Below are 234,038 nucleotides of genomic sequence, written 5' to 3'. Positions count from 1 at the left end.
GCGGTTTGGCGCCTGCCTTTGGCCCAGGGCGCGATCCTGGAGACCCGGGATCGAATCCCACATCGGGCTCCCGGTGCATGGAGCCTGCTTCTCCCTCTGCCTATGTCTCTGCCTCTCTCTCTCTCTCTCTCTGGGACTATCATAAATAAATAAAAATTTTTAAAAAAAATTAAAAAAATTAAAAAATTAAAAAAAATAAAATATGAGAGACCTAATTTTTAGCAGGGTTCAGTATATAGTGTTCAGTTTCTGACATAAAAGATGAGACTACTCTGAATGAGGGAATGTCTTGCACAATTAAAATTACCTTATTAAAACAGCAAACAATAAAAATTAGTCCATACAGTCTGATGTAAGATGATCTAATATGGGAAATAGGATAAAAAAAGATAATGCAGACCACTAGGTTCAATACTCTTGTACCCACCAATGGTACAGCTTTTATTGTGAATCTTAACAAAAAAAATTTTAAAGGTTTTTTCAATTCTACAGATTTTAAAAAGGCATTAAATTAAACATTTCTAGAAGTCACTAAAAATCTCCAAATTATGTCTTCACTTAAAACAGAATCGATGTTATTTATTTAAACCATTGTCACTGTTTTATATTCATATTTTTTTCAAAAGTAGGATAAATTTTAATTTTAAAAAGATATAATCATTTCAATGAGTATAGCTCCATCACAGTTCATGAGATTTACACTTATTTACTAAACTAATATTTAGTAAACAAATTCATTTGTATCAAATACAGACAAAAAAAAAAACCCATACAATATCATGAAATGGTTTCAATATTCGTGGTGAGTATAGGACTTGAGACAAAGTCTCAAGATCAGTGCATCTACAATGTTTAACCTACAAAATTATCATCTTTAATTATCAAAAACACAAAACAAAAAATTACATTTTAAAAAGGAAAATGATAGTTTCAAAGTCAAAGTGACTCTTCTCATTTCAAAAACAGAATTTTTCTAAAACATCAAGTAGAAAGGTTACATAGAAAAACACTGCACACCTTAACTAAGCAAACTTGAGAAAAACCTTTATCTACAGACCTAAAATGAATCCATGCAGTTTTAAAAATTACAACTATTCTACCCCCTTGTATTCTTTATTATTACATATGTTTCCTAATATATATTTAACAAAAATGATAATACTTTCAAGATACAGAACATATAAAAGAGGAAAAAACTGAAGGTATAACCCCTACAGAGAAGCAAAGCAAACTGTGAAGTGAAAAGTGATCATGTTCTCAAAAGTAGAAACGTGTGACTTTCATTTAAGCTTTAAAACAGCAGGCTGTCAGGGTGCCTGGCTGGCTCAGTCAGAAGAGTGTGCAACTCATGATTTTGGTATTATAAGTTGGAGACCCACGTTGGGTATAGAAATTACGAAAAAATAAATAAAAACAAAAACAAAAAATAATAATAAAGTAGCAGGCTGCCTAATTAATCCAGACAGTAAGGAAAGCAGGTAGGGAAGGAAGTTAGAGCTAGGATAAAAGAGATGATGCATCTAAGAAGATAATCTACCTTGTCTTCAGTTTCTCTTTTGACCTCTTAAGTAAGTATAAAGGTAAAGATGAGAAACTACTCACTCCCAGTAGAGTCGACAAAAAATAAAATGGAAAAACTTATCCCTTGCTATGTTCCACTAAATTTTTACCAATAAAAATGGAAAGAAACTTAGGGAAAACCATACTTTCACCTCAAACAAATTACAGGCAATCATATTTTAAACCAATCTTTTAACTATAAGTTTAATATACACTCTAAGAGAATGGTCTGAGAAAAAAATAGGCAGCTATTTTAAGCTCCATATAAATTGAATCTTTACACTTATCTTTTAAATACAGAAACATGTTATCATTTCCTCTCTAATCTTCTAAAATCCCATGCAAAAAGACAAGTCTCACCCATACCACAAATGTAAAAACAAAAGCAGAATAAAGATTAATTACTTATACGATAGGTTATGCCATTACAAAATGGGAACAAAGTCTGACCTGCTCCTTTATTAATGAATTATAGATACATTCATAAATATCAATGAAGTGATTAAATACTAAACTGATCTTATCTTCCACATAAATTAAGATGGAAGGAGAGACGCTTGATCAAAAGTATTTAAAATAAAACTTCATAATCCTTTTTTTGGGATTTCTTAAATTCCACTTTCCAACTTGTAATCGGTGCATTAATTTATACAGCACACACTAACACTTACTATGTAACATTAAAGTTCCCACTTAAGAAACTGTTCACCAGTGAAATAAGAAGCACCAGGGGGAAGAAAAAAAAAGCCAACCTGCCTAGGAAAGTAATAGAAGGGAAAGACAGGAGGAGGCCGGGTCCTTTCATGATGTAGTTCAGCCAGTACTTACTCTGGAACCATCTACCTCCAGACTTCTTGTTGTGAGAGATAATTCGATGTCTTTATTTTTAAAAAGCCAAAAAGAAATGAAATTGCTCATAAACTTTTATACAGAATTCATCAAAACAATTTTTTTCTTGGAACAAAAATGGCAAAAAAAAAAAAAAATGGTAAAAAACCTGAGTTTTCTAGAGACTTGTATGAATATCGAGCTATGAAGATACACAAAGCTGAAGTATCTAGAATCACTTGGCTGCCTTTAGTCTTCAGCAAAATCACAAAGTGCTCAAAAATTCTTTGACCTGAGGGGAGGAAATAAATATTAATATAATTCTTGAATAATTTGAAATGTCTAATATCCATCTCTATTTAATAGTATATAACAGCTGAAGACCTCAATTGTACTAAGTAACTCCATCACAAAGCCACAGTATTTATTTTCAAAAGATATATTAATATCTTAGTAGTAAAAGATAAATGACCTAAAATGTCATTACAGGAGTTATTAAGTTTTCATCTAAGATTCATACAGTTCTATAACAGCCATAACACAAATTTCATAATTTCTTTATAATAACATAGACCACTGACATGCAGCTTTAGCACCAAAAGTATTAGAAATTGTGATGGTTTAAACAACTCTGAAAGGTCCAGACATGTAAAATTTATAATACTTCTGAAGCACAAATATGAGTCATGTATACATATCTGTAATGTTAATATGCAAGGAAAGGTCATATAAGTTGTGAATGAACCTAATCAACTAACCAACATCACAATGCAAAAAGATTCTATTCTCTATAAATTCTAGATAACACATAATTCTTCTGAAGAAAGGAAGATTGTTGCCTTGAAATAATATCTTAAAAATACTTATAGTAAAAAAAAATACTTATAGTAATAATGTTACATAGTAACAGTAACTGCACTTACAGTAGTAAGCAATGCATAATATATAGAAGTGTCAAATCAATATGTTGTACACCTGAAACTATATATCGCATTGTATGTCAGTTACATATTTCAATAAGAAAAAAAGAAAGCCCACTACTAGTATTAATTAAAGGTAAACAATAACATTTATATACGATTCTTAGTCAAAATACAGAAGTATTAGATAAAGTTAAAAAGTGGTTTTACAGATTCACTCAGTTAAAATATTGGTTGGCTGTTAGTATTACAATGGCTGATTTAATTGTATTTCATTTAATTTCATAGTATCATAAATGAATCATATCCTATATATTTTATAAAATATTTTAAAGATTTTATTCATTTGAGAGTGGGTGAAAGCATGAGCAGGGGCAAGGGCAGAATGAGAGGGAGAAGCTAACTAACCATAAGAGATTCTTAATCATAGAAAACAAACTGAAGGTTGCTGGATGGGAGGGGGTGTGGAGGAGGGGGTAACTGGGTGATGGACATTAAGGAAGACACATGATGTAATGAGCACTGGGTGTTATATAAGACTGATGAATCACTGACCTCTACCTCTGAAACCAATAATACATTATATGTTAATTAATTTATTTTATTTTTTTAAAGATTTTATTTATTCATGAGAGACACAGAGAGAGAAGCAGATACACAGAGGGAGAAGCAGGCTCCTTGTAGGGAGCCTGATGCAGGAGTACTCAATCCCAGAACCCTGGGATCAAGACCTGAAGCAAAGGCAGACACTCAACCACTGAGCCATCCAGGTGCCCCAATTAACTGAATTTAAATAAAATTTTTAAAATATTTATTTATTTGAGAGAGAGAGAGCAAGTGAGCATGAGCAGGGGGAGGGGCAGAAAAAGAGGGAGAAGAAGACTCTCCACTGAGCAGGGAGCCCCATGGTGGGGCTCAATGTTGGGCTTAACCTGAGACTTGATCCCAGGATACCAGGATCATGACTGGAGCTGAAGGCAGACGGTTAATTGACTAAGCCACCCAGGTATCCATATATATCCTATATTTTTAACATCATTATGATACAAAGAGGTCATCTGAATTTTCCAGATATGCTTTACTTTACATATATCATGGGAAAAACAACTATATGAGTAGTTAATAATAAGTGTTGAGATTTTCAAAGTTTTTGAGATATATCATTTATGAACGTCAGCTTCCTATTATAGTAAATAACAGATATTTTGTGAAGGAGAAAAAAATTAAATTTCTCTCAAAACTAAACAAACCAAAAAAAAATGTGGCTTCATCTTTAGATCTTGGATCATCACTAAGTTAATTAACATGGACAGTAGGATATTTATTATACAATTCCCGTTACTATTCTCTCTCAAGTGTACATCAATAGGTTTACTACAGTCCCTTTATCAGTACAGGCACCACTCATTAACAGAATATAGTCAGCTCCCAAATATGTAGAGGACAGATTAAGTCTGATTAAGACAATGACTCAATGATCAGGCAATGCCAATTTATCATTGACAAGGTCCCACAGAAAGTCAAAACTAAAAATCCTTTAATTTCAAGACCTAAATATAAAAATGAATGAAATCTTTATCCTACAACTTCAAGTATCTTTCATACTGAATTAAGTTAAAAAAGATAAATTTAATTTCACAAGTAGTTCATTATTCAAGTACCTAAAGATTGATGATATAGAGAAGAGGGGAAGAAGACGAAACAGCAGAAGAGAGGAGGGGAGCAAGAACTTTTGTTAATGTGATCATCCCTGTATTACAGATAAAGGGACAGAAGGATCAAAGAACCTCCTCATTTTAGCGAAGGCCACAGAGCTAGAATCTCAAGTTAGGATTAGAATCTAAAGTCTAAATCCCTCTAAAGCTCTTAATGGTCTCAGTATAATTTTGTTTTCTTTCCTGTTAGAAAATTGTTTTCCCACAAGTTACAACACTTTTCTAGACAAAACAAATGTTAGTGTATAGTCTTTGTATAAATATACCTTTTCAATAAGACCATCGTGTTTGTCTTTAAAGTCTTCATTGATATCCAGAGTTAAGATAGGGATTTCTTGTAGAAAATCAAAGTTGGTTCTGTTTTAAAAAGAAAGAGGTGAACAGAATCTTAAAAAGCAATAAAGAAAAAAAAAAACACTAAAAACTTATTCTTATACCATCTCTGGAATATCAAAATGTTGTCAATCATTTTATATTAAATTTATTCTGCAAGTACTTTATCTGAAAGCCCCTTCTTCCTTCCCTAGATTTACTACTATATACTAATAATATCTAAAAATCTCAATGTAAAATATATAAAGCTAGGCATTATGACATATAATCCTCAAAAACCAAAATCTTAACATAAAATAAGGAATGTCTGCATTTGAAGATGAGAAAACTTAAAGCTCAGGGAAGACACTCTGAGGCTCAGAGGATGCCTAACAAGTCAGTCTGGATTTGACCCAAGATCCAATGACAACAAAGTCCATGCTCTTAACAACTGTGTTATACAACCTCCCAAGCCTTGATCTAAAAAATAAATTTGAAGGATCTTATCTTAAATTCTCTCTGAAAGAGAGTACCTAAGTAACATACACAGGTATATTTCCTACTCCATCACTTAATTATATGCTATCAATACCACTGGGGAAGATTAGCCATAAAAATTTTAAGGAAATAGGATCTCATTACAATAAAAAGAATCACAATTGACACCTAATTCTGGTAGATCTTACAATACTAGTTTAAAATAAAAATGGTTGAAAATGAAAATCTGTACACGTTTTAGATTAAATTTTTATTTTAAAGGTCTTTAAATAGTAAATAAGAATAAGGAAGTCTTACTTCAGTGTTCTATGAAGTAGCCAGCTCTCATGCTTATAGTGAAGCTTCTCTAAATATTCAAGAGGAATGCCTTGTTCTTCATTTCTTCCCCGTAAATATATTCTATTCAAGCATTTCTAAAAGCAAACAATAAGAAAGAGGTTAGAGGCAAGGAATAATTATTCTTGTCTGTTACCATTAAATTTTTCTTCTCTTGTGTCTCTTGAGTTACGCTAGCCAAAATCGCCATTTATTCCTTCCAAAAAGTTGAAATAGTTCATTTTTCCCTTCATGTGCTTTTCAATCATTTGATGACTCTAAACCAAATAGTACTTTTAGAGTAAGTCTATAAACTTATGGGATCCATACTTGAAAAATATTGTACAAAATAAGCTTGGTAAAATGTAAATGCTTCAAAATGTATTATAAATCCTCTTTTCAAATACTTACATGATCCTACAATCAAGATATTATAAATAATACTGATGAAATAAAAGTTAGACTTGTGTTAGACTTTAAGATACTGACTATACTTTCTAACAAAATGAAATTATTAGTATTCTTTATGTGCTATATTGACATTTACTATTTTTGTAATTTTTTTAAAGATTTTATTTATTTATGAGAAAAAGAGAGAGACAGAGACATAGGAAGAGGGAGAAGCAGGCTCCCTGCAAGGAGCCCAACATGGGACTCAATCCCAGATCCCAGGATCATGCCCTGAGCCGAAGGCAGACACTTAGCCACTGAGCCACCCAGGCGTCCCTATTTTCGTAATTAAAATAAAAAAAAATTATTCTCAAAAACAAAAGTGAATTTCAAAATAGATGTTAAATTCGAGCTTCCTTTATATTAAAAAGAACAAAGTCATCACTTGGAATCAGAAACCTGGTTTCTTTAAAAATTCAGCTTCAATAATAACATAATATTCTCTCAGGCTAGAAATCATGACATTTATATTCATCAGAGCCTTCTTTGTGTCTTAGGGAAGACAGGAATAAAAAGCAGAAAAACTGGAATGTAAGCACCAAATCTAGAATTTAATAAATATAAGCTCTTATTTAGGTTAGCTTTATGAAAGTCATCCACTTGGTCTTCCTGGATTCATTACATAACTTCATATATAAGTAAGAACAGTTATTTTACAACCGATCATGAAAGGCACATTTCTAAGTAAGCTCCCTTAACTGAAGATGGAAAGAGCCCTCTAAGTCTCTTCTCAACTAAAGCTGCTATCCAGTCCAAGCCATGAACAGACATAAAAGATTTCTTGAAACAGACCTCCATCAACTTTGCAATTCATTCACAAATATTTGCTGAGCTCCTACTATGTATCTAGGTCCTGTTCTAGGCAATGGAAATCCAACAGTAATTAAAATACCCTGTCTCACACCAAGATGCCTATACTCTAGCAGTCACTCAAGCAAAATTTCAATCTAGCTGTAACAGGTAAGAGACTTTGCAAAAGTTAGGAAGAAATAATGAAGAACAAAACTGAGAAGTACAAAGAAAGACCTAAAAAGAGCAACTTGCCAAATCTGGGTTTCTACTTTGCTGACAAAGAGAATGCTTCTATCTACACAGATATGAGTTTCTAATTTGGATGTGAGAGGTAGAGAGTAAGGGAGTGGAGTTCAACTAAACTGCCTTCACTGCGTGCCACCAAAAGGATTTCTAAATATTAAATTGTCAATGGAGCAAGCAAATTTTTATTGAGTCTCACCTCTGGAGTGGCTCGAAGATAAATGATTCCATCCAGTTCCAGGCTTTGGCCAAATTGGTGATTCATCCAGTCATGCCAGTCTTGATAAATTGTCCACTCTGTTTCATTCATGCACTCAGATTCATACAGATTAGCTGCAAAGACATACCTGAAAGAGAGTCTATATCAACACATAATTCCTTTCCAAAAAACACAAAGAAACAGAAAAGAGAAAGTAAATCTACTAAATGGACATGGAACATTCTCCCAAGATCCATGGCAGATAATGCCTTAGACAGCAGAAAAAAAATCAACAGAATATCTCCAACTATAGGAAATATGTTCTTTGCCAGCAGTTCTCAAAAATGTAGTTTAAGGACCCCTGGTAGTCCCCAAGATCTTCTCAAGGGTTCCATGAGAGGCCAGATTACTGTATACACTATACTTCAACCAAAAGAACATGGCACACAGATGAATATAGAAGCATAAATGAGAACCCAGCTGTCTCCTATTAAGTCAGACATTAAAGAGATTTGCAAAAATATAAAATGATCCTCCTCACGAATTCTTTTGTTTTGAAAAATATAACTTTACAAGTATGTTATTTATGCTAATATGTAATAGGTTTATTATTACTAATTTTAAATAAATTAGTAAATGTTCTTTATATTTCTCAATCTTAATTTTTAATAACATAAATATCAATAAGACACAAAGCTCTTGGGCTCTTCAATAATTATTAAAATGAAAAGGGATCCTGAGACCAAAGTTTGAGAACATTTGTTCTGAGCCAACTCTAGCTTAAAAGAATCTTTGCATAAGCAGGGTAACTTAAGGATCAAAAATCCCCCCCCTTAGAGATTTTTGATCTTGCTGAAGATGCAAGTCCAGAGTACAGATCCAGATTTAACCAAAGGAGATGAGGATTTTAAGAAGGGTAGAAGAAAAAAATACTTCTCTGCAAATCTGAATGAGATGGCTATCATATTCCTTAAAGTTTCCACGGAAGCTAGCAACTTTAATTAACACTAGGGCTTCCCTATAATTAATAATGGCATTAGCCATTATTACTAAACTGCTGAAGGTAATGTTGCATTTCAAATCCTCAAAACAGCCTTGTTTTGATTACCAGGAAACAGAAAAAAAAAAAAAAAAAAAGCTCCAGTTCCAAGCCATGATTCCAAAATGACAAGTGCAACTCATTTATTATATATACCTGTCACTATATATAGATCGTTCAAAAAATAATACAGGTTTCTCTGCATCTTTGAGCTTGCCATCAAGACAGGCAAGCTGGGCTCTTATTCGACTGAGGCACGCATATGACTGGAAGGTAAAAGACCACCGTTCAGGCTTCTCATACATCATCTGAAGAACATTCCCACCACTTTTCTGAGATGTTGTCAGTTCCTATTTTGAATTTGAAAAAAGAAACAAAAGGCAAAATTAATGATCAATAGTTATTTAAATTTTTTAAAAAGCCCAAAAGAGAAGTTAGATAAATAAATGCATCACAATTAGCAAAACCAACATGATTAAGTCCTCTTCCTCCTGCTCTTTCCCATGGTATTCTTCAGGATGCCTGAGGTCTAGAAGAACTTGAAAGGCCAGCTTAACCATCAGTTCCTTAGAGCTTTTCCACAAGAAGTCACAAACAAAAGCCTATGGCAGAAAATACTTGTTTGGCCCTTTTAAAAACTGGAATTAGTTGTCAAAATTTAAAAGCTAAATAATTTCACATAATACACCTAGATTTATATCTTCTTTTAAAAAATGCAAAAACCAGAAGAGCATTTTTCACAGAACTAGAACAAAGAATCCTAAAATTTGTTATGGAATCACAAAAGATCCTGAATAGCGAAAGCAATCATGAGAAAGAAAAATCACATTGAATCCATGGCCTCAGCCCCTCCAGACAGTTTAGTAGTCTGTAAGTCTTAGCAAGCAACTTTAGCCCTAGTGATCATGATCAGTTAACCTTCTTGGCATATCTACAGATCGTTTATTAATTCCTAGAAAAACTCGGAACTAAACTCTCCTGCACAACCTCCCCCGCCACCCTGGGCACCAATCACAACCACCATAATATCTATAGCTGGCACCACTGAGTCTACACGCAATCAAAAAGTGTTACAGACCACTGTGCTCCCTTTTTACTGATTAAATGCTCTAAAGTTCCTTTAAAAATCTTTGGGCCAGGCAGAAATCTCAGAGTCGGCTTTTGGACAAGACTCTACCTTCTCCCCAGGTGGTGGACCTCCTGAATAAAGTTCATATTATCAATCAAAATTCATCTTGAGTATTGGCTTTTTGAGCAATGAGCAGCCGAACTTGGATCTTTCAGTAACATTATCACAATCCTAGACTTCAAGATAAACTACAAAGCTGTAGTAATCAAAACTGTACGGTACTGGTACAAAAACAGATATATAGATGAAAGGAATAGAAGAGGAGAGCCCAGAAATAAACCTATGCTTATATGGTCAATTAATCTATGACAAAGGAGGTAAGAATATACAATAGGAAAAAAGACCATCTCTTCAGTAAATGGTGTTGGGACAACTGGACAACTACATGTAAATGAATGAAACTGGACTTTCTAATACCATACACAAAAATAAACTCAAAATGGATTAATGATCTAAATGTGCGACCTGAAGCCATAAAACTACCTAAAAGAGAAACAGACAGTAATTTCTCTTACATCAGCCATAGCAACATTTTTCTAGATATGTCTCCTCAGGCAAAAATAAACTATTGAGATTGCAATACAAAATAAAAAGCTTTTGCAAAGCAAAGGAAGCTATCAACAAAACAAAAAGGCAATTTATTGAATGGAATGGAAGAAGATATTGGTAAATGATATATCCATCTGATAAGGGATGATATATTAAAAACTCATATAAAATATATTAAAAACTCATACAACTCAACATAAAAAAACCCAATCTGATTAAAACATGGACAGAAGGGATCCCTGGGTGGCGCAGCAGTTTGGCGCCTACCTTTGGCCCAGGGCGCGTTCCTGGAGACCCGGGATCGAATCCCATATCGGACTCCCGGTGCATGGAGCCTGCTTCTCTCTCTGCCTGTGTCTCTGCCTCTCTCTCTCTCTGTGACTATCATAAGTAAATTAAAAAAAAAAAAAAAAAAACATGGACAGAAGACCTAAATAGACATTTTTCCAAAGAAGACATACAGATGGCCAAAAGACAGATGAGAAGATCTTCAACATCACTAATCATCAGGGAAATGTAAATCAAAACCACAATGAGATATCACTTTATACCTGTCAGAATGGCTAAAATAAAAAATAATAACAAGTATTGACAAGGATGTGGAGCAAAAGGAATCTCCATACCCTATTGGTGGGAATGTTAATTGGTACAGCCACTGTGGAAAACAGTAGGGACTTTCCTCAAAAAATTAAAAACAGAATGACCTTATAATCCAGTAATTCAACTACTGGGTATTTACCCGAAGAAAACAAAAATATTAACTCAAAAAAAATATATGCACTTAGACGGTATTACTTAAGTGAAATAAGTCAGAAAAAGGCAAATATATGATTTCACTTATATGTGGAATCTGAAAAAAAAATGAATAAAAAATAAACAAAAAGCAGAATTAAATCTATAAATACAAAGAACAAACTGATGGCCGCCAGAGAAGAGGAGGATGGGGGATGGGCAAAATGGATGTAGGGGAGTAGGAGATATAAGCTTCTGGTTCAGGAATGAGTAAGTCACAAGAAAAAATGGCACAGCATAGGGAATATAGTCAATGATATTGTAATAAAGTTGTATGGTGACAGACAGTAGATATACTTGTGGTGAGCACAGTTCAAGATTCAGTTTGTTGAATCCACTATGCTAACAACTGAAATTAATGTAACATCAATAGTGTATTAACTATACTCAAATGAAAAAAAAATTATTGTGAAAACCAAGCAATACTGTGTCTGTATTTTCTCTAAGTAAAAACTACTTATAGCCACGTCACACATGCTTCCATCAGGTGGGACATATGCTCTCCGTTTTATCAGCCTCTGATATTTCCTGTTGATTCTCACAACAGGCCTGATTTATTTGTTTAGCTACCGGGCCCCTTAAGGCATTTGGGGCCTATCTTCTTAATAAAACAGAGCAAGGTCTCCCCAGCATTTTGTGATTTCATAATCACAACCAATATTTCCAGTTTAAGAAAAAAAAATACAGAATAAAAAATAAAGTAAAATCTCTGTAATCTTTTTTTTTTTTTTTTTCTAATTTGAGATAGAGAGAGATGGACAGGAAGGAGAAGAGGCAAAGGGAGAGATACAGAGAATCCTCAAGGAGACTCTGTGCTGCATGTGGGGCCCAACACGGAGCCCCATCTCACGACCTGAGCCAACACCAAGAGTGGGATGCCCAACCAATTGTGCCACCCAGGTACCCCAATTTCTGTAATCTTATTTATGAATTTGAACTAGCATCTAGACCTCATGAATTATTTTCCTTTCTATAAGATACAGTTTTCCTAACTCTGCCCACCAAAAGGACTATAAACAATGACAAGCTTGCAGAAATAAACATAAATGTCACCCAGATTATGATGTCTAAATACCATTTCCCACTGAAAGGAATTAGGGTCATATACCAGATTCTATGCCTGAAGAAAGAAATGTACAAGATGAGCTTAATACATCTTGTTCCAGGGAACAAGTAAACTATCAAAATCTACTGAGGTTGTACCAAGGGCAAGGGCTTCCACTTGTCAAAAAGACAGGAGTCTTCGAACATCTGAAAGGAATGGTGAATGGAAGGCATAAATTTATAAATTCATAATTAAAGAAAACCTGGGGGAAAAAAACTCTCTAAACATCTTTAGAGGTTGCTAGGTCACCAATTAATTATTCTGGAAATTTAGAGAAAAAATATAAAAAATTGTATTCTGACTTCCTTAACAATTTCCTCCTATCTCTTCTGGCTGTAAGGTGGCTCAGTGGAATCCATTGTGTTAACACCAACAATCAGCACCTACATTAAGAAAATTGGCTACCACCCCGACACAGTAGCATTATTTGTGCCAGTTTCTGGCTGGAATGGTGACGACAGGCTGGAGCCAGGTGCTAACACGCCGTGGGGCCAGGGACGGAAAGTGCCCCGTGAGGACGGGGATGCGGGAACCCACTGCTCGGAGCTCTGGCTGCATCCCGCCGCCGACTCGTCCACCTGCCAAGCCCTTGCACCCGCCTCTCCGGGACGCCTGCAAAATCGGTGGTGTCGGTACCGGCCCGGGGCCGAGGGGGGCTGGTGTTCTTCGGCCTGGCAGGGGGTCACCTTGCTCCGGTCAATGTTACACCCGAAGGAAAGTCTGTGGAAATGCACCGGGACGCTGGAGTGAGGCTCTTCCTGGGGACAACGTGGGCTTCGATGTCAAGAGCGTGTCTGTCAAAGATGTTCGTCGCGGCGACGCGGCCGGCGACAGCAACAAGGACCCGCCCGTGGAAGCAGCTGGCTTCGCGGCTCAGGTGATTCTCCTGAACCTCCAGGCCAAATCGGTGCTGGACACGCACCTGTGCTGGGCCGACCCGCAGCTCACAGCGCTTGCAAGTTTGCGGAGCTGAAGGGGAAGGTAGATCGTCGTTCTGGAAAGAAGCTGGAAGATGGTCCCAAGTTCGTGAAATCTGGGGATGTGGTTCCTGGCAAACCTATGTGTGTTGAGAGCTTCTCTGACCACCCTCCTCTGGGCCGTTTTGCTGCTCGTGACATGAGACAGACGGTGGCGCGGATGTCCTCAAAGCGGAGGACAAGAAGGCAGCTGGAGCTGGCAGAGTCCCCCAGTCTGCCCAGAAAGCCCAGGAGGCTAAATGAGTATTATCCCCAACACCTGCCACCCCAGTCTTGATCGGTGGTGGAAGAACGGCCTCAGAACTGTGTCAATCGGCCACTTGGGTTGAATAGTAAAAGTCTGGTTAATGAGAACAGCGCATCGTAAAACCCTCAGAAGGAAGGGAGAATGTTGTGTGGACCATTTGGTTTGTGTGTGTGGCAGTTTTAAGTTATTAGTTTTTAAAATCAGTACTTTTTAATGGAAACAACTTGACCAAAATTCTGTCACAGAATTTTAAGACCCATTAAAACAAAAGTTTAATGAGAAAAAAATTTTTTTTTATTCTGGCCCTTTCTTTACAAATGTTACTTCAGGTTAATGAAATAGTAGAAGAGGAAATGGTCTTCTTTGACTGAAGAATCTTAGCTAACAGCCTTGATTATTAGAATATCATCTTTCCAACACCGAACGATTAGGGCATAAATTAGCAATAGATCCTAAAATTATTAGAGAAAAACTAAGAGGGAAATTTTATAAGCTGACAAAACCTGAACAGACTAATCGATTTTGACATCACAAAAAGACATGCTCCTGGTGAAATGTGAAAGAAAGTACACATCAGTACCTAAGAAGTCTAGCCAAAAAAAACTAAAACCAAATCTAATCAAAGCTCTAGAAGATCTAACTACAAATTTACAGGAAATACAGAGATTGAGAAACATGTTAAACTATACCACAGAGATGCACTCAGCCAAGACCAGAATGATGGAAACTGTACAAGAGCAAATGACCCAGTTTCTTCAAGTATTAAACTACAAAGAAAAAAAAGGAAGAGGAACCAATACATTAAAATTTAAAAGGCATATCAACCAAATATAACATGTGAACTTTGACTCTTGATATCAACAAACTATAAGAAAATTAGGAGACAATAGAGAAATATGAACACAAACCAGATGTGATGACACAGTGGAATTACTAATCTTTTGGATGCAGGGTTTTTTTTAAAGAATCTTTTTTTTTAATAGTTTGTTTTTTTTTAAGATTTTATTTATTTATTCATGAGAGACAAGAGAGAGAGGCAGAGATACAGGCAGAGGGAGAAGCAGGCTCCATGCAGGGAGCCCGACGCGGGACTCAATCCCGGGACCCCAGGATCACGACCTGAGCTGAAGGCAGCACTAAACCGCTGAGCCACCCAGGCTGCCCTTTTATAGAATTTCTTTTGAGTCTTTAATTTCTACAGATTAAAGATACTATCTAGAACAGAGGTTGTCAAAGTGTGGCAGGGTAATGCCTGAGGAGTTCCTGAGATTCTGAGAGGGGTCTACAAGCCTAAAAAAAAAAAAAAAGATTTTAGTAACAAATGTACCTTTTTCCATTCTCATTCTCTTATGAATGTATAATTTTCTAGATGCTACATAACACATGATATTGCAACAGTTGGAATGTAGAAGCAGATATGAGAACTCAGGTTTGCTAATAAGTCAGACATTAAGAGATAATGCAAAATGTAAAACAATCTCACTTTCCTCACTAAATTCTTTTTTTTTTTTTTGGGAAAATAGTTATTTATGTTAGTTAACATGTAATGGGCTTACAACTGTGATTTTTAAATGAATTAGCTGGCAAATTTTTTAAGTGTTTCAAGTTAAATTTCTAACATAGTAAATATTAATAGATCTACTTAAAAGTCTTTGGTTCCTCAATAATCATAGACTACATATATATTTTTATATATATATATACACACACACACATATATATAGTGTATATACACTTGCTTATTTAAATAAAGTTAGCTTTTAAATGATGGTGCCTTATATCTTAAAATAATTAAGAACTCCTAGGATTCAATAAGCAGTTTACTTCCTAAAAACTTCACACATATAGTATCTACTTCAAATAAATCTTTACTAAATAATATAACAATATATAGTTACATATTCTGATCAGCCTAAATAATTAATGTAGAAAATGTCCAATTAAACCCCTAATTTTAAAGTATTATAAAAATGGAACTTCATTACTATAATCAGTAAATTTGAAAAATACCTATCAGGGTTATTTCAAATTCTAGTGCTTTCTGGAGAAAATAAAATTAAGCCAACTTCTTGACAAGTGATTTAAATGGTGAATTTGTATAAGCCACTTTTCCTTGTGACTGACAAAAAGGCAAATGAAGACTTGTAAATTAGATTTTAGCAAATTAGCTACAGTTAACTAAAATGAACAAGAAGCTGACATGACTAGATATAATCAGAAAAGAGGTGGACCAAAATCCTGAAAAATATATATATACAGACTTGTTTACCAATTCTATATGTACTAGTATGAGGATCAACTAAAACTAGAAAAAAAAAAAAATTTAGACCCAAATTTTAAAGTGCGATTTTGTTCCATAATCAATGAACATTCACAGCTTTAAAATTTCTCGAAATTGTTAAATTCATGTTGATAAATATAATAGTTCTTTTAAAGATTTTTTGTTTGTTTGTTTACACCCAATGCAGGGATCGAACTCATGATCCAGAGATCAAAAGTCACATGCTCTACCAAGTGAGCCAGCCAGGAGCCCCAAATGTACTCTTGATATAACCCTAAACTTTGGAGGAAAGGCAATCACACATTCCCACATAATACTCTGTGATCATAATTACAGCTCAAATGGTAGATATAATTAGTCATGATCTGACCCAATAGATAAAATTCTTATGTTTGCAAATTGTTAGCTCAATTTCTAAATGGGATTACTTCACTCCTCAAGTTTTTGACAAAGAAATGTATGAATTTGGCATTCTGTAACTAGAAATTTTAAAATTCTTCTCAATATTTGACCTCTAGAAACAGTGAAATTACCTACCGCTCTTACAAAATATCACAAAAGCTTAATAAATGTTTCACTTCAGGGCACCTGGGTGGCTTAGTCAGTTAAGTGTCCAACTGTTGGTTTCACTTTGGGTCCTGATCCTAGGTTCTTGGAATCAAGCCCTGAATTGGTCTCAGTGCTCAGGGAATCTGCTTAAGATTTTCTCTCTCTCCTTCTGCCCCTCTCTACTTCTCTAAAATAAGTAAAATAAAATAAAATATTTCACTACTTTGTCCATATCTCTAGTCTAGTACCAACTCTGCATAAAGTACTAGGTGTGTGGCTTTTTTTTTTAAGGTTTATTTATTTATTCAGAGAGAGAGAGAGAGAGAGAGAGAGAGAGGCAGAGACACAGGCAGAGGGAGAAGCAGGCTCCATGCAGGGAGCCCGACGTGGGACTCGATCCCGGGTCTCCAAGATCACACCCCGGGATGCAGGCGGCGCTAAACCGCTGCGCCAGCGGGGCTGCCAGTACTATGTGTTTAAATAATTAAATTGGCAAGGTCATCTTAGGTCTCTTCTGGGATTCTTTAATCCTTAAAAACTCCTGATACCTAGGCAGTACCTATTTACCAGTCTCTCCCCCAACCACAATATCCATTAAAATATTCTATACAGTCAAATTTTTGTTATTAGATTTTTATATAGTCTGATTATAGTAGTGTTCATTAGGGGATATCTAATTTAATATGTGGATTTTTTTTTAAAGAGACCTGGTATTCTAAATATACCTCTAATTTGTAAAATACATAGAAGTAATTTTGAGCATCTGAGGACTGCCACTTCACTAATGCCACTTCACTATTATAGGTCAAAGTCAATAAACCCTCCCATTCCACACTTTCCAAATCAAGATAAGAGGACGAACAGAAAGAAGTCACTGAAATTCCTTCTTTTTTGTGGCAATATTCTTTCTTGCACAGTACTAGAATATATTACGATACTTTAGTATTAGAGTTGTCAGATTAAGAAAGAAAAAAACAAAACCCAGGACCTCCAGTTAAATTTGAATTTCAGATAAATAAATAATTTTTTAGTATAAGAATCTCCCAAATATCTCATATACTTTAACTTACTATAAAACACTCCCTGACTATATATAGTCTTTCCAACCCAATAGACTTTCATTTTTGTTTTTTTTTATTTAATTCTTACACAAGTTTGATTTTTCCTATTACCATTCCCATTTTACTGACAAAGAAAAGTTTAGAAAAACTAAAGTGTGTTCTAAGATTATATTGTAACTAGTAGCTGAATTAGAGCTTATAAATATTCAGGTTATATGTAAAATTTTATTACAACAGCATTTAATGTAACTGAATTTCACCTACAATCTTATCATTAAGCATATGCTTCCCTTTTTAAACTTTTAATTTTAGAAAGGAAAATAAAACCAATTCCAATTTTATCTATGCAAAAAAGGACAATCTCACATACCTTGGGATATGCCAGTCACTGTCACTTCCTAATATTCCCTCTCTCTAAATTCCAGTGACCAAACAGTAACCCCTAAGAGGATCAACACATGCCAAATCAAACATATAAGCCTAATGCCTCCATTTACAGGAACCATATCCCATTATTATTAGTTCAACTGCAATTGCTTTGGCAAAGAAGAGCTCGTATTCATAGTCCAGAGAATCAGAAGGCAAAACATCTTAGGAGACAAGTCCTTCCTTTGTGAACTAGGAATGATCATTTCCCTACCTGTCAGAAAACCAAGAATGAGCTCTGTCCTAACAGCTGACTTTCCTGAATACTCTTGTTTTTAGAAGAAAGACATTTATCTACCACGTGCACTGTAGGGTCAAACATGTATCTATAGTCCCAGACAAAAGGAAGAAACAAGGAGCTGTCTTCAGAGGTCCCTATGGTGGGCAAAGGATGCTTCCCCAGCCTTTTCTGTAACATCAAGCTATATAAAGGTTTCCAAAATAAAGTCATATGAAGTCTTTAATCTTATATCCTAAGGAATATAAGGAATAAAATATGATGGCTTAATTCCTGTTCTCAATCCTAGCCCAAATAAACACCCCTGAACACTTTCTAGAAGTTCACACTCAAAGTAGGTGGTTTTCCTCTGGGGAAAAAAAAAAAATCCAGAAGTATAAATATTGACCTCAAAGTTTCAGTTAAGAACTAAAAACCACACAAACACATGGCACTTTGAGGCAGAGTTTAAATTACATACCGCAAACCACATAATTAACTGAATCTTCTTCCCAAAATTGAAAAAAAAAAAAAAAAAAAAGGCATAAAACAGCAAGAAGCTAACTGTCAACAATAAGTCTGTGTAGAAAAAACTCAGCAGGTGATGAACAGAAATAAGGGTGTAGTTAATTGCCTTCCCAAACTGCTTAAAGAACAAATCTATTAAGTTTCATTGAAAAGGTTTTGTTAATTATAAATTGACTTTCCTATTTATTCAGCATCCTCCAGGGAAAAAAATATTTCATACAAACGAATCTTTTCAGCTAAATGAAGTTTATCAACTTCTTTTTTACCTTATAAGTGGAAAACAGAGAATATATGTTGAAGATCTCTTCCACATAAATTAATTAAACTTGGCATTTTGAGTTTAAGTTACATTAAAAAATAAACACCACTATGTGTTCCTTAAAGCCACATTGCTTTTCTTCCTGGACACAAACCAGGTTTTATTTCCCAGCCTCCCTTGTAGTTGAGCATGGCCATGTGACTCAATTCTAGTCAATGAAAGTAGGGCAGAAACAATGTATACCATTTCCAGGCTTCAATCTAAAAACCTCAAATGTGATGTTCCTCTCTTTCTCCATCAGCTAGAAGCAAAGGACACCAAGATCCTAGAGCAGAAGCTCTCAATTTCAGCTCCAGGGCAGGGATAACAAAGTAGGGTCCCCGTAACAGCAACAGCAACATTACTTGGGAACTTGTGAGAAATGCCCATTTTTAGCACCCACCCGACATCAGATGCATTAAATCAAAAACTAGGTGCAGGTAAGGGCCCAAGTATGTGATTTAACAAATGTTTCAGGTCATTCTATTAAACATTAAAGTCTGAAGCACTGTTCTAGAGATTGGATGAGCCACAATTTACAAAGGGCTTGGGTCGCTGCATCACAGCATGGTACGTTATCCACTAAATACCATATTGCACTGTTCTCTCAGAAATAAAATTTATTATTTTGAACTACAGAGATTTTAGAGCTTATGATAGCAGCAAGTATTACCTTAAATCTACCTGATACAGACATTTAATAATATCCTTAGAAGTGAACTCAGTTCATCTGAAAAACAGGATAAATTTGCTATGCACAAAGATAACAAAGTAGGTTACATAGATAATATGAAACGGGCTTGTTATATAGTGAGAAGTTTGAAACTTTTTTTTTGAAGAATTTGGAGGACAATATGCTAGGTGAAATAAGCCAGTCACAAAAGGACAAATACTGTATTATTCCAATTATAAGGAGGAATCTAAGGTGGTCAAATTCAGGGGCACCTGGCTGGCTCAGTCAGTGGAACATGTACTCTTGATCTAGAGATTGTAGGTTCAAGCCACATAGGGGGTACAGAGACTACTTAAAAATAGAATCTTTAAAAAAAAAAAAAGAAAATCTTAAAAATTAATTAAATAAAGTAGTCAAATTCATAGATAGAAGAAAGAAGAATGGTAGCTCCCAAGGGCTAAACAAAAGGGGTAAAGGAGAATTGTTTAATGAATATAGTTTTAGTTCTACAAGATGAAAAGATCTGTTTTACAACAGATCTGCTTTACAACCTTGTAAATACACCTAACACTACTGAACCATATATTTAAAAATGGTTAAGATGGTAAAGTTTATGATGTTTTTTCCACAATGAAAATTTTAATCACACAAAAAAAGACTCTTTTTATTTGGATTTTCCAGATTTGTTTACTCTTGCCCAAAGTAATTTCAAAGTCTACTACATGAAAATAATTTAGAGAACCAATTCTGACTCATAACCCAATTGAAAAAATAATAACCAGCTAGTTGTTCTAAAAATACAAATGCTTAAATTAAAACAAAATTTAAAAATCTACAGTACATTTTTATAGCTTTCAAGATGTTAGCTGTTGTCTCAGTTCAACCACACCAAATTAAAAAATTAACAGTTAAGCCAGGAAATCATTTTCTAGTTTTTCAGGATAATCTAAGAGCCCATATAAAATATTTTCTTTTGATTCTATACATGAAGTTTCAGAGACTACAAATCGCTGGGGGTTTTTGTATGCAACTATGAACATTAAGAATAAAATTCAAATTAAAAATGTATCAAAAAAAACACTGTATATCATCTTTACCAACTTGAGTGTAATTTTTTCAGTTCATTCCCCTCTGAAAAGGACCCAAATAAAAATATCTGAATGCCTCAGGGTCAAATTATATTATGTAAAAGTTGATAGAACATCTCTGCAAAGCAGCTTAGCTATATTTACTTTTTAAAATCTATATTCTTAGGCCTACTTAACTGCACTTTTGGAAATTTGTCTTAAAGAAATAACTTGGATTACAGATTTAACCACAAAGATGTTTATCACATTACTAAGCAAATAGGCTATCATTCCACTATTATTAGGCATTTATATTATGTAAATACTGGTACATGCACGTAAGTTAGGTTGCCTTTAGAAATTATTTATAGTAAACTCTGACATTTTTAATTACCTTTGAAATAAACATGAGAGAGAAAAAAGCAAAGCACAAAATTGTATACTATTGTACCAAGTAAGATCTGCAGTCTTCTCTGAGTAATCCAGGAGAGTTTTAGTTCCTTCCTTTGGTAATCTATGATATTTTCTTAACTTCAAACAATGTTTGAATACTACTGTATATTTTTACTGTATTACTGTATAGTTTTTAAAATTATGTATCCACCCCGCTGCCAATATCGGATATAATAAATTACTATGTCAACTATACATAAGATACAGATAAGGTGATGGGATAACAGATAACTTTTACTGTTTCTGTCATTCATATCTATAATTCTATAACTCACTTCATGATAGAATACTTCATTATTTTGCATAAAGCACATATTATTGTCAAGGTAAGTGAAAAACAGTAATACTGAGTAAAGATACAAAATCATTATCTTTTAATTCTAATCTAATTTTGTAAACATTGCAAGAGTTGAATTAAGTTCAATCAAAAAAGATCAGAATCTACCAAACAAGATAATCATAAAACAGCCAAAAAAGTTATCAAGATATTTCAGAAGGTATGAGTAGAAGTACTTTCCTACTCATTCCTAACTAATTTTCAAGAATGACTTATCAAAAAATGCTGTTATTTGAAAAACAAGTATATTTTATCCCTTCTTTATCACAATTCTAATTTTTTCAGTGGCTTCTTAGTGGTAAGAAGTGTTGGATAAAAGTAAAATAGTATTTCACAATAACAAAGATCCTGGGCAGCCCGGGTGACTCAGCGGTTTAGTGCCGCCTTCAGCCCAGGGTGCGATCCTGGAGACCCGGGATCAAGTCCCATGTCGGGCTCTGCATGGAGCCTGCTGCTCCCTCTGCCTGTGTCTCTGCCTCCCTCTCTGTGTCTCTCATGAATAAATAAATAAAATATTTTTTTAAAAAATAAATAACAAAGACCCCTTAAGACTTAAATTCAATAAGAAAAACAGGACAGAGCAGAGATATATCCCTAAGAATTTGTCCATCTCAAAAATAAGCTAAATGGAAGCTATTAAATCAAAGCTTTGGGCCTAAATAATAATATAAACCACCAAATAAGCAACTATTTGAAATAAACCTTCAATTCCAAGATTGGTGATCATCTGGGTAGACCTTTAAAGATAATGTTATCGTGGGAGAGGAAAGGAGGGAAGGCTACATAATCTTTTTAGGTACTCTGTCTCATTATTTTGCTAAAATTGGTGGTTATCAATAGTATAGCAACATTTCAGCCACTAGGTGGCAGGTAAAAAAAAAATAAAACAGCTAAAAAACAAAATGCAAGCAAAGCATAAAGGTGCAAATTAAGTTACTGGCTAAGGTAAGAGATCAAAGGTACCAATAACCCAACTCTTCCAATTCTACAGCAACTGCCAAAGAGTGAGATAAATGAAGAACATCCCAAGTAGACTGGCCTTGCCAAGGTTGGGTCTGAAGACCGACTACTTCTCACTACTGACAACCTTCTAACAAAATTAAGATCTAGACCATGGGTGATTCACACTAAAACGGTGAGGAATCGAACAGAAACAGGTCTGGGGGAGAAGAGCTGCAGGATGAAGGAAGAAAATCCCATTTCCTGAGTTTAGTGGAGGTCTGGAATAAAAGAAGAACATATCTAAAGATACAGAGAACCTGTCCCCCACCATCCTCACACTCCACAACCTTATCTCCAAAATACTATCCACATTGTCTGAAATGCCACCTAGAAGTACAAAGGACCAACATCATAAACAGACCCCAATTTATATACAAAAATAAAACTATCCTCCAAGAATCTGTACCAATTAAGGTTATCAAATTGAAATACTACGGAAACATGACTAGATTAAACTGTATGATGAATGTATAGGTTCATCCATGTGGTAGTTATAAAGATCAATTTGGAATTTTGACTCTAGTACGTGGGAAGAAATCGCCCCTACCCATAAACATGAATATCAGATCCGTGAAACCAGGAAATAGAGAATCCTGAAAATAGAGACAAAGGTGTATCAATGTCTGATGATATCAGTCATTAAGATACTATAACTAATTCCCCTGGGCCCTGATTCTAGGGTTAGTAGACAACCGACTTACTATAAATTTGTCTTCTCACATATATTAATGCAATGTTTTCAATCTCTTCTCTCCAACCTAACTAAAAGGGTCAATATAATCCCAACACTAACGGTAATTCACTAGGGCAGTCATTTTTAACTAGGAGCCATTTCTCATATTAAACTTCCCAAGGGATTGTCTGTCATTCTATAAGCATACTAATAAAACTTTGGATTCTTATGAGTTCCTTCCACTGGTTGAGAATTATGGGCCTCCACAGAGAACTTACTGACCGAATTCAGTGAATCTGATAATTATATTTCTCTCTACAAAATTAAAATTTTTGGCATTTTTGGCATCAGTTTCTGCATCCCAGATTATAGGTATAATGAAAGGCAGAGGTATTTAATGTGCCAGAGAACTAGTTATTCATATTTAATGAGTTAGAAGCTTATGACATTAAAATTAGAATGGGCCTTAAGTGGAGGTCAACTAATCCAATCTAGTCTAACATTCTCTCAATAAAATAATCTCTTGTGTATTTCTGACATTAGTTTAATTTGTCTAGTTCTTATCTAACATCTGAGAATAACTGCACTGATAGTTTACCCCAAAATGAGGGGTAAAGAAGTGTTTTTAGAACATAGGTCTCTCATTTCTGAAGGTAAGCAAACATGAGAAGGGCATTTCAGTGAAAAAGGCCAACAAGACATACTCTGGGAAATAAAAATGCAGAGGGGAGGGAAGACAGAAGATTCAAAGGAAAATGACAAAAGGACCTGAACAGGGACTTCACAAAAGCAATCAAAATGGCAAATAAATTAATTAAATAATCACAATATCATTAGCAATCAACAAAATACAGATTTAAAACATAATATTAAACACCCAACAGAATGACAAAAATTAGGAAGCTGATAATAACAACTTTGGAAAACAGGCATCATACAAATAGCCCACCAACCAGTGATTTTACTTCTTATTCCTAGAGAAACTCTTGTATGTGTGCAGCTGTTTTTACAGAAACTAAACTAGAAATCACTCAAAAATTGATCAAAGTTACAGAATAAACAAACAGTGAGATATAAATATAACTGAATATTATATGGCAATGAAAATGCACAAGCTGCAACTGTATACCACAATATGGACAAATTTCATACTTACAAAGTAAAAAAAGCAAGAGGATAAAGATTATAGTTGACTTCATTTATATAAGATTCAAAAACAGACAAAACTAAATTATATTTTTTAGAGATATGCTCATGTATTGTTCATGTATAGTCAAAGTATTTCTGGAAAGCAGAATAAAGTATTATTGCAAGAATTATTTTATGTGAGTGATTACCCTTAGCGGAGTTGTTACCCTAGGAAAGGTGATATTGTGCCCTGAGGAAGAATAGGGACTTCTAGAATATCAGTAATAATCTATTTCTTGACCTGGCTATGGTTAGCTTCCCAATTGTTCTTCAAACTCAAGTAGTTTCTTATGCTTTTCTATAGTTATATCATAGGTCATTAAAAAATGTTGAAAAGAAAGAAGCAAATAAATTTACCCACTTTAAAATTCTACTTATGGCTAATCCAGTCTTTCCCCAAAGACCAAGCTGAAATATCAGTTTCTTATGAAAATGGAGTCCAAGGGCACCTGGGTGGCTCAGTCAGTTAAGCATCTGCCTTTGGCTCGGTCATGATCCCAGGGTCCTGGGATTGAGCCTCACACTGGGCTCCCTGCTCAGGGGGGAATCTGCTTCTCCCTCTCCCTGACTTTCCCCCCACCACTTATACTCTCTCCCTCTCTCTCAAATAAATAAAATCTTTAAAAAAAGAAAAGAAAATGGAGTCCATATGGGAAGGAATTTCCTTTAAGATTTAGTCCTGGATTATTCTAAGGATCAGAATGTACTAAGTTGTGTCTCTAAAGCTAACTATGCTTGACAAATCAGCGTGTGAGAGAATATTTTCGGTTATTCAAAACCATATATCCTAAGTCTATAGAATATCTTGCTAATGATTTACATTTTAAGTACACAATTATTATTCCCAGATTCCTCAGATCAACAGCTAAACTTGAAAAAATAGACATTTTTGTTCAATCTTCTATCCTCCTCAATTCTAAAAAAGTTACACATTCCCATTTTGAAGATTTCTGCTATGCTGTTTTCAATTTCAAGTCTCATTTCTCCAGAAATGAAAGTCCTAGCAATCAGATCCCTTTTCTTCATACACATACAATAAAAAATGAAATTTAACTATTATTCCTTCTTTCTTACGTGCAATGTAGAATGGAAAGTGCTGGGAAATTAACAGTTGTGTCTAGGGTGAAAGTCTGGCAAGAATGAAAAGTACAAAGAAATAAATAGATGCTTGTCTCTTTTAAGACAAAAGTTTCAAAAGGTGAAACTAATAAAATTCAGTTACTGGGTAACTTTTTTTTGTCTTTGTTTTTGCTTGTTTTTAAACAAAATGTAAAAAGCTACCTAAGGAGTTTAATTTGCAATTCAATTTTTTAAACTTTTAAATTAATTTTTAAAAACTCCTAAAATTCTACTTAGATGCAATGAAGTACATAAATCTTAAGGGCTTAGTTCAGTGAATATTTATACACACACATATACACATATCTATGTATGAAGATGAAGATACTTAAAGCTAGATTTGAAAATTTTATTAGAAAAAAACAAAAAAACCAAAGGTTAAATACCACTGGTCTTCTAAAACAAAGGATATTTATTCTACTTAGCTAATTTTATTTTCATACCTCACAGTCACCTTGAGCACTTTGAACACTGCACCAACGGGCAACAGGTTCAGGAACCACTTCCCAATCCTCACAGACCTGTTTAAGGATATTCACAAATGTTGTCTTCCCTGAAGCTGTTGGGAGAGGAAAAGGAAAAATGAGGATGGAGATTTAGTGGGAGAAAAAAGCCAAAACAGTCATCAGCTCTAACAAAATTTATACTAGCAAACAATACAAAAAACAAAAATATTCAATTTCCTAAACTTTCTCTTCAGATTTACTTTAATGAAAACTAAAAGAATTCCTACCCACTTGTATTAATATTTGTTACTTTTTTTAGCTTATCGAAGCCATGGAGCAGAAGAATTTAAAATCTGGTGAAGGGACACCAGGGTGGCTCAGTGGTTGAGCATCTGCCTTCAGCTCAGGGAGTGATCCCGGGATCGAGTCCCACATGAGGATCCTTGCAGGAAGCTCCCTGCCTATATCTCTGCCTCTCTCATGAATAAATAAATAAAATCTCTTTTTAAAAAATAAATAAATAAAATAAAACCTGGTAAAATTGTGGGCAAGGTGTTACGGCAGAAAACACTTTCTTTAACCAAGTAATTAGAGATAACTTTGTGGGAAATAGTTAAGGCTATTCTCCTACTTAATTAGATATGTGATTCTGGGCAGGTCATTGAAACTCCTTGAGCCTGTTTCTTCATAATACAATGGAAATAATAATACCCTCTTTATGGAAACTGTCATGATAAACAAGCTATAACTACAGTGACAATCACTACAGGCTCTTGCATTTTCAAAATTTTTCTGTCTTCTGGCTCTATTCTCTGTTTACAAACAAGTTTAAATTTTTCCTATCTAAAACCAACTCAGAAACAGCCAAATGAACTATAAAATCAATATAAAGATCCGCCTAATACCTAGAGTTTAATAATGAGACAGGGTGACTATATGACATTAATTGTATAACTATACAACATTAAGCCATAATAACTAACAGAAATTATAAAAACATTTTTGCAAAGGCCATGAAATAGAAATAGCCATGTCTTCTCTGCTTCACTTTCATGATTCTGTGCACTTATCTAACCCTTAAAAAAAAAAAAAAAAAGTTGTATGTACTTTGCTTCCCTGATTATTCACTAGTTTCTAGTGAGATAGAAACGAGATATCCCGTAGGGAAAATAAAGGAAATATTCAGGTATAATCAGGACATATTATATTGACTATTTTAATATTACTTTGTAATACATTCTACTTAATAGTAAGGAAAGCCTTGACCTAGAATGTAACAGGGTGGCAACACTCCTGATGACCACCACACCCTTCCTATCTGAAGTCACCAAATGCGGTTATATTAGCCATCTCTAGTCAACATAATGTGTTCTCACTCTCTCTCTCTCAGTCTGTTTCTTTCTCTCTCCCTATGTAAATAAAAACACACAGAGATATTAAAATATTAAAAAACAAGCTTCTGCAAGCTTACAGGAAAAGATTCCTCATCCTTATAAACTGGATCCAAAAATGGCAAAAAGAACTTACTTTTGACTTGAAGGACTATATTCAAACCTAGGACATTACATAGGCAATAGAAAAGAAGAAAAAAAACAGAACTTTAAAAGATCACACGTAGAGGGACACCTAGGTTGTTCAGTCGGTTGAGTGTCCCAACTCTTGGTTTCGGCTCAGGTCATGATCTTAGAGGTCCTTAGAGGTCCTTAGAAGTTGTGGGATCAATCCCTGCATCAGGATCCCCAAGCTCAGTGGGGAGTCTGCTTGAAGATTCTCTCCCTCTGCCTCTTCTCCTACCCTCTCTCTTAAATAAGTTGTTTTTGTTTTGTTTTTTTAAATCACACACAAAGCAAAAACAGAGATGGATGAAGGCGATCAATAAGAAGGTAACAGAGAACTGCTGAGAAGCAAAACACAAAGTCCTATTATCACCACAGAATCTAACTAGATGACCATTAGATTTAATCATGGAAAAAAAGACTGGTGACCACAGATTTTGTATGGAGCATTTAGATTGGTAAATGGAAGCATATAAAATGATCAATGGACATTCACTGAACTAGATGGAGGAAGGAAAGGAAAACATGATGTTCAGAAAGAGAGTCCAAGGAACACATTAAAAATCACGCAACAGCCAGTGTCTGAAAACATGTAAAGCTAAAAAATCCAGCTTTCTTCTGATGTGCCTAAAAACAGAAAAAATTTATGTGGTCATACTCTAAAATTTCAAGAGCAAAAACAGGTACTCTTTAAAACTACTCCTTAGGGATGCCTGGGTAGCTCAGTGGTGGAGTGTCTGTCTGCCTTTGGCTCAGGGCATATTCCCAGAGTCCCAGGATCGAGTCCCATATCAGGCTCCCCTCCAGAAGCCTGCTTCTCCCTCTGCCTATGTCTGCCTCTCTCTCTCTCTGTCTCTTATGAATAAATAAATTAAAAATCTTTTAAAAAGTAAAATAAAATTACTCCTTAATTCAAAGAGAGTAACAATAGTTACCTGTAGTTCCCAATCAGATTAATATCTAGTTCCTTAACTTTTGGAGGGAAAGTGAGGATCTAGAAAATAGGCCAATGAATAAATTCATATTCTATAAAAGCAAAGGAGAACAAGAACTAAAAGTCACAGATGTTAATACTTTAAAAAGTCATGGGACCTAACGGAATTACTAATGCCAAGCAGGCATTATGATGCCAAAAATCATCTCTATAAACTATTAAGATGAGAAGAAGCAGGTAAGGCCTCTGTAAATCTAACACAAGGGAATATTTTAGTAACAGAGAACATGAGAAGTTAAGTTACATGAGTACAAAAGGAAAATGACCAGTTAAAGTTCAAATTCTAGGAATCACAAAATAGTATTCTACATACATATTAGCAATCTGTATATTTATACTTATTTGGGTCTGGCAAATAAGGTGGAAGAGACAGGAACAATAGTACAAGCACATTAATAGCAACTGACAAAGCTTCAGTGTTAAGACAGTAAGCGGTGAGGAACATAACCCATCTAAATATTAGCAAATTGTTATCTTAGAGAGACACAGGCCCAGTGTTACCAGATCTTCTGCTATTGTAAGAAATTGCAAGAATCTAGATGTTCACAAGGAATCTCAAAATTTTTAAATGCTAGCAATTCATTAAAATTTGTTTTCCAAATCTACGCATGCCACTACTGTGCAAAAGCGAGCCATCAGTGTGCAACTCATTCAAGTGTGGATGATGGAGAAATCAGGGAATTTTAAGTAGGGAATAACAAAATTACATTTGCATATACTAAGTCTCCTCTGGAGCTAGTCAAGACGCTAGAGATGAGGTGACATATTAGGAAATTATTTCAGGTGCTGGGAAGATTAAAGATGTTTAAGGAGTAGTAACTTTCTAGATATGACATGTTGCTTAACTGGATTTAAGAAAGGGAAGGGGATTAATTCATTGTGTTATTGATCTTTGGGGTTGTTCATTCAAATTTACTTTTGAAGTGGCTTTGTTGGGGCACCTGGGTGGCTCACTGGTTGAGTGTCTGCCTTCAGATCAGGTCGTGATCCCTGGGTCCTGGAATCGAGTCCCACATCAGACTCCCTGCTGGGGAGCCTGCTTCTCCCTCTGCCTATGTTTCTGCCTCTCATGAATAAATAAATAAAATCTTAAAAAAAAAAAAAAAGAAAGAAAGAAATGGCTTTGTTCAACTACTTCCTCCTATATACATGTTCTTCTTTATCTAGTATGTTGCTAGAAGGAATCCTACTAGTAAACGTTCAACTTCAAAGAACTTATCCTAAGACCAAATGAGAGTCTTTTGGGACTGATGCCTCACTGGAACAATGCAACAAGGTCTCCTCTTGGAGGGTGTGTTCAGCTCCTTGGAATGCTGCTACACCATCTGCTTTGCCTCATCTTTTTAAAGAAGTTCAAGAGTTTTGAATGTGTTAAGAATTTTAGAAAAACATTCGCCGTATGCATGAATGGCCAGTATTCAACTTGGTGCCAAAAAAATTCTATCAGAACAGGAAGTATCAGGCATAGGTTTCCTGTGGTAGGAAATACAGAAGAATGTAAGTTTAGATGTACCTTGCAAAATGACGTGCATGGTATAGTCCACCCTCATGTGGGTTAGGAACAGGAACACTACTGGTCTTGGAATCATAAGCCAATGTTTACTTGGATGTGGGGGAAGAGGTGAGAACTCCTCAGTATTAAGATCATTAAAAAGCTCTTTCCTCGTACTCAGATATTTAGAGCCATTTTATCTATAATGGTTAAAACTGGAAACCATCCAAAAAAAAAAAAAAACCTGGAAACCATCCAAATGTTCACAACTGGGGAAGAAATAAACTGGTGTATCTATGCAGTGGAACACTACTCAGCAGAGAACTACGGACACAAGAATATGAAAAATCTAATCATGCTCAATAAAAGGAGTGAGACACAAAAGGCTACATAGTCCGTGATTCTATTTATAGGACATTCTGGGAAAAGGCGGACCTTACAGGCCCAGAAACCCGGTCGGTGGTTGCGAGGGGTCGGGGTGCAGGGGCAGCGGACCACGGAGGAGCGCCGGGAAGCTTTCGAGGGGACAGAAATGTACCGAATCTTGATCGTGATGGAAGTAGGTAGGACAGCATTACGGGCCCGTCTCAGCTCCCCGAGGAGGGCATCCTAAAAGGTGATTTAGTGCGTGGAGATTACAGCCCCGCCGCACCCTCGGTACCAAAGCAGAACCAAATGCGACCCTCCCCTTGGCGCAGTCCCGACAGCGGGAGGCCCTGGCCCAGGCCCAGGCGCACCGTCTCGGGCCCGACCTCGCGCCCCGGGCACCGCCGCCCGCGGGCGCGGAAGGAAGCCGGGCAGGGCCGGGCCGGGCAGGGCCGGGCAGGGCAGGGCAGGGCCCGGCAGGGCAGGGCGCGGAGCCTTGGGGGGGCGGCCCGAGGCCGTGTCCGCAGCCACGCGGCGCCCGGAGCGGGCCGTCCCCGAGGAGCAGCGGAGGTGCCGGCAGGGCGCGCCGCGGGGCCCCCAGCTGTGGGCGCCTTCCCCGAGCCTCCTCACCGATGTTCCCCTCGATGGCGATTTTCTTGACGCGGCTTCCCTCCGAGCCGGTCGCGGGGGACGGGCAGCTTCTCTTGGGCGGGGTGGCCATGCCGGGCTTCGCGGCGCCCCGAGCGCATCCGACGGGGGGATGGAGGTGGCCGCAGGTGCGCGCGCTGGGGCCGCCCCCGCCGCCGCCGCCGCCGCCGCCGAACCCGACCCGACGCGCAGGCAGAGGCCCCGGAGCCGCAGCCTCTCCGGCCGCCCGGTCTCGGGGTTTGATTTTGGCGCGCGGAGGCGGCGGCGGCGGGGGCGGGGCCGGGGCGGGGCGGGGGCGGGGCGGGGCCGGGGCGGGGCCGGGTGCCCGCCCAGCGGGGAAGCCACGCCCCCTCCCGCCTCTCCCCTCCCCTCACCCCTGCCTCTCTCCTCCCCTCCTCCCCTCCCCCTTCCCTCCCTCCCTCCCCTCCTCTCCCCTCCTCTCCCCTCCCTCCCTCCCCTCCTCCCCTCCCCCTTCTTCCCCTCCTTCCCCTCCTCCCCTTCCCTTCCCTCCCCTCCCCTCCCTCCCTCCCCTCCCCTCCCCTCCCCTCCCCTCCCCCGCCCCTCCCCTCCCTCTCCCGCGCGCCGACGCCCCCGCGGCCCCTCCTCCTCCGCCGCCGCGGGCGAGGCCCCTGCGTGCGCCCCCGCCACGTCGGGTCAGGCGGGCGCACGGGGCGGGGCGGGGCGGGGCGGGGCGGGGGTCCCGGAAGCCTGCGGAGCCCGGGGCCGCCGCCGACGCTGGAGGTGCTCCCGGGCTTGGGCGCTAGGAGGCGGCGGCGCGGGGACCCGCCTCCGCGGTGCGCCCCGAGCCCAGCAGCGCGTCTGGAGCAGAACCGGCGGGGAGGCCGCGGGGGGCGGGGGCGGGGGCGGGGGCGCAAGCCGTTGCGGGCCGGCCGAGAGGACGACCGTCGGGCCGAGTGCCGCGGGCAGCCCAGGCCTCCGGAGCGCGTGCACGTGTCCTGCTGTCGGCGCCGCCCGCAGCCCGGTGCACGGAGGCCCGCCCCAGCCCGGCCGGCCGGTGCGGGAGCTGCGCCGTGAGGCCGCCAGTTCAGAGTCGCGGAGTCCGAACGTGGACCCGGCACAGGGAGCCACGAAGCCAGACGCCACCCCACGTCCCCCAGACCCCCCTTCATCTCATTTGAATCTCACTCAGGTCGCAAGAGAATGCGCCGCCCCAGAATATGCCGCGACGGCCTACAGATGATCTAGAAACGAAGGGACTTCAGAAACAGTGCAAAGAAGGACGCTCAGCCCCTCCCTTGTCCCCACTAGAAGCAGGAGATGAGTCTATGTGAACGGTCCCCTCCCTGGGCCGGGAGTGCGGAAGGCGGCCTCGTCACCAAGCAGACGATTTAGGGCTGAGAAGGCCTAGGAGCAAGACCTTGCTACTTGGCCAGTTTATAACCTCCAAACCCAAACCTCATTATCTTGTCCATTCTAATTTATTGTTTCTCTGTCTGAAACATACAGTGACCTGCTTTGGTCATTCCTTTGAATTCCATATGTTTATGAAGCTCCTATATGTACAGAATTAAATTTGGTTTCCTCCTGTTACTCTGTCCACACCAAGTTTAGGAAACCCCACGAAATGGTACAGATATTAGCAGTACTGAGAGAGGAATAAGGCAGGGTGAGTCTCTGAGACCTTCAAACAGGAAAGTAGAAGGAAAGGAAGAAATCTCATATGGATCTGATGAAGATGTTTAGAGTTGAGGAGTGGGAATACCAAGGGTGGTTTCCACAAAAGACACACAAGAAAAGTAGTAAAATGCCTTGATTGAGAGGTTGAAGCAGTGGAAAATTAAAGACTAGTTTCAAATTCCAGCTCTGCCAAACTCTGGCTGTAAGAACTTGAGTTCCTCAAAGCTAAAAGTGTTCCTTTAAAATAAATATGAAGTAGATAAGGGAAACCTAGCCTTCTTGGCATCAGGTTCAGCATAATTTACCATTTTCCTAAATAATCTTTGGATGATGCAAGGAAGAGATAAGAGAAAAAAACTCTTAAAAATCTTAGTTGGGCAGCCCGGGGGGCTCAGCGGTTTAGGGCCGCCTTCAGCCCAGGGCGTGATCCTGGAGACCAGGGATTGAGTCCCGCGTCGGGCTCCCTGCATGGAGCCTGCTTCTCCTTCTGCTTGTGTCTCTGCCTCTCTCTCTCTCTCTCTCTGTGTCTAATAAATAAATAAAATCTTTAAAAAAATCTCCTTAGTTTTGGGGGCGCCTGGGGGCTCAGTTAAGTGTCTGACTCTTGGTTTTGGCTCAGATCATGATCTCAGGGTCATGAGATGGACCCCTGCGTTAGGCTCCAGGCTCGGTGCAGAGATTCTCTCCTCCTATGTTCCTCCCTCTGCTCACTTTCTCTCTCTAAAATATATAACATCTTTTTTTTTTTAATCTACTTGATTTTTATCCACAACCTGTTATCTCGCACCCTTGTAGCCAGATGCTTCAGAATGCAAAAATATTTTGGATGTTAGAAAAGAAATACAATCGTGTAATACATATATTATGTAACCGTCCCTCACCATCATGCAGAGGTGCTATATACACAGATACTTTGCAGTGAAACAGAGATTTCATATTAAGTGGGATAAAGACTATTAACTTCAGATCAGGGGTTAAGTTTGCACTAAATTCAAGAAAATACTTTCAGTTTTCCAAGATTTTGGAACGGCAGATAAAGGCAGGGCATTGGAGCAACCAGCCAGTTGTGAGCATGCTACCATCTTCACCCTGCCATTCCTTCACCAAAGGAATCTGGGAATTCCTTTTCTGCTGTGAGAATGCTGGTATTAACTAAAGACAGGATCTTGACCGATAACATATAGGTGTTTTGTTTTTTTTTTAACATATAGGTTTATTAAGAAAACTCTAAACCAACTCAGAAAATGAGAAAAGCAAAAAAAAAATAGTCCCTGAACATTGATAAGTAGTGGTTACAGTCCATGTATTTGTATACACCAGCCCAACTACTTCTGTAAAATGGTATTTATTGACTTAGTAAGTTTGGTTATAAATTACTTCTGGTAACCTTCATTATTGCCTAAAAGTACACGAATGCAGAGCCATCATAAAATATAAAAGCAAGAGCCGGGTAAGTCCCAGTGGCTCAGCGGTTTAGCATCGCCTTCAGCCCAGGACATGATCCTGGAGGCCCCGACCGAGATCCGCGTCGGGCTCCTGCACGGAGCCTGCTTCTCCCTCTGCCTGTGTCTCTGCCTCCCTGTGTCTCTCATGAAGAAGTAAATAAAATCTGTAAAAATAAATAAATAAATAAATAAATAATTTAAAAAAATAATAGAAGCAAGAGTGGGGAGTCAGGGTGCTTCCGGCAAATCTCATGTGCAATAGCAAAATAACATGCTTAGAAGGCCATAGCCACCAGTCCTACATAGCTCCTTATCAAAGGAAGATATATTATGCTGCATGTGGGTTAAGGTAAACTCTAGTCATCAAGAAAATGTGACACTGTTCTCATTGGGCTGTTTAAAACAGGAGTTAAAATATTAGTATTTATTAAACACGGCTGCTTAAAGGAATATTTAGAACTTGATACCAAAATTTATAATTCCAAATATTACATAATGAAGATGTAACTATTTAAATTTAGTACAATGGGAGATGAATCTAATTATCAAAAGACAGTTAATTTTTACATGGGTATGTACTGAGAGGAATAAGTAGACTCTTCTACAAATACCAGTTAGTGACACTGGGAGACTGTGGTGATCTGGTACAAATGCCTCTAAACATAAATATCTCTAAATAATGATACTCTAAGAATACTCTAAATACACATTGCCTTTTGGAACTCAGGTATCAGAATAAAATGAAGATCTTCCAACACTGTTTATTAATATTCTTTTAATAGTTTGTAATGAAAACAAAATTTTAGATAAAGGCTTGATAGAAAGACCAACATATAATTATTTTACTAACTATCCTCATGGTAATAGAATATTTAAAGAAAACCAAAAAAAAAAAAAAAACACTGATTTCAAGAGCAAACCTATTTAGGTCTTTAAATCCTAGTCCTAATCAGTGACTTGTATAATTCCTGAGCTTCAGTTTTCTGGTGTGTAAGACACTGAGATACCTCTGGGGTTGTTGTGAACATTATAAAAAATAATGCTTAACAGGGAACCTTGGGTGGCTTAGTTGGTTAAGTGCCTGGCTCTTGGTTTTGGTTCAGGTCATGATCTCATGGGTTGTGGGATGGAGCCCCTCATCCAGCTCCGTGTTCAGCGGGAAGTCTGCTTCAAGATTCTCTCTCTGCCTGTCTATAGGCTCATGCACAACTCATGCACACATGTGCGTGTACTTTAAATTAAACAAATCTTTTTAAATAAAATAATGCATAAGGACACCTTGGTAGCTTATACTGACTGACTGACTGACTTCGGTTTTGGGTGTGATCCTGGGGTCTGACTTCGGTTTTGGGTGTGATCCTGGGGTCCCAGGCTCCTGCAGGAAGCCTGCTTCTCCCTCTGCCTATGTCTCTTTCTGTGTCTCTCATGAATAAATAAATATCTTTAAAAAATGCATAACATAAATTTTAAATGTCCAACATATTCCATACTTACAATATTTCTCTAGGAATGTGTTTAATGTGTGAACATCTAGGGACACCTGGGTGGCTCAGGTTGAGTGTCTGCCTTTGGCTCAGGGTGTCATCCCGGGGTCTTGGGATCGAGTCCCACACATCAGGATCCTTGCATGGAGCCTACTTCTCCCTCTGCCTATGTCTCTGCCTCTCTTTCTGTGTCGCTCATGAATAAATAAATAAAATCTTTAAAAATAATAATAATAATGTGGGAACACCTAGAGCAAAAATAATCAGTAATGCAAAGTCTGGATTCATTGTCAAACATAACTATTTATTAATTTTTTAAATAAACATTCAGTTTCTTCCTTTAAAAAAAACCTAGAATTTAAATATTTCCCATCCCAGCACATACAAGTCTGTATCATTATTTACATCTCTCAGTTAAACATATTACAGATTTTCTGACATTCAGTATCCCCTTTTAAAATAAACTGATGAAGCAGTTAAACTGATCAGTAATAACCAGAATTTGAGTAATCTTGGCACAGTTTTCAATATAGCATTCATGTTGCATTTCATATTTTAGACCATTTCTCCCCATCCAGCTACTTAAAACAGAGAAAAATTATGTATCTCCATGAGAGCAAGATCCCTGTCTTTCACATTCTCTGCAATATTTACAGGTGTGAATGCTGCCACTATGCTTCCATTATATGGCACTGGCAGTATTCTACTTTTGTCCTCAGAAATGATCTCTATTCAACCTTTAAGTCTTGTCATGTTTATTGTATTCTCTTTCAACCTAGATTTCATGACAGTTCCTTGGTAATTTTAAGGAACCATGTATAGGAAAATTTCAAATAGAACAAAAGTTAAGTGTTCCCCACAGGATTAGGGCCCTTACCACCTTAGTTATGCGTGTACAAAAATAACAAATACAATCTAGTGGCTGTAAAAAACTATTTCCCTAAAAATAGTTATCTCTGCAGAACAATTTAAGGAGAAACATGTTCTTAACATGAAAATGCACTAATCTATTTTACAACCTGCACAAGGATTTCAGAATGAAATAAAAATGAAAACATACGCAAAACACCAACATACGAGATTTAATAATAAACAGAAAAATTAAATACTAACAAAAAGTTTAAATCATTAATATCTCAGGTTCAGTGACATGATTTAAAGAAGCTATCAACCAAAACAAACCAAAAATGCTTATATAAGTTGCACCTTCCAAAACTTCTGTCAATGTATTGACAGAAAATACCTCAGAATCACTAACAAAGAGGACCTGCAAAATCAATCTATTTGTTTTGTTTTCTTAGTGAGATGGGGTTCGGGAGATGGGAAGTTAATAATGTAAGAAGTAATTTAAGGAGAAGGAGATGACAAACATAGAACACAAAAAGGCCATCTTGAGAACTGTACGTAAAATTTTCTATTGCATAGCATTATATGCAGAAAAAGAAGTTACATCGTATTTGCAAAACTGGTATTATTCAATATTTTAATCTGTATTTTCTCCCTTTTGTCAAAATTTAAGTACCAATTCAGCTACAAGTGGAAAACATGGAACACAGTACTATTCCTTTAAAATAGGCTATGGTTAACTCATTAGGAACACCTTAAAAATTCAAATTGTATGGGCAGCCCAGTGGCTCAGAGGTTTAGGGCTGCCTTTGGCCCAGGGCCTGATCCTGGAGACCCAGGATCGAGTCCCATGTCGGGCTCCGTGAGTGGAGCCTGCTTCTCCCTCTGCCTGTGTGTCTCTGCCTCTCTCTCTCTCTCCCCGTCTCTCATGAATAAATAAATAAAATCTTTAAAAAAAAAATTGTTTGCAGTCAGAATTATTGTATCTTAAACTTGTCCATTAAATCTTGACATATATTTACCTCTAAATATTAATCTCATACACCATTAAACTGATAGCTGAAAAAAACAGCAATTTAACAATTGCCAGGTGAATCTTAACTTTATGACAAAAGTCTAATATTTATTTTAGGAGTGGTTCTTAAAGTACAGATCCAGAATAGCATTTCTAAAAATTGGTCTATTCTTTAGTATTTCAAGTAAGTTTCAAAATAAGTTTTCCCCTTGGTAAGCAGTCACATTTTCAAATTACAAATATACTTCTGGTCCCACATCTTTTTTTAAAAAGACATTCAAAAATTTCAAGTTATAAATGTATGAAATGATTACACAATTTTAAATATTTTATCTGTGATACACAGGCTTAAAACTCAGCATACTTATTATATAAAATTTACCAATTTGTACAATGATCTGCCGTCTTTAAATTCATATTGTTTATTTGAGTGAAAATATGTTTAAAAGGTAAAGGCTGTTGTCACCTTAAGCTACTTCTATCTTAAATATTGGATCCATTTTTTCTTCCTATCTCTAATCAAAATTATCCTACGGTAGTGAAGATAAAATTTAAAAGTTATCAGGGAAAGAAACAAAAATAGAAAACGAGATAGATTTTGATTTTTAATTATTATATCTAACTGTAAGGTAATTAAACTGAATTTTAAAAAATTAAATAAAACCTATATATCCAAATGATACTGTCTACTTCAAAGTAGTGATATCAGGAAAATATTTCCTTATTAAAATGATGTTAACAATGCTCAAAACATTGTCTTCTGCAAATTTAGAACCTATGCCAGTCCTATTTATTTATTTATTTATTTATTTAACTATCTATCTATCTGTGCCAGTCTTTTGAACTTCCCTAAACCAGTAGGGAACTAAAGTTCTACGGAAACAACAAAGTTGAGTTGGTTTGGGGACTGAGATAGCTCATACATATTAAGCTGCCAAAAAAGATTTCATGCACGCTAAAATGACGAAATAGATTTTCTTGCATAGTCATAAACCAATTCTCAAGGCATCTCTAAAAATGTTCCAAAAACATTACACCTTCAAAATATAGCTGGAAAGAATAGAGCTCCCTAAGGAATCACTCTGAAGATCAACTCTCATTTGGATGTTTAAGGTATGACACACTTATTTTAAAAGAAAGTCCTATAACTTAATAATTGTATCTCACATATTTTACCATTTCATTGGTTATCAAAACCTCTCTTAGAGAGGGTGTACACAAAAGTATAAAAGAAATGTCATTTTGCTATTTTCCTATGAGCAAGGAAAATGCTAATACATAAAACAGTTTGGGGTTTGGTGATTACATGTAAAATATAAATATCCTCATCATCTATATTTCTTGAAGATAAGAGATTGCAGTGTTTTATAATTCCTGATAAGCCAGGCAGTAACTCAGTCTGAGATATATTATACACCAAACCTGTCTTCTCCCACCTAAAACATTTTATGCTGACCCTTTAGAATGTACAAATGAAAAAAGGAAAGCAATCTAAAATCTTTCAAATTAAACTGACCACCAAAGCCTCTACCAGCTAAACTAACACACACTACACTACTCTTTGAATGCAGTCTAATGCCATGGTTTTTATGGGAAACAAAATAATCAAGTCAGCAAATGAAATCCAGTAGCACCATCTACTGCTTAGTGAAAGATTTTCACTCTTTGTTATTAATTTCTCTCCACCACCATTACTCCATCATTTAAAATAATTCCTAAAACTTGCTTCATTTCAACATTTAACCAAAGCATTGTCACAATAATACTATGTTAACTATTTTATATTTTATGCTTTTATTATTGGATGAGAAAACCAACTTCTGCTTTAGATTTCTGTATAAGGAACAAGGGGGAAATCATTATCTTGCTTATTTATAAATTAAATTAAGAGATCAGGAAAGAATCCAATATACATTTATAAGCGAACTCCACTGCAAAACCAAAATTTGATCCTTATTCTGTAGGGCATCTTACTAACACTTATGGGAACTAATCAAAGCAACATTTTGTTAAATCAGTTATTTCTTACATGCTACCCATAGCCATGTAACACCATGTACAATGCCAGGCCTCTCCCTGGGAGAACTTCTCTACTTTGTTACCATATATACACTTACACATCTCCTTACTTCCTAATAATACCTCTGTTTAAAGGAATACTCAGAAGCAGGCACCTGAGATTATGACACAGTGACAATAAACTCCTATCTACATACAGTAGGAAAGTAGGGCCTACTACTAAACATTAATTTATAGAAACACTTTTCCATTTTTACTGTGTACTACTTGTGTAAGGCTTAAAAAGAGCAAGAACAATTTTTCACTATTTTCTACACTTGGCTATTGCAACCCTTTTGTTACTGCATTGATATTAAAGTCAAATGCAGTATGGAAGACTACTTGAAAAATCACGGGCTTCATTTTCATAAACAAATAGGACCCAAAATCACTTGACACCAAATTTTATTTCTGAATCAACCCACAGTGGCTGATATTACCTGTTTGGATAACAAAAGATTTGTTTTAAGGAAATCAGCTAGTTCTCACTGTAATTTGTCAATAAACATTACCAATGAATGTCCAATGGATTTGCCTCTGCCAGGCTCTCCTGTTACTTCTACTGTTGGTACTTGGAGAATGATTGTTAGAAATGAAATGGAGAAAAAGGCAGTTCCTAATGATCATAATTGTAATGGCACTAAATTATATCACTGCTCTCATTGTTAATGGCAAAAACAAACTGATTTCATTTTAGATTTTTTCCTACTGATCATTTTTAGTCTATGTAATTTCAGAGCAAGATTTCTATTCTACAAGGAAAAAGGTATGTATTTTAAACTGACGGAAAGAGATATACTAGAAATGACAAAATTAAAACTGGAAGTCTGAAAAAGATATTTCTCAAGAATAAAACTAAAGTGAAAAATGCTAATATTATTTTTTAAAACTAAGTTTCTCAACTTTTTACTCATGGGAATAATTTACTAGAAAGTCATGACAAATAAGATGGAAAAGTTAATACTACTGAATTAGCACTTTGATATCACTGCAAAGAAAAAGATTTCCTTTCACAGTGGAAAAATCAGAAGTCAGAATGCTTCAAATTGGACCTATCACAAGCAAAGAAGTTACTGTATCATTTTAAAATGACAGGCAAACACCAGCTCCATTCACTGAATGGAAATGCTGGAGTGTGATCAATTTCCCGAAACAGTCCTCAAATTCCATGTTTAACGTCTATACCTAAAATTAATCATTTATGTTTAACTTCTCATGGAAGTTGATTCCTAAAAGGAAGTCTCTAAAACTTTGTTAATAAGAAATTGGTTAAAATCTTCATGCCACTCTATTCAAGGATTTTAAGACAAGACTTTTCGAATTTGATTCACCATACTTAACCTCATCCATAGCTCCCCATACAAATTAACCCTCCTAACCAAACACACACTCCTATCCATCCCCTCCTCTTCAAAGTAGAAGGGGATTCTGTAGACTTATGGCTCATTTGGCAATTGCTAAGAAACCTCACAGTTCAGCATCACCTCTGAAGATGGTAAACCTATATATAACCTGAATTTTTACACCTACAGTGCAGTTAACATGTAGAAAGAAGCTAAAATGCAATAGGTATTACACTTCAACATCCTCAAGTTTCAATATCACAGATATCAAGAGATGGAAAAAGACCTGCTTGTAGAACTGAAAGCATTTGTTAATTATCATCAATATCAAAAATAATAATTTTTTATGTTCTACATGCACACCTTTACAAACTGTGTTTCTTCAATGTAGTAAAAGCTGGAGATCACCAATTTAGGTAAACTATGGCTTTTATCATAGATATTTTGAAACATGCATCAGTAAGTGCCCTGGGTAGTATTCCTGGTATTTCAAGCCCTGTTCAGTTCAATGTCTGTGCTTTGCACTTCAGAAGTGAGCCTGCCAAGGCACTTAAAAACATAAGTCTTTTGGGGACTTCAAAAATTGGCCACAATTTACACAACACAGAACCCCCATCCATCAGCAATCCAATTAAGTAAGCATTTTCTTTCAACACACAGTATTATCAAAAAATTTGGAAGTAATCAAACCAAGTTAAAAAACACAAAAAACAAAAACTGTATGCCACTAAGACAAAATTTACCCCTATGAAATATATAGAGAATGGTTCTTGGCTTCCTCTAGCAATAGAATATGTTTAATTTATTCAGAATAAAGAAAAACTAACCCAAACAAGCCCCCCAAACCTAAGACAAAAATGACCAAGATAAAAATAAAACACAACAAAATCCAAATACACTCCACACACTTCATTTGAGGAACAACTTGCACAGCTCTTCATCCTTTTATCTGTCCTTTGAGGTGAGTTTTTCAATCAGTTCTTGGAGTGGTGCAAGTTCTCTTCTATCAATAAGGTTGAATTCCTATGCATGATAAGGCAGGAAAAAATAGTGAAAACATATTATTTGCATCTCATTCCAAAAGCAGATTTTCTATTAACATTTGTTGGAAATTAGCTTTCAAGGTAAATAAAAGTCTAATCTTTTTAAAAAAAAAAATGCTTTTCTCCTCCCTAGCTCTGTGACTTCCTTAGACAAATCACTTAAGCTCTTTGGATATTATGTTTGTACGTGTCTGTAACAATACTAGAGTAAATCCCCCTACTTCATAAAATTACCGTGGAGACTAAATGTGATTCCGTGTGTTAACTGCTTCATGTAATCCCTGGCATAAAGTGAATCCCACTCAGTTTGTAGGAGTGCTGCTTCTTGTTAAAGGGAATAACCTGAGTATCATTTAGATATAGTCAACCAAGTGGGGACCAAAAACTAGCATCTCAGGCAAATTTCAGTATTATATGAAAAGTGAAATAGTTAACATCTGCAAGCTATCATAAAATGTGGTATGAGAATAACTGTAACTAATGTGAAGTCCACAAATGATAAATTAAATCCTATAAGAAACAAATGAGAAAGTCTGGATTTAATTTTTACTTCTTTAGAAATTCCACCCCTCTCATTCTGAAGTTCAGTTCCGAATAGATTTGCCCTGAACTATAAAATTGTAAGGCTAGGGGATCCCTGAGTGGCACAGTGGTTTAGCGCCTGCCTTTGGCCCAGGGTGCGGTCCTGGAGACCCAGGATCGAGTCCCACATCAGGCTCCTGGTGCATGGAGCCTGCTTCTCCCTCTCTCTCCCTCTCTCTCTCTCTCTCTCTCTGTGTGACTATCATAAATAAATTAAATAAATAAATAAATAAATAAAATTGTAAGGCTAATAAACATCAACCATCCATACTTCTGATCTTCTGATCTTCTGTCCTGGTGGGACATTCTGAGTTCCCATTTCATTCATTTATTAGCATGATCATATGCCAACCTGAGGGGAAGCATTAGGGAGCATTTAAGAGCAAACCTACCCCCTAAGGTTTGTGGGATCTGGACTAAGAACACAAATTAATATATATCACATGACTATTAAATTTTATACATTAAGCTAATACATTGTTAAATAAAACATATTCTATTCTCCTGCCTTGACAAATATGCCTTCATAGTGACCAGGAAAGCAAATTCAAATTTAGAACTCTCAAAATTCCTCAGGATTCTGCACTGGAAAGTAGTAACATGAGGAGAGTCTGTCCTTGACCCTCAGCAAATGTCCCTGATCTTCCAACCCCCAGCTCCACCCTGCATAAAACGGGGCCTCAGCCTATAGGATTGTGACACCTAGGCCATGGTCATACTCTCACAAACAGCTGCCATCTGTTTACCTAGGCTTATATAGGCCATGGTCATACTCTCACAAACAGCTGCCATCTGACTACCCCTTAGATCTAGAGGTACCACCTATCAGAGATATCACCTTCCCTTGAAAGAATGGACCCAAGGGTAAGATCCGTGAACATGCTGAAAATACAACTGGGACCATGTGAAAAGGAAATTCTGAAGTGTCAGGTACCTAAGCACAGACCAGTGGGATCTGGGAGGTATGTTCTTTGCCCTATGGGTCCCTTACACTGTGGGGAGTACAGCTGGAGAAGGGCCAGAATAGGGTTCTATTAACAGTGAGGCCCAGGTCAGAGCGCCTCTTACTCAGTCAAAGGGTCATTGTATAACTAATGGACCTACCTTTAAGAAAGTCACAGTATCTTGAGATGTAAATAGGCTCAGATGTGGCAAATGCTGTATTTATCAATCCCCTACTATTTGGTAGCAGTTGAGAGAGAACATTACACTCTAAAAGAAGATCATATAGGGGCGCCTGGGTGGCTCAGTTTTTGGGCATCTGACTTCAGCTCAGGTCATGATCTCAGGGTCCTGGGACTGAGCCCCATGACAGGCTCTGTGCTCAGCAGGGAGTCTGCTTCTCCTTCTCCCTCTGACCCTCCCAGAGGGAGAACCCTGATTGGGTTCTCTCTCTCTGGCTCACCGTCCTTCAAATAAATAATATATTTAATAAAAAATAAATAAAAAACACAGATTCAAGACTTGGACTTCTGCCTACCATCTACTCTCTCAACCTCCACCAAAAAAAAAAAAAAAAAAGCTGATCAGCTTAACCATTTCCACCTCTTTCAATCCTGCCTACTAATGATCTAATTATCATAGCAGAATGCAAATATCCAACTCCTCTTAGTCTACACCTTTGAGAACTAAAGGGAGAAGGAAGAAGAGGTCAACTGGAGTCAGAAAAAAGACTAATGGACCTCTGGAATAGCAACACTCTTTGGAACATCTTTGTTCTTCAGGTATGAGTAGTACCTAACTTAAAAATTATTCAGAATATGGTTTTTAAAAGGAGGGGGGAAAGGTGTTATATTCAAAGCCCATTTCCAGGACAGAATTTGCTGAAAAAAACAAAAACAAAAAAACATCTAGAGTAGGCAGGTATTGAGGGTTAAGGCGATTAGGAGGAATGCTAAAGAGACCAAGTTTATCTACAGGCCTGCTAAACGAGCCAGATTCCTAACTCAGCCCCCTCCATTACAGCCTGTTAACTGAAGCAAATTCAAGGCAAGACACCTCTCAGATCCATTTCAGACTGGCATGCCACCAACTTGGAGATGAATGGAATCAGAAACAAAAGGCCTTATCATCATGGCAAGCATACGAAGATAAAGGCTAGAGAGATACGGCAAATTTTATCCTAAGAGTATAGATGCGAGACTCACCCTGGAACTCTGTAGATAACTGGTTTTACTGAGTAAAAAAGGCCTCCTAATTCAACTTACCTGGACAAAAAAAATAAAGTGCTTGAAAGATGTATTGAGATGTGCTTCCTCCTGAAGCTGGATCACAGGGTCGAAATGCTGATGATAAATGTGAGCATAAACCCTAAAGAGGCGTTTGAGGATAGTTTTTGCCACAGACATGAAATTCTTCGGGAATGGGACACCTAATAAATAGATAAATAACCCTCTCTATTAACAAGAGACAAGAACAAGGTAGTATGAGTTTATCAACAAAAGGCAATATAAAGTAACAAGACGAAGCTCAAAAGTATTTGTGAATTATTACCAAATACCCACTGTACTTTTCAGAAGTTCTCAACATATCATGAATGAAAATAAACCTCAAAAGTTCCATGGAATAAGCCCCTTAAGTCTCTTATATACCTGCCACTTCAAAACGTGAAATAGATTTATGCCTAAGATGGTAATGAAGCTAAAACTCACAATTACACCCTCAGATTTCTTAACATCAAGTCTCAATATAAATATTCGTTAAGTACAATGTACTAACCTAACCATGTTCAGTTTTGTTTACAAAGCTTGCAATATGGGATCCCTGGGTGGCGCAGCGGTTTGGCGCCTGCCTTTGGCCCAGGGCACGATCCTGGAGACCCGGGATTGAATCCCATGTCGGGCTCCCGGTGCATGGAGCCTGCTTCTCCCTCGGCCTATGTCTCTGCCCCCCTCTCTCTCTCTCTCTGTGTGACTATCATAAATAAATAAAAATTTAAAAAAAAAAAAAAAAAAAAAAAAAAAAACAAAGCTTGCAATATGTTTTTATATTTTCTTGATGGAAATTATTTCATTACAACTCCAGGTCTACATTTATTCTGAAATTAGCTGCAGTTCCTCTCAATGAGGCTCATTGTTTTATGAATAAGAGCACTTTTATAGCAATTAAACAATTACAGACTAGAAAAATGAAAAATTCCATGTCCTTTGTTACACTGGCTAAATGAACCAAATTGGTAATACACAAGCCAAATCCTAATACTACTGGATTCAGTGTCATCACATTGCCTACCATTCATTTAAAAATATTATAGGTACCAGGGCACTTGGCTGGTTCCGTCAGCAGACCACATGACTAGGGGTTTTAAGTTCAAGCCATATGTTGGGTGTAGAGATTACTTTTAAAAAAATCTTAAAATATATATAGAGAGAGATCACAAGGAAACACAAGACAAACCAAGATGAAAGGACACTATATAAAATAGATGCTTATATTCTTTGAAAAGGTCAGTGTCATCAAGGACCAAAAAAGAATGAAGTACACATATTCCATATTTTAAAAAGTTACAGTAACATGACAAACAAATGTCAGAGATTTTCTTTTGCTATGAAGGATATTATTGGGAAATTTTGAAAAATCTGAATAAGATCTACAAATTAAATAATACTCTTGTATCATTGTTAAATTCCTGATTTTGATAGTTATACTGTGATTTCCTAAGAAAATGCACACTGAAGCATATTTGGATAAAGAGACATCATGCTTAGGAAAATGCACACTAAAGCATATTTGGATAAAGGGACATCATGCATGCAACTTACTCTCAAACAGTTCAGGAAAAAGAAAACATGAAGTTGTGGGGAGTGCAGAACGGGGTGGGGGGGAGAACAGGGATTCTTTGCATAATTCTTGTAAATTTTCTAAAAGCCTGAAATTCAGTCAAAATAAAAAGTCACAAAATATATTATGGGAGATAAAAGGAGAGGGCACTTAACCAAAATGATTATGAGGTATATAAGTAAGGCAGTCCTAAAAAACAGCCTCTTATTACAAAGGCTCCAAAGTAGTTAAGACATTCAATAAATGTGTTTAAAACAATCCATAATAACAGCAACTATTTACATTGCTGTCTCCTCTACCACACCCTTCTTCCAAACTCTAAAAGCATAAAATATACTAAAAAAGTTGTCTGTTGATAGAAGAACAAATTCTTAATTTTCTCAGAAAACACGTTATAAGTTTTAGAGAGTAAAACCATATGAATTATCTAGATGTGAATAATTTCTACTTGAAAACAAATATAATTTCCTTAAGAGTAAATATAAAAAAAGCAAAAGTCACTCAAAGCAGGTAACAGGCTAACCTCTCAAATCTTGTTTCTTCTCACCTAGCTTGATTTCACAGTGTATAAGATTCACACTATCATTATAAACTCAAACTCCCTCTTTGCCACAAATACACTGTAAAACTGGAAATAAGTAATATAAGCTTGTTCCCTAAACAAGAAATGGATATGACCGTGACAGATGATACTGGCTGCCTATCCGGTATACAGTCTCTTTTTTCTATAACACAGGCCAAATTTTGTTATTATCCAAGATACACTGATATTCTCATTTAAAATTACAGGGAGGTTTAACTTAATATTCATGATAAACTCTGGTATGAAAGAGATAAAATAATTTTAAATGTAAACAATTAAAAATATTTTGATACCTATAGTAGTCTAGAGAGCCAATAAGCTCTAGAAATATATAAAACTAGATAAATAATGGATTCCAATTACACAAAACAATTATACCAATTTTTGATGGAAATAATGTCTCATCATCCAACTGGTCCTGAACCCAAGTCATCAGGTAATCAATATACTTTGGTGCAGAGCACTTAATAGGCTTCTTTATGTTTGTTCCATCTGCCCAATGATACTCATATCTGTATTGGAAAGATAATAGGAACATAAAATATCAGTATATACTTATAAAAATGTGTATTTTTTAATTATATATGTATGTATATTATGAATGTACACAGGACACACGTTTTAAACAATCTGCTCCTAATAAATAAATAAATAAACAAACAAACAAACAGTCTGCTCCTCTAAATAAAGATATTTGGCATTTAAATTTAGAGTTTTTAAACTGTTACTGGACTATTTTGCATTTATCATGATCCAAACTAAGCAGATCCCATCAAACTCATTTTTTTGTAAGCTTTTCTTTAGATACTCTATTTATATTTTAGAATCATACATTGCCATAGTAGAAAATCTAGCTAACTTCCTACTTTGCTTCTCTGATAACCTTCTTTAACCTTTATGGTTGTTTTTCTCCTTCAAAAAACATATCTCCTTATGCAATACAATTCTTTTAATTTGAGACTTTAAATTTTGGATTAAGGAGAGAGAATTAATATGGAAGCTCCAAAGTAAGATGTATGAAGAGGAGAATGAGTCAATATCTGAGTACATTTGGTTGAAGAGTTAAATAATGTCTTTAAAGAAAAATGGCAGGGCACCTGGGTGGCTCAAGTGGTTGAGCATCTGCCTTTGGCTTGTGTCGTGATCCCGGTATCCTGGGATCGAGTTCTACATCAGGCTCCCTGTGAGGAGCCTGCTTCTCCCTCTGCCTATGTCTCTGCCTCTCTCTATGTCTCTCATGAATAAAAACAGAAAATCTTAAAAAAAAAAAAAAGGAAAGAAGAAGGAAGGAAGGAAGGAGGAAGGAAGGAAGGAAGGAGAGAGAAGAATAAAGAAGAAGAAGGAAGAAGAAGAAGGAAGAAGAAGAAGAAGAAGGAAGAAGAAGAAGAAGAAGAAGAAGAAGGAAGAAGAAGAAGGAAGAAGAAGAAGGAAGAAGAAGAAGAAGGAAGTAGAAGAAGAAGGAAGAAGAAGAAGAAGGAAGAAGAAGAAAGAAGAAGAAGAAAGAAGAAGAAAGAAGAAAGAAGAAGAAGAAAAAAAGATGGCAACCCAAATAAAGATACCTATAGGATTTGGGTATTAACAGAACACTATCCTTTGATATAAACATTTAATGTACACCTACCACATGAAAAATACTTTATCAAAGAATACTGTTCTTGATCAATGGACACTAAAATGAAAGATACTTTCCATATTGTATCATACAGGAAAACAGACTGGAGAGAGGCTTGTAAATGAGTAGCTAACAGTTTAACAAAAATGGTAATAGACTTATACACACCCCACACCCACACACAAAAACAACTTGATTTTTAAGATAAGAAATAAGCAGGCAGCCCTGGTGGCTCAGCGGTTTAGAGCCGCCTTCAGCCCAGGGTGTGATCCTGGAGACCTGGGATTGAGTCCCACATCAGGCTCCCTGAATGGAGCCTGCTTCTCCCTCTGCCTATGTCTCTGTGTCTCTGCCTCTCTCTCTCTCTCTGTCTCTCGTGAATAAATAAATAAAATCTTAAAAAAAAAAAAAGAAATAAGCACACAGCTGAAACTCCAAAGCATAAAAATCTCTAAAACTACCATTTTGTTTTTTAGTTTCCAAAAGATTACTTCTACCACTTTGAATCAATTTTGTTGTTCTAACCTTGTTGCAGTCTGAACTGACAAAATGATAGGTCAGTGAGTCTAACAAAAAAGGTGAAAGAAAATATAACGGAAAAAATACAGAGTACTTTAAATGATGAAAATTATCTTGAAATCGGTTAAATAAGGAAGCTTTCCATTCTTACACCTAAACAATAAACCTAAACACAATACACCTGAAAAAACATTCTAACAGCACGTCTTACTGCCAACCCTGGGCAACAGGACTGACTGTCAAGTCTACTTTGAAGGTCTCCAAAAGGAGATTCCCCAACATTTGGCATTCTGTTCCACTGTTTAATCACTCTCACAGTCAAGAGATTCTTCCTAAATTAAGGCTAAAATCCTGAGGGAGACTTAAGTTTGTTCTCGTTCTAGGAGACAGAGACCACAAATGGTGGAACTTTTAGCATCATTATTCTTCACTTAAAGACAGGGATTCATCCATGTTTTCTCCCACATATTAAGAAATCTTAACATTTTTGCCTTCCATCCCAATCATATTTTTCATTTTGTTAGTGATAAGGTATTACATATTCATTTTTAAATGCAGAAATCAAAAGCAGACACAGTTGACCTAAAAATCATTTCCAATATTCTGAAGCTTTTTAAAACATACTTTGAATATGCTAGTGTTTTTTGAGAAATAAAACTACATACTGCTTATACTTCTACAGTCTAGAACTATGATTTCCTGATCCTTTTTTTTTCTTTTTTCATGTTTCTACTTAAGTGACTTCATCCTGTAACTCTATTTTACCCATATTGATTTTTTTATTCCATTTTGACAGATCATTCTCTTCGAAATGTATTTCTGTCATCATGGTATGAACGGCAAAATATTCATCATTTCTTGGTTAATAATAACAAAAAATAACTGACAAAATCCTCTGAGCCATCACTTAATAACACCCTGCACAGAGCCTATACTAAGCTACTAACAAATGCCTCTCCTTGGTAAATCCCAAGCATCATCTGCTAACAACAGCAAAGCACAATGACCACTGCATCTTGTCAGCCCTAATAATGGACAAAACTTAAGATTCTCAAAATAAAAAAAGGAAGGAAGGGAGGGAGGGTAAGTAGGAGAGGAGGGAAGAAGGGAAGGAAAGAAAGAATAAAAGGATGAAAGAAGAAAAGATCATTTTTTGTTTTTGTAGTATCGAGAGCCTGCATCTGTCACTTTGAAGAATTATGTATATTCTTCCTAACTAGCCATTTAGTTAAGGTTTCTGTGGGGAAAGTGATCACAGCAGTATTCTAAGTGGCAGTAATCCTCCCTAGTTCACAGGAACAGGATATTGGTATAATATCAGAAAACCTCACAATAAAATACTAGTCAATTTCAAAGGGGTGGGGAATGACAAATTTGAAATAAAGAAACCTTGCAGATGCTAAGATGATAAAGTAATCAGGGTTAGCATCACCAATGATGCGATGGCTGACATTATATGCCCCTTGATATGATTCACTGAGAAAAAAATTATGGTGTCCTGTCAAGAATGCATAGCCTAAATGTGGTCATAAGGAAACAGCAGACAGACTAGACTCTGCAGGGGTTCCCAAGATCACCCCCAGGTATGATGATCTGCTAAGAGGTCTCACACAACTCAGCACACAGTTGTACTCAGAGCTATGATTTATTATAGTGAAAGAACACAAACCAAAATCAGCAAAAAGAAAAAACAAATGAAGCAAAATTCAGAGAAAATCAAGCACAAGTTTCCAAGAGTCTTTTCCCAGTGGAGTCACAGGGCCACACTTAAATTCCTCCAAGACTCAGTTATGGTAACACATGTTAAATAATGTCTAGCTAGTAAGCTCATCAGAGACTCAATGTCCAGGTTATATTTATTGAGGATGGTCAAGTAGGCATCTTCTGGGTGCAGGCACCTAATAAAATTCTAGATTCCCAGAAGGAAAGCATTAACTATACTGTCTGTACAAAGAGTTTAAGCACTATGAGCCAGTCTTAACAGTTAGGAAGGTGGGAACTCTTCTGAAAACCAAGTTCCCAGTTGCTATCCATGGATCAGTTTTGAATATAGGCCTTTCAAGAGGTCTGCTTTGTTAACTCTTTTCTATATAAAGGGCAATACCAGAAAAAGATTGAGGAATTATTTCAAACTGAAGGTACCTGAAGACGTAAGTCAAATAAATGCAATACATATTCCTAGATAGGATCCTGGATCCTGGACCAAAAAGGGAAAACTAAGATACTGTTGAAGCAGTAATGAAATGTGAATGGGGTCTGTGGACTGGAAGGAGTGACTTGGAGGGTTTTGTATACTGGTTATGTAGAAGAGTACCCTTGCTTTTGGGAAATCCATGGTTGAATATGAAGGGGTAAAGAGGCCTTACTGTCTACAATTTGCTCAAAAGGTTCAGAAAAAAATACTGTTAAGGAGTATACACACAGAGTAGGTGACAAAGCAAATACAGTAAAATGTTAATAACTGGGCAATCTGTTGTGAAAGAGATATGGGAGTTCCTTGTGCTCTCTGGCAACTTTTCTGTACACTTAAAATTATTATAAGTTTCAAAGTTTGAAATAGTCTGAAAATAAGTTCTTTCAGACAAATTACCTTAAGAAATATTCAAATCATATTCTTTTCAACATCTTTGATGATGGCAAACTTTCAGGCCTCTTTAAAAGAACTGGATTCCAAGAAACATCTAAACTCGTTTGGAATTAATTTGAAAGACAAGGCAGACAACTCCAACTAGGTAATACTTTGCTCAATAGGTGAATTGGTTTAAAAAAAAAAAAAAAAGTAAAGTAGGACTATGAAGTACTAAAACTGCATCTCCTGGGTAGTTAGCAATCTGACTCTGACACTCCAATTTATAAGTCACCAAAAGTATTCTACAATAATTGATTAGCAAACTAAGGTCACAACTTATAATGATAACACTCCTAAGCATGAGTAAGTTTGGGCAGTGTTGTTTTGGTTTGATATTTCTATCTTGAATGTAATGGGGGTATAGGATATACTTTATAAAAAAGCACTAAAAAATTAAAACTTCCCTGTCTTTATGTCTTATAAGTATCAATTAATATTTCTTATAATAAAATAATATTTTGTTATTATTGTATGTAGCAAGTAAGAGTAGTGGCACTACAATCAAAGAGACATGGATTTCAATACTGGTTCTGCCTACTTACAGATAATAATAGGTCCTTGGACATGTTACTTAACTTTCTCAGTCTCCATTTCTTTTCTTACCTCATAAGGTTGCTATATGAAATAAAAGATGAAATGCATGAAAGGCTTAACATTTTAGGTGAACACTAAATAAATTGCACCAGTCATTGTTATTATCAGCCATAAAAATAATAAAATCCAGTTTCAAAAATTTATTGATCCAAGCAAACATTTACCAAGTGCTAACTAGGTGGCAGGCACTGTTCTTACATCAAAGGGGATTTAAATGAAGAAGGAATCTAATAAGTTAAATAAGACACGTGTAAATAGTAGTACTATAACAAAGAAGTGTAATCACAATGACAAAGAAGCTAAATAGACCAAATTTAGTCTGAAAAAATCAAAAAGTTTCATAAACAAGGAAACATTTGATGTGGGCCGTGCAGATGGGTAAGATTTCTTGAAATATTACCAAAAAATGATTGGAGGGAGATGGGAAGAAAAGAAAAGTATCCAAGAGAATAATGGAATGTGCAGGTTTTCAGAGTGTAAATAATGGAGGAAATAAGCATTTCCAGTAATCTAGTTTGGATTGACCAGAGGAGATTCATAAGCAAACTTATACTAGGAGGGCAATAAAGCTTGGGCTAAGAAATCTGGACTTTAATATATCAGTCATTAGTGAACCACTGACGGAGATCCTAAGTAGAGAAATTATATGGTCAGAAACTTCTTATCTAAGAATTTTTAAGAAAAAACGAGAATTAATCATGAACCGTGTCTTACTTTGGGCCAGCTGACATCACTGGACAACTTTCCTCTGTACAGAAATCTGTGATTGTTCCATAAAGCATATTAATCTGATTGAAGAAATCCACAGCTGCAAAGTAAAATATCAGTTATGAGTAAAAAATTAAATTTTAATTTTACTCAAGCAGAATCCTAGATTTATCAGTGTTCTTTCTTCTACAAAGAAGAGATGAAAAGTATACACAGGAATTACAATATTTGGCTACTCTGAAATTAGGGGCTCTGTTTATTAAGTGACTCCCTTAAGAGGGTTAAAAAAAAAAAAAAGCACAGCGTGGGAGAAATCCTTTGCAACACATATAACCAACAAAAATTTGGGGGCACCTGGGTGGTTCAGTCAGTTAAGCAGCCAATTCTTGATTTCAGTTCAGGTCATGATCTCAGAGTTGTAAGATGGAACCCCACATCAATGTGGAGTCTGCTTAAGATTCTCTCTCTCTTTCTCTGTCTCTCGGGCAGCACCGATGGCCCAGCGATTTGGCGCTGCCTTTGGCTTGGGGTGTGATCCTGGAAACCCGGGATCAAGTACCACGTCGGGCTCCCTGCATGGAGCCTGCTTCGCTCCCTCTCCCTCTGCCTGTGTCTCTGCCTCTCTTTCTGCCTCTCTTTCTCTGTCTTGTCATGAATAAATAAAATCTTAAAAAAAAAAAAAAAAAATTCTCTCTCTTTCTCTCCCTCCCTCCACCTCCACATACACACCCTCGCTCATATGCTTTCTCTCAAAAAAAATTTTTTTGTATTCAGAATATATATAAAGAATTCCTATGGATCAAAAAGAAAAAGACAACATAGTAGAAAAATGTGAGACAGTTTTTTTTTTCTTTAATTTATTTATTCCTGAGAGAAAGAGACAGAGAGAGAGAGAGAGTCAGAGACACAGGCAGAGGGAGAAGCAGGCTCCATGCAGGGCGCCCGACGTGGGACTCAATCCCGGGTCTCCAGGATCAGGCCCTGGGCTGAAGATGGCGCTAAACCGCTGAGCCACCCGGGCTGCCCTGTGAGACAGTTTTGAACCAGCACTTAACAAAAGAAGTTTCCAAATGGTCAAAAGCACATGAAAAGACATTGGCAATCATGGAATTACACATTTCAGTGATAGTGGGATGCCATTCCATAGCCATCAAAAAAGTTAAAATGTATTTGAAATACAAAGCTAAGAATATCCAACATATTCTAAAAGAACAAGATGAACATTAAAATTTATAAAGCACAATGAAGAAAACACTGTGGTCTTAGTAGACCAATGGAACAGAATGGAGACCAGAAACAGGTGAGTTTAGAATAAACAGCAATCACAGAAGCATATTAGTTTCAGGTGTACAATACAGTGATTCAATAATTTTAAACATTATTCAGTGCTTATCACATAAGATGTACTCTTAATCCTCTTTGCTTATTTCACCCCTCCCCCAACCCACCTCCAGAAATATATATATATATATATATATATATTTTTTTTTTTTTTTTTTTTAAAGATCTTATTTATTGGGATCCCTGGGTGGCGCAGCGGTTTGGCGCCTGCCTTTGGCCCAGGGCGCGATCCTGGAGACCCGGGATCGAATCCCACGTCGGGCTCCCGATGCATGGAGCCTGCTTCTCCCTCTGCCTATGTCTCTGGCCTCTCTCTCTCTCGCTCTCTATCATAAATAAATAAAAACTAAAAAAAAAAAAAGATCTTATTTATTTGAGAGTGAGAGACATAGTACAAACATGAGCAGGAGGAACAGTAGAGGGAGAGGCAGAAGCAGAGGGAAGCAGGGAGTCTGATGCAGGGCTGATTCCAGGACCCTGGGATCATGACCTGAGCTGAAGGCAGAGGCTTAACTGAGCCACCCAGGCGCCCCCACAAATATATTTCTTAAGAAGAATACAAAAAGGACTAATTGTAAAGTAGAGCTTTCTATGTTTCACTGGATTTACTCCTAGGTTTTTTATATTTTTGATGCTATTTATAATTTTTATATTGACTCCACTAGCAATCTTATTAAATTTACTTATCAGTAATAATAATCTTGGGATAGTAATAACAATCCTAATATTTTTGTTTTCAACATTCATTTATATTGACTATGAATGAATATGCTTTCTTCCAAGAGAAATTAAGAACACAATCCCACTGGGGCACCTGGGGGGCTCAAGTCAATTAAGCATCTGACTCTTGATTTAAGCTCAGGTCATAATCTCACAGTGGTGAGATCGAGCACCACACCAGGCTCTGCCCTGGGCATGGAGCCTGCTTAAGATTCTTTCTCCTCCTCTCCTGCCCCATCCTGCTCACGTGAAAAAAAGAAAACAATCTCACTTATCATTGCACCAAAAATAATAACATGCCTAGGAATAAACCTAACCAAAGAGGTGAAAAACCTATACTCTGAAAACTATAAAATTGATGAAAGAAATTAAAGATGACATAAAGTAACAGGAATGTCTTGGAAGGATATGGATTGGAAGAATAAATATTGTTAACATGTCTATGCTACCTCAGATCAATTTAGAGATTTAATGTGATCAAAATACCAGAGAACTAGAACAAACAATCCAAAAATCTGTATGGAACCACAAAAGATCCTGAATAGCCAAAGTTATCTTAAAAAAGAAAAGCAAAGCTGGACATATCACACTTCCAGACTTTAAGGTGTATTACAAAGCTGTAGTAATCAAAACACTATGGTACTTGCACCAAAATAGACGCATGGATCCATAGAACAGAAGAGGAAACCCAGAAATAACTACACAATTATATGGTCAATTAATCTCTGATGAAGCAGGAAAGGATATGCAACGGGAAAAAGATAGTCTTTTCAACAAATGGTACTGGGAAAACTAGTCAGCTGCGTGCAAAAGAATGAAACTGAACCACTTTCTTACACCAAAAACAAAAGAAACTCAAAATGGATTAAAGACCTAAATATAAGACATGAAACCATAAAAATCCTAGAAGACAGCACAGGCAGTAATGTCTCTGACTTAGAGGAGAGCCACATTTTTCTAAATATGTCTCCTGAGGCAAGTGAAATAAAAAAAATAAATAAATAAACTAATGGAACTACAACAAAAGAAACAGCTTCTACACAGCAAAGAAAACCATCAACAAACTAATAGGCAACTACTGAATGGGAGAACATATTTGCAAATGCCATATCTGATAAAGGATTTGTATCCAAAATATATAAAGAACTAAAAAATTCAACATCCAAAATATAAATAATCCAATTAAAAATTGGGCAAAACACATGAACAGACATTTCTACAAAGACATATAGATGGACAACAGACACGTGAAAAGATGTTCATCATCACTTATCACCAGGGAAAGACAAATCAAAACTACAATAATCATCTCATACCTGTCAAAATGGCTAAAATCAACAAGAAACAACAGCTGTTGGCGAGGATGTGGAGAAAAGGAACCCTCATGCACTGCTGGTGGGAAGGCAAACTGACATAGCCACTGGAAGACAGTAAGGAGGCTCCTCAAAAAACTAAAAATAGAATTACCATATGGTCCAGTAATTCCACTACTGAATATTTACCCAAAGTATACAGAAATACTAATTTGAAAAGATATATGCACCCCTATGTTTATTGCTGCATTATTTACAAAAGCCAAAATAAGGAAGCAACCCAAGTGTCCATTCAAAAATGAATGGATGAAGAAGACATGGTGTGTGTACATGTATTTCATTATATATATAATGAGATACTACTCAGCCACAAAAAAGAATGAAATCTTACTACCTGCAACATGGACGTATCTACAGAGTATAATGTTAAGTGAAATAAGCCAAAGACAGACAAATACCATATGGTTTCACTCATATATGGAATTTAAGAACTGAAATCAAAGAAAAGAGACAAACCAAGAAACAGACTCTTAAACTATAGATAACAAACCAGTGGTTGCCAAAGAGGAAGCAGTGGTGGAGGATGGAACAGGTGAAGGGCATTAAGAGTACACTTATCCTGATGATCAGTGGGTAATGTACAGAATTAGTGGAACACTCTATTGTACATCTGAAACTAATATAACACTGTATGTTAACTACACTGGATTTAAAATTTTTTTAAAAGTCTGCCCGAAAATACAAGAGTATCTCATAAATGTATTTTACTAATTTCATAAGATCACTATCAAACTGCCTTAAAAAAAAAAGCATAATACAGACAAATAACTGAGTATGCTACTAAAAGAGGCAATTTAGTATAGTGGCTAAAATGTAGATTCTACTTGTCATGATAAGCAACAAGTGATATATGGAGTGCTGAATCACTATACTGTATACTTGAAACTAATACAACGCTGTATGTTAACTGGAATTAAAATTAAAACTTAAAAAAGAAGTGTAGTCTCTAAAATTCTAAAATATATTTAAGCCCAGGTTCTATTATTTGATAGCTGTATGACCTAGGCAAATAACTAATCTTTCTGTCTCACCTTATCTATATTAAACTGAAATAATAATAGTAACTACATCACGAGGCTATAAAGATGAAATAAAAATAATCCATATAGAAAGGATAATAGACATAGAATTAGTGTTCCGTAAATATTAATTGCTGCTGTTATTTTTTTTCCACTGAAGATGGTAAATCTATGCTTTGTATTATAAGGGGAGATAAAGATGTCATAAAATTCCATATTCACAAATAAAATAAAGGCTAAAGTGGATTGAAGTATCACTATACTGTGACATTAGGTTGCTAACTAGATCCCTGAACAGACAACAACCCAACACTCACCTACAATGAGGCTACTAACCTAATGTAAAGTCTACTGAGACACAGGCTACTTACTGTTCACTGCAACCCATTCATTTAGATCTTCCCCTTCAGGAAGCATGACAGCCATCCGGAGATTGCCACTACCAAGTGTAGCTTCTGCATGCTTTAAGAGCTCATATTGGTGAGAACCCTCTGGAATGTTCTTCTTTGGTTTAAACGTTTTAGAGGAGCGGCTACCACTATAAATAGAAGAGGAAAAAAAAGAACCTCAGTATTTAAGGCATGACTTTCAACAAAATATACTCTATTGTACTACTGAATAAAATAACATTGAGGTGATCCTAAAGTCTACAAATAAATAGACCTAAACTGTACTGGCTGCATTAAATCCCAGCAAAATAACTGTTAGAGCCACAATTTTGATACCCAAAACTTCTACAAACCTTCTTTACATTCCCTAAGGCAACTCCTAAAGAGAAAAATAATTTCTAGCTATAATTAATCCAGTTTTTCACAATAAATTAATGACTCGGGGGCAGCCCCAGTGGCTCAGCAGTTTAGCGCCACCTTTGGTCCAGGGCATGATCCCAGAGATCAGGGATCGAGTCCCATGTGGGGCTCCCTGCATGGAGCCCGCTTCTCCCTCTGCCTGTGTCTCTGCCTCTCTCTCTCTCTCTCTCTCTCTCTCTCTCTGTGTGACTATCATAAATAAATAAAAATTTAAAAATAAATAAATAAAAAATAAAATTAATGACTCAGGATTATAGGTTGTAATCAATAAAAACAAAAAGTACTTCTGTGATTGTTTTTGGTCATTTCATTCCTTTTCACCTCTATTTTAAGTCTCTCATCCTACTACAAATAATTTATTTACTTCATTAAAGATACAGTTTTATGTCAATAAAACACAAAAATCCTAGACTGAGAAAGAGAAGTTACATGTTCTGTTCAATTATAGGAAGCATCAGCAATCTTAATCAAGAATTCCACAGATGCAGATAAATAGCTAGACATTAATAAGGTTGACTTACTCAAATTTCTGAATTTGTGTGGATACATACGTGCATTTTTTATTTTTTTACGTGCATTTTTTAAATGGATCAAATGAAACTAGTCTTAGAAAAGGTCTTAAGAGTTTTTAAGAGGTGGATTCTTCTGCTAATGCTATCAAATTCTTATCAACTGTATTATATCCCAGTCATCCCTTCTCAACACTTCCCTCTTCTCTTCATATAAAAAGGAACAGTTAAGAAAGAATGAATTAGACAAGGCTGGGTAAGTGGAAAGTCTGTAAAGTTTAATGTTACTAAATCCATATCACCAAAACATTCAGACATGTGAACTTATGAATATGAAAGGGGAATTCCAAAAAGAACACATGAAAATAGTTAATATTCTCCAAGCTCTCCACAGCTTTTCACTTACTACCCTCTTCTCCCAAGCTTACCCCCGTGATCTCTCCTGTTTTCCCCAAGATAAAGGGTACTTCTCAATGCTGCTTACATATTATAGTCATCTGATGCGCTTTCAAAAAGTACTGAGGATTCCTGAGAGAATCTACCAGTCAACCCAAATATCCAATTCAAATTACAAGTATTTTTCATTCTAAGGCAATGGCATTCTCCTTTACACCGAAGTCTCTCCTCAGGTGTTCAGTTGGAGTAAACTGAGGTTCCTCAACTCTAACACTGCCTCCTCTCCCTGCCAGTATTTTTACTTAACAAGGTAAAAGCCCCAATCAGACATTACTACTCTGCTTAAAACCACTCAGTGGTTTTCCAGTGATCTCAGATCAAATCCAAATGTCAAACATTAGACACAGGCCCAGGACCAATACTAGAGTGCAGAAACTCTTCTTCAGTTTAACCAGATGATGCTTTAAACACCACAAAGAAGTTTTAAAAATTACACTTTGGGTTTTTTTGGTGCTTTTGCTATATCAAGGCTCAGGTGATCTAATCCTAATTGTGAAGCTAGACTGGAAATTAAAAAAAAAAAGGTTCTATTTCTCATTTTGCTATTTTCTTATGTTACTTAGGAAACCACAAATTATCATCTATTCACTTTATTTTGTTTTTTGAAAGCCTGGAAAATAACTTTTTACAAAAGGGTACAATTTAAGAGATGAGATAATGTTTATAAAATGATTTTAGTTCCTTGCAAATTGTGGACTCCCTTCTCTGTTTCTTTTCACATACATTCAACTTCCAAAATGTTCCTAAGCCCTTTAATTTTCTTTCTCTCTGACCCTTCTGCTTTATTCAGGCAGAATAACCATTTCAACATATATGTTTAAAATATTCTTTTTAAAGACCATATTCAGCTTTTTCAACTGCTACCTGAAACTTTTACCAGTATCCACCCTACCCTGGAAGAGGTGATCAATATTGCCCCCCATTCCTAGGTCAAAAGACCAACTGACAGAGTCCTCAAGTTGAAAAGAACAAATATGAAAGCATATACACAAAAGTCCTCATCAACAAGTACAAATTCTTATAATAACAATGTAAGGCCAAATGCATATATCTCACAAGGCATTTTAAGACATTTGATGCAAATATTCACAAACATTTTCTTTTTTTTTTTAAGATTTTATTTATTTATTCATGAGATACACACAGAGAGAGATAGAGAGAGGCAGAGACACAGGCAGAGGGAGAAGCAGGCTGCATTCAGGGAACCCGACGCGGGACTTGATCTCAGGTCTCCAGGATCATGCTCTGGGCTAAAGGCGGCGCTAAACCGCTGAGCCATCCAGGCTGCCCCACAAACATTTTCAATAACAAAAAGTATGTTGTCCTCCCACCCCATCATCTGTTTCCAGAAGAAATCTGTGTATCAGGAGAATCTCAGGAGAAATATCTTGTGTATCCTTCCAGAGAGATACATTTCTATGTCTAAATAAGCATAAGAATGCTTGGGCCTGTTTTGTTTTTACACAATTGTTGCATGCTATAGTATACTCGTATGTATTTTTCACTTAATATATCCAGGAGATGGCTGTATATTAAGATAGAAATAGATCTAACTTATTCTTTTTAAGAATGATTAGGTACCCAGAATGACTGGCTACCTGGGTGGCTCAGTGGTTGAGCGTCTACCTTTGGCTCAGGTTATGATCCTAGAGTCCTGAGATGGAGCCCCTGCTTCTCCCCTCTCTGCCTATGTCTCTGCCTCTCTGTGTCTCTCATGAATGAATAAATAAAATCTTAAAAAAAAAAAAAAAAAAAGAATGACTAGGACTTCCTCATATAAGTGTATAATATAGTATAATATATGTATATTTTTAAGATTCTATTTATTTGTTTATTTGAGAGAGACAGAGAGGATGAGCAGAGAGGAGGGGCAGAGGGAGAAGCAGGCTCCCCATGAGCAAGGAATCTGATTGGAGCTTGATCCCAAGACCCTGGGATCTGCCTCTCTCATGAATAAATAAAATCTTTAAAAAAAGAAAAAATCTCCCTTATAACTAGTCTTCCAATTTGATCTACCTTTTGTAAATTTGAACGGCATTATTTATTTCCTCTTTGAGAACCTAAAGAATAGATTAGCCCCCATAGTGACACCTAGGTTAGTTCCCACAAACCATTATTTCCTACCATCTCAACACTGTCACATCTATCATTACCCTTAATTTTTAACTTTTTTGTCCAATCGAACTATGAATGAGGTTGATACTTTCAAATTTGGACAGGAGAATCTTAAGGCTAAAGGAATTGGGGCAGGGAGGAGATATATAGAGAACTCAAAACAGGGGCACTGGTAAAGGTTAGAAAATAGGTATCTGTATATTTTGACACTGGAGAATGTCAATTATCTTGGACAAGTTATTAGCATTACGAAGCCTCAGTTTCCTCATCTATAAAATGGGAATAATAATATTCTACCTTACTACTGAACTCTGTGGTAAAAACTATACTAATATTAATTCTCTTTGCTCCACCCCTAGGTACCAATCTGTTATTTGTATCAGTAGCTCCTTCCATAGGTCTAATCCAATACTAAAGATCAGGTACTTGATAAATACCTGTTAATTGACAGTTCCAGTGAACTTCAGGCTAAGAACTCCTACATCTGGATAGCAATGATGATGATTAATATCAACTAGCATTTACTGCAGGTTTTGTGCTCAGAAGTATTTTACATGCAATATCTCATTTAATCTTCTTAATTCTATTATGTAAGGCTATTATTTTATTTTATGGATAACAAAACTGAGGCTTAAGGTACTTATGTAATTGGCTCAAGATTATAAGAGTGTAATGAGCCAGAATTTAAGTCTGGGATTTAAATCTTTAAAGTCCATTCTTGTACCTGCTACCCAAGACTACATGATGCTTCCATTATCTTCTATCCAATTATTTCAAACAACTTTCTTCCTAAATCAGCACAGTTTAATCAAGCCACTTATGGAACACAAAACTAATTCACACTGAGAGAGTTATCACTTAGGCACATTTTTAAAACAATCTTCAAACTACTTAATTCCATTTCCTCCTCATACTTATTCTAATTTATATGAATACTTAGAACTCCCATTAAGGAAAAATAAGGGGATCCCTGAGTGGCTCAGCGGTTTAGCGGTTTAGCGTCTGCCTTCGGCCTAGGGCATGGTCCTGGAGTCCCTGGATCGAGTCCCACATCGGGCTCCCTGCGTGGAGCCTGCTCCTCCCTCTGCCTGTGTCTCTGCCTCTGTTTATGTCTCTCGTGAATAAATAAAATCTTAAAAAAAAAAAAAAAAAAAAGGGAAAATAAAACCCTGCCAGATAGCAATTTCTCCTAAAGGTTGCCAAACATACCAATGCTTTCAGAAAGACAGATATGTACCAGCAAAAAAAATGTTAGAAATTACCAAAATCAGGGATCCCTGGGTGGCGCAGCGGTTTGGCGCCTGCCTTTGGCCCAGGGCGTGATCCTGGAGACCCGGGATCGAATCCCATATCAGGCTCCCGATGCATGGAGCCTGCTTCTCCCTCTGCCTGTGTCTCTGCCTCTCTCTCTCTCTCTCTCTATCATAAGTAAATAAATAAAAATTAAAAAAAAGAAAAAAAAAAAAAAAAGAAATTACCAAAATCAAGTAGAGCATGTTCTAAAAATAAAGCTATAGGCTAAAAGACAATCTTCATTCAAGAAAGTTAACAATGTGAACAAACATAAATAATTACATTTCTGCCTAACCCTAACATTCTTTTTTTTTTAAAGATTCATTTATTTATTTTGGAGAGCAAGACAGGGCATGCACACAAGCAGGGGGAGGGGCAGAGGGAGAGAGAGAATCTCAAGCAGGCTCCGTGAGCAGCACTGGAGCCCTACACAGGGCTGATTCCAGGACCTCCCAGGTCATGACCTGAGCCAAAACCAACTGACACATTCAACTGACTGACTGAGTCACCCAGGTGCCCCATGCCTAACAGTCTTTCTAAGTGACTAGTATGAGTGGTACTATTGCTATCATTAATGTTAGAGAGTAAAAATCCTTAACATTGCTAGAAAGAAAGAAAGCTAACAGCAGACCAGAAATTGAGGAATTCTGGTAAGATTAAAAAGCTGATGAGAAGAAAAAAAAAAAAAAAAGCTGATGAGAATATACCTGAAACTAGGAGGATATTATATATCATTTATACTTCAATAAAAAAAATAGATTTAAAAAAATGTTGATGAGATACAGTGACAGAGAAGCCTAGAAAACCTAGCCTAGAAAATGCCCAGTGATACCTCCTATAACAAGAGTGAATCCTGAAAATACTATGCTAGTGAAAAGAACCCAGACACAAAATATCATATTTTGTATCATATATTGTATGGCTCCATTAATTATTTAAGATTTTATTTATTTATTTATTAGACACAGAGAGAGAGAGGCAGAGGCATAGGAAGAGGATGAAGCAGGCTCCCTGTCATGAGCCCAATGTGGGACACGATCCCAGGACCCCGGGATCATGCCCTGAGCCAAAGGCAGATGCTAAACCACTGAGCCACCCAGGTGTCCCTGTATGACTTCATTTATATGAAATGTCCAGAATAGATAAATCTACAGAGACAGAAAATAGGGGCTGGAGAGGAAGAAATATAAGAGTGACTACTAATGATACATGTTTTTTTCTGGGGTATGACGAAAATGTTCTGGGATTAGATAGTTGCGATGGCTGTACAACTTTATTAGTATACAAAAATCCACTAAATTGTATAGTTTAAAGGATGAGTTTTATGGTGTGTGAATTACAGTTCCATTTTTTAAAAATAATCTTTATTATTAAAAAATAATGCTTCTCATCACCTCAATAAGTCAGTTTCTTTCATCCATTTATCCACTCTTGCATTCTGTCTTCCAAAGAACATATTCGGACCACCATCTATATTGTAAGTAGCACTGTTTTAAGCCCTGAGATGTAACTTTGAACAAGAAAGACCCTACTCTCAAGGTGGGAATAGAAAGAAGAAAGATTTCAATATTTGGAGGTAGAACCAACAAGATTCACTTTTGGATTTCATGATTTATGGAGAATGGTGAAGAATCAAGGAGGATTCCTATGGTTTTTTTTTTTGTCTCAAGTAGGTAGAAGATGGGTCATTTATTGAGACAGGTTTGGGGAGATGAGTTTTAGACATGTTAACTTGAGATACCAGACATTCAAATGGATATGTTAGGTAGGCAGTTGTATTTATAAGACTCAGGCTCAGAGGAAAGATCAGACTAAAGATAACTAATAATTTTGATATCTTCACTGGTTAGCACAGTGTCAAAAGATACTCTAGTATATTAGTAAATGAGTATTTTATAAGCTGTGAGATGTCCTATAGTAGTAAAAAAAAAAATTGTTTATGATTTAGCCCAGGGCTTCCAAAACATCTTTAGTCATGGGAACTTTTTTTCCATATTTTAACATCTTGCTCTTTAACACATTATTAGGGAATATTTCACCAGTATATTAACCTGCTAACTGGGATGCCTCTCAGTATAGAGCAGATTCACAACACCTACAACTTTACAAAGTATAATTCAGTGACTTCATATAAGACCAAGCAGATGGTTGGTCAAGTCACTATTTAATGCCCCATAACATTTTATAATGTAATCCTTAGAAAATAATAAAGCACTTCACACACAAAGGCCAGTTAGTTTCTATACCTGTGAAGTGACCTAAGGCATTATCTCAGCTATAGGCAAAGACACTAAAGTTTAATCACTCATCTCCGATCACCCGCTGAGCTTTTGAGTTGTATACAAGCTGCAGTTTCTTTTGCCCAGCACTAAATTCATTGTTCTAGTCAGTAAATAGGTACTGAAACCCCAAGAGATTCTAGGAAGTGCCCAGAGTCAAATGTCTGGGTGATTTCCATGCAACAGCAGTGATTCCATTTTCAGAATCCTATACAATTTGCTGCACTGTTAAAAGGAAGAAACAGAAACTTCCACGTGCAAAGTTCAGAATGAACATCAATCTAGAAACTAAGTTGGCAGTAATTCCAAATATACTGGTATTTCAACCAAGAAACACCTAGAAAGCTTAAATATCACTTCTTGTATAAAATTTTTTCCTAACCTCCCAGGAAAAACTCCGTTCTCTCTTGTGTTTCATTGTAGCCTAAAGTACCTATAAACACCTTATATGTGTATTTTTGTGTTTGTTCTCTTTTAGATAGTATACTGGAGATGACATCACCAATTAGGCAAGACCATTATGACAATTAAATGAGTGAATACATTTAAAGCATCTAAGTTTTAAGGTAGCTATCACATAACATATGCACAGTACAGGAATGGACAGATTTAAATTGTTCAGTGAACAAATGACTATATGTATATGCACATTTACATGCACGTATACATATTTGTACATGTATAAATAAAACACCAATCCTCACTTTATCCTTGTCTTAGTCCATTCAGGCTGCTGTAACAAAATATCACAGATTGGCTTATAAACAACACAAGTTTAGTTCTCACAGTTTCAGGGGTTCAAGATGAGGGTGACAGTATTGTCAGATACTGGTGAAGGCCCTCTTCTGGGTTGCTACCAGCCCACTTCTCACTGTATCTTCATATGTGGAAGGGGCTGGGGGTTTTGTGGAACCTTTTTTCATAAGGGCACTAACCCCAATCATGAGGGTGGAGCTCTCATGACCTAATCACCTCCAAAAGGCCTCATCTACAAATACCATATATCGGGCATTAGGAGTTCAACATATAAATTGGGGGAACACATACAGACCATAGCAATTTTACTTCCACACTTATATTAATCCATAAAGAGTCAGCTCAAAACATTCCCTATTTGTTTACATTTTACACTAGGATGTGAGTTACTCAAGAATATAAATGTCTAAGTCACCCATGAATTCCAAGTACCTAATATAGAGCTTGATACCTAATAAATGTTTATTTATGTTTATTTAATTTTAAATAATGATGTTTAAAGGGGAGAAAAGCTTCTTACTGCAAAGGGAACAACTGCTCCCAATATTAAAGAAAAAAAACTGATCTATAATCTTTATTTGGTACAACAACTCTAAAAGATTTTAATTGCAACAAAAGAAGTAGCAGATGGGGGCACCTGGGTGGCTCAGTGGTTGACTGCCTTTGGCTCAGGATGTGATTCCAGGGTCCTGGGATCGAGTCCCGCATCGGGCTTCTTGCGGGGAGTCTGCTTCTCCCTCTGCCTCTCTCTCTCTCTGTCTCTCATGAATAAATAAATTTTTTAAAATCTTGAAAAAGAAAAGTAGCAGGTGGACTGGGGTTAATTCCTAATCCTGATACCAAAATTTCATTTTCAACCTTGGACCCTTTGTAGTCCTGCTCTACTTAAACCTTGGTTTAAAAACTGGTCAATCAAGGGCAGCCCCAGTGGCGCAGCAGTTTAGTGCCGCCTGCAGCCCAGGGTGTGATCCTGGAGACCCAGGATCCAGTCCCACGTCGGGCTCCCTGCATGGGGCCTGCTTCTCCCTCTGCCTGTATCTCTGCCTCTCTCTCACTCTCTCTGAATGAATGAATGAATGAATGAATGAATGAATCTTTAAATAAATAAATAAAAACTGTCAATCGGGCAGCCTGGGTGGCTTAGCGGCTTAGTGCCGCCTTCAGCCCATGGCGTGCGTGATCCTGGAGACCCAAGACTGAGTCCCACATCAGACTCCCTGCAAGGGGCCTGCTTCTGCCTCTCTCTATGTCTCTCATAAATAAATAAAATCTTTAAAAATTAAAAAAAAAAAAAAACTGGTCAATCAAAGCAAGACATCTCAGCAATTTTAAACAAGCTTACTCCTCCCCACTGAGGGGAAAGGGAGGGAGGATGTAGTTTTTATACTTTTTTTATTACTGAAATATAACTGACATACACTGTTCTATTAGTTTCAGGTGTACAACATATCAATTCAACAATTCTATATGTTACTCAACAGTTTACCACAATAAGTGTAGTCACCATCTGTCACCATATGTTACTATAAAATTGACTATATTCTCTACACTGTACTTTTCATCTGTGATATATTCATTATATATATATATTTAATAACTAAATAGGTTGCTACATCCTCCCCATAGTTTAAAGAATTTAATCATACTTTAAAAGCTAATACGTACTTCCTTGTCATATAGGATTATTTTTTCTTTTTTTTTTTTTCCTAAAGCAAAAAGAAGTATGCAGCCTTGGAAGTAATGGAACAATCTTTCTTACTTTTTTTTTTTTGTAAGCTCTATGCCCAATGTGGAGCTTGAACTCACAAACCGAAGATCAAGAGTCACATGCTCTATCAAATGAGCAAGGCATCCCCTGAACAATTTTTATTATATCAGATATAGATCTCAAGTTAACACTTGATTCACCTCCAATTCCTATAGTCTATCATTTGCCTACAAATATAAAGCAGTAAAACAAAAGGATACAGTGCAAAATATAGAAGTCTTGGTCTAATGCCGGGAAATTAAATTCTTACAGTAATGCCAGCCTGACTAGGAAAAAAGAAAAAAAAAAAAAAAAAAACAGTACAAAGTTAAAATCAGGTAGAAAATAAAATAAAATCAGGTAGAGCCTACTCCTCCTTATCTCATATACTTTTAACTGAACTTTTTTTTTACTGGATGGCTACTTATCCCAAGAGCATTAATTCAAATACCATTTTCAGTAGGCTTCCCTGATAGCCTAAACTGGGTTAAGGAAGCCTTCTCTGTGTTCACACAGGAACTATCACGTGTATCTATTTTCCACTGTACCATGAGTTTCTCAAAAGCAAGAACTATTTCTAAGTCAACACTGTACCTCCAGAGTCTAGCAGAAGGCGGAGGTTAGAACAGATCTTTGCTAAATGTCTGTTGAGCTAAACTGATAAAAGGACTCAGGTCAAAAATGGTACAGTGAGGCACCTGTGTGGCTCAGTGGTTGAGCCTTTGGCTTGGGTCATGATCCCGGGGTCCTGGGATCAGGTCCCGCCTCAGATTCTCTGCAGGGAGCCTGCTTCTCCCTCTGCCTATGTCTCTGCCTCTCTCTGTGTCTCTCATGAATAAATACAATCTTTAAAAAAAAAATGGTAAGGTAAAGCAGTATCTTGGCAACACTTGCTCTATTCATATTCTGGGCTTATAAAAATAGGTTCAGTCTTAACAGGTAAAAGTAGCATAGCACATACTATATTACTACATATGTATAGTGGTATACATATTATAGTGGGGTGGTTTTTTTTTTGTTTTGTTTTAAAGATTTTATTTATTTATTCATGAGAAATAGAGAAAGGGAGAGAGAGGCAGAGACATAGGTAGAGGGAGAAGCAAACTCCCCACAAGGAGCCCGTAGGACTGGATCCTGGCCCCCAGGATCATGACCTGAGCTGAAGGCAGACGCTCAACCACTGAGCCACCCAGGCGTCCCACACATTATGTTTTGAACTAACATTTTGGTAGTCAGTTAACAAATAGAATCATCCAAGCACAAAATTACAGCCTGAGACTGTAGGATTGGATTTACCCTGACACTAACAGTTTAAACTTCAGGGATCCTAAATGTCAGTGTCCTTTCCAAGGTGCTGGGAGGTCCTAACAATGTGTTCCCATGGTCCTAAGTTTTCACAAAAGTTGCAAAAGGTAAGTAATTGCAATTGGTTAAGACTGCTTTCTCTTAAAAAACAAAAACAAAAACAAAACAAAAAAACAAACAAAAAAACTGCTTTTTCTAATTCCTGCTCCATTATACTTCCTCCTGGGCTAATGTGGTATCTGGGTATTTTGCTAAAGGGAGGTTGAGGTGGAGATATATTCAGGTTTCACAGGATATGTATAGTTCTCAATCACTTCCATGTATGATGAAATTATTACCACTCTAAATATAGAATTAACTTCCAGGAGTATCCTACCACCTAAGCACTGCCTTATCTGGTGTCATTTACACTAGTGTGTGGCAACAGAGTCATCTAGATATGAGCTCCACAGAGTATTGGCAAAGACACAGGAATATTATTCTCTCTGTCACCTATGGGAGAAACTTAGTAGAGATATACACAAATTTGACAATAATCTTAAAAATAGTACATGACATTCCCACTAAAATGAGTTATAAACCAGAAACCCTTGAAAGCTATCAATTATACTAATAATAAACACATTTTGATCAGTCATGACTCTTTCTTTCTCCCTTTAGAAGAAAAAGTAAATAATCTTTCTATTCTCTGAATAGCCAACAGTAACCCTATCTCACAAATTGTTGACAAGATGTCAGAAAGTATGCAGCCAAAAAAAATGTTAAGTAAAAATATATTAAGGCATACCAGGTAGTTAATTAATAAAAATGCTATTTTTCTATATTTTGTGATATTCATGGACTTTGCTTTATTAAATATGTAATTTTTTAAATTTATTTTTTATTGGTGTTCAATTTACCAACATACAGAATAACCCCCAGTGCCCGTCACCCATTCACTCCCACCCCCCGCCCTCCTCCCCTTCCACCACCCCTAGTTTGTTTCCCAGAGTCAGGAGTCTTTACGTTCTGTCTCCCTTTCTGATATTTCCCACACATTTCTTCTCCCTTCCCTTATATTCCCTTTCACTATTATTTATATTCCCCAAATGAATGAGAACATATAATGTTTGTCCTTCTCCGACTGACTTACTTCACTCAGCTTAAATATGTAGTTTATTGTGTTTTTTACTCTAAATATTTACTTAACCACCTAATTTTGTATTCATGATTTTTATTCATTTTCTCAAGGGCTCCCAAATCTCTAGTCTCTCTATCCATTTAAAGGATCACAAAAGATACCAACCGATGGAAAATTAGAAGTTGGCTGATATACTGATTCTCTCAATTATCCACATATAAGTTTATTTAGATATCTTTCAGAGAAACTGCCCTTGACCATCCCCTAAAGAATTAACCATACCTTCCTTCAAGTACCACTATAGTCCATAGTCTTCTATTACTGTATTAACCAAACTGAAAATTATATGCTAACCAGTCTGTCCTCCCTTATTACCACCATGTGCTTAAGTGTTGGTCCTACACCTCTTATTCATGTGGATATTTTTTCAGACGCTACTTTTAATACAATAAATGATCAATAATTGTTAATCTTTCTAAAAGTTGCTACTCCTTAAACTACTATCTTTAGCAAAGTTCATTACAGCTCTTTCACTCATTATATCAGATGTTGATTAACCACTGTGGATTAAGTGAGTAACATGATTAACTATAAGAATTCACATGACCTAATTTCTTTAAGGACCTAGAAGTTGAAGTACTGAAGTGTCATTTCAGTGCTTTGCTCACCAAAAAGATCATCATAGTTTAAGAAGCTATGTTGTCCAGGTGCACCTGGGTGGCTCAGGCAGTTGGACATCTGACTCTTGATTTCGGCTGAGGTCGTGATTCAGGGCTGTGGGATTTCAGCTGAGGTCGTGATTCAGGGTTGTGGGATTTGAGCCCTACATCAGGAACCCCATTCAACAGGGAGTCTGCTTAAGATTCTCTCCCTCTGCCTCTCCATCCACTAGTGGTTGCACTCTCTCTCTTTAAAATAGATAGATCTAAAAAAATAAAAATAAAAAAATAAAATAAAATAGATAGATCTTAAAAAAAAAAAAGGCTGTGTTGTCTAATGGGAGAAATTTAGCAGCAAGTGTGAACAGTAGACTGTAGGAGACTATTTGTTTTTCCCCCATTAAAACTGGGCAACTCAAGGGATGCTAACCTGGCTCAGTTGGTAGAACATATGATCCTTGATCTCAGGGTCATGAGTTTGAGACCCATGTTGGGCATAGAGCCTACTTAAAAAGAAATAAAAATAATAAAATAAAATAAAATTTATGGGCTGTCTGGCTGGCTCAGTCAGTAGAGTGTGCGACTCTTTGGGGTTGTGAGTTTAAGCCCCACATTGTGGTCACTGAACTTAATTGGAAAAAAAAAAATTGAGCAATTGTTTAGTTAATAGATTCTCCACAACTACATGAAGTGAAGGGGAAGTGTGTCCTAATATCAAAGAGCTACAAAGAATGGCCTTTGGTTTTACTTTAAAAAGTTAATGTACCTTCAAGGGTGATGAAAATGTTCTGGGTCTTGACAAGGGTAGGGGTTACACAGGAGTGCACATTTGTCTAAACTAATCAAACTGGGCAGCCCCAGTGGCCCAGTGGTTTAGCGCTGCCTTCAGCCCGGGGTGTGATCCTGGAGACCCGGGATCGAGTCCCACATCAGGCTCCCTGCATGGAACCTGCTTCTTCCTCTGCCTTTACCTCTGCCTTTGTGTGTGTATGTGTGTATGTGTGTGTGTGATGAATAAATAAAATCTTTAAAAAAAATGTAAAAATAAACTAATCAAACTACATAACTCAGGTCTGAGGATTTCACTGTAAATAATACTTCCATAAACAAAATCAAAACTAAACTTAAAGCAGTGAACATTAGCCTAAGACATACCTCTGAGCTACATACTACAGAAATACACCTCCCACGTAGATATACTTAAAACATTTAAACATTATTTTTTCTTTACTGACTTTTCTGCCTCCAGTTCTTAATCTGTTTTGAGCTTCTGATAATTTGAACATTTATGAACTTACTCTAGAGATATAAGAGACAAAATATTTTACATACAGGAAATTCAGAAAAGCACTAAAACCTGTTCATAAACCCAGATAAACAACTCCTGCCCTAACCTGTCTCCTTTCTCTCAGGCTATAATGACAACATTCATTTTCTTGTGAAATCTTCTATCAGCTCCACATTTATTTTCCTTTTTCTTTTTCTGTTTTTTTTCTTTTTTAAAAGATTTTATTCATTCATTCATGAGAGACAGAGACAGGCAGAGACACAGGCATAAGGAGAAGCAGATTCCCTCCAGGGAGGCTAATGTAAGACTTGATTGCAGGACCAGCGATCACACCCTGAGCCAAAGGCAGAGGCTCAACTGCTGAGCTACCCAGGTGCCCCTCTACACTTATTTTCTAATCCTATAGATGTACTCTTGGATAAAGCCACACAGACATTCAGAATGAATAAGTGCAGTCTATTCAATGAAAAAAATCTATTGTTTATATTCTATGGTTTACCATTTATTAAACAGTGATTCTAAAAGAAAGCAAGCTTTGATCATATTTGTAGAATAAAGTTCAAAACCATGGTATTCATAAGAAATTCAATGCATTAAATTAATGGTCTTAAGAAAATAAGGAAGCTCATGTTGATGCCTATAAAAATTGATAAAGTGTGCAGGAAAATGGGAAAAGTCTTTTATTTATTAGAGCTGGAGGAAGAGATCACAAACATGAATACAAAAGTTATAAACCATTTTCTTCTATAAATATAATTTCAGGGTGCCTGGGTGGCTCAATCAGTCAAGTGTCTGACTCTTGGTTTCCACTCAGATCATGATCTTGGGATTATGAGATCAAGCCCCACACGGAGCTTCATGATCAGCTCAAAGTTAGCCTGAGATTTTTCTCCCTCTTCCTCTGTCCGTCCCCCTATTCTCTCTCTCTCTAAAATAACATAAATAAATAAAATCTTTAAAAACATATATATAATTTCAAATACAGCTGATTGGTTTTTATTTGTTTTTGAATAAAAGGGATCATTCTTGATTTGGAAATATATTTCACCCAATGAATAATTAAAGTCAAAGACATTAAAGATTTAAATGAGATTTGCTAAAATATACTTCAGAAACATAACCTGAATAATGTGGAATTCAATGAAGATTGATAATAAATAATAAATAAAAGTTCCTTACAGCTCAAATTTGGATTAATCAGTTTTCTTGTAAAAATAAGTTATTGAGCCTGTTAGTTGGAAAAAGGGCTTTCAGACTCACTACCTACTAATACATCACTGAAACAAAACTCAAAAAACACAGAGTAGTTTAACACAGAGACATAATTTCCTTTCACTTAGAGACAGCACAGAACTGTCAATACTTAACAGAGCATGGCAATAAAATGAATTAGAACTTATAATGAAACTATTTTGAAGAGTGATAGTTGAAGATGTGGGCTGGGCTACAAATACACATTAGTTTCCACTCCCTACTAAAAATGATAATAAAGTGAATTTTTAAAAAATCATAATCCCATAAGGACAAAAAGAATGAAAGAGACAATAAAATTTTGAAAATTAGAAAAGTAGATGAATAAATAACTGAAGTAACTAACCTACCTAAGAAAACCCAATCTTAAACTTAGAAGCAACCCAATTTACACCACAGATCCCACAAAGGGTTCAGAAATAAGAATATTCTGGAAATGGGAGTGAGGATGGAATAAGACTTTCACAGTCTAAGAAATTACATATCCAAATTCCCTCTGCAATTTGCACAGCGGGTTTCTATACTATCCCAACCCTAAGAAAAGACTAGGAGCTAAGGGTTATCCTATGAAAAAGGCAAAACAGAGAGGGTGTCTGATTTGGGAGGCGAGGCACACTTATGGCACATGCACCATACCTAACATTGGGAGATTAGATGACTGTGAAAAATCAGTGTCAAGACCTCTAGCCTCCCCTGCACCTTTCCCCATCAGGATCCTAAAAACCTTGCAGCCAGGATAATAATCTCCAAGCAAACATCAGAAGAGCTCTTCCTAACAAATTTGACCACCCATGTACAAAGACCTAAAAGGATTCATACTAGGAGTTCTTCAGGGAAATAGCCCAGCAGAAACACTATCCTTCGGCAAAGACCACTCACCCTTTATACAGATTCCAATTAGCTTTTCAGTTGTCCTACTTGTAAATAAAAGCAGAAAGCTTCAAAGGGTTACCAGGCACTTGTAGGAACCCTCTAACATGAAAGAAGACACTAAAACAGAAAAAAGGCAACTTGAACAATAAACAATGCAAAAGAATAAAAATTACTCCATTCCAAAAAAACATTAATACTTATAGGAAAAAAATGCTTCATGAAATAAGAACAGGATACTATATTAAAAAAAAAAAAAGAAAAGAAAAAAAAAAGAAACTAAATAATAATACAGGTTCCCCGATGGGGAGCCTGATGCGGAACTCGACCCCAGTACCACGGGATCATGACCTGAGCCAAAGGCAGACGCTTAGCCACTGAGCCACCCAGGCATCCCAACCCTTGAATTTCTTTTAAAATGGTAGCAGAAATGAAAAACATGATAAAAAAAATAGAAAGTAAACAATCTCTTGGGACACGAAGCATACAAAACAAAGAGATGGAAAGCAGAAAATCAAGGACCAGTCTAAGAGGTCCAATATCCAAGAAAAAGAAATTCCAAAAAGATGTAACAGAATAACAAGGAAATATTTAATCATAAAAATACTTTATCAGTGAAATAAATCATCAAATTCCCAGAATTGAAAATGCACTTTTAGACTGAGCAACCTAATTGGGTGGATGAAAATAGATCCACACCAAAAGATGCCATTATGGGGATCCCTGGGTGGCACAGTGGTTTGGCGCCTGCCTTTGGCCCAGGGCGCGATCCTGGAGACCCGGGATCGAATCCCACGTCGGGCTCCCGGTGCATGGAGCCTGCTTCTCCCTCTGCCTGTGTCTCTGCCTCTCTGTCTCTCTCTGTGTGACTATCATGAATAAATAAAATCTTTAAAAAAAAAAAAAAAGATGCCATTATGAAACTCCAGAACTGTATGTATAAAGAGAAGGCTCTACAATAGTCCAGAGGACAAAATAAAAACTAGTTTTTATGAGTTAGGAATCATAAAGGTATTTAGATGTCTCTCAACAGCTGGAGCTTAGCTCTCATATAAATTAAAATTAAAATTCTGTGGAAAAATTATTTACAACCTAGAACTCTATACTCTGACATAATAAAAATAAAATCAAGTATGAAGATAAAATATATTTCTATACACATAAGGTCTTAAAATATTTACATTCCACTTACTATGTCTAGGGAGTTTTTAGATATCTGCCCCACCAAAATAAGGAAGGAAACCCAAGAGAAAGGACATGATACCCAAGAAACAAGAAACCCAACCCAAAAGTCATATAAGGAGGAATCCTCAGAAAGTGAAAAGAGATTCCAAAAGTAACAGCTATGCAACAGCACTAGATACCATTAGACAATACAGACTAGAGCAGGTCAGAAAACTCCAATAGGCACTTACGAAAATAGAGCAAAAGAAGATAAATATTTTTAAAGATTAACTGGGGAGTACTGGGGATTAAAAGAACAATGAGTACAAAGAAAACATTTCCAGAGACAGCTTAAAGTTGTTCAGGAAAGGAAAAAGAAAATTACAGTACATACTTGGCTCAACTGTCAACAGTGTTTACAAAGTACCAATCATATTGAGAAGCTGGCAGGATAAGAACTATGTATATACTTGGTGGGAGGTGTGATAGGAGGGGGTGTGATATTTTCTTCTCCCATTTTAAGAATTCAACCCTGAATTCAACCCTGAATAGCCAAAACAATCTTTAAAAAGAACAAAGCCAGATGTATCACGCTCCCTAATTTCAAACTATCCTACAAAGCTACCGTAATCAAAACGGCCTAAAAACAGATACATAGATCAATGGAATAGAATACAGAACCCAGAAATAAACTCCTGCATATATAGTAAATTAATTTACAACAAAGGAGACAAAAATATACAATGGGGAAAGGACAACCTTTTTTTTTTTTAGAGATTTATTTATTTGAGACAGAGAGAGAGTACACACATGCAACCAGGGGAGGGACACAGGGGAAAGGAGAGGGAGAGAAAGAATACCAATTATCAGACTCTGTACTGAGTACAGAGCTGCACATGGGACTCAACTCCGTGTCCCTGAGATCATGACCTGAGCTGAAACCAAGAATCATTTAACTGACTGAGCCACCCAGGTGCCCCAAGGACAATCTCTTTAATAAATGGTGTTGGAAAAACTGGACAGCTACATACAAAAAAATTAAACTGTCCACTGTCATACATCATACACAAAAATTAACTCAACATGGATTAAAGACTTGAATGTAAGACCTGAAACCATAAAATTTCTAGAAAAAAACATTGGTGGCTAGCTCCCTTGACATCGGTCTTAGTGATACCTTTTTTGTATCTGATTCCAAAGGCAAGGGAAACAAAAGCAAAAACAAACAAAGGGGACTACATCAAACTAAGAAGCTTCTGCACTGCAAAGGAAACCATCAATAAAACTTAAAGGCAACCTACTGAATGGGAGAAGATATGGGCAAATGATATATCCAATAAGGTGTTAATATTTAAAATACATAAAGAACTCATACCACTCAACAACAACAACAACAAAATCTGATTAAAAACTGGGTAAAGGGGGCAGCCTGGATGGCTCAGCAGCTTAGCGCCGCCTTCAGCCCAGGGCATGATCCTGGAGACCTGGGATCGAGTCCCACATTGGGCTCTCGGCATGGAGCCCGCTTCTCCCTCTGCGTGTGTCTCTGCCTCTTTCTCTCTCTCTCTTTCTCTCTCTCATGAATAAATCTTAAAAAAAAAAAAAATGGGTAAAGGACCTGAATAGACATTTTTCCAAAAAGACATAGCCAACAAGCACATAAAAAGGTGCTCACCATCACTAATCACAGGGAAATTCAAATCAAAACCACAGTGAGGGGATCCCTGGATGGCACAGCGGTTTGGCGCCTGCCTTTGGCCCAGGGCGCGATCCTGGAGACCCGGGATCGAATCCCACATCGGGCTCCCGGTGCATGGAGCCTGCTTCTCCCTCTGCCTGTGTCTCTGCCTCTCTCTCTTTCTGTGACTATCATAAATAAATAAATAAATACCTTAAAAAAAAAAACAAAACCACAGTGAGATATCACCTTACATCTGTCTGAATGGCTATTATAAAAAAGATAAGAAATAACAAGTATTGGTGAGGACGTGTAAAAAAGAAGACCCTCATGCACTGTTGCTGGGAATGTAAACTGCTACAGCCACTATGGAAAAGTATGGAGGTTCCTCAAAAAATTAAAAGAACTACCGTATGAGCCAGCAATTCCACTACTTACTGAGCGTCTATAGGAGGGAGGGAACACTACTAAATTGACAAGACATAAGGCACTCTTATGTTTATTGCAGCATTTTGTACAATATCCAAGATATGGAAACAGCCTAAGTGGCCATCAATAGATGAATGGATAAAGAGTATGTGACACACACACGACTACTACTAAGCCATAAAAAAGAATGAAATCTTACCATTTGCCACAACATGGGTGGATCAACAGGTATTATGCTAAGTGAAATGAATCACAGAAAAGGCAAATACTACATGATTTCAGTTAAGTGTGGGATCTAAAAAACAAAACAAAGCCCAGACACATAGAAACATAGAACGGACTGGTGGTTGCCAGAGGGGAGGAAGGTTGGGGAAGTACAAATGAATCAAGAAATACAAAGTTACAGCTATATAATAAGTGATAGGGGTGTAATATACGGCATAAGAAATAGAGTCAATAATACTGTATCATACTTTGATGACACATGAATTGACTAGACTTTTAGTGATCATTTTGCAATGTATACAAATGTTGAATCAGTCTGTTGTACACCTGAAGCTAATACTGTATGTCAATTATACTTCAATAAAAAAAGAACCCAATATTTAACACACAGAAATTTTTTAAAAAATGAGAAACAATACAAATTAGAGATAAAAAATTAGAGATAAAGATAAAACAGTCCGATATAAGAGTTCAAATGGCTGTATCCTGAAGCAGGAAAAAAGGGGTTGTTTTTATGACAAGCCTTACAGAACTATTTAGCTCTAAATTAAATCATGTACATGTATAATGCCAACAAAAGTAAAATTTTCAAAGTATGAAAGTTTAAAAAATGTGAATGCTTATGAATACATGGCAATAAAATGGATTGTTTACAGAAATGTTAATAAACTGTTCTATCTTTAAAATCAAAGCATACTATGCAATATATTTATGATTCATCATATTTACAGTACACCATAGATCAGTAAGCCAAAATCACCTATATATATGGAGACTTCTCATCCTAATGGTTTAGTAGCTGGTGGCTGCTATTGCTTAGCTCTACTATCAAATTGTCTCAAAAACATTCATTCACTTTAGAAACTGCCAGATTCAATTTAATGAACCAATGGCTCTTGAGAAAACCAAAAGCCATCAATTAAGTACATTATCAATTTGAGATTTGTAAAAGCAGCCTACAACACAGAGTAATGGGAGAACACTGACTGCTAACTGGAATCCTATAGCCCTAGAATGACATGGTGCCTCTACTACTTAGTGAGACACTTAGACTTAGTTACTTAGCCTCTCTACAGCCTTATTTGCCTCATCTACAAAATGGAGAAAGTGTTATGCTGAAGTTGTTTCAGGATTAGAAACCAGACAGTAAAATACCTGGCACAAAGATCCCTACTGTTTATTATTTAACTTGGGGCGTTATCTATTTCATGCAGAATCTTGATTTTTGCAGTTGGGTACCCGGGAATCCCTCATTTGGCTTATACTAGTTATGTGACTTTAGGTAAACTACTTAATCATTCTGATTTACAGAAAAGAGAAACTGTATCACCTATCATGTAGGATGGTTCTGAAAACTAAATGATATGGGGGCACCTCGGTGACTTAGTCAGTTAAGCGTCTCCCTTCAGCTCAGCTCATGATCTCCACGTCCTGTATCCTGGTATCAAGCCCTATGTTGGGCTCCCTGCTCCATGGGGAGCCTGCTTCTCCATCTCCCTCTGTCCCCCCCAACCGCTCACTCTCTCTAAAATAAATAAAATCTTAAAACTCTTAAAAACCAAAACTAAACTAAACAATATGTACAGAAATGTAAGGAACCACCCCGTGCATAGTTAGCACTCAATAACTGATACCACTTAAATATATTCATACCATCTCTTTATCCCTTATAGCAAAAGCCCATCCATAGATAAAAGCTTGAGTCACAGCTACATATTGTACATATTTAAGCAGCAACTCTAAAAAGGGCAAAAAAATAATGTAATGTCAAAAAATACAACTAAAATGACAAGATACTTGGAATACTTAGTGTAACCAAGATTTGTCTCATTAGAATTTGTTTACACAACTGACAAAGTGTAGCCATGGAAAATCACAAGATCCCACAGTCTCAACTGGTTCATCTAAAAATAAGAGATTGGACTAGAATCTTCTCCAACTCTAAAACGGTAAATTATCCAGAGATTTGATCTCATTCTTACCAATTCCACAAGTCACCATAAATCTCAAACACCATGAAGAAGACTGCATATTGGTAAATATAAAACTATGCTTTTTATAAGTAGTTGAAAAAGAGGCACAAAAGTACAATGATTTTGCCCAACTTAAATTCTGTACTATTACCTAAATTCCAAGTCTTACCTCTGTGATCCTGACTTACAGGAGCCAACACAGGCTCTAGTATACGGTTTTATTTTTTTTTTTTTCTAGTATACTGTTTTAGAGTACAACTGTAGGTCATCAGAAAAACTGAATTCTTCTTTAGAGAAATTCAGATAAAATATTTCTTTTTTTCATTCTCCTTTTCTGTTGGGAAGCAAGGGTTCCATCTTTCCAATCACCAATGATTTAAGCATGAGACTACGGCACCCAAACACAGGACAATCATTCCTCTAAATGAAAGCTAACAAGCAGCTTATATTTACCAGTGTAATGTCAGGAGAGTTCCTGTGAAAATAATAATCAAACCTGGGAACACAAGGCAGAAAAAAGACTATATAAAACTCAAGGAATGGTACAATTAAAAAAAAAAAAGCCACTCTAATCCTAATACTGAAAAAAATGACATTTTCTGGGATTCAGCAATACTTCCCAGTACCTGCAATGGGTCAACTGCAGCCATTTAAAACTATGAAAGGATAACACAAATAAGTGAAAACCACCAAAGAGGAGAAAAAGAAAAAAAAAAATGCATAAAACTAATCATAAAAATCTTCCCTCATCACCCCCAGTTTTTTTTTTTTTTTTTTTTTTTTTTTTTAACTAAGTGAAATGTATCAGAACTACCACAAGAAAAGGAACAAATCCATTAAGGTTAGCAGGTTTCTCATATATACAAATATGTGAAGTATTTACTGATAAAATGATAAAATGTCCTTGAGTTGTCACACCATATACCTTACTATAACAATCAGCCTATAAATGCTCAAAACTATAAGCACTTCATAAAAGTATATGCTTCAAATTCAACAGTACTTTGGGAAGAAAAAAAACCACTCTCTACCTTGAAATAATACAGAGAGAAAAACCCTGGCAGAGCTCTCTATCAGACTCCATGAGAAGAGTAATAAATATGTTAAAAGTAATAGGTGAAAAGCAGCTTTATTTTTTTTTAAGATTTTATTTATTTATTCATGAGAGACAGAGAGAAGCAGAGACATAGGCAGAGGGAGAAGCAGCCTCCCTGTGGGGAGCCTAATGTGGGACTCAATCCCAGGACCCCAGGATCATGACCTGAGCCAAAAGCAGATGCTCCACCACAGAGCCACCCAGGTGCCCTGAAAAGCTGCTTTAAATCTATTTCCAGAATCTATAAGTCATTTTTACAGCTCCAAGTATGCCATCTGCCTCCCAAACATGCCATTTGCATTAAATCAGTAGCTTATTATCTGCATTAAAATATCAAAGATAATTAAGAAGAAATCCAATTAAAGTTAAATATTTCATTTTGTAAAATCTCCCTTTACAGACCATAATCTGTACAGATCTTGGAGAAACTTAGTATCTTCCTAATAAGTTACTAATATTTTAAAAACTTAATTTTATGACTGTTAAACACATTGAGCAACAAAAAAATTTTAATTATATTCTATTTTTTTACATGACTTAATTTTAAATTTTCAATTATTAATAAATAGCTCCATTCTAAATTATAACAGAAAGCATTACTTTACCCTTTTAAAATAAAAGAGGAAAAAGATTGATGGTAATGTAAGCAAGTACCCTAACTATTTCGTTAGAAAAGAAGGGGCAGCCCGGGTGGCTCAGCCTTCTGCCCAGGTTGTGATGCTGGAGACCCAGGATCGAGACCCACGTCAGGCTCCCTACATAAGCCTGCTTCTCCCTCTGCCTGTGTTTCTGCCTCTCTCTCGCTGTGTCTCTCATGAATAAATAAATAGTCTTTAAAAAAGGGGGGAGGGGGGATTCTTTGGAAGACTCTTTACCATACCATTAACTTGTGTACTTTGGGAGCACCTAGGTGGCTGAGTGAGTTAAGCATCTTTTTTTTTTTTCTTTCTTTTTTTAAGATTTTATTTATTTATTCATGAGAGACACACACAGAGAGAGAGAGAGAGAGGCAGAGACACAGGCAGAGGGAGAAGCAGGCTCCATGCAGGGAGCCTGATGCAGGACTCGATCCCGGGACTCCAGGATCACGCTCCAGGCTGAAGACAGTGCTAAACCACTAAGCCACCTGGGCTGCCCAAGCATCTAACTCTTGATCTCAGCTCAGGTCTTAATTCAGGGTCATGAGTTCTAGCCCGACTTTAATTTTAAAAAAATTAAAAAACAACAACTTGTTTACCTGGCATTAATATGAAAAGCCTAAGAAGCCAAGAAGTTTTTTTGATGATTATTCTTATTAGTATAATGGTGGTAGGGATATAGGGCAATAAGGACTCTCATTCACTACTACTGGAACACCATTTACAGTGGCAGGTAGGAAACGTGCCTGGCACATATCAATCCTGAAAAGAGGGTAAGATAACAAGGTCTCTACAAAATCGTGAGATACAGATCCAATAAATAGGTGTTCCAAACCTTTCTGTGCACAGTAGCCACCTATTTATATTTCCCAAGTCTCTTGAAGGTCAAAATCAGAGCAGAATAAAAGAAATCACTCACACCTCCACCTACCACCAGGAAATACTTGAAAATGTCACGGATTTTTAAAAAAAATTTTGTTACTGAGTATGTGCTAGGCACTATGCTAGGTGGCAGAGATTTAAAAACGGCTTTTGAAATTGCGAGGTCACACATTCTGATGAAGAAAGGCCTGAAAACGGACAAATACGGTATCTTTTTTGATAATGGTTATAATAAGGAACATGAAGGAATCTGAAATGGCACCAAATGGTAACAAACTGGAAAGGGGGCACAGGGCAGGGAAAAAGAACTGACTCTTGAACTGAAAAAATGAGCGTGGGAAGAAAGGCAGTCCAGCCAGAACAACAGGAACAGCATTTACAGAGGCAGGCAGACAAGGAAGAAATGCATGTTGAAAGAAATGCAAACTGGAGCACCTGGGTGGCTCAGTCAATTAAGCATCTGACTCCAGGTTTTGGCTCAGGTCATGATCTCAGGGTTGTGAGATCAAGTCGGTCTCTGGGCCAGGCATGAAGCCTCCTTCAGATTCTCTTTCTCCCTCTCTCCCTGCCCCTCCCCCTCCAAAAATAAAATAAAATGGCTGGGCTCTGTGAGGGAAGACATGGAAGGAAGGCACAAATGAGGCTGGAGTAATAAGCAAACACCGTATCACAGAGGTTCTCTATGTCTTGGGATTTTGCCAACCACTGCTAGCACACTCCAATCTCTACCTGGAAAATTGAAGTGAACTGCAGGAAGAAAATCCAAAGGATTCCAGCCACTCCCTTCCCTTACTCTTTAATTTCCCGGGGTGTTCCAAGTATTATTCCTGACCTCTTTCTCCTCCCAACACCAGCTAACACTTTGCTTTAGACACAGGAGATATCCAATAAATTATTGTATTATGCAATAATACCATTCATTTATAAGATAGCTAAATAAATTTGGAATGCAGAAAGAGTTTACATACTGGGCTTGGGAACTTCTTGAGTAAGGATAATAATAGTGTTTGTACAGGATTCTCTGGTTTATAAAAACTTCCATATACATTCTCATTCAATTCTCACATTTACCCAATGGAAAAGGCATTCCTTTCCACCCAGTAGATAGAGGAAACAGAAGCTAAGAAATTAAATGATGTGCCCAAAGTCACATGTCTGGTGACAGACCAAGACTTTGAAACCTAGGTCTCCTCATTCATGGGCCACTATTCTTTATATATATATATATATATATATATATATATATATATATATATATATATATATAAAGGTTGTTATGGAAAGAGTAGTGGCCTATGAATGAGGGGTCCTGGGTTTCAAAGTCTTTGGTCCAGATAGATAAGTAAGTAGATGACATATTTACCAAGCAATGTACTAACACCCTGGGAAATAAAATAGCGAACAAACCCTATGAAACTTAATGTTCAGAAGGGGAGAAAAACCTTAATTAATAATTAATAAAGGTAATCACAGGTATGCAAAGACAACCAAGGGACCTAAGCTCCTTGAGAACTGTTAAAGAAAAAAATATTCACTGACAATTGTCAAAGATAGTAAGGCAGACTTTATTCAGGAACAATGAGATAGATATAGGAACAACTGCAATGGGATTTTACAGTTGGGGAGAGTGGCATTGGGGGAGATGGGGTTCAAATCTAAATAAAGCATGTGCAAGTGGGAATTAAGAGGCAAGGAGCAGGGTATAGTGGATAGAAAATTACTAGGAGAAAACATCAGGATTAGAAGGGTTCTAACTAAATTGACCTAACAGGATTCTTGCTGAAGACACAAGCCAGGGTGATCAGACATCACCTGAGGGACAATGGTAGATGACCAAGCTAAATCAGATATTGAGGTTGGGGAAAGGGGGTTCTGGTTAAATTCAGCAAGTAGGGTCTCTGCTAAAACTAAACTTTATAAAGTACACAGATGAACCTAGAAGAAGGCTCAAGAGCCTGACTAAAGTTTTGTCAAGCTTCTACCAGGGCTCAAGAGCACCAGGGCTTCACAGAATGTCTCAAAAAAGGAGGTAGTGTTAATATTGAATCCCAAGGATTTTTCTTCTTTACCTTATTTTGAATCATTTAACTCAATATACAGACATCGTCCACTTGCTATTATCTAAAGCTTCTTAAACTTGAACATGCTTTTCACCTAGGAATCTTAAAATGCATTCTAATTCAAGGTTTTGGGCCTGAAATCTTGCATTTTTAACATGCTCCCATGTGATGCCCAAAGCCCCACACTTTAAGGGTCTAAAGTAGACTTACCAAGAGCTTTAATCATGTACAGATATGGATTTCCTCAGTCCTAGGGGTGGTCTTCTGACACCAGAGAGTCAACTACAGCCTTGCTTCCCAATAGTGCTATAAAATGACAGTGGTACTTTTTTTCTAAATGTTGAATGGCATTAAAATAAATAAAGGTATCTCTAGAACTTACAGGCATCACTAGGCAATACAGTCCCAACACCTAAATTATGTTCCCACTTCAGCAAAGGTAAAATCAGTACAACTCAAGTGAGGCACATTTTGGTTCCCATACATATCCAGGAACTTAGAATTGTACTTTTTGGAATAGTTTGGCTGTAAATATAGTCTGATAAAAAACAAAAAAGAAAAAACTTTATTTTGGTTCTTGGTAACTTGTCATTTCCCAAATTAAAAACTGCAAGTTTAGGGTACCTGGCTGGCTCAGTCTGTAAAGTTGGAGTTACACGTTGGAGGTAGAGTTTACTTTAAGAAAAAAAAAAAAAAATGGCAAGGTTGACAATAGGTTGATTAAAGAGTTAAACAAGCTGACTGATAAGATCCCTTTGGAAGTCCTTAACAATAGACTAGAGACACAAGCAACACTCTTCAACACTCGCTCATTCTGGTTGAGAGAATACAGTTTTGTCAATTCAGTTTGTTGGTCATGATTCAAAAGTGACATTTCTAAGAGTTGAAAATAAGAGAGCCAGCTAAATATTTGGCAGGATGTGGGGAAGAATTAGGGAGAATGGAACTTGGCCTATAAGTAAAAACTATAGCCACGGGGAGTTTTTAAACAAAGAGTTCTTCCAGTAGTAAAATCTAATGCTAACAGGACACTAACAAGCAAAAAGTTTCCCTCCGAGCAAAAAGGCCATGCTGCTGCTGCTCCTCTGTCTGGAACATGATCGAGGCACCAAGATACCAGAAAAGTTGCCATAAAAGGCTTTCACCTCTATTGCTTCTACTTATTATTCTATATTTACACTGATTATTAAGAAAGTATTTGTTATACCATTATCTACTTCTACAAAGAAACACACAAAAAATATTCCTCTAATACTTAATACTATAACTACTGAACTATTCTCATCAAATTTGAATTTGAGAACAAAAGGATTTAGGCTGAAAGATAAAATAATAGTAGCAATAAAAGAAAATGCAAACTTTCCTTCATAAATAGTAATAATAAGACTACTTGGCTATGAGGTAAACCACTACTCAAATATTTGCTTGCCTTCAACTCCTGCTTTTAAGTTCTAACTGCAGAAAAATCAAAGTAGCACTGATACATATGATTATAAACCTACAGAAATTGTGTATGATTTAAGCAATCAGAATGATGAATATGTCAATAAAAAATAACAACAGCTACTAGCAATCATGACACTGTTGAGTTATCAATAATGAACTAGATATTGCTGCTGCACTTAACTATAATTTATTGAGCTAGGCCTTTTACATTCAATATCTTTAATTCTTCCAACATCTCTGAGGTCTTGATCCTAACACAGGATTCATAGGAAAAAAATTAGATTACTGTCATACTCGTACCATACACAGTGGAGTCTCAGTCTGCTTTCAATACGGCTGAAGCAGGGGCCTGCACATGCTCTGGAGACATGGATGACATGTGGAAGCTGGAGCCACAACAAGGGTGGTGGCCAGGAAGGGTTAGGAGAATGGCAATGCACAGTCGTTTGAGCAAATACATATGTTGAGAATTATGGGAGCCTATTTTTCACTAACAAAGTGAAAAATATGTGAAGAGAGAAAGTAGAATGAACCCTGTGCTACTCGGATCAGACCTGCAGATATTAGTATGAACTCACTCAATACATACATGTCAATGTATGTGGACATGGTATTTTCTAGCACTATCTGCTGAGAGGGCCTGGGAACAGCAACATATCTGTACTAACATACCTATCACCTACATTCTGTTTTCTAAATACCATTTTTCAATGAACAGAATAAACACCTTTAGAGAAATGGCCATTTCCAGGTACAGGGCACAGAAAATGTAGGACAAATCTGGAATACCTGGTTGTGCCAGAAAGTTAGGAAAGACTCAGAAAAAGAGACAAGCAGAGAGACTTAGAAACCAGACTGAACAGGGCTCCCACTAGCCAAAGCTGAAACATTAGGAGCATCAACATAAATAATTATAGTTATAAATCATTAAATACAATAGGAATCAAAATGCCTCCACTGATAGATAAAATTCTTCAGTAAAAATGTCAAATAAATGTAAAAGCCTGACAGAATTAGAACACAGCCATCAATGTAATAAGTAGTAATAAGTTAGACAAGAAACATCAAAGAACACTAAAACTAGTGGGTGAAAACAAAATGAGGAATGAGACAGTTCCACAGTCTCAAAACACCTCCCCACAAAATATTAATTACTCAAAGGAAAAAACATATATAATAATGTCACACTGGAGAATCTCTGTAGACGCTTTAATCAAAGGATCACTTCCAATCATGGGCAAACATATGTTAAATGCACCATAAGAAGCTATAAGATAAACCTATGTAACACTTCTGTAATATTTTTGCCCCAAATGCATAACCAGGTCTAACCACAAGAAAACATGACAAACTCAAACTGAAGGATATTCCACAAAATAACTGGCCTATAATCCTCAAAAATATCAAGGTCCTGAAAGGCAAGGGAAAACTTAAGGAAATATTTCAGTTGGAAGAAGGCTGAAGAACAAAATTGGGTGAGTCATGACTGGACCCTTTTGCTGAGGATAACATTATTGGATCACACTAAATGGGGTCTCTGGATAAAAACTATGTAGGAATTCTTTGGGCTATTTTTTGCAACTTTTCTAAAAATCTGAAAATCTTTCAAAATAAAATTTAAAAACCACTTTCTACAAATGAACAGGTTTCACAGCTACACTTTTTACTAAATGAGCTATGAAGGATGGCCTTAAGTTAGATGATTGATACAAAACAAAAATGCAAGTTGTACTCTTGAAGCTAACATAATGTTATATATCAATTATATCTCAATTTTAAAAAACGGAAATGTGGAAAGAAGAGTTAAAAAAATTTCTCTATAAGACTTAACACTCCTAAAAGGTACCATTTTTTCAAGTAACACGTAGCTATTCTGTCCCAATACCTCATAATCAAATATACAGCTGAGAAGAAGTACTACATGTGCTTTTGTATATTAGACACTCCAAAGGTACAAAAACTCTGCAACTATGAGGGCAAAAAAAAAAAAAATCAATAATGATAAAAGTGATCACATAGTAATTATTTTGCACTCAGTAATGTAAAGCAAAAGCAATTCTATATTAGAGAGGAAAAGTAAACTAAACCCAGTCAGGTATCTACAATTCTCAAACTGTAGTTCTAAAAGATGACCACACTTAATCTACTCCCCCTCCCCTCAAAAAAAGCATAACATAGTAAATCAGGCTGTCAGAAAACAAAACTGTTAACACTTGGTCAACAGCCATTCAAAATCATATTGCAGAATGATGTTTGCTGACATAAAAAAATTCCCAAATGGAAAATCTGGTCTATATGTAGTAGAAACGTGGCAGGAAAGATGAGGAAACTGTATCACAGAATACAAATAATAGTTATTTTGGAAGGTGTAATGATTATGAGTGACTTATTTTCTTGCTTTTCTTAGCACTATATTGTGATTTCTGCAACATGTGTATTATTTTTACATTAAAAATGGGAGTCAAGGGGCACCTGGATGACTCTGGTTGAGCATCTGCCTTTGGCTCAGTTCGTGAACCTGGGGTCCTGGGACTGAGTCCCGCATCAGGCTCCCACAGGGAGCCTGCTTCTCCCTCTGCCTGTCTCTGCCTCTCTGTGTCTCTCATAAATAAATAAATAAAATCTTTTATAAAAGATGGAAGTCAAAAATAATTATAAGTATTATTTAAATTTAAAAGCTTCTATTTTTTTCTTCCACTATTATATTCTTGGTGACCCTTAGCAAACAGTCCAGGAGTATGAGCTATTAATACCTGGGAATGGGAGACTTCTAAAAACAAGGCCTTTTGAATACTATCTTTTTATATAATTTTTTTTTAATTTTTATTTATTTATGATAGTCACACAGAGAGAGAGAGAGGCAGAGACACAGGCAGAGGGAGAAGCAGGCTTCAGGCACCGGGAGCCCGATGTGGGATTCGATCCCGGGTCTCCAGGATCGCGCCCTGGGCGGGCCAAAGGCAGGCGCTAAACCGCTGCACCACCCAGGGATCCCATCTTTTTATATAATTTTATCAATTATAGATATGAGGCAGGACTGTTGGATCTAGACTGCTAAAATTCAGACCCCTGCTATTATCACTGGCCCCATAATTTTAAACAAATTATTTAACCTCTCTTTGCTAGTTTCTTCTTCTGCTAGTTATTGAACTAAGTTAATCATTTAGAGCACTGAGTGCCTGGCACATGGTAAACACTTAGCAATATTTATTATTACTATTATTAATATTAGTTTCCTTTATAGGTGAAGATGCTGAAGCACTCCAGTCAGTCAGCTTATTTGCCTTAAAACAAAGATGCTGGGGTTATTTTTGGTGAGGGGGGGCAGGACTGAAAGAGGTAGAAGAGGGAGACAGAGACACATATAAACACAGCTACATCTCCTTTCCTAAATTGCTATTATTTTGGAAAAGATAAATTGAATTTACCTAGAATAATGCTCAGTATTTCCTTCCTTTCCCAACGGATCTGATTCTCCCTATACAGAAACAGACCTGGTTTATATTCATTCACATCCCTAAACCACCTTTCCTCCAGACTTCCATTTTAAAGTTAACTACAAATATTTGTTTTAACTCTGTTCCAATCAAGTAGCCCTACATTAGGAAATAATATCTTGGTCTTTTCCAAGTCAAATATTTCAGTGAAATTCTATTGGTCAGAAGAGACCAGCAATTACAAAATGCTAGAAACAGAAAACACTCAACGTACTCTGAATGAACATTGAGAACTCACTCTGATCCTAAATTTCCCTGAATGTTATGTGCATAAAATGCCAAGAGAGGAAAAACCCTAAAAGGCCTGTGTTTCAATTCAACACAAGCCAATAATTAGGCCGGTAACCTGATGTCAGTGATTTTGCCATTTTACCCAAAAGAGGTTGAGTAAGCTATGTTACTATAGATCCCATCTAGCTCCACAATTCCATAGCCTCCTGGACAAACCTGAAAATGGACAATTCACAAGCAAATTCACGTTTCTGTGATGTTTCCTGCGACTGAAATCTTCTAGTTTCCCACACCCTTTTAGAGAACCCTTGTTATACATTCCATTAACTATCAATCACTTATTTCAAGAAGCCTTCCTCCAGCCCAAATAAAGCAAATTATTCCATATTCTTTAGACCTCCATGACTGTATTGCATCTATTACAGATGACTATTTATAAACTGTCTACCACTCTGGAGTTCCACATTGCGCACAATGCTTAGCACACAGCAGGTGCTGAGGATGTTTAAAGATTTGAGACTACAAAGTTAAATTAGGTTCCTGTGAAGTTTCCCTATGTACATTTGGGAGTTTAGCTTATTAATCTGAAGATACATAAAGGCCAATGTGTAGCACAACCAAAGCTTTGTCCCAGTCATATCTATAGATGCTGTACAATTTATTCTGAGCATTTGCACAAAAGCTATAAAAGGTATCATTGCTGCTGATTATCTGGGTACCGTTTGGGGATTACCTAATCTACCTCATCTCCCCTTCCAAAAAAACCTCTTTACCCTGCTTTACTTTGTTCCATGGCACTTACATCCTCCTACAATGCAATATAATTTACTGGTATTCAGTGTTTATGGTCACTTACCAAAACATAAACTGAACTAATACAGGAATTTTTGTCTGTTTTGTTCATAAATGATACCTGGTGCCTATATCAGTACCTGGCACAATAAACGATTTTCTTAACCAATAATTCTCTCCTTCTGACTTAAAGCCGTCAGGAGTTATGAGTCAGCATCTTCATAAACCTATCTCACATTGCCCTTATTTCCTCGGCTCCATCATTTACAGTAGCCTTACAAGTAGGCTTCCAAGAGCTAGAAGAAAATGTTTACATTTACTTCCTAACTTGCAACTTTTAATTTTCCTGCTCACCTACTGGTACAGAATTAGGTGTATATCTTCAGGAAGATATACCAAATAATATATAGATGAAATAATCAAAACTTTGTTCTTTCACTTTGATAATAATTACTTCTATCCATGAGGTCTTCACTTTAGATTTGAAACTACTGGTAGACAAAAAACAAAACCAATAAGGTTGGATTAACTTTTTTGGATTGTCAGGCATGAGGGCCAAATATATTGGGAATGTATTAACTGCTACATGAAACCTAACTGAAAAATTGTGCTCCAGACAGTACAAACCTATAATGTGGTATATATATATACACATATATATATACACACATTTGTTATGGCAGGATTTTTCTTATGTAACTTGTATGCTTCAGAAGAAATGAACTTAAGCACTGCATTTCAGTAACTATAAAATACTGAGCCATGTAAAAATAGGATACTATTCTATTTGTATTCAGAAAATATCACCAAGACCTTCTCGAGACATCCCCTAGTTTCAGCCAAATATGGTTCTTCCCTGCTTCAACCAATTTAGCTCTGAGTTCCAAGAGACACAAGCCCATCGGCAGCAGTCATGGACATCATCCACATTGCTATTTTGAAGACAGCTTCTACATTCTTGAAGAAATCAAATGCAAGCAATGTAAAACATAGTCTAGATGAGAAGCTTCAAGCTGAGACACCTGGATACCTGGATTCAAGCTAAAACTGGAAGCAGAGACCTTCATAAAGTCACCCAGTCCTCTCATGTAGCACACCTGTATGACACACTCAGATCAACTTCCAGGATGAGCCTAAGAAAGAGATTTCACCAACTCACATGTGTTCCGCAGGGTGACTCAAGGCAGGGCTCCTGTGCACACGAGAAATATCAAGCCCACCACCTGCCAGTTAATGTTCTGTGATCACAGCTTTGCATAATGCTCGGAAAACGATTAAAATCCCACGTATGAGCACGTGAAATTAAGGGTCAATTAAATTCTCAGGATCCAAGTGCCAATGTTGATGACTAAAAAATTACAGGTGGGGAAAGAAGGAAATCGGGACACAACTGCTAGGGTCATTGTTGTGAAGGAAAATGCTATCCCGTCCACGGCAGTAAAGGAGTATAAGGTGCAAGTTTCAGCCTCCGAGTCTTTATGAGCTTCTCTAACCACAGACTAAACGTGGGTGAATCACAACGAAGCCTTCAAAAGAGGAATTCCGAGGGTGTCAAGTCCTGTTTGCTGACGACCTGAGGCTGTCTGCTGCCCCCATACTCCCATTTGCCCATCCCGTTGGTCTGCCCGTCCCTCCTAAAATCGTCCACAATAAAGGACGAATAAATGAAATAACGACCAGTCCTAAACGTGACGTTATTGCATTTTCAAATCCTTCGCAAAACAACTCCCCGCGGACCTAATCAAGCCCGACTGATGGGTGCTTGTCTGAAAGGATGAGGCCCGGACTTCCCGGGGGCGCACGCCGGGGAGGGGGGGGGGGGGAGGCAGGCGGCTCTGCAGACCCCGAGGCCTCGGGCTGTCGCCAGGGCATCCGGACCCGAAAGCAGCGTCGTTAAGGGTGTCCCCTCCACGGGGCTCGGCGCCCCGACTTCCACTCCTAAAACCTAAGGGGAAAGTTAAAAGGGCGCTGAGGCCACGGGGGGGGGGGGGGGAAAGCGCAGCGCCCACTCTTCTGTGCTCGGGACCCAGGAGGAGGCGGCGGGCGGCAGCTGGCGGCGCAGGACGCACGGGCCGGGGAGGGGAGGGGAGGGGCAGCAGGTGTCCCCGCAGCGCAGCCCAGCGCAGCGCGCGAGCCCCGGGCAAGGGGCAGGGAGGCTCGGAGCCGCGGGGCGCAGGGCCGGGCGGACAGAGCCTGCTCGGGGGCTGCGGGGCTGCAGGGGGGCCGGGACCGCGGGGGAGCCCCCGCCCCCCCCCCCGGGGCCGCCCGAACAAAGCCGGCGCGCGGGGCCCGGCGACTCACAACAAGAAGCTCATGTCGGCCGCGGCGCGGGCTGGGCGGCGTCTCTAGGCCTCGGGGCGGCAGGCGCGCAGCAGCAGGAGGAAGGCGGCGCCGGCTTCTCCGCGGCGCGACCAGCTCGGCTCTGCTAGTTCCAACGGCAGGCAGAGGGGGCGGGAGGGAGAGGCGCCCGGCGCGGATCGCCCTCCGGGAGGCGGGGAAAGGCCGCACGCCCGCCCCCGGGAGCACAGCCGCCGCCGCCGCCCCCTCCCCTCCCCCCCCTCCTCCCGCTTCGCCCCGCCCCCCGCGGCCCTCACCCCGCGAGCTCTCGCGAGAGCGGCGCGCGCCCACCCTCCTCCTCCCGCGGAGCCCGCCCGCCGCTACGGGCCCGTGCACCGGGTCGGGGGCACGGCGCTGCCCGGCGGGGCTCCAGCAGCCAGGAGGGAAGCGAGCGCCGACCCCGGGATGCCGGGGCTCTGCAGCGAGGGACGGATCTGCCCGCGGAGACCCGCCGGCTGCGGATGTGCCAGGGATGACGAAGGCGGGGCCGCCCCTGCCGCCTTAGAGACCCGAGGAGGGCAACGTGTTTGGAACAGGTTGGGCGTGGCTCCGCGGGAGCCCGGGAGTCTGCGTGGGGCTCAGGGTCCCTGCCATCGTGAGGTCGCGCCTGAGAGCCCTGAACCGGGGGCCGCCCGGGGCCGTCACTGCCTCCGCAGGCAGCTTAGGCTGTCCTCGGCCCTGGTGCCCGGAGCGTTCCTGAGCAGATCCCAGAGTTTGGCCCAGAACCCTTGACTCCGAAATGCGGAGCTCTGCAAGGGAGACTGAGCCATGTCCGGCCTCCAGGATGCTTCGTGCAGCGCCCAGCGGTTACAGTGGTCCTGGGCCCCGTAAATGCTTGCTGAATCAGCATCCGCCGAGAGCCAACCCCCCCCCCCAACGTTATCAATTTGAGGACCCATTTATTGCACATGACATGTGCATCTCTACGCGCAGCAAGCACCAAATCACAAGTAAGCGGCGCCGGGGTGGCTCAGTGAGGTGCCTGCCTTCGGCTCAGGTGCTGATCTCAGGATCCCGGGACCCAGCCCCTGTTGCACTCCCTGCTCAGGGGACAGCTTGCTTCTCTCTCTCCCTTTATTGCTCCCCCTGCTTATGCTTTCTCTCTCTCTGTCAAATAAGTGACTTTTTTGAATCTTAAAAAAAAATCGACAAGTAAATTTTCAAAGTATCTGAACAAAACTTAAATAATGTGCAGCTATTAACCCACCTTGGGTTGGTTACTTAAAAGAAGTACTAATATGCAGTGTATTCTGTTGCGTTTGTGCACTATTACTTTGGCAAATCAAACCATGTTTTAAAAATGAGGAAAATAGGGATCCCTGGGTGGCGCAGGGGTTTGGCGCCTGCCTTTGGCCCAGGGCGCGATCCTGGAGACCCGGGATCGAATCCCACGTCGGGCTCCCGGTGCATGGAGCCTGCTTCTCCCTCTGCCTGTGTCTCTGCCTCTCTCTCTCTCTCTCTCTCTCTCTCTCTGTGACTATCATAAATAAATAAAAATTTTAAAAAAAAGAAGAAAATCTTGGAATCTTGACACCAACTCCAAAGAAGCAGAGGTCACTGGAATAATTTGAGACTTAAAGACTCAGAAGATGCAGGAAAGAAGAGGGGAAGAATCCATCTTAATATAGTGAAGATAATGGATTTACGACAAAAGCCCAGATCTTGATTTGGTGCTACTAATTTACTATATAATTCCTTAAGGGTCTTCTGAAAGTAAGACCTTGAATTAACCAGATTAGGAAATTATGTTTGGGGGGAGTAAATCAGTTGACCTGTTCAAACAACCGTCTCACCCCTGTTAAAATGAGAGCCTTGGATTATTACATGATCTGTAAGATATCTTCCAGTTCTAAAATCTGTTATGTCAGGGGTTTCATTCAAAGGACTGGCAGACAGTTCTCATCTGCTCACTGACTTGGTAGGTGGCTTATGTGGCTTTGCTTTTGTTCTAACACAGTTCAGATGAATTCTATGACACTGAATCAGAATAATGATCAGCAGAGGAGAGAATCTGCCAAATTACCTGCTGAGTTCTTCTTTTCATATCTCAAGGAGAGCTGCCTGAAATTAACGCGTGATAAAATTTAAATATATTGGTCTTAGAAATGATAGAGGTGTCATGTTAATAATACAGAATATAATTCCAGAGATTAAACATTTAAATCATACTGTGGCTGTCACAAAATTTTTTTTTTAATTTTTATTTATTTATGATAGTCACAGAGAGAGAGAGAGAGAGGCAGAGACACAGGCAGAGGGAGAAGCAGGCTCCATGCACCGGGAGCCCGACGTGGGATTCGATCCTGGGTCTCCAGGATCGCGCCCTGGGCCAAAGGCAGGCGCCAAACCGCTGCGCCACCCAGGGATCCCTGTCACAAAATTATTCAGCTTCAAAAGCACTGGAAAATTTAGAATCAAATAAAGGGTATATTCAAATAGACGTTTCTAATGACAATTTCACCTTCACCAATTCATATTTCATATTACTCTCCTCTTAAAATTTCAAGAAGTTACTCTCCTGATCAAAATCTTATTTTATTTATAAATATTTGTTTATGTGGGCACTTGGGTAGCACAGTCAGTTAAGCATCTGCCTTCTGTTCAGATTGTGATCCCAGGATCCTAGGATCGAACCCCGCATCAGGCTCCTTGCTCAGTGGAGAGCCTGCTCTCCCTCTCCCTCTGCCCCTAGCCCCCAACCCCTGCTCATGCACTCTCTCTCTCCTGCTCTCTTCCTATCTCAAATAAATAAATAAAATCTTCCCCCAAAATAAGTCTTTGTTTATGAAGGAAGATGATTAAAATTTGTATTTACCAATTTTTCAAAGAATTGACACTATAACAAGAATAGAACAGAACATGTATGGATATACCTTCAAATATCTTTTTAAAAGACTCATTCAGGGGATCCCTGGGTGGCGCAGCGGTTTGGCGCCTGCCTTTGGCCCAGGGCGCGATCCTGGAGACCCGGGATCGAATCCCACGTCGGGCTCCTGGTGCATGGAGCCTGCTTCTCCCTCTGCCTGTGTCTCTGCCTCATTCTCTCTCTCTCTCTCTGTGACTATCACAAATAAATAAAAATTTTTAAAAAAATGTCCTTTAAAAAAAAAAAAGACTCATTCAGAAGCACCTGGTGGCTCAGTTGGTTGGGCGTCTGCCTTTGGCACAGGTCATAATCATGGGGCCCTGGGATTGAGCCTCATGTTGGGCTCCCTGCTCAGCGGGGAGCCTGTTTCTCCCTCTCCCTCTGCTGCTCCCACTGCTTGTGCTCTCTCTCAAATGAATAAATAAAATATTTTACAAAAGTTAAAATAAAAAGTTTCGTTCAAATTTACAAGTAAGTGTAATTATATATATATAAATATAAACAAACAATAGTTATAAATTGTGGTAAGATAGGAAGTAAATAGAATAATGTGATAGTACCAGTGAAGGGAGAGCTAAGAAAAGCCTCCCTAAGGAGGTGACATTTTTGCTAAGACCTGAAACAGAGAAGGAGCCAGACTTGCGAAGAGCGAGCGGATGAGCATTTTCTGGTAGAGGAAATAACAAGCACAAATGCTCTAAGATAAGAAAGAGCTTAAGGAGTTCTTAAAACTGAAAGGTTATAACCTGGGCAAGTGAGCAAGAAGAATGGCATCAGATAAAGCTGGACATGTCCGAGGGCAGGCTGGGGTTCACAGGCCTAGGCAAGACATTTGGAGAAGTCAGCAGAGAAGTAAAATAAAATAATCCAAATAACATTTCGGTTTTTCAAATTTGATAATTTCAAACATATACAAAGGGGAAGAAATTAATATAATGAATCCATCACATAGCTTCAGCAATTATCAGTTCATGATCTGTGATTAACATTTTGGAAAGATCACTCTCTCTTCTTGTGGAGAATGGACCAGAAGGGGCCAGCATGTCAGAAGGGAAACCAGAAGACTATTCTAATAGTCCAGTTGTTTCTCAGTTGTGATTTGATTTCGTGTAGTATCAATAATAGAAGAAATTAATAATCTCAAGGTAATACCAACAGCACTTGGTGATCGATTGATTGTGGAGGTTGGAGAAATGAAGGAGACAAAGATTACTACTATTATTTTGGCTTTGGCAATTGATGGAAATACCCATTTACTGAAATAGGGAAGATACGAGTCACAATTTGGGAGTAAAACTAAAAGTTCCATTTTAGATATGTTTGCTTTGAGATGTCCATTAGACAGCAGAGTAGTGGTACCAGGTAGAGTTTTGCCTACAGTGCAAAGCATGTCAGGGGCAGGGGTCAAGATCTGAACTAGTGGCATGAATACAGACCTCAGTAAGTAAATCATATTTGAAACCCCACGTTGTTAGAGCTTGGAGTTGAGGCCACTGGCTGGCCGATGAACACACAGTGTAGATAGTGTGCTACAGGAGGGGCAAGTCTACTCCTAACACACGAGTCTCTGGCCCAATGAGTGGAGTTTGATAGTTTGAAAAAAAAAAGTGTTTGAATGGGACGCCTGGGTGGCTGGGCGGTTGAGCATCTGCCTTTGGGTCGGGGTGTGATCCCGCAGCCCCAGGATCGGGTCCCACACCGGGCTCTCTGCCCGATAAATACAATCTTTAAAAAAAGTATTTGAAGCCATAAGATCCAAAAAGAAATGTATATGCCCAATGAGGATAAACATAGCAAAGTGTTACCTGTAAGCATCTGAGTTTGTTCTTTCTTTACTTCTCTTCCCAGATATCTCCGGTTTCTGATCGCCATTTACCCAGTTATTTTTTTTTTTAAGGTTTTATTTATTTATTCATGAGCGACACAGAGAGAGAAGCAGAGACATAGGCAGAGGGAGAATAGGCTCCCTGCGGGGAGCCCAGTGTGGGACTCGATCCCAGGACGCTGGTATCACGCCCTAAGCCAAAGGTAGATGCTCAACCACCGAGCCACCCAGATGCCCCCATTTACCCAGTTATGATGATGATGTTGTAATTGTGTTGTGTCAAAAAGTCCTTATGTTTTATAAATATATACTGAAATATTTACAGGTGAAATAATATGCCTGGGATTTGCTTCAAATTATGTGGGAGAGGGAAGTAGGAGTATAGATGGATTGAGATTGGCCATGAGTTGGGATGTCTGTGTGGTTCAGCAGTTGAGCATCTGCCTTTGGCTCAGGGCGTGATCCTGGAGACCCCGGATCAAGTCCTACATCGGGCTCCCTGCATGGAGCCTGCTTCTCCCTTTGCCTATGTCTCTGCCTATCTCTCTTGGTGTGTCTTTCAGGAATAAACTAAAAAAAAAAAAAAAAAAAAAAAGGAGATTGGCCATGAGTTGATAGCCATCAAAGCCAGGTGATAAGTACATGAGGATCATTATACTCTCCTGTCTACTCTTGTTTAGTTTTGAATTTTCCCATAATAAAAAAGAAAAATAAATAGTAAGTCTCCTTTTGAAGAGGCCTATTAAAAGTATTATTAATGATGGGAATTTAAAATTTGCTGATGTAGACAATGATTTTTTGGACTAGAGCATTCTTTCCTTGCCCTCATATTGGCCAGTTTTTTCTGCCTATATATTAAGATATTCTTTAACATGTAAAAGTAAAAGCAAATGCTGTTAATGCCAGAGAGAAGAAATGCTGAATTCAAACTCTGTGGCTAAATCTAGGCCTCAGTATTTCTTAAGTAGCTGATCCCTTCTGATTTAGAAATGTGATCTGACTGTGAAAGAATAGACACCCAAACAGTATATACTAGAAAAAGTATACCCGGGCAACAAATCTTTTAGTAACCTGATAAAATGCATTCTGTTGTACCGGAGTATTTTGATTACATAGCATCTAGATTGGTGTGGTAATTATTCCACCTAATTAGTTTATTACATAAGATTGTTTTTATAGCTATCATATATTGAATATTTCTAATAGTCTAGTCACTCTGCTAAGCTTTTCATATATTTTATCCTTATGTCATTTATTCCTTAGACTGCCCCATAAGGTTGATGTTAGGTGTTATTTCCCCCCATTTATAGGTAAGGAAACTAATGCTAAGAGGTTATGTATGTAACTTGCTCAAAATCATGTAGCTAATAAGCATGATCTCAATTCAGTAGAGCCCATTTCCCTACCCCCCGTTCCCAGGGTGACCTAAATTAGAATGAAAATATCCTAAGTGAATTTTGGCATGCTACACAATCCCACATACCTAGCAATTCAACTTAACCCTTTTTAATGCTCTTTAGATTTTAATTCTATATCTTGCTTCATTACAGACAAACATGTATGTAGTGTATGGTTATAAATGTTTCTCAAGGACATATTATTCTGATGTAATAGAAAAGAATGGAAGTATAAAAGATTGGTTCATGAAGCTTGGTGTGTCTCAGTGCATTCATTTATCACTAAAAGCCATAAAGTATCAAAACACAAAGTTTATGTAATGTGTTATAATAGAAGAATAAATCTTCCATTGATCCTAAACTTTACCCAGTACCCTCCCCGTCAAGCTGTTCATTCTTTTGAAAGTGAGGTTCGCACAATGGAATGCTAAATTTAAGACAATGATGAGATGTAAATCATTTATCCAGTGAACAAGCATTTATTGTCTACTATGGCCTCTTGGAGCAAAAAACATTATGAATCCTATAGGTCATTAGAAAATACAGGCAATCAAATAAATAAAAGCAAAATTTTAAAAAATTGTATAACTTTCAGGAAGGAAAAGTTCATGTTATATGTGAGTATTTATTACAGGGACCTCATCTATTTTGGTTACCAGAGTGTTGGTTCTTATGCATTAAGAAATGAATAGTGCATATTTATCCTTGGATTTAAATTCCTGTTATGTTTATAAACAGCATAATTAAATAAAACTATTAACCCTCTTGTTATTGCTTACCAACTTGTGATGTTTTGAAGCACTATGACATCGAAATTGATTTTTGTTTTCAAGAAGCCAGTCTTAGAACTTTTTAGGTGTTAGTTTCTGTACAAGTGTTAGAATCTTAGTTCATAGGACAAAAATCATAAAATATTTCTTGCCTGGACTTTGCACTTGCTAAATAAATGTTGAATTTCTTGATCTATCAAGTTTACTATGGTCCATTATTAATTGGTTTTTCCCACTAAACTTAGACCATGTAGCCACTTTTCTAGGCAGCTGCGTTGGGAGAAGGGTCCTTTTTGAACCTATTCAAAGCTGCTTTTCCCGAATTGATAGGACATTTCCAAGGTCAGAAAGCCTAAAATTAACTCTACCAGCTGTATTTTCATTTGCCTCATATCACACATGGGCTCAGGGGGCTCAATCTGGTAGGCTTGCTTGCCGCTTCAATCTGCCGTGCCCTTAAAATTTGTTTGCCTGGAGTGCACATTGTGCACAAGATGTGCACAAGATGTGGTAGCTAAGCAGCCTGAAAGTGTATGGGAACTAAACAAATAAGTCTCTCTTTAAATCTCAAAGAGGCCTAGCAACAATGTGGAGGGTGAGGGATAGAGGAATCACTACTAAGTATGTCAGGTGAGCAGCTCAGCTTTTAACCTTGCTAAGGTTTCCCTAAAGAGCAAGCTGCTTATGTGCTGTCAAAGACCAAGAGATGATGATACAGTTTCAAAGAGTCTGTTTTTAGCCCACCCATCGCCATGAGGTCCTTTAGCATGAAAGACCATATATAGGCATGGAGAGTATCCCAACTGGCTGCAACTTAAAAATATCCTAAGAGAAGCAGCAGCTGTTACTTTCACCCACACAAATTCACAGTTGGCTTAATTAAATAGTGCCTGTTCTCAAGAGCTGCAGCCCTTTGGGTTATGCCCTATGTTCTTCAGCTGCTTCCCCCATCTCCATTCCCCTCCTTAAAGCAGAATGGATGAATAATAGAGATTAGTTATGAGCAGTTGAGGGTTCACATCAATGTAAACAATGAAATATGGAATTCAGATCTTCCAATATGGTCTTGAATCCCTGCCTAGGGACTCTAGGGACCCTGGGCAGTCCCTAGTCCCAGCCATTTGTTCTTTCTTGCTTATGGTCACTACCACACCCTCTTCTTGGCATTCTCTCATGTTTTTCACAGTTGTCATGGTCACAACCATAGCAACCTGAGAAGGCCACAATTCTCGTATAGCTGGAGACGTGAGCTACTCCTTTGTACAATATAATTCCTCTATACTGCACCAATAGGAATCTGTCCGTGATAGTCAACCTGTTTATTTTTTCCTTGGAAGAAATATTTCAACCCTCCCAAAATATCACTACTTTTAAGGCTAGTACAGTATCAAGGTAACCAGGATGCATCTGTAGAGAAGCAGCCCAGGATGATCAGTCCCACCTTGAAATTTGACCAACTGTTTCCAAATCCCTTATTTATAGGCTCTACTCTGTGTTTCCACACCGATCATTTCAAGTGAGTACAGGGCAAGGGCTGTCGTAGAATGAAACCACAATGATCAGGAAGATTTCCTATCCAAAATAAGGCATTTAAAGGAAGTAATCTTGTTTTTTTTTTTTGTTTTGTTTTGTTTTTAAAGGAAGTAATCTTGTAATGCACTCCTAATGAGGGATCTGAGACCTTTCTGGAACCCTACTATAAAGGACCACTTGCAAGATTTATTCATTCAGTCAATAGATCTTATTGAAGATCTCCCATAAACTAGTCACCATGCTAGAGAGGAGGATACAAAAGAAATATACATTTCAGCCCTCAAGGAGCTCATTTCTAATGCCAGAGCCTGACCTATAAACAAATAATTACAACACAAAATCTAACTGGATTATGTGCCAAGAGCTAAAGGAGCTCAGCTCAGGAAAGAGTTAATTTGAGAAGGAAAATAAAGATCACAGAGACTTTTACCAAAGAAGCAAGTCTTGAAGAATTAGTAGACTTTCTCCAGATCAAGAAGGAATGAGGGGTGCCCGGGTAGCTCAGCGGTTTGGTGCCTGCCTTTGGCCCAGGGCGCGATCCTGGAGTCCCGGGATCGAGTCCTGACTCGGGCTCCCCACATGGAGCCTGCTTCTCCCTCCTCCTGTGTTTCTGCCCCCCCCCCCCTCTCTCTCTATCATGAATAAATAAATAAATCTTTTTTTTTTTTTTTTTTAAAAAGAAGGAATGATAGAGGAGTAAGAGGCAGAGAGAAGGCATTACAGAAAGATAATGCCAGGGGACGCCTGGGTGGCTCAGTGGTTGAGCATCTGCCTTTGGCTCAGGATGTGACCCTGGGGTCCTGGGATCAAGTCCTGCATTGGGCTCCCCGCAGGGAGCCTGCTTCTCCCTCTGCCTATGTCTCTGTGTCTCTCATGAATAAATAAATAAAATTAAAGAAAAAAAGAAAAATAATGCCACATATGTAGAGCCCAGAAGCATGAAAAAAACACATGTAAACAAAGGAAATGCTGACTGCTACAACCGATGGCCACAGGATGAACTCTCATTTATTCACTCAACAATATTTATTAGTACTAACCATATGCTATTACTTTTGTCAGTACTTGGGGGATATAGTAGGGTACAAAACAAATTCCCTGACCCCAAGATGTTTATATTCTAGTGGGGAGGAGACCTTCTGAATTTGTCAGTGCATTAACTCTAGTTGTATTTGCATTTTCACGATCCCCAATTATGGCATGAAATCTCAAGCCTTATTAAAGCAATGTTTTAGAAGAGTAAAGGTATCAGGAATCGAGTAGGGAAGAAATTCCAGAGTCACAGTGTAAAGACAAAAAAAGTTCTTCTGACCACCAAGCGGACAATAGTTCCAATGCTATGTTGAACTCTGCTTTATTTGATACCACAGAATTGCAAACTAAATTCTATAGGAAGTGTTGTGAATATTTAAAATACAGCCTTTAGCCATAGCTCAATGACTGCATGGTCAAATGGCAGGTCTAAAATTGGAGCAGGTGTATGTGTAAAGAAATTAAGATGGAACCACAACTCTGTTCCAAGGAACAAAGGCTCCTCCTTCTCCAGTGTCTTTCCTCCCTCTGGCAACCTCCAGGGATGTGTGTCATCTATTAAAATCACTGTCACGGGGCCTTCATGCTTACAATTTCCTTAAATCTTCCCTGGATCATCAACACCCCTCACAGGAGGCAGGGGGGTGGGAAGGGGTGGTTTGTGGCTACACAGCATGGCTCAAAAGGCCAGTGCCTCCCAAGAGGCTACTCTGGATAGGGCTGAAGGCAGCTCTTTGTTTCCTAGAATATTCTGAGCCAACTGTGGCCTGCCTGAACTGCCATAGCTCTTAGAAAGCTTGTATAATCGTGGAAGCATATGAGAATCTAAGCCAGTACTTGAAAGAGACCACAGAGTCTTTAGGAAATGAGGGGAACTAATATTTATTTTATGCTGTATAATTTTCTGCCAAGTATCTTGCAAGACTCTGTATCTCAGAGTCTTAATTCTCACCACACCCCTCTGAGGCAGACATTACTGTCCAAGTTCTATGAATGAGGATATTAAATCACATCTAATATAGCACCAGTAGTAAGTAGGAGATTTCAGAATTTGAACCCAGGTACTAATTCATGGAGAATCAAAACGTCCCAGGGCTTTTTTATTGAAGAGTTGGGATTTTAAGTCACACAAACACAGTATTTTTGTTTTTAAGATTTATTTATTTAGTTATTCATTCAGAGAGAGAGAGAGAGAGACAGGCAGAGACACAGGCTCCATGCAGGGACGTGGGACTCGATCCTGGGTCTCCAGGATCAGACGCTGGGCTGCAGGCGGCGCTAAACCGCTGCGCCACCGGGGTGCCCCAAACACAGTATTATATAATACCGGATCACATATTAAGAAAGTTATTCCCTGGGATGCCTGGGTGGCTCAGTGAGCGTCTGCCTTTAGCTCAGGGTATGATCCCAGTGCCCTGAGATCAAGTTCCACATTGGGTTCACCGCAAGGAGCCTGCTTCTCCCTCTGCCTGTGTGTCTGCCTCTCTCTGTGTCTCTCATAAACAAATAAATAAAATCTTAAAAAAAAAAAAAAAAAGAAAGAAAAAGTTATTCCCCTTTATTTTCATTTCTTCTCATTATATGAAGGAGAAAGTTTTGGCTTGATACTAATATCTCTTTAACACTAAGTCTCTGGTTTTAAGAAGAGCCACAGGCTTTAGATCCAGAGGCTTCTATGTAGGCAACAATATGCAGCTACAGCTTAATAACACTGTGCTCTCACTGAATTTATTTATATTTTCTTCTACTACATAAAGCATGTGATACTGGTTTTCATTTAAGTAGTAATATAAAGTAGATCCCATTGGTTAAGTTCAGGATCTCTAGCATCATACTATTCAGATTCCTCTACTTACTTACTAGCTATTAGACCTTGGATAAATTCAGTAACTCTCAGTTTCCTCACTTGTGAAACAGGTTTAATGGTAAATTAACACAGCAGGTTAATGTGTGGATTCAGTGAGACATTGCATATTAAGCATTTAGAAAAATATTCAAAATATAGTGTTGCTTAATAAATGTTAGGTATTACTAAGTTTAGGAGAAAATGAGCTGATTTTTTTAAAAAAGATTTTATTTATTTGAGAGAGAAAGCACTAGACAGAGCATGGACAAGAGGGAGGGGCAAAGGGAGAAGGAGAAGCAGACTTCATGCTGAGCAGGGAGCCCGATCTATTGAGATGGGAATTGGGTTGGATCCCAGGACTCCAATGGCAACCCAAGCCTGCAGCTGCTTAACCAACTGAGCCACCCAGCCACTCCCAAAAGAAACTGATTTAAATCAGGATTTCTCAGGTGCTTGGGTGCCTCAGTTGGTTAAGTAAGGGCCTTTGGCTCAGGTCATGATCCCAGGGACCTGGGATCAAGTCTTCCATCTGGCTCCCTGCTTAGCAGGGAGCCTGCTTCTCCCTCTACCCCTCCTCCCCGCTCGTGATCTCTTTCTCTCTCTCACTCCCAAATAAATAAAATCTTTTAAAATAAATAAATAAATCAGGATTTCTCATTTTTGCCTCTGCTGACATGGTAAACCAGACAATTCTTTGTTTGGGAGGCCATGTTGTGTATTTTAGGATTTTTAATAGCATCACTGTCCTGTATCTACTAGATTCCAGGAACATCCAGTAATGATAAACTAAAACGAAGTTTCCAGATACTGCCAAATGGCCCTATAGGGGCAAAATAATCTTTGATGATTACTATTTGAAAGAAAATACTAGGTAAAAATAGGACTTAGGCATGACATGACTTAGACATGACAAATATCTAATATCTAAACTTATTATGAGAAAACCTGAAGTTTGAGAAACACTGTTCTCTATAGTACTATTTGAAATTTAATTATAGAAACCAGCAAGTACTATTTTTATTTATGGGTTTATGACTATGCTCTAAGTTTCCTTTCTTTTTTTTTTTTTTTTAAGATTTTATTTATTTATTTATTCATGAGAGACACAGAGAGAGAGAGAGAGGCAGAGACACAGGCAGAGGGAGAAGCAGGCTCCATGCAGGGAACCCGATGTGAGACTCATCCCAGGTCTCCAGGATCACGCCCGGGACTAAAGGCGGCGCTAAACCGCTGAGCCACCAGGGCTCCCTAAGTTTCCTTTCAAAGCTAAAGGTATTTGTACAGCTTAGAAGGAGTTGAGCTAGTAAGTTCATGAAATTTTTCTTTGACCTCTTTTTCACTTATCTTACGTCCTCTTTCAATCAGTCTGCTGACCTACACCCCCTTTTACACACATACCCAGAGACTGAGGAGGCAACATTCTTTGTCTAGACTTTGTAGACCCCTCCCTCCTCACAAGGATGCTCTTCTCTTCTCCTAAGGCCCTATTCTCAGATTTTTTGAATACATGTAAAAATGTAATTGATGCCATATTGGAGGATATGACTTCAGTTTCACACACCAAAAAACTAAACTATTTTTGGTCGAAACAATGAAGAAATTTATTGGTTCACGGAAATATAGCTTCAAAATTGGGAAGGTTTCGGGGTGGCCTTAATTCAGACGATCTAGCTTCATTTTCTACAGTTCCCTTGAGTCTGCCTTTCTCTGTGTGCCAGCTTCATCCTCAACTTGGTGGTAGATTGACTATAGCATTTTGGGACTTCACATTCACACCCAACCATGTTCAGAGGACATTGAAAAAAATTAAAAGATTTTAAAAATTTAAAAGATTAGGTGTATGAAAAGTTCTAATGGAAAATTTAAAAATTAAAAAAATTTAAAAGTTCTCTATCCCCAAAGTTCATTAGTTTACTGGGTGATGGATAGAGTGAGATAATATAAGTGAAAGAGGTTTGTAAACTGATACATAATTGTAAGGTATCTTTTTCTGGATTTTTTTGTTTTAAAGAATAATAAATCTACTCAACTAGATCATTTATAATAGATTTTATTGTACAATCTCACAGAACAACAATGGAGAATGAATGTCAAAGAAACCTCAAAACGGGCACCTTAATAGGGACAAATAGGTCTCAAGGAGACCTGGTGAGTGATTCTAGATTCAGGAAAGCTCCCAGAGTACTCAGAAGCAGAATTCATGGCCCTTATTATGCTTTGCTTTGATATGCACTGGTTATAATAATGTTTCTACTTTCTTCTGTCCTGTCCCCAATTGGCAAATTATTTCTGCATTTATAATTCAAATTGCCATACAATGTATTTTTGCACAAATCAATTTAAAATTTTATTTAAATAAATGAAAAGATGACATTATTATATGAAGACATCAGTGCTCTAATTAAACTACAAATTTAATGCAATTCTCCACCCAAGAAATAAACCAATAGGGTGGAGATTGTTTTTTAAAAAAGATAAGATTTCCCAGAAAAACTGAAATGTGCAAGTCTAACCAGGGAAATTCTAAAAAATAGGGATAGTGAGGTGGGGGAGCAGTTTATCTGATGTTAAAACATTATAAAGATACAATGTTTAAAAACTTGAAAAGCAAGCAAACATTATAAAGATACAATGTTTAAATTTTTTTTTTTTAATTTTTATTTATGATAGTCACACAGAGAGAGGGAGAGAGAGGCAGAGACACAGGCAGAGGGAGAAGCAGGCTCCATGCACCAGGAGCCCGACGTGGGATTCGATCCCGGGTCTCCAGGATCGTGCCCTGGGCCAAAGGCAGGCGCCAAACTGCTGCGCCACCCAGGGATCCCAAGATGCAATGTTTAAAAACTTGAAAAGCTGAATAGAAAGAAAAGATATAGACAAAAAATATACAAAGTCAATGCAAGAAAGTTAGATTATTCAGTAAATGGTAATAGGACAACTGCATAGCCATCAGAAAGTCTTGGATCTTTCCCTTAATTTTTTTATATTAAATTAAATTTCAAGTGGATCAAAGATTTAATTATAAAATTGAATCCATAAAAATGCTAGAAAAAAATTAAAGAATTTTTTAATATTCTCATTATGGAGAAAGCCTTCCCAAGCTTGACAGAACTCCAGAATCCAAATCCATACAGATATTGACAGCAGATATTGATAAATTTGATACATGAAAAAAATTTCCAATAATGAAAAATATTAATAACAAAATGTTTAAATTAGCAAATTGGAGTGAATATTAACAACATATTTCAGATGTCGTGCTTATTTCTTTGCTTTATAAACAGTTTTTATAATTCAATAAGAAAAAGATCACAATTTTTAAAAATAGGGAAAAATAAACATAAAGAAAATACTCTGCAATTGTTGGATAAATGTGGCAGATCTATCAGAACTGATTTTAAATGATCTTTCAGAGTTTCAGAGCCACCCGCCTGGCTCAGTCAGTAAAACATGGGACACTTGATCTCAGGGTCATGAGTTCACACCCTATGTTGGGCATAGAGATTACTTAAAAAAAAAAAGTAAAAATTTTAAAAAAGCAGTAAATAAATGATCTTCCAGATGTATTAGTAAGAGAGGAAAAAAAGCAAAGTTCAGAAAAATAATGTAGTAGTCTATCATTTGTTAAAAAAAAAAAAAAAAGAGGAAGGCAGCCTGGGTGGCTCAGCGGTTTAGCGCCTGCCTTCTTCGGCCCAGGGCGTGATCCTGGAGTCCTGGGATCGATTCCCATGTCGGGCTCCCTGCGTGGAGCCTGCTTCTCCCTCTGCCTGTGTCTCTGCCTCTCTCTTTCTCTCTCTGTGTGTCTCTCAGGAATAAATAAATAAAGTTTTAAAAAAAAAAGAGGAGGGGTGACCACGTTATCAATTTCTTTATTGTTGCTAAAACAAATTACCACAGATTAAGTGGACTAAAACAACGCAGATGTATTGTTTTACATTTCTTCTTCTTCTTCAGAAGTCCAAGAGTGGTTTCCCTGGCTAAAATCAAGGTAATTCCAGGGCTGCATTCCTTTTGGAGGATCTGGGGGAGAATCCATTTCCTGGTCTTCTCCAGCTGCTATTGTGTGTTCACAATCCTTGACTCATGGCTTTTTATCACTCCAATAGTTGCTTCTTTCATCATATCTCATTCTCTGAATCTTCTGCCTCTCTTCCATCTTTTAAGGACCGTTGTGATTATATTGGACCAGATAATCCAGGATGATCTCCCCATCTCAGGACCGCTAATTTAATATAATCTGAATATCCTTTTTGCCATATGAGGCAACAACATTGTGTCAAAGAAACACCAGAACCATGTTAAAATCAGGTTTTATTCAAGATTATTGCAATAGAGGAAAATAATAGGGTGTAGAACTGAATACAACATGGACAAGTAGGGATTTATAGCCAGGGAGCAGGGTAGGGGTCAGTGAATGGAAAATTTCTAAGAGGAAACATCAAGGGTAAAAGTGGATTTCTGGCTAAATCAAGCTGACAAGATTACTACTCAAGGCGGGCCAAGGGGCTCAGGTATCCTTTGGAGAAAGGTGGAGGATGAGGAATTTGATCAGGTATCTAGAGTGATTAGATGTCAAGGGTGGGTTCCTAGCTAAATTGACTTAGTTCTTGCTAAAACTGGGCAATGCAAAGACAAACACGGAAGTTCAAAGGTAAAGGCCTGGTTGAGAAGATGGTTCAGGGTTAAATTTGATTAAGGAGAGGATATTTTATTAAGAGTCTTAGGTTCAGGGAGCCTGGGTGCCTCAATGGATTAAACCTCTGCCTCAGGGAGCCTGGGTGGCTCGTTGGTTTAGCGCCGCCTTCAGCCCAGGGCGTGATCCTGGAGACCTGGGATCAAGGGCCACTTAGTCCGGCTCCCTGCAGGAAGCCTGCTTCTCCCTCTGCCTGTGTCTCTGCTTCTCTCTCTGTATCTCTCATGAATAAATAAAGTCTTTAAAAATAAAAGTAAAAAGAAAAACCCTCTGCTTTTTGCTTAGGTCATAATCCCAGTGTCCTGAGATGGAGCCACTTATTGGGACCCCCTGCTCAGTGGAGAGCCTGCCTCTCCTGCTGCCTGCCCCCCCCCTCCCCCGCTAGTGTTTTTTTGCTCTCTCTCTCAAATAAATAAAATAGAATCTAAGAAAAGAGTCTTAGGTTCTAGGAATTAGAGTATGGACATCTTTTGGTGGGGGAGGGGGATCATTATTCTGGCTGCCACACTAGGAAAATTGATCAGCCAAAGAAAATCAACTGAAAAACTATTGGAAGCAATAAAAATAATTCATTAGAGTGGTTGGCTATAAATTTAATATATAAAAAGCAATATCCCATCTACCTAGCAACTAAAATGATAAAAAACAGAAATATATGTATGTTCTTGATTATGCAAGAAAATGATAAAATGTCATAGGGGAGAGCAAATATCAACCTGGGCATCAGAAGAAGGAAAAAGCATTATTTTTCAATGTGTCCACTTTTGCATCATTTAATTCATTTTATAGCCATCATCTGCTGAACAAATGAATCTGACCTCGTCACTGCCTATTTAAAATCTTGTATTGGGGGATCCCTGGGTGGCGCAGCGGTTTGGCGCCTGCCTTTGGCCCAGGGCGCGATCCTGGAGACCCGGGATCGAATCCCACATCGGGCTCCCGGTGCAGGGAGCCTGCTTCTCCTCTGCCTGTGTCTCTGCCTCTCTCTCTCTCTCTCTCTATGTGACTATCATAAATAAATAAAATTAAAAAAATAAATAAATAAATAAAATCTTGTATTGGTCTTTTGGTTATTGGTGGTGTTGCTGACTATTGGAATTGATTTTGTGGGCTGCTTTTTGTTTTTGTTGTCAATTATCCAGCTCCCTTTTCCTATTTTGGAAGTATTTGCCATTGTATCTGATTTTGATAGGACTCAGTACCCCATCTTTTACTACAGAAACTGAAAGGGAAAGAAATGGCATCCTCCTAACCAGGACATTGACTGGATGTGGTTACGCTGAAACCGAGGGACCCTTAGATCTATTCAGGGAACCTGCAGAACCATTCTGCCCACAGTGGTGGAGGTGGGCTCTGGCCAGTCTATTCTAACTAAAAAACAGCTATTGTACTGTGTGTTTTTGATCTGTGGGAGTTCCTTGATTTTCTTCTGTTTTCCAAATCTTATCTTCAACCTTCTGCTGATTCTATGAGTGCCCCAGTATGTGCAATAACATTCTTTTTTCCTATTTCTTGTCACAAAAACCTCCAACTCCAGGTATCAGTTAAACCCAAACAAACAAACACCACTCAGCAAATCATACAAGGCCCCACTTTTTTTTTTTTTTTTTTGGAGGCTTCTCTCTCATCTACCTCACCCCCAGGACATACCTGGATTTTCCACAATTTTCCTAAACATGCTATGCATTTTTACCCCTCCATAACTACTGAGAATGCTTTCTTCCCCAGAGAGGCAAGTGCTTTCTGAGCTTTTAATACTCACTTAATTCAACTATAATTTCTTTGAAGTATCCTTTTATAGCACTTTTCCTCCTACTTCTATGGTCTATTACAATGTTTATCATATTACATTTGAAGTACTCGAACTGTTTTGTATCAGACTAAGAAGTCCCAGGGAGGATCCACCCAACGGGGCCTGGACCAGCTCACAGCATTTTGGGGTTTCTTAATAAATATTAGTTGGCTAAATGCATGAAATTAGTGAAATACATTTTTGATGCTTCAAGATCATTATGACCACAACCACCTTTATCTGGTCTATTTCACTGTAGCTCCTTGGTGTTACAAAATATTATAGGATGATTTGTTCTTTTTTTTTTTAAGATTTATTTTTATTTATTTATGATAGACATAGAGAGAGAGAGAGAGGCAGAGACACAAGCAGAGGGAGAAGCAGGCTCCATGCAGGGAACCCGATGTGAGACTCAATCCAGGGTCTCCAGGATCAGGCCCCAGGCCAAAGGCAGGCGCGAAACCGCTGAGCCACCCAGGGATCCCCAATTTGTTCTTTTAAAAATATATTTAAGGGACGCCTGGGTGGCTCAGTGGTTGGGCATCTGCCTTGGGCCCAGGGAGTGATCCCTCGATCTGGAGGTCGAGTCCCACATCAGGCTCCCTGACTGGAACCTGCTTCTTCCTCTGCCTGTGTCTCTGCCTCCTCTCTCTCTCTCTCATGAATAAATAAATAAAATCTTTAAAAAATAAATAAATAAAAAATAAAAATATATTTAATATTTGGGGCACCTGGGTGGTTCAGTCGGTTGAACCACCGACTCTTGATTTCAACTCCAGTGATGGTTCCTGGTTGTGGTCTCCAGGTCCTAGGATCGAGTCCCTGTCTGGCTCCAAGCTCAGTGCAGAGTCTGACTGTCCCTCCCCCCACCCCGTCTGCTCCTCTCCCCTGCCCCCATCCCAGAGCACACACATGCTGTCTCTGTCTCTTGCTCTCAAATAAATAAAGTTTTAAAAATATACATATTTAATATTTGACAGCTTAAAAATAACTTCCACATACATTTCCTTAAAAAATTTTTTTAATCTTAATTTTCTTTTTTCTTTTTTTTTTAGTAATCTCTAGCCCAACATGGGGTTTGAACTTATGATCCCGAGATGGAGTCACACGCTCTACTGTCTGATCCAGCCAGGTGACCCTAAACATATACTTTGTTGATTTTTGTTGCAACCATGTGAGGTGAGCCAGGGTAATGACTTCCAGACAGATTGAGTAACTTCCCTAAGATTATATTATTTATAAGTGGGAATATGATAATAAAATTAATTTTAAAAAATATAAAATTTACTTAACACTTACCATACCTGAACACTTTTTTAACTCACTGTGTGTAGTTTGATCCTTTTCACTACTTGGTTACTACTATTACTATCTCTGTTGTATGGATGGGGAAACTGAGGTCACCATTAATTTTTTTTTTTTTTTAAGATTGTATTTATTTATTCATGACAGACACACAGAGAAAGGCAGAGACACAGGCAAAGGGAGAAGCAGGCTCCTTGCAAGAAGCTCCACGTGGGACTTAATCCCAGGTCTCCAGGATCACACCCCTGGGCTGAAGGCGGGGCTAAACTGCTGAGCCACCCAGGCTGCCCTGAGGCCACCATTTAGTAAGTAGTAAAGCTGGATATTTGAACCAGATCTACTGAAATGGAATCAAGTTTCCCAAGTCATTATGCTACACTGGTAATTTCTTTAAGGATTTATTTATTTATTTATTTATTTATTTATTTATTTATTTAATGAGACTGAGAAAGAGTGTCAGTGGGCAGGGAGGTTGGAGCAGAGGGAGAGGGACAAGCAGGCTCTCCACTGAACCTGCAGCTGACTTGGGGCTTCATCCCACAACCCCAAGACCACCATCTAAGCTGAAACCAGGAGCCCAACACTTAACCGATTGCACCACGAGGGGGCCCTACACTGGTATTCTATTACAATCTCCTGCTGGTTCCTAATGGTGATACCTACAACATGGCTTCATACTTTTCTTTTGTGCTATTTTCTTGTTAGGACGTGGTACAATTTTGCTGCTGCTAATTCACCACTTATCTGTGCTGAAAACCAGTAAGTAAATTTGGTGTTATGTCTAAAATTAAGAGGAAATGGATGACTATCTTGAATTCTGTAACATCTTTTATAGGGAAATCGTTTTTTGTTTGTTTACTTATTGATTCTCCATCATGTTCTATTCAATAAAAGTCTCAAAAAAGTTCCCTTTCTCAAATAGCTTTATCTGAGTTCACTCATGCAATTGACCTGAAAACAATGTTCTCTATGTAGTTAATGGGGTGTTAGAGTGGCGATTATCTGAAAGACATAATCTGTATTTTAGCAGTTGGGCTCATCCACCTGAAGGAAAGAGGCACTGGCCCACTCAGTGAACCGACCTCAGAATTGTTTGGCTGGGGATCCCTGGGTGGCGCAGCGGTTTGGCGCCTGCCTTTGGCCCAGGGCGCGATCCTGGAGACCCGGGATCGAATCCCACATCGGGCTCCCGGTGCATGGAGCCTGCTTCTCCCTCGGCCCATGTCTCTGCCTCTCTCTCTCTCTCTCTGTGACTATCATAAATAAATAAAAATTAAAAAAAAAAAAAAAAAGAATTGTTTGGCTGTAAACTGCTTCAACAGTGTAAATGGCTGAAATGAAAAATGGATATACCTTGCCAAAGAAGTAGAGCTCACAGCTTCAGAAAAATTGCTGAGCTCTAAAACTCGTTAGTAAACACCCTTTTGAAGGGTTTATTCTTTACAAATGAATATTTCTTTATTACAACCTCTTTTCTTTTTATTATATACTCTTATGTATGTATCACACACACAAAAAAGACCAGAGAGCTTAAATTTGCCTACATTACTGGCAGTAGAGAAAAGCCCACTTTTAGTACATGTACTAATCAAAACAGCGCAATAATTACCTATGCATGAGTATTCATGAAGTTTCTTTTAGAAGAATGTCTAAGAATCTGATTTCACTCAGTTAATTCCATGCACCTTTACGGAATACTTGTCATATGTCCAGTACTCTATTGATATTAAATATCAGTAGTGAACAAAATCAATATGGTTCCTACCCTCATTGATACCACATCTCCTATTATGCAGCTTCATTACATAATAAACTTCTATTTTTATTTTTTTATTTTTAAAAAATTTTTTATTTATTTATGATAGTCACACACACAGAGAGAGAGAGGCAAAGACACAGGCAGAGGGAGAAGCAGGCTCCATGCACCGGGAGCCCGATGTGGGATTCGATCCCGGATCTCCAGGATCGCGCTCTGGGCCAAAGGCAGTCGCCAAACCACTGCGCCACCCAGGGATCCCCATTTCTTCATTTTCAAAGTAAAATGCCACTTTGTAAATTATGCTGAGATTGTGGAAATGACTTCAGTTTTTTTTTCTTTTCAGCATTTTCTGATGGATCATGTTTTTTTTTTATAATATGAAAAAAGAAAATTCATAACAGAGTATTTGGAAAATAGTTTAAAGTTCTGTGCTGCTGGAGTACAAGTGCATGGAACAGATCAGTAGAAATTGAGGCTATTCCGACATCTGGCTGGAATCAGACCAAGTTCAATTTTGTAGCCTGGATAATGTTTTGAGCTTGATCTGATGAGCAGTGGGGAACCACTGGGGATTTTTAAGCAGATGATTACCAATCAGATTTGTAATTTATTTATTTATTTATTTTTAAAGATTTTATTTATTCATTCATGAGAGACACAGAGAGAAGGCAGAGACACAGGCAGGCTCCTTGCAGAGATCCTGACATGGGACTCGACCCCAGAACTCTGGAATCACACCCTGGGTCAAAGGCAGACGCTCAACCACTGAGCCACCAAGGCAGCCCCAGATTTGTAATTTAAAAAGAAGCTGTAATGATAGATTTTGTTAAAATAAGATAGACTTTACTACTATTTTGTTATTCCCCCCATTTAAATTCACAAAGTATAATTCAGCTGTCTCCATTGTTGATTTAGCCTGTTTCCTCATACTATCGGGGTGAATAATTAAAATTTTTAAAATTGAAGTATAGTTGACACACAATGTTCTATTAGTTTCAGGTGTACAATATCATGACAACAAGCTTATATGTTATGCTATATTCATCACAAGAGTAGCTATCATCTGTCATCATACAAGGCTATCATAATATCATTGACTACATTCCCTATGCTGTACTTTTTATTCTCATGACTTACTCATTCCATAACTGGAAGCCTGTATCTCCCACTATGAATTTGTTTTGTTTTTTAAATTCCACATATAAGTGAAATTGTATAATATTTGCATATCTCTGACTTCTTTCACTTAGCATAATACCTTCCAGGTCCATCCATTTGTCATAATATGCAAAAATCCCATTCTTTTTTATGGCTGAGTAATATTCCATATATATATCACATTTTTCTTATCCATTCATCTACTGATGGATACTTGGGTTGCTTCCAAATCTTGACTGTTGTATATAATGCTGCAATAAACATAGAGGTGCATATGTCTTTTCAATTTAATGTTTCTGTTTTCTCTTGGTAAATGCCCATTAGTAGAATTACTGGGATCATATGGTAATTCTATTTTTTATTTTTTGAGGAACCTTAATACTGTTTTCCACAGTGGCTGCAACAATTTACATTCCTACCAACAGTTGCATGAGGGTTCCTTTTTCTCCACACTGTTACCAACAGTTGTTATTTCTTATCTTTTTTATTCTAGCCATTCTGAAAAGTATACAGTGATATCTCATTGTGGTTTTTTTTTAAAGATTTTATTTATTTATTCATGATAGTCACAGAGAGAGAGAGGCAGAGACACAGGCAGAGGGAGAAGCAGGCCCCATGCAGGGAGCCCGACGTGGGATTCGATCCCGGGTCTCCAGGATCACGCCCTGGGCCAAAGGCAGGCACTAAACCGCTGCGCCACCCAGGGATCCCTCTCATTGTTGTTTTGATTTACATTTCCCTGATGATGAATGATGTTGGGCAACTTTTCCATGTGTACGTTTGTCATGTGTATGCCTTTGGAAAAATGTCTCTTCGAGTCCTCTACCCATTTTAATCAGATTTTTTGTTTTAAGGTGTTGACTTGTATAAGTTCTTTATGCATTTTTGATATTCACCCTTTATTGGATAACTCATTTGCAAATATCTTCTCCCATTTAGTAGGTCGCGTTTTGTTTTTGTTGATGGTTTCCTTCACTGTGCAAATCTTTTTATTTTTGTGTAGTCCCAATAGCTTATTTTTTATTTTGTTTCCCTTGCTTTAGGAGATATCTAGAAAAATGCTTCTATGATCAATGTCAAAGAAATTACTGCCTATATCTTCTAGGAGTTTTATGGTTTCAGGTCTTATATTTATGTCTTTAATCCATTTTGAGTTCTTTTTTGTGTATGGTGTATGAAAGTGGCCCAGTTTCACTTTTTCGCATGTAGCTGTCCAGATTTCCCAGTACCATTTACTGAAAAGGCTGTCCTTTCCCCCACTGTATATTCTTGTCTCCTTTGTCATAGATTAATTGACCATATAAGTGTGGGTTAATTTCTGGGCTCTCTATTCTGTTCCATTGACCTATGTGTCTGTTTTGGTACCACTATGCCACTACCACACTGTTTTGATTACTACCGTTTTGTAGCTGATAATTCTAGTTTAATTCACTTTTCTATGCTATGAAGTATTTCCTTTGTACACTTACGGAAAATTGCTGGATTTTTTCTCCCAAGACATAAGCACAGATAAGAAAGGGTATCTGGTTGGTATTCAAACCCAACTATTTCAAGTGAACCAGATTTTCCTCAATAGACAAACTTTTATTAATCAGCAAACTTTTATTATTCATTAGCCCTAATACTCCATCATATGATATAGTATTTTCTTGACCTTTGGCCAGAGGGAAAACAGTAGTGCTGATTCAGTAGGTTTGATTCTCATTGATAGGATCTGGGGAACAGATTTTCAGAAACACTGTAGGGATCAGCAGAAGCTGTTGGGGAAGAACTCATTGGGTGGGATCTCTGCCTCCCTCCCTATCTCCAGACATACAGACCACAAAGGGAAACTCCTTACTTACCTATTGTATAGTATGTATTAGGTTTTGTGTGAGAATAATTTGAAAGAAAAAAACTTAAGTTTGAAAATCTTGGAAAACACTATACTAGCCCATTTTTCAGATACACATATAAGAAGCTATGGGCTCTCAATTTATTTTGAAATAATGGGTAAACTCCTTCTCTAGCTGTGGTTTTTACACCCTCCTTAGATCTCTACATACATACCATCCTTTTTGTCTTTTAATGCATCCAGCTTGGTAGGAGGATAAGAATTTAAGGTTCATTCCAACAGCACAGCAGCTATTTCAAATATTTAGTCACTAAGGGAAATTAGTGACTAAATATTAGATCTCTTCATAATTATTACCCTAATTATCTAGAAAAATGTTGTTTCTTATAATTGCCTTACTTCTACTGAAAGCAGTTTGCTCTCATGATGTAGGGCAGCAAACAAGAATTATTACAGTTGCTTTGAACAAACTATATGGTTTATAATTGCAGCTTTAAAATTACCCAATATACTTTCTTGAATGTCAGTAACAAAGTACAAGCAAAACAAAAACCGGACTTATTTCTCTTTTCTGACAAAAGTAGTCATCTTCTTATCAAAATGTTCACTGAAAGGAGAAAAGCAGCTTAATTAGTTTTCAATATGTTAATAGAATTCTATTATCTTGCTGAAGTGTGTGTTTTGTAATAAAACCTTTTCAGCATGTTTTAGTTTTTAAAAAATTGACCAGTGACTGTCAAGAAATAATTAACTGAGTTCTACTTAGGATTAACCCTCCTAAAAATTGGACTCAATTTTACTTTTCTATAATAGCCTAGTTAGTAAATGAAAAGTCAGGCCTACAGCTAGCGTTAAATACGGAACTATCTTTAAGTTCCTATCTAGCTGCATGAAAGAAATACCACTTTTTTTTTTACGCTGAAATGGCATTATTATTAGTTGATATCAAGATTGCTTTCATAAGGGGTGCCTGGTGGCTCAGTTGGTTAAGCATCCCAACCTTGATTTCGGCTCAGGTCATGATCTTGGGGTTGTGAGATGGAGCCCTGAATCAGGCTCTGCTCTCAGTGGGGAGTCTGCTTCTTTCCTTCTCCCACTCCCTCTGCCTCTCTTCCTACCTGTTTGCAGGTACACACACTCTCTCTCAAATAAATAAATAAATCTTTTTAAAAAAGACTGCTTTCACAAAATAACATATTGTGTCAATGGATTACATCAACATCACTACAATTCAAACTCTACCTTTTATTCACATCTAGGCAAACGGAGCCAAATTTCATATAGGAAATTTCACATTTTTTAAAAGATTTTATTTATTTGAGAGAGAGAGAGAGAGTGAGGGGCACGTGGGTGGCTCAGTGATTAAGCATCTGCCTCTGGCCTAAGTCGTGATCCTGGAGTCCTGGGATTGAGTCCCACATCAGGCTTCCCACAGGGAGCTTGCTTCTCCCTTTGCATATGTCTCTGCCTCTCTATCTCTCTGTGTCTCTCGTGAATAAATAAAACCTTTAAGAAAAAAAAAGAGGGAGAGAGAGTGAGCAAGTCAGGGAGGAGCAGGAAGAGAGAGAGAGAGAGAGAGAGAGAGAGAGAAGCAGACTCCCTGCTAAACAGGGAGTCCCATGAGGGGCTCCATTCTGGGACTCTGGGATCTTGACCTGAGCCAAAGGCAGATGTCCAACTGACTGCGCCACCCAGGTGTCCTGGAAATTTCACATTTCTAAAAACATGGATTCATAGCAGTCACATGACAAAAAAAGGACCAGGCAACAAAGCCAGTCATTGAAATTGAGTAGACGTGCATCGTTTCTATTTCTTTATCAGATAATTATCTTTGTTTTTATTTCCAAAGACTGTTTATAGAATAGTAGTAAAGGGGTAACAGCAGAGCTGGAACAGGGTTTCCTTTTGTCACGATTTTAGGGAAGTCAGTGCTGTCATCTCTGGCTTCCATAGTTTCTCTTTTGAAAGAAATGATAGAAGCATAGGATTAATCCAAGTTATAAGACTTAAGGAGATGTTGTTGGTAGAGAAATTTGAGGAAGGTCCAAAGCTCCTTGGAATACATACATCCAAGGATATATTCATTATATATAAACATAAGCATACAACAAAAATATATAAAACTATGCAACATATAGTAAGCATACAATATAAATATCTATAAATATATCTTGGGATATGTTTATTAAGTTTATCTACATATCTCTAGGCATACAAAAATGATAGGGTCCCAGTGATACAAAAATGGTAAGGCATAATCTCTGTCCTTGAAGATCTTAGAGATATGGGTCTTCTTCAGTTTTTTTTTCTTTTTCTTTTAAAGTAAGCTCCACACCCACCATGGGGCTTGAACTCACAACCTGAGATCAAGAGTTCCTGGCTCTATTGACTGAGCCAGCCAGGCACACCTGTGGGTCTTCTTATATAAACAAAAGGTGCTTATTTAAAAAAAAGCAAACAAAATATCTATTCATTTGGTTTCAGCTTCAACATTTTAAGGAAACATTAGTTAATTATGGTATAGTGTAAGCTTATTGAAACAGAGATCTAAAAATACAGTGGCCTAGGGATGCCTGGGTGGCTCAGTGGTTGAGCATCTGCCTTTGGCTCAAGTCGTGATCCTGGGGCCCTGAAATCAAGTTCCGCACTGGGCTCACCGCAGAGAGTCTGCTTCTTTCTCTGCCTGTGTCTCTGCCTCTCTTTCTGTGCCTCTCATGAGTAAATAAATAAAATCTTTAAAAAAATACAGTGACCTACAAAAAAGTGTCATTTTATCTCTTTCACCAAATAGTCCAGAAATAAGTGGTTTAGGGCTGGTAAAGAGGCTCTGCCATCTACAGCATGTGGCTCTGTCTCTGGGTCCAAGCTGGCTGTTGTTGCCTCCATCATCACTTTGTTTCCAGAATAGAATGAACAAGTTAAAAGCATGCCAATTTCTTTGAGGAAAAGACCTGGTAGTGGCGGAAATAACTTCTTATATTCCATTAATCAGATTTAGAAAAATTAATCCATTACACAATTAGCTGTAATAGTCTAGCTGGATGGCCTAGCAAAAACTTCATTGTCATTATTAAAGGTCTATCATCAGTCTCTGCTCTATGTGGTTAAGAGAGTTGACCACAGTTCTCTTGTTTTAGTAGCTCTAAGAAAAATATTCTTCAGGAACTAAACCTCCAGATTTTGAGAAAATACACTTCAGGAAAGTATTATAAACATCTTGAAGATGAAACCTTGGGTGACCCCATCTCATACAATGTGTTGTTTGATGATCAATGATATGTATCAAAACATTCTTGCTAATTTTTTAATTTGGGGAAGATATATACTCTTACAACTTATCTAATTATTTAAAGATTTGCTTTAAAATGATCTGGGAGTGGGTAGGTAAGGGAAGAAATGAGCATATGTAAAAAAATGAAACAAAATCGATCATGAGTTATTAACTGTTGAAACTTTTACATATGCTTTAACTTTTCTATATTACAAAGTTTGAAGAGTCAATAAATAATAATTGCTAGCATCCATTTAGGGAACTACATATTTTCGAATCTGTTGCAGAGGTATTATCTTCATAAGAATTAAGTTCCATAATAATTGTTAGCATTATTCTCTTCAATTTACCTTGAAGAACAGAAAACACAGAAGGGGTAAATGTTACAAAGGTATTTATGAAATTCAAAATGCGTATTAAAAAAGTTTAAAAGTCCTTGACAACATTCAACTTTAGTTTCATTACCCTCTTTCTTATATCCCTTTTTTAAAAAAAGATTTTATTTATTCATGAGATATACAGAGAGGAAGAGACATATAGGCCGAGGGAGAAGCAGGCTCCCCACAGGGAACCCAATGTGGGATTTGATCCCAGGAACAGGATCATGGCCTGAGCCAAAGACAGATGCTCAACCACTGAGCCACCCAGGTGTCCTTTTTTATATCTCATTTAATAAAATTATATCATGCAATATGAAAGCATGTGCTAGGAAGAGAATAATATAATCTCTTGGGTTCGAATGTGGTGTAGTATAAAGAGAAAGAACTTCAGAGTGAGAACTCTGTGGCTAAGATCTTGCTCTAGCTATGGGACTTAGGCCATGTCACTTAATTTCACTGCATCTCAGTTTTCAAATTTAACAAATGGGATTAATATCTAACTTGTAGGTTGCTTTGAGGATAAGTTCACAATAAATGTAAATGTTATTATTAATAAATAGATAGAAGTGCTTATTTTTTCCTTTATGGCTGAGGTTGCCAAAGTAGTACTTTAAAGAAAAGTACTCTCTTGGGGCGCCTGGGTGGCTCAGTTGGTTAAGTGTCTGACTCTTGGTTTATGCTCAGGTCATGATCTTAGGGTTGTGGGATAAGCCCTGAGTTGGGCTCTGTGCTCAGTGGGGCATCTGCTTGAAGATTGCCTCCCCCTACTGCTCCCCCACAACACACCCACTCTTTCTCTGTCTCAAATAAATAAATAAATAAATAAATAAATAAATAAATAAATAATCTTTTAAAAAATAACGAAAAATACTCTCCAATTTTCCTTTTAGTTTTGATAGAATTCTTTTTTTTTTTTTTTTTTTTTTTTTTTTTTTTTTTAGTTTTGATAGAATTCTTAAAGTGTTCACATCTAAAAAGATGCCTATGTGAACAATGAGAAGAAAAAAATTCCATCTGCAATGCATTACCTATTGGCCAGTAAAATAACAGTTAGGGAGAGCCTGTAGTAGACAGATGGATCTTGGAGAATGACAGTGGATTATTGCAAATTCAATTAGATAGTGATTCCAGTCATGGCTGCTATTCCAGATATGGTTTTGTTGCTAGAACAAATCAAAACTGAGCCCCTATACATAACCATTCTCTGAAAGGGATCTGTCACTAGCTGGGAACAGGCTTATTATGTTGGGCTACTTCCATTATGGGAAAATAATTTTGTTCTCACTGGAATAGGCACTTACTCTCTATATAGATTTTCCTTCTCTGTACATAAAGTTTATGTCAAAGTCACCATCCATAGATTTTTGTAGGGAATGGTTTATCTTCTGTCATGGTATTTCTCACAGCATCACCCTGTGAATCTTACCTTATCCCTCCTCATCCTGAAGCCACTGACTTCATAGAATCGTGGAATGGCTTTTTGAAGACTCATTTATGGTACCAGCTAAATGACATATGGCATACCTTGTGAAGCTGAGGCGACATCTTCCAAGATGCAGTATATGTTCCAAACCAGATGACAATATAGGTGGTGCTCTTTCTCCTACAGACAGAATTCATGGGAGTAGAAATGGGAATGACTCCTTTCATTATTATCCCTAGTGATCCACTAGCAAACTTTTTGCTTCTTATCCTTATGACTTTGGTTCTGTGAGTATGCAGGTCTCAGTTCCAAAGGGAGGAATGCTTCCACCAGAAGACACAATAATGGTGGAAGCTGAGACTGCTACCTGGTCACTTTAGGCTCCTCATGCTGATGAATCAACAAGCAAAGCAGATGGTTACTGTTCTTGGTGTGGTGATTAATCCTAGCCACCAAGGGGAAATTGGGTTACTACTGCCCAGTGGGGATAAGGAAGAGCATGTTTGGATTGTGTAAGATTTCTCAAAGTGCTATTACTACTCCCACATCCTGTGATTTAAGCCAAGGGAGAAACTACAACAAACTAGTTCAGATAAAACTAATGGATCATGCCCTTCAGAGATGAAGGTTAGGTCACCCTACCAGGTAAGGAACCATGACAAGATAAGGAGTTTGCTGAGGCAAAGAACTATGGAATTGATAGTAGTTATAAATACCAGCTATAACCAACTATGTGACCAGGAATAAAAATGAGGACAATCATAGTTATAACTATTATACTGAAAAAATTACCCTAGCCACATCAGTGATTATACAAACTTCTGACTGCTTTACAGCATTTACCTACTATTTGAGTTTATTGTGGAATTTCCATTTCTAAAAGGAAAAGAATTTCTTAAAAGTCTACTTTTCTTCCATTACCTACAAGCATATTATATAATATTAAATAAATCAATTAAGTGCTGTTCACTAAAGGTTTTAATATTTTACTTATTCAAAATTAGTACAACAAAGTACTGCTGAGGGAATGATGACTTCCTGTTAGCTACCACAGGAAGATATTCCTAAGCAGTATTCATCACTTTATATTCTAGTTATTTGTTCACTGATATAGTTCCCAGGCTAGACTATAAATTCCATATAGGGATGTTTTTTCTTCATTTTATATGTAGTACCCAGCTCATGCCCAGGCCCTAGAAATAATCCATCTGGGGGAAAAATGTTTTCAGTAAGTGTGGTCATATAGTTGATTAGAATCAACTAATGTTACATGTATATAGATAAGTCTAAAGTGACTACAAATTGATCACTGTAAGTAAACATCCTTGTATTCTTTAAGAAAGAGGAAATGAAAATAATTTTGGAATCAGAAATATGGGAGTTTGAATGCTGTCTTTGCAATTTGTTAGTTATTAAGAATTGGGCACCTTAGTCTCTCAGAGTCTCCATTTCCTCTTTCACAAAATAAGGTAACATGTTGCAGGATGTTATGAGGATTGGAGATAATATATGGACCTGATACAGTGCTTAACTCAGAGTAAGTGGTCAATAAAAGATAGATCTATCTATCTATCTATCTATCTATCTATCTATCTATCATCTATCTATTTCAGAGAGAGAGAGCTTGCATGCAAGTGGGACGGGTAGAAGGAGAAGCAGACTCCCTGCTGAGCTGGATCCCAGAACCCCAGGATCATGACCTGAATTGAAGGCAGATGCTTAACTGACTGAGCCATCCAGGTGCCCTAAAGATAGTGCTCTTATTATTTATTACATGTGTCCAGAAGAAATTAAACAACTCTTTGTATAAACTACTAACATTTCTGAATTAGTATTTTGAGCTTACTAGAATTATTTAGAAAACAAAAACCAGTTTATAACATTCTGCCTCATAGCTGGAATTGTTTTAGAAACTTCGTTTTTTTTTTTTTTTTCTTAAAGATTTTCTTTATTTATTCATGAGAGAGACACAGAGAGAGAGAGAGAGAGAGAGGCAGAGACACAGGCAGAGGGAAAAGCAGGCTCCACGCAGGCTCCACGCAGGGAGCCCGATGTGGGACTCGATCCTGGGTCTCCAGGATCACACCATGGGCCGAAGGCAGGCACCAAACTGCTGAGCCACCTGGGCTGCCCTGTTTTAGAAACTCTGAATACTCTTATTAACTCTGGGAAATTCCCTTACACTTGGGGTTTTGAGAAATTTTCATGTATCAACTTGGTATCTCAACACCTATCCTAACAATATCACAGAATTATCAGAAGAATCAAATACGCAAATAAGTTTTATAGACTATAAAGTACTGAACAAATGCTAATTATTGTTTTTGTATCTTTGACCTGAGTTCTTTAACCATAATCATGAGAACATTTTTCTGTCATCGCACTATCATAACAATGCTTTTTTAAAAAAAGATTTTAATTAATTAATTAATTAATTAATTAATTTATTTATTTATTCATGATAGACATAGAAAGAGAGAGAGGCAGAGACACAGGAGGAGGGAGAAGCAGGCTCCATACCAGGAGCCGAACGTGGGACTCGATCCCGGGATTCCAGGATCGCACCCTGGGTCAAAGGCGTGCCAAACCGCTGAGCCACCCAGGGGTCCTCCATAACAATGCTTTTTATCTTCTTGTCCATTTCCTAAAGAAAAATCAGAGCTGAAACTTGCCACTGGATTCACAAAGCTATCATGAGGCCCAATGACTTAGTGTTTTACAAATTCATAAAACTCATCCTTAGAGATATATACTGCAACTGCCAAAAGAAGTTTTAAAAGCAAAGTGCTATATATCATTTTGCACTCATCAACATACTCTGCTGTTGAAAACCCACTGTTGTTTAAGTAAACTTAGAAACTTTAAAAAAGTCAATAGCACATTTCATGAGGTACCTAATGTGCCATTGACTCTCCCCATAACCTCTGCCTTAGAGACTTTAAAGCAAGAGCCTTGTATAAACAAACCAAGATAGCCCTAGGCAAATAGGGACAATGACTTTGTGTGTTTATGTGAGGTGGGGGTAGCCTTTTTGTTTTTTTTTTTTAATGTGGCTTCTCAGCTAGCAGTTTGTACATTTAGCTGCATACCAGAATTGCTCAAGAATTCACCCCAGTTCTATTGAGACAAAATAATATAAGGAGGAGCCCTAGAACCAGTATTTTGAACAAATTCCAGGTCCTTCGTATGCAATCCACTAAGCATCTCTGTGGACCACTGGCAAACTGACTTATCTTGCCTCAGTGTTGCTTTTCTCTTCTCCACTTTTAGTGCTCTTTCCTTTGCTAGTGGTTCTTTACTTTCCAGGGTCCCCAATGTTGGAATAAAATCCATTTGATATGTCATTAACACCCTAGTGTGGCTTAGTTTAATGTGCCATTTCTTCAGAAATGCTAATAGTGTGATTTGAGACTCTATGATAGCTTGGGGCAGGGGTGGTTAAGGGTGGAGAAGCTTTGCTTCCTGGCCCCCAAAATGACATTACTTAGGGAATAGCTTCCTTTAAAGTCAATCTTCCCTTTAAAAGCAAAGCAAAACAAAACAAACAAAAAACCCAGCCCTCCCATAAAGTCAATCCTACATATAAATCACTACACAGGAGTGAATTTTAGGAAGAGAGTGAGTGAAAATGAAGTCAATAGAAAATCTGAATAGCACCTGGAATTTTGACTTGCAGGGCCCTACAAAGCTTGCTGTTTTTCTTTTTTTTTTTTAATTAGAGCAAATGTTTGTGGCCTTTCTTAGGAAATAGTGGATTGTTCTCACCTAAATTATTTTACATGGGACGGATCCTCACTTGGCAGAGATGCTGTGAAGGGGGCTCAAACATGAATCAGAATCTCTCAATAACCTTAGCATTTTTTTCTATCTCAAAGATTTTATGTTCTCTGATATAGCAAAAATTATTATTTTTTTTTGGTTTGATGTTTCCCCAGTTTGTAACAAGTAGGATTAAAGCCTTTGCTTTTTTTTTTTTTTTTAAGATTTTATTTATTTATTCATGAGAGACACAGAAAGAGAGAGAGAGGGGCAGAGACATAGGCAGAGGGAGAAGCAGGCTCCATGAAGTGAGCCTGATGTGGGACTCCATCCCAGGTCTCCAGGATCAGGCCCTGGGCCGAGGCGGCGCTAAACCACTGAGCCACCCGGGCTGCCCAAAGCCTTTACTTTTGATACGTGTCAGCTCTTTTATTTACTTATTTATTTTTTTAAATATTTTTTTCTTTATTTATTTATGATAGTCACACAGAGAGAGAGAGAGAGAGAGGCAGAGGGAGAAGCAGGCTCCATGCACCGGGAGCCCGACGTGGGATTCGATCCCGGGTCTCCAGGATCGCGCCCTGGGCCAAAGGCAGGCGCCAAACCGCTGCGCCACCCAGGGATCCCGTGTCAGCTCTTTTAGTTTGACCTTTACCTAGCAGCCCATGTCCAGAGCTTCCATAAGGCTTACAGAGGACACTTTCAGGAAAGTAGGATTTCCATCATTAGTCCAAATAGCTCTTGAAATTGTTCTATAGTCTAGACACTCCTTTTTAATCCTGTGAATTATTGCATTAGTTCCACAACTACCTCTCATCTCTTGTTCTCCTCCAACCTATGGTCAAAGTCCAATTTCTTTTTTTTTTTTTTTCAATTTCAATTTCATTTTTAATTTTTATTTTTAAAAAAAGATTTTATTTATTCATGAGAGACACAGAGAGAGAGAGAGAGAGGCAGAGACACAGGCAGAGGAAGAAGCAGACTCCATGCAGGGAGCCCGATGCGGAACTTGGGTCTCCAGGATCACACCCTGGGCTGAAGGCAGTGCTAAACCACTGAGCCACCTGGGCTGCCCTCAATTCTATTTTTAAAAAATTTTATTTAAATTCAATTTGCCAACATATAGTATTCAGAATCCAATTTCTAAATGCAAATGTGTTTATATCATTTTCCTACTTCAGTGGGTACCCCATTATCTTCCATATAAAGTTCAAGTTCCTTACAATGTGTATATCAGGCTTTTTAATGATCTGATTTCTATTAGTCTTTTCAAAATTCCCATTTAAAAAAAAAACAAAATTCCCATTATATTAGTATTGCTACCACAAACCATTTGCAATTCCTTGAATTCTCTAAGTCCTTTTATGGCTCTGAGGTTGTATAAAAACTGTTCTTCTGCCTAGGACAGCATTCCCTTCTTCATTTTGCTAATCTTTATTGTGTTCTTCAAGACCCAACTTTGGTGTCAACCCACTTCAAATAGTCTTTGATTCAAAAAGACTGTGAGAGGTCCCTCTTTTGAAGTCCAGTGGTATCCAGATATACCTCATTATAGTAGTAATTGCAATGTGTTAATTGCAATTGCTATTGATTTTTTTTCTTTTTTAAAGATTTTATTTATTTATTCATGAGAGACACACACAGAGAGAGAAGAAGAGACTCAGGCAGAGGGAGAAGCAGGCTCCATGCAGGGAGCCCTACGTGAGACTCAATCCCAGGTCTCCAGTATTATGCCCTGGGCCGAAGGCGGCGCTAAACCGCTGAGCCACCCGGGCTGCCTGCTATTGATTTTCTTATCCATATTCCTTACTAAAATGTAAGAACCTTGAAAGTAGGGATTATTTTCATTATATATTTCTCAGTGTCTAGTACAAAGAATGCATTAGAAAATATTTCCAAAAATAATGACTCTCAGGATAGAGGGCTCCTAATTTCATGATCTTACCAAATCATAAGGTCAGATTCATGGTCAACATTCAAGATAACTGATAACAATAGAAATTGTTATGAGTGGGGGGAAAAAAAAAACTACAACCAATAACTGTAGGGTAATATCTCAAAGGGCCAGACCATACTGGGGGAGGGGACATATTGAAACACAGTCCATCATACACATTCTGAATGGAGAGGAGTCTTAGAAGCTCACAGAGATGTGAGCAGAATAGGAGTGGAGTTGGGGGCCAGGGAGAGGGTTGTGGAAATGCAATTTTGTGAGTTTTTCTAGGGATAGCTCAGACTTAGACTCCCTACAATGCCATGTTCTTATCTGAAGGAAAAAAATCTAGAAAGCAGGCCCCATAGATTGCAGTTAGCCCTTTTTTCTCTTGAAATCTTTAGGACTAATTTGTGGTTACAGTAATAGGTGAAATAATTTTCATAATTAAACCGTATAAATGCGGTTTAACAAGTAATCAGAATGGAATTATAAACTAGGTGAATCATTTCCTATGCCATCCTACAAATATAATAATGGTATTATATTACTTTAACTAACCTCAGGGATGCCTGGGTAGCTCAGCAATTGGGCGTCTGCCTTTGGCTCAGGGCATGATCCCAGGATCCGGGATCGAGTCCCACATCTGGCTCCTTGCGGGAAGCCTGCTGCTCCCTCTTCCTGTGTCTCTGCCTCTCTTTGTGTCTCTCATGAATAAATAAATAAAATACTTTTTAAAAAAGTAACCTCAACATGGATTAGGCACCATATGTATACTTCTAGTAGCCTCTGGTAAATGTTTGTAGTAAATCAAGTCTAAAAACAAATTAAAAACACATATGAATATTAGTAGAAAACATAGGTTCTTTTTTTTTTAAAGATATATTTATTTATTTATTCATGAGAGACACACAGAGAGAGAGAGGCAGAGACACATGCAGAGAGAGAAGCAGGCTCCATGCAGGGACCCGGATAGGGGACTCAATCCTGGGACTCCAGGATCACGCCCTGAGCCAAAGGTAGATAGATGCTCAACCGCTGAGCCACCCAGGCGTCCCAAAACACAAGTTCCTATATTTAATGGAAAAATGTCCTAGCCAATGTCCAATTTACTATTGGCTTTTTAAAAAATTTTTGTCACTTTTTTGGCCAAAAGGAAGTGTTATTTATAAAACCAGCACTATATTCTTTAATCCATTAACATATGTATATACATATATATGTGCATATAAATAAAACTAGTCTACTGATTTTAATTCAATATATACTTATTGGATACTGATTATGAGCCAAAAACTGTGTAGGTAGGCTATTCACCTATATGTGTTTTACACACACACACACACACACACACATATATACATATATCATATAGATACGTGGGTAGATATAAAGATTTTAGTATGCTAAAGAGCTTTGTTTTAAATGTAATAGGGAAGGGATGCCTGGGTGGCTCAGCGGTTAAGCATCTGCCTTAGGCTCAGGGCATGATCCCAGAGTCCCTGGATGAAGTCCCACATTGCGCTTCCTACACGGAGCCTGCCTCTCCCTCTGCCTGTGTCTCTGCCTCTCTCTGTGTCTCTCATGAATAAATAAATAAAATCTTTAAAAAATGTAATGGGGAAAATAGACTAAATATAGTATATACTTCCAAGATCTTTTTACAGTGATGATTCTCATTTCCATGATGTCCTTCAGAACAGTGGGTATACATCTTCCTAGACCCTAAGATATACTTGGATGGCCCTCTTAGAGTTTAACCTTTAGCTCTGTGTTTTCTAATTCCATAGAGTTTGTTCCAGGGAAATTTATTTTTCCAGGGAGGAAGCTGCCTTAAACCCTTAGATACAACTGGTGCAGCCACTGTGCAAAACAGTATGGAGGTTCCTCAAAAAATTAAAAATATAATACCATGTGATCCAGTAATTCCACAACTAGGTATTTACCCAAAGAAAATGAATACATTGATTTGAAAAGATATATGAACCATGCATCCCTATGTTTATTGCAGCATTATACATAAGAGCTGAGAGATGGAAGCAGCTCAAGTACCCATCAACAGATGAATAGATAGGGATCCCTGGGTGGCGCAGCGGTTTGGCGCCTGCCTTTGGCCCAGGGCGCGATCCTGGAGACCCGGGATCGAATCCCACATCAGGCTCCCGGTGCATGGAGCCTGCTTCTCCCTCTGCCTATGTCTCTGCCCCTCTCTCTCTCTCTCTCTCTCTCTGTGACTATCATAAATAAATAAAAATTAAAAAAAAAAACAGATGAATAGATAGATGTGGTGACTATATACAATGGAATATTACTCAGCCATAAAAAAGAATGAGATCTTGCTATCTGTAGCAATGTGGATGGATCTAAAGGGTATTATGCTAAGTGAAATAAGTCAGTCAGAAAGATGGTTTCACTCACATGTGGAATTTAAGAAACAAAACAAATGAACTGACTGAAAAAGGCAAACAAAAAACCAAACTCTTAATTATAGAGAACAAACTGCTGGTTACTAGAGAGGAGGTGGGTCGGGGGGGTGGGTGAAATAGGTGCAGGGGATTAAGGATACACTTACTGTGATTAGTGCTAAGTAACGCATAGAATTGTTGAATCACTATATCATATACCTGCAGCTAGTATAACACTGTACATTAGTTATTCTGGAATTTAAAAAACAAATTTAGATCCTTAGATACATTACCCACAAGTAAATACTGAAGTGATTTTATGTCAATTACATTTCAATTAAAAACAAATGCCGATGTAGAACTAGAGGGAAGAAACAAAATACAATAACCATTTCCTTTAACAGTACCTAAGAAAATGAAAATACATCACTTATCAGGTTCTTCCTAAGCGCCAGATACCTCATGGTGGTAGTTAATGTGGTAGTTAATATTACCTTTATTTTTATAATTTAGGAAAGCAAAAGGTCAAAGATTGAGTAATGACCAAATTACACAGCTTGACAGTGACCTAGCTAGAATTTTTTGAGAATATGACTCTGAAGTCTTATGTTTTTCCTAATTTGCATGGCTTTTTTCTGTGTCCTTTGTTTCTTGTGACAAGGATCTCATTTGTCTCTTGCATTTCCTTTTCCTTTAGCTCTCGATTTAGGAATACACTGGCTTCAGAACACCCTTTCTTAGCAGGTGGAAAACTTGTCAAAATCCCAAGTACAGCGGAATTACCAAATTTAGAAGTGAGGAAACTGCACCGACCATCTCTGAAGGGAAACACAAGAACCGTATATTTGAGAACTGAATGACTGGAGGACAGTGCGAAGAGGCAAACCTTACTCTGTGTTTGTGTGTCCATGTGTGTATGGATAATCTTGCATGGCTTGACTTTTTTTTGACACTATGTTCACATATTACCTATTTAAATTTGTTTTTAAGGATTTTATTTACTTATTTGAGAGAGAGAGAGAGAGAGAGAGAGAGAGAGATAAGTGAGTGGGAAGGAGTAGAGGGGGAGGGAGAGGGAGAAAACATCTGAAGCTGACTCCACACTGCCTGGGAGCCCAGCGTGGGGCTCAATCTCAGGACCGCAGGATCATGACCTGAGCCAAAACCAAGAGTGGGATACTGAACTGACTTAGCCACCCAGGCGCCCCCATGTACTACCTATTTTAAAGAGATAGTTATTTGGAATAATGCCTATTAACAAAGGCTACTTGGTTACTTTGCATCTTGTGTTGATGTTCAGAGACTCGGGCTCTGGTTGCACCCTAGCTTCTGCCCTCCAAGGAAAAGTTAGTTGAAGTGACTACTTTTTAATTAGCTGACTAGTAAAAACCATTACCACCTTATCTTTGTAAATATGGCCAGAGGATGCTCTAGCCCATCATTCCACTTTCTAAATATCCTCAATGTGAGCTTTACACAGTAGTACCATCTCAGCATTCACAAAGAATTTAGTTTGGTGACCCCCTCATCTATCTGGATAAATTGGTTCCTGGTAATAACTATGTTTGATAATGAATTCTGAGAATTCCCTCGGGAATAGAGTTCATATTTTCCAGTCTTGTTCATATTTGTCACAGGCAAAATGTGTTATTATTAATATAAATCATACTTTTATTTTTATTTATATTACTATGTCTTGATAGTACATTTCATTTAATTTAAATAACAAATCAGTGGGCAGCCTGGGTGGCTCAGTGGTTTAGCACCGCCTTCAGTCCAGGGCCTGATCCTGGAGACCCTGGATTGAGTCCCACGTTGGGCTCCCTGCGTGGAGCCTGCTTCTCCCTCTGCCTATGTCTCTGCCTCTCTCTCTCTCTCCTCTCTGTGTATTCTCATGAATAAATAAATAAAATCTTTAAAAAATAAAAATAAATAACAAATCAGCTACTCTCTTTCCTAGAGACCTACCTAAATTTCAACAAGCTAACTTTAACAAGTGAAGAAGCTTCAGTATATAGAAGTTCATTAGTCTGTCATGTGTTGATCATAAACAGGTACATTATATTCCTTCGCAGAATGATTTTCCAGATGCAATTATGGGAAAGAAATAAACACTGGTTAGTATGGACTTGTTAGTAGTGAATATAAGTCAGTTGACAAAGCTAACCTAAGAAACACATCACTGCAGCAAAAAACAGTGGATCAATTTTCCTTGTCAGATAAAAGAATGAAGCAGTGATAGTGGTGATAAAAAGCACCTCTTTGTCTTTCCTTGGAAGTAACTTTCTTGAAGTTCTCTTGCATCTACTCAATGCAATAAATTTCTTCCTTTAATCTTGGATGATGAATAGCACCTTAATCACAGGTTACACAAATGGGCACCATTTCTTTAGGGTACTTCACTTCCATTCCTTTTCCTTTTGCCACCCTAGGCTTATTGACATCCATGGTTCATGATTTTTTTGTTCCTTTCAAATGCAAAGAAGGCTGTGGGGTGAGACCTTTAGGATTAACTCAACTTCATTGCATATCAGAAGAAAAGTATGTTCATCTCCAAGAATTGAGGGGCACTGACAATAAAAGGTGTTCCTTCACTTTTTTCTTAGTAATCAGAACAATCAGATCCTTCCAGGTCCTCTCCCAGCTCACAATAATGTGCTATTTAGAGCTAAGAGGACTTGTTTTGAAAATTCTTTCGTAGCAATGGGAATTGTTTTTCTCAGTCCCTCTCCTTACTTTCTCCCAAATCTCCAGTGTTTCCTTCCACCGATTAAGACTAGCTCAACCTCATAAATTCTTGTCAGAGAAGAAGGTTAACACTGTCAGTACTACTCTGTACAGTACTGTAGTAAGTACCACAAGAGCAATATGCTTTATGGTTACTTAGAGAAACCGCGGAGCTCTCTCCTATACAGAGCTCATGTCTGCACCTGAGCTTTGATACCTATCCTCTTTCACCCTTCTAGCAACCCAGATATCAATTGTGTCTATTTTCTCTTGATCACTCAATTAAATCCTTAGTAATTGAATCCTCTCCCAACATCATCTCAATATGCTCTAATCTACCCTAATTTAATCCAAACAAAGCAAAACAAAATCCACTTCTGACATATACTTACTGCCTTATCCCTTTCTCACCTACAAAATCAAACTTATTTTGCACTTCTATCTCCATTTCCTCACCCCTGCTTTATTGTGGCCTCTGCTACCACTACCCCAGACGACTGTAGACAAGATTACTGAAGGCTTCCCATGTCACTAAATCCAAGACGCTTTCTCCTATTCTCCTCTCACTTGACAAGTAAGTAATGATCTTAGTAAGGACTTGACACTGGTAGGTACTCCCTACCTCCTTCCGGAGAAACACTGTTGGCTTTCATTAATCTGCTCTTAATTCTCTTACTGATCCTTCTCGCTCTTCTTGCAAGTTCATTTTCCTCTACAGAGCATTCGTTGTTGTAGCACCTCACTTGTTTCTAGGCCTTTTCACTCTAACCTTGGTCCTAGCAATCTCATCCAAACCAGCAGCTTCGGTTATACTGACAACTCCCAAGCAAATATTTCCAGGACAGTCTTCTCTGGCTTAACGGAAAATGGGGTTCGTTGGCTTCCAATATTTCTAATCTCTAAACTTTCCCGGGGATGAAAAGTCATCCCCATCCAGCTCTCCCAACTCCAAATAACACAATTACAGAAAACACTACCTCTCTAATCTGGCCTCAAATCCTATTGATTTCACTTCCTAAAATCTCAATCTTCCCTCTTCATCTCCATTGTCACCACCCCAGTCTCTCCAAATTTTTTTGTCCAAGAATCTTTTTGTTTCCATAATAAAAGTTTAACTAGCCCTAGTAAACAGAGCTGTACTTGTTTGGGTTAAAATAATATTTAATACAACTTTTAAAACCTTTTCATAAGTTATTAGTTTTAATTTAAAAAACTAGTTCTTCTCGTTCTATAATCTAGACATATGTAAATCTAAACATCACTTTGATATTTGGTCTGTAAGCCTGTTATTATACTTGACTGGACAGGGCATAGCATCATGCCTGGAACACAAAGAGCACTGAATAAATAAATGTTTTAGGTAAATGGGTAATTGTCCAAAATTAGTTTCTTTTTTCCCTTTATATTCTCCCAACTTCCTCTAGGTAAAAAATTGAAGCTTCCCATTTTAATGCTTTGGTGTAGACTCCTGATTATAATCCGCAAGATTTCATTCTATGTATTTAGGTTGCTAATCCATTCAGATTTGCATATTACGGATGATGGCTTCAGCTATTACGAAAATGAAGGCAAGGGTACATATGGGCAGAATCTCTAGCACATTCACAGATTATGATTTATAGTGATAATCCGTTATGACGGGCTAACCCATTTTCCTGCTTGAAACGGAGAGTTAAGAAAAAAAATCTCTAGGATTCCTAAATCTTGCAGATGAGGAAGTCTTTTCTTGGATACTCTAAATCCATAGAGCCAAGTTAATCAGGTTTTATTTATTTATTTTTTTCCCCTGTTCTTTTCTTTTTTGGTGGGGAAAGGGTTTTCTGGGAAATACTGAGCTTTCCTTTTATTTTATTTTTTAAATTTTTATTTATTTGTGATAGTCACAGAGAGAGAGAGAGAGGCAGAGACACAGGCAGAGGGAGAAGCAGGCTCCATGCACCGGGAGCCCGACGTGGGACTCGATCCCGGGTCTCCAGGATCACGCCCTGGGCCAAAGGCAGGCGCTAAACCGCTGCGCCCCCAAGGAACCCCTGAGCTTTCCTTTTAATAAAAGTAGGCCAGAGTAAACAACTCAAATTTTAAACAATCTTCTTGAATACTTCAGAACAGTTAATCCAAGAATCATCGTGGTGTTTGTTTTTTTTTTTTTTTTAAGTCCTGATCAGTTTAGGATGACAGTGAAAGGATGACTGACGTGATATTTGGGATTTGCTTTAAAATATTGCAGCATGTGGACCATGTTTTTTTTTTGTTTGTTTGTTTGTTTTCTCTTGTGCGTGTGTGGCAGTTTTAAGTCATTAGTTTTTAAAATCGGTACTTTTTAATGGAAACCACTTGACCAAAAATCTGTCACGGAATTTCGAGACCCATTAAAACAAAAGTTTAATGAGAAAAAAAAAAGAGAAAAGTGTTTGCGGGGTGGTGATGGTGGTGACGGATACGAGACAGAAAAACGATGATTTCTGAAACTCTAGGACTTCACTGCACTTCGAAATTTTCATGAATAACAAGTTTTAGACGGGGGGTGGGGGTGAATGCGTGACGGGCACTGGGGGTTATTCTGTATGTTGGTGAACTGAACACCAATAAAAAATAAATTAAAAAAAATAAGAATAAAATAAAAAGTCTTAGAATTTTCAGCTTGTCCTATCTTCCCCCTCAGCGCTCCGTTTTTTGCTTATTCATCGGAGACGGATCCTGCTCTCAGAAAGAGGAAAACTGCACAACCGGTCTTTCTGCAAAACTCGCGAACACACTAACTTACCGGAGGAGGCTTTATTTTTTGCTGCACGCGGAGTCAGCATAGAAGTCTGTGTTTCAGAAAAAAAAAGAAAAAAAAAATTAAAAAAAAAATAAATAAATAAAAAAAAAAGAAGTCTGTATTTCACCTTAAAACAAAGAGAGGCGGCCTCCCCACAGGCCTCGAGTCCGCGGCCGCCGTCCAGCCTCCCGAGGCCGAGGGCCGCGCCGCCTCCACAGCCCGCCCTTCCGCGCCTCACGGGACGGCGCCCGCGTCGCTGCCCCCGGCGCGCCCCGCCCCGGGCCCCTCAGGGCCTCAGTTTCCTGCCGGGGGAAGACGAGCGGCGCCCCCCACCCCCACCGCCCGCCGGCAGCCCCGCCCCGAGGGCGGAGACCGGGCGGAGCAGCGCCTGCCCTCGCCTCCTCCCGCGGCCGCGGCCCGGCTGCCGGCGGCGCATGTGCCGGGCCCCCTCCCCCGCCCTGGAGTCCACCCCCGCCCCGCTCGCGCCGCGGCCGCCGCCGCCGCCGCCGCCGCCGCCGCCGCCTCCGGGCCCCGCGCCGCCTCCGGAGTCCATGGCCGGGACGCGCTGGGTGCTCGGGGCGCTGCTCCGCGGCTGCGGCTGCAACTGCAGCAGCTGCCGACGCACCGGCGCCGCCTGCCTGCCCTTCTACTCGGCCGCCGGCTCCTTCCCGTCGGGCGTCTCGGGCCGCCGCCGCCTGCTGCTGCTGCTCGGGGCCGCCGCGGCCGCCGCCTCTCACGCGCGGGGCCTCCAGGCCGGGCCTGCGCCCGCCGGGAGACTGGCGGGGCCTCCCCCCGCGGCCCCCTCCGCCGCCGCCGCCGCCGCCGCCGCCGCCGCGGCCTCCTACCCGGCGCTGCGGGCCCCGCTGCTGCCGCAGTCGCTGGCGGCGGCCGCGGGCCCGGCGCGGACCTACAGCCAGGTACGGGGGCGCCCGGGGCCGCGCGGGACCTCCCCGGCCGCCTGCGCCTCGCGCCGCGCACCCCCCCCGGGCCCCGGGGCCCTCCTCGTTGCGTGCGGCCGGCCTGGGTGCCGGGGCCCTGGCTCCCGCCGGCCGCTGGGCTGTCGCGAGGCCGGTCCCGGAGCGCTCGCGGGCCGCTCCTGAAGGTCACCGCCGCGCCTCCACCTGCCCCGGGCGCGGACGAGCCTGCGCCGTCTCCGCGCTCGGCCCGCGTGTCCCTCGGGGTCCCGATGGCAGATGCCGGCGCCCCGGGGGAGGCCCTCTTCTCCGCTAGCAGCTCGCGTGCGCGCCGGCGGAGCCCCTGACACCTTGGGCCGCACTTGCCTTTGATTCCACGTGCGCTTCTCCTTGAGCTCAGGGCGACCGGGGGGTCACGAGCGCGGCCCGGCTTCTGCCGGCCACTGCCGGAGCCGATTGACTCGGATTCTGGCCCAATACTGGTGCCGCCCCTTTCGGTAAAGGCTTGGGGGGCTTACGGAATTCCGGGACAACGGGGAATATTGCCTTTACTGAAAACAAACAAACAACAACAAAACACCCCCCCCCCCCATCTCTAATAAGCTTTTGTGAACTAGCTACTCTCTCGGTTATTTTCTATGGAATTGGCTCTGATGATATCTGTTGAATCTCTCGACTGCTGTTAACGCACTGCTTACATTTATCCTTGATTTTTAGAATTATAGGGGATCCCTGGGTGGCGCAGCGGTTTGGCACCTGCCTTTGGCCCAGGGCGCGATCCTGGAGACCCGGGATCGAGTCCCACGTCGGGCTCCCGGTGCATGGAGCCTGCTTCTCCCTCTGCCTGTGTCTCTGCCTCTCTCTCTCTCTCTCTTTCTGTGACTATCATCAATAAATAAGAAAATTAAAAAAAAAAGTTTTAAAATTATATGTAAGTCTTCATGAAAATGACGGGAACCTACAAAGGAGTGAAGTATCTTCTTAGAGCGATAGATTTGCAAGCCACCTGATTTAAAGTTGAGTTGTCTTTCCACATTAGTAAGTGTGTTTGTTGCATTTTTATTAGATACGTAGAAAGACATCCGCTAGAGGTTTACATTGATCATTGACTCCTCGCAGGTAGGCTTAAGCCTCAAGGTAAATCATGGAATGGGACGAAGGAACATCTCTCTTGTTAGCCCAGGAGAGTGCAAGTTGTAAGACTTCTTCACTGTCAATCCTGGTTTTTTTTGTAGTGCTTATTGAAATCTTAGTAAATTCCAGTTTTTTCTAGGTCTTGTAAAATAGAGTTCTTTAGGCATGTCTCAGGCGCCTGTTACCTTAACACACTACTGCTGTCACCTCTTAGGATCTTTCCCTTATTTAGTTGGTCTGACTTACCAGTTGACAGATTAGTCGGTCCATGCATCCTGCTCTCTTGTAGTTTTACCTACTGGTAAATGCCTTTTATTAACTCTATTTTGCCAGGTTGAGGGGACACATTGAGCTTGACACTCAAGCCTCTCTGTTGTATGATACCAAGTTCCTTTTGCCAGCTCATCTTCTCTGGCTCCTAATTATACCCTGAAGTTTAGCCAAATGGGATTATTGCTGTTTTGCAAATGGGCTTTTGTTCATACTGCCTCTTCCTCTCACCTCTCAAGCTGGAGTGCCCTATCATTTATATATTGCTGTCAAAATTCTGTCCTTCCTTTGAGGCCCATCTTTTATGATGACTTGATTCTTTTAGTGTTCTGTTTTGAATTCCTATAATACTCTGTATCTTGACTGTAGTACTTAAAGCATCCTGTCTTGTAATGCTTGTCTTAGTCTAGATTGTAAGCTCTTTGAGATGAGGGCCTAATATGGCACATGGTATATAGGAGGCACTCATATTTGTCAAATTGAAGAGACCCTTCTTGTTCTGCTTTAACTTAAACACTATTATTAGGTGTAATTTGGGACTGATGAATTTAAAAAGAAGCCCTGGATAAAATTTATGTCCCGCCAAATCATTGGGATTTGTTGCTACCTGCTTGTTGCTTTAGAATGTACAATTTATGCCAAAAAAGGATGAGTTAAACTGGTGAAGTTTACTTCTCGCCTCTGAAATAGTAACTGTCTCCTAAGGATAACATCCAGAGCATTAGTTTGCAGAAATAAACATTTTCTAAGTGAGATGGTCAGAGCAGCATTTTTACATTTCTTTATCTCTCTTGGAAGGAGTCCAAAACTACCTACCTGGAAGACATTCCACCTCTACCTGAGTATGAATTGGCTTCCTCCAAGTTAGGAGAAGAAGTAGATGATGTTTATCTCATTCGAGCTCAAGGATTACCGTGGTCGTGCACTATAGAAGATGTGGTGAACTTTTTCTCAGGTACCTTTTATGTATGTTTGAAATACATAATTTTGTCTGAGTAAAAAAGTAGTCTCATGGAAACCGAGTTAAACTATACTGTAGACATCTTATTTGGTGATTGGCAAGTTGTCTAGTTCTGACTGGTTGTATGTGCATACCAACTGACATCATGTGTACCATTTGTGGCATATACCAGATGTAAAGATTTTAAATGCAATACAAAAGTGTAATGTTAAAACTGCATGGTAAAAAAAAAAAAAAAAAAAAAAAAACTGCATGGTAGAAACCAGTTTTTTTTTTTCCTCTGAAGTTTTAGTATTTACCTATCAAAAAGCAAAACCAGTTAAGTGTAGCTCTTTATGTAATACATGCATTTAGAATACAAGATCACTTAGTGTCAAGTGGCATAATTTCCTTAGTAACATTTTTGGAATGTTTACATATCTGTGACTGGTTTCTAAGTTCTGTACCTGACTATGATTTTTAACTTTCCTTTTAAAAGGGTTTTAGAAAGCGGCATCTGAGTGACTCAGTCTGTTAAGCGTCTGACTCTCAATTTCAGCTCAGGTCATGATCTTAGAGTCCTGGGATTGAGCCCTGCGACTGACTGGCTTGGTGCTCAGTGGAGAGATGGCCTGAGGATTCCCTTCCTCTGCTTCTCCTAGCTTGTGCTTTCTCGCCCTCAAACAAAATAAAAAAAATTTAAGGGCTTTATTTATTTAATTATTTATTTTTTAATATTTTATTTGAGAGAGAGCAAGACATGGAGGGATAAGCAGACTCCCTACTCAGCCCAGAACCCAGCTTGGGGCTCAATCCCAGGACCCTGAGATCATGACTTGAGCTGAGATCAGATGCCTAACTGACTAAGCCACCTAGGTGCCCCCTCGAAAAAAGGCTTTTAGAAGATGCCACCTTAAATATTGTAAAATGATGTAATAATATAGAGTACCTTAATGTGCATAGCATTGTGTGGGTCAAGTATTTTATGAGGCTCTTTACATCTTCAATTTGCTGCCATTAGAAGTATGCAGTGTGAGGATCTTTCTTTGGTAATGAAAAAGGGGCAAAGTTCAATTATGGTAACAAAATTATTATTACAGGATTTATTTTGAAGTTCTTATGATTATAACAGAAGAAAACATGTGTAAACTTAACCATATTTTAATTCTTTATGTGATTTGAAACTGATTATAGAAGCATTGAGAAGGACATAATATATTCTATGTTGAGCCTGTTTGCTATTTTAATGATCAGGAGGTCATAAACTTATGTGCTAAGGTTTGCTTATCTTTTTCAAGTAAAATTTTATAGACTATTGCCTCATTAGTATTTGGATGTCTTCAGTGACGGGGGTTTCTATAAGGAATATGATAGACATTTTGGTTCCTGCTTTGTTGTTGGAATTGGAAGATTCCATTCTAGCGACTTGTATAATTGAGTTAAAAGTTTGGTTTCTGGTTTTGATTTTACTCACGTATTTTTAGACTGCAGAATCCGCAATGGTGAGAATGGAATACACTTCCTCTTAAATAGAGATGGGAAAAGAAGAGGTGATGCCTTAATTGAAATGGAGTCAGAGCAGGATGTGCAAAAAGCCTTAGAAAAGCATCGCATGTACATGGGACAACGATATGTGGAAGGTATGTGAAGTCATATTCTGGCTTTTTGTGATCAGTACTTTAGCTTGTACTTTCTAAGGCAGTTTCGTTTGATCCTTAGCAATAATGAAGTAGATATTATGAATACACCCTTTTATAGGATATGAAAATGAAACACTGAGGTAATCTCAGTTTCTTACCTATAAAAATGAGGATGTTGACCAAGTTTACCTCACAAGTTGGGATGCTTAAGTCACAGCTGGCACACAGTAAATATTCATATTCAGTAAATGTCATTTGTTATTTTCTCCAGAGAAGTACACAAAGGTTAAAAATACTAGTTTTTATTCTAAGATAACTCACCAAGTGTGATTTTTTTTTTTTTTTTTAGTGTCTTCCTTTGCTTTGTAAGTTTCTGTAATTTTTGTGTGTTTTTCTTTGTAGTGTATGAGATAAACAATGAAGATGTGGATGCCTTAATGAAGAGCCTGCAGGTCAAATCTTCACCTGTGGTAAATGATGGTGTGGTTCGTTTGAGAGGACTTCCTTATAGCTGCAATGAGAAAGACATTGTAGACTTCTTTGCAGGTACTTTTTCAGTTATATCCTGTTTGGGGCCTCATTTTTCTTTTCCTTATTGTTTCATTTTATGTCTTAGATGAACCTTTTTTCTAGGTAACTGCATGAAGTTATATTAGGTTCTTTAGGGGAGAAATTTTTACTTGGGTATTCAGTGTTTATATAAGTGTTTTGACCTATTCTGCTGATCTTAGGAGAATGTCACATTTCAAAATTATTTCATGCAGGTTTATTTTACTGTTGAGGAATATAACCTCATAAGCATGGCTGTATTTGTCTAAAACAATAACAATTTCTATGGTTTAAAAGCATTATCATCTCTCTCTTTTTTTTTTTTAAGATTTTATTTATTTATTCACGAGAGACACACAGAGAGAGGCAGAGACACAGGCAGAGGGAAAGGCAGGGTCCACGCAAGGAGCCCGACATGGGACTTGATCCTGGAACCCCAGGATCACGCCCCGGGCCAAAGGCAGGCACTAAACCGCTGAGCCACCCAGGAATCCCCGATTGTGTGTTTTAGATGGATTGCATGGATCCTAAATATTCTGGAAATATAAATGTGTAGGTGTTACTGGCTTTGCCACATAATAATTTTCTTCCCATTAGGCATGTATCCGACTAGCAAACAGACATAAAATTTTACTGATAAGATTTTAAAAATTACTACTATGTGAATGAATGTATTATTCCTAAGGATAAGAAAGGCTCCTATTAGCAGCACTAATTCATAATAATTTTTTTGGTGTCATAGGACTGAATATAGTAGACATCACTTTTGTCATGGATTACAGAGGGAGAAGAAAAACAGGAGAAGCCTATGTGCAGTTTGAAGAACCAGAAATGGCTAACCAAGCCCTATTGAAACATAGGGAAGAAATTGGTAACAGGTGAGTGAAGCAGATTCTAATAATGTGAAGTATCCTACATTGGGTCATTTTGATGAATGCACTGTTATATAACTGTAAAATTATCTAATCACAGAAAAGTAGAATAGTATGATCTGCTAAGTGCCCATCACTTAGGATTAACAAATTATTAACATTTGTTATATTTGCTGCATCTGTTTTTTTTCAGTATGCATCTTTAAAAAACATTTTCTCATGCGATCCTAATATTGTCATGACTAACAAAATTAGCAGGAATTTATTATCGTAATAAATATATATTTATTACCACATTTTCCCATTTAAACCAAAAATGTCTTTTCAGAGTTGGTTTTTTTTTTCCTTTTAGTTACCAGAATCTGGATATGGTCCACACGTTGCATTTGATTGTTATGTCTGCAGTTCTCTTAAACTAGAGCAAGTCCCCTTCTCCTTCATATTTTTATTCCCTTTCCCTTGTAATTTATTTTAATTAATTAATTAATTAGTTTTTGAGGATTTTTATTTATCTGACAGCACAAGCAAGGAGGGCAGGAGAGGGAGAAGCAGGCTCTCATTGAGCAGGGAGCCTGATATGGGGCTTGATTTCAGGGCCCTGGGATCATGACCTGAGCCAAAGATAGCCGTTTGACTGAGCCTCCCAGGTGCCCCTCCCTTCCCCTTTTTACATATAATTAACTTTTGGAGATACTGAGTCAATCATCCTGTACAATCTCTTTTTCTCTCTTTTTTTTTTTTTAACATTTTTATTTTTATTTATTTGAGAGAAAGTGAGAAAGCGAGTAAAAGAGCATGAACAAGGTGAAGGTTGGAGAGAGAAGCAGATTCCTTGCCAAGGAGCCTGATACGGGGCTCAATCCCAGGACCCTGGGATCATGACCTAAGGCATGAAGGCAGACTGAGCCACCCAGGCATCCCCTGTCTCATGTTTTATATTGATCTTATGCTTCTTCCTGGTGTCACTTTGTTCCTTTGTATCTTCAGTTATTTCCTGAAAACTGGAATTTTTTTTTTTTAAAGATTTCATTTATTTATTCATGAGAGACAGAGAGAGAGAGGCAGAGACATAGGCAGAGGGAGAAGCAGGCTCCATGCAGGGAACCTGGTGTGGGACTCTATTCTGGAAGTCTGGGATCAAGCCCTGAGCCAAAGGTAGATGCTCAACTGCTGAGCCACCCAGATGTCCCAGAAAACTGGAAGTTAAAGCTAGTCTTGAATTGATTCAGGTTAACATTTTGGTATGGATACATTATAGATATTGCTGTATACTACATATCACATCACATTAGGATGCATGTAGTGATGGATGGGTTCATTTGTGTCAAATTTGGAAGAGTACTCAAAAGTGTCAAATTTCAGATTGCTATTTTGCTGCTTTCTGGCTGTTTTACTTGGCTTCATTGAAGTTTTAAAAATTAAAAAGCCATTTTAAAGCCATGTCTTTCAAGATCTGTGTATAGAATTGATTCAGAGGTCTTTTTTTTTTTTTTTTTTTTAAAGATTTTATTTATTCATGAAGGACACAGAGGAGAGAGACAGAGGCAGAGACATAGGCAGAGGAAGAAGCAGGCTCCATGCAGGGAGCCTGATGTGGGACTTGATCCTGGGTCTCCAGGATCATGCCCTGGGCTGAAGGCAGGTGTTAAAGAACTGAGCCACCCAGGGATTCCCTGATTCAGAGGTCTTTAGTAATTTTTTAAAATAAAATGTGTATGCAAACAACCCTCTACTCCCATTTTCTTTCAGTACTCTTCATATTTTCTTTAATACGTCTTAGAACAAATACATCACTTTTATCTTTTTATGTGGGAACATTATGGCAGTGTATAAATCTCTTCAATACATTAAGAAGTGGTGCCTATCTAATCTTTATATATCTATATAAATACAAATGATTTTTGCAACTCAAGCTTAACCTAATTTGGAAAAGCAGTATTGAGAAAAAAAATTGGTTTCAGAAGCTTAGATTTAATAGATAATCCTCCTGCCAAGCAGATAGCAAGTCAGAACTGACATTTAGTTCATGCATTCTCGTTGGCATCTTATTGAAGTTCTGGAGGGTATTAGCTCTTCATATACTATGACTTTTAATATCTTATACAGACACTAATTTTTACAGAATTGACTTGTAAGGCTTCAAAAGATTGTTAACCAACTGTAAAAAAACCCTTCTACCAGATTATTTTGATATACACAATCTTTGCATAGCTGTTCTCATGAAGCAAAACAATAGAAAATACTTTTAAATTATATATGAAGAAAGCTGTTATCTTGAGTGGGGATGTGGGGAAGATTACATTGATGACATGTTCTCTTAAGAGTACTTTTCATGGCCTAATATGTATGTATATCTAGTTTTACTTTTTCCGTCATTTGTTATCTTTGGACACTTGTGTTTCATAAGCTATTGGGAATATTCTGTATGCATGTTTTATTTTAAATGAGTTCAGTGTAAAGTTACTTTGCATTGTTTGTGCCTGTTCACTTTTGCTTTGACATAGGTATATAGAGATATTTCCAAGCAGAAGGAATGAAGTCCGAACACATGTTGGTTCTCATAAGGGAAAGAAAATGGCATCTTCTCCTACTGCTAAGTATATAACTGAGCCAGAAATGGCCTTTGAAGAACATGAAGTAAATGAGGATATTCGACCCATGACAGCTTTTGAAAGTGAGAAGGAAATAGGTAAGGACCTGCATTGTTGAGACTTATTGGGTCTATCTTGTATGTTTTGATATTTAAAATATTTTTTATGACCGTGTTGTTGAAATTATTAGATTATAGGACCAGGTTATTGAGTTGGAAGATTTCTCTGTCTTTGAGTGTAGTTAAGTACTTTGAATATAAGGAGGAGGCCTTAGTTATTTCATAAAGTTTGTTTTATATAATCATTTTTGTTGGATTTCATATAAAAAGCTGGGTGGCACAAATATAATAAAAGGATATAAAAAGTCAGCCTTTAAACTAAGGTAAAAAAAAAAAAAAAAAGATCTATTTAATAATTCCTCTGATTCCTAAGCCCAAAGTAACATGTAGAATCTTTGAAGTTTGATAAAACCTTTTTAAACCCATGCCATGGTGGGGAGCCTAGATGACTCAGCTGGTTGAGTGACAGACACTTGATTTCTGCTTAAGTCATGACCTGGGGGTCCTGGACTGAGCCCTGAGTTGGGCTCTGAGCTCAGCAGGGAGTCTACTTCAGGATTCTCTTTCCCTCTGCCCCTCCCCCTGCTGTTGTGTGCGTGCACACTCTCTGTCTCTCAATAAATGAATCTTTAAACTCCCATTATCATATTTCTTCTTTTTTTTTTTAAGTGCCTACAGGCACCCAGAAAGTTTCTTCTGCCTTTTATTTTTCCATTGATAATCATTTTTCCTTCTCTCTGTTCTTATAGAAAGATCTGTTTGTGTGTTTTTTTTTTTTTGTAATCTGGTAATGGTTTGATGCACTAAATCTTCGCACTAAATCTTAATGGGTGTTCAGGTGATACCTGTTAGGTGGCAGAAATTTCAGACCATTTTTGCTTTTAAAATTAAAGCCCTTCTTCCTTACTGGTTCACGAAGAATTGAGGATTTTGACATAAAGGTCATACATAATTATAATCTGTTAATAACTCTGAAGCTCTTGTGTTACTGACAGTGCTTTTTGTTCCACTTCTCAGAATTGCCTAAGGAGATGTCAGAAAAGCTTCCAGAGGCTGTTGATTTTGGAGCTACATCTTCACTACATTTTGTCCACATGAGAGGATTGCCTTTCCAAGCTAATGCCCAAGACATTATAAATGTGTGTGGCAGTAAGATATCCAATCTCAATAGGTTTGAACAAAAATTCTAAGATTGAACTTACATTAATTTGGGAAAGATACAGAAGAAAATACCCTATTTCTGAACTCTCCCTGGACAGTAAGGTGCCATCTCCTTGGTTATGGAAGCTTGTTTTATTTTCTTCAGCTGAGAAGTGTGGATTTTATTACATTTAAAGGTCAAATGTATAATGATAGAGGATTTTGTAAATACAGAATAATATGGTGTAGCTTTAGTATTCAAAGTAGAAAAGTTTGGTTTTTCTCTAAACTATTTCAACTTACTTATTTTTGAGTTTAGGAAACAGACTCAGGGAATTTGTCACAGAGGAGTTATACACTAAATAAGAATCCCAGTGCTCCTAAATGCTTAGATGCATGTAGACTTCTTCATCAGGATTCCGTGATATTTGAGAAAAGGAATTTTAAAAATATTTTTATTTTATGACCCACTATATATGAAAAGAAAGGAAAACAACAGTAGCCATGTTGACTTCATGAATTTGAGTACATATACTTAATGTAGATCCAAACCTAGAGTCTTCAGTTAGTAGTGGGGCCTCAAAGTTGTCTTCATTGCTTCAAAAAGCCTGATAGGAATCATATCTTGAACCAGACAAAGGTCAAAAAGTGTCATTAAAGCATTACATTCTGTTGCTTTGGTTTGAAATGATAACCACTCAGTGTGGTAGCTCTCAATGTAGTGCTGGTAAAAAACCGGGGAATAGGTACATACCTGATTTAAAAAATAGTAAAAGTGACTTATTAAGACATGTAGTTTGGGGATCCCTGGGTGGCTCAACGGTTTGGCGCCTGCCTTCGGCCCAGGGCGTGATCCTGGAGACCAATCCTGGGATCGAGTCCCACATCAGGCTCCCTGCATGGAGCCTGCTTCTCCCTCTGCCTATGTCTCTGCCTCTCTCTCTGTGTCTGTCATTAATAAATAAAAAAAAGAATCTTAAAAAAAAAAAAGACATGTAGTTTATTTGATGAGCACTCTTTAGATACAAGGAGAGGATGTGTTTGGGAGGAGTGATAAAAGCAATCCTTATTGGCATAAGAAAGTTTGAGAATTCTTGTGTTATTGTACTTATATTTAAGTTTTCTGTGGACAGATATTTGAAATGTAACCTTGAGTTCTAAGAGGATCAGAAAGGCCGGGAGAGATGGTAGATATGTAATGTAACTACTGTGTTACTTAAAGAGATTTTCTAAAAACAAATTTCTTGAGTCTATGAATCAGATTCTGAAAGAAAAATGCGGAGCCTTAGACTGCTAGAAATTCGGCCTCTTACCATTCTGTTGCTTTTGTTTATCATTTAGTTCTTTGCTCCACTGAAGCCTGTTAGAATCACCATGGAATACAGTTCTAATGGGAAGGCCACTGGAGAAGCTGATGTGCACTTCGATACCCATGAGGATGCTGTTGCAGCTATGCTCAAGGATCGGTCCCATGTTCGTAAGTGCTGCCCATGGTTTTTATGGTCATTTTTTTACTTCTGTTTTTGCTTACAAATGGCTTTTTCTGTTTTGGAGTTTGCCTCGACTTTTTCCTTGGGAAAAGTGCTCTGTTAATACTACTAAAATTAACTGTAAAAAGGGCAAGATACTATATTGTAATGAAAAGCATTTGCTAATTGTCCTTCATATTTCTGTACAGAGGTAGGATTTTTTTTTTTTGCTTTTTAATTTTGTTTTTGTTTTTAGTTAGGAAATGTAATGGACAAAGGGTTTTGAGTTGCTGTTTGAACTATGAGAAAATGACTGTAGTATTATTTCTCCCTTTTCAGTTTCTTAAAATAAATCCTCTTTTGTCATTCTTAGACCATAGATATATTGAATTGTTCCTGAATTCATGTCCAAAGGGAAAATAAGACTTCCAGGGACTCCAGATAATAAGGTAAATTTAAGAGGTACAATTGTGAGAATTATTTTGATAAATTAAGCATTAACTCACTAAATTTGTAATATGGTGGAAGCCATTCTTTTTTTTTTTTTAAGATTTTATTTATTTATTTGAGAGAGCATGTACTCATGCGTGTACATGCAGGGTGAGACACAGAGGGAAAGGGACAAGCAGACTCTGCTGTGCAGGGCCTGTTGTGGAGCTCGATCCCACGACCCTGAGATCATGACCTAAGCCCAGATCAAGAGCCGGATGCTCAGCTGACTGAACTACCCAGGCACCCCTTAATAATGATCAAATTAATCAAGGTAATTGAAGTATCAAAATAAGGAATGAGGGATCCCTGGGTGGCGCAGCGGTTTAGCGCCTGCCTTTGGCCCGGGGCGCGATCTGGAGACCCGGGATCGAATCCCACGTCGGGTTCCCAGTGCATGGAGCCTGCTTCTCCCTCTGCCTGTGTCTCTGCCTCTCTCTCTCTCTGTGTGACTATCATAAATAAATAAAAATTAAAAAAAAAAAAAAAAAAAAACAAGGAATGAAACTCTCCTAGGAAATAGTATTCATTATGATTGTATTTGGGTATTTTTCCTGTATAGAATCTTTCGGCATCATTCCCAATAGTGATCATGCTATGTGCCTAAAAATTATTTTTACCTTTAATATCTGAAAAGGTGCTTTTATTGGCTTTTTTCCTTATAAAATTTAAACACATCTTGTCAATTGTAAGATCTTAAAATGTTTAAAATGATACATTTGAAATTCTCTACACTGTCTCTTCCTAAAAAGTGTTATGAAAATAGTTGTCTGTTCTAGGAAGTACATGATTTCATAGTGTTGTGTTAACGTGTGACAAATCTACTAAATGTCTTGATGTCGTTTCCCTTGACTATTATGTGGTATCTTTTGTTTCCCCACATTAATGTATTATAATCATTTTTCTATATGTAGTGGTGCATTTGAGATAATTAACTGTAATTATTTCTTGGAAATACATGAGGCATTTCTTTACTGTAGTTATCACAGGCTGTTTTTTTTTAAAGATTTTATTTATTTATTCACAATAGACATAGAGAGAGAGAGGCAGAAACACAGGCAGAGGGAGAAGCAGGCTCCATGCAGGGAGCCTGACGCGGTACTCGATCCCGGGACTCCAGGATCGCGCCCTGGGCTAAAGGCAGGCGCTAAACCACTGAGCCACCCAGGGATCCCCCAATCACAGGCTATTTTTGATACAGAGTCCCACAATCTTGCCATGTTAAATATTAGCTAAAATCTATTGTAAAATATATTTTGTGCTCAACTCTGAAAACCTGCTGTTTCATACCAGGCTATAAACACTAATGCCTAACTAGTTTTCTTTATGTTAACTTAATGGATTTGTCACTAAATGGATTTGCACTGAGTCAGAAAAGAAAGTATTGGGGCGATTGGTGGCTTAGACAGGTCAGGGTAAACGTCCAACTCTTGATCTCAGTTTAGGTCTCAATCTCACGATGGTGAGAGTTTAAGCCCTGTGTTGGGCTCCATGCTGGGTAGGAAAAAGAAGTTATTAAATTTGTAATTCTAAATGGTCTGGGAAAGGGTATGATATGGTAACACTTTTTCTTTTCTTTATTTATTTTGCACCACTTCTTCATTTTGAGTAAATGCGCAACATTTTTCATTTTATTTTCAGGATGAAGCAAGAAGCATTTCATTTGCACATCTCTTTTGGACGTGGAATATAAAGTTCCAGTTTTGTAGCAGCAACTGCTAGAGAATGGATTTGGGGATTTTGGGTTAATTTCTTATAAGACAAATAACATAGTGGACTGTTTAGAAAGGAAAAGGAAAGATTCAGTTTGGAATTACAAAATAAACACAAATTTAAATTTTTGTTTATTCTGTTCAGGATCTGATTTAAAAATCTGGTTTTTATTTTATATGATAAAACAGTTTGTTTTCATAGGAGATGTGTTACCCAATGTAAAGACTACATATTTTTATTCAGCACTGTGCTTGAAAATCTTTCTCCCATTTTACAGATACTCTGTTTGAAGTTTTGTCTTTTTGCCTATGAATTAAGGCTTTGATGTAAAACTTTTCTGGAATGAAATACTGATTTATTTTAACCAAATACTCACCAAAGCAAGGAAAGGTTTCAGACCTTTGAACCATTAAGGTTTGGCAGAGTAGTTTTAATTTTAGACGTATTAGATTACTTAGGTAGGGGTAGAAATTTAAAGAATCAAAACAAAAAGTAAGTACCACAGATTAGTGAGTGTAAGTGACAACGATTTGGCAGTTTTATGTCTTTAGAAACATCTTGCCTTTCTAAGCTTTGTGGAAAGGCATTTGACTTCGGTGCCTGTATCCTTAAGGAGAGAATTCTAGTCTCAACTTGAAAGTTCTCTGAACATTTACCCCCCTTTTTGATTTTGGGTAAACCTTAAGGGTGTTTGTTAGTCTCAAAACTGTGAAGTGACATGTCAAAACAGTCCTGACTGGTAAGAACATTAATGGCTTCACTTGAATTTAAACCAGCTCCTGAGAGGAAAAAAAAATCTGTCTCCTCATTTGCTTTCTCAATGGGATAGCACATCCCATATTTTAGAACAAGTAGGGGTGCCTTGCTTAAATAAAAATAGCATTTAATGTATAATTGTGTGAAGGGTTTATGGATAAAGCTGTACTTCTGTCACATTGTGACAGTATCTTCTGCTTTAATATTAAACGGCTTGTTATTTAAATACTGGATCAAAATGGCTGGCTTCAAAATGTAGTCCTTAATAAACTAACTTTATGTGCACCTATGTAGGAGAATCAAAGTCCTGTATACTTTCTTTGCCTTGTTCCTGTTCTCAGGGTGACGACTGCCACATAGTTACCAGGAGATACAAGTCTAGTTCTTAAAATTGAATTAGCCCAGATTTCTGAGAGGTGATATCTGGAAGAGAGATGACGTGTTCTCTCACTTAATACAGAACCATCTTTGATTACCAGCTAAGATATGAAATCACTGTACTGTAAGTAGTCAATAAATGAAGGCTTGTTTCAGGCTGCAGATTACCTAAGAGTATTTATTTTGGAGTGTGTGTATCAACCAAATATATTTTTGTTACATCACGTCCTGGTATAGTATAAGAAGAAATTGTAATTTTTATTTGTATATTTATCATCCTATATGAACATGACTTAATTAACCATCCTAACATCTTTAGTATTACTACTTAAATAGAAATGTGTTTTCATATATGATTGAGTGTACCAAGCTATCAGAACTGGTGTCTGTAGCTGTGTGATCTATTGGAATATGATCTTTTCTCTGTATAGCAGTAGGTATCTAATTTGCTGTGGAAAAAATTCTATAGGGACTGTTGGGATAGGATTGGTGAGAAATTAATTCATTTGCAATCACTTTCTTTTAAAGCTAATAAATTCCATTTGTACATCTCTAAGAAAAGAATGAGAGCAAAAGCATGCAAATGTTATGTGGTAGGTAAGCATGAAGAGGGTGTATCTTGCCACACTAGTGAGTGAGTGCTCAGTACAAAAGGTGGCCATTCTTGGGAAGTCATCTTATGAATTCATACACTTTACTCCTTCAGTATGTTAGAGCTCATAATTTAGGCTAGTAAATGCTGAGAAGGAAAATGTAGCTACTAGAAGGAGAAGAAAAGCACATAAGAGATTAAAAGTAATTTTTTATTTTCATCCAGTCAAAAGACATATTTCTCTTTACTAAAATCTGACAAAACTGGGTTGTGTATTATCTTATTACCTGCTAATGATAATTGAAAGAAGTAATGACAGTGAATTTTGCTCTTGCATTTGGGTCCTTTGTGTCTTTATAATCTCTGGTGGTAAATCTATAAAAAATAGCAGGTTTAGATACGGACAGGTTACTCATCTTGCTGTGGCTAGCTACTTGAATTGCAAGGAGGAACTCTGATAGGTTGCATGTAGATACCGAGGAGAAGATTGCTGAAGATTGTGATCTGATTGATGGGCTCACTGATAGCAGAGAATGAATGAAGCAGAACCAGAGTGTCCCTCCGCCTGGAAGACTAAGGCTTCTGCTAGGTGGAGAGGGAGACCAAGTCCACTGTGGAATGGAAGGCTCTACATTCTTCTCAGTGCCTCTGCCGGTGTGGGGAGGAGGAAGTAGGAGAAGGCTACTTAGAGCTGCATGCCGTTTTGAGGCGATGGCCCTGCTTCTTAATGGTGAACATGCCCTATTGGCATCCTCTGCCATAAACAGTCCCCCTAGCAGATTCTCAATGGGGCTTTTTTCTCTGGGTTATATCTTTTTCTCCTTATAACTAAAAAAGCAGTGTTTTAAGAGTTTCCCCTAAATTACGTACAAGGGTTCACATTCAATTGGCAGGACCTGTATTATAGAGTGTTGTAACTCAGCAGTAAAGTAGAGGCAGTTCCAGAGGCTTTAAAAACATGCTGTCATGTAGGAATACATTTTCCCTCGGTTCAGCAGATTAGAATTCTGAAGTTTGTAGAAAGGGAATAAAGCTTCTATAAACATTCATGTGTAGGTTTCTGTGTGTACATAAGATTTCAGCTCATTTGGGTAAATACCAAGGAGTACGATTGCTGGATCATATGGTAAGACTATGTTTAGTTTTGTAAGAAACTGCCAAACTCTTCCAAGGTAGCTATGCCATTTTGCATTCCCACTAGCAATGAATGAGAGTTCCTGCAGCAGCAGTTGATTCTTGTCAGCGTTGGGTGTTGTCAGTGTTTTGAATTTGAGGTATTGTAATAGGTGTTCACTGGTTATCTTGTTTTAATTTGCAATTCTGTAATGGCCTAACATGGCGAGCATCTTTTATATATATTGATTTGCATCTGCATATTGTCTTTGGTAAGATGTCTGTTTAGATCTCTTGCTCAGTTTTTTAGTTGGGTGGCTTTCTTACTGAATTTTAGGACAGGGATATAGGAAGGTTTGGTTTGGTTCTTACACCTTGATGATATGAAAATAAATGATGGGGTAATTTGTTTATATTTTATTTTTTGAACGAAATAAAATTCAAGAGCTATGAAAGGGTTTACAATAAAGTCTCCCTCCCATCCTATACTTTAGCTACTTAGTTTCTCTACTTGGGCAGTGGTGTCATCAGTTTCCAATGCAAACATCCAGTGATATTTACTGTATAGATAAACCAATACCTAATAGACATCTTCATTTTTTAAAAAAATATAAATTGTAGCATACTATACATGCTCTTGTGCCATTTTTCCCCATTTAATACATTCCAAAGATCATTTTATATCCATATATAAAATCTTCTCATTTTAAAAAAATTATGGGTGTAAGTAATTTAACCTATCCCTTAGTGATGAACAGGTAAATTGTTTCCAATCTTTTGCTATTGTAATGCTGAAATGAATTACCTTGTATAAATTTATGTCCTTTTGTACATACATAAATTTCTCTAGGATAAATGATCAGAGTATGTGCACTTGTAATTTATATCTAAAATTAAACTCCTATCTATAATTTGTTTTTTCTTAGTTTGTACCAGCAACGCAAGTGCCCATTTTCCCTTAGCCTCACAGACACAGCATATTAGCAGTCTGCCAATATGCCAGGTTTAAAAACATCCACGATGGTATTCTCTTAGGAGGTAGCATTTCATGTTTAAGACTTCTGGGATTTCATTTTCTGTGAATTATCTTTATATCCTGTACCTGTTCCCCCCCCTTTTATTATCCCCATCTACTCATTCTCCTTTTATTAATCTTAAAGCAAATCCAAGACATAGCATCATTTTATCTATTTCAGTATACATGATGTCTTCTGTAAAAAGGACTTTTAAAAAATACCACCATTCCTAAAAATACTAATTTCTTATCACAAATATCTATCTGAAAGGTAATTTTAAAAAATTTTTATTTGAATCCGGATTTAAACAACAATCCACACATTGTAATTGGTTATTCTGATTCCCCTGCAACATTTTTTTTTAAAGATTTTTAAATTTATTTATTCATGAGAGACAGAGAGAGGCAGAGACACAGGCAGAGGGAGAAGCAGGCTCCATGCAGGGAGCCCGATGCGGGACTTGATTCTGGGACCCCAGGATCATGCCTTGGGCTGAAGGCAGGCGCTAAACCACTGAGCCACCACCCACGGATCCTCCCTGCAACATTTTTAAATAAATTTCAAGCATACAGAACAGTTGAATTGTAAACATGCCTAGACATGCACATAGATTATACAAGTAATATTTTATCATATATTTTTTAAAGATTTTATTTATTTGACAGCAAGCAGGGGGAGTGGCAGGCAGAAGCAGGGAGAAGCAGGCTCCCCACTGACCAGGGAGCCTGACTTTGGGGCTGGATCCCAGGACCTTGGTACAATGACCTTAGCCGAAGGCAGATACTTAACCGACTGAGCCCCCCAGGCACCCCTATTTTATCATATTTTCTTCATCACATTATATCTGTGCATCCATCAATCTTTTTCTTTCTTTATAGATATCAAAGTTGTAGACCTACTTGACTCTTAAGCTTTTTGGAATACATAATTGTTAACTAGAGTTTTTTTTTCTTGAGGTAAAATTTACAGTGAAGTGAACAAATGTTAAGTGTACCTACTGCAAGATGAGTTTTAATGTACAACTGTGTAACGTAACCTCTAGCAAGCTATGGGACATTTCCATCACATCAGAAAATTTCTTTACCCAGTCAAGTTCTGCACTTCTGTCCCTTTCTCCTTTTAGAATTCTGTTTTTACCATGGATTGGTTTCTTCTAAATGGAATCATACAGTATGTATTCTTGTGTAAATTCTCACTCAGCATGTTTTGAGATTCATCTGTATGTTTCAGCTCCTTTTTTGTTGCTGAATAGTATTCCATTGTGGGTAAATGCCACAGTTTATTTAACCTTTCACTTAGGTGAACAACTGATGGACATTGGGCTTTTTCTAGTTTTGGGTTCTTATGAATAAAGTTGCTATGAACATTGTTGTGCAAGCCTTTTTGTGGATCTATGTTTTAATTTCTTTTGGGTACTTAGTAGAGTATCCTGAGTTGTAAGATTGATGTATTTTTAATTCTACTAGAAATTGACATTCATTTTTCTAAAGTGGTCCTCCTATTTTATAAAAAACAACACTAGGAGTTCTAGTAGGTCCACATCTTCACCGTTTGCTGCCAGCTTGTAATTTTAGCCATTCTGTGTGTGATACGTAATAATTCGCTGTTTGTGGTTTTAATTTGCTGTTCATGACAATTGATAACGTTGAACATTTTTTCATATAAGCTTATTGGTCATACAAATATCATTAATGAAGATGAAGTGCCTGTTTTTTTAGTCTATATGTTGTTCCCTGTTCCATTTCTTTTGCCCTTATTTGAAGAAATAAGATTAACCTGTAGAGGTTTCCACAAACTGAATTTTGCTGATTGTCTTTCTGTGATGTTTATTGACCACTTTTTTATTGTGTTTGGGTTTTTTTCTTAACGGGCCCTATATTCTTTTAATGAGTTAACTAAATACCCCCCCCCCCCCAGCACTTTCTCATTTTGTTTACTTATCATTACAGAAATTCTTTTTATGTGGTGCAATTCTTTTTATTATTTTAGAGAGAGAATGCGTGAGCAGGAGGAGTAGAGGGAGAGAGAGAGAATCCCAAGCCGACTCCATGCTGAGTGTGGAGCATGATGTGAGTCTTGATCTCATGACCTTGAGATCATAATCTGAGCCAAAAATCAAGAGTCAGACACTCAACCAACTGAGCCATCCAGGTACCCCTATGTGGTGCAATTCTTAAATCTCCCCTTTTATGGCTGCTAGGTTTTGTGTCAGAATTAGGTCATCCTAATGAAATGATTTTTAAAGTACCTGGTGAAAAGGTGTGACAAGAATATTGATGGACTCAGTGAAACAAGGATCACCAAGGTGCTTTCAAGTGATAGACTGAAGTGCATAGGTGAGATTTCACAAGTATATTCAAAGACCTGTGATCCCAAAACATACCTGGTTCTAACTGAACTAAAGAGGCTCTCAACCTTTTTTTCTGTCACTTGACAATGACATTTTGGAACCAAGAGTTCAAAAGAAATTGAGTTATTCACAATTTCTGATAGGCTGGCTGTAATATTGCCCATTTCTTGGTCTCAAGAATGCAACTGAGGGAATATAAGTTATAATATTGGACTAATTTTTAACCTGCTTTAACTTAGAAAAAATTATTTTTGATATACTTTATAATTGAATATGAGTGATGCTATTGTGTCAGAAGCAGCACCCTCAAATGGAAAGGCATCGTTGCTGCTTATGGACTTGTATAGCTTTTCTACTCTACCTATTGGAGGCCTGAGTGCTCTCTTTACCAAACTTAATTATAGATTTTTAGGAGTCTGACATCCTCAGCAATGCTTACAACTAGTCACCGGCTCTATTTTTAGCTAATTTTACATTTTAAGATAATACGCTGTCTTTGAATAAAATTTGCCTTTTATCCTAGGTGTAGAAATTCTGCGTGTCAGATACTTGATTTCTTATTTGGTAGACTGACATGCTTAGAAAATTTTCTTCTACAGAAGTGATTAATGTGTGAACAAAATTACTTGTCAGGAATGTTGAGAATAAAAGATCTCAATAATTTACAAATCCCCAAGCCAACAAATAGGACCTGTAGGAGGAAATATTAGGTGAAGTTATTTGAAAGATTTTTACTATAAATAAAAACATGGTGACTTCTGAAATCTATTTATTTTTCTTTTAAAGATTTTATTTGGGATCCCTGGGTGGCGTAGCGGTTTGGCGCCTGCCTTTGGCCCAGGGCGTGATCCCGGAGACCCGGGATCGAATCCCACATCGGGCTCCCGGTGCATGGAGCCTGCTTCTCCCTCTACCTGTGTCTCTGCCTCCCTCCCTCTCTGTAACTATCATAAATAAAAGAAAAAAAAGAAAGATTTTATTTATTTATTCATGAGAGACAGAGAGAGAGAGAGGCACAGACACAGGCAGAGGGAGAAGCAGGCTCCATGCCGGGAGCCTGATGTGGGATTCGATCCTGGGATTCCAGGATCACACCCTGGGCCAAAGGCAGGCGCTCAACTGCTGAGCCACCCAGGTGTCCCTGACCTTGACAATTTTAAGGAGCACTGTACTGGCCAGGTGTTTCGTAAAAGGTCCCTCAGTTGGAATTTTGAGGTGTTTCTCATGGTTAGATTGGGGTTATAGGACCTGGGGAGAGAGAACACAAGGGTGCTGTTTTCAGTACATCTTAACCAAAGATTCATGTTATCCGTGTGACTCATCACTGGCGTTAATTTTGATCACCTGGCTGAGATGGTGTTTGCTGGTGACTATAAATTTTTTTTCTTTCTATATCGTACTTTTAAAAATTGCATTTTCTATATTATGCAAATTACTAATAAGCGCAGCCCACATTCAGGAGGTGGGAGTTAAGCTTCCTCTCCTTGAAAGAATAGGAGCTTCATATATCATTTGGAGGTTTTCTGTGCAGATGTGCTGCTTCTCCGTCACTTATCTTTTATATTGATATGGACTCAGATATTTTGTGCTTTGGCTTTAAAATCCTATAGACATCATCTTGCTCACATTGTTTTGGCTTTGGCCACGGGTAGCTCTTCTGTTGGCTTCTATATCCCTTCAATGTCCCCCATCCCTTGGTTTTTATGCCACTTCCTTACTTTGTGGTATTACAAGATGTCCCAAACCTAGTAGCATCAGCCGTTTCTCCAAAGAACCCTGGTTCCTTTTAGTGGAGAATGGTGCTAGAAACCAAGCTTTCGTTTTGTTTCTTTTTTTTTTTTTTAAGATTTTATTTATTTATTCATGAGAGATAGAGAGACAGAGACACAGGCAGAGGGAGAAGCAGGCTCCCTGCAGGGAGCCCAATGCGGGACTCGATCCCGGGTCTCCAGGATCACGCCCTGGGCCAAAGGCAGCGCTAAACTCCTGAGCCACCCGGGCTGCCCACAAGCTTTAGTTTCTAATGAAAGATTGGATATGGGATTGTGCCCACTGCTACTGTGTTGGCTTCTAGACCCTCTAGCAGAGCCGTGTGCCAACGTATATTCATCTTCAACCAAAATTCTCTATTCACCACCTCATTCCCCCTGCTTCTGGCAACGACCATTCTACCGTGCCTGAATTTGATTGCCCTCAGGACCTCATAGACGTGGAATCCTAGCTGTCCTATGACTGGCTTGTTTCATGGTATCTTCAGGGTTCATCTGTGTAGTAGAATGTATCAGAATTTTTCCAAGGCTGAATAATATTCCATTGTATGTACATATATATATATATCTACCATATATATATATTTTATTTTAATTTTTATTTATTTATGATAGTCACACAGAGAGAGAGAGAGAGAGAGGCAGAGACATAGGCAGAGGGAGAAGCAGGCTCCATGCACCGGGAGCCCGACGTGGGATTCGATCCCAGGTCTCCAGGATCGTGCCCTGGGCCAAAGGCAGGCGCCAAACCGCTGCGCCACCCAGGGATCCCTCTACCATATATTTTTTAAGGATTTTATTTATTTACTCATGAGAGACAGAGACACAGGCAGAGGGAGAAGACTCCACACAGGGAGCCCGATGTGGGACTCAGTCCTGGGTCCCTAGCATCACGCCCTGAGCTAAAGGTGGCGCTAAACTGCTGAGCCCTCCAGGCTGCCCTCTCTATCATATTTTATTCTTTAATTGGTCAGTGGATGCTTGGGTCGCTTCACCTTTTGACTATTGTAAAAAATGCTATGAACAGAAGTGTATAAAGGATCTTTGAGTCCCTGCTTTCACTTTTGAGTATAGTATATACGCAGAAGGGGAATTGCTGTATTACATGGTAGTTTTGTTTCTTTGGGAACTATCCTACTGTTCTGCAGTGGCTTCATGGCTACCAACAATGCACAGGAGTTCCAATTTCTCCGCAAGTTAATTTTGAAGTCCAACCATGTTGTTGCCTATGCTTTTGGTGCCTTACCCAATAAATTATTGCCAAATCTAATGTCACAAATCTTTTTTCCCCCTAGGAGTTCTAGCTCGTTTGTTTAGACCTTTGAATAATTTTGCGTTAATATTTGTAGATGTTATAGTAGAGGTCCCACCCCACCCCCCTTTTCATGTGGACATCTGATTTTCTCAACACATTTGTTGAAAAAAAACTGTCCTTTAAGTCCCTCTGGTCTTGGCACTCCTCTCAAAAATCATTAGACCATATATATGTGAAGGTTTATTTCTAAGTTCTCTTCTTTTCCATTGGTGTATAGGTCTTTATGCCAGTACCATAGTTTGTTTTTTTTACCAACTGTTTTGATCAGTATAGCTTTGTACCAAGTTTTGCCATCAGAAATGAGATCTCCCAACTGTTTTTTCAAGATTTTTTTTTGCCTGTTTGGATGTCCTCTGAGATTCTGTGAATTTAGGATGGATGTTTCTATTTCTGCAAAAAATACTGGAAGTGGTAAGATTACATGGAATCTGCAGATGGTTTTGGGTAGTATATTAACAATATACTTAACAATATTAAGTCTTCAATTCATAAACATGGGGTGTCCTTCCTTTTGTTGGTATCTTTAATTTCTTTAGGCAGTGTTTTATAGTGTGCAGTGTACAAGTCTTTTTGCTTCTTTGGTTGTTTATTCCTCAGAATAGTATTCTTATTGATGCTACCGTGAATAGTGGAAAACAGCTTTTAAGGAACATGCAACTAATGTTAAGTCAAGGTGTTCATGACTTGGTTCCCTTGGTTCTGTGGACAGCTGCACTAAGATTTTTGGAGTTTTGTTAAAAAAAAAGGGCTAAATAGCTTATGTGTAAATCATAATAAAATCTCAAGTGGCTAATTACTTTTCTTCCTTACATTCCATGTACAGGGCTGCCACTTTTCAGTTTCATTCAAAACTAATTACAAAATAGCTTTTGCTAATTTAGGATAATTCCCCATATTACCTATAGCACCTAGAACAGTGCTGAAAACATGAAGGTGGCCCAAAATAAGGAGAGTGAAGAATCACACACAAAATTTTATTTAAAGGGGAAAAAAAAAACAGCCAACAATCTAGGCTAGAATTATTAGATTTTATTTTTCCCTAGTACTCTTAAAGCTCAGTTTCACCATGTAACAGGCCAGACTTCTGGAATAACAACTCTTTCCCAGGCTATAATGTTTTTCAGGAGAATTTATCAAGTACCATGGTTCTAGGATGTTTCCACCCCAGAATTCTAAACCAGTTACAGAATCATAGGTCTTAATTGGAATCAAACAATCTAGACACATGTAACAATCAAAATAGCACATTCCACTTTTTTTCTTGTGGAATGCACTTCCCTCTTTTACCCCAAAGTGTTTGCTACAGATATTTGAGTATCACACTTTCCAAGAAACTGCCTCTTTTACCCCAAAGCGTTTGCTACAGAGATATTTGAGCATCACACTTTCCAAGAAACTGGTCTACCAATTCTAATTCTTGGCTCAGCATAAGGTTCTTATTCAAGAAAATTTAATAAATATTCTGCACTAATTGCTCTCAGCCATGTATAAATTAAATTTGTTTTACTTTACACCTAAGCTTTGCTTTCAATACCTCCTAGTTGCAAGAGTCAAACCCTATCTCTAAAACACAATTTTATAACTTGGGAGAGCAGAGAAGGACTAGGAAGGGAGTTGGCTTTTATTTTGCAGTAGGACATTCTGAAAAGGGCAGATGTTTACTTTTGGAGTCATTAAGTGAAGAAATGGCAAATGTTCCTCTTATTCTGATATTTAAAACACTTGTAGGCCAGGACCTTTTTTGGTCCTGAAACTATAATAAATTATATTGTTTTAAGTACATTCAAAATTTATATTACTCTTTAATTTCTTCTCCCTGAGTTTGGGTTCACAGTTTGGTAGGTACTTTAAAGAGGTAGTCAGTGGGGGTGAAGAAACAAGGTTTGTCTAGCAGCACCTGGGGAAAATAGAGAACATTATTTTGATCTCAGTTAACATCCTTTTCCCCTTGAATCTGCAAATATAATAGAGATGATCATTTTCCTTTTTCTCTTATCTGTATGAACCTTCTCTCTCATTATCATCCACCCTAGTTTTATCCCTATTAGCATAAATATGAATAGCCCCTCCAAAGACGTCATAAAATAAAGCCTTCAGTGTGGGTTGTTTAGATTTAGAAGAGAGAGGCTCAACTGAGTAACTTTTATTCAGTCATTAGGGAAAAAGAGCAAAATTTCCAGCACCCCCAACTACTACTGCCTTTTCTCCCTGGACCTGGCTGATTTAAATCACTCCTATCAACGCTGGAGTTGATTCTTGAGTTCTGGGCTCTAGGAGATCCTGACATCTAACACAGGTAGAGACACTTGTCCAGGTCTTGGCTTCCGGTCTTACGATGGGCTGGAAGAATATTGTTTCATCAGATGCTCGTGGCAGGGATTGCAAACTCGCTCAGGCTTGATACTTGAAGGAAGAGGCAGTTCATTTGTTGAGCAGGCATTACAGAAGGTTCCTCTGCAGTTCTTACACACGTTCTACAAGGAGAAGAGGAGGTTAGGTGGGGAACAGAAGAGCAGAGTGAACAGATGCATGGAACGTAAAAGGCAAAATGACAGTAAATGGCCAACGCCTAAATGCCTAATCAAGTGTCGGCTGAACGAGTGCTATGTGCAGAAAGTATCTGACGACACACCATCTCTGTCTACAAAGAAGCTTGCTGTCTGGTTCTCAGGTCTAAATGAAGAGAAGCAGTGAAACAATTCCAAAGAATAGATAATAAACACATAACTTATCTTTAGAATAGTTTCATTCATTGTATTCGCTTTTGGGTGGGCTACCAGTTTGTAAGTACCTAAGCATACTCCATATAAGGCAGGGTGAGTGACTGGCAAAGAACCGGGTAGCCTGGGTTAATGTTGCTGAGCAGGATTCCTAATACACTGATGTGCTTACTGTTTTCCTATAATGCTCTATACGCACATCCTTTGGGAGATCAGTGTAGCAGGAGCACAGCTTTGTAGGGAAGTTAGTCTCTTTACTAAGCACTTCAAATCTTTAGTGGCCATGCCATGGGGCAGCACGTGGGTCACTCTGGTGAAGAACGACCTGTACTGTGAAGGCCGTGAAGGGTAATTTCCCCTGTTAATAATGCCACTTTCTCCCAAACAAGTCACCTTCCTGAGGGTGCAGGAGAGGCAGGGGTCACTGTTATTGAAAGCCTGGGAAGAATTTTCCTCTGACCTACTGCAGTTACTCTGCGTGGCCTCAGAAAAGCCAGAATTAGACTAGCTGTTTATTTGGGGACGTATTTATAGAATTCCAATTCTATAAAGGCAGTTCATCTTTATCTGATTCTGCTAATTTAAGACTAGGTCATATTATAATTTTGCTTGTTAAAATTCAGCATGATTACAAATAGTGGCATGCGGATTGGAATCCAGAATTTGGGCCCATTTCCTTATCTCCTTGAAGCACTTGTTTCTTACAGTGATTTGCCCATTTCTTGGGCATCTACTATGAAATGGGCACCATATTACATGCTGGGGGATATGCTGTGAGCGGGTCAAAGATCTGGCCATCAGAACACCTACTGTACCTGAACGTTCCCACGCTGCCCACTCTAAGACTGGGGAAGTCCTCTGGCAGAGACCCTTGAGGATCCATGGGGAAAACAAGTGGTTTTGGTGTAGACAGCTCATTTCCTTTACAGAGGTTGATCTCCACCCCCACCCCCGCCAAAAGAAACTATTGATTTGTTCTAAGCAGGATGAAGCATTAGAAGAGTATGGATTTGGGGGCCAAAGTCAGGTTGCAGCTGGGCTCTGTGACTTACAACTTGAGTAACTTTGAGAAATGTAAATGTACTTAAAATATCTGAGCCTAAAGTGGTTTTTCTATAAACTGATGGCACAAAGGAGATAAGACAGGGACTTGGCCTACACTTTATTACTTTCTTCATGTTAAATAGCACATTCCACACAGTAGGCATCAATAAAACATTTAGGGGATCCCTGGGTGGCGCAGCGGTTTAGCGCCTGCCTTTGGCCCAGGGCGCGATCCTGGAGACCCGGGATCGAGTCCCACATCGGGCTCCCGGTGCATGGAGCCTGCTTCTCCCTCTGCCTGTGTCTCTGCCTCTCTCTCTGTGTGTGTGTGTGACTATCATAAATAAATAAAAAAAAAAGAAAAAAAATAAAAGTTACAAATTTATGCTTTAAATTATTTGTATTTATTTTAAAGGGAATTTACTGACTGTGACAGAAAAAAATCCCTATTTTATAAATGCTTGCTCCTTTGCCTTTCTCCCCACACTGCAGTCTACACAGCAAGATCCCTATATTAAAGGGAAATCCCCATGAAGGGCTTTTGGGTTCTCACCACTGTTACCTTTGTTAGGCTGCCATCTTCCTGGCACAGCTGACATATCTGTGGCTTTTCAGAGGGCGGTGGCTGATCCTAAACCACATATTAAGCCAGTTAGTTTCTCTTAGCCCCAGAAATATTAAAAACTAAAACTTTCAGAATAGTCATTTTTTTAGTCACAAAATTAATATACAGTATAGACTATCTGGAAACTAAAGAAACAAATTACATATGGTCCTAACACTTTAATACAACTCTGGTAATCCTGTCACGATCTTTGGAGTTATTTTTGTTTTTATAATAATGTGATTTTACTTATAAAAAGAAAATTCAAGGATATGAGTGTGAAGTACGAAGTTTAAAAAAGCTCCATTCCTCCTGTCCTCCTGTATCATCAAGAATGGAGAGGAGTAGGCTTTTTTTTCTTATAACCTATTGGATAAATAACGGAATGGCTCAGTCACGGCCACATTTATCATCTTTCTCACGCAGTTGTCATATCCTATTACATTTGCAAATCATCTTGCAACCATTTATATTTATTTCCAAGTGATCAAGAAGTATTTTTTTTTCTGTTTTATGGAAGGGGAAACAGGGAAAAAGAGGTACAGTGAGCCCCCTTAGGCCTCACGAAGAGAATTTCAAGCAAGAAGTAAGACGTGCTGTTTACTTAGTAAACTGCTCAGAGCTGAGCTACTTCTGATGACAGCTTCAGGCAAATGCCTGTTTGTTAGGATACTGTTAAAAGGAGGGGCCACAGGGGCCTGTGTGCATTCACCGACTTTCCATGCTGCCCGTGTACAGCTAGGGACGGCAGAGCCATCACATCATTTATACAAGCTGTGTGTGAACAGGAGAATCCATTACCTGTCCATCCACAGGGCGAGACGGCAGCCTATAATGAAGATTAAAAACAGTAACAAACAGCAATTTATTATATTTCTAAATATAGACATCCCAAAAGCACAGACAAAGCAATACCATGGTTCTTTTATGTTGTTGCGAGTGACCTAATTGTTAATCTTGATCTCCAACGAGAGGAAACTTTGGTTGTTAAATCTATTACAATCTGATGCTTGACCCACGTTATGGTTTCCTGTTTAAAAATGGACTTGGAGTTATAGTATGTTCCTTTTTTCAAACAAGAAAGTAGTTGAGCATTTGTACCCCAGCCTGTAAAACTCCAGTGGTCAATGCAATACATTTTAATAGTTTTGTAATGCTATTATAGAAATGCACCCGTCATAGGTCGTGCATTAGTTGAGGCTGAACTATTGAGGCTGAACTATTTCTTCCTGAGACCTGGCTGGGCTAACCCCGATTTTCCCAATTTGGAGCAGCACTGAAGAAGAGACGCAGTTCTGGGGATAATATACCACAGACCTACAGGGGCTCAGATTCTTTCACTGAGTGGCAGCGTGACCACTGGAGTGACTAGGTTTTCAAGCTGTTCCCTGGGCCATAATCCCATGGGTATGGTTAAGGATTGCTGTTCCGGCCAAGACAGGCTCCAGAAGCAGCTATTCTGGAGAACATGGAGAACAGAGACCAAGGATGTCAACAAAGAAGACCTGATAAGCAGGGACCACTTGGGTGTGCCACTTCGCCTCTCTGTGCTCCTCAGTTTTCTCGTCTCTAAGGGAGAAATAGATGATTCAATTTTCCCAAGGGGAATGACACTTTTAAGATCATGAATGCGAAACACACTTCTTAAGCCGCAGAGCACAACAGAGACATAGGAAGTGTGTGGTCTTACATTCCCCGGGCCTAAATCAGAGGCTGGCACCCAACGCACTCCTCGTTGTTGGTAAATGACTAGGCTTTAGTCCGGAATGGGGCCAACTCTCCAAGCTCTATTAAGCCCTTGTTAATTTTACAGCCTTTCTAGTTCCTTTTTGTGGTCCCCCTGACCTGTAGGGTAGTTTAAGGTTAGTCCTGGATAAGGCCATGCTCTCTTAGGGAGTAAACTTCGAGGCTTTGGAATCATTCTGGCTTTGGAGGCCAAGTACCTGCATCATGAGTCTTTTGTTGGACTGTGTGATTTATCTTCTGCAGCAGCTACTTTGTTCTAATAGTGACACACTTGTCTCATTCTTGAGGCAGCAAAGCCTGGATAGGGAAAGCTGCTAAAAATGCTGTACGGTTCTCTCCAATCCCCTCTATGGGATCTCTCTTGTGACTAACCTTTGCTGTTGCTGCTGTTGCTATGATAGACTGATTTTTGGAGCAGTTTTAGGTTCACCGCAAAACTGAACAGGAAGTCCTGACATTCCCCATATACTTTGCCTGCCCTCCCCCCAATATCAACATTCCACAGCAAAGGGGTAAACTCTGGTGTTATAATCATCGATGAACCTACATTAACACATCATTAACTTCTCAAGTCTGCAGTTTGCATTAGGGTTCACTCTTGGTATTGTACATTCTAGGGGTTTGGACAAATGTAGATCATTTACCTATCATTATAGTACCATGTCAGTATTTTCACTGTCAAAAAAATCCTCTGTGCTCATCCACGCATACCTCCTAAACCCCTGGCGACCACTGCCTCCATGATTTTGGCTCTTCCAGAATGGTATACAGTTGGACCTCCTTCATTTTTTAATGCAGTGGTACTATGTAATATTTTGTTTTGTTAAAAGTCAACTTCCTTGAAGGGATCCTATGCTTCTTCTGAAATGTACTAAATGGGTTGGTTTCATGTGTGTTCTCTGGTTGATTTATTCACTCCCCTGTCAAAATGTCTTTCTGGAGTGTTGATCTTACAAGTCAGTGTCTGTTCTGTGCCATTGCCAATATATATCAAAAGCCCCCCCTTTCCCACCATCCCAAAATAATGTTCTTAGTACTTTATTAACAAACACCTGTGGCTTTCGTCCAGGGGCTTTTTTAGTTTAACATTTTCCTCTTGAATTTTGTGCTTCCCATCCTGCCAAAAGAAAACAGCCCAATTTATTAATTATTCAGAATGCTAAACGATGCTGCAGATTTATTTTTCCTGTACTGTTTTAGCCTACGTATAAAACTAAGCAGCTTTTTTCTTAGGGAAGGAATTAAACTTTCAAGATATTTTCCCTCTTTCTTTGCTGTAAGTCTTTTCTTTACTAATTATTCTGATTGAGTTTGCAACTAATGATTTTCAGAGTAGGTATTTTCCTTAACTCTTGTAATTCAAATAAAATTCAGAATATATCTTAATTATTTACAAAGTGAGCTCAAGGTACCAGTTACTTCTTAGGGTATCTTAGTTACTTCTATATATCTGTATTTGTCTCCACCCCCCCACTCCCAGCTGAGCTCTAGAAAACTGGTAAAACCAAGAACCCCCATATCTAGCAGACTGCAATCCTCTGGACACGCAGTCAAGCCACTGCCACAATGCCATGACAACTTACACAGCTTGAGGAGTTTTCTATTCTGAAGGACCAATGTAAAGTTCTAAACTGCTTTTTTACCAATGCTTGTAAACCCTGCCTGGGCAACTTTAGTGACAAATTCTTTCTGTGGCACACACACACTGCTGTCTGCCTTGAGCTGCTATCTCTCAGCCTCCGAAAATAGAATGCATGTTCTCAGACCACTCAAGTATCAAGGAAAGGAGGTTAAATCAACATTTACACTCCTGGAACCCCTACTGCAGGGCAATCCAAGATTGAGAAATTTAAGGCCTCACTGGAAAAGCACGGTAAGACAGACCAAGAATTTAAGTAAATCTAATTAGATTTTGTTTGCTAAACTAAACTAATAAAGGTGCCATGCTACAAAAAGAGTAGTATTTGCACACTTTTAATTAGTAATAATGACTACTATATAATAAATTTCTGTTGACTATTTGCTATTCTCCAGCAAATTAGCATCTCTTTCTCTAGATATTTTAATTTCTTGCTTATAAATTTGTCCTGCTTTGCTATATATAATATAAACAAAAAAGCTACTTTTTCCTCTGGGTTTGTCTTTGACAGAAAAGGTATTCCATACTTTTCTCATTTTATTATTTGAAGAGGCTGGCTCCTGTTTCCTGGGTCCCAGAGATGGTCTCACTCAATTTTAGCTTCCTCAGCATAAGCTGGGGGGGTCTCTCTCTTAAGACTGTTCTGTATAAACTTCTACTGTTGCACTTTAAGGGGTCTGTATTACTTTCTTTTTCCCAAGCAACTCTAGTTCTAGTTTTCCCAAGAGAAGTACCTTGAGTATACCAAAACTGAAATCCTCATGATTCTGAAAAAGGCATACGGAAGCAAATCAACATTTAAGACAATTCTGTTAAATGGAAATCAGAGTTGGGAAGGATTACTGTAACATATTATTAAAGATATTAGTCAGCAGAAGTCCAAGGAACACAAGTTTCTATTAAGATACCAAAAATAACCTAAAGTGAAAGGGCTAAGAGGGTCACTGAAAATCATGGTTATGAATCCTCTTTTCCAAGTGAAATCAAGTTAAAGAGAGTATCTAGAGGTAGCATGAGAATCAAGGCCTTGTGTTCCCTCTGGGTTTTGTCTGCCATCTGCATACTGTCTGGCTCGTCAAGGTAGCTTCTAAAAATAAATGAACAAGGTAATAACAAATATTACCGTTTTGGGTTCTGGCTTCTGAGAACCCTTTCCTGGGATGCTCCTGTTGTTTTGTAACCTTCTTTCTCTTTCCTGTTTTAGTTCTAACTCAAGCTGGTGCCTGGGATGGGCAGGAAAGGAAAAGGATCAAAATTTGGATTTCTGCACATACATTCTCTAAAGAATGCCAAACCCCTTTCTTAGAGAGCTCAGCAATTCAATTTTAATACTTGATTAATAAAAAGTTACCAGATATATATGAACAATCAAGTTTTAAGGTGCTAAAACACACTACAGTAAAACCACTAACACTAAAATATAGACAATGTTTAATTTTTCTTGGATAATTAATGTACTTTGAGGGGTGGCTCGGTTAAGTGTCTGCCTTTGGCTCAGGTCACGAATTCAGAGTCCTGGGATCCAGCCCCAGGTGGGGCTCCCTCTCCCTCTGCCTGCCACTCCTCTTGCTTGTGCTCACTCTCTCAATAAATAAATAAAATGTTAAAAAACAAAAAAAGAATGTGCTTTAAGATCTCCCAGTGCCTATGGGTTACCACTCTGAATATCAGTATTTAATATTAACTCTTAATAAAGAGTTGTAGTCAACTGAATGACATTTAGTAGGATTTACTATAATTACAAGACAGTATTTACAAAATGTCAACTAGAAAACAATATGAAAGCACCAACACTGTAGTCCCATTTCATCTTAATTAGCTGGTCTCTCTTTAATGTTCAATGCCCAGTTATTTTTTTTTAAAGGTTTATTCATTTATTCATGATGGGGGGGGTGGTGGGCAGAGACAGAGGCAGAGGGAGAAGCAGGCTCCATGCCGGGAGCCCGACGCAGGACTCGATCCCGGGACTCCAGGATCGCGCCCTGGGCCAAAGGCAAGCGCCAAACCGCTGAGCCACCCAGGGATCCCTCAATGCCCAGTTATACTGTTAGCCACCAGTGTCCTTACTAGCCACGTGCTTTTATATGGAACAACAAAGTTTTCTTTATTTGAAGTCAGTGGCTTTGGCAAAGAATTGAGTCTCATTTGACAGACAATATATGGAAGAGTGGCTAAGGACTTGGGAATCAGAGAAAGACTTTTAAAGTGCTGCCTCTTACTAGCTGAACTGTGTCGATCTGGACAAATGAACCCATCTAAGCTTTAATTTCATCTGAAAATGGGTAATACAGTGACCTACTAACAGGATCAATGGGAAGTATTAGGACAAAATGCCTACGTAGTAATTTGTAAGGTTTCTGGCACACAGTAAAAATGTAGGGAATACTGTTATTAGTGTTATGTTGGCTATTAATTCTCTTATTCCTTTCTATTTGTCTGGGACTTGAGGTTCTACCTTCCTAATTCTTTGATCGCAAAGCATGTTGACATGATTTGGGAATGCTGATATATGTGAAGCTTCCTGGATGCTAATTCCAGAGAAAGGACATCGCAGAGACAGAACGGAGAGGGCTGGATCATGGGACCCCCCTTCTCTCACTGCTAGCCTTAGCATTACCCACGACCACCCTTGCAGGTCCTGCCGCCCTCTCTTCACCGCTGCCTTGTGAGCTCCTCCACTTCCAGCTGCAGACTGTTTATCTTGTCTCCAAAGTCCTGCTTGAAGAGCCGGTTGTCCAACTCGGCAGACTGGCGGCCCCGCTCAGCCTGGCGCAATCTGGATGTGAGTCATATGAACTCGTGATAAAAAACAAAAGCCATGGTGGGGAGGAAGACCAAGTTTACAACACAAAATAAAGCAACCCGAGGAAGAGGGCATGGAGAGACAGAGGGAAAAAAAGCCTTGTAGGACACAGGGGAAGAAATTATATGGGAATGGGGTGAGGTGGGGAGATGGAGAAAAAAATTCTAAAAGAAAAGCAAGATGAAGGTGAACCAGGCAGAGGAAAAGTTGATTTTCCATTTTTTTTTTATTCTAGTACTACAGTTTACAGCCATTAGATGATAAACAATAAAACATCACTTTTTAGAAAATCCATATCCAAAACCAACCTCAAGTACACAGTAATTAAAGTCAAATCCACTTTTTTGTTTGTGTTTATTTCCTAATAGGTTTGGTACCTTATATTTCTGCTTTACACACACAACTGGAACTTGCAAACGGGCAACTACCTTCTTACATGTGAAATTAGAACATTTTCCTGGTCCCTTCCCTATATCACAATTATATTAAATCACTGACATTATACATTAACCCTTACCTAGGCTTTGAGTTCTTCTAAAAGGAAAAGCCTCTGTCAGAGTTTGGCCATCTCTTTCCTTTTCCATTCCTACCAGGTGGTGTGTGACTAAGTGGACAAACAACTTCGCACCGGGTCTATATAAGAGTCCTGATCATATTCTCTGGAAAATTCTAATGAATATTTTCTTCTATATATCCCATAACTTTGCACCTCTAAAGAAGCATGTTCTAAAAGGTGAAACATCTGGGGCTCTATAGAATAGAACTGGAAAGCATGCTATCTGTAGTCTTTGAAATGCTTTAGTGTTTGAGCACTCTTCCCAAATGCTCATAGAAAAGGCAATTCATCACCACAAAAGGTTGATGAAGGTACGAACAGGTGCAAAATTATAACAACTAAAATAAGTTCAAGAGCACAGGTTATTCCATGAGGTTGGTCATATGCTCTTTGACTTGACTTTGGTTCAAGTCTGTAAGGATCTACAGAAGCACACATGAAATCTGTCTTACTCTCTTAATTCTGTTTTTTTTCCAAGAAGGTAAAGAGTTTCAAAAGCTAGAAGCAAAGGGGGGTTATCTTTGTTCCCACCTAAGCAGCTGAAATGCTGCAAATCATATCAAAGTGAGAAAATTTTTGTCAAAACTTTTTGAAGGAATGAAGGCTTATGTAAAGCTTGTTCCCCCAAATCAAAAGTCATTAAAAAAAATCCAAGTATTTATAGGATTATTTACAATGTAAAGCCTAGAAAGGGGTAGATCTGTGGTCACTTAGAAAAAGAAGCCCTGCTAATTACTGTGTATGGATATCTACTGGGAATTTTTATTTTTAGACTAAATAATAATAAAGAGTTTATCATGTATTTCCTACGCTGAAATGGTTCTCTAATAATTAGATGGTTAGTTTCCCGGAGATGTTAGCAAATCTCCCTTCGGAACAGAAAGTAATAGAAACTCTGGAGGAAATGTTTCTAGCAAGAAATGACAGTGGAAAACCATCACCCATGTCTATACCTTGTTGTCTTTACTCCAAAAGGAAAAGCAGGATAGATTTGAAAATTGTGTAGTGTTGTGCGGTTTGTTTGTTTTTTTATAGGAGATGAGTTTTTTTCATTAAAATTATTTTTTCTGAGCTACCTAAATAGGAAGTGGAATTGCAGGAAAATGGCAGAGGTAGAAGATGACAAATATTAGGAGGGTTTTCCAAGCTTCCACATTATTATGTTATCATAAGTTACCTAAATCACTAACTTTATCTCTATGTACTTTAAAGAAATGTAAGGATGCGGGTTTTCCCCCCAAAAGTCACTAAGGCAAAAAAGTTGCAAGCAATCTTAGTTACTGAGAACAGAACTGTAGTGAAATACTAAGTACTTATCCGTGGCTTGGGGGGTAAACCTACACAAGGAAAGTGGGAAGGGGCCATGGCCTAGGAGACAGAGCTACTTTAGAAGAGTTCAAGTCCATACGCTGTCACCTCCAGTTCACCACTCGCAGTGGCACAGCAGGCTCATTGGTACAGACAGCGCACCTAGAATCTGATATTGTCTGGGGCTGAGTTGCAAAGGCATCAATAATATATGCACACAGGGTCCAATCCCTAGGTGTTTTTTTTTTTTTTTAATGGTGTGTTTATTTATTGGTCAACTCAGATGTAATTTCTCAAAGTTTATTTGGCAATTAATTAAGAACCTACACTAAATGTTCTAACTCTGGGGAGAAAATAAAGAAGAAAAAAACCCACGGCCTATATATCAATTTTTTTTTTTAAATCCAACAAATTCAGAGTCAATTTTTGGTGACATTTTATATAGAATCAGAACTTAAATGTAATAACTTTCAGATTTCTTTCTTTACAATTAAGTTGTACTTCAGACTTGAGAGGTGACCAACTGCAAAATGCCTAATGATGTTTTGGGATCAGTTTATTTGCTGCACTATTTAAGGTCTTTGCCTGTTTCACCAAATCCTTTTCACTAAATTAGTAAAATAAAAATAAAATGGAGTGAAAGGGGAATGAGAAAAATGAATAAACGGGAAAGACAAAAATAGCAAGAGATTAAGTCAGCTTAAAATTTGAAGTCAGTCATTATTTTAGTTCTGTCTACTTCAAATGCCAAGTCACAAAAACTACTGAAAAATGATTCTACACAACATTTCAGAAACACAATTTATGAACACCAAAATTTGTTAAAATCATAAACATATAACTGCTTATGAGCAAGCACTTAGATAGACTGATTCCTTCTTACTTAAAGTTGGCCAAACCAGAAGTTTCAAACATATTTACTAATTTGGAATTAACTTGTGAGTTACCATTAATGTGCAGTGTCATTCAGGACCCTCCCTGGTCAAGACTTATCTGAATAAAAGACATCCATTCATCTGTTCATTCATGCATCTGCTAAGTGAACGCCTTGTATGTTCATGGCATTAAGATCCAACGAGGGAACTTAAAAACTCATTCACTAACCTTGAGGAACTCACACTCGCATCAGGAGATACATATGTAAAGGGCTATAACATGAGGCAGAAAGTGACGAGAAAGCAGGATGAACAGGTACAGATGGCTACAGGAATTCCAACCAGGACAATGGGGATATGATTGTTAGCTGAGCAGCAGCCACAGAGGAAGCTTTGGAGAGGTGGTGGCATTTGAGCCTGAGTGTAAAAAATGGATCTGAAGAATGAAGAAGTGGGAGGAGCAAGGGCCTTTCTAACTGGTGGAAATATCAGGGCAGGCAATGGAAGGGGAAAGTGCAAGCACGGGCAGTTTGGCTCAAACAAAAGAAGGGTCATCAGTGGGTGTTAAAGTGGCAACGCAGACTGTCAACACAGAATGACCGTAGGTGCCGGGGCTCCTTCAATCTTGAAATCTCAGCCATTTCTCTTGGCAGCTGAGTCACCAGGAAGAAAATGGTGGTTTCAGTCATATAGAGAAACAAAAGCAGCACAGAGAAGGAATGTGTTTCAGGCAGACTGAATTGTAGGTACCCATCGGGAAAAGCTGGTCAAAGTTGATGAAAACTCAAGACTGGTCTCCAGAGGGGGACAGAGCTGGAGACAGATCTAAGATTGTGGGCTGGGGTGACAGTGGACACGACAGAAGTGCTCAGGAGAAAGAAGAGAGACAAGGGAGACGGGAAGGAGGAGAGAAAGGAGTTAAAGTATGAGAAGGGCCTTCAGGATCCTGGCATCATGGGCATGAGTGCATTCCAAGACTTTAGTAATGAAGAATAAAAAAACTGCAAACATATTTAAAAGTGCTTTCATCCTTGTATCTATATCCCTCCCTCAACATGACACTGAAATGGGATTATGTCAGAGTGTTATTTGTTCTGCTGTTCATAACAGCCTCTCAAGAGGCTGATGTTTCTTAAAATTATGTTTTCAGTGACATCTTAGAGAAACACAAAATTTAACTGGCTCTCTCTACCAGCATGTCTGGTGTTAAGTTGGGAGAATTTAATACACTTCATTTGCCAAATGCATAAACACATTCTCTTCCCTCCTACCGTGTAGTGAAAGCCCAAAATGTTTCACTAAAGAAATAGCACTTTTACCTTTGTTCGAGTTGTTTGATGGTAGCAGCCATCTGATTAGTCTTCTCTTCCAAACGACTGTTTAATTCACTTTTCTGTTTTACTCCTAAGTCTGAACTCTGTTATGGAGAAGAAGTATGAGTGATGGACACAGAACATAAAATCCTGAAATAAATCACACATGCCTGTTGAACCTAATGGTAAGTGGGAAATTGAGAAATAGAAATGCTCACATATTTGTGTATCAGTTAATTCCCAAATGGAGAAAAAATAAAAAGCAACCTTCAAAACTAGTATTGCTATATGCAGCTTTGTCACAAAACTGAACATCAGAAGGCTCATCAATTTATATTTCAGTATAAGAACTAATGGAATATTGCTCAGCAAAACAAGTCAGTCAGAGAAAGACACATACCATATGATTTCACTTATGTGGAATTTAAGAAACAAAACAGATGAACATTGGAGAAGGGAAGGAGAAATAAAATAAGAGGAAAATGGAAGCAACCATTAAGAGATGGCAGACTCTAGGAAACAAGCTCAGGGTTGCTGGAGGGGAGGTGAATGGAGGATCAGATAACTGGGTGATGGGCTTTCAAGGGGGCACCTGATGGAATGAGCACTGGGTGTTATATGCAAGTGATGAATCACCAAAGTCTACCCCTGAAACTAATAATACAGTAGGTGTTAAAAACTGAATTTAAATAAAGAATGAAAAAAAAGCTAATGGAATATATAACTCAGTTGGCAGATTAGGCTAAAGTGTAGAAATGATCTTATAGGATAAAAAAGACCTCTTTTCCCACTAAAATTTGAAAAGTAGCCATAGCTTTCCAGAACAGCAACACAGAATCCTATGATGGTCTGACGACTTTTTTTTTTTTTTTTTTATCTTTTTTTGTTTGTTTGTTTTCCAGATTCTTTTTTTTTTTAATTTATTTTTTATTGGTGTTCAATTTACTAACATACAGAATAACCCCCAGTGCCCGTCACCCATTCACTCCCACCGCCCGCCCTCCTCCCCTTCTACCACCCCTAGTTCGTTTCCCAGAGTTAGGAGTCTTTACGTTCTGTCTCCCTTTCTGATATTTCCCACACATTTCTTCTCCCTTCCCTTATATTCCCTTTCACTATTATTTATATTCCCCAAATGAATGAGAACATATAATGTTTGTCCTTTTCCGACTGACTTACTTCACTCAGCTTCTCCGACTGACTTACTTCACTCAGCTGGTCTGACTTCTTAAGTGGTTTGTAGGCAGCTAGCCTCAAAATGAGATGTGACTTTTCCCTCTAATATGTAAAGTGTGATTCTAGAGAACAAGAGGGGCAGAGGGAACCCTGGGAGTTTAGAGCTAGTGAGCCTATTCCTTATTCCCCTACCTGCAGTTTAAAGGCAAGTTCATGCTTGAGAGCCCTGAGATCATCCAGCTGCTGTCGCAGAGACACCAGGGCGTCCTGCTTCTCACAGACATCCTTCTCCAGCATCTTCATAGCCAATTCCATCTCCTGTCTCATGCTGATCTGGATCTCCAGTTCTTTTTCGACATCCTGCCCCCAAAAGTAAATAAATTGCTTATTCTCTTTCCTCAACTAAGTACAAACTATGAAATTCCACAGGAAAAGGTGTAAATTCCAAAACTCTCAGGACTGAATATTTTGGCAAAATAGGTACAAGCTATCATTCAATGCAAGGATATTAACAAGAATAGTAATTAGGATAATTATAAAAATATAAAAATATTTACTCAATAATTTACAAACCTGAAAAACTTAGTAGGCCAGAGATAGTCCTATTTAATATGTCTAAAATACACACACATTTGAGGCACTTCATTACAGTAAGATAACCGGTGTCATGTCTTATTATAGAATGTATATAGAGTACTACAGTAGCCAGCATACAATGAAGCACTTGCAAGTCTCTTCAATTTGGATGTTGTTGACATATTCAAGAGCCCAAGGAACCCAAAAGATACTCTGGGTCCCCAGGGTAAACATCTCAGTAAGTGGGAATGATCGATATGGCTAACTGAATTTTTATATTAACTTAACATGAAACCACTTTTTGGTTCAACTATTTTTAATGCAACATTATTTGGATGATCAAAGATACAAAGATCTGAGGTTCTTCTGTATCCATGCTATGTCTAGGGCTTATCTAGGACCTACTTGCTTGGCTTCCTTCCCTTCTGAACAACCATGTACCTTATTGTGACAAAAGGCTGTGGAAAATTTTGTGTAAGATTTTTAAGTCCCATGTGTCACTTAATTGAGGTATTCCTCTGTGTACAGGTAGCATGATTAAATGATATTGCTTCTTAAAATGCAGACATGTATTATTTCTAGGATCTTATAGAAAGTATTTTGAGATCTAATCCATAAACACATAGGAGAAAGATGCTAATTATTTCAAGGACGTTAAAATATATTGCCGCTTTCTCAGAACATCTGAAATTCTATTCTGGAGACTTAGTTGGTGATCATTTTGAGTATAAACTAAATCACCTTTATATTCAGGCTTCTCCCTGTTTTCAGAGACACTATTGGTTGTGGGAGATTCTTTTGTTTGTCATACCATCCAAATTGCAGGAGGAGTTAATTTACCAAACACCAGGGATGTATCAGAATACTAAAACTTGGATAAAATCTATCACAGGAATATTATTCATTATTATACATTTACACACACACTGCCCCCTCCAAAGAGACACATCACAATCTTTGCAGAGTAAGGACTGAAGTAGGAGTGAGGATCACAAAGTTTAAAAGAGTAGGTTCCATACACCTACACCTAATGTTCTTGTAACACAAACTATAAAAGAAAAAAAAATTAGCAAAATCCTGTTGGCTATTGAGAATACTCAGAAAATGGACTGGGAAAGCATTTTAGGGCATATGGGTTAAAAGGAGTGAGAAACATACACCTAAAACTAATGTAACACTGTGTCTGAACAATACTCAAAGAAAATTAACTAAAAAAAGAAAAAAGAAGAAGTCTTAGAAGCAACTAAAGTTATCATTGTAAGAGTTACAGAAGGCCTCTGTATGCACAACAATCTCTTTAGCAAATATTATGATATGGAAAAAAATCCATGCTAATAAGACTTAGCTAAGAGGGCTTCCTAGATGCCATTTTAGTTGAATCACATAATTAAAAACTTTCTACAGTTTTCCAATATGCAAAATCCACTATATTAATCAATAAGCTGCAAGCCTTTCCTATGGAAGAAGGTCCTTGATTAAGGATGTTTTATGCAAGTAATGTCCAGTAAAGGTAAAAATCAACCATATGAAAGTTTGTCTTTATGGCTAATTATATTCACAATAAATATACTCAAAATTTAAAAAAGGAAGAGTGAGAAACAGTTTCTTAGATCTAAAAAAATCTGCTGAACCACTACTAATTTTCCTGAGCCTGGTCTGTAAGATCAAACCTCTAAGTGGGCCTTTATGTTTAATGGGTTCCTGAACTACAGAACATAAGTGAAGTTACCAGTCGCAATTGTGTCTCCTCCTTTAAATGCTTTCTGGCTTCACTCAGTGCTTGCCCTTCTGAAGTTCTGTCCTGCTTAGGACCCTTAAAAAGAAAAATAAAATAGTACATATATTTAAGGATTTAAAAAAAATCTATACATAGCACTGCTGTTTACTACGGGAAAATGATTATATTTAATTAAACAGGTATAACAATGAATAAAGACAACAAAGAAACTGAAGCAGCTTAGTAAATAAAAAATTATCAGCAGAATTGGGTTTCTTGCCATTTTGTTTAAAGCCCTAAGACAGGTTACCAAATCAAGGGGAAGAAGTCTTAAAAGTCATCTTCTAAAAACAAAGTAGCATTCACTGTAAAATAGAATTAGACCAAAGGTTCAAATAGTCTATTCCTTCTCCATAGATCTCACATTTGGAGTCTTCAGCCACCCAGAGAGATCACTGCTTGAAATAAGTAGGTCACCAGAAAATTCTTCTGAGCAGTCACAGTGGTTTTCACAAAGTCCACACATTAAACACATTACTCATAGAAAACTACTTTAGTCCCCACTCAGAGCCTCGCTTAGTCCCCACTCAGAGCCTCACTGCTTACTCTTTTTTATTCATTCATTCATTCATTCATTCATTCATTCAGAGAGAGAGAGAGAGAGAGAGGCGGAGACCCAGGCAGAGGGAGAAGCAGGCTCCATGCAGGGACCCCAACGTGGGACTTGATCCCGGGTCTCCAGGATCACACCCCGGGCTGCAGGTGGCGCTAAACCACTGCGCCACCGGGGCTGCCCTTGCTGCTTACTCTTTAGGAACAACTTTAATAACTATGGATAAATGTGGATTCCTAGGTCACAGAAGGTTAGAAGCATGCAGATAGAAAGGAGTGGGGAGACCCCAATACAAATAGCAGTGAGAAACAAGAGATGCCAGTGAGATCATTAAAGCAGAGATAAAGCACCCAGAGCAATCTGGAAACATTTAAGTATAGGTGCTAGAAGCTCTATCAATTGCAGCAGCGTCATCATAAGTTAGCATGGAATTGTCGATGTTGATAATTAGGATCTTCAGTCATCATAATAGGCTAATGATGTGTTAAATTATATACTCTACCTAAGGCTGCTTAAGACTGTGCAGTACATAAAAGGTTTGCAAAAAATCTGTGTAGACATATACAACAAGTTTGATACTTTAAGAGATTAAGTTATCTAGAAAACTCATTACGTGGTAACTTCCCCTGGTACCAGATAAACACTTCTTACAAAGCAGTAACATGGTCTGAAAACAGTGGTATATTTAATATAATAAATTTAACACTTAAATATAGTACAAATCATTAGTATATAACAGTAAGAAATTGAGTGAGACCAGTTCTTGAAATCTCTCAATAGAGGTGGTGGGGAAGCCAAGGCACATCTGTAGGCGGGGCCTCAGGCCTGCATAACCTCCATCATTACCCGATTCTGCATGGAGTCTCAGTAAAAACAGTGTGCTTGGTAGGTGCAAGTGCTTGCTGCTTTCAAACAGTCCTCTAGAGTAGAGGCTCCCCTCCCCCTGCTCACACATTAACACACTCTCTGGGAATATTTTATAAATCCAGTAAGGTTAACCTTCCGATTGGATTCCAATATGTAGGAACTTTCCTCTTTAACTCTTTCCATTTCTTCTTGTAAGGTAATAATCCTGTTGTTTGCAACTGCAAGCTGTGGAAAAACAAATTTAAAAAATAATCTTTTATCTTTCTTTTTAAACAGAGGGTAAGATAATTCATGATCCGCTGGTGGGACATAATTTTCAGGCTTGAATATTCTTAGATGGAGAGAAGGTTATCTTTAACCAAACCACATAAAAATATATCAGGAAATGTATTTTTAAACTAGGTATATAAAAATAAAAAATACCTCCTATTGCTGCTTTTTGTGTAAACTCTTTTCAGCACCAAAATGTTAACTTAAAGATTGTTTACCTCAACAGTGTTCTCATGGGTAACTTCTATTTAGTTACAATACCTATTTCTAAAATGTTTAATAAAGAGGTCACCTCAGGCCTTGAAACTCATCTTACAAACCCTACGTAAGATTTTTGGTAGATGATTTTTAAAAGTGAAAAAATGGAACTCCAAAGTTCTCACTCTAAAAGATGCCATTAAGTACTGAAATTGAACAAAGTCATTTCAGCACCTAGAAAGGTAAGGTAATGTTATTAACAGTTTACTGTTCAGAGGGCACATTTATATCTGCATTCCACAGGATGGAAAAGTAAAATGGAAACATTTGTTCCTCTTCCGCACCTGCTAAACTTGATTCCCCACAGAGAAGATGGAAGAGCCTGAGTGAGCATAGGAAAGGCACTCAGTAGGCTCCTCTTGGCCAGGCTAGTCTCCCTTAACATGATCTCCTCACTAGCAGTGGGCACAGGTTCTGTTTGGTTCCTGTTCTAAGTGCGTAAGTGCAGAGGAGCCAGGGCTCATGCATGCTTCCCAAAGGCAGGTCTGGAAGCCCATATATACCTCTCTGCTCCATGGGCCTAACAAGACATAAAAAAAGTTAACTCTGGGCAAGTGGGCCTGCTTCCTAGATCCAGAGGTATCTTCAAAGAGGTTCTCCCAAGACCTTAACATCAGAGAGAGGATTAGGAAATTACGGCTGTACATCCAAGCGGGGCTTCTAATTCAGCTTTACCAATAATAAAGTGGATATTTATCTATCTTCATCTATTTAATTCTACTCATTTTATCACACCAGTTCAGAACTCAGGAGAGGAAAGGAGGGTTTTTGTTTTTTACCGGCCCTCTTAAATCCAAAATGGATGGAAATGGGAAAAGATAGATCTGATTTGCCTTATCTGTTCTTTATAAAGCCTATGCACAGGGCTTACCTGTCTCTAAAAATTCAAAGTTTAAAGGAAATAAATGTTACTGGCAAAATAAGTACATGAATGAATAAATTAATATTGCTAATAAAATAAATCTAGGTCAGGAGGAAAAGTCTTGTGACTGAGGGAATAAAATTAATGACTATATTTACTGGCTGCTTATGGTATATCAAGCATTGGCCTGAGTCTTTATGTATGATCATTTAATTCACCCAAAATCTTACTATTATTTTATCATTCCCATTTTACAGAGAAGACCAAGAAATAGAGGCTTAAGTTACTGGCCAGGATTAGAAAGTTAGCAAGTGCCAGAGCTGGGTGGGACATGAACCCAAGGAGCCTCGCTCTAGAGACCATGCTTCACTGCTGGGCCATATTGCCTCAATAGAGTAACTCACAGCAGAATCACAGTACAAAATGTCTAATCAGATTATTTCAAAAGCTTTGTAGGGTGAAATTCTAAGGATCATTTCCATTAAGTTTTAATATAATTTAAGAATTTATATTGAAAAGTGAGGTCCACAGAGCTGAGTAATAAGGAAGGTGTTTTAAAGTTGTAACAATGGAAATGTTCTGAAGAAAACTCTAAACAGCATCCTCCTGACTACTGCTTGAATTTGGTTTTATATAAACCAAATTTATGCCATGGTATATAAGAGGATATACTGATATTTCCTATAATAAGAAATCAGTAAGATAGGGAAGATATAGTTAAGATAAAGTCTTTGCCACCTGGAAAATTTAAGATTTTTCATAGAAACCTCTAATGCGATTGAAGAAAAAAATTTGTAGTTTTGCCACTGACGAGTTAAAATATTTCTTTATTAATCAGAAGCAAAACATGAGGTTAATTTTTATTCTTACTTTGGGGGATTTTCCAAGGGTTTTCACATATATATTCTTCTGTGATCTTCAGAGTAACTATGAGGCTGAAAGGAGAAGTATAAACACCCTCTTCTGCCAGGAAGGGAACTGGGCCTCTTGGGAGGTCAAGTGAGTTATGTGCTCAGAAGCACATGACTTGTAAGCAGCATGACAGGCAAGCAGGGACTGCTGGCCTTCTGACCAGTACTAAGTTATCTACACTATCTCCTTGGGGTCAAGGAGAAAATAAGGCCCATGAGTGTGGGAGCTTGCTTATCTGGCACACATAAATCAACGCACACATAAATCTTTGTCTAGTTCTGGCACAAAAGCAGTCCTCAAATGTTTACTGAATGAACAAATGATGAGTATCAAGAGATATGCTTCCACTAATGCACATTATTAAGTTGTATGTCAAAGAATTTCCAAAACACTTACCTCCTCTGTCAGTTTAGTGTTGGATTTTTCTAATGCGTCCACTTTTGCCTGAAGATTGTTTACCGTAGCACTATCAAGAGAAGAAAAAACACGATGATTTCTCTTGAAAAAATAGAACATCCTGTACTTCCCAGGTAAACATCCATCACAGGTATTATCCATCATCAAATGTCCACAATTCATGATGGACTTGCAGGCTCTGAGACAGTTCACAGTAGCTGCGGATCCTACCTATTTTACTCTTGGTACTAAAGTCTATATTTAATAAACACTTGTTGGATAAAATAAAAGAGCTGATGCACTGCATAGTCAACTTTAAAGACTACTTATTTAATAACAAGCTATCTGAAGAAGTGCTTGCCATACACTAAAAACTTTTCTGAATTATTTTATTTGCATTATTTCATTTATTCTTTTCAACAACCCTATGTGTTGAAAAGAATAAATGAGGCCCTGAGCCAAAGGCAGACATTCAACTACTGAGCCCAGGAATCACAATTATTTGAAATTTTTGATGAAAATTTAATGTTTTATTTTCTTATAATCAAGAACTTGAAAAGGGGTGAAAGTAAGTAATGAATCGAGATTAAGGCAATAGGACCCGAAGACCAGGTCATGAAAGTCAACACAAGACTCCAAGAAAGTCCACAGAATGCTTATTATAAATTTAAGGCTTAAAGTTTCTTTCTCTTTTGTTTTTCTCAAGTATTCTTCTACTGAACCCCTATTCACTTTTAGGAATAATATTTTAAAAATTCTAAATACAGAAAGAAAGCATATCTCCTTGAAGAAGTTTCAGAAAATACAGGTAAGTAAAAGGAAGTAATACAAAACACCCAAATACAGATAAAGAAACTAAGACATGAAAATAGTAACTGTCATGTTTTTAGTTCACTAGCAAATGTAAGTGTACTTTTACTTGACTAATATCCCCATAATTCACTGTAGTCATTATTAGTTCTTTGTCTCCAAAGAAAATATACTTAAATTATTCTTGGATTTTCTAGCTGAAACCAAGACTACTCAAAATTTATACTGCTACCAGTATACTCATATTATAGTTCTTACTTAAATTATCTTTATAAGAGAATTATAAACAAAATAAGAGTTACTGGATATATAAATTTTTCTGAATTATTCAACAGTCTTTAGCATAACAAGAACATCAATGTACTTGAGAATACCGATAGACTATTTCATGTTCTGGACAGTTCTGAAAAATACTTAGTATTTGGTAAATTAATGGTAGTGATGGTGAAGAAAGGGTAAGTTAATATTATCAATTCAATGTATAAATGAAAAATGCAAGGGACCAACATGATACAATTCATCTAAAGGTACTAAGGCAATGAGTGGTTTGCCCAAGATCAGTCTTAAAATATGAACCAAGAGGGCTGCCACTTTCAACTGTGTATGTCACATGTTTAAGAATTCTTAACTGAATATACCTATTTAATCACTAGCTATTAATTACATACTAATCTTATACTGCCTTTCACTAAAAGTGCCCAAATTGTTAAATGACATTTATTGAGTGCCTAGCTCAGTGCCTGGCAGGCAGGAATTCTATGTATTTTTGTTGAGTATCGACTGCCTGAATTTAATCCTCATGGCTCATGAGTTTATTCTTCCTTTCCTTCACAACAAAATCCCCAGTGAAGTAAAAGTATTTATTCTTTACTTTAGATGTCTGTTGAGTTCTTCTACATAGTTCTTCTGATCCAGAATTGCAGTAATCTGGCCATCTCTAGGGTGGAAGGCAGAGTTGGGGGGGTTAAAATAGAAATAAAATAATAAGATTAGAAGTCCCAAGAGCTCCCCTTCCTCAATCTTTTTATATAATAAAGGAAAATTGTGCCACAGATACACTGAACCAGAAGACAGACCTGATATATAATGCTCCCAATAAGAAAGACACATTTAAAAAATGAAACAAAAAATTCCCCATATTAATAAAGCCTTTGTTATAGCTTGCATACCTTAGTAACTTAGGTTAAGGGTGTAACATTATAATCTATCAGAGGCATTTAAAAAATAAAAATTTTCTTGTCACAAATGAGACACTTTTTAGTTTTGCCATTACTACTTATAACAACAATTTTCCATTTATCATGGGAATTGAATTAAACTGATTTTGGTATATTAACATTTGTTCCCAGATGTTATTTATTTGCTTTTCCATGCTAATTTTATTTCAAAGTGAATGGTATAAAAACTTTCATAAAGATCAAGTGTTTATTATTACATGAGAAAATAAGAGTGGAAACAGGAGGTTCACTTCTGGAACCAACTAATTTATAACAGGCAAGTTAAAGAACCAGACTTTTCAAATAAAGTAAGATCAAGGCCACACACCTCTACTGCTACACTTAAAGAACAAATGACATAGTATTGGCTCAATGTCCAAAGTTAAGAACTTCAGATTAATTGTGCTTTGAACTGCTAAATTTACAAAGAGTATCAGGTACATTCTGATGTCTAATTTCTAAGGACTGTATGGACATTTTAACAACTTTTTTGAAATAACTTTAGATTTACAAGAGTTGAAACACTAGTACAGAGCTCCCACAGACTCTTCACTCCATTACCCTTAATGTCAACATTTTACATAAACCACAGTACATGTTTAATATTTCAAATTTTAAGAAAACTGAAAATGCAATCCTCCTGGATTAAGAGGACCAGGTTTTCAAACACTACTTCAAAAGATGGAACACCGAATTCCTTTATAAACCCTTTCATTTCGTAAGCCCTTAAACTTCACAGTAGGAAAATCACTTAACTAAAACCTCTTTTAGGGCTTAACAGGCACAACTGTCAGATCTTTTTGGCAAGACTATTAAAACTATGTTATCATAAATTCTTTCAGCAATTCTGTTAAAGCACTACTGTTATAAACTTTAAATGCTATCAAAGAAAATTAAAGAAAAAAACAACTTAATTTTCCCATACATACCCTTCACTACCTTTACTGCTGTTCCCATCCTTGAGATACATTGAAAAATCTATAACTCCAACCTACAGAGAGAATTTTCAGAATTTAATGTAAATCAGATACTTTTTCCAAGGCATAATACAATGTCTCTTTCTGGGCACTCAAAACAATAATAAAGTCATGGCAGTTATTTGAAATTTATTTTTATTATTCTTATTTTTAATCAATCAATTAATTAATTAAGTTAGTTTTCAGGTTTATTTATTTATTTATGATAGACATAGAAAGAGAGAGAGAGAGAGAGAGAGAGGCAGAGACACCGGAGGAGGGAGAAGCAGGCTCCATGCTGGGAGCCCGACGTGGGACTCAATCCCGGGACTCCAGGATTGCGCCCTGGGCCAAAGGCAGGCACTAAACCGCTGAGCCACCCAGGGATCCCCCTATTTTTATTATTTTTAATTAAAAAAAAAGATTTTACTTATTTATTCATGAGAGACACAGAGAGGCAGAGACAGAGGCATAGGGAGAAGCAGGCTCCCCACTGGGAGGCTGATGCAGGACTCAATCCAGAACTCCAGAATCAGGCCCTGAGCCAACGGCAGACATTCAACTACTGAGCCCAGGAATCACAATTATTTGAAATTTTTGATGAAAATTTAATGTTTTATTTTCTTATAATCAAGAACTTGAAAAGGGGTGAAAGTAAGTAATGAATCGAGATTAAGGCAATAGGACCCAAAGACCAGGTCATGAAAGTCAACACAAGACTCCAAGAAAGTCCACAGAATGCTTATTATAAATTTAAGGCTTAAAGTTTCTTTCTCTTTTGTTTTTCTCAAGTATTCTTCTACTGAACCGCTATTCACTTTTAGGAATAATATTTTAAAAATTCTAAATACAGAAAGAAAGCATATCTCCTTGAAGAAGTTTCAGAAAATACAGGTAAGTAAAAGGAAGTAATACAAAACACCCATTGTCCCAACACTCAGACAGGACCACTGTAACATTTTGTAATTATTCTTCCAAACTTTCACTGATGTACTATATCTAAATTTTTCAGGACTGCTATATTATTATCATCATTCAGCTTATTTCTTTTTTAAAATCCAGGTTAAAATATCATACTTCCTTTTCCATTTTCTCAGAGAAAAAGTAACAGAAATTTGCTGTAGTATTTCAAAGAGAAGGGGTGAGAAAGAGAGTGAAAATGACTTTACCTATTGAGCAATTAATATGTGCCAGGCTCTGTACCAGGTGCATCACATGTACTTTTTTATTCCACACCATAATTCTATGAAATAGAGATACTCTTTTTTTTTTTTTCTGTCCCTGTAGTATAGCTAAGAAGTGTGAAGCATCAAAAAACTAATGACAAAATTAATTCAGCAAGAAAATAAAGAAGGAGAATCTGAACCTAAAGAGTGGCTTCAGTCTGTATTTTTTTAAAAAGATTTTATTTATTCATGAGAGACACACAGAGAGAGGCAGAGACACAGGCAGAGGGAGAACCAGGCTCCCTCCCCGCAAGGAGCCTGATGCAGGGACTCGATCTCAGGACCCTGGGATCACGCCCTGAGCCAAAGGCAGAGACACTCAGCCACTGAGCCTCCCAGGCGTCCCTTCAGTCTGTATTTGTAACTACCATGCTTGTATATATATTTTAGCTTGTGTGTGTGGGCGGGGGGTTGGGGGGAAGGTATTTTAGCCTGTACAAAATATTTTAAACAGGGACCACGTCAAGACAATAATTCTGTAAAACTTTCATAATACATAAGTGAGTCAACTTCGAAGGAAAAACCAGTTGTTTACATTTACATCAAAAGTTTTAAAAATCCTACTAGTGACTCACAGAATTTCCCTTAATTTGGTTGGTATAATCTGATCAATCCAAATTCTGAGATAGCAGAACTCAGAGTTACACACTTGGTAACTGAGCATCTTTTGCATACCTGAGAGTCCAAGTCTTCTCCTTTCATACAAAAATTGGCATCAATGACATTCAGACCCACCAAGAGACCAGCAATTATGGCTCCTTCTTCTTCCATCATGAGGGCATTGGGTTCATAGAATTCACTGTAAGAGAAATCCATGGAATACCAATAATAAAACCTCAAGAATCCAATGATGTAATCTTGAGACAAGCAGAAAATTCTGGCCTCATAGTTAAATATGGATACTATGATAACAGTAAAAAAGTTAAAAAAAAAAAAAAAGTATGGGCTTGGATAGTTTGTTTTAGATAACAGGTACATGACTAGACTCTAGCTTTCCAGCTGAAAGAAAAGTGATCAGAATGAGATTTTCACTGAAATGATTACCTATGCTTTCCCCATATATTTGTATTTAAGATGCAAGGCATAATTTTTCGATCTTTAATGGGTCTTTAAAAAATTATTTTGTTTTTCAGAATTTGCCTCAGAGATCTGCTTAGTTATAGGTAAGTGTGTCCTGATACCACACTGTTATTTTAATTTGCAATTACATGATAGCTAGTGAACTTGTGTGTATGTTTACATATAAAAGACTTATTTATTTATTTGAGAGAGACAGGGTGTGTGCATGCAGGTGGAGAGAGGGGCAGAGGGAAAAGGAGAGAAATCCTCAAGCAGACTCCCTGCTGAGCACGGAACCTGAGGCAGGGCTTCATCCCCTGACCCTGAGACCACCACCTGAGCTGAAACCAACGGTCTGACACTTAATCAACTGAGCCACCAGGCGCTCCTATATCAATTTTTAAAGTAAAACACCCAATGTGGGGCTGAACTCATGACTGGGAGATCAAGAGTTGCATGCTCTGCTGACTGAACCAGCCAGCTACCCCCCTTTTCATGTTTACTAGCCATTTTGATTTTCTCTTGTGAAATGCCTGTTCAAATCTTTTATCTACTCTTACATTTACTCATCTGTCTTTTTCTTACTGGCCTGAAGAAGTTCTTCACATACCCTGAATATGCATTTGTTGAATATTACAAATATCTCCTTTCACTCCCTGGGTTGCCTTTTAATCTTGTGTCTTTTGATGAATGAAGTTCTTCATTTTAATGTAGACCAATGTATCCATTTTTTTCCTTTAAAGGTAGAACTTTTTATGTCTTGTTCAAGAAATTTTTGTCTACCTCATATTTTCTTCTAAAAGTTTTACTGTTTTCTTTTTCCCATTTGTATCTATAATCCATCTGGAAATTTGTGTATGCTATTTTAAAATTTAATGTTATATGTCAACTTCCTGTCTTACTGAGTGTAAGTACATGCTAAGGTGTCAAAAGCCTTTCTTGTTTTTTGGGGGGGATAACATTTTGGCCTGTCCCGTATATATGCCACAGTGACAGACTGAACATATGTAACAAACATCTATTCTTGATGAGGTGTGGGAGAAGATATTAGTTGAACTACATGAAATTGCCATGAACCAACTGTTTTTGATCTGTAGCAATTTCAAATTTATATACGATTCAACCTTGTACAATAGGAACATAGCAAGAAAAGAACAAAGTTTAACAAGATGTTCATACCTGAGAAGTTCCTTCTTATTGATCAAAGCTTTCATATATTCTGAGAGTTTCTTTTGCATCAATGCCAAACGAAGCCAGGCTCTTCCTCTGCCTACTGGTGTCCTACAGAAACACAGGAACCAAAGAACTAAAAGTAGCAGAGATAGGGGCCATCGTGGCACAGATTCACTTTCTCTTGCTCATAGTGCCCAGTATAACATGCACAGGGAGGTGCTCCTTACAACCTCCTTCATGACATTCCCATGCGAGGAACTCTGGGGGCTGGCTGGGATGAGGGCGCTAGTGGGACTGGTGGTGTGTTAGCAATTCGCCTTCTGAAGAATTAATTATTGACTGAGACTGCAGTTTGATGGCAAAACCCCTGGGACACCCAACTGAAATGTTCTGGCACATGAACACTGGTTAATCCTATAAACTTAGGGTGGATCATGTAAGCACCCAAATACTAGTAATGTGGACACAGGCCATTGAGGGCTCCATCAAAGTTAGAGCAGTCTACTTTGGGAGGAGGGTTACTACTCTTTTTTGAGTTCTGAGTCCCCGTGTCAGTTCCTGAGGTTCACTTGACAACTGTTTTAATCTTGACTCTCAAACAGCATTGAACACATTCTTTTTCTTAGTCATGTCTAGCATTCTCTCTCCTTAGATCGAATTTCTTGACATTCTGATCCCACAAGTGAAAAAAATAAGACAATGTTTCGTCTCTTAACATGAATACGAACCTCTTTTAAATTCATAATAATTATCTCTCACAGGCATTAATTCTCTTAATATTTTATATAAGCAGTTCTCTGGCAACAGCGCCTGTTCATAAATAAGAGTATGCTTTTTGGATTGCTAGAAAATAAATTATTATGGTCATTGTTATCTTTTGTCTTCAAGGAGATAGTTAATATTAAGAATATTTCCCTAAGAGAATTCAACCCTAAACTTACTTAAGTCCTGGAAGATCTTTAACACTTGCTGTTATCTCGGCAGCTTCTGGAACGAGCTTTTCTACCAATTCTAGAGGCCCCCAGAAGGATTTATTTTGTCCAAGAAAAGTTTTCTTTGCTAAGGTGATAAAAACAGAATAGTGTTTTAATATTCTTTACAGCATAAACATTCCCTCAACACACCAACACATACATACACTTCTCTCTCAGATGTTCAATCCTTTTTTTCAGGAAACTGGTCCTGGGTTATCAGAAGCTCTAAAACTATTCATGCATTCAGAACACACAATACTTTGTGACAATCAAAAAATCTCCCACTTCCCGAGACTGTTCTTCCTCTTTCAGGAAGAATTTATAACAAGCCCTATGATATAATAAAACATCCTAAGAATATAGTACTTAAAGCTACGTGGCATTAGTGAAGAAAATGGTCCAATGGAACAGAATATGTAATCCAGAAGCAGGCTCTTATATACTGAGGAGGGAGAAGGGAAGGAAGCAATAAGACCAGGTCTGGCCCTGAAAAGCTTACAGTTAAATGGAAGAACACAAAAGCAAGAATCAGGGAATCTGAGTTCTAGCACTTGTTCTACCCATTCACTGTGTGACCTTGGACAAGTTACCTCCCATTCCACACCTGTTTCCACCTGCCAAACAGAAAGGCCATATTGGACTAGTGATGTCTGTTCCAGCTCTAGCATTTAGTGATCTGTTTTGTAAGCCCTGAATGTCCTTTAATTCAACCATACCCCTGTCCCCATATAGGGTGCATTCCAATAGATTAGTATTATTCAAGTCTCTTATTCTTGGGCTCCATAATGAACGGTTTTTTTTTTTTTTTTTTTTTTTTTTGAGCATGTATTGCCAGAATACAGCTGTGTGCACATTTGCAATCTGGGGCCATGGCTCACCCTTCAAGCCGTGTTTCAGGCAGTGCTCCATCACCACAAAGAACTGCTGGAGAGGTGCGTAGTCTGAGTCCAGAGTTCTCCCCAGGTTTAGAGCAGATTCAATCAAGCCCTTGATACTCAGCTTGGCCATATTCATTAGGTTCATGCGTTCGTTAGCCATGAGATAATTAGGATCTATAGCCAAAGAGGGAGAGGATGGACCATGGTTACTGGAAACAGCACATTTAAAAATTTAGCATGTCACTGTGTTGACATTAGCATCGAAAGCACAAAAGCAATGCTGTGTGGGACTGTTGGTCTCTTGGCAGCAATGAAGACGGTGGTGCCAAAGTATACTCTTAGGTTTTATATTCTCTGCCAGGTACTCGCTGTTAAAAAAAAAAAAAAAAAAAAAGGTGCCAGTTTCCCTTAGGAATATTCTTGATGCAAGTGAGATTACTTATTTTTATCAAATTTCAAGCCTTGAGTACAGTCTTAATATTCTCACCACCACCTCTGCTACCACCTTAACTTGAGTGTCCATCATAAGCTCACTATTGTCCAACCTTCACACTAGTCTCTGAAATTCCACCCTGGCCCTGACACTCATTCTCTACAGGGTGTGAAGTGCTCTAAAAATTAAAGCCAATGTAGAAAAAAAAAAAAAAAAAAAAGTACTTAAACTTTGTTCCAAATATACTATTTACATTATTAGCATTACTATTTATGTTAATTACACTATTTAAACTAAGCATTATTAAATAAACTAAAAATAATTAGCATTAGCTTCCAAATTTTTAGGACTTAGCGTACAGTGTGACAAATTATTTGAGAAGAGGGACTAAGTACCACACAGAACTCAGAACAACCCAGGCTCTCACTACCTTCACCTATTGGTGCCTACCCTGTGCCAGGTACTGTGGGCTGCTTCTGACAGGTACGGTTTCAATCCCTCCTTACAGCAGGTGGCAAGACAGTTAGTGATAGTGTCAACTTAGGAATGCAGCTTAAGAGTGTAAAGCTGGTCCCCTGAGCACAGCCAGTAAGAGATAACAAAGCTAGAGTCTAAACCCTGACTCTCTGACTCCAAAACCCATGTTCTTGACCACTATAATCCACTTGCAAATGAACCCATAACTCCAGTTGAATATTTATCCTTCCCTCTTGTTGGTCGTTCTTTTTTTTAAGATTTTATTTACTTATTTTTTCATGAGACACACACACACACACACAGAGGCAGAGACACAGGCAGAGGGAGAAGCAGGCTCCATGCAGGGAGCCCGATGCGGGACTCGATCCCGGGTCTCCAGGATCACGCCCTTAGCCAATGGCAGACGCTAAACCGCTGAGCCACCCAGGGATCCCCTTGTTGGTCGTTCTTTTACATGACTATCTTATTTAATTCTTGTGACTCTATCATTAAGTATTGTCCCTTCTTTTAGGGTGGTAAAGAAAGCCCATAAGAGTTTACAGCCCAAGGCCAACCAGTTCATAACTGGCAGAATTACACCTAGACCTGACACGAGAGCTAATGCATCCTCCCAAACATCAAATATATTATATTCTTTAAAAACTAGAAAAGGCCTAGAGATCTATGAACTATTTTAACTCTTCTTAGGTTGACAAAAAATACTAAAAAACCCATGCTCCACAAAACAAAAAAGCTACAACATAAAACAGATTATTTTATTCAAAATGTCCCTAATTTTCTTCATACAATTGTTTTCATTTGTATCTGCTTTCACAATTAAATAAGGGCAATCAAATGCCAAATTCTAAGCTAATCTTCTTCATTAAATTTAAGGACTTGTAGATTTATAATTCCAACTTATAAATCTGGGTTTGTTCTCTGAGGTAATACTTTGAGAGAAATATTTTATTATAAAGTCAGAATTGGTATATATTGTCATTAATTCTTTCTTGCACAACATCTGTTTTAAGGCCATCTTCAAGTGACTCTTTGCTCAGGGCAGGTCAACTTGTCAAGATCAGAATAATCTCACAAGGGGACACTGAAATACACACAGAACTATCCCCTAAAAAACCACCATGAGAAACAACCTAATTAGACATTAGTCTCAAACTTTGTTACTGGCATTTATGTGCACTCCAGTGTTTCTAAGACTTGTTTATTTGAGAGAGAGAGAGAGAGAGAGAAAGTATGAGCGGGGGGGGGGGGGGGGAGAATCTTAAGCAGACTCCACTCTGAGTGTAGACCTTGAGGGGACTTGATCTCACGACCTGAGCCAAACTCAAGAGTAAGCCGCTTAACGGACTGAGTACCTAGGCACCCTGCACTCCAGTGGTTCTAACCTTCCATAATCACTGGAAGAAAGGAATGGGGTACAGCTGTGTGGGTATACATGGATGTCTGTGAAGAGCAACTAGATTCTCTATTTAACACCTCCAACAGGTGGCAAGAAAATTTTGTAAGAGAGCTGGATTTGAGACTTTTGCCAAAAGTGGTGATGGATTTACCCTCCTACACTGCGTCATCTCATTCTTCTTATAATCATTAACAAAATGTTCAAGACACCTGTTTGGGGTCTGAGGTGAATAAAATAAACAAATAGGAGCTAATACCAAGGGAAACTGAAGTCTTAATACCTTGTACTTTATTAGTATGCTGCTATACCCCGTTGGAATGAATCTACACCAAACACAACCCACTCATTCTTTAGAAAATATTGCTCTCAACTTTGGTACTACTGACATTTTGGGCCAGATAACTATTTTTTGTGGGGGCTGCTCTGTGTATTAAGTCTAGCAGCAACCCAGGCTTTTACCCACTAGGTGTCAGTAGTAGCACCCTCTAGTTCTGACCAGCAAAAATGGCTCTAGATCTTGCCATGTGCCTGTCCCTTGGGAGACAAAATTGGGCTCCCCCTCCATTGAGAACTACTTCTCTAAACAAATAAAAGACAAAAATCAGGGCAATTTGACAATTAGGCATAAAAGTTTAAAAGAATTTACTGCTCATTATTATTTAATGCAAAAACTAAAATTATTATTTAATGTTTATTATTAACAGCATTTTTGTGTTGAAGAGTAGACAAGAGTATGGGCATTGCAAATAATTTTAATTACATTTTCTGGTTAGTGCTAATGTAAACTAATGAAAATAGTTTTTATTACTAATAATTACTTAAAATTATTTTTTCCCATTTTGTAATGTTGGCTACTAGTAATGATCACTAAATCATTAACTTAATTTGTCATAGCAATAAAAAATATTCAATCAGTTTACTTGTTTTAAATTGTACTCAAATATAAAATGATTTTACAGAACGAACATATGCTGTTAAAAAGGGCTGTAGTGACACAATGAGAGCATGGAAGTCCTGAGGGGCATGTTCTTGTTCTGGTTTTTGATATGTGTGTTAGTTATGTGAAACTGCTGATTGTGTGAAAATTCATTGCACTGAATAGCTGAATATTTACAATGTGATCTTTCTGTATATTTTAACTATAAAAGGTTTCTTTTTAAGGTTTTGATAAATTGTATAGGCCAGAAAACTATTTTTAAAATGCATGACTTTCCCAGTGTCATTAGTCATATTTTTTATGAGAAAAATATCCAAAATTAAAATGTTTAACGATGCTAACACTTAACACTATTATTCCAAAACTGAACTTTTGTTCATTCATTATTTATTTTCAATAAATACTGAACATCTACTTTGTATTAGATACTATATTTAATGCTGGGATTCCAGAGATAGAAGACCTAGTTCTTGACATCAAAGTGCTTACTATTTATCAAACTTGGGTTAGGCAGATGTCTGGAGAACAAAACTGGGGAGCTTACAGAGAAAACTTGAAATTTCACAATAAACATTATCATCTTTGACAAAGATCAATTTTATTCCAGGACAAAAAAAAAATTTATTCCAGGACAAATAAAACTAAAATATTTTTATATTAGGTCAACTATACCCTTTCTATGGAATCAAATGTACATTTTATATAATTTTTGAAGGCTAAGATACTAGATGTGATATTAATATAAAATTTCAGGCAGGCTATATGTAAGTCCAATACAATTTCCTATGCCACTGGATCTGGAAAGGTTTGAGAAGCAGTGCAAATGTACTACAATAAAAACACTAACAAAAGTATACACAAAATATTACAGGAATATGCACAGAAGAAAGGTACCTGACCTGATCCCCTTTTCCTTTCATGCATAAAGGGCAGGTAATGTAGACATAAGTTCTCAGAGGAGAAGGCTTTTTTTTTTTTAGGCTTATAAGAGATGTTTATTCAATCTGTAGCATTTTGAGGAAATTAAGAAATATCCATTAACATGGCTATTACTTGACATTGTCCTGAGGGTGGTAGAGGAATGCAATTAAAGAAGATAAAGAAATTACAAACATATAACCTGTGAAAGAGTAGATCAAATATTACTGCTCTCACATGATCTGATTTTATATCCAGAAAATCAAACAAAATCTGTACAAAAATATACGAATTCACAGAGGTAGCAGAGTTCAAAATTAATATACAGAAATCATCAGGAGGGATGTCCGGGTAGCTCAGTCGGTTAAGTGGCCAACTCTTGATTTTGGCTCTAGTCATGATCTCAGGATTGAGCCCAACCTTGGGGCTCTGTGCTCTGGGAGGAATCAGCTTGAGGATCCTCTCTCCCTTTGCTCCATCCCCTGCTCACGTGCATTCTCTCTAAAATAAATAAATCTGGGATCCCTGAGTGGCGCAGCGGTTTGGTGCCTGCCTTTGGCCCAGGGCGCGATCCTGGAGACCCAGGATCGAATCCCACATCGGGCTCCCGGTGCATGGAGCCTGCTTCTCCCTCTGCCTGTGTCTCTGCCTCTCTTTCTCTCTGTAACTATCATAAATAAATAAAAAAATAAAATAAAATAAAATAAAATAAATAAATCTTAAAAAAAAAAATTCATCATTATGTGCCATATATTTCAGTACCAGAGAATAAGACTTTTGAATTCAGTCTTTTTTGTTTTTTTAATTGTATTTATTTATTTGACAGAGAGAGAGAGAACACAAGCAGGGGGAACGGGAAAGGGAGAAGCAAGCTCTCCGCTGAGCAGGGAGCCTAATGTGGGCTCAATTCCAGGACTCTGGGATCATGACCTGAGCTGAAGGTGGATGCTTAACTGACAGCCTCCCAGGTGCTCCTGAATTCAATCTTAAAGGACCAAAAGACATTTAGTCAGATGAGGGGGTAAGTGTAGAGCTGGGAAGGGAGCAGGATGAAAGGTCGGGCAAAGGTGCTCAGGTATGAGAGAACTTGGTACAACAGGAAAAATAAAATGGAAAACGCGTCAGAAATGTATGGTGCATATAAGTGAATGCTGTGAGAAGAGATGAGGGAAGACAGGTAAAGGAGAGACTGCTAAGGATCTTTATTAAGGAATATGGATTTTACCTTAAAGTCAAAGATTTTAATGAGAGGTGTATGTCACAGATTTGAATTTTAGAGGAGCCATTCTCATAGCTGTGTGGAAGATGGATTGGAAGGGTGCAAGAACTCAAAGCTGCAGAGCAAGTAAGGGTCTAATGCAATAACTGGAGAGAGAAATGGCAGGGGGTGGAACTAGAGCAGTTGGTGCTGTGTGGAAGGGGGAAATAGCTTTGGGGGACACTCCAGGGGTAGAATGGCAGGATTTCAGGACTTGATGACCACTTGGATGTGAGAGAAGGAGGGAAGTATGGAGAGTAAGTCCTATGTTTTGGTGAGCAGATAGATGCTGGCACAAAGCACCTTGGTAGGGAACAGAGCAGGAGCAGTGGACTAAAGAAACTGTACAAAAATAACTCCAGTTACTATAATAAACTCTATTAATTGATTTCCAAACCAAAGTTCTTTCAAGAACATGTAGATCTTCATTATAGCTCTTCAAGACTGTTAATTTCCATATGAGGAAAATTTTAATGAACCTTACAGAGTAATGAGGCTCACTTTGTTAACAGTGATGACAAAAGTGAACGCAAAGTCATATAGCTAAGAGTGACACTGAGTCACACTGCTCTGCAAACCCATCATCTGACCAAGACCCTATTTAACTCTTTAGTGCAATGACTAATGTTCATAGAGAGAAATCTTGAAATGTTTTATGAATAATTGAAGAAAAGTTCAGTTATACTTAACATATGTCAAAATTAAGTTTGTTATATTGTACCCAATTTTTGTTAAGGTGGGAACTATTCATATGTACAAGCAGTTACTCTTTAGAACTTCCTGGTTATCCGACAGATCAAAAATGTATCCCATTTGAGAAACAAATATTGTCATATGGAGTTTTTCCAAAGATACCTAAGAACATTAATACGAGATTAAAAATGACATACTAACGGAAAGATACAGAAAGGAAAGCTTACTTTGTGTTCAGAATGTCTGAAGACCAATAATTCCTAAATAAATCTATTTTGAACTATTTTGGTAATATTTCTTGGAGTATAAAACTGATGCAAAATGAGGTGTCCTTGAGAGTGAAAGAAATTAGTGAAAGCACTAAAAAGATCCTGTAATAAAACACCATTTAACTAGTCTGATGACACGTATTTGTACAAGAGAATCAGGAACTTTTTACTCAATCCTCATTTAAGAATAATCAATAGAAGGAGACCCTGGCTTGCTCAGTTGGTAGATCATATGACTCTTGATCTCAGGGTTTTAAGTTCGAGCCCATGTTGGATGTGAGATTACTTAAAAACAAAATCTTAAAAAAATAATAAAAATAGAGCATTAGGCAAAGAAACTTCAATCCAGCTGAGAAGCCGTTGCAATTTCCTAACTATAATTCCCAGCTTTTAGGTGATGAAGGAACCTGTGTACTCCCGCATTCGGAAATTCAAATGGTATGTTTTTCTCTGGCAACTCTTTCAGGTCTAATAAAGTATTTTCGGGATATTTCAAAAAAATTAAAAATAACAGAAGAGTCTTTGGACCCTTAGATTACCTATATATCTATGTCCATATCTATTTAGTCTCCCTAATGCCATTCCAAATATTATATAAACTTCTACTCAAGAGTACTAAAGAGGAAATTCACTTAATGTACTTTGTTAAAATCAAGCTTTATCAGCAGAAAGATTATATCCACCTATTAATCTTAATCACCTATTTGCAACAATTACCTATATGATACCAAACAAGGAGTCTTACTTCTTTGGGGCCTCAATATCCTCATCTGTCAAATGAGAAGGTTAAGCTTGTTCAATAATTCTTTCATCTTTGAAACAATACACACCCGTATCAGTCACAATGACTCATTGCAGCACCAATTCTCAAGGCGGGGGTGGGGGTGGGGGGGGTGGGGGTGCGAGTATCCCTGGAATGGAGAGAAACAACATGGCTTAGAAAACCCCACCAATGACTCTGATACCAAATGAACTAGATCCTCCCCACTGAACATACGGCCCTGGCATCAACACTGGCATCACCTGGAAGCTTTTAGAAATGGGAAACCTTAGGCTCCAATGTACCGCTGAATCAGGTTCTGCACTTTAACCAGACCCCAGGGTCATCTGCATGTGCATTAAATTTTGAGAAACACTGACCTAGATGACTCTTCAGCTCCAGCATTATCATAATTCCATGATTTCAGAGACTGCTTCCTCAAGGGCAACCAATAAATACAGACATCAGTGGAAAGCCCCAGGAGGAAGCTATAATAAAGATTAGAACAGAAATAAGCAGCACATTAAAGCACTGAGAAAAATCAATAAAACCCAAAGTTGATTCTTTGAAAAGACCAACAACACCGACAAGCATCTAGCTTGAGTGACCAACAGAAAGACAGAAGATTCAAATTTCCAAAATCAGGAAGGAAGAGGAGGCATGTTGACCCTATAGAAACAAAAAGGATTATAAGGGAATACTATTTAATTGGCAATTGTATGCCCAAATATTAGACAACCTAGATAAAATGAACAATTTCTAAGAAAAATACAAACTGCCAAAACTAACTTGAGAAAAAGAAAATCTATAACAAGATACTGAATTTGAAATCGAACCTCATATGAATATAGATGCAAAACCCTCAATAAAGTACTTGCAAACCAAATCTAGCAACATATAAAAAGGATTATACAACAGAACCAAATGGTTTTTTAGATGACATCAAAAACACAAGCAACAGAAAAAAATTAACTGGATTAAAAAGAACAATAATAAAAAAATTTAAACTGGATTTTGTTCAAATTAAAAACATCTGTGCTTCAAAGGATATCATTAAGAAAATGAAAGGCAACCCATGAAATGGGGGGTGGTGGATATCTACATATTATATCCAGTATCTCGAATATACAAAGAACTTACAATTCAACAAAAGACAAATAACCCAGTAAAAAGGAATGGGCAAAGGATTTGAATAGGCATTTCTTTGGAGAGGATATGCAAATGGCTAATAAGTACATGAAAAAAATGCCATTAGGGAAATGCAAATGAGATACCAGTCCACATTCACTAAGATGGATATAATTTTTTAAAGAATTTTAAGAGAAAAATAACAATTGTTGACAAGAATCTAAAATGGTACAACAGCTTTGGAAAACAGCCTGGCAGTTCATTCTTCAAAAGGTTAAACCATAGTCACCAATATGACCTAGCAATTCCACTCTTAGGTATACACCCCAAAGAAGTGAAAACATATGTCCATTTAAATTCCTAAGTGGATGTTCATAACAACTTTACTCATAATAACCTAAACGTGGAAGTGACCCAAATGTCCATCTATCGATGAATGAATAAAATATAGTATGTATGATGAGATATTATTCAGAAATAAAAAGGATGAACTATTGATAAATGTCCTATTATGCCTGAACCTTGAAAACATTATGCTGAGTGAAAGAAGCCAGGCACAAAAGGCCTCATATTTAATGACTTTGTTTATATGAAATGTCCAGAACAGGCAAAACTATAAAAACAGAAAATAGATTACTAGTTGCCAGGATCTGGGGAGAAGAGAGAACAAAAGTCAATGTTAATGGGTACAGGGTTTCTTATCGAGTGTTGAAAATATTCTGGGATTGGGTAGTGGTGATGGATGCCCAACTCTGTAAACATACTAACAACCACTGAACTGTATAGTTTAAAGTGGTGACTCTTACAGTATGTGAATTCTCTCTCAATAAAGCTGTTCTTCAACACAATTAGAGACTTACAGGAGGGGAGGTGGGCAGGGGGATGGGTTAAGTAAATGATAGGTATTAAGGAGGGCACTTGTAATGAGCACTGGATGTTGATCTAAGTGAGGAGTCCCTAAATTCTTCACCTGAAACTAATATTACACTCCATATTAACCAACTGGAATTTAAATAAAAAGCTGGAAATACAATGAGGATAATAAAAGTATAAAAAGTAATTTAAAAAAGTAAAAGAAACCCCAGAGACTTAGTCTTGTGTGGATCCTGATTCAAACAAACTAACTGAAAAGAGACATATTTGAGACAAGCAGCCTTTGAAAATGTGCTGAATAAATATTAGGTACTATTAAGGAATTAATGTTAATCTTGTTAGGTGTCATACTGAAGTATCTGGGAATGGAGAATCATAGTGTTTGGAGTTTCCTTTAAAATAACACATCTTCGGGGATCCCTGGGTGGCTCAGCAGTTTAGCGCCTGCCTTTGGCCCAGGGTGCGATCCTGGAGTCCCGGGATTGAGTCCCCCCGCGTCAGGCTCCCGGCATGGAGCCTGCTTCTCCCTCTGCCTGTGTCTCTGCCTCTCTCTCTCTCTCTCATGAATAAATAAAAAAATAATAAAATAAAATAACACATCTTCAAGATATGATGGGGTTACATCCCAATAAACCCACTGTAAGTTGAAAATATAAGTTAACCAATGCATTTTAATACACCTAACCTACCGAACTTTATGTTTAGCCTTGTCTCCCTTAAATAAGAACCTCTGATTTCTATGTGCTTGGTCAGAAGCAGGGGTGACAACCTAGCCTTCCCCCCAGCCATTACCCTCTCCTAACCCTTGGCAACTATTATTTTCCATTTTTATAGTTTTGTCACTTCAATAATATTATATAAATGCAATCACATAGTATGTAAATTTTTAAATTGGCTTCTTTCCCTCCACTCAGCAATAGTTCCTTAGAGATTCATCCAGGTTGTTGGGGGTATCAATAGTTTGTTCCTTTTTATTGCTGAGCAGTATTCCACTCAGAACGTTTCTGAATTCTGCAGGCCTCACTTTCCTCATCTGTGAACTGATAATAGAGTTTTGAAGACTAAACAAATATCTGCATGTTAAGTATTTAGAAATGCTTAATCTGGGTAATTGCAATTTCAGTCTGTTTCAGAGGCTAATTAGTAATAAGTACAGAAGGAATTTAATATTTATTGAGAAACTAAAGATAGCAAACTGTGTGTTTTTATTCATTTAATCTTCAGAATTTTCTAGTGAGTTTCCAATCTTTTAGGCACAAATTAATAGTATACAATGAGATGGGATGCCAGATAATTGATCAGTGTTGAAAGCAGGATACTTTCTACTTTAAGAAGGCACTTCATATTCTATTAGACAGGAGTTACAGACACATTGACTGTAAAACCAACCATCACTTTAAGAAATCGGATCACCAGAAAAAACTTCAATCTTGCAAAATTTAGAACAAAACAAAACCCCAAAGCTAACAGTTCAAATCTGCAACTTCCTAGGGTCTGTTATTTTAAAAAGCAAATTTTCAGGAGGCTGGAAACCAATGTTAACACTTCCTTTACTAAAAAACCAACTGTTATGACACATTCATAATAACAGACGAGAAACAGAATTGAAATAGCTCAGCAGTGAAAGTTTTCTGAAAAGATCTGAGCCTACAAACATCGTCAGCTTTCTCAGGGTCTGAAACTGAGATTCACCCCAGTCCCTAAGCTGCTAAGTGTGTTATATGTGGGCAACACTCCTTAACTCATGTTTATTTTTGTTACAAGTACTCATTTTTATAAAAATCCTTAAGTTATATAATAGTACAGTAAAACTCTAACATTTCATGTAACTGAAATAAGGCAAGAGAAACAGAAAATAATAATAAAAAAGGGATGAAATGACTCAAAAAAAGTTAATGAGTAAAGCTATTTCCCTTCCTCATTCTGATTTCTTTAAAAACTACATTCCAGAAAGACTTGTCTGTAAATACATTCTTGAAATATTACCATATACCATGTGACTGCTAATCTACTAAGATCATCAAAATATTGAGACAGTTCACATCTTCTGGGTTTTTAATGTGCTATTATGTTATAACTCATCTTATTTCCCTTTCTGATTTCATCTATGATAATCATTCACAAAAATCCCACAAAAACAAAATGAAAAGAGGCGGCTTACTCTCACACTAGGCTTGATTCTTGAAGTAGTACTTTGTATTAAAGAAATGGAATATTACCAGGGTGAGTCCTAGGGAAGAAGTATCAAGAAAGGCATAGATTTGTTGGTTTTTATGCAGCATTTTTCTTTAGTGCCTAGTCTATTAAAGGAATCAAAACCTTACACTTGTGTTGTACCTGGTAAATAACAACAGCTAACATAATAGGAAATGCTACTCACTGAATGAATCAACACCCTTCTCTTTGTTTTTCTTTCTCTATGAACTGTCAATCGCCTATGTAATACTGATTTTTTTCATTGAATTATAAGTAACTAGTTACAATACAAGCAGAATCAGAGACGGAATAAGGACAGCTTGACTATAGAAAATGACATGAAACTCGGAATAATTGACTCATTCAAAGTTAAGGGCTGAAGAAGAAACTACTGGGCATCAGTAGTCTTGCCTGGTATGACCAAACAGACTGAGCACAGTACCACCCCAGGTCTCACACAGATACTGAGAAGTTTAAGACCTGTAAGGATTTTACACTTGAGTAGGACGATAAACACACCAGAAGTAGAGAACAAGAGCCTTAAGCTCCAATGCAGGACGTGAGTGAATGGAGACCTGAATGTGGGCCATGGCTGTCAAGGAGCAGTTCCTTAGCAGAGCTTCCGTCTGGACTGAGGTGGGGGGAACTTGGTGGTGGGGAGAGGAGGGTAGTACACTCCCAGGGGTAAGGCTGCAGGGCCAGGCAGGAGGAGGCTGATGCACTATGCACAGGCAATGAAAAGGTCAGTGTGCACGCAGGGCAGGGGATGTGTATGTGCTCAAGCCGGGTGGGGGTGTTGGTGGGGTAGGCACACAAACACGACACACTTTAGGACTCAGGCAAAGGGGGAGATACAGTGAAGCCAAACTTCAATTTTTCTATTTTTATTATAAAATGTGTGAATTACCTTGAGCTCCCTAAAGTTAGGAGCCCCTTACAGAAGAAACAATTCTTGTTAGGGGGACTTTCTATTTTGGAACACATGTGCTACTTTTGAAAGTAATTCCACCAGGAAGTAATGCTATGACAGGACCAAGCTCCAAGTGCTTAATGTTATGGAAATCTACAAATCTGAACAACATTCCAGACTGGATACTTCAGATTCCTGGGATCTGTTTGTTTTTGACTACTGTGGAATTAACAGGAATATACATTTTCACGAATGAGAAAAAGATTTACATCTTCCCAACAAATAAATGAAAAAACAGCCAAAAAACCTGATATATTTTGGTATAAAGTCCCCTTAAAACATGTTTAACAAATATCCTAAAGGAACTGCATAAACATATATTTATGACACTTTACTTGGAACCACAGGAGAAAGATTTTTAAATGCAAGATTCTGAAAAGCCTAATCCCATACAAATGAAGTACCTGTATGGTAAATCTGGCAAATATTTTTATTACTCCAGTTATTGCCATGGGAAATAAAACCAAAGCTGACAATCTGGCTTATGGAAAACGATCAAAAGGTGGTTAGAAATTAAAAAAAAGAAAGAAAGAAAGAAAGAAAAAGATAGGAAAAAAAAGCTGAAAGATGTTGGTGTGGCACGCACCTTCTGTATCATCGCGCATTTGCTCCACCAAATCTGTCAAATCCTCCCAAGAGTCTTTGCAAACGGCAAAAAGAAAGGAAAAGAAAGATAAAATGTCATGCAAGCCAAGAAAGAAAAGTGCTATTAAAAACAAGGTTTCAAAAGGGATAACTGAAAGGGAGATTTCCTAGAAAGCTTTCAGTTTAACCTAGAGATTAACAGTGAAAAGGGCTGGGAACATACTCAAGGAAGAATATGTCACTAAACAGAGATATCAACTAAGACTATTAAATCTGTTCCAAAGCTAAAACAATTTCAGAGTTTCTAATGAAAGCAAACAAAGATTTTTTTCTAAAAAAAAAGCAAACATATCCCATAAAAAAGTAAGATTTTTTTCCATTGAAAATCAAGACTAGACTGTTAGTATCTTTAAGTGTATACAACATTGACTTCATTCAACATTTATTTTGACCACTTCAGTGCTGAAAAATATGTGGAATGCTTTTTAAGATTCAAAGCAAGTATCATGATACAAACTAGTGACTTTTCTTAAAACAACCAAAGCCTTCCCACTCCCATAGTTCTTCCCCAAACCAAAAATAAAGAAGATGCTGCTTTGAAGACAGACGAAATAAGTCACTTATAATTCAATAAAGATGTCTATTCAGTTTAAAAGTACAGTACTCTCTCCTTTTACTATAAATTCAATGTTCTTGTACACAGAATATTCCATGTGAGGCAAAAAAGGACAGGAAAGAACATGGAAGATTACAAATAGACATTTCTGTGTCTTAAAGCTGTAAGATGACTATTTGGAAGTAAATTTTGAGACCCTACAGAATTTTTTTTAAAAGTACACTAGCTTCATCCTTCAGGAATTCTGAAGCTATTATACTGTATACAACTGCAAGATTCATATGCAAACTCACAAAATCATGTGAGTTTCATTATGTGTAACATGCAGCAAATAAAAATAAATTATCAGAGGAAGAAGCATAACAAAAATGAGAAAATGGGCAAATAATACTCTGTCCACAGTAAGCCTTCCTTCTGGAAAAATTTATCACAGACACCAGCAAAGGGTCTGAAGCAGTAACTCGGAATTATCACCTAGGAAAAGAATTTATCATTTGTCCTGTTTTCTCACTAGTATGTTAAATTATCACTGTAATTTAATTGGTTAATTTTTAGTTCTGATGTAGTTTGGTGATTTTTTAAGAGTACATTCTAGTGTTAAATAAATACATAGTTGTAAAAATGATACAAATACAATAAAATTTAGATTCAGAAAACAGGGAAGCAGATGAGGATCTAATAATGTGATATGTGATTAAAGCAGCACTTTTTGGGAAAGCTATATATAGACTGTTGGTTAGGCCAGACATGGGGACAGATAATATAAGAAGAATGAAAGTATCGATAACCTTTGGCACTTTTATTGTCTCCCAATTCAAAAGCCTAGAAATTAATAATTAGAAAACCAAGCATAGGAGTAGTACACAGAAATCCAGAGACTCAGGAGCCGAATCCCTAGGGCTGATGTCCCAGCTCTTCCCCTAATGGCCATGTGACCTTGTCCCCTACTTCATCTTTTTCCTCAGTTTTTTCAATCTACAAAACAGGGAAAAGAACAGTACCTATCCTATAGCACTATTATGAGGAAAAAAGAGTAAGCACAGGCCCAAATCCTTCATATTATTATTTTCTAACCAAATATATTTTGAAATTCAGATTATTTTTTTTAATTTTAGAAAGGTAAAATGGTAAATACTGAGGCCAAAAAAACATCAGACAGGACCTAGGGCAGTACTTTACAATCAAGCACATTAATATTTCTGCAGGAAATAAATGAATATTCAAATTAAATATGATAAAGACTATAAATAGCCTCAAATAAATTCAGATCATGTTTTAGCAGCAAATGCGTTCAGGCTAATTTATGATACATGCGGTTTTCAGAGCTTTTTGGATTCTGCAGTTGTGAATATGTATGCACAAAGCACTAAGATAGTGTTTTTGTTTTTAAAGATTTTTAATTTATTTATTCATGAGAGACACAGAGAGGCAGAGACATAGGCAGAGGGAGAAGCAGGCTCCATGTAGGGAGTCCGATTAAGGACTTGATCCCAGGACCCGGGGATCATGACCTGAGCCAAAGGCAGATGCTCAACCACTAAGCCACCCAGGTGCCTAAGATAGTGTTTCATAGAGAAAAAGTACAATATCTGTCTTAGTTATTATTATTTTACAGTAAGTTAGTGTCAAAATACATTATATATTTCCATATATCATTTTCAAATATAATCTCCTGACAATATACTACAGATTTATATCATGTAGGACTACAGATTTACAAGAATGTACTCTAAACCATCACATGAGGGCAGCCCCCAGTGGCGCAGCGGTTTAGCCCTGCCTGCAGCCCAGGGCGTGATCCTGGAGACCCGGATCGAGTCCCACATCAGGCTCCCTGCATGGAGCCTGCTTCTCCCTCTGCCTGTGTCTCTGCCTCTCTCTCTAGCTGTGTCTCTATGAATAAATAATAAATAAAATCTTAAAATAAATAAATAAACAAACCATCACATGAGTTTACTCTAAGGACTTGCTTTGTTAAACCTTGTGAAAGTCAGTATGGTGAATATCCCTATTTTAGCCTACATTTACTTAGAAACTGTATTTGTCACCTAATAAAAGTCTACAAAATTATTAGAGCAAAATATAAAGGTTCTCCAAGACTTGTGCACAGAGGAGTTCTGGAAAGTGAATTTCTAGATAGGAATGCATGGTGAGTATAAGGGATTCTCTGACTTTTCCCGTGCTGTGTCCCATCTACAGAAGTTTCCCAATCTGTCTCAATCAGATATATTTTGTTTCGCTTTTAAAACAAATTTAAAGTTATGAGTGCCACAGTGATGAACGCAATTTAAAAGAGCCCTCTTCCTCCGAAAGATAGAAGGTGTATTTCCTTCTTCTAAAGTTGTTCTCCACTTATCATGACATGCTCAGTGTTTTATTGCAATAAAGAATAGATACTGTGACATTCTTTTATAATCTTCTCAAAGAAGGATTCATAAAATAGTTTAAAAATTATGCCCTCTGCAATATGTTCAAATTATTAAAACAACAAGGAAAGTACCTAACACATGAATCGAAGATGGTAGTACCATGGACAATTCTGGTATTTTCCCCAGAACATTTCAGTTTTTTTAGGGGTAATATTTTTTTTTTCTAATGACATTTTTTAAAAAGACCTTATTTATTTGTTCATGAGAGGCAGAGACAGAGGCAGAGGGAGAAGCAGGCTCCCTGCAGGGAGTCTGATGCGGGACTCGATCCCAGAACTCTGGGATCATGCCCCAAGCCAAAGGCAGATGCTCAACCGCTGAGCCACCCAGGCTTCCCTAGGGGCAATATTTTGCTGCTTTTGAGTATGTTTTGCCCGATCTAAAAATCTATATTAACTTTAATTTGTATCATATAATACATATTCATAAATTTCAGAGAGCAATGATCTAAAGGTTTGCTGATAGAGAAGATAGGCCTGCATTAAAATTTTCCTACAGATAATGCATAATTCAGACCTGTACCAATCAGAACTATGTCAAATGTGCACTGCAAACATTAAAAAATAAAGAGAGCTTCCAAAGTTACTCTGGCTAAACAGACAGCCTCAGTTCCCACCCACTCAGTTCCCACCCACTTCTTACCAAGGTAAGAAGTCCCATAGCTTGGAAATGCCATATTGGCCTGCCATTGTGTGTGGTGCCCTGAGTCTGGTGATGAAACATTAGGACCATCGCTCCACTCTGAACACTTGGACTAAATGGTGAGAAATGCTGCCCCTGACAGACTCATGAGATGCACATGAACAAAGACATTTTTTAAGTAAAGGGATAAGAGACAAGGCTGGAGCTGTACAAAGGCCCCAAATTAGGAAGCATAGCTTATTGGAGGTTCAATGAACTATCTGCTCGGCTATCATTCTGTTTTGGGTCTAAGAATGAGTAAGTCAGTAGACTAGGTAGTATCGTAAAATATTTGGTCAGTGGCAATGGCAGTGTGATCTGATAGAAGGGGCCTTGGCTTTGACATTGATACAGATTTAGGGTGGGGCCTGGGCCCAGCGTAGTCCCATATTTTTCCTTTGGATGAGGGAATTAGCTGAAGCTCCTTCTCATTAAGAAATGCCTGAATGAACTCAAAGTGCCTCTCCATTGTTTATGTATCCAGGCTGTGCGATCTCTCTTCTTGATAGATTCTTTTTTTTCGGGAGTGTCCTTACTATAGACAACCAAGTTAGAGTCAAGTTTAGAGATAAATGTAACCAAGTTACACTGTCTCCTTGAAGCTGGTGGCTCTGATTTAAAAAGTGTATTACAGTTACTTGGGGAAAAGCCTTCTGAAGCCCCAACTACTGATCATAAATAGCCCTTTAAAGGACTGCTGTGAAAATAAAAGCTAATTAATTTAAAGCACTTAGCACACCTCAGGTATTCAATGTCAACTTTACCTTTACAAGAAACCAACACGTGCCCTATATTTTCATTTGGTTACAAGCTGTATTCTTCTAAGTATATCTGCCATAATTAAAAAAGAAAATAGACTGTAATGTAAAAAACAAAATAAACCCCAACTAAACTAAATAATAAACATGGGGGAGAAAACAAGTCAACATAAGCAGACCAAATGATAAGTTTAACAGCCAAAGTGTTGTTAAAATAACTAATAATACATTTGCTTAGTAATATAAAAATTAGTGAAGGAATTATCAAACTGATTTTAAAAAATGCTAAGAGGTTCTGTTCTAATAAACCAGTAATTGAGGTCAAGATCTATCTTTTCCCCACAGTAATAACAAAAATATCAGGAAAGAAATACAAATGATCCTGAAAAAAGTAACATTAAGTGACTGTGATCCTGTGCTTTATAATAAATATTTGGTCTTCCTCCCAAGTGCCTGGCACAGGGCTCCTAGAACCCTTGTAAATTCCCCTTAGTGATAAGAGCACTAGGGGCATTTCCTGTTCTAATGAGGTGACTCTTGGTGGGCTCCTGGATGGGGGCTGGTCCCCAGAAAGATCAAGCCATGATTATAAGCTTGGAATTTTCAGCCCAACTTCCCACTTCTTTAGAGACGGGAGAAGGGCTAGAAATGGAGTTTGTTGATCATGCTTATGTGAGGAAGCCTCATAAAATTCCAGTAATATGGAGTGGAAAGCTTTCCAGCTGGTGAACACATCTACCTACCAGGAGGATGACTACCCCAAATCTACCAGGAAGAAGCTCCTGCATTTGGAACCCTCCCAGACCTCATCCTATGTATCTCTTCATCTGGTTATTCCTTTAATAAACTGGCAAACTTACATTTTTTCCTTAAGTTCTGTAAATTAGCAAATAACCGAATCTAAGGGGAAAGAGCTCATGGGAACCTCCGATTTGTAGCCAAGTTGGATAAAAATTGTGGGTAACCTGGGGATCTACTACTTGTGATTAGTATTTGGAGGAGAGGCAGTTTTGTGGGGCTGAGCTTTTAACTTTGGGTGACACTATCTCCAGGTGGATAGAGTCAGAACTGAGAAACTGTAGGATACGTAGCTGGTGTCACAAAACTGCTTGGTGTTCAACCCCACCCCCCCCTCACACACACACCCACTTGGTGACCAGAAGTGTTAGAAGTAAAATGTTCTGTGTGAAAGGAGAAAGATACAAGAGAAACACAGGCTTTCCTAATACAGTTATTAACATCCAAGCCATTGAATATTTAGTATGTATACTAAGCAAAGGATTTTACTAAGGCAGTAAGTATAGTTTATACAGAAGTCACAAAAAGGAAACATCCAATCACTGTCCTTGAGAACTAGGTAACTGTGGCACAAGGTAAAAAGGAATTGGTATTAGAGAGATAAGAGAAGATGAAATAGATTCCTAAGTCAGGTGAGCAGCTATGGGACACTGGAAGGCTAGGGAGGCCACGGGCTGATAGGGACTGAGGGGATGAAGAAAGGGCCTCCCCACATCAGTAGACCCTCGGCCACCTTGCCTGGGCAGAAATAATCATGAGGTTTCTGATACCATCAACTGGGAAGCTTGCTGCCCACAGGACTAGACACTATAGAATTCTCAAATGAAATCTAGTCCACATCCTGCATTTTACAGCTGTAGGAGAAAGAAAAGAGAAATCTCAGCAGCCTTTTCATCCCAGAAAACAAACTCCAGTAACCACAGAAAACCATGAAATTTCTCATTGCACATTTAACAGTAAAACTCATTCTCTTCTACTTAGGATATTGTCATTAGCTTAAAGGAAATAAACCAGGTAAAATACAATCATGCAGCTCTAAATCAACTGTCTTAAAAAATATCACAATTGTCTTAAAAAAAAAAAAAAAAAAACCACAACTGTTTCCTTTGGAAAGTCCAGATTTTAGTACTGCGAGAAACCACAACCAACTGCAGTAGCAGAAGACAAAACTAAATTGCAAAGTAGCAGCCAATATGAAAGTTCATGACATACCATACTGTTAAAAAATTTTTTTTAATGCTTATGGCAGCTTGGAAATGTGTCTAAAAAACTAAAATATTTTACTATTTGACCCAGAAACTCCACGTCTAAAAAAGAAAATTGATAAAGTATTCAAATTATAAACCTAACGGTGTTTATAATTGTCAGTGGTGGCCAGACTTAGAAACAACCTAAAAGTCTGTAACAAGGAAGTCAAAGAAATTATGGCATATCCAGAAAAGGTGAGACCGGTTTCTATTTACTGATGTGGAAGGATACTGCAGAGGAAAAAAAGCGGGTCACACACCACAGGAATGGTATGATTTTTACATGTAAAAAACTGTGAGTGAAACTCTACATATATTTATTTAAAAAGAGAATCTGGTTCCTAAATGTCATCTGTGGTTATCAATAGGTGCTTGAACTTTAGGTGAGTTCTACTATTTTGTGTTTGATATTCTTACAATGTGAATATACCATTTATAGAAGTAGAAAAGGTTAGGAGAAATGACCTTCTGGCACTGAAAGCTGATAACCCAAAAAAGTTACTGTAAACTCCGTTAAGAAAAGCACAAATGATGGGATCCCTGGGTGGCGCAGCGGTTTGGCGCCTGCCTTTGGCCCAGGGCGCGATCCTGGAGACCCAGGATCGAATCCCACGTCGGGCTCCCGGTGCATGGAGCCTGCTTCTCCCTCTGCCTGTGTCTCTGCCTCTCTCTCTCACTGTGTGCCTATCATAAATAAATAATAATAAAAAAAAAAAATTAAAAAAAAAAAAAAAAAAGAAAAGCACAAATGAGCGGCACCTGGGTCGCTCAGCCGTGGAGCGGTAGAGGTCATGGTCCCAGGATCCTAGGATCAGGGTCTGCATCAGGCTCCCCGCATGGAGCCTGCTTCTCCCTCTGTCCATGTCTCTGCCCCTCAATTTGTGTCTCTAATGAATAAATAAATAAAATCTTAAAAAAAAGAAAAGAAAAGAAAGGCACAAATGAAAGGTTAAGAAAAAGCTCTGTTCTAAGAAAGGTCCAGAAAGGTTCACCAGGAGGGAGGAAAGACAGTAAATGTCTGTGATTAGGAACAGTAGGCTAAGGTGGACCCAGGGGGTGGGAAGGAAGTGGAATGAGGAGGAGGAAGCGGGTTTTATGGAGAGCGCCTTACAGTCCGCTGAGAGGCCTCCTGGAGCTCCGACTGTATTTCTCTCCCAGACAGGATTTTATAAACGTTGGGCAAAACTTACCTCAAAAGGGTGACTAGCCAAGCTATTCCACAGCAGAGCAACAAGAAGGGATGAACTTTGTCCAGGCACTTTGCCCAGTAGGCCTCTGAGGTGGTGGTGAAAGCTGCCACCTCCACACTTCGAGAAGTTCACAAAGACCGCCTGGTGCACACGTAATCACGACTTGGGGAACCCGACAATGTACCTCGGAGGCTATCCTGGCTGGTGGTAGCAAATGGTCCCATAATCTCACCATGGGCAGATGGCAAAAGGTGGGGTGCCATATTGAAAGCAGAGAATAGTGACAGAATTCTGGGAAAACCAGAACCCAAACAATGCAGGTTTTATTTTCTGAACACTTCTGAAAGGACTAAATCAAACGCCGTACCGAACACACCCAGTCAGACCCTGTGGTCACCCTTGTGCATTGCATCCAGCTTTCAGACAGCTCTGAAAACCAAGTGTGCCAGTAAAGAAATGCAGGCCTGTGACATGGGAAACTCAAAACGTCTACTAGATGTATAAAAAAATCATACTGACAGCTAAATTCAAAGCAGCAGCTCTGCTTTTAGGCAACTGTTCCTGTTCATGGATATGTGAAACTGTTAGGGAAAGTACTTAATATGAGTCGGATAACTGCACACCTATAGTCTTCACAAAGCATTCTGCTTTAAAAAATAGCAACTTTTCCTGATTATGGTAATATATCCTTTTGTAGAAGATGTGGAAGAAAAGAAGCATTAAGGATATCATAATAACCACCTGTCATTCCACTATCCAGAGGCAGTCACTTTTTATATTTTTGGCACATTTTGTTTTACTTGTGGTGAATGTGTACCCCTAACTTTAACACAAATTGTGACCACAGTGTATGCAGTTTGGGAGGCAGCTTTTAAAAATTACATTCTAAACAATACCTTATGCCATTAAATATTCTCCCACAACATCATTTTTAGTGTCTTTTGTATAGATGTTCTAGAATTTATTGAACCGTTTTCCTGTTCGGTTACTGAAGTTGCTTTTTAAGGGTTTTGCTACTATAAATCATAAGACTGTGCCTTGCCTTTATCTCTGATTATTTCCTGAAGATGGCTATCTGGTATAATCACTGCAACTTAATTTCTTGAGGCTCTTGATTCTTAGTGATAACGTGATTTCCAACAAAGCTGTACGAATGTATATGCTTACCAGCAGAGCCCTCGCCCAAGTCTTCCTGTACTTTCATCATCACTGAATATTATTCATGGATATGTTAGAAAACAATAATAATCAATCAATCACTATGTTACGCCAAACTTCAATTTTCTAAGTAAGATACAGTGAGTCTGGAATAGGTGATAAATGAGTAAAAAAAATTAAATTAAATTAAAAAAACTCAAAAAACATAAACTGTGTATTTTGGAGGGAAGATTTTCCAATAACCTTTTCTTTCACCACTGACTACTTTCTGGGATTATGAGGTATTACTAAATTCACCCAAAATGTGCTGGATAGCTACTATAAACAGTACACAGTACTATAAGGGCTTCTGAAGGATGCAAAAGTTTTGCTCCAAAGAACTTTCTACATAATTTCATAAATGAGGAATCATATGAATTAAAATCAATCATTGGAGAATGATTCCAAATGCATTCAACCAAGTGGCACAGAAAGTACCCCAAAATTCAGGAAATGAAGAGTGTTGCACATGCTAGAGGAGGTCCTGTGGATGAAGGAAGTCAAGGAGCCTTCCATTTCCGGATTTGATGCCAGCATGCAGAATCTCAAGAGGGAACAGTGTAACAGCAAGAATAATCAGGATCCTGGTGAAGCGAGAATCAGCCAGCTTGGCTGAAATAGGGAAGGACTGAATAGGAGTTTGAAAAAAACATTAGATAAGTAAAATTACCCAAAGAAGGGCATGAAAATACTTGGCCTTTAAAGACTAAGGTTCAATATTTGAGAAACATTTTAAATTTAGTACATAAAGGTGCTCGCTGCCTGCCAGCCAGGTCAGTTTCAGCAATGTGGCATTTCTGCTATCGGGTAGTATCTGTGCAATTATGTAATATTTTCATATACTTCAAAAAATGAGTGGAAAGAAGAAAATGAAAACAAATGGATAAAAGCTAAGATCTCCGATTTAATTGATGGCAATCACTGAGCATGCCCTAAATGATGTGCTTTGGCCTCATTTTGATGTTCACCAGACTTAGACTGGCCAATGCCGTGATCAATTGTGTACAAAACCGCTAGAAATAGGTCACCAGAGAAGATACCCTTTGTTACAGGCAGATCTATCATTGAACTTACATTCACTTAGTTTTGGTATAGGAGTGCCCCAAGCAGGTTGAACTGTGGCTGCCTGAGTTTGGATCCTGGCTCTACCACTTACTACCCTCCCAAGTGTCAATTAGTAAAAGGGGGGTGAAAATTGTACTTAGGCTCAAACGGATACTATATACATATTACTTGGAGGGAACAGTTCTTGGCACAAAATCACGGCTTGATAAATGATAACATCTCTCATGACAATCCCATCACCCCTTTTTTCAGGAGTACTCTAGACATAATAGACAAGACTGCCTGAAACAGGGCTCTGTACAAGGACGAAAAGTTTGCTTTCATAAAGATTTCTTCAGCGATTTTGTAAAGAATGAATTAGTACAGGGAGAATAATGGGTTTGGGGAAAAGCTGCAAGTAGGTGTAGGAATCTGGATGTGACATAATGAGCTCCTGGTAGTTGTAGAAATGAAAATGAAAGACAAAATTAAGACTTTGTTGTGGAACATAGCACATATATCCCTCTTTTACGCCCTAACACATATAATACTGTTTGCTTATTTAATCATAACAGAAAACTAGAATAGCCAGATGCCTTGTGTGTATATAGGTACTGTGTTAAAAGCAGAAAAAGATCAATTATATCATTCACTCATCATACGATTAACATGTTCACTTACGAAACTAATTGTAGCCTTGACTTTTCATCAGATTCAGTTAGTTTTACATAAGAATTGGGCATTGCATGCTTATACTTTTCTCAGCAAATACATGCTCATCATCAAAAAGATAAGGGAATGATCACATATAAATAAGTGAAAATAGGAAGTCTGATCACAGATCAGCATGTTACTGGGTTTCAATATTAAGAGTAATAGTTGTTTTAAACTTTTTGCCATTAAGCATGGCTTTTATAAATAGATGATCCCACAATTTTGTTCACTGTTAGGATTTAATAACTTTTCACTGTTTCCCTTCTTCTGATAAAGAATTTTGTTACAAAAGTTCCCAACAGCTCTTATTTAAAAATGAAACTAGCTACAAAATAAATGATACTTTTTTATAAAATAAAAGTAATATTTGATTTTTCTATTAATTCAGAGAAATGACTATTATTACTAAGTCTTATTTAGGAGGGCTTTTAAAATTCACATATTGTATAATATATGCTCATTTTATTAAAGTATAGTATAGGAGTAAATGCATATACATAATAAACTTATTCACTTTTAAAACACTTAAGATTTTATGGTTAAAAAATTAACATTGTGCACAATCAGAAGAGAAAAAAAGATGTGCTATCTCATCACTACCTCTAACATTTTGTTCTCAGTAGAGTATGTGGCTTTATTAATATTTCTGATTAAAAAGGTGAAAATTTACTTGAAAGGAAATTTGGAAAGTGGCTGAAAACATATACCGGCAATCTTTCAGTTCTGGCATTTGGGTCTTTGAAAGTACTGTCTCCTCACCACTTCTACCCCCTAATACCCAAAGCCTCCACTTTATGCCCAGATAACTCTTGTACATATTTTTGGTCTTAGCTAACATTACTTAAATTGGAAATCTTCCCTGGAATAAGATTTCTGACTCTGTACCATTGTACTGCAACGACTGTCATTTCACTTCCTTGAAATAGCCCACCCTGCACCCTCCACTTGTCAATAAGTCCAGAAAATAAAGAAGACTGGATTGCTCACTGTGCTATACTTTAGGACCTATTACAGTATAGGGCATAAATTACAAGTAGGATACTTAAATGTATGTTGTATGAAGGACCAAGGGTCTGTATGATAAAAACTGAGTTTTAAAAGTATTACTTGTCTTCTTTGGGGGTTCTAACGGACATTAAGGATTTTTCTTCCAGAAAAAAAAATACACAGATAAAAAAATTTATGTATGATTTTTAGGATCAAGGACCCAGGTTTAGAAGCCCTGCACTAGACTATAGTGAACTCATGCTATGAAGTTTCTTGGTAAATAGCCATTTGGCTTCTCTGCCAAAATGCCCTTTGGGACATGCACTTTTTATTTTATTTTATTTTAATTTATTTATTTTTATTTATGATAGTCATACAGAGAGAGAGAGAGAGAGAGGCAGAGACACAGGCAGAGGGAGAAGCAGTCTCCATGCACCGGGAGCCTGACTTGGGATTCGATCCTGGGTCTCCAGGATCGCGCCCTGGGCCAAAGGCAGGCGCCAACTTTTTTTTTTTTAAAGATGGGCTTTTTTTTTTTTTTTTTTTTTTTTTAGATTTTATTTATTTATTCATGAGATACACAGAGAGAGAGAGAGGCAGAGACACAGGCAGAGGGAGAAGCAGGCTCCATGCAGGGAGCCCCAGACTCCAGGATCACGCCCTGGGCTGGAGGCAGGCGCCAAACTGCTGAGCCACTCAGGGATCCCCATGGGACATGCACTTTTTACATGAAAACATACGCAGTTCTCCAAGCAGAATGGGGTTATACTAGGGTGCAGTGATATTAATAAGTAAAAGTACATTAGTAAATTTCAGTGGGGTTATCTCAGCACCAGACACTTCCCAGTCACTGAATAACAAACACTTTCCATTACATCTTTAGGGGATTTTTCTCTACTTATCTTATTAGTAGAGTATTCCCTATTATATCTTGGCAGTAAAGAATTTCCTATTGAATGGAAAAACCTGATCACAAATCTGCACCCATAATCTGCACCCAGATTGTCCTCTGGGAAATGTGAAGGGCTATCAATTTCTTAGTCTCTAAAACTGGACTTTGCATCAAGGGATGTCCAATAAATATTTCTGATCAATAGACCAAAACACACGCTTACATATACAGCAGTATCATTATTACACCTGCAGATGTTTCATATAAGCTATTTATTTATGCATTACAGTAAAATGCCAGCTATTCTAATGAACAGTAAAGCAAAACGTAAGTACCAGGGACACTGCAGAGTTATGCAATAGCAACACGTATGAAGTCCACCATCACAGTTTTCTACAGTCACCCAAAAATCAGGGTGTCTGTCCAATATATTACTTCTTCCATAGTCTGTCTCTTATTATCTGTATTTGAAAAGGAAGTTTCCAAAGTCAAAAAAGTAATTTCAAAGCTTACAGCTGTCTTCATAACAAGATCGTATATTTTATTGTGTTAAATTACTCATCTGAATGCACTGTCTCTTGATATTGGATTCCTATTCTTTAAAAGGTTAATAGGAAAACAAGTATTGCTCGATAACTGAGCAGTATTTTTAGCCAATTATTTTCTTACTTATGGTGGTCCAAGGAAGGACAATGCTAAAACATGAATTTAAGCTAATCATGTTCTATTATAGTCTGTCTGATAAACAACTAGTTTAGACTGCTCCAAAAAGTTAGCTATAAAACCAAAAATATACATTAAATTGGTAATGTATTTAAGAACATGGTGCAGCTCCGTGAATAACTATTATACACACAACTAATGTCTCGAGGGTGCTTTACATCAATTATCTCACTTAATCTTTCTAACCTACAATAAGATAGTTACCACTCCTAACTACCTGCTATCCTCCAGCTCAGCCAGCTGGTAACGTCCCCCTTTCACCCCACGTCTGCCTGATGATCGCTTAGTTATGGTACAGTGTCCAGCCCAGTTTCACTCACTGAACGAAGCCTTTCCTGAACCGTCTCCTCTCACATGGAATCAATCCTAGGCTTCTGTCTTTAGGGGAAATCTACTTACAATCATAGATTTGTAGATTTCCTCCTGGTTTTAAAAAAAGTATACTGAGAAAGAGATCACCTCCTTCACTACCAATAAGCACTGAAACATGAAACAAATGCTCCTATTCCCATCTATTTAAGGGTAAAGGTAGTCAGAAACTCTGGGTCCAGGTCTACACCATGGGCTGCACAGTGAGAGGCAGGAGCTCTATTTTCAGAAAACAAAAGTTGGAAACTGTAAAGCTTCTATTGCTGAGGACACACAAAATCTACCTTATTGTCTTACGACGGTATATGATGCTTTTTGCCCATTTTCTCTTGTGGGAGTCAGGACGCCTCATTACAGGATTTGTGTGGTCAGATGTCTTTCCCTCTATGAATCAGCTGTAAAGTATAGTATGAATGCTCCTATGTGCCCAGAAACCGGGTGCTCAACACGGTGAGATTCATATTATCACTGACCTGGTGATCACTACTTAAAGGCTGAGAGCTAAATTACACCTAACAATTATCACTGGTATTAATATTAAAGCAGACACTTCCTGAGTCCAAATGACTGTTCAGACATCTTGATTCAGACAGCGGAGCAAGGAAATAAAAGCCCTATAAAAGTACTGCCTTGTTTCCTAGATTGCTAAATCTACAGATGCCTTCCTGGGCCTGGACTTTTATTATTTCCATTTCTAATCATTTGAAATTATCATTTCTCTTGGCTGATTTAAGGCAAAATTCCAAAATTCAGTGACAGCATTTTTCTATTTTCCTCTACATCCTTTTACAATTGATTCTAAGGTGTTGGGAACTTCCTATTTGTCTACTTTCCTTAATCAAAGGACGTGCCACTTAAGAGTTTAGGTTGTAGCCCTTGTACATTTTCCATCATAGATTGTCCCATGAAGGATTCGTACAGCACCACTACAAATGCTTACATTAACCAAACAGCTCACTTTTGCTCACTCCTTGGAATCTTAAGAAACAAATACATATTCAAAGTACTAAAATTATTAGAAATTCTTTTTGAGACATTGATACACTGGATTTTATAATTAAGGGAGTACTGTGTTAGTTTCAATATGGATGAGAATATTTTTGAAAACAAAATATGCAAATGAGGCGTTCACTAAAAGACTTCTTGGTAGCCTTTTCAAAATGTATTTTTCTTCCCTAGAGCTTCTCAAACCTTCGGAGGCTGTTTTAAACAGTACTGGCATCCTATGGAATTCCAGCTGATGTCTTCCACCCTTGTGCACATTCTTATTCTGAGACTCAGAGCCAAAGGAAGCTGTCCAACTGACAAACCAATTGTTAAAAGATGCAGAGTCTTAAAAACTACTTAAATATTACCCTTAAAGATACACCCGTAATGACTACTTTGTGTTCTGTGATACTAATCCTCTCTAAAACTTTCTCAAGGCCAACCCCAATTGGGAAAATAAAATCCTTTTCAGAATAAAGGGTAAGGTCTGAGTCACGGTAAGATTGCAATACAAGGTCAAGGGCAAGGAATCACTTCTCCCTAACCCAATCTGCTATGTGGAATTTACCTTATGCCCTCTATTCTGCAGATATGCCTAAATACCAGGCAGATGTTTATGAAGAATTTCTCATTTGTGAGCATTTGTCTTCATTACTTTAAATCAAGAGAATAAATACCAGCCAAGAGGCTACTACATAAAAAACAAAAATATCTGCATCTATGCAAATTCTCTATTCTCTTCCTTATGGCATTGAGTTAAGAGAATTAAGGGGTACAAGCTGAAAACCTCTGATAATTTAGAAAAGGTTCTGGGAGAAAGTCACAAGTTAAGCGACCACAATGGTCTCAAGAGTACTGACAGTGGAAATTTCAAATGGGTCATCACTGTTACCACAAATAACTTATAAAGAGCCATGGCCAATAGATTCCATGGGTTGAGGTTACCTTATTAATCATGTTTAGCCTTTTCAAAGCATTATCCTTTTTTAAGTGTCCATATTCTTTCATAGTCACTGAAAATAAAACTGCTTTCTCATCTATAGTCCACATTATTAGAAAAAGATAGTATTTGTCCAAATATTTTCTAGATATCTAGCATGTTTAATATTATACTCTGATGCCCTTTGGTAAAACACTGAGTGTTACAACTATGTCATGTACAATCTTACAGTCATGCTGTCTTAATCTACTCTATTAAGGGATTACTGCATTTTCTATAATATTTTAGTATATAATCAATATTAATAGCTTCTTCATGATCAATTAGGGCCAAATATGGTAAGTGACCTCAAATATTCTCTTTAGAGGCTTAAAGACAAAGAGCTCTAAATAGGCACCAGCATCTTTTGAAAGGATACCTCAGGGAGCAGGGGAAAAAAATATTTTTTTCCCTCCATGAAGTAGAGAAGGGGAATTGGGTGGTAGGTAAGGATGAAAGGTTTTCATGGTTGCTAACAGGTTACGGTATGGGTTCTTCCTGCCTCTCCCTGACCCTCCCAGCCTACTGTAACAATGAGGATGCTGGTGAGATACTAGTGGACAGGGTCTGACCATACCTTCATGGGTAGGCTCTGGGTCAGGTGTAAGTGAGATGTCATCCAGCTCTCGCAGGCAGAGCCATTCTCCGTCCATAGACACTCGGAATTTGCAAAGGTAGATGGTCTCCATGGCAGCCTGTGTGATCTTGTCAGTAGTGGGGGTTGGCATATCGGTTGGAGGCGTCAGAGCAGACATGATGACTCAGCTGGGACCACAACACACAACACACACACGCACACACACACACACACGCGCGCACACACTTACCCCAACAAAAATAAATAAAACCTCCTGCCCAAAAAACCCCAAATCCAAAGCTCTGGAACAAAGCTCTCAAGGAAAAGGGTGGGGGAGATTAAAACAAAACACGAGGAAAAATACCTTACGGTTTAAGAACCAATGGCTCAAGATAAAAAATTCTACACTATCTTGTCTCATAGACAGTTCCTACCACATAGCAAAATAAGAGGATTCCTGGTTTTCTCCTAGCTTCTCTCCTTTGATCTGCCCTTCCCTACCCCCTCCTTTTTCAGCTGAGCTGTAGGCTTTAAATCCTGCACAGCCGATGCCACCTTCGCTGGCTTTAAAAAACTGGCCTCTGCATGAATAAGTGAAAAATCCTCCTTTGTGCAGGAAAAAATACAAAAAAAAAACCCCAAAAAACAAAAAACCAAAAATAAACCAATATTTTCAATTTAGCTTAAAAAAATCCTGAACTGCAGAAATCACTTCCAGGATCTGCTCAGATGAGCTGGGATGCTGAGTTCTAACAGGATTGGTTGTGCGCAGTAAGCAGGGTGTTGACCAAAATGGCTGACTAATGAACTGAACTGAAAATCCGGGCTCATGTGACCAGCTGCTCCGAACGTAGGGCGAGCAATTCCCAGGATGCTTTATAGATGCTGCTGATGCAGGGAGAGCAATTAGGCTGCTGCTCTCATCCTGTACAACCCACTTCCAGACTGTGCTAGTCAAACTGTGATCAGACATAACACAATGCACATATCCTCATCAATTCCCTCCCTTTGGGATAAAAGGGATGGATAATAGGAGGACAATTAACACTGGGTAATACTCCACAGCAAAGATGATAAAAGAGGCAGATTAATGTAACAAGTACATAATTTACCTCGAATCTTTTATCGTCATACATCTAGCTACTAAAATCCTTTACTCTGCTAAAGGGTGGTGGTGTTTTAAGAAAAAGCTAAAGCAGATTTTCAAGTTAAATATCATACTTTCAGGCATTTAAAATTTCCTTCTCCAAGATACAAAAATCTGACTTTCTAGATTGGACAGAAGTGTAAGAAAAAAACCTGATGTTAAAAAAGCAAAATCTCTTCCAATCAATGGTAATCTCCCCTCTTTTGATGTTGCTGTATATACTAAGTTTCTGCATAAAGTATGTATTATGTTTCTAATCAGAAGATAAAATTGTTATATTTTTAAAAGTCTCTCATCTTAGACTATCATAAGGGCATATTATCATGTTCTCTTAAACCGACCTACCTATTCACCCACCCATATACATATCTATATTATCCAATGAGACATCAATACCTTGGTAGCAAAAAGTTAGGTGTTTGCTTTCTGAGCCACATAAATAACAAGGAGGTAAGGAATGATAAAAATATTCTTCGAAAATGTTTTCAACGATTAAAAACAAGTGTTTGTTCTATTTAAGGATCTGGTTTTAAGGAGAAACCTATAGCTTCGAGAAATATATCAAGATGATTTGTTATATTCGAGGGGTTTCTTATCAGAAGGATACCTTGATTTCTGAGAACTAAGAGAAGAAAATTCTCCTATAATTGTATTTTATATATAATATATTTAAATATAATATTAAAATTTCATAAATGCTTTGTCCTAATTTGAGATTGAGCTCACAGAAAAAAGGCTAAGAACCAGACTCTGTAGGTAAACAGGCATTTCTCATACTGTTAGAGGGAAAGCAAACTGGCACAATGTCAAAATGCATATATGTATATGATTATTTACAATTAGGAAGAAAATCAGCAAGTTACTAAGGAAAACAAAATATCCCAGGTTTATTCATTTCTATTTAAGTCTCTGTCACCATTATCCTACATCTGGACCCAGAGTTACTCATTTATTCACTTACTCATTCAGTAAATATTCACTAAGAGTATTCTACATGCCAGGTAGCAATGCAGGCACTGGGCAGGTAGTAGTAAGAAAAGATCACCTTCTCAAACGAAGTAGTGCTTATGTATCCAGATACTGAACACAAAATTTCACTTAACACATTCACATTTAATTACAGGTTGATTCCTTTCTAGCCATACACATTTCTGTCTTACATGTTAAAATTTAAAGGGAATAGTTCATAGCTTCACTTTAAGCTATGCAATACTTCAAAACCTAGTAAGCAGTCGTTAAAACCTTTAAATTAAACTTACTGAATAGTTCCTAGAATCACAATGCCAAAGAGCCCTGCTGATCTGTCCATATGACAGACACCAAGATATTCTTAAAATATAGAATGGTGAAAACAAAAAGAGATCTGAATGCTTTGGGATTCCCTAGGTCCATCAATACCTGAATGGAGCCTGTCACACAAACCATGACAATCTTTTTACCAACAAACCAAGAAGCATTTACTAACCCTGAACAGATATGGACTGATTACCACACACTGGCCTAACGAGAACATCTAGGTCAATAAACGAAGAAACTTGGTTAACATTCCTTGCAAAGGTCCTTCTCTCCAGGGAGAAGACACCAGGAAAGAAGCCCAAAGCCAGAGAAAAAAACCTTTCTGCATTAGCTATCCTTTAGTTTCCCTTATCTATCAGTTTGAGGAGGTATTAGCAGTCATTTCAGAAATAAGAACTGTGGGAGAGCAGGAAAACCTGTATTTCCACTCTTGACGGCATACTTTCCTGCAGGTAAACACCCTTGAGTCTTCAGCATGAACAGTTACTCATTGTTCACAAGCAATGAATTTATATGAAAACAGACATTATTTGTAGACTAACAAAAATAATTCTAAACATTGTTTCGTGCTGCTTTTACATTTGGGTCTTAACTAGGCAAACATATTAGCTTAGAATGTAAAGGTAACATTAAGACATCAGTGAGACAAACTTTTCTTATTTGATCTTACCTGCGCATAAAGGCATCTATTTGTAAGGTAGTTGTGAGGAGGACTGAGGTAGGTATATAGTCTGTGGCCCTAAAACAGAGCTAACAGGCTTAAGTGAAATTCAAACCCAAGGTGATGATCTGAATAATACTATGTTCTAGCTGCTTACACAGCTCAAATTTTCCACATTGTAATTGATTCAAAGCAAATGAGATTCACATGTCGAAGTCAGAAGTCACATTCTTTTTAAAGAATATTTACTCAGCTACTATTATAAGACAAAGACTGATTTGTCATGCTCAATGTCCCTGTTATACAATATGGAAAAATAATTAAGGTAGCTATCATTTTTTGAGTCTCTATTTTCCTTTAGGTGCTTTATAAATACCGTATCATATCCTCACGAGAATCCTGTTTGCAGATATTGGTATCTCCTCTTTATATATCAAGAAACCAAAGTTGGGCCAAGTAACTGACCCAAGATCACATGAGTAGCAAGCAGCATATCTAGGATTCCAAGATTTGCCTTTTGGAGGGGGAGGGGCAGAGATAGGGGAAAGAGAAATCAAGCAGGCTGCATGCTCAGCACTGAGCCCAACATAGGGCTTGATCTCACAACCCTAAGATTATGACCTGAGCTGAAATCAAGGGTTGGATGCTTAACTGACTGAGCCATCCAGGCACCCCCAAGATCTGTCTTAATGCCCCCAAACCAAAGTCCATGTTTTCCTTCATACGTTGAAATGTCAGCATTCCAACCCAAGGATTAAATTTTACTTAGGGAAAGTAAAAACAAAACAAAAAGCAAAAACAAAATAATACAGGCAACATCCCCCTAAAATTCCCAAATAAAAATTTCAACAAATCTAAGATTTGGGGAAGAGGACATCTTTATCAGCTTTCACACTCTACAAACCATATATTCCACTTACTCTTCTACACACAGGTCAGGTTTATAATGGTCATTTTCTGAGAAACTGAGAACCTAGCATAGATCTTTCCTGCTGTGTGCGGAAACCAAATTTTTCCTGAAGGATATACTATTTACTATACCTCCACTCAGGAAAGAGCTGGAAATAACCATCCTACCAAGTTCCCTCCTCATCCACTAACTTAGTTGGGCATATTAAGAATACTTGATACGTTCAGGAAAAATAAATGAAGGGGGGAATTATTTTCTAAAATGGCTTATTCCAGAACTTCTTCAAATAGCTAAGTTAACTTCAATGTTTAATTTTTATTCTTAAAAAAAATATAACCAACAACCATGAAACCACTGCCCAACTGATGAACAACTTAAATTTTGTTTTCCTTATGAATTCCTGCCTCCCGTAATGAGGCAATTACTTTTGAATTTTGTGTAAATCATTACCTTGCTTTAAAAATATTATGAATATATGGAGACTTAACGTATTTAGCTTCATCTTCTTTCAACTTTACAGAAAGGGTTTTATGCTTTATGAAAGCCTTTCACTCAACATTACATTTTTAAAGATTCATCCACATTGTAGTGTGCAGCTATAGTTTATCCTTTTGGCTGCTATATTATGTGTTAATATTTTATTGTATATGTAAACAATTTTCTGATCCATTTTCATGCTGGTGAGCATATATGGGTTATTTCTAATTTTTTTTGTTTCCAATGATGTTATTTAGATACTTTTCAGAAATAGATTTCTTGTAGATATGCCACTTCTGTTTTTTTTTTTAAGATTTTATTTGTTTATCGGAGACAGAGACAGAGCACAAGCGAGGAGAGGGGCAAAGGGAGAGGGAGAGGGAGAAGCAGACTTCTCACTGAGCAGGAAGTCAGACAAAGGACTGGATCCCAGGACCCTTGATATCATTACCCAAGCCAAAGGCAGACACTTAACTGACTGAGCCATCCAGGGACCCTAGGTATACCATTTCTTAACAGGTCTGAAGGTAAGAAACCATTTCACTTACTTCTTTTAAAGGCAGTTGTCTAGTCCTATTATCTAGTTTCTATTCTGCACATAATGGTGCTTTTTAAAATTTATCAATTTGTGCAACAAAATCAGTTTGTAAAGCTCACAAGTTCTACTTCCCAAAGATTCCTGATCACAGTTCTACAATTAAGAAAAATCTCACCCCCACACCCCAGTCATTTTACTAGTTGCCATTAGCATAGAAGGGTTTCTTTGATAAATCACCATCATGATGACATTGGTGGAAGGTCCAGATGTTTCTGCTAAATTATAGGATTTTTTTTTTTCTGAGAGAGAGATTGAGAGAGAGAAAGAGAGTGTCTTAATTAGGCTCTATGCCCAGCGGGAGCTTGACAACACAGGACTCCATCTCATGACCCTGAGATCATGGCTTGAAATGAAATCAAGAGTCTGAGGCTTAACCAACTGAGCCACACAAGGGCCCCTAAAATATAAGATTATTCAGTTGGATGATCATGATTTTTTCACATGCTCCAGTTCTTCCCACTACCCTCCGTCTCACTTCCTTCCCTCTCTCAGACAAAAATCTATTATGTCCACCACTGATGCCGAGATTTCTACAATTTTAGGTTTACATTTGACTCAGTATTAGTTTGTAGATATTAATAGTATCTACATAGTATCTACAGCATTAACTTTGTAGATAGTAAGTACTATAAAATTATACCTGAGAAGTTGAGTTATCATTATTTTGTTAGAAACAACACCAGAAGTATTATAATGCATAATCTTTTCACTTGTTAAAATTAATCTACATAAGACTAGAGCTAACTCCTACCTTAATGACAAAACCTGATTTCACGGCTAAGTGGCAGTAGGCAATGATTTACAGATGTAAAGCTGCCAGCAACTTAATAGATGATCTTGGGAAATTTATCCTGCTCTTGTCCTAATTTACTCAGTTATAAAATAAAACTAAATAACTAGCTTCACAAAGATCATGGGCTCCTTGAGAATTTGCCTGCTTTGCACACTTACTTGGTATAGATATGTGACTCCAAAGTACTCTACATTCTTGCAATGGTGTATTTTCCACCTTCCTGTTTTACCTTAACCAGGAAAACCCCCAACTTTTACAAAATCAAGCTGTATTTATGCCCTAACAAACAAGTCATTCTAACACAGGCTTTATTCATTTGTACAAAACAAATTCATTCATTTAAGATGCACAAGGCACCTACTATGTGTTAGTCACTCGAGACATGAAGAACAAGGTAACAGACAAACAGGCAATTATAGGTGTTTAAGAAATTCCTAAGACCTGTCACACAGATGGCTATTCAGTGTTGTTTACATATGTAACTATTTTCTCTATCAAATTGGTGACTTATGAATTTCACATTCATTTATTCATTTTGCAATAGGGCTCTGCTGAGTAGAATGAGGAACTGGAGGGTTGCTGCTGTCTGAAAAGGAGCCTTCAATTTAGGATGGGATTCCAGTAATGGGAGATGATGAAGGAGGCTGAGAGCATGTGGACTCTCAGGGTCAGAATACCCACAATGAATCCCAGATCCACCACTTAGAAGCTGAGTAACCTTGGCAAATTACTTGTTTCTGTGCCTGTTTCTTCAATGATGAATAGGGATATAGTATTAACTTCTTCAGAGTTAAAGGAAGTAATGTAAATAAAATGCTCAGCGCAGCACTTTGTACAAAGTAAGCAGTCATAAATACTAGCCATTATCATGGCCACATTGACAATTTTGTGTGTGTGTGTGTGTGGGGGGGACCACCATACTATCACCACTTGAAATATAAGTCAGGAAGGATGAAAGCTCACCAGACTAAGGTAAAGGAAAGGAAAAAGGAAATGTGACCAAAGGGCATGCTGGGGCATCTCTCAGGCCTTCAGGAAGGAAGAAGAGATGGGTCAGAATTTTACCAAGCATTCGTATCAGGCAACCAGATTTCTTAAGTTCATAAAAAAGGCAGAGGAAACAGATGTATATGTCACTGGAGAGTCCCTAAACCGATTTAGTTAGAAGAATCATAATAAAGTTAGAAGAAGAATATTCTAAAAGGCAACATGCTCCAACAACTTCTGCTTTCTACACGCCTCTTGCTGTCAATCTGACAGTCTCTCTTCTATGTTTCATAGGGTTGCAAACTTTCCCACCTCTGCCTCCCACCCCCATGCCACTCCCTTTGACGCTTGCTGCTTGTCAAGTCTACCTGGCATGGAGCAACTAGAGAACCAGTAACTAAGAAGGGCCCTGCCAACAGAGATGATACCACTCTGGCCAGCGCCCCGCGACTGATGTTCTAGGAAGACTGAATCTTTCACAATTATGCAAATGCAGCTAGAGGAGAGTGAGAAGCATACTGATACTTTCTCAAGTACTACTGCTTTTAAAACCCTGAAAGCATTTCCTTTCAAACCATACTTATGTGATGTTCCTGACATCCCAAAATAAATGTTATAGCTCATAGTTGAGCCACTTTACAACAACAAGAAGTTTCCATGCTAATAAGGTTTAGGTGGAAATATAACAGTTGTGATTGCCTGCAAAATTCATTAAAATGGGATTCTTTAGGGTGCCTGGCTGGCTCAGCCAGTAGAACATGTGATTCTCTATCTCAGAGTTTTAAGTTCAAGCCCCATGATGGGTGTAGGGCTTACTTAAAAAAAGGGGGGATTCTTTTATTCATGATGGTTACACACTACCTCTGTACTATCATAAAGAGGCAGCATGTCTTTTAGGCAACTCTTTTTAATTATTTAAGGAATTTTCAAAAATACTAGACAACAAGGAAATACCATTATTTCATCCAGTTAATTGTTACACTCCATCCTCCTCCTCCCAGACTTTTTACCATCTATAACCTACAAAAATATGTTCTTTTAATTTCTTTGTAAGATTCTACCTTTTGAACCCAGATTTCTGTTAAAAGTCAAAAGAGGAAAAAGACACAAGATAGACTAAGTCACGTGGATATATTTTGAAGCTAATACTAGTCTTTTAGCCCAAAAAGTTGCTTTCTTTGACACCTTTCCTTTGTTCTCTCTCAACGAATTTTACTGCCTTCCACTCAAATCTACTCAAGGCCTTGGTGAGGGAGCATACGGTGCTTAAGAACATGAACCATGGTATCACACAATGCAGGAATATGAATTCATTCTCTGACCTTCATTTTAAAAATTGCATTATACATGAATATTGAATCATTATGTGGTAGAGACACAAAACTAATACAATGTTGTATGCCAATTATACTTCACAAAAAATAAACAAAACACCTCTGGAGACAAGGCCAGAAATCTGTGCTAGTACGACGTCCAGGTGATTCTGATATGTGCTAAAATTTGAGATAAGAACTAACCTAAAACCACAGAATCTGACTCCAGAATGTAAACGTCTAAATCCAAGGTTACCCTATCAGAATTTTTGTATTTTATAATAATTTAGATAAATTACTTAGAGATACTGAATCAAGTAATCTGATGGAAAACATGTTGTATCCCTCTACTTATATGAACTCTATATGGACTACTTTTCTTTCCCATTTTTTTCTTTTCAGTTTCCATTGTTAGAATACTTTTATGTATTGGCACTTCTACCTATTGGAAATTTTAAGAAATAAAAAATCGGTAAGTATCGATATGTGTGAACTTTTTAGCTCTCTGCATGGCACATAAAAATATTCTATAAATGCCAGGCACTAAGCACCACTATTATCTTACTATTCACATTCTTTATTTAGAATTGTTTGGGTTACAGAACTGTAATAAAACTTCTTCCATCTAATGGAGAGCCTTTTTGGACCCTCTAGTATCCAGAATGAAGCGAAGTTCAGAAATAAGAAAAAAGAAAACTGTATAAAGAATCAATCTATGATTATCAAGAGGGGAGCCGTGAAAACAAAGTCTTGAAGATTACATCTGGTATTCTGAAATCATTGCTTTGTGAATCAGCGCATGCTCTGACTTTTTGATAATGCCAGGCCGGAAGAGCAAGTAAAGCAAAAGAGGAGGCAGAAGAGAAGGGGGGATATTGACTGGGAAGACGAGCTCTGATAGCTGAGGCAGCAGTGGTGACAGAAGCCAGCTGGGCAAGGGGAAGCAGCGGTACACAGGTTACTCTAGCCACAGGACACAGGAAATAGGGGTGTGACCCAGCTCCCCACATCCCAGCTCAGGTCCCCACACCTGCAGCGGTATGTGGAAGGGAACCACCTGCGTACTCATTCTTGAGTTCTAAACTCCAGTTCTCTGGTAGGCACTAACTTACAATTATACACTATCTGAAAATGTGATATTCCTGAAGGCTTTTTTTCTTTTTTTATGGCTGTTTATACCTGCTGTTTGACAAAATAGCATTTAATGGATCAGATAGTGATTCTTAATACAGTTTTTTTTCTTTCTTTCAGTTAAAGCATTCTTAACACAGAAAAGAGCTGAAGGCTTGTGAATCACAGCATTGTAAATTGAGACATTGCTCTACATCAATTATACCAAAAAGCTGTCTTTAAAAAAGTCACAACCCCAGCTGCTATTCTAAAATCTACTACTATAAAGATGAATGGTCAAAATATTGGGGTTCTGATAGTTCAATCCTATCCTCGGTACCTCTTAGTTTTGAGCAGATGTGTCTATATTTAGAAAATAAAGTATTTTTGTGTTTTCTTAATGTGCATTCAACCAGGTATAATGTTTTCTGGAATACTAGTAAATAATGAAAAAAGAAGAAAGACAAAACCAGAAATGTCTGTGGAAGAGAAATTATGATCAATGAATATATACATATACACATAATATATACACATGCACATGTGCATCTACATATTTTTTATATTGTGTGTATGTGTATAAACTAGACATAAACCTATTTTTCTTCCCTTACTCTTACGTTTATACATAAATGAGAAAGATCGCGTCCCAAATAAGAGACTCTTAAAGTGCATCTGTGAGAAAGTGCATATGTAAATGTCGCCAGAAGCCTCATTCGCTCTGCATTTTCCATGGCTCAACCAAAGTAATCACTGTTAGGTATATTCAACTTCAAATAGGTGGTCATAGTTAATGCTGTCAGTTCTTTCCACTTTTCTCTTCTATTCTCCTAGCCTCCCGGCTCCCCACCATCTAAAAAACAGCACATACAAATACAGAAAGCTGCTTCGTTGTTGAGTGGGACTTTTTTTTTTTTTTCGTATACTGCTGTAATTTGAAGAGAAAAGACAAGGGCAGACATGTGGGTTACTTGCATGTCATTGCCATAAACATCAAGGTTTGCTCTAGCTCTGAGAGTTGGAAGAAGAAATGAGCAATTGTCATTTGAAGTTGATAACTATGCACATGGCAGGAGTGCCTCTTCCCTCCAACACCAAGAAGCCATCTCTTATTCACCTTATCCACCCACGAGAAGACTTACTTACTGTTAGGATGGAAAAGAAAAGCATTAAAAGTACTGCACCATGGCATCAAAGTAGCTCCTTCATATACAGTTTATGAGAACTTGGTATGGAATGTCATACACCATGGGGGAAAAGGCCTCAAGAAATATGAATATATGCATATCTGTGAATACATGCAGAAGTTCTGGAAGAAAACTCACCAAACTCAAGAGTGGTAACCTCTGAAAAGAAATGAGGGAGGGAGTGTCCCCCTAAGAGGAAAGTTCACTTTGTACTCAGTGTACTCGTATCATAAACATTTAAACAATGAGAAGATTCATGTGTTACCTGTTATTTTTATAAATCAAATATTTTTGAAAAGGCATGGATGTTTAAAAGCCAGAAGCATAAAAATTTAGCAGATTAGCACTCGAACGAAGACTCAGAAAGGGACATGATCCAACAAAGCACAACAGAAGCCTTCCTTCATACTGGTTTGCCCATGCTGAGTAATTTAAGGGCATTAGATCTAGCAAGGTTTTGCACTGAAACAGTACACATCATGGACCCTGAAAAGTTTAGGCTACATCCCCTGCACACATTTTTGCGATTCTTTATCAGTGCCATTCAAAACAAAGCTTCTGAACTCAAAGGTAAATGTTAATTTTTAAGATCCCTGAATACAGTCAAGATTTCTGGAATAAAAAGATGCCTTAATATACAATACCTCAAAATTATTATACATTATGCACTTTTGGCAAATACATGAGGAAGAGTTAAAAATCGGGTGTTGAGGAGGCAAATATTCACTGGGTGTTGACGTTGAAAATCCAAGTACTGTCCTGGTAAGTGAAATGAGAAATTTCGTAAAAACGGTTTCGTCTAAGGTTGTTGACTTAACAGCCAGAAGACTCAGAGTTCTGATACCCAAGTACAACACGGGAAGTAATATTGCATTGACTCTGCAGGGCAGCCACAAAGAAATGTTGCAATGAATATACAAGTATCCCTTTTTTCCAAGCATGTGTATGTTCTAAAGTACATATAACAAGGTAAAAATAAAAACTCAAAACAAGAACTACTTTAATTATCCACTACTACTGTAAGGTATAGACTAAAAAGAGATCACAGGTACTATGAAACTTTAGCTTTAAGTTTTCCATTCCTGATCTTGAACATGCTTAGGCCCTAATTTTCTAACAATACTCCAAAAAAAAAAAAAAAAAAAAGCAGCCAACCTTTACTAGGGGGGGGAAGAGTCAAATGAACTAAATTCAGGCAATCCCAACACGTGACGCCAGCCAACAGTTGAACATTTCTTGTCAAATTTTGTACCACAGCTGTTAGAAAGAGTCCTAAAAAACAGAGAGGAGTGTCCTCACTCTATAGTGATGTGGCTAATAGGCAGATTGCACAGAAATGAAATTTTAAGGAGAAAAAATGAGGCTGTGCTTAAAGAACAAACTAGAAAGCAGTTTCCTTAGAAAACTGAAAGTGATGTGAATATTCTTATCTCTAACTCCTCTAGTTAAAGGACTAGTTTCTACCTTGACTAGACACTCCCACCTGGAGATCAGCACAGACCACTCCCAACACAGAAACTCCGGTTCCGGCCGAGACTGTTAGTGGCCGGTGTTGGGCCTGTTTCTAGGGAACAGGGGAAAGGAGACCCTGGGCTGCTACCTCCGGCTGAATCCAGGGGCCCCTAAGCAAGGGAAACCATGCGACCAGCTTCCAGGGTCTGAAGTCTGGTGTTTGCAGAGAGCACGGGCCGGGCGGGCGCGGCATCTGGGTCAACTTCCTTCTCTGGGGCTGTTCCTTGGGACCCATCACTCAGGAACGCGGATCCCTTCGCTTTACCTGAAAGCGGGGCATCGTACCTGTGCCCCAGGGAAGTGAGGATCGCGGCACAGGCGCACAGAAAATACTCGACTAGTGTCGCTCTTCAGGGGACGGACGGGAGGGGGCGGAAAAGGCGAGGCCCAGTTCTTGATTGTGTAGAGGAAAGCGGCCAAGAGGCTCGGGCTGGTGATGAAGGAAGCGCCCGTAGCTCTAGCTCCAGGGGCGGGGGCTCCCGCTTGCACCCCACGCAAGTTTCGTCCCTTTTGGGAACTCCGGGCAGCACCGTGGTGCCCACGGACAGCGCTGCGTGTGCCGGGGTCGCGGCGTCGCAGGCCGAGGCCCGTCCTACAAGGCCGCCCCCACCCCGCGGGCCCCGCGCGACCGCCTGCTCCGGGCCGGCCCACGCACGTGCAACCAGCACCCGCCGCCCGCAGAGCGCCAGGGGGGCCGCGGCCTCCCCACGCGCCCCGTCCCGGTCCCCGTCCCCGTCCCCGGCCTCGCCTCGCCTCGCAGCCGCGGCAGCCCCGGGCCGCGTGGACGCTCCGGAGCTTCCCGCCGCACCGCCGGGCGCCACACCCACTCGGCGGCCGCCGCGCCTCCGGAAGGCTCCCCGCCCGGGGTCGGGGGTCCGGGGTCCGGGGCCCGGGGCCCGGGGCCGGCGAGCACGTGGGAGGCCCGGAGCCGGCCCCGAGCCGAGGGAGGCCGGGCGGGAGCCCGCGGCCTGGGCAGGCGCGGAGGGAAACAGTCGGGCGCCGGGAGCGGCCGCGCCCCCCGCCCCTTCCCGGCCGAGGCCCCTTCCCGCCGCCACTCACGGTGCTTGGCGCCGCCGCCGCCGCCGCCGCCGCCCGGGTGGCTCAGCAGCAGGAAGGGCAGCGGGGAGCCCGGCGACGGCGGGGTCCTCCAGGCGCGCTGCGGCGGCGGGCGGGCCGCGAAGCCGGCGCCTCCATCGCCCGGGTAGAGCAGGAAGAACGGGGCGGCCGCCGGCGAGCTGGGCTCCGAGCGCCCCGCGGGGGAGGCGAGCGGCGGCCCCGCCTCGCCCTCCCGGCCCGCGGCCCCGGCTGCAGCGCCGCGCGGCTCCCCCCGCAGCTGCTGCCCGCCCCGGGCCGGCTCCTCGCCGCAACTTTGCGCGCGGGCGGCGGGCGGCGGCGAGGGCTCGGCCATGCTCGCTCTCTCCTTCCCCGGCTCCCGGCCTGCGCGGGCGAGCAGAGGGCCCTGGCGGCGAGGGGCCGCCTCGTCCCGGCCCGGCCCGGCCCGTCCGCGCCGCCGCCTCTCCCGGTGGCCGCGGGCGGGCGTCTGGGCGCCGCCGCGCCGTCCCCAGCCCCCGGCCCCCGGCCCCCGGCCCGCGGCCCGCAGCGCGCAGCCCGCCCCGCCGGGGCCCGAGCCAGCCGAGCCAGCCGAGCCGCAGCCCCGCCCGACGGCGCGGTCTCGCCCGCCCCTCCCGCCCGGCCCCGCGGGCGGCGCGGCTCCCCTAGGGGGCGGCGTGCTCCTCCCCGGCTTCCCCCGGCCGCGCCCTCCCCCTCCCCACCCCCCGCGCCGGCGGGGCAGGCGGCGCCCCAGGTGTGTGCGCCCCGCCCGGTGCCCGCAGGCGGGAGGCCCGCGAGTCGCCGGGAGGCTTTCGGCGCGGCCGCCTAACTGGAGCCGAGGCCCCGGGGAGGCACCGCGGAGGCACTGGGGAGGCCCCGAGGTCTGGGTGGGAGAAGAGGCGAAAGCTAATCTTAAAAAGGACCCCCCCCCCCCCCCCCCCCGCAGGTACCAAACTGCACCACCGCGTTTCACACACTAGAACCGTGGACTCACGGCTCGGATTCCCGAGCTTTTCCCGAGAGACCCTGCAGGCGGGTGCCTTCCCTTCCCCCGAGCCCTCCTTTGTTCCCCGCCTGTGCGCGGTGCAGAGACCTCGGGCTGCTCGGGCTTCGCGCCCCCCCCCGCCCCCCCCGTGTCCCCGCGCCCCGGGGCCCAGGCTGCATCTTAAGCCAAACAGAATTTGTAGGGCAAAGCGTCTGCTACAGGTCGACAGTTCCCACTTCCATTGTGCCGATGTCTCGCTAGTAATTGGCCGCCGGTGCTTGATTTTGAACGTTTGAACCAATGATTACTGACCCGGTAATTCCCAGAAGTACACGTTTCTTTCTCTAATACGATTTCCAGTCATTATCGTGATTTCTCACGCTGGATTCCGTGAACGTGCCCCGTATTTCCTAGCACACTAGCTTTGTGTTCAGGTTGCAAAATGCTGGCGTGGAATCCACGCTGACTTAGGATTAAAGATCACTGCTGTGTGACATTTTGCCCACCTGCTTTTCTCTCTCTCTTTGATCTGTCTTTCCCTCTAGAGAGGAAGTTCTGCTTCTCTGGGAAAGGAGCCCTTTTTATTGTGATTATTCTCTGAAAAATCACTCCTGGAATTTCAAAGACTTAACGTGAAACTTACTATATTTAACCAAAACCTTTAGACAAAAAGTATTTTGAAAAATGTTTGCAAGAAGCTAACTTCAAGGAGTCTGACAATTTCTTAGTAGCTTTTCGGTCTCTGGCATTTCCCTGACCTGTTGATCCCAGCGCGGCTGCCCACTTGAGTTAACTTATTCTCATCTGAGCCAGGATTCCTCTTTTGTAAAAATCGTTGTATTACTTGTAGAGGTGTTGTGGGGATTAAATGAGAAATACACGTGGAGCCTTTAAAACAAGAGCTGGCATAGGGTAAAGTATTATTAGCTATATTTTATCACTATGGCAAAACCGCATATAACCTACAGTAACAAACCCAACTAAGGGGGAAAAAGAAAAACCTTTTTCATTGTGTCTTTAACATTTTGGGAGGTTGTTGGGCCTTTTCATTTCAGTCTTGGTGAGGGTCTTGATTTAAAAAACATGTTTGCCTTTTAGGAATTACAAACTGTAAAATACCTTAGAAAAACTAAAAGATTCCAGATGTATGGAGTACCTGGGTGGCTCAGTTTGGCTAAGTGTCTTCCTTCTGCTCAGGTCAGGCTCCCAGGGTCCTGGGATGGAGTCCTGGTCCTGCTCACTGCTCAGCCAGGAGCCTGCTTCTCCCTCTCCCGCTCCCGGTGCGTGTGCTCTCTCTCTGTCAAATACATAATTAATCTCTTTTAAAAGAAAAAGATCCAGATGTAGTAAATGGTTCTAATGTTCATCCTTAACTGGATCTTTTAACTTGTTTTTGCATGCAGAAAATTTTAAGTATCATTATATTTCCTTCACTGGGATGTTTTGCAGCGTTTCAGTAAGGAATTTGACAAGAATACATACTGACTCCATGGAAGGAAGAGGAGCAGAGTCCTCACAAATCACAATCAGCCAAGAAAGTCACCGAATTAAAGTACAAAATGTTAACTAGTCTACATAGCCAGCATTCTCCTTTCTAGTTAGCCAAGATCCCTCTAGGTATTAGAACACTGACTTGCTGTGGAATCAACCTTGCAGTATAATTGTTTTTTGTATGTGTCTCTCTGCATTTTAAAAAGCAGTTCTGTTTATGTTTTATGTCATTAATTAAGTGGCTGTGTAATGAATATAGAAAACCAGCTGAAATATGAGTTTTTTAAAATTTACAGGTTAAAAAAAAGTAAAAAAATAAAATTTACAGGTAAGACTATTTATGAGCCTTTTTGTTAAAGGTGGATGGTATTCCAAGTTCCTAGTTGCTTATGCTTTTAGCTTTTTGTTTTTTTTTTTTGTTTTTAATTTTTATTTATTTATGATAGTCACACACAGAGAGAGAGAGAGAGGCAGAGACACAGGCAGAGGGAGAAGCAGGCTCCATGCACCGGGAGCCTGACGTGGGATTCGATCCCGGGTCTCCAGGATCGCGCCCTGGGCCAAAGGCAGGCGCCAAACCGCTGCGCCACCCAGGGATCCCGCTTTTAGCTTTTTGGATCAATAATATGATCACAACTGTGCATAAGCTTCAGCACAATAAGGGTTGATTCAGCGGCTATACACATTTAAGTACGCTGAAATTATCAAAACAAGCCTAAACATGTTGCTTTTGTCACTGTTTAAAGTGAGAAAATCCAAGCCACTTTAAGAATTAAGCTTTATTAATTTTCTTGTGGAATAAGCAAAAGAGATGTGTTTCAACTTAACTGCATTTTGTTTTTAGTTATCCATCGTAAGTTTTTGAAATCCTTTGGTGATCTTAAGGATGGACCCTTATATATATGACAAAGCTTTTTAGAGATCAATGTCATGCATGCATTTTTTAGCATAAGCTTTTTAGAGCTGTAGTGAAAGGAAAAAAAAACACTATTTGGGACAGTTGGAATGGTTGGGGTTTTTGTTTTTTTGTTTTTTTCTTTTTCAGTGTAGTGTATAGGCTTCTTATGATTCTA

The 234,038-nt window shown here is 38.3% G+C and overlaps 4 protein-coding genes, 6 long non-coding RNA genes and 1 pseudogene across 31 annotated transcripts; 6 read left to right on the top strand and 5 right to left on the bottom strand.

Annotated features, from left to right (window-relative positions):
• Positions 1-407: 407 nt before the first annotated feature.
• DCK (deoxycytidine kinase) lies at positions 408-31,255 on the bottom strand. Its single transcript, XM_072775339.1, has 7 exons — positions 31,027-31,255; positions 25,986-26,101; positions 9,028-9,221; positions 7,833-7,980; positions 6,131-6,246; positions 5,290-5,380; positions 408-2,680 (listed from the first exon to the last, which is right to left on the bottom strand). The coding sequence occupies exons 1-7, from the start codon at positions 31,115-31,117 to the stop codon at positions 2,654-2,656; spliced, it is 783 nt and encodes a 260-aa protein (XP_072631440.1). The 5' UTR covers positions 31,118-31,255; the 3' UTR covers positions 408-2,653.
• Positions 31,256-33,946: 2,691 nt separating this feature from the next.
• On the bottom strand, positions 33,947-92,489 carry MOB1B (MOB kinase activator 1B). 4 transcript variants are annotated; one of them, XM_072775335.1, is made up of 7 exons: positions 66,231-66,316; positions 57,748-57,914; positions 52,930-53,023; positions 47,240-47,373; positions 44,706-44,869; positions 41,782-41,896; positions 33,947-34,291 (listed from the first exon to the last, which is right to left on the bottom strand). In XM_072775335.1, the coding sequence occupies exons 1-6, from the start codon at positions 66,299-66,301 to the stop codon at positions 41,819-41,821; spliced, it is 708 nt and encodes a 235-aa protein (XP_072631436.1). In that variant the 5' UTR covers positions 66,302-66,316; the 3' UTR covers positions 33,947-34,291; positions 41,782-41,818. The 4 variants fall into 4 exon arrangements, with proteins under 4 accessions (XP_072631436.1, XP_072631437.1, XP_072631439.1 ...); XM_072775336.1 differs by lacking the exons at positions 33,947-34,291; positions 66,231-66,316 and adding an exon at positions 92,246-92,489 and having other exon boundaries at positions 35,895-41,896; XM_072775338.1 differs by lacking the exons at positions 33,947-34,291; positions 66,231-66,316 and adding an exon at positions 91,104-91,619 and having other exon boundaries at positions 35,895-41,896.
• Positions 43,261-45,216, top strand: LOC140604191 (uncharacterized). Of its 3 annotated transcripts, none has more exons than XR_012007214.1 (3): positions 43,261-43,460; positions 44,083-44,222; positions 44,464-45,216. It is a non-coding gene; the product is annotated as an uncharacterized lncRNA (long non-coding RNA). The 3 variants fall into 3 exon arrangements; XR_012007212.1 differs by having other exon boundaries at positions 43,262-43,460; positions 44,086-44,222; positions 44,464-45,212; XR_012007213.1 differs by having other exon boundaries at positions 43,262-43,428; positions 44,086-44,222; positions 44,464-45,210.
• Positions 92,490-92,571: 82 nt separating the features above from the next.
• LOC140604192 (uncharacterized) lies at positions 92,572-134,645 on the top strand. The gene is made up of 6 exons (XR_012007215.1): positions 92,572-93,231; positions 111,091-111,167; positions 111,488-111,645; positions 112,046-112,099; positions 122,779-122,905; positions 129,960-134,645. It is a non-coding gene; the product is annotated as an uncharacterized lncRNA (long non-coding RNA).
• On the top strand, positions 96,608-96,752 carry LOC140604363 (small nucleolar RNA SNORA62/SNORA6 family; annotated as a pseudogene).
• On the bottom strand, positions 117,892-121,456 carry LOC140604194 (uncharacterized). The gene is made up of 2 exons (XR_012007217.1): positions 121,267-121,456; positions 117,892-118,049 (listed from the first exon to the last, which is right to left on the bottom strand). It is a non-coding gene; the product is annotated as an uncharacterized lncRNA (long non-coding RNA).
• Positions 129,741-134,896, bottom strand: LOC140604193 (uncharacterized). The gene is made up of 2 exons (XR_012007216.1): positions 134,754-134,896; positions 129,741-130,080 (listed from the first exon to the last, which is right to left on the bottom strand). It is a non-coding gene; the product is annotated as an uncharacterized lncRNA (long non-coding RNA).
• A 390-nt stretch (positions 134,897-135,286) lies between these two features.
• On the top strand, positions 135,287-153,762 carry GRSF1 (G-rich RNA sequence binding factor 1). 2 transcript variants are annotated; one of them, XM_072775332.1, is made up of 10 exons: positions 135,287-135,667; positions 137,867-138,023; positions 139,493-139,648; positions 140,051-140,194; positions 140,940-141,075; positions 143,574-143,758; positions 144,737-144,858; positions 146,201-146,336; positions 146,702-146,777; positions 148,459-153,762. In XM_072775332.1, exons 1-9 carry the CDS (start codon positions 135,302-135,304, stop codon positions 146,749-146,751), a joined length of 1,452 nt encoding a protein of 483 aa, XP_072631433.1. In that variant the 5' UTR covers positions 135,287-135,301; the 3' UTR covers positions 146,752-146,777; positions 148,459-153,762. The 2 variants fall into 2 exon arrangements, with proteins under 2 accessions (XP_072631433.1, XP_072631434.1); XM_072775333.1 differs by having other exon boundaries at positions 148,410-153,762.
• Positions 153,763-158,833: 5,071 nt separating this feature from the next.
• On the bottom strand, positions 158,834-230,862 carry RUFY3 (RUN and FYVE domain containing 3). Of its 16 annotated transcripts, none has more exons than XR_012007208.1 (19): positions 230,499-230,862; positions 229,083-229,199; positions 188,368-188,541; positions 187,457-187,574; positions 186,522-186,623; positions 184,959-185,082; positions 183,031-183,092; positions 181,756-181,821; positions 180,075-180,144; positions 177,509-177,601; positions 175,909-175,992; positions 173,796-173,963; positions 172,434-172,531; positions 168,190-168,348; positions 166,696-166,795; positions 164,986-165,050; positions 162,989-163,016; positions 162,146-162,214; positions 158,834-160,293 (listed from the first exon to the last, which is right to left on the bottom strand). XR_012007208.1 is itself a non-coding variant. In XM_072775316.1 (19 exons), the coding sequence occupies exons 1-19, from the start codon at positions 230,845-230,847 to the stop codon at positions 160,150-160,152; spliced, it is 2,166 nt and encodes a 721-aa protein (XP_072631417.1). In that variant the 5' UTR covers positions 230,848-230,862; the 3' UTR covers positions 158,834-160,149. The 16 variants fall into 16 exon arrangements, 15 of the variants coding, with proteins under 15 accessions (XP_072631417.1, XP_072631418.1, XP_072631419.1 ...); XM_072775316.1 differs by having other exon boundaries at positions 164,971-165,050; positions 168,229-168,348; XM_072775317.1 differs by having other exon boundaries at positions 168,229-168,348.
• Positions 165,527-169,690, top strand: LOC140604188 (uncharacterized). Its single transcript, XR_012007210.1, has 2 exons — positions 165,527-165,806; positions 168,208-169,690. It is a non-coding gene; the product is annotated as an uncharacterized lncRNA (long non-coding RNA).
• Positions 183,195-188,400, top strand: LOC140604187 (uncharacterized). Its single transcript, XR_012007209.1, has 3 exons — positions 183,195-183,951; positions 185,417-185,446; positions 188,312-188,400. It is a non-coding gene; the product is annotated as an uncharacterized lncRNA (long non-coding RNA).
• Positions 230,863-234,038: the final 3,176 nt, after the last annotated feature.

This window comes from Canis lupus, chromosome 14 (genome assembly GCF_048164855.1).
Source record: "Canis lupus baileyi chromosome 14, mCanLup2.hap1, whole genome shotgun sequence".
Lineage (NCBI taxonomy): Eukaryota > Metazoa > Chordata > Mammalia > Carnivora > Canidae > Canis > Canis lupus.
Note: the sequence above shows the minus strand (reverse complement) of the source record. Positions and strands in the feature narration are given on the sequence as shown.

What these genes read in the sequence shown, in the direction of transcription:
- DCK (XM_072775339.1), bottom strand. Translation starts at nt 31,117, where the DNA reads ATGGCCACCCCGCCCAAGAGAAGCTGCCCGTCCCCCGCGACCGGCTCG. An exon ending in CGCCATCGAGGGGAACATCG is followed by an intron (nt 26,102 to 31,026) that starts GTGAGGAGGCTC and finishes CTCTCCCAACAG; the next exon opens with CTTCAGGGAAGACAACATTT. An exon ending in CGATCTATATATAGTGACAG is followed by an intron (nt 7,981 to 9,027) that starts GTATATATAATA and finishes ACTCTCTTTCAG; the next exon opens with GTATGTCTTTGCAGCTAATC.
- MOB1B (XM_072775335.1), bottom strand. Translation starts at nt 66,301, where the DNA reads ATGCGGGACTCGATCCCAGGACCCTGGAATCACATCCTGAGCCAAAGG. An exon ending in ATTATTTCCATCAAAAATTG is followed by an intron (nt 44,870 to 47,239) that starts GTATAATTGTTT and finishes TCTATTTATTAG; the next exon opens with GTGTCCCATTCCCGAAGAAT. An exon ending in ACTTTATTTTTTTTGTCCAG is followed by an intron (nt 41,897 to 44,705) that starts GTAAGTTGAATT and finishes TATCATGCATAG; the next exon opens with GAATTCAACCTTATTGATAG.
- GRSF1 (XM_072775332.1), top strand. Translation starts at nt 135,302, where the DNA reads ATGGCCGGGACGCGCTGGGTGCTCGGGGCGCTGCTCCGCGGCTGCGGC. An exon ending in AGGGAAGAAATTGGTAACAG is followed by an intron (nt 141,076 to 143,573) that starts GTGAGTGAAGCA and finishes GCTTTGACATAG; the next exon opens with GTATATAGAGATATTTCCAA. An exon ending in TGAAAGTGAGAAGGAAATAG is followed by an intron (nt 143,759 to 144,736) that starts GTAAGGACCTGC and finishes TCCACTTCTCAG; the next exon opens with AATTGCCTAAGGAGATGTCA.
- RUFY3 (XM_072775316.1), bottom strand. Translation starts at nt 230,847, where the DNA reads ATGGCCGAGCCCTCGCCGCCGCCCGCCGCCCGCGCGCAAAGTTGCGGC. An exon ending in GAACTCAACAGACATCTAAA is followed by an intron (nt 180,145 to 181,755) that starts GTAAAGAATAAA and finishes TTCTCTTGATAG; the next exon opens with TGCTACGGTAAACAATCTTC. An exon ending in ATCAAACAACTCGAACAAAG is followed by an intron (nt 168,349 to 172,433) that starts GTAAAAGTGCTA and finishes ACTCACATCCAG; the next exon opens with ATTGCGCCAGGCTGAGCGGG.